At 52.0% G+C, this 230479-nt stretch overlaps 18 protein-coding genes across 46 annotated transcripts; 11 read left to right on the forward strand and 7 right to left on the reverse strand.

Annotated features, from left to right (window-relative positions):
* Window positions 1–3228: 3228 nt before the first annotated feature.
* On the reverse strand, window positions 3229–10091 carry BATF2 (basic leucine zipper ATF-like transcription factor 2). Of its 2 annotated transcripts, none has more exons than XM_008532524.2 (3): window positions 9296–10091; window positions 7833–7937; window positions 3229–5073 (listed from the first exon to the last, which is right to left on the reverse strand). In XM_008532524.2, the coding sequence occupies exons 1-3, from the start codon at window positions 9332–9334 to the stop codon at window positions 4399–4401; spliced, it is 819 nt and encodes a 272-aa protein (XP_008530746.2). In that variant the 5' UTR covers window positions 9335–10091; the 3' UTR covers window positions 3229–4398. The 2 variants fall into 2 exon arrangements, with proteins under 2 accessions (XP_008530746.2, XP_008530747.2); XM_008532525.2 differs by having other exon boundaries at window positions 3229–5070; window positions 9296–9506.
* Window positions 10092–20700: 10609 nt separating this feature from the next.
* ARL2 (ARF like GTPase 2) lies at window positions 20701–27444 on the forward strand. The gene is made up of 5 exons (XM_008532526.2): window positions 20701–21233; window positions 24295–24405; window positions 24501–24663; window positions 26025–26105; window positions 26978–27444. The coding sequence occupies exons 1-5, from the start codon at window positions 21169–21171 to the stop codon at window positions 27110–27112; spliced, it is 555 nt and encodes a 184-aa protein (XP_008530748.1). The 5' UTR covers window positions 20701–21168; the 3' UTR covers window positions 27113–27444.
* Window positions 27445–30509: 3065 nt separating this feature from the next.
* Window positions 30510–39515, forward strand: SNX15 (sorting nexin 15). Its single transcript, XM_008532527.2, has 8 exons — window positions 30510–30760; window positions 33588–33623; window positions 33852–33972; window positions 35265–35380; window positions 35481–35628; window positions 35939–36082; window positions 38382–38639; window positions 38953–39515. Exons 1-8 carry the CDS (start codon window positions 30548–30550, stop codon window positions 39057–39059), a joined length of 1143 nt encoding a protein of 380 aa, XP_008530749.1. The 5' UTR covers window positions 30510–30547; the 3' UTR covers window positions 39060–39515.
* A 350-nt stretch (window positions 39516–39865) lies between these two features.
* SAC3D1 (SAC3 domain containing 1) lies at window positions 39866–42579 on the forward strand. Its single transcript, XM_070564239.1, has 3 exons — window positions 39866–40005; window positions 40182–40762; window positions 41977–42579. Exons 1-3 carry the CDS (start codon window positions 39956–39958, stop codon window positions 42477–42479), a joined length of 1134 nt encoding a protein of 377 aa, XP_070420340.1. The 5' UTR covers window positions 39866–39955; the 3' UTR covers window positions 42480–42579.
* NAALADL1 (N-acetylated alpha-linked acidic dipeptidase like 1) lies at window positions 42566–53412 on the reverse strand. Its single transcript, XM_070564240.1, has 18 exons — window positions 53213–53412; window positions 52956–53128; window positions 52754–52875; window positions 52230–52352; window positions 49951–50234; window positions 49744–49848; window positions 48912–48997; window positions 48580–48699; window positions 45758–45843; window positions 45604–45667; window positions 45450–45517; window positions 45180–45271; window positions 45002–45092; window positions 44162–44243; window positions 43905–44078; window positions 43743–43830; window positions 43538–43630; window positions 42566–43216 (listed from the first exon to the last, which is right to left on the reverse strand). The coding sequence occupies exons 1-18, from the start codon at window positions 53410–53412 to the stop codon at window positions 43030–43032; spliced, it is 2238 nt and encodes a 745-aa protein (XP_070420341.1). The 3' UTR covers window positions 42566–43029.
* A 6641-nt stretch (window positions 53413–60053) lies between these two features.
* On the reverse strand, window positions 60054–77688 carry CDCA5 (cell division cycle associated 5). 7 transcript variants are annotated; one of them, XM_070564257.1, is made up of 13 exons: window positions 77414–77596; window positions 77191–77282; window positions 77048–77113; window positions 76933–76968; window positions 72676–73104; window positions 67655–67805; window positions 65418–65572; window positions 64105–64218; window positions 63796–63902; window positions 63488–63586; window positions 62606–62672; window positions 62343–62471; window positions 60054–62255 (listed from the first exon to the last, which is right to left on the reverse strand). In XM_070564257.1, the coding sequence occupies exons 1-13, from the start codon at window positions 77457–77459 to the stop codon at window positions 62103–62105; spliced, it is 1644 nt and encodes a 547-aa protein (XP_070420358.1). In that variant the 5' UTR covers window positions 77460–77596; the 3' UTR covers window positions 60054–62102. The 7 variants fall into 7 exon arrangements, with proteins under 7 accessions (XP_070420358.1, XP_070420359.1, XP_070420357.1 ...); XM_070564258.1 differs by having other exon boundaries at window positions 65418–65569; window positions 77414–77595; XM_070564256.1 differs by having other exon boundaries at window positions 61346–62258; window positions 65418–65569.
* On the forward strand, window positions 77668–81843 carry ZFPL1 (zinc finger protein like 1). Of its 4 annotated transcripts, none has more exons than XM_070564265.1 (8): window positions 77668–77887; window positions 78195–78304; window positions 78612–78723; window positions 79919–80112; window positions 80204–80276; window positions 80349–80495; window positions 80744–80867; window positions 81382–81843. In XM_070564265.1, exons 2-8 carry the CDS (start codon window positions 78203–78205, stop codon window positions 81566–81568), a joined length of 939 nt encoding a protein of 312 aa, XP_070420366.1. In that variant the 5' UTR covers window positions 77668–77887; window positions 78195–78202; the 3' UTR covers window positions 81569–81843. The 4 variants fall into 4 exon arrangements, with proteins under 4 accessions (XP_070420366.1, XP_070420367.1, XP_070420365.1 ...); XM_070564266.1 differs by having other exon boundaries at window positions 77686–77874; window positions 78182–78304; XM_070564264.1 differs by having other exon boundaries at window positions 77691–77874.
* TMEM262 (transmembrane protein 262) lies at window positions 81675–85196 on the reverse strand. Of its 3 annotated transcripts, XM_008532529.2 has the most exons (4): window positions 83276–83446; window positions 82278–82408; window positions 82074–82173; window positions 81829–81969 (listed from the first exon to the last, which is right to left on the reverse strand). In XM_008532529.2, exons 1-4 carry the CDS (start codon window positions 83331–83333, stop codon window positions 81893–81895), a joined length of 366 nt encoding a protein of 121 aa, XP_008530751.2. In that variant the 5' UTR covers window positions 83334–83446; the 3' UTR covers window positions 81829–81892. The 3 variants fall into 3 exon arrangements, with proteins under 3 accessions (XP_008530753.1, XP_008530751.2, XP_008530752.1); XM_008532531.2 differs by having other exon boundaries at window positions 81675–81969; window positions 82106–82173; window positions 82278–85196; XM_008532530.2 differs by having other exon boundaries at window positions 82278–85196.
* A 230-nt stretch (window positions 85197–85426) lies between these two features.
* On the forward strand, window positions 85427–95637 carry VPS51 (VPS51 subunit of GARP complex). Of its 2 annotated transcripts, none has more exons than XM_070564241.1 (10): window positions 85427–86492; window positions 86988–87117; window positions 91613–91759; window positions 91840–92059; window positions 92193–92910; window positions 93267–93482; window positions 93687–93905; window positions 94272–94480; window positions 94571–94658; window positions 95227–95637. In XM_070564241.1, exons 1-10 carry the CDS (start codon window positions 86268–86270, stop codon window positions 95485–95487), a joined length of 2433 nt encoding a protein of 810 aa, XP_070420342.1. In that variant the 5' UTR covers window positions 85427–86267; the 3' UTR covers window positions 95488–95637. The 2 variants fall into 2 exon arrangements, with proteins under 2 accessions (XP_070420342.1, XP_070420343.1); XM_070564242.1 differs by having other exon boundaries at window positions 94359–94480.
* A 135-nt stretch (window positions 95638–95772) lies between these two features.
* TM7SF2 (transmembrane 7 superfamily member 2) lies at window positions 95773–100293 on the forward strand. The gene is made up of 10 exons (XM_008532535.2): window positions 95773–96004; window positions 96414–96610; window positions 96713–96767; window positions 97092–97286; window positions 97365–97468; window positions 98695–98814; window positions 98898–99066; window positions 99296–99376; window positions 99464–99586; window positions 99902–100293. The coding sequence occupies exons 1-10, from the start codon at window positions 95962–95964 to the stop codon at window positions 100060–100062; spliced, it is 1248 nt and encodes a 415-aa protein (XP_008530757.1). The 5' UTR covers window positions 95773–95961; the 3' UTR covers window positions 100063–100293.
* A 151-nt stretch (window positions 100294–100444) lies between these two features.
* Window positions 100445–102520, reverse strand: ZNHIT2 (zinc finger HIT-type containing 2). The gene has a single exon (XM_008532537.2). It carries the CDS (start codon window positions 101693–101695, stop codon window positions 100484–100486), a length of 1212 nt encoding a protein of 403 aa, XP_008530759.1. The 5' UTR covers window positions 101696–102520; the 3' UTR covers window positions 100445–100483.
* A 1572-nt stretch (window positions 102521–104092) lies between these two features.
* FAU (FAU ubiquitin like and ribosomal protein S30 fusion) lies at window positions 104093–105519 on the reverse strand. Its single transcript, XM_008532542.2, has 5 exons — window positions 105459–105519; window positions 105115–105197; window positions 104871–105015; window positions 104411–104466; window positions 104093–104266 (listed from the first exon to the last, which is right to left on the reverse strand). Exons 2-5 carry the CDS (start codon window positions 105187–105189, stop codon window positions 104141–104143), a joined length of 402 nt encoding a protein of 133 aa, XP_008530764.1. The 5' UTR covers window positions 105190–105197; window positions 105459–105519; the 3' UTR covers window positions 104093–104140.
* Window positions 105520–105655: 136 nt separating this feature from the next.
* On the forward strand, window positions 105656–109728 carry MRPL49 (mitochondrial ribosomal protein L49). Of its 3 annotated transcripts, none has more exons than XM_070564269.1 (5): window positions 105693–105800; window positions 107137–107287; window positions 107412–107653; window positions 108107–108231; window positions 108345–109728. In XM_070564269.1, the coding sequence occupies exons 3-5, from the start codon at window positions 107524–107526 to the stop codon at window positions 108489–108491; spliced, it is 402 nt and encodes a 133-aa protein (XP_070420370.1). In that variant the 5' UTR covers window positions 105693–105800; window positions 107137–107287; window positions 107412–107523; the 3' UTR covers window positions 108492–109728. The 3 variants fall into 3 exon arrangements, with proteins under 3 accessions (XP_008530762.1, XP_070420370.1, XP_070420369.1); XM_070564268.1 differs by having other exon boundaries at window positions 105699–105839; XM_008532540.2 differs by lacking the exon at window positions 107412–107653 and having other exon boundaries at window positions 105656–105800.
* On the reverse strand, window positions 109641–116797 carry SYVN1 (synoviolin 1). Of its 4 annotated transcripts, none has more exons than XM_070564252.1 (16): window positions 116661–116797; window positions 115665–115813; window positions 115347–115439; window positions 115105–115257; window positions 114917–114965; window positions 114391–114494; window positions 113620–113746; window positions 113420–113519; window positions 113267–113332; window positions 113056–113172; window positions 112795–112958; window positions 112400–112528; window positions 112158–112301; window positions 111889–112075; window positions 110936–111087; window positions 109641–110863 (listed from the first exon to the last, which is right to left on the reverse strand). In XM_070564252.1, exons 2-16 carry the CDS (start codon window positions 115794–115796, stop codon window positions 110757–110759), a joined length of 1824 nt encoding a protein of 607 aa, XP_070420353.1. In that variant the 5' UTR covers window positions 115797–115813; window positions 116661–116797; the 3' UTR covers window positions 109641–110756. The 4 variants fall into 4 exon arrangements, with proteins under 4 accessions (XP_070420353.1, XP_070420350.1, XP_070420352.1 ...); XM_070564249.1 differs by having other exon boundaries at window positions 110933–111087; XM_070564251.1 differs by having other exon boundaries at window positions 112158–112304.
* SPDYC (speedy/RINGO cell cycle regulator family member C) lies at window positions 116781–163740 on the forward strand. 6 transcript variants are annotated; one of them, XM_070564263.1, is made up of 7 exons: window positions 117033–117350; window positions 125973–126111; window positions 159433–159491; window positions 159755–159840; window positions 159944–160115; window positions 160194–160536; window positions 160728–160969. In XM_070564263.1, exons 1-7 carry the CDS (start codon window positions 117333–117335, stop codon window positions 160778–160780), a joined length of 870 nt encoding a protein of 289 aa, XP_070420364.1. In that variant the 5' UTR covers window positions 117033–117332; the 3' UTR covers window positions 160781–160969. The 6 variants fall into 6 exon arrangements, 5 of the variants coding, with proteins under 5 accessions (XP_070420361.1, XP_070420364.1, XP_070420360.1 ...); XM_070564260.1 differs by lacking the exon at window positions 117033–117350 and adding an exon at window positions 116781–116915 and having other exon boundaries at window positions 160194–163740; XM_070564259.1 differs by having other exon boundaries at window positions 160194–163740.
* A 1423-nt stretch (window positions 163741–165163) lies between these two features.
* CAPN1 (calpain 1) lies at window positions 165164–190109 on the forward strand. Of its 6 annotated transcripts, none has more exons than XM_070564247.1 (22): window positions 165164–165415; window positions 166750–167017; window positions 167176–167245; window positions 167500–167618; window positions 169116–169249; window positions 169338–169506; window positions 170377–170460; window positions 170809–170894; window positions 171229–171303; window positions 171428–171588; window positions 183186–183364; window positions 184227–184238; window positions 185044–185255; window positions 185337–185376; window positions 185962–186027; window positions 186105–186162; window positions 187016–187080; window positions 187467–187535; window positions 187787–187865; window positions 188483–188599; window positions 188936–188994; window positions 189347–190109. In XM_070564247.1, exons 2-22 carry the CDS (start codon window positions 166751–166753, stop codon window positions 189371–189373), a joined length of 2148 nt encoding a protein of 715 aa, XP_070420348.1. In that variant the 5' UTR covers window positions 165164–165415; window position 166750; the 3' UTR covers window positions 189374–190109. The 6 variants fall into 6 exon arrangements, with proteins under 6 accessions (XP_070420348.1, XP_070420345.1, XP_070420347.1 ...); XM_070564246.1 differs by lacking the exon at window positions 165164–165415 and adding an exon at window positions 165742–166043; XM_070564248.1 differs by lacking the exon at window positions 165164–165415 and adding an exon at window positions 165764–165842.
* Window positions 190110–191512: 1403 nt separating this feature from the next.
* Window positions 191513–192816, forward strand: LOC139074426 (solute carrier family 22 member 20-like). Its single transcript, XM_070564643.1, has 3 exons — window positions 191513–191960; window positions 192031–192134; window positions 192723–192816. The coding sequence occupies exons 1-3, from the start codon at window positions 191580–191582 to the stop codon at window positions 192814–192816; spliced, it is 579 nt and encodes a 192-aa protein (XP_070420744.1). The 5' UTR covers window positions 191513–191579.
* An 821-nt stretch (window positions 192817–193637) lies between these two features.
* Window positions 193638–215491, forward strand: LOC103559157 (solute carrier family 22 member 20). Its single transcript, XM_070564644.1, has 9 exons — window positions 193638–193806; window positions 196395–196563; window positions 196955–197059; window positions 197143–197266; window positions 198171–198286; window positions 203037–203251; window positions 205445–205553; window positions 205753–205956; window positions 214845–215491. Exons 1-9 carry the CDS (start codon window positions 193638–193640, stop codon window positions 214939–214941), a joined length of 1308 nt encoding a protein of 435 aa, XP_070420745.1. The 3' UTR covers window positions 214942–215491.
* Window positions 215492–230479: the final 14988 nt, after the last annotated feature.

Here is a 230479-nt window from a genome sequence, read left to right on the forward strand (position 1 = left end):
TCAAGCTCTCTAACCACCATGATTTACTGCCTTCCAACGCGTGGGCTGTTTGAAAGTACTCATGATGTGGCAGACCAGTTTTTGCCATTGAGGGAGATAAGATAGGGAGGCACAGTCACACAAGAAGGAAAATGGTAGATGCCAGTGAAAGGCACATAGGTGTGATGAGGAGCCTGAGGAAAAGAGGGTCATTTTCATCTTGGAAGATCACGGGAGGCTTCCTAGAGGAAGAAGCATTTGAAGAGGAAGGATGGGGGCACATTCCGGGCCCACGGGAGTGAGGAGGGAAGGAGTGCCAGGCTGAAAGAGCTCTGGGGGCACAAGAGGAGGCAGCCCTCATAGAGATATGGCTGCAAGGGTCCTCACAGGTCATCTCGCCCAGCTCTCATGGTCCATCCACCCATCTTTACACTGCTGCCTTCCACTTTCACATACCCAGCCTTGACCATTCCTCTGATCTCCAAACTCTTTTCTATCCAGTTGGATGACAAATAGGCATCTCAAATTGAACATGGCCGAAACAGGGCTCCTGATGTCCCGCCCACCCACCCACTCTGAACTGCTCCTCTCCCAATCTTTCTTGGTCTTTGGCACTACCAACCACCAATTGCTCAGGCCCCAAAACACAGCATCATCCTTTCTTCCTTCCTTTCCCCACATCCAATCCATGAGCACATCCTATCAGCTCTCTCTATAAAGCACACTCGGGCTCTGACCTCTTCTTACCACCTCCTTACTACCACCTGGGTCATGGCACCACTGTCGCTCACCTGGATGACTGCAACAGCCTCCTCACCACTCTCTCTGCTTCCATGCTCCTTCTGAAGGCCACAGAGGAGAAGCCTTCTCTGCCTCTTCCAGCTTCTGGTAGCTCCAAATGCTCCTTGGCTTGAGGCTGCCTGATTCCAATCTCTGCCTCTCTCTTCAATTGCCTTCTCCTCTGTGTCCTCTCTTCCAATTATTGGTGACCTCCTTTTATTGGTCATTGGATTTAGGGCCCACCTGGATAATCTAGGATGATCTCCTCTTGAGATCCTTAATTTAATTATATCTTCAAAGATCTTTTTCCAAATAAGGTCACATTCACAGGTTCTGGGTGGATATATCTTTTAGGGAGCTGCCATTCAACCCACTATAGAGGTGAATACCAGAAAGAAAGAAAAAAAAAAAAAACAGCTAGAAGAGTTTAAATTGAGTTTAAACTCTAGTCCTCCAATGAGTGACTACTTTTCAAAGCATAGATGACTCTTAGCCCGCACATACTTGCTATTTCAGCACTGACTGTCCACGCATCACTTCAAAGGTCGTTCTGAGGAGGGAGCATCCGCATTGTGCTTGCTGCAAGGCTAATTTGAGGCTGTGAGTCTCTAGCCAGGGGCCTTGCTGCAGCCCCAACCCGCAGATCCTCTCTGCTCACTGCTGGGGGCGTGGCTACTGCTGCAAAGGGGCCCAAATTGGGTCCTTCTGAAAAATGGCCTCCCCAAAGAAAGCCACTGCTACTGCTGGTGATGAAAGGAAAAAGAAGGGATCCAAGAAAGTGCTGGTTCACGCCCAGGATGGTGGGCAGCCTCTAAGATGAATGTCCCCCAAAGATCCCCTCTCCTGGTTTTTTCATGTCCTTGTGTAATCCTCTTCCCTTGAGTGTGGACTGGATCTAGCAACTTGCCTCTACTGAAGAGAATACAGGAAAAACGACAGGATATAATTTCTGCACTTACGTGACAAAAAGACCATGGCTTCCATATTGCTCACTTTTCCTCCTCTCTAGCTTGCTTGCTCTAAAGGAAGCCCACTGCCATATTGAGCAGTGCTATGGAGAGGCCCACGTGGCAAGAACTAATGTCTCCAGCCAACACCCTACAACAACCTGAGGTCCTCATTCCAACAGCCTTCAAGGAACTGAATCTTGCCAACAACCTTGTGAGCAAGCTTGGAAGTGGCCTTTCTGAGGCCTGCAGACAGCCGTATAAGTAAGGCTTGAGGTGGATCCTCCCCGGTCGACCCTTCGGATGACTGCAGCCCTGGCCAACAGATTGAGTGCAGCCTGTGAGAGGCCGTGAGCCAGAGGCACCCAGCTGAGCCACGCCCAGATTCCTGCTCCACAAAAACCGTGTGACCGTAAATGTTTGTTGTTTAAGCCATTGCATTTCAGAGTAATCTGTTATGCAGCAATAGATATACCCAGACACAGATTTCTAAGATGTACTCCACCCCCGGGAAGGCTAATGACATAGTGATAGAGTGATAGCTATGTTTACAAATTTGAGGCTTCACAGATGTGAGCTCATAGCCCTCCTCAAGAATCTACAGCATCTCCTCCCACTCCTTTGATTCTGTTTATGTTTTTAAGCAAACTATAGTGACAGTCGCACAGTCTACTTTTTCTGCTTAATATGTTGTATGCATTTTCTCACCTCATTAAACACTCTTCAAAGCTTTCTTTGTTCTGAGCACCTCTTCAGTACTGTGTCATAGGAGTGTACCAACATCGATTTAGTCACTCCCCTCTCTTATTGGTTTTGAGCTTAAGGGAGAGTTTTGCCCTCTTGGTCATGTCCATTAGCACATGTCGGCCCCTCCATGCAGGGCCTACAGGGACAGTATGGGAAAGACAGAAGGCAGGATCGCCTGTGGTTAAGTGCTCCTGACGTTGCATCAGGTCTATACCGTTTCCTAACTTTGTGACCTTGGGCTTGTTACTTGACTCCCCTGGGCCTCAGTTTCCCCTTCTGAACAGTGGGGATAATAACTATACCTACTTTACAGACTTATTAGAAGCATCATTGAGTTAACCCAAGTAAAACACAGCACAGTGCCTGACATATTTTAGGGTATGTAGACACAAGCCAGACCATGGGATCCTCAGGCCCCATCATGTCCTGGTCCATGGTGCATGTATTGGCTCTTGTCCCACACTCCAGCTTTCCTCCAATCAATAGCATCTTGGCTTCCCTGCCAGTCTGCTCTCTCTGCCTGGTGACCCCAGCTCTGCCGCCATCCACAATCCTGCGACCATCCCACCTACTTTTACTGTGTGACCCTGGGCAAGTCCATCCCATCTCTGGGCCTCAGTTTCCTCGTCTGCAAAATGAGAGGAGCATTAGATTACGAGGTCCACAAGGGATTGCTCACTTCTGAGATTCTAATTCCCTCTTCTTTCAAAGGCCCTTTGGCTTCAACAATATATAATACACTAGAGCTTTAAACAACTGGCCAAAGCAAAAAGAATTGGAAAACACTTTAATTTATTTACCATAACATACATGCCAAGACTTGTGCTCAGCATCCTGGAGTGGGTCAAATACTAGTGTAGTGTCTGTTTACACGTGTGTGAAAATCTGCGTGAAGAGCTGGAGTTTCTGGTCTCAGGTCCCTTACAGCGTTTATCCTGAGTCTGAATGAGAAACCTCCCTTGGAGTAGACACTGCAGCTGAGCTCCACCTGGTCCTGGCCCCTGATCCTCCAGCTGCCATCAAACCGAAGAGCAATGAGGGGCGCTGCTCAGAGAAGCCGAGGGTAATAGGGGTCAGGGGCTGCCCAGGGATGGAGGAGGTCCCAGAGAAGACATGGGTCTCACTGCCACCAGCACTTGCTTAAATGTAACCTGGCACCTGACCCTCCCCTTGCTCTTTCCTCAGGCCTTTTGTGCACGACATGAATGGCTCTCAGGAGTCCCTCATGGCCTTGCGGGGAGGAGGGAGGCAGGGAGCTATTTGGGAATAGCCCGGAGAGCTGACCCTGCAGAATGTTTCTGAAGCCTTGTTATGGCTATGGGGTACCCCGTTCTGTAGAAATCCCAGGGGGGACTATCGCAGGCTTCTCCCATCTTCAACCCACAGATTCAGTTCCTTGGCTCTGAAAACACTGCTGGGGAAGAAGTGGGCTCCTGCTTGGCCACTCCCTAAGCCGCTTCAGCCAGGGTGAGGTTTCAGCAGGGCTCTGCGGCCCTGGGAATCACAAATCAGAAGGGAGAGCCCCTCCCTGCTCCCAGCACTTAAACCTCCTCACACCAGACCTCAGTGTCCAGGACTTCAGCCCCTAGGGTGCCTGGGCCAGGATCCTACCAGGAGAAGGACAACAGATGCTGGTGTTTCAGGTCCCAGGAAAGGCTATGTGACCTTGGACAAGTCACTTGGCTCCTCTGAGCCTCTGTCTCCTTATCTGAAAAAGTGCAGTGATAATCTGGATTTTGCAGGATGACCCTGAGGGTGAAATAAGACAGTGGCAGTGACAGGGCCTGGCAGAGGGTGGGCATGCTGTCATGGCTTCCTTTCCCCGGTGAAATCCTGGGCCAGCTGGTCAGCCAAGAAGGAGAGCCTCCAGTGGCAAGGGAAGAGATGCCTGGGTGCTGAGGGTGCTTCCTGAGCCCAGGGGGCCAGCCCGGCTCTGGGGGCCGGGTTAGAAGTGAACTTGAGCTGAGGAGAGCAGGGGGAAGGCCAGGAGGGGATGGGGGCTAGGATCCACACCCAGGCCTTGCTGGTCTGCTGCTGAGAAGGCAGGCTTGTGCTCCCCGTCCTGCAGACAGGCCAGCCCCAGAGCAGCCAAGGGGCTGTGGGAGGAGGACTCCAGCTTCCTCCTGGTGGGGTGCTCTAGCCCAAGGGGCTGGGGAGGGGCAGCTTGGCCTGGGCTGGGCAGGAGGGCACTGAGGTTGGAGGAGGGTCTCAGCAGGGTGGAGCCAGTGGGCGAGGCAGATTCGACAGGGCTGGAGGAGAGCTGGGCCGAAGACGCAGTGACCGCAGTGGAGCCAAGGGACAGTGAGGGCAGAGGGGCGAGGAGGAGGCCAGGGGAGCCATGCGGATCTGGAGAGAGTTGCTGAGCAGAAGGAGAGTGGCCTGGGGTCTGGAACAGGTCTGGCTGCTCCTGGCAGCCGTGTTGTCCGTGGGGCACACGGCCTGGGGGTGGCCCTGCCTGGGTCCAGCAGCCGGGGGGCGTGGGAGCCAAGCAGGAGGCACAGCCCGTCGGGCACAGGTGCTCATGCACGTGCAGGGTCCGACTCCACCACAGCAGCTCAGCCTGCAGGGCCTGGATCTCCTTCCGCAGGGCGTGGTTGTGTTTCTCCAGCGACTCGTGCTGCTGGAGGGAGAAGCAGATGGGCGGGGAGGGGGATGTCAGCCAGCATCAGGGGCCCAGCATGAGCCATGCTCCCTGCTCCCCCAGGGTCCTCAGCTTAGGGGGAAATATACCACCACCATGCGAATGTCTGAGCTGGGGCCCCTCGGCTACTCTCTGGCCAGCCCTACAACCACCAGCAGGTCCTCCCCATTCCACCTCCTAATGCGGCTCACATCTGCCTGCTCTCCATCCTCACTGCCAATTCTCGGAGCCAGCGGGTCTCTACCAGCCTGCGATCTCCACTCACCTGGGAGCTCCACCAGCCCCCTAACTGGGGTGCCCCCCAAAACCACCCCATTCTCCGGGCCCAGAGGAGCCATTCGGCAACTGTGTCAATAAATGAACAGTAAACCTCTTTAAAGGCTCCCATGACGTCCCATGTGTGTCATAGCCCCAGCTCACACCTCCAGGTTTATCTCTCCGACGTCAGCTGCTCCCCCTCACTTCCTGTCCCTCAGGTGGACTCCGCTTCCTTGCCACATTTCCTGTCTCCTCTGCCTGGACACTCTTGCAGCACACAGCCCCTCGGGGCTAATCCCGATGTGGCCGTCTCGTGGCAACTTGGACATCCTTCTGTCCTGGACACCTTTAGGCCACTTAGAGCCACCGCCAGACCTTCCCAGTGCCCAGAGCTCGCCCACTGAGGCCTGTGGGAGGAGTCCTGGGTACCATTTGACAGGGTGGCAGCACGGGTGTTTTCTATTCAGCATCCCCGAAACAGCATCTGTTAGGTTCTGATCCACTGAACACTGGGTTCTGAGAACCCACAGGGACAATAATCAACGTGCAGTTCTAAACAATCATCGATGACGACAACAATGGGAGAAAATAAAGAAAGAACACTATTTCCACAGCTCATCAGGCTGAATGACACAAAAATGTTACTCAGGACCCAAAGTTCTAACAGGCCTCAAAGGTACCAGCAGCCCCACTCTTAGGCTGGTTTCTGCAGGTGGAATGAGGTTATTAAAACATGTCATTAGGTCACCCATCACCTAAATTCTCCAAAGTCTTCTAGTCACCTTCAGAAATGAGTCACTCACTCACTCACTCATTCATTCATCTGCCCGGCTCCTCTGTGAGAAGGTGAGCCCTGGGGAGCAGGGATGGGTGCGTGGGAGGGATCTGGTCGGCTGTGCTCACAGCTGTCAACGCTTAGAACTGTGCCCATCACACAGGAGACGCTCGATAGGCATTTCTGGAAGGAATGACTAAAGGAAAACACGAAGTCTCTACCCCTGCCAGGCAGGCGCCATCCTGGGCATCAGTCCTCATTCTCGCGACATCTCCAGGGTGCTGCTCTCTCGCCCCATGCTGGCGCTAATTCATTTGCCCGCAATGCCTTTCTTACCTTCGTCTGTTTGGAAAACTCCTATTCATCCTTCAAGACCAGCTCAGACTTCATCTCTCTATCACCTTGATGCTCTTACCTGTGTGTTGCCCCCACCGATGTGTTCCCAGAACACTTTATTCTGACTCTGTCCTTCGCTCCCCAGAGAATTACTGAGTCCCTCCTATTTGTCGGGCACTGTTGTAGGTGACGGGGAAACAGCAGGAAACAGAATACTTCCCTGCCCTCGTGGTGCTTACACTCTGGTGAGGGAGGCAAGCAACAAACATCTAAACATGTAATAGAAAGTCAGTGCTAGCAAGAAAAATAAAGCGGAGTAGCAAGGAGAGGTCTCTTTAGATCAGAAGGTTTAGAAAGGCCCTTCTGAGGAGGTGGCATTTAAGCCAAACAATTGGAAAGAAGGAGGATCTAGCTGGACTGCTGTGTGAGGGCAGAAGGAACAGCCAAGGCAGAGCCCCTGAGGCCGGGTGTGCTCAGCCAGTGAAGGAACAGGGAGAACAGAGTGCAGGATGTTAGGAGAGGAGGTCACACAGGCAGGGGTGAGGGTTGCAGAGAGCACAGGGCCTCTGGGCACAGAGGACTGTGAATTTTACTCATCACTATAAGGACTAACGTGCATGCAGCCCCGAGGGCCAGGTCTGAGCCCAGCTCTTAATCCTCCCCCGGGACGGACTGGTGGTGTCCTCTCTCTCTGCACAGAGGAAGAAGCGGATCTCCAAGGGTCAGGTTACCATCCACGGTCAAGATACCATCCAAGGTCAAGAAGCAAGTGCAGGTGGAGCCCTCCCCTGCCCTACTGGGTTCCTTTGCCTCCTTGAGTCTCCACAAGGGTCCTGCCAGTGGACCTGGATTATCATCCCGATTTTCACATGCGGACAGTGAAGCTCAGTGAGGGAGGTGATCTGCAGCTAATGAGAGCCAGCCCATCTTAACCCTGAACCAGAGCGGTCACAGCGTGGTCTTGGCCACCCGCATCACAACCCTAACAGGCCGGGTGGTTCATCACAGCTCCACCTGCGGGGCAAGGGGCAGCGACCTCCATCTTAAGAATGTCTCAGCTGGGCAGGTGCTGGGTTCTCCTTGTTTCCCTCCACGTCCTGTCTCCTCTCCCTAGACTGGGGACACCCTGAAGGTAGAGCCGGCCGCGGAGGCACCTTTGTGTCCCTGGAGCCCAGCGTGGATCTGGCACACAGTGTGCACTCAGCACCCAGGAATTTCCCAATCTCAGCCGATGAGCCCTTTCCTCCTCCCAAACCCAGGCGGCCGGGGAACACACGGCAAAGTAGGGGAAACTGCTCATAGGCGGATGGAGAAGAGGTGGCCGGGCCAGGTAGGTGGAGTCAGGGTCGGGAAGGCAGGCGCCCCCCACCTGGTGCAGGGCGTCCGCCTTGTCCGTGTGCTTCTGCCGGCTGCGCTGGGCGGCGGCCCGGTTCTTCTGTTTCTTCTTCAGCTGCCTCTGATGCTCCTCTGGGTCCTGCAGGGCATGAGGCGGAGGGCTCAGGGTCCAAGCAGGGGCTCAGGGTCCAAGCAGGGGCTTGCGGCCTCCCTTCTGAGGTCTATAAAGCCACGCCCTTCTGGCTCCCCGCCCCCTCGCGCCTACACACCCCAACGGGGCACACACACCCCATCGCTGGCACAGCACATCTGGTCGGAATGCCTGCCTCACCCACATGTCCTACTCACGGTTCACATTGGGGGAGGACAATCGAGGAAGCTGGGAGCCTGCTGGTTGAACCCAGACAAGACTGACTTCACACCCACTCTCTCCTTACCGGCCCTGTCGCTCTGGGCAAGCCACTTGCTTCTCTGAGCTGAGCCGCCTCATCCATACCTGTGCCTTCTTCACAGCCCATAAAGCAGGCAGCCCCAGGCCAGCCCCCAGCCAGGGGTTAATAAAGGTCAGCCCCTGTCTTCTGAGTCTGCTATCCTCCAGGTCAAGGTGTTGGGTTGCCTAGCCCTAAGCTCCGTGTGTGAGGGCAGGGCCCAGGTCTGATTCCAGTCTCCGTGCCCAGCTTGTGCCGAAGCTGATCTTTACTTACTTGACAAATATTTATTGAGCACCTACTGTGTGCCCAGCACTGACTGAGGGGACACTGCAGTGAACAAAACAGGCAAAACTCCCTGACCAAGTGTAGGGGGGCTGCAACCTCGAATGAATGAATCAAGAGTCCTTTTGACAGGAGAGTGGACTCAAAGGTTGGCAGCTGCGACCCTCCCCTCCCCCAGACCCCAAATTAGGGAGTCCATGAAACTTACATGAAATATTTAACCCAAAAGTGCGGAGCTTTGGAAGGTCAGGTAAGAGGGGATGTTGGAGACCCCGCAGCCGAACCCCCCCTCCACAGGCCCCTCCGGGAGGTGTGTTCGGAGTGTAGGGAGCTCAGGCAAGACCCTGGCCTCCCTGGCTGAGGTCTCTACGCTCCTAGGTTCACTGCCACAGCAGGCCCATTCCAGGTGCTGGGGGGAGGGGCCGGGAGACTGGAGCCTGGGGGAAAAACCGGCGGTGAGAGAAGGGGGCAGGTTTCTGTGCCCGGGTCCAGCAGGAGAAGGCTCCCGTGAGGGCAGTGAGGCCAGGACAGGTGGGTTAGGAGAGAGCGGTATTCAGAGGCCAAGTTCTAAGCTGGAGGCTAGATCTGCAATATGAGAGCTGGAAAGCCTTCTTTCCAATCCCGGGGAAACTGAGGCCCAGAGAGGGCGTGTGTGGAGCCCACGGTACACAGCCCATGTGCACAGAGCTGGGACTAGGAGCTCTGACCGCATCCCTCCCTGCCTGGGCACTGGGGCTCCCCGGCACGTCCCCTTCTCATTCCTGGCCCCGGCCCCTGTACTCACCGTCCGGGCCAGCAGCTCGTCCCCCGCGCAGAGACGCATGGCTTGGGCAGGGGTGCAGAGGCTCACATCCGAGGTGTTCCTCGTCCGCTGTGACCTCCCAGTGCCCTCTGGGGGCCCAAGGAAGTGGAAGCTCTTTAAATCACCAGTGACCACTCCGCCCCCGGCACGCCAAGTTTCAGTTTCTCCTAAAGCCACCGGCTGCTCAGAATCCCTGGCTAGGGTTGGCTCACGTGGCTGGAATTTCCTAACATGAACTGGCCTTCCGGTTGGGCCCCTTCTCTGGGAGGAGGAGGGTGGCCGGAGGACGGAGCCCTATGGCCAGGTGTGGGGAGGGAGGGCAGGCTGCCAGGGACAGAGCCGAGAGGAGAAGCCAATGGGGGACCGAGGGCTCCTGTGGGATATGAGAGTGTCTCTGGGCTCTGGAATTGGAGGAGCCCAGGCTCACAGCCCACCTCTGGTGCATTGGAGCTGTGCAGCTCTGAGAAGGCGATTCACCCTCTCTGAGCCTTAGGTCTCTCATCTGGAAAGGGTGGGGGATGATACAAACATCCCCTCACAGGCTTGATGTAGGAACCAAGCAAGATAATACAAGCACCCCCAAACCCTCTGAGACCCATGTTGAGGCATGTCTGCAGAAGTAATCAATGGCCCTAAAAGAGGATGGATAAAGGACTGTGTTTTCATTTCACAGACCACGCAGCAGTAGAGACAGTAAACATCCAGCAGTCAGGAGCACAGCTTCCAAGCTATGTGACTTGGGTATGTCATTCACCTTTCTATGCCTTTGTTTCCAAATCTGTGAAGTGGGGATACAAATAATTTTTTTGTGACTGTTAGATGAATTAAGGCAGGTAAGGCACCTGAAACCACACCTGGTACAGAGGAAGGGCTCGACAGATATTTGCAATTATGACCTGATGGGAGATTCAAAGCTGCGCTTAACATCGCTCCTACAAGCCCACAACATCCACGTGTATGAAAATAACAAGCTGCGCAACCTAATTTCTGTAAAGGTTAATAATATGGGTACATAAATATGTAATAAATGTATAAAAATGTGCATAGGAATGAGAAACACAAAATTCGGAGAGTGGTGGCCTCAGTGGGGGGCTGAGGGGGACACACAGGGACTTCAGCTGCGTCTGGTGTCTTGTTGCTGAGACTGTGGGAACACAGTTCTCTGTGATTACATTCTATCTACACTTTGGGGGGCACCTGAAGTGTTTCATAATAAAACTTCTATTAAAGACTTGGCGAACCCTACAGCCCCAGGCAAACCTGCACAGTTGTTGTCCCTCTGAGAGAGACCATGCTGGTGAGGGACATCTGTTCGGGGGTGGAGCCCTCTCCAACAGCCCTCTCCAAGAACCTCATGGCAACTGATGAGCAATGTATTCCTGTGGTCTGGTGACAAGAGCATCTGGGGGTTGTACTTGCATCCTCAGGGCTTAAGACTGATGGTGTGAGATCACAGGAATGGCAGATACTGTGGGTCTGATCTTCTGAGAAGTAATGGTGTCCTGGAGTACTGTGTTGAGTTCACAGCAGCCTCTGAGCTTATTAGAAAAGAGCACTGCAATTGATTAACAATGTCTGCCATGCCATGATTGATTAGTGATGTCTGTCACGAGTAGGGCATGGAGAGTAAGGGTTCCCTGCTATGTCTAGCGCCGGCTGTGCAACCATTTGGGCTTTAGAGTCAGAAGATGTGACTGACTCCTGGCACTCTATTCACCAGGTCCATTGCCTGGAGCCTCAGCATTCTCAGTGTATGCTGGGGATGACAAAGAAATCAGACTGATTTTACAAAGTTGTTTTGAAGATGAAGCAGAACGGGATGGGAAGAAAGCTCTTTGCACACAGTGTTGTAAAGCACTATCCAGCTGGAATCCATTCTCATTCCCGAGATTTATGGAAACGCAGGATTAATGCAGGCTCATAATTTAAAAGGCCTGGGTGGGCAAGATTGGGCCTGACAGCTGGGCCTGGCCCTCCTTGCTGGTGAGGGGCCTGGGAACAGAGGCTGAAGTGCGGCACACCATGCAGAGAAGCAGCCCCAATTTCTCTGAATTATTTTTGTTTTCCAGAGACCATGAGGGCCGGGGCATCTTGCCTGAGGCGGGCACCCAAGGGGCTCATTAAGCCAGTCCATGAGCTCCACGGGGAGGGATCTGGGCCAACCCCACGCATGATGTAACCAAGAAAAAACATCTGGGGGGATGTGGCTGGGGCCCACGTGCCCCCCCCCCCACCATCCCCAGCCTCAGACCTGAACCCCCTAGTCTTCCCCTCTCAAGACCCTGGCTTCAAGTGGCAGAGAGACAGCCAGCAAGCGTTCTGGGCCCTCCCAGGAGGCCGGAGCCCTGGAGGAAGAAGGAAGCGTTTCTGGCTTCATCTGCCTGAGGAACGACAGGGAGGGAGGGACACGGAGTGGGTAATGTTTAACCAGGAATGGCTGTGCAGGCTTCCCCGCAGAGCTGGATGTCCTCCCAGGCTGGCAGGGCGGGCTTCAGGGCCGTCCAGTCCAACCTCTCGCTCAGAAGGTGAGGAAACTAATGCCCAGAAGGCCGGGTGGCCCTGCGGGAGGGGGCAGAGCTGGAGGGAGGACACACCTCTCTCCTCTAAGCCCTCAGTCCTTCTCCGCACCCAGTGTAGAAGGGCCTGCTCTAGAAGTTCAAAGCCTGCAGCCCCGTGGGTGGAGGCTCGGAGGCCTCCCAAAACCAGAGCTGCAGACTGAGCTCCTGGGCAGCAGGATTCCTGCCTGTCTTGGTCCCTCAAGCATGCCCAATGCCTCAAGCACTGCTTCTACATAATAGGTGCTCAATTAATGAATAAAGGAATGGAAGTCCAGTAGGCAGCTTGCTGAGAACCCCAAAACCTTCTTGGATAAGTAAAGAAACTTCTGCTTTACTCATTCCCACAGGACCTGGGTTCCTGGGGGACTCTCCCTAACCAGCCTCTTCATTTTACCAGTGAGGAAACTGAGGCACAGGAAGGGGATGGTCGCATGGCTGGTTTGGGACGAGCTAGTGCACTGATACATGCTAGCTGTCTCAATTCCTGTCCCAATTCCCTCCCACACCTCTTGGGGTTGGAGAGATGCCAGGGGTCTCCAGCTGCCCAGGATGAGGACCCTCTTTCTAGAACCCCCCACCATATGCACCCCTTTGTTTGAGGCCTGGTCTCCATGGCGCACCTCACAGGAGCTTCAGATGATGGATAGTAGAGAAAGAGGCCAGTGGCCGCTGAGGGTGCTGAGGCTGGCTACTGACTTCCCACAGGCAACTATGGATGGGCCCGCATGGGAGTTGAGCTAAGCTGAGACAAGTTTTCAACCCAGTGGAGTGTGGGACACGCCCAGCACATCGATGGCAGGGCAGGGCAGGAGGGTGACGGCCTTCTGCCTCTGTGGGGGCATCTGCAGTGGGCACGGGGCACTTCCTGTTGGGGAGATCAGAGAAGGGGCTCTTCGGGAAGGACACTGAAGGATGGGTGGGCTCCATCCCAGGCCTGGAACTTGATCTTGAGCAAGTGACTTAGCTAACCTCTTTATGCCTCATCTGTAAAATAGGCTAATAATATAAGGAGTTGACGAAGTGAGATATACAAAGGGCTTAGAACAGTGCCCGGCACACAGTAAGCCACATAAACATCTGTTACACTTTCAACAAAGGCATTCAATAAATATTTGATGAATTTTTGTTCACTTATCGTCAGGCTTGTATTTTATTCCATTATTATTAATTTTAAAGAAAAAATGGTGGAGTGTAAGAACAGAGATGAGATTTTTTTCTTTTTTTAATTTTATTTATTTATTTATTTATTTTGTGAGGAAGATCAGCCCTGAGCTAACATCTGCTGCCAATCCTCCTCTTTTTGCTGAGGAAGACTGGCCCTGAGCTAACATCCGTGCCCATCTTCCTCTACTTTATACGTGGGACGCCTGCCACAGCATGGCTTGCCAAGCGGTGCCATGTCCGCACCCGGGATCCGAACCAGTGAACCCCGGGCTGCCAAAGCGGAACATGGGCACTTAACGGCTGCACCACCGGGCTGGCCCTGAGATTTTTTTTTTTCTAATGAAATACTTTTTTAATGAAAAAAAAGTTCATGACTGTGTCCACAGGTAAGAAGCAGCACTTAATATCTGATGTAAATTGATTAAAATTTCCCATGCTTACAAAGGAGTCTCAATAAAAGATGGGAAATTAGGGTTCTCTGGATTCTTAGTTTTATAAATGATCTAAGTCAAGCTTAAGATACTAACAAGTCTAGAGCATACCAGCTTCAGGCATGGCTGGATCATGATGCCCAAACAATGTCATCAGGAGTCAATGTCTTATCCTGTGTGCTCTCTTCTGGGCTGGGTACACTCTCAGGCAGGGCCCGCTCATGGTAGTAAGATGGCCACCAGAGACACCAGCTTAGCTGCCCCAGGAGCGGAACACATCCCTCCACCCCCTGCCACTTTCCCAAGTTTCAACAAAGGTCGCAGGCCTGGCTCTCCTGGTCTGGCTCGAGTCATGTGGCTGATTCCTGATATCAGCCACTGTGGCCAGGAGGTAAGGTGAGATGGGCAAGGCCAGGGTCCAGGCCCTTCGTGGAGCCCAGGGGAGAGGGTCAGCCCCATGTTAACCAGAGGGTGGGGAAGGGCAACTCCCCAAGGGCATCGGGGTGCTGTTGGCGGGAGAAGGGAGAATGGACGCTACGCTGACACCAGCCCCGTGGCTCCGATTCAGATTTGAGGAAGCTGCCGCTCAGCGGTACATCCCTTGGGCGAGTCACATCCCCAGGTGGGACAGACTCGATGTCCCACGTGTCTCTGACACCAAGTCCGACGCTCTCTCTTCCCGTTACTTCACAGGAACCCGCGAGCCAGAAAACAAAGCCTGGCTGAGGGGAAGGTTCCAGACGAACTGAATGCTGGGCATGGACTGGGGGCTGCGACGTTGTGGGGACTCCCCCGGGTGCAAGCAGGAAAGGAGTGACTTTCACTTCAGCACACACCTTGTGAGCACTCATTCAAGCTGGAAGCTGCAAACAGCCGGGCCTCCCAGCAACTGGGGGACTTCACCAGGCTCTGTGACACCATCGCTGCCCAGTTCTCAGCGGGAGCTGGCGCACGTTCCCACCCCAGTCCCGCCAGACCTCTGCTGCCTCCAAAGCTTTGTGCCTCTGATTCTCTGCTATTCCTTTAACATCACGGTTTTCTGGGAAGCTGACTCCAAATTCTGGAAGTGGGCAGGCGGTATAAATAAGAAACAGCCGAGTGCTGAAGTGTCAGGGAGCTTCCCAAGCTTTGCGGCATGTGCCAGTGGTGACCACAGCTCCTGGATTTTCCTAGGTGGTCCAAGTCCCAGACAGGCTTGGGTTCAAATCTCTGCTCTGCCACTTCTAGCTGTGTGACCTTGGATAAGGTCCTTGGTCTCTCTGGGCCTCAGTTTCCTTGTCTGTAAAATGAGGATAATAGCCTTGCTTTGCCAGGGCTGTCATGACCACCGAAGCCACATATGGAAAGTGGTCACCAGCGAGTTCCCTCCTGTCTCAGTGGCCCTCACTGGGCCTCCCTTGTGGTGTCACATTCCCAATGTCCACTGCAGATGGCAGAGAAGCCCAGGCTGGGCCCCCTGCTGAGATCCCAGACACTGGAGAGAAAGGACTGTCACCCCAGCCTTCAAGGGAGCCTTTCTACTCCTCGAACGGCTTTCTCTCTTCCTACCTTCTCTGGAGGTGCCCACAAGAGCTCTGAGAGACAGAAAGGGCTCCCTCAGAGGCCAGTGCGGGGAAGCGGCCGGCCAGGTCATGAGCAAGGGCCTGCAGGGCCAGGGTTGGGTGGGGGATAAAGCCCAACCCAGCGTGGCCAGCCACTCGCAAGCAACAGACAGGAGTGCGCTCGCCTTGACCGACTCGGCCCGAAGAGTGGACCAAGGGTGCCAAGAGCTTTGGCGAGGCAGGTTGGCAGTCAGTCATGGTCAGAGGATTCTAGAGGGCCGGCCCGGTAGCGCAGCGGCTAAGTTTGCACGTTCTGCTTCTCAGTGGCCCAGGGTTCGCCGGTTCAGATCCCGGGTGCCGACATGGCATGGTTTGGCACGCCATACTGTAGTAGGCGTCCAATGTATAAAGTAGAGGAAGATGGGCATGGATGTTAGCTCAGGGCCAGGCTTCCTCAGCAAAAAAAAAGAGGAAGACAGAAGTAGTTAGCTCAGGGCTAATCTTCTTCAAAAAAAAAAAAAAAAAAAAAAGAGGATTCTAGAGATCATCCATCCAGTCCCCTTGCTTTACTCCTGGAGAAATTGAGGTTCAGCAAGAGGAGGGGACGTGGCCTAGTGCAAGGAGGCGGCAGAGCAGGCAGACTGGGTTCTGCAGCGGCCCTGGCATGCTGTTCCCATCTTACTCCTCGCTGATCCAGCTAACATGTCCCAGCTCTGCAGTGGAAATATCGGGGACATGTCAGCCTTCGAAGGGCAGGGAGCCTTCACACCTGGTGGAAACCTGCTGTGGGGCAGCAAGGAAAGAACTACTGAGCCACGCTGAAGCGCCACCGAAGATGGGGCCTCCCACAGGTCCGGGGCCAGGGTTCCTGAAGCAGGTTTGGGGGCCCATCCAGAAGAAAGGCTAGGATGGGGTCCCAGGAGAACGAGTTCACCTGCAGCTCACGTGCTACCACTGTTTCCTCGGATGTAAAATGGAGGAAAGTGACAACTGAGCTTTCCGGGCCCCTCTTGCTGTGGTTGGAGGCTGGGGCCAGCCTGAGGCCTTGTGGGAGATGGACACCTCTGAGCCCAAGGAGTCTGTGCCATTTGAGTGAACAGAGGGGGCTTTTTACCGAACAAGGGGCTGAACCTTGAACTAAGGGTGGCTGTGTGGGCACAGGAGCCCTGGGTTCCTCTCCTGGCACTACCACTCACCTGCCTCCCACTCCAGGCCTCAGCTCCCTCTCGGGACACCCGTGGGGAGGGGGTGCCTATGAGATGCCCTCCTCGGTTTGAGCCTGGTCTGGGAGTTGGCATCTGTGGGATCTCGGAGGGCGGGGACCATGTCTGCCTTGGTCTGGGGGCAGAGAAGCCTGGTGGTTGGAACAAGGCTGACAGGCTCTGATGCTTTCTGGCTGAGTGAGCAGCTAGAAAGCAGTTAACAGACCCTCCACCTCTGTGCCTTTTACTCAACAGATATTAACGGAGCAGCTACTGTGTGGCAGGCCCTGTTCTAGGGTCTGGAAGACATCTGTTTAAAAAGAAAAGGATCCAATACCAGAGGCAGAGGGTCCAGGGAGGGGGAATGGAGGAAAGCGATCAAAAGATACAAACTTCCAGGGGCTGGCCTGGTTGCCTAGTGGTTAAGTTCAGCGTGCTCTGCTTTGGCAGCCCAGGTTCAGTTCCAGGGCGCAGACCTACACCACTCATCTGTCAGTGGCCATGCTGTGGCAGCGACCCACATACCAAAAAAAGAGGAAGATTGGCACAGATGTTAGCGTGGGGCGAATCTTCCTCTGCAAAAAAAGAAAAACAAAAGATATAAACTCCCAGTTATAAGATAACTAAGTACTAGGGATGTAATGTACCATATGACTACCAAAATGAATGCAGCTGTACCATACACAGGGAAGTTGTTAAGACAGTAAATCCTAAGAGTTCTCACCAGAAGAACATTTTTTTCCTTTTCACAATGTATGTAAACCAAACCATCATGCTGTATGCCTTACATTTATACAGTGATGTATGTCAATTAGTTTTCAATAAAACCAGAAAAAAAAATATCCCAATCCCTGCCCTGGTGGAGCTTCCGTTCTAGCGGGGATGGGGGTGGGGAGGGCAAGGTAATACCTCAGGGGAATCATACAGGCTGGCGGAAGGCCCTGCGTGTCACAGCGAGTATGAAGCACAGTAGAGCGTTTGGGGAATGTGAGTGGGGGGCTGGGCACTTTCAGATGTAAACAGGGTGGTCAGGCTGGGCCTCATGGAGACATTTGAACATAAAAAGGTTTTGAGATATTGGACATAATTTGAGAGAAGAACTGAAGAGAGGGAGGTGACAGGGAGGTAGGGGTTAGGGGCAGTGGGAATGCGCTGGCCTGGTGTCTTGAAGGATTGGTAATGGGACGGGGGAGCAGGTGATCGGGGGCAGAGAGCCTGGCAGGGGGCATCACGTAGGCCACTGGAGACCTGGGGCTCGAACTCTGAAAGACACAGGGAGCACCCAGTGGACAGCGGGGGGCTGGGAGCAGAGAGGCTGCTGCAGCCGTCTGGGTGACTGGGGACCCTGGCTCACCCGTCGGGTGGAGATGATCGGTATCTGGCTCTCCTGCTGCTGCGTGAAGGCCCAGCATCTCCTCCCCCGCATTCCCAGCCAGGCCCCGTGGGGACAAGAGGCATCGGCACAGCCTGGCCTGGAGGATGCCACAGGCACAGGAGAGGTGGACGTGGATGCGGTTGCTGGAAGAGCTGAGATTTTGGAGTCCTTCCCTACTCCTAAGGTTCTGGAGAGGACTGAGGATGTCATGTATCCTCGGGTGGCTGGCAGGGGTGTGAGTAACAGCTCATTTTGCCATCTGGAAGTTCGAGAGGACACCTCCTCAGCCTCCTACATGAGGCAGCTGGGCTGAGACCTCTAATGAGGATGCTTGAACACTGACTTGCCATTTGAGGCATTCAGCTGCCGCCTGTATGTTGGACACACACACTGGGGACAGGGCCACCCTTGGATACTTAAAGCCCAGGATCCGAACAGGCGAAACTCTGGGCTGCTGAAGCGGAGCGTGCGAACTCAACCCCTCGGCCACGGGGCCAGCCCCCAACCTTTCAGTTCTTTGTTTACTAATTAGTAGGACAAAACCTACACTTGGGTATGCTGCCACCAAGTGCTGGCTGGTGCTTCTGTCATGTGCACACGGTCCAAAAAATAAAACTTGTATCACAGAGGTGTCTCACTAGAGAGAAAAACAGGATTTCTCTTATCAAAACGGTAACTTTATTTTAAACAACCTCACATAAACATTATAGTTTGAAAGAATCAAATAGAAAATTCATCTAGAACAAGTTTAAAATATTTATATATACAAAGAAATACTTAGGTATACTTCTTGCTAATGCTGAATGATCAGCAATTATAACCCAAGCAAGGTCTTCTCCCCGGGCGTTTGTTGTTGTTCCAGAATAAACAGTTTTGTTATTTTTCCTTTAGGGACATAAAAGTAAAGTGGGACTTCATAAAAATCAGGAAGTGGGACAGCTGGGATCAGAAAGACTCTACCTCTTACAAGTAAAATGATAATGCCACATTTTCCTCCCCAGACACTGGGAAACCACACCTTTTTAAGAGGCACCCAGAACCCTATCCTCGAGTTACAATCCGCTTACTGAGCCCCAAGAAACTCTCCCGTCAAAGGCGGGTTTCGCAGCTGTAAGATTTGGGTGTTTTAATTATTCTTTCTTGTGAATGTATATACTCAGTTATACAAAACTACAGCTCTATAGATCATCTTTTCCAGTTTTTGTACAAAGGTATTCCCCATAGATTTTCTTTCCTTAACAGCACTCTTTCCTCCTTCCCACGAGAAATGAAAATACGCCTGTCACTAGGCCCCTACCTTTTGTCTTTAAAAGCCCCCCCCACCTCACCCCAGATTTCTAGCTACTGGCGATTATCATTCAAAAGGTGAATAGTTACTTCCTGGTCTCCCACTGTTTCACAGAGCTTCCAGGTTGTTCTTTTAATTGCTATTCCTTGTTGTCCCACTGTGTGGCCCCGAGGGAGCTCCAACTACAGTCTGGACAGGGCGGGGCTTTGACCCTGACACTGAGACAAGGATTTCAACGCTCGTGGCAGCAGTAAAGTAAAACAATCCAGAAGTGGTTAAGGTAATCATTTGAAGTTTCCCTCAAACCGACTCCAGAGTTAACAGTCGAATTGCAGCGATTTTCAAACTTTGTGACTCAAACTCTCCGGGGTACACACATCCATATTAAGATCTGAAACAAACGTTTCAACACTACCTGTTTGCTTCAAGGGCAAAGGCAGCAATGTCTTCTGTTCTGTTCATTCTACTCAATTTTTGCTAATGCTACAAGGCTGAACCACATGAAACCGATATCTTTGAAGTCAAAATGGTCAAATACAGGCGATTTCCTATGGTTCAACTTATTTGTGACGCCAAAGTAATTTCACAATCTACTTAATGGGCCGCATCCCATAGCTTGAAAAACATTGTTTAGCGAGTTGTTATTTTTAAAATTAAAATAGGGTTGAAATGCACTTTTTTTTACTTCATATGGCACGAACGTGTTTCCACGCAGGGGCGGTATTACTCCACCTCACTCTTCTGAAAAGCTTCATGGAACCCACTCGCGGACCGAAGTTTGAGTAACTGATCCCCCTGAAAGCACTTAGGTTTTTCCCAATTTCTTGCTGTTCCACACCACGCCACAGACAACTTCCTTGCCCCAAGCGTTCCTGCACTGATGCTGGAATTTCTGCAGCAGAGACTCATGCAGGCAGGACAGCAGGCACACTGTGATCTTAGTCGTGTCTCAAAGCCTTTGAACAGGAGTTACGCCCACTTTCTTCCCTGGTGTGTGCTTGGTGGAGGGTAAAGGGTGCTGACCGAGGGGGGACCCCTTCTGTCCAGCTCGCATTGGTCCACAACCTTCTCCTGCAGGATGGGAAGCTCCAGATGGCTCCAGACCTCTCCCTCTCTAGATAAACACCATCCAGGGACCCAGAAAAGCAGTGCACTCTACTGTCGACCAGACCTGAGTTTAAATGGCTGCCCAAGCTCTTTAAACTCTCTGACGCTACTGTCTCATCTACAAAGAGGAAACAAACCTCTCAGGGTTGCTGGGGGGGGGGGGGGGTGAAGTAGGAAGGGTGGAGTGCTTTATAAACAATTACACAGAAGTTAGCCATCACCTTCAGCTCTGGCCTGACTCTTGTTTCCCACGCATCAAACACAACCTACTCAGGGCTGCCTACTCCCATTTACCCCACAGAGGGCTGGGAGAAGGGCTCAAAATAAGACAATAAGGCTCACCCTTGTGAGTTTTCCACCTGCCTAGTCCCTGGCCTCAGTTCCCTCATTTTTTCTGGACTTGAGCGCCAAGGTCAAGAACCAAATTCTTGGACAAAGTCATTCATTCAACAACAAAGCACCTACGAAATGCCAGTCGCTGTGCTAAGCACTATTTGAGCCTCAATTTTCTCATCGGCAAAATGAATCGTGCTTCTCAACAGAGAAACGATGGGCATCTTGGGCAGGGCAATTCTTTGCGCGGGTCTGTCCCCTGCCCTCTAAACGACAAGGACTCTACCCTGTAATTGGGACAACCCAAGGACACCCCCCCGCACATTTCGAAACGGCCCCTAGGGGGCATTTTAGCCCTCGATGGAGAACCCCCGGCCCACTCTCTACCATTTTTGAGGAGCCAGGGAAAGGGGGAGGCCTAAGATAAGCAGGATCTGCGCCATGTTTCCGGGGAACAGAGCCTTCTGCTGGCCCCAGAACGAGCTCGTCAACATCCCCGGGGCTCTCGCTTCTGACTCCTCTCTTTGCGGCCAGGATACAACCCAGGAACCTCTGGTTTCCGTTCCCGGCCGAGCCTGGGGTCCTGCGGGAGAAGGAATAGCGGCGCCCCCGTCCGCCAAGCCCTCGGGATGCGAAGGGTTAAGGCAGGTGGCCGCGCAGAAGGCCCCATCACCGCTACAGGGACCGTCGCTGTGGCCGCGCCGGGAGACTTCGCGGTCACGTGGGAGCGAGGGCGGGACCCAGCGAGGGGCCGACCAATAGGCTGAGCTGTCGGTGGGCGTGATAGCCAATAGGAGCAGGGCGAGGGGTCCCGGGACTGGGAAGAAACGGCGGCCGGGAGGGGGCTCCAGGGACCATGGGGCTTCTGACCATTCTGAAGAAGATGAAGCAGAAAGAGCGGGAGCTGCGTCTTCTCATGCTGTATCCTCCCGGACGCCGCAGCCGCGACGGTAGCGGGGCCCTGCCGGGCCGGCGGTGCCAGGCGCCCCCTACTGGGCGCGGGGGGCGCGGCCGGTCGGCCCGTACCAACTGCCCCGTGTGCGTCACGCACGTGGGCCCTACCAATCGCTCCGGCGGGGGGCCGGAGAGGGCCGTACCACCGGCTCGGGCGGGGGAGGGGGCTCCGTTCCCAAGGCCAAGTGGGTGGGCCTGAAGGCGCGCAATGTAGGGGTGGGGTGGGGTCTGGAGGTGACCCGGACGCCACCGTCCGTCGGTCTGGCCCGAGCGTGGGGCGGCTGTCTTCCCCAGCTCTGCCCTCCGCCTTCTGTCCGAGGATGCCAGGCCCGGCCCCGCCCCCAAGGTCGGACTCCTGGGGGCGTGCGGGCCCCGCCCTCCGCTCCCCGGGGAGGCGGGTGTGTCCTTTCGCCGGTGGGGCCAACTGTCCGTCTCTTTGCGGCCGTTCGGCCTGTTTGGCCTCAGGGCCTCGCCGACCTCCTGAGTCCCCTTAGCAGGCGTCCGCGCTCCTTCGCCCTCCTCTGTGCCGGTCCCCTGGGGACTCTGATCTGAGAGGGGGGCGGCCCTCACCCCGAGTTCCCCTAGCAGGAGAGAGAAGACATTTATGTGTGCAGATAACTTAAAATAATATAGTCACTTCATGTCCGTTTTAAAGAGCTCCGAGAAAGGCACAGAGAATTCACTCAGGCGATAAATATGTATAGAGCGCTTACTAGGTGCTAGGCAGTGTCCTTGGGGCTGGGGGAAAGAGCAAAATAAAAAAATCCCACCTTCATGGGCATTCTGTAATGCTGGGGGGAGAAAGATGTTAACAAAGCAAATAAGTAAAATATATAGTATGTATGGAGAAGAATGCAGTTTAAATAAGGTGGTTGAAGAAGGCCCCATTGAGAAAGTGACGGTTCATTAAGACATCGAGGTGAGGGATGAACCATGTGGATATCTGGAGAAGATTGTTTAAGCAAAGGGAACAGCAGGTCCAAAGGCCTCAAAGGAGGAACTCAACTGGTGTGTTCAAAGGAACGTGAGGGAGGGCAGTGTGGCTGGAGAGAGCGAGCAAGGAGAATACTAGATTAGGACAGAGAGGTGATGGAAGAGCCCCCTCACGTGGGGCCTTTGGGTTCTTGGCAGAGGGGAGGCATGATCTGAGACCAGTTAGGCCATTGCTGTAATCTGGGTGAGACAGGATGGTTGCTTGGACCAGGATGGAAGCAGTGAGGTGATGGAAGTCGGGGGACATTTTGACAGTAGAGCCCCCAGGAATGACTGCTGGGTTGGACATGAGTGTGAGAGGGAGAGGGTAGTCAAGTGTGACTGCTAGGTTCCTGGCCTGAGCAATTAGAAGAATAAGAAGCCACTTGCTGAGATGGCTCCTGTGAGACACCTTAGAAATGTCAAATAGGCAGCTGTATATAGGGACCGGTGTCCAGGGGAGCAGCTGGGTGGGACATATAAATGTGGGCGTCGTCAGCATAAAGATTGGATGTGAAGCCTTGATCCTGCATGAGATCACTGAAGATGAGTGTAGACAGAAAGGGAACGCAGGCATACCTGGATCAAGAGGTCAGGGAGATGAGAAGGAGAGCCCCGGGAGGCAGGAGGAGTACCGGGAGAGGGCATGTCCTGGAGCAGAGGAAGGGGCAGGCCACTCTGTCAGGTGCTGCTGGTGGAGCAAGAAGACCAGGAGTGGGGACTGCACGACCACGGGAGAGCTACGCGGGGGTCTTTAGAGACTGACCTTGGCGGGAGCAATTTCTGGGAAGCAGTGGGAGCAAAAACCTCACGGGTTCAAGAAAAAGCAGGAGGACAAAAATTGGGAGGGTGAGTATGGACAAGGATTTTGAGATTTGCTATAAGGGGAAGGAAATAGAGAAATAAGTAGGGGAGCGAGGCATCAAGAGAGGGTGTTGTTTGCATCCTCTAAGGCGGGAGAGACACCAGCTTGTCAGCTGATGGGAATGATCCAGCGGAGAAGGAAACGTGGATGATGGGGTTAAGGGGGAGGGGGAATCGGGCTGAGGCTGGGTCTCACGAGAGGTTCTCTGGTTTGATCACTCGCCCAGTCAGAAGAGCAGAAAGGCTGCAGAGGCCAGGGCCTGGACCCCCCCAGCTGCAGGCCCCCTTAAGTGTTGGAAGGAAAGAGGAGGTGCTTCCCTCCAGCTGATGAACTCACCTGTTTGCACACTCATTCAGCAGCAGAGGGTTTGGAATATTCCAGAAACAGGCAAGAGTGGCTTCCTCCAGATACTTGTTACTGTTCCCTCTGCGTAGAATGCTCTTCCCTCAGTCCATCAAAGAGCTGGCTCCTTGGTGCCGGCCCGCTGGCGCAGCGGTTAAGTTTGCACGTTCTGCGTGGGCAGCCTGGGGTTCCCGGTTCGGATCCCAGGTGCGGACATGGCACCGCTTGGCATGCCATGCTGTGGCAGGCATCCCACATATAAAGTAGAGGAAGATGGGCACGGATGTTAGCTCAGGGCCAGTCTTCCTCACCAAAAAGAGGAGGATTGGTGGCAGATATTAGCTCAGGGCTAATCTTCCTCAAAAAAAAAAAAAAAAAAGCTGGCGCCTTGTAGTTTGGGCCTCACCCCAAGACCCTCAGAGAGGCGCCTGAGCTGAGGGAAGTTCCTCCGATGGGCGTCTCTGAAAGCCTCTTCGTTGTGTCTCTAATGCTCCCCTGGTTCCGACAGGACCTGTTTCTCATTTGTTTGCACTCTACCAACTGTCTTTGCACAAGAGTGTAAGCTGCACAGGGTGGGGGCTTTGACTCTGGGGTACCCCCTGCACAGAGGAGGGCCTGGCATGTAGCAGATACTCAGTAAAGATCGTGGAATGAATTTGGTCAGGAGGAGATGATAAGATATTTATTTCTTGAAACCTTCACATTTATCATGGGCCGATTGTGGGTCAGGCATGTGCTCAACGCATTTGGATACCTAGTGAGAAAGGATTCGGCCCCTAAAGAAAGGGGCACTGTGATGACGTCCCAACCCTGCAGAGCACAGGCACTGCTCCTTAACCTGTGACCTAGAGGCCTGGACAATGCTGGCAAAACCACCATCCTCAAGAAGTTCAATGGGGAGGACATCGACACCATCTCCCCGACGCTGGGCTTCAACATCAAGACCCTGGAGCACCGGGGGTGAGCAGGGTCCCTGTGGGCGGGCCGCCCGGAGCAGGGCAGGGAGGGCAGCCAAGGGGCCAGGCTGACCCTCCAGCCACCCCCTCCCTGTGCAGATTCAAGCTGAACATCTGGGACGTGGGTGGCCAGAAGTCCCTGCGGTCCTACTGGCGGAACTACTTCGAGAGCACCGATGGCCTCATCTGGGTGGTGGACAGTGCCGACCGCCAGCGCATGCAGGACTGCCAGCGGGAGCTCCAGAGCCTGTTGGTGGAGGAGGTGAGCAGGGTGCCTGGCCGAGCGGGGGGAGCTGGGCTTCCACCGGCATCCAGGCCCCAGTACTTTATGCACATATGTGGCAGTGTGTACGCCTTCCTCAGCAGATTTCCTGAAGGGCCCCTGACCCCAGAGGGAGCCCTGGGGCAGGGTCTGTTCCTTCTCTGAGCCCTCATCATGTGCCCAGCACTCTTAGGGAGGCAGAGACATGTTTACCTGGTCCGGGGAGGCCCACAGTGCTGCGGGCGGGGCACACTGTGGACCGAGACCTGGGTTCACATCCCTGCGATGTCCCCGCTTCACCACCCTGAGCGTCATCAAGTTTTTCCACGAATGCCCTTTTTCTGTTCTAGGATTTGATCCTGGGTCCTGCACTGCATTTAGCTGAAAACCAGGACACTTTTAAGAGTGAAAGTTGTTGTTAATAATTATGCAGGGGTGGGCCAGCCCAGTGGCTCAGCGGTTAAGTGCGCATGTTCCACTTCGGGGGCCTGGGGTTTGCTGGTTCGGATCCCGGGTGCGGACATGGCACCACTTGGCAAGCCATGCTGTGGCAGGCGTCCCATATATAAAGTGGAGGAAGATGGACACAGATGTTAGCTCAGGGCCAGTCTTTCTCAGCAAAAAGAGGAGGATTGGCAGCAGTTAGCTCAGGGCTAATCTTCCTCAAAAAAAAAATTACACAGTGACAACAGGCATAAACGGGACTGTCCTGGGCATACCGGGACCTGTGGTCACCTGGCATAACAGTAGCCACCTCCTGGGGGTGTCAAGCAAGTCCATGGAGATCATGGCTGTCACGTGCCCAGGCCTGGCACATCAGGCCCTTTGTAAGGGCTAGATCCACCCACCCACCTGGAGGGACGCCCAGGACCCAGTGCATATATGGAAATAACTAGAATCAGAGGCAGGGACCTGTCAGGGTGGTGGGACAGTTAAAGGGCTACATGAACTTGGAAGAGGAAGGTGACTTCCAGCAGAGCCCTAGGCCCGGCATTTTTTCTGCATGTCAGGTCATCAGACGGAGCAGTCTAGAACCACAGAGGGCTCAGGGATCATCTTGTCCATCCCTGCTCCCTGTTTGTGGAACAGGAAACTGAGGCACGGGGGAAAGAGGTGCCCACTGCGTAGTGATGAGCTGGAAGCAGCGCCCCGGCCCAGCCCAGGGCTCCCTCCACCCCATGTCTGGCCAGCCTCAAAGGCCGCGTCCACACTGCCCACCCTACCTGGGCCTCTCCCACCACCACGGGGCCTTGCCCTCATCTTCCGGTTGATCTCTGACCCAAGATGCTCTGGGTGATTGGAGGAGGGTTCAGGCGGCGCCCTGAGCCCCTCCCCAGCGCCCCTCTATTTCTCACCCCCAGCGCTTGGCCGGGGCGACCCTCCTCATCTTTGCCAACAAGCAAGACCTGCCCGGAGCGCTGTCCTCTAACGCCATCCGCGAGGTGAGTCCAGGCCTCGGCGCGGGCTCACGGAGGAAGTGGGGCACACGTCTCTTGGTTAATTTACTTAAAAAGCATTTGTTAGCCCCTGCTGTGTGGCAGGACCTGTGCCGGGCTCTGGCGATTTGGTGATTAATAAGACTCAGTGGTGCCTCACAACCAGGGGGGAGGCAGCCTTGCAAATAGATTTTTCTAGAGGATCACAGTAACCACGGGAGTGAGTGCTTTCTGCGTGCTAGGCTCTTTGCGTGGATCAGCTCATTCAAGTCTCACAACAGCCTCATGAGGCAGGAACTGTTGTCATTCTATAGGTGGTAAAGCAGGCTTAAGAGGTTGGGTAACTTGCCCAAAGTCACACAGCCAGTAAGTGGACAAGCCAGGATTTAAATACTATCTGACCCCAGAGGCTGTGTCTTAACTGTTACTCCAGAGCCTGAGCACCAGAATGAGAAAGAGTGGGGTTGTAATCTTGGTTCTGACACCTACTAGCTGTGTGACCTTAGGCAGGTTGCTTAACCTCTCTGAGCTTTGGTTTCCTCCTTGGTAAAACAGCCAATACAATCCCTGGCTCATGGGGTCTTGGGTGGAATGGATGAGGGGATGTTTGTGGGATCTATAGCACAATGCCTTGGTCCTAGCAGACACCCGGAAGCCCGTGTTGCTGTTCCATTCTAAGGGGTGGTGCTGGCATGGCAGTGTACAGAGAGCCCAGGTGCATCTGGGGGCTGACAAGTCTTCACCAGGGGCCAGGGGAGGCTTCCTAGAGCAGGACCTTGAGGGAGACATGGATTTCCCCTGGGCCAGGATAGGGAAGGGGCTGCCAGCAGGCAGGACCTGTGGTCCCCGGGCCCCACCAGCACCTCCCACTCTCCCAGGCCCTGGAGCTGGACTCCATCCGCAGCCACCACTGGTGCATCCAGGGCTGCAGCGCCGTCACCGGGGAGAACCTGCTGTCCGGCATCGACTGGCTCCTGGATGACATCTCCAGCCGCATCTTCACGGCCGACTGAGTGGCTCCAGCTGCCCCCCAACCTCGCAGTCCAAGCCCCCCCCCCACCAGGCCCTCAGCAAGCACCATCCATGGCGGGTGGGAGTCCACCAGCCCGACTAACCTTCCCCGTCCTCCTCGAACCTGCTACTGCTGCCACTGCTGCCCACGGCCAGCTGGCTCCCGTGGCGGGAGGCTGCCACCCCGGCTGTCACCCTGCCCCTGCCCCGGCTCACCTGCAGCCACTATACCCAGAGGAGAGGGCTGGGGCCGGGAGGGGGCTGCCTCTGCTGCTCTCGAGGCTGTGGGCCTCGTCCTTTGCTCAGCTGTGAGAATAAACCATTCTTTGCCCCACTTCCTGGCTAAGTTGTTCGTTGATTCAATAGCCTTAGAGACTGCCTGGAACCCTCCGGCCAGCAGGGCACAGTCAGAGGGTCAACTGCTGCTGTGTCAAGGGGACATGCAAAGAATTATGGACGCACAGGACAGCGCGGCAGCTGATTCCACTTGGAAGAGTCCAGGTGGGCTTCCCAGAGGAGGTGACATTTAAGCTGGGAGCAAAGGATGAGTAGAACTTTTCTAGGTAGAGGGAGCGGGAGACAGTTTATTAGAGCGACTGCTGCCCTCATGGGTGTGAATTAGAAAAAGGCACACGGCCCTACCTGGGGCTTATGGCTTGTTGAATGAGACCTGGGCTGAATTTCAGCTCTCAACTTCTGGCTGTAGCCAGGAACCCACATGCATGTGGACAACCTGCACAGCTGTACGAGGCAGCATTGGCTCAAGCTGAAGAGCAAGGGCTCCTGGGAAATGGGGAGGGCTGAGGACTCAGGTGTAGGAGGATGTGAGCATCAAGCAGGGCTGGCTCACGGCGGGGGTCGCAGGGTGGGGCGCACAATGTGACTTGCTCAAAGCCACCCAGCTAGGAAGTAGGGGAGCTGGGATTCGGACCCAGCACGCTCAGCCACTACACTCTGCTAACTAGTTCCAGTTTTTGTCTCTGCTCGAGATTCAGCGCCAGCAAGAGGCGGCCTGCTGTGTCTACTGAGGAAAGGGCGGTTTTCCCAAGGGGAAGGTCAGAAAGAGACAGACATTTACTCCAAACTGGCACCAGCCTCCCTTCCTGGAGGGGTGGAGACCCCTGCAAAATCTGGGCTCTGTTAGGATGGAAGAAGGGAAATGGAGGTTGGGTGGACAATCTTAAAACATAAACTGTTGGGGCCGGCCCGGTGGCACCGCGGTTAAGTTCGCACGTTCCGCTTCGGCGGCCCGGGGAATGCCGGTTTGGATCCCGCGTGCGGACATGGCACCACTTGGCATGCCATGGTGTGGTAGGCGTCCCACATATAAAGTAGAGGAAGATGGGCACGGATGTTAGCTCAGGGCCAGTCTTCCTCAGCAAAAAGAGGAGGATTGGCAGCAGATGTTAGCTCAAGGCTGATCTTCCTCAAAAAAATAAAACATAAACTGTTCTTCAGTGTGGAAAATTAGAACCACCCCTGCTGTCCTCTGCAGGGTGACACTGGTCCCCATGTTCCCAAACCCTGTGGTGAATGATCACACCCAGGCTCCAGAGCCAAACCTTGGCTCTGCCACTCACTGGTTGATGCTGAGCAAGTTGCCTAACCTGTCTTTGCCTCAGTTTCCCCATCAGGGGAAAGATAATGGCAGCTACTTCCTAGGGTTGGGATGAGGACCAAGTGCGTGGGTGTGTTGTGTGTCATAAACACTGTAGAATGTTGGCTATAATTCTCGTTATTTGAACCAGTAGGAGCTCAAGCACATCCAACCAATGTGAGCTCAGCCGTCCGCTGATCTGGGGGAGTCACCCCAGTGTTCAAGTCCTCCTGGGACCCTTAGTAAAGAACACTCTTGATTTGAAAAGCAAATTATGCATGGTTAGAGACAAACAAGAAAATAACAAGGCTGTGCTCATCTCAAAGGCCTGTGGCTGGGAAGGATGGGCTGCGGCAGGAAGTCTGCGTCTCGTGGTCCAGCAGACCTAGTGGGAATGTGGGGAGCAGGCACCCTACAGCTGTGATTTTGCAGCTTTCCCCTCTCCCCTGCCTTCAAAAAAGACTCTTCTGTCTGCTTCTCTTAGTGATGGAACTGGCGGAATTGGAGATCTGGAAAAGGCCAGGGGCTAAATTGATCCAGATAGGAAAGGGCTTGGAGGGGACAGGGAGAAAGAAGGGGCAAAGGGGAGAACTGGGAGCTGCTGGGCCAGGGCGGGGAGGGAAGGAAGGGCGAGGAGGAGACCGGGGCCGCAGCCCTGCCCGGAGAGCTTTGGAGAGCAGGAGCCATGTCCAGAGGGCTCCTTTAGAGACGCCCTGGGGTGTGCCGTGCGAGGGGACGCCACCCCATCCCAGCCTCCTCCCCAACGCCTCTTGGAGGAACTACCTCGTTTCCGAGCTTCCAAGAGTCTGATTTGGAAATCTCCTTTGTGTTTCTTTCTGGAATGTCCACCTTTGGGTTCTGGTAACAAGAGCGGTCATGAGCCATTGAACCCTTCACCCATGTGACTGCATTTAAGCTCCATAACCTGGTGGCAGTGGTATCAGTCAGGCTGCTCGATGGCCCGCCCCAGACACAGATTACAATTGCCTTCAGCAGAAAGGACCTTTCTTGGAAGGATGCTGGGGACTCATGACATTCTCATGGAGGCTGGATGTCCAGGCTTGAGGAGCAGAGTGCTCCAGAGGCTGGGCAGCCAAACCCACAGCCAACACTGTACTCCAGGAACAAGTGGTCCCCTTGCCAGGCACTGTGCCCTCCGTCACTCACTCAGGATTCAGGAGACAGTCTGCCCCCCTCATCTGGGACCTGGGGCAAGGAAAGGAGCTGGCACCTTTGGATTCTGGGGTAGGAGGCTGGAGGGCTACACATACAAGAGAACTCCCTCCAACAAAGATCTGGTGCTACGGAACTAACAGAAGCGGAGGTGAATGCTGGACAGATCAATAAAGGAAAAGAAGAAACATCCCCGGCAGCAGATTCCATTATAAACATCCCCATTCTAGAGATGAGAAACTGAGGCTTGAGTAGTCATGGAAACTCATACAGCTAAGTAAGAAGTCTGACTTCAGAACCTGTGATACCCTCGTGCTCCCCTCACCCTTCCAGAAAACGTGATTTAGCGAATCCTATGGAGGGAGACAGGGAAATAACTTGGCTACGTCTGGCACGTATTGGACACAATAAAAGTTGGGTGGATGAATGAAAGAAGGGAATTGGAAGCAGATGAGAAGTCGTTTGGAGACACGTGATGAGGGTTTACGCTCGGATAGGGTGGGCTTTATCGCTTGGCAGAGATGAGAGATCAAACCTCCCGAATCCTTATTCTTAAATAACCTAGTTTACGCTTTACCAACGACCGAGAACTTTTAAGACGTTCCCTTGGCCGCGCGCCCTGCCGAGAACTGCGCCGTCACTTGCGACCAGCTCCCTGGGCCCCGGGATGAAGGGCGCAGGCCCAGGAGAGGCGGTGGCCGGCGGAGGCGGCCCCGGAGGGGCGGGGGCGACGCCGGAGGAGGCGGAGGCCGGCGGTCGGCTCCGCTGCGGCTCGGTTGCCATGTCCCGCCAGGCCAAGGACGACTTCCTGCGGCACTACACAGTCTCCGATCCCCGCACGCACCCCAAGGGCTACACCGAGTACAAAGTGACCGCGCAGGTGAGGTGGGCCCAGCGGGGACCTTTACCCTTTTAACAAGAGGCGGAGCCGTGTTTTACCTTAAGGCAAGGAGCTGCTGGAAGCGCCCTTCTTAGACGACAGAAATGCATTTCCCCTTTAAGGGGAGGCTGTGCCGGGAGCGTTCGTTTACTTCTTTAGCCCTCAAGGGGCGGGGCCATCGGAGGGCGCTGTCCTTTTAAAAGGGCGTGGACGGCCCTTCCTAGACCCGTGGGGTGTGGGTGCCCACGCTCGACCCGTCGCGTCTGGGGTTCAGACTGAATTTCTTTAAGTTAATATGAAAACTGTGACTCAGCCCAAATAGTAGTTCTCCAGTCTGTTGGAGTAAGTTTTGTTTATTGCTTTGTTTGATATTTACATGAAAGACCTTTAAAGAGTTTAGTTATTTTTAATTTTCCAAAAGTTAATGTGTCTTTAACTTGAAATATTCATACAGTTCAAAAGAACTTAAGGAGTAAGTCTCCGCCTTCACAGTCGCAGCAGGGAGTCGATAAGGACTAAAGTTGAAATACGGGACGGTCACAGCGTTATAGGCACATCTGTAGAGACACATTGGAAACCACGAAAACAATCTAAAACAGTAAGAGTATAACAGAAAATCTGCAGAATGATATCTTTGGGGGATGACCTCTCACTGTAAATTTTTTGTCCCTTTAGAGTTTTGAACTGGGCAACTATTAAACCGATGCGTTAGAAACTATTGAGATGAGGCAAAACGTGAAGACGCTTCCAAAGGGATTTAAGTGCAGAATCCTAGATGTTTAAAATGAACTTTCCCCAAATCTTTTATAATATCTTTCCTATGCCTAAAAATACAAATAAAAAGCGTCCCTGAGAAGATGAACTGGAGGGTGGGGAGGGTCTGTAACCTTTTCCTTTAAATCTTCCTTTTGGCTTTTTAACCAAGTAACGTGCATTACTTTCATGTTTTTATAACTTTTAAAGATAAATCATTATTCCTCCCTTACCATCCCCATTCATTGTCTTCATGGGAACCCTTGCTGCTAGTTTCTTATTTATTCTTGCAGATAAACTCATTTAAAAGCAAATATATGCATTCACTTTATTACCATTATTTACACACAGTGGCGTTCTGCAGCTTGTGTTTTTCATTTGCTGGTATTCTTCACTTTTTTTATTGCTTCACTTTTTAAATTTTTTAAACGGAGACATAATATGCATAAAGTAATAGGCACAGATCTTAAGTGTACAGCTCAATAATTTTTAAACATGTATACATCTGTGCAAACACCACTCAGATCGAGATAGAGACCTTTTCATCACCCCAGAAAGCTTCTTTGCACATTTCCAATCAGAGTCCTCCTCCCACAGAGGTAACTGCTATGCTGACTTCTGTCACCATAGATTAATGTGTCTGTTCTTGAGCCTCATACGAATGGAATTGCACAGCAAGTACTGTTTTTCACTCTGCTTAGTGTTTTTGGAATTCATCTGTGTTGTGGGATGTGTAAGTAGTTTGTTCCTTTTGATTGCTTGTAATAGTAGTCCATTGTGTGAATATACCACTATTTGTTTATTCATTCTCCTGTTGTTGGACATTTGGGTTGTTTCTAAAAAATTTTTTAGTTGTTTTGAGTAAAGTCGTATGAACATTTGTGCACAAGTCTTTTTACGGAAATATGCCCTTTTTCTCCTTGATATATGCCTAGGAGTGGAATTGCTCAGTCATTTGATGGGCAGATGTATAGCTTTCCTAGAAAGTGCCAGTTTCCCAAAGTGGTTGTACCGTTTTAGACTCCTGTTCTCACCAGCACGTGATAACATCAGCATCTTGATTGTAGCCATTCTTGGTGGGTATGTAGTGTCTCACTGAAGTATTAATTTTCATTTCTCTGATGACTAATGGTGCTGAGCATATGTCATAATCTTATTGGCCATTCAAACATCTTCGTTTGTGAGAGGCACCTGTTCAAGTACTTTGCCCGTTTTTTAAAGTTGGGTTGTTGGTCTTTTTAATATTGATTTGTGGGAGTTCCTTATATATGCTCTGGATATGAGTCCTTTGTCAGGTATACCTTCCTCAGTGGTTTTTAATCATAGTTTCTTTTACTCAAAATATTTTAGGCAAATCTGTTGTGAAAAGCAAAGGCCAGGGTGTCAGGCCCATCAGTCCCTCTTACTGGGTGTGTGACCTGGCACAGTCACGGCCTCCCCTCTGGGCCTCCATTTCCTCATCTTTGAAATGGGCACGTTAATCATGTCTGCCTCGCTGCGATCTAGGAAAACGAACAGGAGCTGTTGAGAACTGTCAGATATTCCAAGCTGTAGGATGTTATTTTTCAATTATCGTGAACCAGTAGTAATGGAAACGAGTCTTCTTTCCACCTCGGACCCGAGTCTGCTCCTCCAGGGGTCACAACCCCATGACGGTTTCTTCGGGGTCTAGGAGTGTTTGAGTGCAGGGGCTTCCTCCATTAAGGAAGGAGGGGCTCCTGGGACGGAACCTCGTTTCTCGAGAGAACTTGGGGTTCTGTGGTTTCAGAAGAAGATGCAGGACTAGGCCCTTTGAAGGAACTGCGATCAAAGTTGGGCTGAGGATGGAGCCGTCTGGCCGGGCCTGTGGGGATCCTCCCATTTGACAGATGAGGAAGCTGAGGTTCATAGTAGAAAAACCGCTCCAAGTTACGCTCAAAGTCTTAAAGCCAGGACACCTTGACGCCAGTGGCCAAAGGGCACTGCCCCTTTGAGAGGGGCTGGGAGGTACCTGGGGCGTCCTCGGATCGTACAGGGTGATGGGGTATCGGATGTCAGTCTCTGGTCTCACCTGGCTTTTGCCTTTTTTCCTCAGTTCATCTCAAAGAGGGACCCGGAGGATGTCAAAGAGGTGAGGCTCCTGGGAGGAAGGGGGACCATTCCCCCATTCCAGATCTGGAAACGTAAAGGAACCACTGGTCACTCTGCGAGGAGACCAGCCCCGCTTCCTCCCTGGCCCTGGGAGGAGGGGACGCTGTGCCCTGTCCACACACACCATGGCCCAGGCTGGGGGTGGGCCGGGTCAAGCGTCCCATCCCTCGTCCCCCATCCCTCATGCCTCGACCCTCGTCCCTCGTAGGTGGTGGTCTGGAAGCGCTACAGCGACTTCCGCAAGCTGCATGGAGACCTGGCCTACACTCACCGCAACCTCTTCCGCCGCCTGGAGGAGTTTCCCGCCTTCCCCCGCGCCCAGGTGTTTGGTGAGTGTTGAGCCAGGCTTTCAGGCCAAAAAGGGAGGGAGAGCTGGCAAAGGGGACCCTGCTGGGGGGTGCTGGATGGAGGGTGCCTGAAGCTCCCAGCAAAGACACGTTTCAGAGAGCCGGAAGGGCCCTTCAAGATGGTCTCACTTTACAGATGGGGAAACTGAGGCTCGGAGCAGCCTCGCCCTTATTGAGCGTGTGGCCCTTTACAGTCCTGTCCTCATTAGCTCCATTTTCAAGATGAGGCAACTGAGGCTCAGGGAGAGGAAGAGGATTGGCCTGTAAGTGGCAGAACCAGAATTCCTGCCCACAAGCCAGTGTTTCCGCTAGACCTGCGCTGTGCAAACACAGCAGCCGTGAGCCCCGTGTGGAGCAGCAGAGCTGTGGCGAGTCTGAGCTGTACGAGTGGAATGCACACTGATAAAAGAGTGTCAACTGGCTCAATAATTTTTTTTTTTTGAGGAAGATTAGCCCTGAGCTAACTGCTGCCAATCCTCCTCTTTTTGCTGAGGAAGGCTGGCCCTGAGCAACATCCGTGCCCATCTTCCTCTGCTTTATACGTGGGACGCCTACCACAGCATGGCTTTTGCCACACGGTGCCATGTCTGCACCCGGGATCCGAACCAGCGAACCCTGGGTCACCAAGAAGCAGAACGTGCGAACTTAACCTCTGCGGCACCGGGTCAGCCCCTCGTATTATATCTCTATTGGACAGGGCAGAGCTGTTACTTGTGTCTAGAGTCACATGACCTGCCTTTTGCTGCAAGATGAAGGGTCGCTGCTGGCAGGTTATGGCAGCAGTTGGGGGTGCAGCAGGCTTTTCCCCTTGGCAGCACGATAACCAGGCCAGAGTTAGAGAACTCTGCATGATACCTAGAAAACAGCAGTGAAACTATAAAAATGGGGCTGCTTGCTGTGTGACCTTGGGCAAGTCACTTCCCCTCTTGGAGCCTCACTTTCCTCCACGTCACATCAAAGTTGTCTGAGATTGTTTGGTTTCTTGTTGGTTGCCTGCCTCCCCTGTCTAGGATGTAATATCCATGAGGGCGGAGACCTTGCTTCTCTCTCATTCACCCTCTGAAGTTAGCACATAGTAGGCGCTCAATAAATGTCTGGTAAATGGGTGAAGAGGGAGATTGGTCCCTCCTTGCGAGCGCCCTCACCCCTGGAGGGGCCAGGGAAGATTGCTGGGAGAATGGGGAGGGGACGGCGGGCTGCTGGGATCCTCTCAGGCAGAACCAGGAAAAGTGGTCACTGCTTCTGTCCCCACCCTTCGTCCTGGGGTGCTGCAGGCCGCTTCGAAGCTTCGGTGATCGAGGAGCGGCGGAAGGGGGCTGAGGACTTGCTTCGCTTCACTGTGCACATTCCTGCGCTCAACAACAGCCCCCAACTCAAGGAGTTCTTCCGGGTATGTGCACCTGCTCGCTCCCCACCCCAGCACCTGGGAAGCCTCCTGCCCACCAGGCTGCACCCTGTCACTCCCCAACGCTGGTCTCTCTCTCCTGCAGGGAGGGGAGGTGACACAGCCCTCCGAGGTGTCCAGGGACCTGCACATCCTGCCACCCCCTCTGATCCCCACACCCCCGCCTGATGAGCCCTGGTTGCCCCAGCCACTCCCTGCGGAGAGGAGGGGCCTGGAGGAGTTGGAGGTGCCAGGTACGTCAGAGAGGGCGAGGGAGCCAGGGCTGGAGGGTCTGGAGGTGGAGGGCACACTCCTTCCTCAGTGATCGTAGTAAAAAGCCTGGGGTGTGTCCCAGCTGGTCTACCACTAACCTGCTAAGGACTCTGTACAGGCCTTGTCCTTTCTCTCGGCCACAGTTTCTTAATCTGTAAAATGGGCACAAACCCCAAAAATGGGCTTATCTGTTCCCCTGATGGCTGCAGGGGTTCAGGGAGAGGGTTGTTCCGTTTTGAAAGCTGGGAACAGATGGGCAGCCGTGACTGTCCCCCATGATCTGTTCCTCAGGGGACCCCCCACCATCCAGCCCTGCCCAGGAGGCCTTGGATCTCCTCTTTGACTGTGGGAGCACCGAGGAGGCATCCAGTTCCCCTGCCCGAGGCCCCCTCACGGAGGCTGAGCTTGCCCTCTTCGACCCCTTCTCTAAGGAAGGTAACAAGCTGGTGCAGAGGTGCGGGGGGCTGGGGCAGGAGCTCCTTAGGGACAAGGAGGCAGGCAGAGCCAGGAGCTAGCCCTGTGGTGCCTGTGTAAGCCCGAGAATGGCACCCCCTGCAGGCAAATGGCAGCGTTGATGAGAACTAGAAGCCGCCGCCCCTCCCCGGGTGCCTCAGCCCTGGCTATGGCTTTGCCAGCTGTACCCTGCTGTACACTGACTAATGATGGACAAAGAGAATGAGCCACTTCCCACGATGGGATCTGCTCCCTGAGAAAGTTCTGGAATGAGCAGGGGTCACACTGCTCTGGGAGGGTTTTAGGTTCCTTCCATTGGAAGCCCAAGACGGGTGTTTCTTGGCTGGCTCAGGGCCCGGCTGCAGATCCTGCAGGCAGGAGAGGACTGTTAGTCAAGGGAGGTGAGGCCTTGGCTCAGAGAGCAGAGGGGAAGCCCCCAGAGCAGCTGCCGGTGTGCGGGGGACCAGAGACAGAAGGGCCCCCATGGAGGGCCAGGTCCTGAGTCCCTGGCTCTGAGATCTAGAGATCTGATGGTCCCAGGCTCTGACACACTGGATCCCTTTGTTCTGAAATCTCTGAGTTTATGCTGTTACAGCAACTGGGCTCTTGAAGTGGCTGATCTCACTTTGGCGTCATCATGAAACAGTTTCATTTTTTATTCCTCAACACTCTTTTTTTTTGGCACCTAGCTAACATCTGTTGCCAATCTGTTTTTTTCTTCTTCTTCTCCCCAAAGCCCCCCAGTACATAGTTGTATATTCTAGTTGTGGGTCCTTCTGGCTCTGCTGTGTGGGACGCCACCTCCACATGGCCTGATGAGTGGTGCCATATCTGTGCCCAGGATCCAAACCAGCGAAACCCTGGGCTGCCGAAGCAGAGCGTGCGAACTTAACCACTCGGCCACGGGGCCAGCTCCCTCAACAGTCTTTTTAAGCCCATTTTGTTGGCTTCCCTTTTTTGCCACTATTCTGCCTTGCCCCAGCTGAGCCCCCTGGGATGCCCAGTGGGCAGCTGCTCGGGCAGGACCCTGTCCTCAGAGGTGACTCCCATGAGACATTCCCTCAGCCCACTGGAAAGCTCTCAAATCCTTGCCCTGTGAATCCATGCTGCTTCCTCTCCTTGCCCTGCTGTTATGGGCAGCTCCAGCGACCCTTTCACCATCAGACTTCTCCAGCAAGGAGCCCGCACTTGGCTCTGTCTTCATCACATACACCAAACTCCTGAACTAGAGCATTCGAGTGTCCCAAGAACTCTTCTGCCTTCTGTTCCATTAGCGACACAGGGAGGGCTGTAGGTCCCGCTGAGAAGTGACATACCATCTTCCCTTCGTGCCTGAGGCCCCTGGTCTCCTCTTGGGGTCACTTGGATGGGGTCGGAGAGATGCCCGCCCTTCCCTCTCCAGGACAGGGGTGTGCTACGGCGCTTCCTGCACTCGCACCTTCCCTTCAAAGTCCTTTCGAAATGCCAAAGACTCACCAGATCTCTAGCCTCCTTGTGTGTAAGCTGCAGAGGGGATGTTTGACCACTTCTTTGCCAGTCCTAGGGGATATAATGAGCCCCTCTCTCTGGAACGTGAGGATGCCTACCACCACTGTCTTCATATGTGAGGCCTCAGCTGAAATTGTAAGACCTCAAAAAAGCCCTGAGAGTCTCTGAATCTGTTATTCCAAGGCTTGGAGCATTTCTACCCTTGGCCTGGTGTCGTTGGTCTAGCATCCTTCAGTAAACTTTGTGGAGGGAACTCTTAGATTTATAGATCAACTGTAGTCAGGAAGAAAGTAGAACAGCAGGGGCTGGCCCCGTGGCCGAGTGGTTAAGTCTGTGCGCTCCGCTGCAGGCGGCCCAGTGTTTCGTTGGTTCGAATCCATGGCACTGCTCATCAAACCACGCTGAGGCAGCGTCCCACATGCTACAACTAGAAGGACCCACAACGAAGAAATACAACTATGTACTGGGGGGCTTTGGGGAGAAAAAGGAAAAAAAAAAAAAAAAAAAAAAAGAAAGTAGAACAGTGACCCAGAGCTTGCAAACTACTGGCAAAGTGTCCCTAAAGAAAGAATTAGGAAGATAAGGCTGTTTTTACAAAAGCACATGAACTCCAGCGATCAAGTAGATCATGGCTAATTTGCTCTGCACAAGTGGCTTCTGGATTGCTCGGGCACTGCTCCGTTGCACTGGGGTTGGGTTGGTACCCTGATGGGCAAGAGAGGTCTAGGGATGAGCAGCAGGCCCTGGGAAAGGGATGGCCAGTCTGGCCTGAGTCCTCCATATTTGATTGTAGAAGGTGCAGGCCCCAGTCCTGCCCACATAAGTGAGCTGGCAGCGATGGAGGCAGAGACCGAAAGGCTGGACCAGGAACCGTGGGAGCCAGGAGGGCAGGAAGAGGAAGAGGACGAGGAAGGAGGGCCCGCCCCTGCCTATCTGAGCCAAGCCACAGAGCTCATCACTCAGGCCCTGCGAGACGAGAAGGCAGGCGCCTACCCTGCGGCTCTGCAGGGCTACCGGGATGGCGTGCACATCCTGCTCCAGGGAGTTCCCAGTGAGTATGGTTAGAGGGTGGGAAGTCAGGCCTGGGGGCCTGGATGGTGCAGTGAAGGGGAGGCAGAGTCAAAACCCAGCAGTTCAGGCATCAGAATTGCTCCTCACTGGCTAGCTGTGTAACCTTGGGCACTTTCTTTTCCTCTTGTGGCCTCAGTTTTCTTATTTGTAAAATGGGGAGAATAGATTTGACTCCCAGGGAGGGGGGTAAAGGCACCTGTTGATGCTCTGTGAACTGGAAGGGGCCAGACCAGGGGTTCTGAAGTTAGGTACCTGGGCCCAGGTACCTCAGCTGAGCCATCCTCTCTCCACAGGTGACCCATCGCCTGCCCGCCGGGAGGGTGTGAAGAAGAAGGCAGCCGAGTACCTGAAGCGGGCAGAGGAAATCCTGCACTTGCACCTGTCCCCAGTCCCGCCCTGAGAGGGAGCACACCCTTCCCCAGGACTCCAGCTCCAGCACTGCCAGCACCCCCTTCGCCTTCCCCTGGTGCCTGGCCCTATCTCCTGGTCTCGTAACTCCAGGGGCCATTTCTGTATGTAACTGGACCAAGAATGAGAAAAATAACAAATTCTCAGCTCACTGACCACACCTGCCACCTTGGCATCAGGGACTCACACTTCTGATCCTGCCTGTCTCTATCTTGATGTGTGAGCAGCAGCTCTGGTCACTAAACTCTGTTTACCCATCTAGAACCGGGGTCTGCAAAGTACGGCCTGTAGCCAAATCTGGCCCACTGCCTTTTTTTGTAAGGCCCATGAGCTAGAATGGTTTTTACATTTTTTAATAGTTGAAAAGAATCAAAAGAATAATATTCCGTGACAGGTGGAAATTACATGAAAGTTAAGTATCTAGAAATAAAATTTTATTGGAACACAACTGGGTTCATCTCTTTAGTATTTATGGCTGCTTTCCTGCCATACCAGCAGAGTTGAATAGGTGCAGAGTGGAGCAGTTGCAACCTGCAAATCCGAAAACATTTGCTATCTGGCTCTTTGGAGAAAAAGTTGGCTGACCCCTGATCTAGAAAATGGGGAGAAAAGTCTCCAAAGGAACGGAGCGGAGAACGGCAGGCCGATTGAACCAGATTACCTACTTTTAGGGAGGCGGTCCCAAAGCCAAACACTGAAGGTTCAGTGGGCGGGAGCCCGGGGAGGCGTGGCTCCGCTTCTGTCCCGCCCCTCCTGCAAAGCCATTGGTTGCGGAAGGGACTACAAACTGGGGCATCATGGGAGTGACCCGGACTGCGCGGCGCATGATGGGGAACTAACCCGGCTTCAGCGCGCCGAGCAGAGGTGGCGGCGCTGAACTACAGCGCGATGCATCTCGGGAGGCCTGCTCGAGGATTAGTGGGAGGTGACACGACGCGGTGAGAGGACGGCGGTGGCCAGATGGGCGGCGGGGACGCTTAGACCCGGGCGGGGAGGAGGGCCCAGTCGGGGTAGGCCCCGCCTCGCCTCCGGCAGCCTCGGCGTGCCTCCGGCAGAATGGGGCGGGCGGCGGCCGCCGTCCCCGGGATGCTGAGCGCCCATCCTGTCCCCGCAGCCCACCCATGCCCGGCTGCGAGCTGCCCGTGGGTACGTGCCCGGACATGTGCCCGGCCGCCGAGCGCGCCCAGCGCGAAAAGGAGCGCCGCCTGCACCGCTTCGAGGTGGCGCCCGGGTGCCTCGGGGACCGGCCCCGCGCCGACCCGCAGCGCGCGGTGAAGGAGTACAGCCGGCCGGCCGCCGGCAAGGCCCGGCCCCCGCCGAACCAGCTGCGGCCGCCGCCCGTGCTGCTGGCCACCGTGCGCTACCTGGCCGGCGAGGTGGCCGAGCGCGCCGACGCGTCCCCCGCCGAGGTGGCCAGCTTCGTGGCGGACCGGCTGCGCGCCGTGCGGCTGGACCTGGCCCTGCAGGGCGCAGGCGACGCCGAGGCGGCGGTGGTGCTGGAGGCGGCGCTGGCCGTGCTGCTGGCCGTGGTGGCGCGGCTTGGACCGGACGCCGCGCGCGGGGCTGCGGACCCGGGGCTGCTGCAGGCCCAGGTGCAGGAGGGCTTCGGGTCGCTGCGGCGCTGCTACGCGCGGGGCGCCGGGCCGCACCCCCGCCAGGCCGCCTTCCAGGGCCTCTTTCTGCTTTATAACCTGGGTGAGTCGGGGTCCGGGCGGCGGGCAGAGCGCGAAGGCGGGGGCCCAGGAAGGAAACGGAAGCTTTAGCATCTCACCGTTGGCTCGCTCTCCGTCCCTGCCTCCTAAATGTGTGTCGAGTCAATGCACAAGATCCACCAAGCCCCGACGGGGGCCTTCTGGCCTGTCCCTCCCCATCTCTGGGTCTCAGTTTTCTCGTAATAAAAGTGGAGGGGATGGAGTTGGAATGGTGAGTTGTCCTAGAGAGTGATTTTCAAACTTTTTTTGGCAGCCAAGAATACATGTGTCCACAAATATATCTGAGACAGAAATTTCAAGACTTTAGATCCTTTCTTCGGATGGATGGTGCATTCTAATAAGTTCTGTTCTATTTAATTGTAATAAAATGCTGTTGACTTCACAGCCCGCTAATGGGTCAGAAGCCTCAGTTTACAAAAGTGGCCCAAGGTTCCCGTGCCTGTGTTTCTCCTCGAAGGGAAGCAGAGGCAAAATCTGTTCGAAGAAATGGCCTTACCAGCCAGACTGGAGAAGGTGTGGCAGGGCCCGCTCCCTAATCTGTGGGTCCGCTAGGGCAGTGGAGAAAGGGCTTGGCTGGAAGTCAGAAAACTTGGATTTGGGGGCCTGGCCTGGTGGGGCAGCGGTGAAGTTCGCATGCTCTGCTTCAGCGCCCCTGGGTTCACTGGTTTGGATCCCAGGTGTGGACCTACACTCCGCTTATCAAGCCATGCTGTGGCAGGCGCCTCACATATAAAGTAGAGGAAGATGGTCGTGGATGTTTGCTCAGGGCCAAGCTTCCTCAAAAAAAAAACAACTTGGATTTGATTGGTTCTACTTCATACGAATTCTAGGACAGTCTCAAGCAAGTCGTTAAATTATCTGGGCCTTTTCCCTAATCCCTAAACGCTGCCTCACTTTATTATGAGGATCCAGACTCTTTGAAGGGGCTCTGGAACCTCAGGAAACTCACTCAGATTTGGCTCAGGAAGGGGCTGGCGAGGAAAGGGGGAGGGAAGGTGGGCGTGGCCCGTGGGGGCGTGGTCAGAGCGGGAGGTAGGCGGGACTGAGGGCGGGAGATGAGCCTGGGGGAGGGCCCGAGGAGGTGGGCGTGGCTGAGGACTGGAGCTGGTGGGAGGGAAGATGGGAGGAGGGGCTGGGATGGAAGGTGGGCCTGATCCAGGAAGGATGCATTCTCATTGTGGCTTCCCGCCCTCACAGGCTCGGTGGAGGCCCTTCATGAGGTTCTGCAGCTGCCCGCTGCCCTGCGTTTCTGCCCGGCCCTGCGCACGGCCCTGGCAGTCGACTCAGCCTTCCGGGAAGGCAACGCCGCCCGCCTGTTCCGCCTGCTCCGGACCCTGCCCTACCTGCAGAGCTGCGCCGTGCAGTGCCACGTGGGCCGTGCCCGCCGCGGAGCCCTGGCCCGCCTCGCTCGTGCCCTGAGCACCCCCAAGGGCCAGACCCTGCCCCTGGGCTTCATGATCCACCTCCTGGCCCTGGACGGGCCCGAGGAGGCACGGGAGCTGTGCCAGGCCCACGGGCTGCCCTTGGATGGACAGGAGAGAGTTGTGTTCCTGAGGGGTCGCTACACGGAGGAGGGGCTGCCGCCTGCCGGGACCTGCAAAGTGTTGGTGGGGAGCAAACTCCGAGGGCGCACCCTGGAGGAGGTGGTCATGGCAGAGGAGGAAGATGAGGGTGTGGACAGACCCACGTCCCCAGCATGAGGGGCTGTGCAGTCTCCCAGAGCCAGGACTGGGTCCTAGCACTCGGGTTTCTTTTTTCATGATTCCCACACAATAAAAGGAACTTGTTTTGTAGGGACAACAGCTAGGCTTGATTTATTTGGGGGAGGGGAGGGAGGAGTTAAGACATGCCAGGGGCATGGGGAGAGGAACCCAGACTGGGCAAGGCCCTGTCCACCCTGGGCCTCACTTTCCCTGCTGGTCCCTGAGGGGTGGCCCTGGTGGTCTGAGTTGGCATCTAAGGTTGGCATTATGCATCCCATCCTCGCTCAATCACCAGCAAGAGCAGTTGGTGGTTTTGCCATTTCCCACTGTCCCCTTCTGCCAACCAAGAGCCAGGATGAGGGAGATTTTCATCTGGGGCTTGTCACTCCCTCGTGTCTCCACAACTGGTGGGACCCCTAGCTGCTGCTTCAGAAGCTTGAGAGGGTCCCGTGGTCATGCCCTCTCTGGGCATCAGGAAGACTGGAGTCCCGGAGTTGGAGGTGGGTAGGATAAGGGTAGTGGGGCAGCTGAAGAATGAGGGCTGGGGTCAGAGGTCAGCCACAGGCCTCAGGGTGGCTGCTGCAGCCTCCACGGCCGCCACCACAATGCTGAGCTGCCTCTGCACCTCAGCCCAGGCTGCAGATCCGGGGGCTGTGTTCATGGCTGCAGAGCAGGCATTGGCCAGGCCCGGGAATGTGGCTACGGAGCCCGTGCGGGGTGCCCAGAGCACGTGGCTGACGGGAGAAACGGGGGAGGACCAGGGTCACTCGGGGGCCAGGAAAGAGGAGCTTCAGCCTGGCACAGGCTCAGCTCCTGTATACAGCTAGGCACAAAAGCACCTCCCGACCGCCTCAAAGCTCAGGCTCTTACAGCAGTGGAGATGCAGCTTCTAGTCCCAGGGTGACCTTGACCGATTTGCCTTCCCTCCTTTGAGCCTGGAGTCTCGGGCTGGCATGTGCTCTAAGGGCTAGCGAGACTCTGACCTTTTTCCCCCTCAGGCGGTGCCCAGTGCCCAGCCTCACCCCACACACCTCCCGGGACCGGGATGGGCTCACCTGTAGTAGCGTTCCTCTGGGAAGGCTCGCGAGTTCAGGAAGGACCGTTCCAAGAGCATGAGCTGGTCGTTGAGCATGCGGACCTGCAGGGGGCTGGAGGCGGCAGGACCTGCTGGTCACTCTGGAGCCAGTGGCCCAGCTGCCAGCCTGCAACCTGCCCTGAAACCCACCCTCCCAGACACCTCTTTGCTGCGCCCTTGCTCACTCGGGGGTGCCCTTCTGCAGCTCTGATATCCGTTCGTCCAAGGCCGCGGCTGCCCCCTCGAACTTGTCCACTGCGGCTACCAGAGGCCCTGTGGGGAACGGCCAGCGTCTTAGCCCTGGGGGTGCAGGGCTCCCCGTACCTCAGTGTCGGGGAGCTCCGTACCCAGGCTGATGCTGTGCTGCTCCAACAGGGCCCCGAGGTCTTGCTGGGCGGCCTGCAGGAAGCTGCGGAGGGTCTCGCTGTAGTCACTGACATTGAGAGGCAGGAAGAGGCTGTCACTGAGCCGAAGAAGCACATTCCCCACCACCCGGGACACGGCCTGGTGGCTGCTGAAGCCTGCAAGGAAGGCGACAAGGTCAGGGCTCAGTCTTGAGCCCACCCTCCTCCAGCCTCAGGACGCTCCTTGGTCCCCTCCTCACCAGGGTCCACAAAGTTGTCCACATAGCCAAAGGTGTCGAAGGCTGTGTGGTAGGTGGGATAGATCCGGGCTGAGGTCTTGCTCTAGGGGAACAAGGGCCAGAGGTGACAGGCTTGGGATGGAAAGTGGGAGGAAGTTCAATTATAGTGAGCAATGTAGGGGCATTATCTCGATTAACTCATTGCCACATCCATGAGGAAGGTTCTAGAATTCTCACTTTACAGGAGAGCAAACAGGCTCAGAAAGGTTAAGTAACCTTCCTGACATCACACAGCTAATAAGCGGCAGAGCTCGGTCAAGTATCACTTTCCCAGGTCACATGACGGAGAAAAGACTGGGGCTTTGGAGTCAGAAGAGGATTCAAATCCAGCTCCCCCACCCAGGAGCAGTGTGGCCGTGACTGGGAGAAGGGGCTTTTGGAGCATCAAATGGGAGACACAGGCTGGGCCCCCTGCATCCCTTAACTCACCCTCACACCAATGTGATAAGTCATCCCTGTTTTATACTGTTATTTATTCCGAGATAAACGGGTCTTCACACTTTAAGATCTCTGGAGTCAGGATGCTTCTTATAGTCAATGTCATCCTACAACTGATTGGCAGTGTTTTTTTCCCTCCTGAGTAGTGCATATCATAACGGTGCAGCTTACAATCAGTATAAGTTTGATAAAATAACGTCGATGAGCGTAAGCAGATGCTCAGAGAGGGTAAGAAACTTGGCCGAGGTAGTACAGCTACGGAGTGATGGAGCCGGATTCAGTCTGCACTAGCGCAGCCCGCAGGAGAGGAGCGGGCTGGTGGAGTGAGGTAACGAGCTAGAGGAAGGAGGGGTGCCCGCTCACCCGGTCATAGGTGTAGGCGAGGTCCATGGAGGAGATGCCCAGGAAGTGAATGAAGGGTGCGTAGTCGCTGCCAGCACCCAGCGTGCCCAGGCTGCAGGAAGGAAGATGGTCGGGCTGGAGGGTGCTAGGCCCGCTCGCCGTCCCGGGGGCCCCTCCTCCGTCCTGGACCTGGGCTCACCTGGGGACCAGGCCGTACACCGGGCTGCTACGGTTGGAATACTGGATCCAGTTGTCGTAGATGCTGAGGCTGCTGCGGCCTGGTGCCGGAATCTGGCCGGGAGGGGCATCTAGTCTCGGGCTGGCCCCTCCCCAGGCCCAACAACCACGCGGGTCCTCGGCCCGGCCCACCCGGGTCTCCAGCTTAGGCACACTCCCGCAGGTCCTACAAACCCCGCCCCAGGCTCGGTCCCACCCAGCCCCGCCCCCCGGACAGCCCCGCCCCTTCCACCTGTTTGGCTGCAGTGAAGACGACGCTCTGGATCGGAGGCGTGCCCTGCGCCCTCAGGGAGACATTGGCTGTGGGAGGATCGGAGAACGACTCTCTTCGGGCTCCAGTTCCTTCGTTTCCCCCCTCCCTCAGTCAGCCCAGCCGCGCCCCATACCAAACACCGAGATGTCCACGTTGATGTAGGCCACCGTGCGCTCCTGCAACTTGCTGAAGAACTCCTGCGGGTGCGAGAGGCGACATCAGCTTGGCGCTGCCCGGTTCTGGGAACCCCCCCCCCCACCATCCTTTACCCTGCGGGGCTCACTCACCTCCGTGAATTCTGTGGAGCCGATGAGCCCAAACTCCTCTGCCCCCCAGCTTCCGAAGATGACTGATCTGCGGGGACGCCAGGTGCCTGGGGAGCGGGATAAAGGGCTGGAGGGTAGGATCCTCGGGTGGCTCAGGGAAAAGGTTGGGGACGTGGAGAAGAGGGAAGGGCTGGAAGGGGTGAAGCAGCCGGTGACAGGAGGTAGGTCCCGGGACCTCTTCAGCCAAGCCTTCCTGGAGGCTTCATCCTTCTTTACCCAGCCCCCTCCTCTGTGACACCCCCCCAAATTGTCCCCAACACCAACCTCCCTCGGCCAGGTGGTCCCTTCTGCCAGAACGCCCTGCCTCCCTCTTCTTTAGGTATGCTTTGAGAAGACCTCCTGACCCTCCACCCATCTCTCCTCCATGCTGCCTTTGCAAAACTCGCCCATAACCTTCCTTACTTGGTGACAATACATTTCCGTTCTCCTTAGGGCTTTATCCACATTGAGCTAATCCTTACAACAAGGCCTTGAGGGGAGACTATTATTGTCTCCATTTCGCAGCTGAGGAAACCAAGCCACAGAGAAGTTAAATGACTTGCCCAGGGTTACCCAGCTGGTAGGCAGCAGAGCCAGGGTTCAAATGCAGGGTCTGGCTCCAGACTTCAGAGGCTTTAACAATGCCCCACACTGCCTCTCCGAGCCCTCTGCAGCCTGGCTTCCATCTCCAGCCTCTGTGCTCACACTGCTCCCAGAAGCGCTGGTGCTCCTTGCTTGCCCCCTCACCTCCTCCAGACTCCCCCTCGCCCTCCATGGCCACATTCTCCTGCTTGTGCTCCCCTCTCTGGCTGCAACTCAGTCCCCTTCGATCCTTCCTCATCTTTTTGTTGTAAATGAAATTTCTTAAAGTAGAAAGTAATTACATGCTTGCACTGACAAATTCCCATACTTTTTCCTGCCAAAAACGCATGACCTGAATCTAATCAGACAAGCCCAAATCGAAGGACATTCAGCAAAATAAAATCAGGATCACGAAAGACAAAGGATGGCTAAGGAATCATGACAGAGGACACGGGCAGCTGCCACACATGTGACGTGTGATCCTGGATTGGCTCTCATTCCAGAAAATTCTTTTGCTCTAAAGGTCATTATAGGAACAATTGGCAAAATTGTTGATTTCCGGATTCTGATCCTGGGACTGTGGTTATGAAAGAAAATTTTTTTTAGGGAATATACAATGATGTATTTATGAGTAAAGGGACAGCATCTGGGTGAAGGGTATATGAGGCCTCTTTGGGCTATTTCTGCAACTCTTTTGTAAGTCTGAAATCATTTCAAAATAAAACACTTCAACAACAACAACAGTGACAAAGACAGTAATTTCTGCACTACAGTCAAAGCCCAGCCTCTCTCCACAAGATTCTCCCCCAACCTTCCTTATCAGCTGGTCTCAAGCACACCTGTGGGGTCACTGACCATTTATGCCACCGGCTCCCCAGTGTCTCTCTTTTCTGACCTGGAGATCAGCACCATCAACTGCCTGCTCGCCTTGTCCCCCGGAGTGACTCCTGGGCACCTCAAAATCAACATGCAAATGGGCACGCGACACATAAAGATGTAATTGGTGACATCAGTAACATAAAGGAGAAAGACAGCTTTATGGGAGGAGAGTTTTTGTGTGCCCTTGAAGTTAGGATGCTACCAATTCAGATTAGGTACTTATAACTTTAGGATGTTGTGTCACGGAAGATGAAAAAGTTCCAGAGATGGATGGTGGCGATGGTGGCATAGCATTGGGAATGTACTTAGTGCCACTGAACTGTACACTTAAAAATGGTTAGAAGGGTACATTTTATGGTATGTATATTTTACCGCAATAAAAAAACTAAAAAAAAAATCAACATGGGAAGAACCAAATTCGTGTTCTTCCCCCTAGATCTGCCCTCTGACTCTGCTTTTTCATAAATGGAACTGCCATGCGCTGGGTTGCTCAGACTCCCTCACCTCTGTCGCTAACAGACCCCAAGGTCTTCCCACTCTCTCCTCCTCACTGCCCTGCCCCCGCCTGGTCCAAGCCCCGCCATCCCTCCTGGCCTGAGGATGACGATACCTCTGACTGGTCCCTCCAAGCAGGGCCTGCCCTGCCCTCTCCCAGTGTAGCAGGGGAAGCCGTTTAGAATTGTACTCCATCATGTCACCGTCTTGATTAAAATCCCTCCCCAGCTTTCCACTCCCCAACTGGGCTGCCAGTGGCCTGGCCCTGCCACCTCTGCCACCTGGCCCAGCCCCTCCTTCCCACATGGCGTCCCCTCTACGGGGAGCTTCCCCCTCCTTCCCCGAACTGCCGCCTCCACAGAGAAGCCGCCCCCGGCCATGGCTTGCCCCTGGGAAGCCCCTTGCGTATTTTCTTCATAGCACCTATCACAATTGTCACTTCATGCAGGAACTCTGGGTGTTCACTGCGGGATCTCCGGTGCTTAGAACTGGCTTAGCACATTGGAGGCACGGGGACATATTTGTTAAGTTACAACTTTGTCGATCCCCGCCTCAGCTGAAGCCCCTGGGGACGAGCCCGGGCACGGCCCTGCTCTCGGCAGCATCCGGGCTTCGGGCCTTGGAGGGCACAGAAGGCTCTCAGAAGCTCCACCACACGGGGCTACTCGGGCGAGGCGAGGGCTGGAGTCCCCGCATGCCCGCCCCCAGGGCCCTCGCTCTGGGCACAAGTGGACACTGGAGGAGGAGAGAGAGGAGCTGGGGCAGGACGCCCACGAGCTCAAGGAAGAGTGGGCTGGAGGTGCTTCCCGGGCGGAGCATCCCTGCAGGAGGGGAGGGAGCGTCCTCACCCTTCTTCAGCAGGGTCCCCAGGGCGCGAGTGACCTCCAGGAGGACAGCAGTGCCGCTGCTGGGGTCCACGGCTCCGTGTACCCAGCTGTCCCGGTGGTTTCCATAGAGCACATAGCGGTCTGGCGGGAGGAGCAGAGTCAGAACCCGGAGAGGAGGGAGGGAGGGGGCGGGTCCAGGCAGGCGGGGCGGCGGGGGGCGTGGTCAGGCGGGCGGGGCGGCGGGGGGGCGTGGTCAGGCAGGCCGGCCGGGGGCGGGGCCGGGGGCCGGGGTCAGGCAGGCCCGGCGGAGGGGGCGGGGCCTGAGGGCACACTGAGCCATGAGGGGCGCTCACCAGGCTCCACAGCCCCGCGGATGATCCCCAGGACGTTGGAGGAGTTCCGCAGCTCCAGGCGGTTGTGGACACTCACGTTCACCTGGCTGGAGGAGTGACGGAGGTGACAAATGTCTTGACCCCGCCCACTCCCCCCTCCCGCATGCAGGAGAAACTGAGGCAGAGAGCGGGAGGGGGACATGGCAAGGTCACTTGCCCAGAAGTACCAGGAGAAGCAGCACGGCTAGAGCCCACACTTCTGATTCCAATTCTCCTTTCACTCACTCATTCACTCAGTAAACACTTATTGGATGCTTAGTGTATGCCCGCAGCATCCCAGGCTCTGGGCAATGACTAAGACAGATGTGGCCCGGCCCTCGTGGGCCTCTGTCTCCTGAGTGGGACAGACCACAAGGAAGTGGGCAACTAACTGCAGGAGGCGAAGAGGCCTGGGAGGACACTAACACGTTGACGTGAGAGAGGATACCTAGTGGCAGGTAAGGGGGTTAGTGCAGTTCAGGAATGCAGGAGGGTGGGGAAGGGTGTTCCCGGCGGAAGGAACAGCAGGTGCAGAGGCCCTGATCTGGGAGTGAGCTTGCCGTATTTAAGAGAGGGCATGGCTGGAGAGTGGAGGTCTGAGATGAGATAGGGGGACCCCACAGGGCCTTATGGGGCACGCAGCTGTTTCACTGGCTTCCCTCAAAGACAAGACGGATATTTTGGAGTCAGGGGAGGGGTTGCCCGAGAGGAGAAAGGGAAAGGCCAGGCCTCCAAGTGGGCAGAGGGGACTCAGGGCCAGGGAAGCATAACAAAGGAAGCAGAGAGGAGGGTGGGGAGACAGGGCCCCTCTCACCTGTCTGCTGAGAAGTTGCCATCAGACCGGAAGCCAGGCCCCAACCTGTACTCACAGCCCAGTGCTCCCTGCCAGGTCTCTGGGGCCGAGGCTCCCTGGAGGTTACTGAGGAGGACAGAGAGGCCCTTCAGAGCAAGGACGGGTGTGAAGGGGGAAGCTTGGAGACCAATGGAGGGTGGGCAAGGAGACCCCAGGACCCAAGCTCACCAGAGAAGGACTTTTGCATCCTCGAAGCCAATGGGCTGAGCGGGAATTGGGGGAAATCCGGAGGCATTGGCAGGGTCCAGGCGGAAGGAGGAGGGGTTGGCTGGAAGGTAGGGAGTCAGGGGGTCCCCAAAATACTCCAAGTAGGAGCCTCGCTCCACCCCCGAGGGAGGCAGGCCCCAGGAGTACGGGAAGGTCTGGCTGGGCGAGCTCTGCCCGTCGTTGATGTCACTGGGGTCCGTGTACACCAGCACCCCAGCCACCCCGTGCTTGGCGGCATTCACAGCCTGCAGGAGGCAGAGGAGGCTGTGTTTAGGGGAGGGGCAGGGAGGGGGCACGTCCTGCTCCTCTCCCTCCCTCGCTGTGGAAGCCAGGAATGGATCTACCCTCCAGTCTGCAAGATGATGCTTGCCCAAGGCATTGATTGCAATGCTGCTTGAGATAGCACAAGACTATTGGGCATAGGCAAGCCAGTGCTTATCAGTGGAGGCTGATTAAATACGCAGAAGATCCTACAATGGAATACTATGCAGCCGTGTAAAAGAACGAGGTTGGGCTCCTACACTCATGTTCATAGCAGCACTGTTCACAATCGCCACAAGGTGGAAACAAGCCACATGTCCATCGACGGGTGGATGAAAAAGCAAAATGAGGTATATAACATGCAAGAGAATACTATTCAGCCATAAAAAGGAAGGAAATTCTGATATGACATGGATGAACCTTGAAAACATTATGCTAAGTGAAATAAGCCAGACACAAAGGGACAAATATGGTATGATTCCTCTTGTACAAAGTCCCTAGCATAGACAAATTCATAGACACAGAAAGTCTGGGGAGGGGAAAGAGGGGAAAGAGGAAGTCAGTGCTTAACGGGTACGGGGTTTTGTCTGGAATGATGAAAGAGTTCTGGAAATGGCTAGTGGTGATGGTTGCACAATATTTTGAGCGTTCTTTATGCTGCTGCATTGACACTTAAAAATGGTTAAAATGGTAAATTTTGCTACATGTGTTTTACCACAATGAAAACAAAACAGTACATTAAAAAAAAAAAAAAAAAAGACAAAGAAGGGCAGAGTTTAGGTACCGCCTGAGAATGATCTCCAGGAGGTGTTAAGGTGAAGAAAGCGCATCTCAGAACAGTGGGTGTAGTAAGCTACTTTTCTGTAAAAAGATCGGGAAATAAGACTATATATTCATACGTGCTTCTTCCAAAAGAAATTCTGGGGAGACATCCCCTCAACAAACAAAAAGTTGCTACCTCATTGGAGGATGGCCTTACACGAGGACTTTTTCACTTTCTACTTTTTTTTTTTGTTTTTGAGGAAGATTAGCCCTGAGCTAACATCTGCTCCCAATCCTCCTCTTTTGGCTGAGGAAGACTGGCCCTGAGCTAACATCCATGCCCATCTTCCTGTACTTCATATGTGGGACGCCTACCACAGCATGGCTTTTTGCCAAGCAGTGCCATGTCCGCACCCGGGATCCAAACCGGCCAACCCCGGGCCGCAGAAGCGGAATGTGCACACTTAACTACTGCGCCACTGGGCTGGCCCTCTACTTTTTTTTAAAACTGGAAATTCTATAATCTGTATAATTCCACCATGCCTTCTTCTTTCATTTTCTTCTCTTTCTCTCTCTCTCTCTTTTTTTTTTTTTTTTTTTTGCAGCTCTTATCATGGGCATTTCTTTAAAAATTGTGATAAAATACACATAACACTAAATTTACTGTCTTAGCCACTTAAGTGTGCGGTTCAGTGGCATTAAATACGTTCATGTTACTGTGCCACCGTCACCACCATCCGTCTCCAGAACTCTTTTTGACTTGCAAATCTGAAACTCTGTACCCCCTAAACACTAACTACCTATTCCTTTCTGTCATTCTATATCTTTTTATTTAAAAAAAATTTTTTTTAAACCATAGATATGTAATACTTAGTCAAAATTTTAAATTGAAAAGAAACAGGTTTGGGAGGAAGGCAAAAGGAGGGATTTAAGTTGAATATTCAGAAGGTTGACTTCACAGGAGGACTAGATTCAGAACATCCAAGCTGAAAATTTTGCCTGATTCTTTTCTTTCCTAAGTCTCAGAGAGGTTAGGGGAGTCATCCAAGGTCACACAGCACATCAGTGGTAACAGCACAAATACAGCTCGCCTCCTACCCGGAGCCCAGGGCTCAGCTCCCCACTCACCACTGCTCCCTCCCCTTCCCCTCACTTCCTCCTGTCCACTCCTGGGCTCCTCTCCCCACCCAGCCCCCTGCCCTGGAGCTGCTGCTCACCTTGGCCCCACGCCCTACACCCCCGTAGCGGGTCAGGGCAATGGTGCCTTCGAGTCTGATGCCCCGATTCTGTAGCTCCTTAAAGTCTTCTTCTGAGCCCTGGTTGGCATAGACGAGGAGACCCTAGTCCCAAGAAGAAGTGATTTTAGAGCCAGGCCCTGAAAAGGGCGGTGTGGGTTAAGGAGAGGGAAGGCTGGGTGGAAGGATGAAGGATTTAGATTCTGTTCCCCCACCTCACCCAGAGCTTGTAAGAGCCCCAAGGACAGAGTCACACCTGGTTTCCTCTGTGTCCAGGTACCCTGTATCAGGCCTGGCCTTGAGCAGAGGCCATTAGTGTTTGTTGAATGACTAAGTGATGGGCGAAAGGAGTAGCAGTGGAGTGTGGAGGCGAGTAAATTCTAGGGGAGAATGAGCCTAGTTGACGCACTTTTCCTCAGCTGCCCCTGGGTCAGGATGGGAGAAGCTGAGGTGGGAGCCTGGGGGAGCTGGGCCATGGCAGTGGGGAGAGGGTGTTCCAGGCCCACCTGTGGGGTTCCAGGGGGAGCGTAGGCAGCATAAGGTGGCACCACATCGGGACCCTCCTGCTCCCCAGTCACGTTCTCCTCGCTCCGGCGGCAGGAGAAGAGGATGTTCCCAGTGGGATCCACTGTAGGGCGGGCAGTGTCAGGGCGGGGCCCAGCAGCTCTCCCGCCCCACGGGCCTCCCCAAACCTGAACAGGCGCTCACCGACGGTCACGCTATTGGGCTGCTCCTGGCTGGGGAGGGACAGCAGCACTTCATACTCGAAGGTCTCGGCCGAGTCCAGGCCTGACTCTGCGTCCCGCCAGCGCTGCAGCAACAGCTGCACCAGCTCCTCATCGCGGGGGGTGGAGGACAGGTGCGGCTCCCTGGAGAGTTCTCTGTGGGGTGGGCAGAGGGCAGGGTGGCCAAGGTCAGGGAGGGCCCCCTGGCACACAGGAGGGGCGGGGAGACAGGCCTCTCACCGAAGATTCTCCCGGATCCTGCTGGCATCCAGCTGTCCCATGACGGTCTCAAGGATCCCCAGGTCCAGGTCCTGGGAGGCTGAGATGCTGGGGGCTGGTGAGTCGGCCCCTTTGGGGATGGCAAAGTGGCCCAGGATGATCCCCAACCCCAAAAGGGCAGCAGCCCCCACCACCCCCCCAAGCACCTTCACCCCCTGCATCTTGTGGAGTCTTGGCCAGCTGGGGTGGCTCCTTATAGATGGGATGTCGGGTTTAGTTAACCATTACCTCATGGGTGGCCCTGCTCTTTGGCCCCTAGCTGACAGGGACAGTGAGGGAGCATCCTGCAGGGAGGGCCAGGAGCTGTTCACAGCCACCTCAATTTCTGCAACATTCACCTGGAAGGGACCTCCAGGGGCATCAAGTCCCCACAGGGACATGGAGGCCCAGAGAGGGACAAGGTCTCATCCAGAGTCTCCCAGTAAAACAGAGACCAAGCCGGGACTGGAACTCAGAGCCAGCACTGCCTCTGTGTCCTCCGTGTCATTTGATCTCCAGCACATCCCTCCGTGGCTGCAGGAGCAGGTTTTGAATTCAAGTTCCATCCTTGCTAGGCATAAGCTATGTGACCTTGGGCAATTCATTCAGCTTCCTGAACCTGTTTTCTGAGCTGTAAAATTGGGATAATAGAAGCTATTTCACAAAACTGTGGTGCTGTGTTCACTAAATGAGACGACGCCTGTAGAAATATCTAACTCAGTGTCTGGCACATGGTGGGCGCTCAGTAAATTTTCACCTCTCCTGCCTTGTCTGAACCCATAAAATGCTAAGCCTAGAGCTAAAGGAAGAAGGGGAACCCAGAGGAATTCTCTGAATCTACCCTGCAGGGGTCTCAGTTTGTGGGAGGAAGTGGGGCTCTTCGAAAGGCAAGCTGTTCTAGAGGACAGAGAGGGGGAAGCCCATACTTCCTCGGGAGGGTGACTTCCTCCTTCATTCCCTGACCCTGTCTGGAATCCATTCATCTGTTCACCATCCACCCGCTTGTTTATCCACCCACCCACCCCACATCCGCCTACCCTCCCATCCGTCCATCCAGCTATCCACCCAGCTATCCACTCATCCATGCATCTATCCAGCTATCCACTCATCCATGCATCCATTCATGCATCCATTCAGCTATCCACCCCTCTATGCATCTACCCACCCACCCATCCATTTATCCTCCCACTCTTCTATCCACCCATTCACTCCCCATCCCATCTGTTCATCCATGCATCCATTCACTCCTTCATTTACACCTGCAAGCTTCATTCATTCATTCATTCGGCTCTATGCCAGATCCATGCCAGGCCCTGAGGAATAAAGGTGCCCAGGAACTCGAGTCTAGCAGGGGAGACAGGAAGGCTTTGGGTTCAGCCATGTGGTAAGTGCCCCTAGAGCGGGAGGACCAGCGTGTTCCCAGGGGGCAGAAGGAGGAGTTCTGTGTAGGAGGGAACATTTGGGGGCATCTTCCAAGGATGAGAAGGCATTTAGCAAGCAGAAAGGCAAGGGGCAGGCCCTCTGTGCAGATGGCCCAGCATGTGCCGAGGCTGAGAGGGAGGGAGACACAGAGTCCTAGTACAAGTGCTAAGCCTCTTCCAGACCTCGCAGAGAGCCAGGCAGCGCTGGGATGGGCCCTGGGGCTCAGGCTGTGACTCCACCCCCCCCCCCATGGCCTATCCTGCCTTGGGGTTCTGCCCAGCAGGGGACAGCCCATTGACTGGACCCAAGATGCCTGAAGAGCCGGGGGAGTGGGGCCATGGTAGACTTGTGAGTGAGTGTGAGCATGTGAGTGTCTGTGTGATTTCAGAGCAGCCACTTCCCACTTACAACCCCATTTTGCTGGCACCACCTGCCGCCCCCCACCGCCCGCACGCCCATCCCCCTGTGCTGGGGCTGAGGAGGTTAGCATGTGGCACAGAGTGGAGGACCAGCGGTGGCTGTAGTGTGACCAGGGACTTCAGGGAGGAGCACCAGGAAGCCAGGGCTCCTGGCAAGTTGATTGTCAGCACCCAGGATGTGACCTTGGGTCTTATCAGAAGGCTTGCAGTGTGGGGAGTGCACACACTCCTTATGAGGACACAGGACGACTGTCCCCACCAGGCTGGAGGTGGAACACCAAGGTCAGCTGATAAGGTAAGGAACAGATGTGGTGATGACACCATGCGGAAGCAGCCCCCTGATCCCACTCCACCCCCTCTTGGAATGGTTTAGCCGCTTGAATATGTAAAGTCACAGACACAACGTCTGGACAAGAGTCTGTAATCTGTGAATGGGCGACTCCCCCTGAGTGTGTGTAACATCCGTGTGTGTGACACCTGAGAACTTGGGCTCAGGCTGTTGGAGTCAGCTGGTGTGTACACTGCTGTAGGCCCCAGGCATCGACTTGATCGATTTTCCTTCCCCAATCTTGGCTGCGTGGGTAGTGTGGCCCCTTCCTGAACCTTTTGGATGTTGGTGAAAAGCACTTAAGGTGGCTAACGCATTTGATGCATATGACATCTTTTATCTTCCCACCTCACTCCCTCCGTCACTCTGACTCCAAGACTTCTTTTTTTTTTTTTGAGAAAGATTAGCCCTGAGCTAACATCTGCCACCAATCCTCCTCTTTTTGCTGAGGAAGCCTGGCCCTGTGCTAACATCCGTGCCCATCTTCCTCCACTTTATATGTGGGACGCCTACCACAGCATGGCTTGCCAAGCGGTGCCATGTCCACACCTGGGATCCGAACCGGCGAACCCTGGGCTGCCAAAGTGGAATGTGCACATTTAACCGCTGCGACACTGGGCCGGCCCCTCCAAGAGTTCTTCAGTGCCCCCCGAACCTCCAGTCCATGAGTGCTGGCTCCTTTCCACTGCCTCTCACCTCCGGCCTTGCCCAACCTGAGCCCCTTGCGAACTTTCTCAAGGCCCCACCCCCCATCCTCTCTGCTTTGGTCACATTCACAGGGAAGAAACCCCGACCTTCAGCCCACTCTGGATTTGTACCCTTGACTGTGGATGTGCCTGCAGAGTCAAATGACCTCGCTGATCTTGCTTTAAATTTATGATCCCAAACCTCAAGCAGGCCCTCCTTCCTGCTGGCCATCCTTCTATCTTCCCTGGTCTGCTCACTCGCCAGCCCGCCAGTGCTCCTGGATGGCGATTTCACACCTTCTCCTCAAGCCTCCACCGCATTCTCCTCCACCCTCGCTCTCAGCTGGGGACCATGCTTCCTCTTTCCTATGAAAATCAGAGGGAAGTTCACAGCTCACTTGAGCTACCCACCCCCGGCCCACCCACTTGGCCCTCTCGCCTCTCACTGCAGATGAACGGTCCAAGCCCCTCTCAGAGGCCAGCCTCCACCCTGTGCACTGAGCCCATCCTCCTCGCTGTTCAAGGATGTGGCCCCAGCAAGTGCCCCTGCTCCCCTTTTTCTTTATTGGGTCATTTCCATCCACCTAAATCACCATTTATGGTGTTTAGTACTGTCTTTTAAAAAAATCTCTCAATTCCACTTGTTCCTCCAGTAACTGTCCTGTTTTTCCGTCTCCTTTTATGATAAAAGTCCTTACAAGGGTCATCTAAGCTCGTCTCTAATTCCGCTCCTCCCATTCTCTCTTGAGGCCACTCCAGTTCAGGCTTAACCCACCAGTCCGCGAAGGTGCCCTGGAAAAGGTTAACTGTGCTCCACGTTGGGGAACCCAGTGGTCAGTTCCGTCCTCTCTTCTTACTTGGCCTGGTGGCAACGTTGCCCACAACCAGTCAACCTGTCCTCCGTAAGCACTTTGGTCTCATGGTTTCCGGGTCCTCCCACTCGCCCCGTTTCCTCCCACTGTTGTGGCTGCTCCTTTTCAGCCTCTTTTCCTGGGTCCTCTTCACCTCCTGACTTTTTAGCATCCGAGCGGCCAGGGCTCAGGCCTTGGATCACTTCTCGATCTACCCCCATTTCCTGGATGGTCTGGTCCAGGCTCCTGGCTGTAAATCCTGTGGGGGCCAGCCTCCAAGATGGTCCAAAGGATACTGCGGAAATTACAGGGTGTGGCTTCCAAGGTCAGGTCATTAAAGACATCGTGGCTTCTGCCTGGCCCTGCCTTGGGTCACCTGCCAGATGCCACATTGCGAGGCCACTCAAAAAAGTCTGGAGACAGTCCACATGGCAAGAAACCCAGGCCTCCTGCCAGCCATGCGAGTGAGCCACCTTGGAACTGGGTCCTCCAGCCCCAGTCGAGCCTTCAGAAGATGTCGGCCTCGGCTGACATCCTGACTGCAAACTCCTGAGGGATCCCGAGCCAGGCCACCCAAACAAACCACTTTTAGATTCCTAACCCACGGAGATGGTGCGAGATAACAAATGGTAATGGTTTTACGATGCTCAGTTTTGAAGTCATTTGTTACACAGCAATAGAAAGCCCATTCCAATGAGCAAATGTAGATTGAAACCCCACAAAGTTATGTCTCCAATCGAAACCTGTCCCTGAACTCTAGACCTGGATTTCTAGCTGCCTACTTTGCAGCCACACTTGGCAATCCAGAGGCAGCTCGCACTGAACGCGCCCCAATCTTCGTCCTCAAATTTCTTCCTCCTGCAGGCTCCATCCTTCTAGTCGCTGGCCAGAAATCTCGGAGTTACGTTTTTATTCCTCTTTCTCTCACATGCTGCCTCGAGTCTATCAGGAAATCCTGTTGGCTGTGACTTCCAAAGAAATTTGGACTCCATCCTGATTCAAGACTCCGTTGTCTCTCCCTTGGGTGTTAGCCTCGTCCCTGCTCTCTCTGACCCCATCCTTGTCCCTCTAGTCCTTACTCAGCGCGGCAATCAGACAATCTTTGTAAAACACAAGTCAGACCATCGTGACTGTGCCCGCAGCCCCCATGGCTCCTTTTTGACTAGGAGTGACAGCCACTACGGTGGCCGCAGACCCCTTCAGTTCTCTGAGCTCCCCCCTCACCTCCTCCTAGCTCACTGCTCCAGCCCCTCTGGCCTCCAGCTGCCCCTGACTCGTTCCTGACTCGGGGTCTTTTTGTCACTGCTCTGGCTTCCTGGAACGCTGTTCCCTCAGCTCTCCGCAGGGTCCTCCCTCAGGTCCTCCATGTCTTTGCTCTAACGTCACTTCTCCACAAGATCCTCCCTGCCACTGTCTAAACTGGGTTCCTTCCCTCCCTCAGGCTTCCTCTTCCCTCTCCTGCCTCATTTTTCTGCTTTGCCTGTGTCACCATTGACTTATTCATTAGTTCTTGTCTCCCCTCCTAGAACGTAAGTTCTTCCAAGGCAGGGATCTTTGTTTTATTCACTGCTGAATCTCCAGAGCCCAGAACAGTGCCTGGCACAGAGGAGGCGCTCAACAAATCTTTGTAGAATGAATGAAGAGCTGATGTGAACCAGCACGGCTCCACGACACTACGGACTCATGCTCCAGCTGTCTGGTATTGGAGGAGTGGGCTCGAACGGACCTCCGGAGCGGATGCTTCTGAAGGATGATGCCACAGGATGCAGGGTGGTGCCGCCAGGCTTCAGGATTTGGCCACCATCTGAGGCGGGAATAGCAGGAGTGGGGAGTCTGCTGGGAGCACAGGTACCCCAGATTGCTTCCACTGGGCCTCCGAAGCCAGGTCACAGGCGTGGGTAGAGCCACTGGAGGTCCACTGATCGCCGACTCCCACTGAATGCTAACAACTCGCCAAGGCCGCACTAAATCGCCAGTGCTCACAAGAGCCTCTGAGGTGGGCACCGTGACAAACCCTTTGCAGAGGAAGAAGCACGTCCAGTTACTCGGTCAAGTTCACACAAGCTGGCACATGGTGATGCTGAGATTAGGATGCAGACAGTGGGGCTGAAGCTCCTGCAGTCTTATCCACGAAGCCGTACCACCTCTCGGTCACTGGGAAGGAGGGAGACATTCCATTCTGCCCCTCACAAGAGAGATGGGACCATGGAGACACAGGTGGCTGGTCTGCCAACCCAGCCCCTTGATGACAGAGATGCCTGGAGGATCTGGGCACAGCTTGTGAATGACACAGTAGCCTGCTTTGACTAGCAGTTCTGGGGGAAGTGTGTGTGTGTGTGTGTGTGAGTGAATGTGCATGCGTGCGTGTGTGTGTGTGTGTGAATTAAAAGACCTGGTAGGCTGGCTCTGTGGCCGAGTGGTTAAGTTCACATGCTCTGCTTCAGCGGCCCAGGGTTGCGCTGGTTCGGATCCTGGGTGCAGACATGGCACCTCTCATCAGGCCACGCTGAGGCGACATCCCACGTGCCACAGCTGGAAGGACCCACAACTAAAATATACACTATGTACCGGGGGGCTTTGGAGAGAAAAAGGAAAAATAAAATCTTTAAAAAAAAAAAAAAGATCTAAAAGACCTGGTAATGCCCTGGGGTCCACGAAGCTTTGCTGTGCGACCTCCCCTTGAAAAGGGCCTTCCTGCCTGGGCTGCAGTGTTGCTGGGACACGGTGGCAAGGAGTGGCTGCAGGGACTGAGCTCAGGGCAGTGCGATGCTGGGGCCCTGGGCCACTGGGCCACAGCCAAGATGCATTCGGGACATCTGTCAACACCTATGTGGTTTAGAGATACCTGGGCAGGGGGCTCTGTACCAGATGCCATTTCCTGCTGCTGAGGTGCCGGAATGTAACCACACGTGCCTGCCTCCTCAGGCTGAGATGTGGAGGCTTTTAGAGGAAGCTTTTAAGAAAAAAAATGTGGAATATTTATGCAATGGAATATTACACAGCAATAAAAAAGAACAGACTATTGTAAAAGTAGTCATAACTCTTACATGTAGCAACTTGGATGAATCTCACAGGCATCAACATCAGCGAAAGAAGCCAGACACAAAAGACAACATCCTGGATGCTTCCGTTTTTATGAAGATTCAACTTATATGAATTTCTATGACATATATCAGTTACAGACTGTCGGAGGAGATCACTGAGAGGATGCGGTCGCTGGTTGACCTGCAAGCTGGCCCAGGCAATCAGAGGCTCCTCACCCGCTCCCCTCTCCTTGGAGTGTGTGTTCTGTCCACTGCTCCCACATTAGGAGCTGTCTCCTACCAAATGGGACAATGCGGATGACTGTGTCTTGCTGACAGAAGTCCTGATGGTTAAACTGATTCAACCATTTAGCTGTTGGTCCAACTGTTTCCCCTCAACCTCTATATCAAATGATTCCCTTCAGGAAACGGCAAGAGGCTGTTTGTATGGCTGGGTCACTGGTCAGCTGGGCCACCGGTCAAGAACTGGTCAGCAAGTGGGTGGCGGGGATGCCTGGGAGCCCTGGAGCCATCCAGGCAAGATGGAGCCTTGGGAGACAAGGGCTGCTAAGTCAGAGCTCAGCTCAGCCTCAAGCTGTGACAAGATCGAGCCTTCACAAATCAAGCCTGTCATCAGTTATTGGCCAGGGCTTGATCCCCCGGGGGCCTGGTGTAAATCCAACCAGGTCTGAGGAGGTGCCATGGCTCTGAATTTCCATCCTCTTGGCTAGTGTCCTCCCCCGCCCCCCGCAGTGGGTATAAGGCAGAAAGATGTTCATGGGTCCTTGCCACGTCATAGTAGAGGGCTTCTGCCCAGTAATAATATCACTCTTAGGGTTACAGGGCTTTAAAAAATATCCCCCTGTAGGATCTTGACCAATTTTGTAGCTAATTTAGCAATCTTATTTCAGGATTCCTTGCTTTTTCCCCCTTGACTATATATATATATATATATATGTGTGTGTGTGTGTGTGTGTGTGTGTTAGTTTCTTATATCCTCCTTCAAACTGGCTTTGTCATCTTGCTGACTCTGTCATCTCCCTCATTAAGGAAGCGTGCTCCTTCTCTAGTTGCATGGGGATTATTTTTAAGTTTTGAATTTTTTTTTTAAAGATTGGCACCTGAGCTAACATCTGTTGCCAATCATTTTTTTTCTTCTTCTCCCCAAAGCTCCCCAGTACATAGTTGTACATCCTAGTTGTGGGTCCTTCTGGTTGTGCTACGTGGGACGCCGCCTCAGCATGGCCTGATGAGTGGTGCCATATCCACGCCCAGGATCCAAACTGGCAAAACCCAGGGCCGCCGAAGTGGAGTGCGCGAACTTAACTACTCAGCCACGGGGCTGGCCCCTATTTTTAAGGTTTTAAATATTCTACCTACACAGTCTCTCTCTCTGTCTCTCTCTTGTTACATCAGGAATCATGGGCCTCCTAGAAAGGCCCCCCAGGGCTGACAGATGCCGAGGGCAGCAAGGCTGATGGGCACAAGTCCTGAGGGCCTGTCGGTGGCCAGGACAGTGATCACGGCTGGGAGGTCAGGCAGCCAGGCCTGGAGAGGGTAATGGGTGCTCCGGCCCATGGGTGGGGTGGAGGAAGGAGCTGAGGCCCAGGGCAGGGATAGTCCCATTGGTGAAGGGGGTGAGGTCTCAAGGGAGACCCCAGGAGGCCCTGGCTACAGGATGAGGGTGGGGTAGGAGTGGGAATTCAAATTCCAGATGCATCCCCAGGCCTGAAGGGAGTTGAGTGTTGGGCCCGTGGGGAGTACCTCCTCCCCCATAACTTGACTAACAAAGGGGAAGAGACTTCTCCAAGGCCATGGGATGGGTAGTGGCTCTTCCTGCCTCTCCCTAGTGTCTTTCTGCCCTTTGGAGTTAGACCAGGTACATCCGTCCTCCCAGGGAGGGGGTGCGGCCCCCTTCCAGTCCTGCCCCGGCCCTTATCACAGGGACCTTGACCTTGAGGCTGACACCAAGCAGACCTGGAACCTCCTCTGGGGTGGGGGGAGCTCAGAGCCAGCGAACCAAGGGAGGTGGGGTGATGTCAGATGGTAGCCCAGCTCAACTTGGAGCTGCTGGCCTCCTGCTCCCGTCTGATCCCCAGGGCCCACAGACACACAGGGAGCTGTGGCTCAGCTGCGGAGAAGTTTACTGCAGGGACCTGGAGAGGAGCTGCTGGAGGGTCTTCCCGAGGTCGGGTCCCGTCTCCAAGCTTGGGCCTGGCCAGGGCTGACGTGGGTTTCTGTGATCATGGGGAACGTCAGGCTGTGGGATGAGCAGGTCTGTCTTCTGGGAGCTGGGCTGCTGCAGGCACCGGGAGCTGAGTGCGTGGCACAGGGCAGGAGGGCCCTCCCTCCCCGATGCACCACTGCATGGAGGCCCAGGCACCTGGAGCAGCGCTGCCGCCTGGATGGCCTGGGCATCCTCCTGGACAACCTTCCCTTCCTCCTGGACAAGCTTCCCTTCCTCCTGGATCGCCCTCACTTCCTCCTTCAAGCTCTCATACAATGAATTGGGCTGGAACAAAGGGTTGCAGGGCCCAGAGGCGGGCAGCGGATAGAGCCAGACTGCCCCAGTGAGGCCCCAGCAGAGAGCTGGGCTGGGAGGCAAGGAGGCAGGAAAAGGAAAGAGGTGCTGGACGAGGGTCTCACCAGACTTTGCAACTTCTCCCCCAGGGCCAGGTTGTCTGCCTGCGTAGTGCTCAGCGAGGCCCAGAGCCTAGGGTTGACAGAGAGACCCCTCAGCCCCCAGGCTCTGGTCCTAAGCAGCCCCTCCTCCCAACACTCATGCCTCCTGCTTGAGCTGCGACCTGGCACAGCCACCTGGGGCTCGGGTTTCACCAAGAGCCAGGGCTTGTTGTCCTGGCAAAGTGACAGGCGGGGAAGAAATTGTTCTCCCCAGGTGACTCACAGCAGGGGACACAGACAGGGACAAATTGTGCTTTTTCTCTTCTTTAGCAAGAGAAGGGCAGGCTGTTTCATTGCGCCGTGCAGGCTGGCCTAGAAATCCTCAAAGGCAGCATCAGGCTAGCCCCCCAACCCTGGTGGGCGGCCGTGGGGGCCATGACAGGATTCTGTGTGATTGGTGTGCGGAACTAGCCCTGCCCGGGCGCTCTGGGCCAGCTGTGTATGAATGAAAGCGCTGACCGCTCAGACCCATGGTCTGATGTCCCATTTCCCCTCAAACAGGACCTCGGCCTCCAGGTGGGGATCTGCTCCTGGAGCGGGGCAGGCGGCCGCAGGATTGTGCAGACCGCAGCTCCAGAGGCGGACATGCAGAGAACAGACCCCCACACCCATGGGGCTGGTCCCACTCACACAGGGGGAGGACACTGATGCTTGGGAGGGAAGGGACTTGCTGGCCAGTGAGGAGGTCATCCACAGTAGAACAGGTAGAAGGCAAGGGAAGGAGGGAAGGAGGGAAGGAAGAAAGGCAAGTGAAGGAGCAGTCACTGCTGTCAAGCCACAGGCCCGGTCCTCCATGGGGAAAGCCCTGTCCCCCGACCTGCGCCCACCTGCCCTGGCCTGGCTCACCTCATGCAATCATTCTGCAGTTGGTTGATTTCCTTCGCGGTCCGCTGGGGGCCCCAGTCTTCCTTACCCAGGAACTGGCCCTCTTGGATCTCCAAGTCCCTGGGGTGGGTGCTCAGTGAGCGTTGGACCAGAGGGTCTAGAGGCTGGGGGAAGGGTCTGGGGGGCAGCCGGAGGCCCAGGCCCCTTCAGTTCTGTGTAGGCCTCCCCTCTGCCCATTGCAGGGCTGAGTCCAGGCCCAGATCCGAGTGTTGATGGGGAGGAGAAGGCCCCTCCACCCCCCTCCCCTTCACATACTCGCACAGCCTTACTCCTCAGGGTCTTTGGGCTTGTGGGGCTCTGCGGTGCTCAGGAGTGTGAACAGGAAGCTGACAGTGGGTTCTGGTTGCAGATCCAGCTTCTGTTCTGAAGAAGGTGGCTTTGGCAGAGAAGGGGCTGTGGTGACTGAAGTGGCATGAGGCTGGCAGCCCAGGAGCCTGGGTCCTCCCACACCCTCCAGCAAGCCGGTGGGCTGCAATGGCTGGGAGTTCAGATCTCCACCCAGGCAGGGGAAGAGGAATTTCTCCAGCCCTCCTGCCACCCCGTCCTCTGCCTTGGGAGGCCCTGGTGCTTCCTGTCACCTCTGGGTCCAGCTCCCTGGAGACCTGAGGCTCTTCCGGGTTCTGTTCCTCAACAGGCTGCACCACTGGCCTCTCCTCGGATTTGGAGTGGGCTCTTTGTCTGCCGCGAAGAGACTGAGGGAGACAGCAACCCAGCTGGTGAACCATGCCCACCGCCCCTGCTGGGCTCCCCTCCTCAGCCTCGCCTGGCTTTCCTTCTCCTGCCTAAGAGCCTCCACCACCAGCTCTGTCCAGCAAACCAGATCTCTCAGAGTTACGGTTGCCAGGTTTAGCAAATAAAATAAATAAATAATAAGTAAAAATAAATTAAACCAAAAAATAAAATATTTTATAATATTGTATATTATAAAATATAAAAATATAATAATATAAAATTTAAATAAATAAATAAAAATTTAAAAGTGAATAAATAAAAAGCAAATAGGGGCCAGCCTGGTGGCACAGTGGTTAGGTTCGCACGTTCTGCTTCTCGGCAGCCCGGGGTTCGCCCGTTTGGATCCCGGGTGCGGACATGGCACTGCTTGGCACGCCATGCTGTGGTAGGCATCCCACATATAAAGTAGAGGAAGATGGGCACAGATGTTAGCTCAGGGCCAGGCTTCCTCAGCAAAAAAGAGGAGGACTGGCAGTAGTTAGCTCAGGGCTAATCTTCCTCAAAAAAAAAAAATTAAAAAAATAAATAAAAATGAAATAAAAAATGATTTAGCAAATTCATTTGAGATGAATTTGAGTTTTGTGATGAAAAGCAAATACTTTTTAAAGTATAAGTATGTGCCATGCAATGTTTGAGATATACTAAAGCATGATTCACCGTTTATCTGAAATTCAGATTTTACTGGGTGTCCTGTATGTCATCTGGCAACCCCACCAAAGCTACAGGCTAACAATATTTTATAAACGGAACCCCTGCAAATGCAAGGGGTGCGGGGGGGGGGTGGGGAGAAGGGCTGGCACTATTTAAAGGAATCCTATAGAAGCTTGTAAGAGAGTGGAAAATCCCTCCCCTTTTTGGTGTAGAAGGCCGTTGAGAAGTAAATAGTGTGGCATTCACACACTATGGATGCATGTTTCTGACCCACCTAATCTTCCACTGTCCTTGAACAAGCCTCTGCTCAGACCAGCCAGGAGCCTCACTTCCCGCCATCATCCCAAACTGTCCCCAGTGCCACACCCCTGCCCATGCTGTTCACTCCACTCCCTTCCCTCCCCACTCTGTAACCTGAACTCGGCCCACTCTTTTCTCTGCTGAGCAAAGGTGCCTCCCCCGGGACCCCGGGGGACAAGTCTGCAGTGGAGCCAGGGCTGGGCTGCACCTGGGGAGGCGTCCATTTCCGCGAGGTGGTGGGAGATGTGCCCCCAGGCAGGCTTGAAACAGCAGCTTCTCCCCAAGTCACCGAAAGTCTTAAGTCAACAGATGGACTTGTCACCAATTTTCCACTCTCAGATTTTTTAGACTCTTGTGCATCTGCTGGCCAAATGGTGCATGACAATCCAATTAGAGGACAAATAGTGACCTCGGACGTGTCCTTCTTCATACCGAGCTCCACAGGGGCCTCTGACAGGTCTGTGGGTTGAGGCAGGGATTCTGCGTAATGTGCTCTCTGTGTTATATCAGACCTTTCCAGATGGCCTGAAATATCACGCTTCCTGTCCACATGACATAAACAGAATCCCGGTGGCCTGCAGTGGCCTGCAGTGCCCTGCAGAGGCCTGTAGCCCTGGGGACTCGCCAAGCTCCAGGTGGTACCGATGCTCGGAAGCAGGCAGTTCTGCCATTGCATAACAAGATCTACAAAACTAGCCAGCAGCTCGCCCCTGGTAATGTCGCTTTGGAAACCAGGCCTAAAGAAACGACTGCGAAGGAAATAACGTTAATTCACACAGAGGTCCACAGTAGCTGATTACACCAAGAAGAAAAACTGGAAGCAGCCTGAAGGGCTCAAATATAAGAAAAGCTAAGTAATTTATGAACACGAGAGAATACAATCCACTCGGCCGTTGATGGTCCCCAGTAAACCTCGGGCAACCAACCGCTGTCTGTGGGACAGGCCTTGGGCCAGCTCCTGAGAACACAGATGATCCTGGCCTGGGTCTGCCCAGGAGAAGCTCCTGGGGATGGGAGGCCCCAGGTTCGCAGGTGACCACAGTGCGGGAAGATGTGCCATACAGAGGCCTGCACAGGAAGCCCCAGCTGAGAGCAGGGAGCATGTAGGCGGCTCAGGAGCCCGAGAGACTCTAGTGAGGAGGTGCTGCCAGATCTTCAATGACAAGTGGAGTGTCTTGGCGAGAGAAGGACAATCCAGAAGAGGGAAGTTTGGGCAGGACAGTGCCAAAGGGCATGGTGTGTTCGGGGGTGGGGGCTCCCGCTGGGACGCAGGGTGAGCTGGGTAAGTGTGAATACTCCTGGCAGATGTGTACAGCACCTGGGAGAGTGCAAAACACTCACCCTTGAAAACAATCCAAGGGCAATTCTGTAAGAGGGGTGGGTTAGCCCCACTTTTCATAAGAGAAAATTGAGGCTCAAAGACTCGCCTAAGGCCTCTGAGAAGAGGCAGAGCTGGGGCTCAGACCCGGCGCTATCTGAGTCCCCACCAGAGGGCTGTCAGAGTTTGAAAAGTTCATGAAAGGAAGGCAGCCTGCTGGAGGCCCGGATGTTGGGAGGACCACCTGGGCCTGGGGCCAGACCCTCATCTGAAGAGGGGGCGGGTCACCGGGGCCCAGGACACAGGCTGAGGGGGCAGGGGGCCCATGGACTGTCCTGTGGAAGAGGGGGGGTCAAGTGCACTCCCAGGGGCACGGGGGCAGGTGTGAGCCCGGTGGCCGGCCCCACTGCTCATGTGTGCAGAGGTGGGACCAGAATTCCTGCTGCGGGAGGCAGGAGGCTCGTGCCTGAGCGCAGGCTCCCGAGGCCCCACTGCTCCCAGCTCCACCTGCTCCTCTCCCCCTGGGCACTCAGAAGCTCTCAGCCCCCTGCTCCTCCAGGAGGGGTGTGGGCTGCTGTGGATGGGAGGGGCACGGCCTGACCCGGCTGGAGGGAAACCACATCTATTCACCCATGATGCCCCTGGATGCTGGAGAGACAGACACAAATATGATTCCGCCTCCACCCTCCAGGGAGCTCAGACTACTGTACCAACGTGTGTGCAGAACAGACAGACTAGAGCTTAAAGGTACTGTGATGGAGGTCTGTGTGGGGTTCAGGGAGTCAAAAAGGAAGGAGTGGTCCGTTCTACCTGACAATAACTATTGTTCATTGAGCACTTATTATGTAGTAACCACTCATATTAGTTCATCTGACGCTAACCAAAACACTCTGAGGTAGGTACTGTTATTGTCCTCATTTTATAGATAAGGAAATCAAGGCACAGAAAGGCTAATTAACTTGCCTGGGGTCACACAGCCAGAAACTGGCAGTGCCAGGATTCAAACCCCATTGGACCCTGCAATCTGTGCTCTTACCCATGATGCTACCACTGCGGAGGGGACAGGCAGGTAGGAAAGGCTGAGCAGAGGTGATGAATGAGGCAGAGCTGATTGATGCAGGACTCACCAGGTGAGACAGGAGTGGGGCGGAGCGGGCAGGAAGAGAGCAGTCTGAGCAAAGGCTCGGAGGCGTGGATCTTGTCGCAGCTCAGGGTCTGCCGTGGTTGTGGCCCTGGAGTCCTCACGAGCCCTGCCAAGGAGTCGGGACCAGCAGGGTTCTGGGTTGCAAACAAGAGAAAGCAACAGGCTGATTTGAGCAGAAAAGGAGTTTATTGGAAGGGTACTGGGGAGTCACAGAACTCAGAGTACAGACTCAAAGGGCAGGAGGTGTTGGGACACTGGCTGCCAGCACCACGCGAGGGCTCTGGTGCAGGAGCGAACCATAGTGTTCCAGCATCTCCACACAGGATGGCAAAGCCCGGGGCACTGGACACGTGGGGCTGCCCGCTTGCTGAATCCTCAGTTGTCCTTCCCTCTTCCCTGGCCCTCGCTCCAGGTGGGAATTTGATTGGCTGAGGTCAGGTCAGGGGCCCACCTCCCCGTTGCCAGGATCAGGGGGAGCAAGTGTCTGCCCTCTGCAGGCCCAGGGAGGGAAGTGGGGTCCTGCAGCCAGCCCACTTGTACAGGTTGGCATGCTGGGTAGCCACATCCGATAACCATCCATTAGACCACCACATGGACAACAGGCAGTTACCAAAGGTTTTGTTTTTAAAAATTTATTGTGGCAAGGGGCCAACCGGGTGGCACAGCGGTTAAGTGCGCATGTTCCACTTCAGCGGCCCAGGGTCCGGTTTGGATCCCAGGTGCGGACCTACACACTGCTTGTCAAGCCGTGCTGTGGCAGGCATCCACATAAAATAGAGGAAGATGGGCACAATGTTAGCTCAGGGCCAATCTTCTTCAGCAAAAAGAGGAGGATTGGCAGCAAATGTTAGCTCAGAGCTAATCTTCCTCAAAAAAAAATGTGGCAAAATACATAAACTTTACTGCTTTAACCATTTTAAGTGTACAGCTCAGTGGCATTAAGTACATTGCTGTGCAACCATCTCCACCATCCATGTCCAGAAGATTTTCATCTTCCCAAATTGAAAGTCTGCACCCATTAAACACTAACTCCTCATTCCCCCTCCCCCCGCCTCTGGCAGCTACCCTTCTACTTTCTATGAATTTGACTATTCTAGGAACCTCACAGAAATGCAGTCATACAATATTTGTCCTTTTGTGTCTGGCTCATTTTATTTAGCATACTGTCTTCAAGGTTCATCCACGTCGTAGCGTGTGTCAGAATTTCACTCCTTTTGAAGGCTGAATGATATTCCATGTATGGATATCCCGCATTTTGTGTGTCTATTCATCCATCGATGGGCATTTGTTTCCACCTTTTGGCTACTGCGAATATGCTGGTATGAACACGAGTGTACAAATATCTCTTCGAGACGCTCCTTTCAATTCTTTTGCGTATCATACCCAGAAGCGGAATTATATCAGAGTTTTAAGCAGGGGAGAAACAGCATCATATTTTTTCTCTTAGGAAACTCATTCTGGCTGCAATGTAAATAGTTTGGAGCGGGGAGAGATTAAAGGGAATGAGACCCACTACGAGGCCGGGACAATTGTCCGGTGGCTGTGGGGACGGAGGGATGTTGAGGAGGTTGGGGCTGATGGGATGGGTGAGGGAGAGAGCAGAGCCGCAGGTGACCTGGTTCCTGGCTTTTGTGAGTGTGTCAGCTGGCAGCGATGCCAGTGGCATAGGGAGCACAGGAAGAGGCGAGCAGGTGGGTGAGCTGAGTTAGTGACTTCTGAAAGGAGACAGTTCGAGAAGACACTTCTAGATTCTGGTCTGAAGCTCAGGAGAGAGATATGGGTTGGAGATAAAGACTGACCCATCTTGAGCAAGGAGGCGGCCCAGAGAACCTGAGGCCGTCCAGGGAGAGCAAGCAGATTGGAAAGAGGGACCAGGACTGAACCTGGGTGTCCTGACATTTCAGCAGAAGCCAAGAAAGGGGGATCAGCAGTGCTATGGCCCCAAGAGCGCTCCAGCCCAGGCTGCAGAGGCCCAAGTCTGTAACATCAGGCATTAGGGGGTCACTGGTTACTTCTGCCCGAGCAGAAAACGGAGTGATGAAGGCACTTGGAGTAAATGAACAGAAGCGGAGAGCACCGTCTGAACATTCTTTCAAGGAGCTGAACCTTGAAAGGAGTAATGGTAGTAGCTAAAAACAGATGCCGGTCAAGGCTTTTCTCGGTTAGGGTTAGGGTGGTTGGTTTTTTTTTTTTTTTAAAGATTTTATTTTATTTTTTCCCCCCTTTTTCTCCCCAAAGCCCCCTGGTACATAGTTGTATATTCTTCATTGTGAGTCCTTCTAGTTGTGGCATGTGGGACGCCGCCTCAGCGTGGCTCAATGAGCAGTGCCATGTCTGCGCCCAGGATTCAAACCAATGAAACACTGGGCCGCCTGCAGCGAAGCACGCGAACTTAACAACTGGGCCACGGGGCAGGCCCAGGGTGGTTGTTTTAATGATAAAATGAACATAAGCCTGTCTAGGACTTGTAGGAAAATGAGGCACAAGGTCTCAGATATGAGAGAACTGGGTCAAAAGCCAAAGCGGAGAGCTTGGCCTTGAAAAGCGAGGCCCACCCTCCTCTGGGTAGGGAAGGACATAGAAATGGGGAGGTGTGGGGAGAATTTAAAGGCCTTGATTTGTTCTAAGGACTAGGATGCAAGGACAAGTACAAAGAGGGTGAGACGGGAGACAGGTCTGTGCCACTTGCATGGAGTTGCGCAGATGTCCCTGGGCGTCCTCGGGCCGAGTGGAATTCCCGGGAATCTGCATCTTGACCCAGCTCCCCAGTGGGCTCTGCGCCCACGGCTGGACCCAGTACAGGGGAGGGGGGTTAGGTTCCCAGGCACCGGGTGAAGCTCTTAGCAGCCTCACCCCGGACCCGACTTCTTTCCTCCTGGGACAGGAGGGGACGGCGCTCCCGAGGCCTCCTTTCCAGGCAGCCCTACCTTGGAGGAGTGGGTGCCGGACAGAAGAAACAGACACAGGGGAGGGCGCGGTGACCTGCGACAGGGCTACTGGAGGACAGACTGGCAGCCCCCTGCACAGGACAACCCTGGTGACACAGCCCAAAGAAGGCCTGGCTTCCTGGGCCCATATCTCGCCTCTGCCTTTGACCCAAGAAAAGAAACACAGTCTACGAACAGGCAGAAATCCTTTAATCAGGTTTACTTTAAAAAAGAAACTCCGATTTTTCCTTAAACTCCACAGTCTTAGTTTTTCAGAAACAGAGAGAAGTTGGCAGTGATGACATCGACTCCACATCATCCGGCTACTCTCGGTCCTGCAGCAGTAGGACTCTTCCAGGAGTTCCGCCCCGCCAGCCGGTGAGGACAAGAATCGTTCAGGCGCGGTCCAGCTCGAGGGCATCTGGAGCGCCGGGCAAGGGGGGCTTGCTTGCGGGGCCTGACAAAGCGCGAAGCCTTGAACAGGTAGCCTGGGACTCCCAGGCTTTGTAAAGAGTTTCATCGGCGCCCACGAGACCTGCGCCGTTTCAAGTCCCCTAACCGGCAAGCGCTCATCTTTCCTGACATTCTCTGCTACCCAGCAGCCCTTCCACACCCATCTTAGCCTCTATTTCGATGCCTGTGAACATCAAAAGGTGCCTGGGCACGGCGGAGGGCGTGGCTGGGCAGTCTCTGAAAGCACACCTTTGCCAGCATTGAGAAAAGAGCAACGGGATGGAGGGCAGCAGGGTTCCCTGGAGACAATGAAACGAGCCCCCCAGTTCAACTCCTACCACTTCCCTCAGGCAGTGTCCTCATGTGGGAGGACATCACAGAAGCTAAAAGTTAAAACTGCTCTCAACCCCTGTCCCCTCTGCCACGTGAGAAAAGCTTCCTAGAACTTCATAAGCGTAGGTGCAAAATGCTTGTGGGAATAGGACCGTTCAACCCATCAACCTTGCTTCTACAGCTGAGCAGACTCTGTGCACTTTGTTTTGTAAGAAAAAGGGGTGAGTGATCCGGACTGTGCAGGTGTCAGGTCCAGATGCCCTGAGCCTCGGGTTCTGTGCGTCTGGAGCCTGCGGCACCTGGCGGCCACACCCTGAAATGAGCCCTCTTTGTCCCCAGCGGCCAGGGCTCCAGCAGCCTGGCATCTAACTAACCATCTCAACAGCAGAACACAAAACTAGAAAGAACAGCTTCCGTGGAGTAAAGGCTTACGGTCTGAGACCCAGCCAAGGCTCCAGTCCCTCCTTCAAAACTTAAAGATTCTAAAGGCTGAGTGCCCAGCTTCTGCCTCACAGACAGAACCGTCCCTGGTCCATGAATTCTCTCCTGCACCATCTACAGAGCCTAAGAGGAAACCCAGGCCTCTTTATAGAGATGGGCTCGTGGCCGGGAACCAAGCCACCGACAGAAGGCAATGAGGAGAGAGCCCGAGGCCGGCCAGGGCCCTCGGCGCCCGTTTCTGTTGGGCTGGTGCAGAGCAGCCACATCTCCCAACGAGAGCAGAGGCAGAGGCACTCTCTCACGCAGTCCCCAGCCCTTTCACCTCCTCTGGCTGCGAGACTCTGGGAGGCGGGAGGAGAGCACAGTGGGCCTCGACTAGAGACAGGACACCAGCAGGACACCAGGCAGGACCTGTTTCCTGAAGCAGAGATGGCTGCTGCCGCTGCACAAGCCTAAGGGGACGGGCCCCCATGTGTAGCAACAGCACATGCGCGGGTTACAAGGCCAGGGGAGGGGACCCCAAGTGTCTTCTCCACAGGGAGAGGGGACTATGTACAGGGGGAGGAAGGGACAGTGTGGCCAGGTACACCCCTATTTCATCTCATTCAACCAGGAGATCAAACTGTTCAGCAGCTTCAAATTCAGCATTCATGGCCGCGGCCCACTCATCCAGCTCCGATTTCTGGGGGAAGAGAAATGGGGGCCAGGTGAGTGGGGAGGGGCCACGTTGGCTGGAGCATCTCTACCCACATCCTGCAGGTGCTGCCTTTCCCCAAAACAGCCAGAGTGGAGCCCCGGCCTGGCACACATCTGATGGGACAGCGGAGGAAAGCTCCTGCCCCTCACTCACCAGGATCTCTGGTGGCTTCTTCTTCTTGCGTTTCTCTTTCACGACTGGCGGAGAGATTCCCGGGAGAGTCGTGTCTGGGGCCCAGGGCTGCGCAGGGACCCTGGGGACCTCGGTTAACTTCGAACACACCACGGGTGAGACTCCAGACAAGTCCCCCACCTTCAGCAGCCCCTCGAAGCCAAAGCAGGAGTGGCGGCCCGGGGTGGAGGTGGCGCCGAGGGTCTCCAGCCGGCTGTAGGACCGCCGGACCTTCTTGGACATTTCTAGGTCTCTGGTGTCCAGGTCTTCCCCGGAGTTGGACTCGACGTTCAGGGGCTGCAGCACAGGTGTGGTGGTGGGTGTGCTGGGGACACTACATGTCTTGAAGAGGTCCTCCTTCGTAGGCTCCTTACTGGGAAGGTGGTTTTCTTTCTCCAAGAAAAAAGCAATCTGCACCAGGACAGAAGAGAAGACGCCTCCCTGTTACTTAGCTGCATTACCTGCTTCCAGAAAGGCCCGAGGAGACTCAGGGTGGCAAGGAAGACCCACAGGGCAAACACTTAAAAGGAAAAGAGGAGACGGGTCAGGTGACAGCAACTCAGACCCTGAGACAGACGTGGGGAGGGGAGAAAAGAACAACCAGTCATGGCTTCCGAGGGGTCCGATTTTGTGACACGAGACTTGCCACCACCCGCTGGTGCTGTCAGCTCTGTGTCCAAATGTGACTGGAGTCTAGCCACCCCTAACTGACACCGGCCCCCACTACATGCCACCCAGACGAGTTCTACAACCTCCTAATGCTCTTCCTGCTGTCAGCCTTGCCCTGTGCGGTCCGTCTGCCACACAGCTGGCGATGATTTTCCTAAAATGTCCATCCTGTCCTTAAGTACTTATTGGTCACCTGCCCGGCTCCAGGCCCTGGTCTAGACACTGAGAGAACAGCAGGGAATAAAACAGAAAATCCTTGTCCCCATGGAGCTGCCATTCTAGCGGGAGCACAGATAATAGGGACAACCATGTGGGACATTAGAGGTGGTAAGCACTTTGGATCTGGAGTCCTGGGGTGGGCTGGAATTTTAAGTAGGTGAAGGTCAATGTAGGGCTCGCTGAGGTGGCATGTGAGCTACAACTTAAAGGAGGTGAGGGAGTGAGTCATCTGGAGGAAAAGTGTTCCAGGCAGAGGGAACAGAATATGCAAAAGTCCTGAGGCAAGTGTGCCAATCAGAGTCAAGGAACAAGGTCAGTGTAGCTGAAGCAAGAGGAAATGAGAGGAACTGAAGAGGGGGTTTGAGGGGTAATGGGGGGTTATAGGGTGTTTTGTAGGCTACTGTAAGGGGGGACCCATGGAGACACTGAAACCGAGAATAAAGGAGTTAAAATTTCCCTGGATTAGGGGAAAATCGTGCCTTGTATCCACAAGGCTGATGTGGGAAATAAAGTAACAGTTTCTGAGCTTGTTTTGCAAACAGCAGGAGGACCACTGATAAGAGAGCAGCTTGCTGATGCCTGTACGCCCCCCCACCCCCACCCCGCTGCCTGACTAAACATAGTGCAGGTGCATCGGAAGCTAAAACGACAGCCTGTAAACTTCAGGCATCACAGACTAAAAATCTACCACATGCAACACATAGAACCCCCTGGAATTTGCACAAGAGGCCCATGAAGACACATGAAAGATGGTTGCGCCTGCGCAGAGGACTCTTAAAACTTCAGCCCCCAAGGCCATATGCTCCCCCGCCCCGACCTAAAAGCCCAAATAAAAACCCTTGCTTGTAGTTTCCAGAGAGTTCGGGATTACAGGATTAGCTGCCCATTCTCCTTGCTCAGCGCTTTGCAATAAAATTTCTACTCTCTTCCACTACCCCCCCGCATCAGAGGTTGGCTTGCTACAGGGCACGTGAGCGAACCCACTTCCGGTTCAGTAACAACCCTTGCCCTGGGAGACCCAGGGAGCCACAGCAAGGTTGGGAACAGGGAAGGGCTTACCCTGACGTGTGGATTAAGAGGTTTACATACTGGCTCCTCACAATCCCGCTCTCAGCGCCAATGCCGCTTGTTGAGGAGGCCATCCCTTCCCGCAGAATCTAGATCAGCCCCTCTTCACCTCTGCCAGTTCCTGTCACAGTGACCTCTTCCCTGCACAGCAACCATCACGATCTGATTTTGCTTGTTCACTGGCTGACTGTCACCCCAACTAGAAAGGGAGCTTCCTGAGAGCAGGGGTCTCCATCTGTCTGGTTGGCCTTCACTATGCTCGGCACCTTCAGCAGAGCCCTGCGTGCAGCAGGTGTGGACAACTCACTGAACTGATGTACAGTCACCCCCCTTATCTGTGGGAGACATTCATGACCCGCAGTGGGTGACCGAAACCACAGCCAGTACCAAACCCTAAATACACTATGTTTTCTCCTATACATACACACCTACCATAGTTTAATTTACAAATTGGGCACAGTAACAGAATATCTGAACTGCTAGCATGACCACTCTTGTGCTTTGGGGCCATGATTACAATAAGGACTACTGGAACACAAGCACTGCGATACTGTGACAGTCAGCCTGACAACAGAGATGGCTACTAAGTGACTAAGGGGTGGGTAGCGTGTACAGCGTGGATTTGCCGGACAAAGGCATGATTCACACCCCGGGAGGAACGGTGAGTTTTCATCATGCTAACTCAGAATGGCGCCCAATTTAAAACTTACGGATTGTCTATTTCTGGAATTTTCCATTTAATGTTTTCAAACCACAGCCGACTGGGGATAACTGAAACCTCAAAAAGTGTAACTGTGGATAAGGGGAGACTACTATACACAAAAGTTGGCCGTGAGCTTTCCGGCAGCCAAGATAAGGCAGGAAACAGGACAAATTCGACGACTCTTGTGGTCTGATAGAAGGAAGTGTATCGGTTATCAAGAGAGACATTTCCTGGCTACCAGCTCTGGAGAACCTACCCCACAAGTCTTAGTAAAAGGGATGCAGAACAAAATGGAGTCACCCCTGACTTCTTCCTCATCCCCTAAAGCCAAGCAGTCATTCAAGTCCGTGCAGCTTTTTTGCTCACTATCTCATGAATCTATCATTCAACCAACAGGAATGAGTGGCCACCACGCAGGAGGCAGAAGTCTCTGCCCCCAAGTCAAGAAACATGCAAACAAATCCTCCCAGCTATGATAAGGCTCAAGGAGAACTACACTGAGAGAAGCGACAGTGATAGGACAGGGGTGGTCAGGGAAGGCTTCTGGGAGGAGGTGTCCTTCGAGCTGAGTCCTGTGTGATGGGATGGTCACGTGGTGAAGCAGGGAGAGGAGCATCACTTTGCCATTACCTTACTTCAGACCCCCACCATCTCACTTCAGGATTCCTGTCACGCCCTCCTGCCTGGTCTTTGGGTTCCCCGTAGGCTTTCTCCAACCTATTCTCTATCCAGCGCCAAGAGGGATCTTTCTAAAACACTCAAGCTTAACTCAGTCGCTACCATGCTTATTGTCCAAAGGCTGCCCACAGAGCCAAGGATGAAGCCCAAGCTCCGGAGCATCTGAAGACCTGTTCTGGCTTAGCATGTTCCCTCTTGACAACATCTGCTGCAGACACGCCGAACCAGCTGCTGTTCCCCAAACCTGGTGGGTTTTTTGTGGACTCCAGGTCTCTGCAAACACAGCTTCCTTTGCTCCAAACACTCCTACTTGTCTTTAAAGACTAAACATTCAGTTTAAACTTTTCTTCTTCTGTGAAATGTTCCCTGAGCCACCAGGTCTGGGTTAGGGGCCTTTCGAGCATCTAGTTCTTTCCTTATCACAGTCCTCAGCACACCACGTTATCACTGGTTCATATGTCTCTCTCCCCACTTGACTGTACACCCCATGGGCTCCTAAAAAGCAGTCAGCATTTCTCATTCATTATATCTTCAGGCACAGAGTTTGTTAATGAAACATCTTGATTTCTGCTAAAACCGTAAAAACACTGAACACGTAACTTATCTTACAACAACCATAAATAAAAACCGAGGACAAGATGGAGTAGGAAGAAAAAAGAGTAGTTAGGACACAACTCAAGTTTTAAAGGAAAATGGTAGAGAATACCAGGACATCAAGAACTAAACGTATTAGGTCTACAAGGAGTAAGCCAGACTGGCATTGCATGCAGGCATCCAAAGGCAAACTGTCTCAAAAATACCGCAAAACAGCTCCCTGGGCAGATGTGAGTAGCCACTATGCCCCTCCCGAGCTCTAGAATGTCCTGGATTCTACTCAGCTAAGCAGATGAAAATGAACTCACCCTAGGGCTCCTTCGAGGCGAGTTGACAGATGGGATCTGTGGAGACAATATTAATTGATCACACAGCCGGCCCCCATTTTGGCTCCCCTCCCGCAATCCCTCTCTCCACCCTCACCTGTGCGGCATGGGCCACGATCTTCTTCAAGACGATGGGCTTTCTGACGGGAGCTGCATGGGGTGCCTGGAGAAGAGGGGTGACCATGAGCTCTACATTAGGCCAGGGGTCCCGCGGCAGGAACCGAAGAACCCGGGGCTCACCTTTGGACAGATTGCAGGGAGGGTACTCGGGAGATCAGAGCCTGATTTCCGCTGGGACCTCCGCAGAGATTTAGGAGATGGGGCCGCGGGCCCTGGGAAGAGGAAAAGGAGGTATGGGAAGACTCTAGACCTTCGAGTCTAGAGTCTAGAGAACAGGGCCTTCCTCACGGGACTGCGTCCCTCAAACGGCCCGGCCCGTCTCTCCCGCGCGCCCTCCGCTCACCCGAGCTCTGGGCGGCCCCTCCGGACCGCGTTCGCCTCGCCGACATATCCGGCCCTGGTCTCGATCTCCGCCGCCGCCGCTGCCGCCGCTGCCGCCGCTGCCGCCGCCGGAGCTCGCGCCAACCGGAGGGCCGTGTGAGACACAAACGTTCGAATTACCCGCCCTGCCCAGGAGGAAGCGGAAGTGACGTAAGGCGGGAGGGCCACCCAGCTCGGCTCGTCCCCTCTTCGCCCGTCTCCACGTCTAGCGTCAGCAGGGGCGGGGCCGGCGGCGCTCTAACGTCATCAGCGCGCGCCGCACCCGGAAGAGACGTGGCAGCGGAGGGATAATCGGAGCGGCCCGAGGTGGAGAGAGCAGAGCGGTGGCTCGGACGAGTGCGGCGTCTGTCCTTCCGCGCCTCCGCCCGGCGCTCGCGCCCGTCGGGACCGGTACCGCGGCGGAACAGTAACACCGAGAGCCGGGTCTGTGGATGAGGTGGGGGCGGGGCTTGGAGGGGGTGGGGCTCAGGAGGGGCCCCTGGGGGCGGGGCCGGTGGTATCGGAGAGTTGCTGATGGAGTGGCCTGGCCGGGGGAGGGATCCGAGAGGAATAAGGGGTCTCCGGAGGCGGGGTTTATGCAGGGGGCGTGGCCCGGAGTGAAGAGCGGCGGTGGGCAGGAATTTGGGGTTGGGGCGAATGCGAGAGTGTCTACGGGAGTTCAGAGTAGAAACGAAGTGGGCTGGTGAGTGCGTCGTGGCGGCCACTAGAACCCGGCTCCCTGCCAACTCAGGCCCCTTCCCCAGGGCCTACCATGGGGCTTTGCAAGTGCCCCAAGAGGAAGGTGACCAACCTGTTCTGCTTCGAACACCGGGTCAACGTCTGCGAGCACTGCCTGGTAGCCAATCACGCCAAGGTGGGGCCTTCAGGGGAGCGGCTGCGCGGGGCACTGGGTGGGCAGGCCGTCTTGGCTTCCTCCAAATCCGTGAAGGGCCGACAGTAGAGTGGAAGCTCCAGAAGGGCGAGGACTTGGTTGATGTCATTCGCTGCTCTATCCCCAGGCCGTAGGACAGTCTGGCACAGTCTGTGCTCAGTAAATGTTTGTTGATTTGAACAAACGAAAGGATGAGTCTCGTCTGTGATGAGAGAAAAAGAGGCAGTTGGACCTTGGGGAGATGGGCCGTCGAGCCCCTGCTCCAGGTGTGACCTCTCTCCCACTCCAGTGCATCGTCCAGTCCTACCTGCAGTGGCTCCAAGATAGCGACTACAACCCCAATTGCCGCCTGTGCAACATCCCCCTGGCCACGCGGGAGACGACCCGCCTCGTCTGTTACGGTGAGACCTGTGCACCTTGGGGGGATCAGGACAGGCCGAGCTTGGTGACTGGTTTCCAGGCCTCCCTAAGCATCAGGACAGTGAGACCCCCCCCCAAGCCTGGGAGGCTGGAGCCCCAGATTAGTCCTACTAGGTTACTTACCTGCTGTGTGAGCTCAGGCAGGTCATTCCTTTTCTAGGCCTCCGTGTCTTTCCCTAAAAATTAAAGCTCCTCGTTTCTTCCCTGCCAATCTTGAGGGTTGAGCGAGAGCCTGTCAACCTTGTGGATGTAGTTGAGACTGAGCAGTAGCTGGCTGGCCCAGCGGTGAGCTGAAAGCATGGGGTGTTCAGACATTCAGGATCCATTACTGACTCCAAGATCAAACAGAGAGGAAGTGAGTTTCCCACAGTCAAGTCAGCTAAAAGAAGTCACCAGACACATGCGTCATGACCTTGACCTGCCTCTGGCGTAAGAGCCTTAGCCCCACTTTTTGAAGGAGCTAGCAAAAGAGTGGGCTCCACTTATGTGTTTCTCAGTGTGAGTGTGTGTGTGTCTGTATGAATTTCACGTGCACTGTGTCTTTACGTAAGTGTTCATTAGTACTTGCGGGTGAGTGAATGAGTAAATGTTGTGTGTGAGCATATGAACACAGGTGTGCTGTGAGGTTGCAGAAGAATGCATGGGTAAGAATTCTTAAGTGTTAGCAAATGTGTGTGTAAATGTTTATGTGTGAGAGTTAGTGTGCCCATAAGTGTAGATGCCGGGGGTGGCACTTGCATTTGATTATGTGCATAAACACATGTACATTTGTGCCAGTGGATGTGTACTTGCGTGTGTGTGCCTGTGTGTATGTCTAGGAACCTTTTCTGGAGCTGTCTTTGATTAGCTGTTAGTTCAAGGACCTTGGAATGAGTGCAGGTCCAGAGAGGAGTCACTGAAAGGGTGGGTGGCATCTCCTTCCCACCCACGCCCATCCTCTCGTGGGCTGGGGAGCTTGGTAGCATCTGCCTTGACTTATTCAGATAGCGGTGGCCAGGAAGGCCAAAGTCAGGGAACACTGATGAAATGGACCTGGGGTGAGGATGAGAAGGAGGGAGCTCTGGGCGTACTTGTATGTGTGCATATATCCCTGCAGTGGGCTGGGGGCTGTCGCTGGGCCAGGGATCCTGTGTCTTCTTCCTCATGCTTCTCCTCCCCTGTTTCATGGGCCCCAAGATCTCTTCCACTGGGCCTGCCTCAATGAACGTGCTGCCCAGCTCCCCCGAAACACAGCACCTGCTGGCTACCAGTGCCCCAGCTGCAGTGGCCCCATCTTCCCCCCAGCCAACCTGGCTGGCCCTGTGGCCTCTACGCTGAGAGAGAAGCTGGCCACGGTCAACTGGGCCCGAGCAGGACTGGGCCTTCCTCTGGTGAGAGCCCGTCTGCCCTGGCTCCCTCCTGGGCTGAGGGGTGGGTGGGGACAGCACTGGGCAGGCTGATAACATAGGTTCCTTCCTCCAGATTGATGAGGTGGTGAGCCCAGAGCCTGAGCCCCTGAACACCTCCGACTTCTCTGACTGGTCCAGCTTTAACGGTAAGTGGCAGTTTCCACTTGCATTGGGGCCTTTGCCTCCCTGCTCTGCTGACATTCTCTTCCTGCCCACAGCCAGTGGTACTCCTGAACAAGAGGAGATAGCCAGCGCTTCTGCTGCCCCAGCCTTCTACAGCCAAGCCCCCCAGCCTCCCGCTTCCCCCAGCCGGCCTGAGCAACACACGGTGATCCACATGGGCAATGCCGAGCCCTTGACTCACGGTGAGCCAGAGAGTGGTCCAGGCCAGAAGAGGCTAGAAAGGGAGCTGGGTGGTTTGTGTGGAGCAACCTCAGGGGTCCAAAGACCACCCAGAGGGACCCTCCCTCACTCCAAGAACAGACATTACCTCCCCACAAACCCAAGATGCTCTGTCAGGCTGAAAAGGGCAAAGATCTGGCCTCCTCTCTCCCCACCCGACTACGGGTCAGTTTCTCTGAGCCTGTGGGTGTTGGTGGCTCTGCCCCTGCAGCCTCAGCGCCGAGGAAGGTGTATGACACGCGGGATGATGACCGGACTCCAGGCTTCCACGGGGATTGCGATGATGACAAGTACCGGCGCCGGCCCGCCCTGGGCTGGCTGGCCCAGCTGCTCAGGTACACAGGATCAGGTGTGGCAAGATGCCAGGAATGGGGAGGAGAGGAAGTGAGAGCCAGAGGCCCCAGGCGGGACGATTGCATGACAAAAGGGCTTGTGCTGGGTAATAAGGGTATGTGGTGTTGGGGCTGTGCAGAGAGGCCTCGACCTGGCAGGAGAAGTCTTGGGTCTACCCCTCCCCGGAGCTGTCTCCTCGCCTGCTACATAGGAGGTTTGAACACAGGCTCTTTGAGGCCCCTTCCTGCTCTGACACCACCTGACCTTTGTGACTCTCCCCATGCCTGACACGTCCCAGTTTCCAGAACAGTCATTGCTTCAGCTGGTTTGAGTGGCACAGTCACCCTTGTAGTGGGCACGTGCAGGGGTGGTCACCCCCACGGCACGCTTGAGGAGACGAGGCTGAGGGATGGCAGCACTGGGGCTAGGAGATGAGAGTCATTTCTAGGGCTCCTCTCCGGTCCCCAGTGGCCGCCAGGGACTGGAGCCTGACGCGGCTTTCCCCTCGTCCCCCAGGAGCCGGGCTGGGTCTCGTAAGCAGCCACTGACCCTGCTCCAGCGGGCGGGGCTGCTGCTGCTGCTGGGGCTGCTGGGCTTCCTGGCCCTCCTTGCCCTCATGTCTCGCCTGGGCCGGGCTGCGGCTGACAGCGATCCCAACCTGGACCCGCTCATGAACCCTCACATCCGTGTGGGTCCCTCCTGAGCCCTTGCTGGTGGCTGGGCCAGCCTGGGACCTAGGGGCCTGAGGAGGGGAGGTGGGGAGATCTGGGGACCCTTCTTCTCTGCTCCTCTCCCTCTGGCCTGAGACACTAAGATCCCAGGCCCAAAGCTGAGTCCACTAAAGTGGCTGCAGGCTGGGCCTGGGATCCCCGTAGGTCAAGTATTTGTTTTGACCTGCTTCCATGGGGTCCCCAGCCTCCCACCCCCTCCCCCACAAAGGAGATGACAGGTGGAAATAAACGACAGACTTTATTAAAATACCCGAAGCAGCCTTTTCCTTCCCCCTTCTCAGCCCAGTCTCCAGTCCTCAGTGGTTCTCCTCCCGGTACTGGAGGGCCATAAACTCCAGGGACAGGCGGTTGAAGAACATGGCTCCATTGAGCACTGGGCAGAGGACAGAGCCCCGTTAGCCTTCCCTGTCCCCTCCGTGCCATGTCTCAGGGTTCCAAAGCTCCCCCTCGCCTTTCATACGCCCCTCCCCCACTTACTCAGGATGGTCAGGGAAAAGCACCGAAGAAACTTGACATCTATCATCTCAGCGTAGAGTGACCCCATGGCGGCCCAGCAGATGCTGATTACCTGGGAGAACTGGAGACCCCGTCCAGGGGCAAGTGGCCCCCTGACACAGCAGCGGAGGTTCCGTCAGACCCTGCGCCTCCCTGACCAGCCCTTGAGCCCTGGCCCCGTCTCACCATCAGGACCACTGTGTAGCGGAAGCTCATGCGGTCGTAGTGGTGGGTGACGCAGAAGTGGTGCACATCATTGGCAAAGACGCACAGGTGTATAAAGAAGAGCATCATGGCAGCCACGGTGAGCATCACGCCTGGTGGGAAAAAGAGCACAGCCATGCGGTCCCGCCACCGCATCCTGGCCGCAGCAGAGACTCGAGTGAGACGGTAGAGCTGAGCAAGCCGCCACTGCCCGGGAGCAGCGGCTGACCCTTCTGGTTCTGGAGGGCAGAGTCTGGAATAGCAGTGAGATTCTAGAACCAGGAGGACATTGGAGGGGACAAGATTCTAAAACATAGGGTGGTTCCGGCCAATGTAGGAGTGTTTCATGGGTGGCTGGCGAGCTCTGAATTGTGGGGGAGTAGTGGACTAAAGGTCCAGGCTCGCGGTCTGACCACTGAGTGCTCTCAACAGTTCCACAGACGAGGTAGTGTGGGCACGTTCTACAGGTGAAGGACTGGGGCTTAGAAAAGTGGAGGGGCTTGTCTTAGATCCACAGCGAATCTTAGGCAGATGAGAGATTAGGACCCAGATGGATAGGTGGAGGGCATTCCCCAGTGAGGGGAGGCCTGGCTAGATCACAGCCTCCAAGTGTTTGCTCCAACCCCTAATGGGGAGGAACTAAGGAGAGGAAAGGGACAACAGATTCCCCATAGCTGTCCTGGGACCTTCCTCATGCCCTCCCCAGGTGTGGCCCGGACAGCAGCTGGCTTTTCCATCCTTTTCCCAGATGTTCATGTAGGACCTGATGCTGACCAGCTTGCCCCTCTGCCACCTTCTGGCTCTCGGAACATTTTCACACCCATCACCTCTGTCATTCCAGGAGTCCCATCAGGAAGCTGGGGCTGGTGGCATAAATCCTATTTCACACACGAGTCTGAGGCACAGAGAGGGACCGTCAGCACGAGCTTTCACAGCCACTGGGTGAGGGAAGCAGTACTGAGACTAAGATCTGATCGTACCTGAGGCTGTGGAGTGGGCAGGGACAGTGAGAAGCCGAGAAGAAAACGTTTCCTCCATACATGTCAGAGGTGCAGACTCCAGGACTGTCAATAAAATAAGCCGGAAAAACGGCCTGAAACGGTGCGGAGGGCCGTGCAGGCTGCCAGGAACTGAAGCAGCAGGAGGGAGGGCTTGAGGTTGAACTTGGCCCCGTCCACTGCCTCCTGCCTCACTGTCTGCCCGGAAGTCAGGTCCCAGCTCAGGCCAGGACCTGAAGTCTGCCTTCAAGCAGGAGGGTTAGAGCCTGACCCCGCCACCCAGGCTTGCTGCCCAGTGTCACTGAATCACAAACAGCCCCTCAGACCCCAATCACGACACATTAAAGGGGCGATGCCCCAGTGCCCAGCTGTGGTCCCACTGGTGAAACAATTGTTTGCACTTTCTCATTGAATACAAATGAACTTTTATACATTAGGGCTCCTAGCTCAATGCCATTTAAAAACTCCAAGTAGTGTATGAATAGGTTCTTGTAAAAGGTTTGCATAATTCACAGCATACAGAGGAAAATGTGACAGTCTCCCTCCTTCACCCGCTCCCCTACAGAGGTAACCCCTTCCACAGTTCGGGGAGTGGGCATCTTTTGAGTCCCTTCTTGATGTAATCTTCATACGCCTATGTGTACGTAGATATGCATAATTTTAAAAAACATGAAAAAAATCACACCATATTTATTGTCAAAGTTTAATTTTCAAAAAGTTAAAAACATCTAGGGGCCAGCCCAGTGGCGAAACGGTTAAGTGCACATGTTCCGCTTCGGAGGCCCGGGGTTCACCGGTTCGGATCCCAGGTGCGGACATGGCACCGCTTGGCAAGCCATGCTGTGGTAGGCATCCCACATATAAAGTAGAGGGGGATGGGCATGGATGTTAGCTCAGGGCCAGTCTTCCTCAGCAAAAAGAGGGGGATTGGCAGATGACATTAGCTCAGGGCTAATCTTGCTCAAAAAAAAAAAATCTAAATATGGAATGAACACGTAACTAAGATGTATGAACTCACCAGTAAGGAGGGTCCCCCTCACTGAGGTGGCACTGCATCTTAAGGAGCTGGATATCGATCCTTTAAAAAGGAATGTTAGAATGTGACTATTAGGTTACATACAAAACTGGTTGATGTCCTACAGGGAAGTAAAAACTATAACTTTCGAGGTTATTTTTTCTACTGGATAGAAATGTTTTGCATCTCCCCTGGATGATATCTACTTGTAATTTCAGAGTCTGAATCCTTAACAGTAAATAACAAAATCAAACGAATGTACATTCTTATGGGTAATTAAATAGTCCTTGGATAGGCTTGTGACACAGTGCCCCAGTATGACATTGGAAGGACATGCTCCACTCTTATGTCCAAATTTTGGAGAATTTTTCTTAACAGTATTCTGCAACTTTTTTTTAAGTTTATAGATTTTTGGAGTAGATCTAAATCTTTAAACTCTTTATTTTATTATTATTTTTTGCTGAGGAAGATTCTCCCTGAGCTAACATCTGTGCCAGTCTTCCTCTACTTTTTTTGTATGTGGGATGCCTCCACAACATGGCTGATGGAGTAGGCCTGTGCCGGGGATCTGAACCCATGAACCTGGGCCGCTGAAGCATAGCACATAGAACTTTAACCACTCGGCTTCGGGGCTGGCCCTCTTCTTGGTAAGATTACAGCTTCATAGGCTGAAATCTTCATGTGTATTTTTTATTCAGCCTCTGAACATCTCAGAGGTTCAGAGGACTGCAAACTTTTTCTGTAAAGGACCAGAAAGTAAATGTTTTAGGTTTTGCCAGCCATAGGGTCTCTGTTGCAACTACTCTATTCTGTTGTAGTGCAAAAGCAGGCATAGATAATATGTAAACAAATGGGCATGGCTGTGTTCCAATAAAGGTTTTTGTTTATGGACACTGAAATATGAATTTCATATAATTTTCATGTGTCATGAAATGTCATTTTTTTTCCCAACCATTTAAAAATGGAAAAAAAAAAAAACAGTTCACAGGCCATATGAAAACGGGCACTGGGCTATGTTCGGCCCACAGGACCCCTACCAAAGGATAATTAAACAAAATTGTTTCTCTTCCACCCCCGACCCCCCAGCCCATCATCAGTAATGTTTCAAGGAGCACATTGATAAAGTCTTTATCTCATTTTCATCCATTTAAACTCAGTGTCTCAGTTTGAACGCCAAGTCATTCCTTGTCTTCTTGAGCTCTTCACCTCGTGAACGTCTGCACTTTTTGGTTCAAATCACAAACCTGAGAATTATCCTCAACATCTCCACCCAAGCCTTCGCTCAGCGCATCGCAACATCAGCCACTTAAGATCTGCTGAGTCTGTCTTGTCAGCACGGTATAACAGGAGTTCTCAGCATAACTACTTGAGGACTGTTCTAATAGAAGCTAGGTGTAGGGCGAGCCCAGTCTGAAATGAGCCACAGCTAATTCTGAAGGCAATTCTGATGCAGGTCAGAGGATCAGGAGGCGATGTGCGACGTACTGTACGCACATTTAGTCCTCGCGGCCCCCCGGTGAAGCATGTACCCCAATTTTAGGAATGGGGGGAAACTGAGGCGCTGCCCAGGCAACGAGGCAATGGCAGGATGCCTGGAACACGCTTTCCGGCTCCACGGCCCGCGCTCAGTCCTCTGCATCTAGAGACATAATCCGCGGGCCCTTTGCCCGCAGCGGTGCAGGGGTGGGAGCCACGACCCGCCTTCCTTTTGGGAGGGCAGCGACCCAACCAGTGCCACAAAATCCTTCCACCTGAGATGCTGGGGGAACCCAGGGCTCTCCCAGAACCTCTTCGCTCGGGGAGGAAAGCTGCGGGAACTCTAGTGTCGAAGGACCCAGGGCTGCGGGGGGACGTTTCACCTGAAGGACTGCCTCGTTTCAACAACAACTTTATGGCTCCCGGAAGTGCCTCCTCCCGGTCCCCGTTCCAGCCTCACGCCCGTGGGCTGCAGTTGGAGCCATGGCGGCGGCAGCCGCTGGGCCCGGCCCGGGGTCTGGACCTGGGGACTCCCCGGAGGGGCCCGAGGCGGAGGCTCCGGAGCGTCGGCGGAAGGCGCACGGGATGCTGAAGCTTTACTACGGCCTCTCCGAGGGGGAGGCGGCGGGGCGCCCCGCGGGGCCCGACCCCCTGGACCCCACAGATCTCAACGGGGCGCACTTCGACCCGGAAGTGTATCTGGACAAGGTGTGTTTACGGGGGGTGGGGGTGGGGGTGGGGGGACCAGGACCCAGATATATTGCACTCCCACATCATCCCTCCGACTTTGTTGCAGGGGTGAGGGAAGCAGGGGTTCATAAAGACGACCCTCGGCCAGGACGACCCTAGGCCAGGCAGCCGGGGCAGGGCTGGCTCGAAGAGGGCGTGGGCAGATTTGGACTGGCCTAGGGTGGTGCGGAGACGGAGGCTCCAGGGTGATGTTCTGATAGGCCCGGGAGAGGGGGCGTGGCCCAGGCGCTGACAGGCGCAGGTCCCAGCCTTGGCTGAGTCTGAGGATTTCAAATGCCGACAAACCCCAAATAGGGTCGAACCCTGCGCTGTGTCGCTTATAGGCTCCATGTCTGGGATTCCTGACAGGGATGGGGTCGGGATTTCTTTGCACCGAAAGCCTACCCGTTAGGGGCAAGGCTGGGAGACATGAGTGCCCCCTGACCTGAACGCTACCCACCCAATTTCCTCCAGCTGCGTAGAGAGTGCCCCCTGGCCCAGCTGATGGACAGTGAGACGGACATGGTGCGGCAGATCCGGGCTCTAGACAGCGACATGCAGACCCTGGTTTATGAGAACTACAACAAGTTCATCTCAGCCACAGGTGATTCCCACTGGGACACAGCCCTCACAGTTCCATGTCCCCCAGCTCCTCCTCCTGTGCTGGGGAGACCAGCAGGGGCTTTAGAGGGAGGAGACCCAGGTTCCTGCCCTGCCTGACAATAATCCACTCTCCCCTCTCTCTCAGGACTTTTGTGGTCAGACACCTAGAGAGGTAATAGCTGCTCAGAGAGTTGTTTTGAGGATCAAAGGGGAGAAAGGACAGAACGAAATTTTAAAATGAAGTGACTTTGTCTGAAGCACTTAGAATCCCGGACACTAAGGATGTGTGGGATGCTGAAGCTTTACGGCTCAGTAAGGGTTAGTTTCTCTCATTAGTGGTCCATTTCTTCTCTGGTCCAGGTCTTTCTTGAGGATGGACTTGTCTCTCTCTCTCTCTCTTTCATTCTCTCTTTTCAGTTAAGCAAAGAGACAGAAAATTTATGACATTAAGATCACGTAAAGGTTTTTTTTTCTTTCTGTCCCTTTAATTCTCTATTCAAGACAGTGCTAGATGATGTCCAGCTGTCATCCACTAGCTTCAGACTTGTGTTGGTGAAATGCACTACTCAGAGTTTTGTAACAGTTTTGGACTCACGTGTTCTTAGTCCTGCAGGCAAATCCCAAGGGTCTACTTGCAGTCCGTGGGAATGTTCTGAGAATGCACCATGGGGTGCATTCTGATGTCTCTTACTTTGCTGGTGTCACAATGGAGGTGGGTGTAGTAACACGTAGTTATTGTTCTTTTATCTGATTTGAAGCGGGTTCAGTGAGTAGGTGCCTTTCTCTTGCTAACACCAGCACAGAACAAGAAGTCATTTCTGTGCGGAGAAATTTCTCACAGGAATTTTGCAAATATTACATTTTCCATTCCTTAGAACATATACATATAATGTTTTGACACAGCTCTTGCTTACTAGGATTGGTTTATTTTGTCTTTTTCCTAAAAAAGAGAGAGAAAATTATAAAGTGGTTGTTGGAGTCAGGGATTCTAAATGTATAAAGACTGTAAAGTCTTGGGGCCGGCCCGGTGGCGCAGCAGTTAAGTTGGCACGTTCCGCTTCAGCGGCCTGGGGTTCCCTGGTTCGGATCCCCGTGTGGACATGGCACCATTCAGCAAGCCATGCTGTGGTAGGCATCCCACATATAAAGTAGAGGAAAATGGGCATGGATGTTAGCTCAGGGCCAGTCTTCCTCAGAAAAAGGAGGAGGATTGGCAGCAGATGTTAGCTCAGTGTTAATCTTCCTCAAAAATAAATAAATAAATAAAATAAATAAAATAAAAAAGAAATGCCTACTTAGGTTGATGAAAAAAAAAAAAGAGTATAAAGTCTTATGTTCATGGAATGCCTCTCCTTTTTTTGGTGGGGGAAGGAGGGCCAAGGGCTATTCTGCACATCGGTGGTATAGCAATGAACCAGCTGGATCAAGCTCCTGCCTGGGGCCCAAATTCTAGCTGAGGAGACAGACAATAGCTGAATACACAAATAAAAGTGGTAGTAGGTGCTATAAGAAAAAATAGAATAACGGCCAGCCCTGATGGCCTAGGGGTTAAAGTTTGATGTGTTCCATTTCAGTGGCCCGGGTTTGGTTCCCTGGTGTGGAACCACACCACTTGTCTGTCAGTAGCCATGCTGTGGCAGTGGTTCACATAGAACTAGAAGGATTTAAAACTAAAATATACAGTTATGTCCTAGGGCTTTGGGGAGAAAAAAAAGAGGGGAAGATTGGCAACAGATGTTAGCTCAGAGCAAATCTTTCCCAGCAAAAAAAAAAAAAAAAAATAGAGTAAGAGGAAAAGAGTAATGTGTGTGAGAGGGTCTGCCTTTGCCAGGATAAATATGAGAAGGCCCCTCTGAAGTGACGACATTGGAGCATGACCTTGATGAGAAAGACACAGCCTTGGGGAGAGGCCGGGTGGGGGAACAGCGGGGGCAGAGGCTCTGGAGAGGGGGCATGTCTGGTGTATTCAAAGTGCAGGAGGGAGTTGGGGGGGTGGAAGAAGAGGGAGTTAGGCGATTACTTCTCCCCTTATTTCTTACTTTGTTTTTGTCTTTTCCCTCTGGAAAGATTAGGTTAGCTAACATTGTATATATTTTATTTTTTATCCTTTTTTTCAGTGACCCTGACCTTTGATTTCTTTGTTCTCCCATTTGAAAAATGTGTTCATTTCTGCTTTTAGCTTTATTAATTCCTTCTCTCTGTTTTCCTTTGATTTCTTTTGTAGTGCTTTTTCCAAATTGTTGACTTGAATGTCTGTTCTGATTTGTTAACATAGGAATTTGAGACCGATTTCCTCTGACCATTGCTGTAGCTATATCCTGTCAGTTCTGATCTGGTGTTTTCCTTGTTGACATCCATTACAGAGGCTGACATTTCAGTTTTGATTTCCTTTTTGACCCAATATTGATTAAGAATGAGGGTTTTTTCCTCCAAATAATGGGGTCTCTTTGTTTCCTAGTTTTGTTGTTAATTTCCAGTTTCATTGCATTGTGACCAGAGAATGCTGTCTGTACCATTTCTTTTCTTTTGTAAATGTATTGAGATTTTCTTTATGACCTAATACATGGCAAGGTTTTGGTGTACTCTATGGAATCTTGACAGCAATTCAATATAAATCAAGTAGGTCTGTCATATTAATTATGTTATTTGGGTCTTCTGTAGCTCTGTTTGGTTTTCGTCCACTTGCTCTGTAATGCAGTGAGAGATGAATGAAAGTCTCTTACGATAGATGTGTTTCTGCTTCCTCCTCCTTGCTTTCCTTTGTGAATACTGATGGTGAGTTCAGGAGTGGGATTAGGCAAGTTAGTTGGGAAGTGTTGGCTGTGGTTGGACACAACTTGCCAGTGGACTGAATGTGGGGTGGCAGAAAGATAAGAATCACAGATGACTCTTGGGAAATGGCCAGGAGCCAAGATGGCCAAGATTAGCAGAGGAACAGGTTTGGGGAAAGTCAGGATTTCTGTTTTGGACCTGTCACACTTGAGCTGCCTGTTAGTATCCACATCCAGGTGTTAAGTAGGTCGGTAGGCAGGGCCCTGTCAGGACTGGAGGCAGAAATGTCCTAGTCACCACAGCCATGAGACTGCATGAGCCCCGCCCAGGGCCACAAGAGGGAGAGCGGACGGCACGGGTCTGTCAGTTCACTGCGGATTTGGGGGCATTGCACTCTGCTTGTATTTCCTCTGTGAAGCGTGAACCAGGATCGCCAGTTGAGAGTTGGGAGCCCATAGTGGAGTTTTGAGGACTGAGGAGAAATGTTATTTTGGAAAATGGGAAAGCAGGCCCACTAAAGGGCTTGGAAGAGCAACTAGGCAGTGCGGAGTGCCGCTGAGGGACTTGCCGTCCTAAATGAAAGGGCGCCAGCTGGTGTGGCCTTGTGGCCCAGTTTCAGCTGCTCAGGTGTGTGGGGTAGGTGGCTAGTAGCACTTAACCTGTGGTAGGGTTTCCCTGACAACTAGTGGAGGGAAGGGATGAGAGACACAGGGGGTTTGTAAATGGGTCATGGTCTGGTGGAGGACCACAGATTTAAGACGAGTGAGGCGGGAAGGCTGCCAGGAGGGGTGTTAGGAGTAGAGACGAAATGCTAGGGCCAGTGGGTCTGGAGTTCCTGAAGAGGCCAGAGGATGGTTAGAGTGGTCGACAGGGTGAGTGATGGGAGTCACAGCAGGTGGCAAGGCGTGAAGCTGACACTTTGGAGTAGGCAGCTCTTGCTGAGGGAAGGAGGGGGCGGCACCGAGGAGGCAGAGGCAAGAATGGATGGAATTGAGGTCTGCGAACGGAGTCAAGAATGTCGGAAGGCTCATCCCCATGGACGTTGATGTCCACAAGGAGGTGACAGTGATAGGAACTGAGCGGCGTGGCAAAGAGGACAGGAGGGATCACAACCAGAGACATGTAGTTTGGTGACATGGTCTTCCAAAAAGCTGGGGTCTTGAAGAGAGGAGCAGTGGAAACTATCGAGAACTGTTAAGGGGCCAGGCTGTGAGGCACCATGGGTGTGGAAGGAAGAACAGCTTCCTTAGGCAGCTTTCTGTCAGGACGAAAGGAAAGGATGGACCATGTTCCAGAAGGTGGGGTGAAAGGGTTCCGGAGGTTTGGGAAGGAGACAAAGGTGAACAAGTATTTATTGCCTCCCCAGTGTGCTGGGCAGGATACCCCTGGGAAGGAGCAGACAGGCCCCTGCTCAGTGCCCTGAGCTCTCCTTTGCATCTGGGCGTGTTCTGAGAGCAAAGACCGTGCCCCCCTGGCTGTCCGCACCCAGCCAGAACCAGGGGCACACAAGGAGTGTTCAGAAGACGTCTGCTGCCCTGACATAACGACGCCCCATTGACTGTGACCCAGCACTAATTCAGCCTGTCGCAGTCATCCTCACTGCGACTCTCGAGGAGCGGGCTCCGGCGCATTTGGGAAGGGGCTGCGGGTGTGAGAGCGTTGGGACCAGGTCTCAAGCTGAGTGCTGCGCCTGCGTCCTCATCATCTCCTTGTCCCTCTCCCAGACACCATCCGGAAGATGAAGAACGACTTCCGGAAGATGGAGGACGAGATGGACCGGCTGGCCACCAATATGGCCGTGATCACGGACTTCAGTGCGCGCATCAGCGCCACCCTGCAGGACCGCCACGAGCGCATCACCAAGCTGGCAGGTGGGCCCCGCCGCAGAGCGGGTGCTAAAGTCAGCCACCCTCAGGGCTTTGGGGCTAACACCACCTCCCCTGTCCCCCAGGGGTCCACGCCCTGCTGCGGAAGCTGCAGTTCCTTTTCGAGCTGCCCTCGCGCCTCACCAAGTGCGTGGAGCTGGGCGCCTACGGGCAGGCGGTGCGCTACCAGGGCCGGGCGCGGGCCGTGCTGCAGCAGTACCAGCACCTGCCCTCGTTCCGCGCCATCCAGGACGACTGCCAGGTCATCACGGCTCGCCTGGCCCAGCAGCTGCGGCAGCGCTTCAGGTGCGGCTCGGGGGCCCGCATCCCACCCGCGCCGGGCTGCTGGGTCTGCCCAGCGCTTTCCCGTCTCCCCACCCCACCCCCTCGCCCCCGTGTTCTGTCTTCCTGCCCTTCACCGCCGTCTCGCTCGCCCCAGGGAGGGCGGCTCGGGCGCCCCGGAGCAGGCGGAGTGCGTGGAGCTGCTGCTGGCCCTGGGCGAGCCGGCGGAGGAGCTGTGCGAGGAGTTCCTGGCGCACGCCCGCGGGCGCCTGGAGGAGGAGCTGAGAAGCCTGGAGGCGGAGCTGGGGCCCTCCCCTCCGGCTCCCGACGTGTTAGAGTTCACCGACCGCGGCGGCAGCGGCTTCGTCGGCGGCCTCTGCCAGGTGGCGGCCGCCTACCAGGAGCTGTTTGCGGCGCAGGGCCCGGCCGGGGCCGAGAGGCTGGCAGCCTTTGCCCGAGAGCTGGGCGGCCGCTACTTTGCGCTGGTGGAGCGGCGGCTGGCGCAGGAGCAGGGTGGCGGTGACAACTCGCTGCTGGTGCGGGCGCTGGACCGCTTCCACCGGCGCCTGCGCGCGCCTGGGGCGCTGCTGGCCGCTGCAGGTCTCGCTGAGGCTGCCACGGAGATCGTGGAGCGAGTGGCCCGCGAACGCCTGGGCCACCACCTGCAGGGCCTGCGGGCCGCTTTCCTGGGCTGCCTGACTGATGTGCGCCAGGCGCTGGCAGCCCCTCGCCTGGCTGGGAAGGAAGGCCCCGGCCTGGCCGAGTTGCTGGCCAATGTAGCCAGCTCCATCCTGAGCCACATCAAGGCCTCGCTGGCCGCTGTGCACCTCTTCACCGCCAAGGAGGTGTCTTTCTCCAACAAACCCTACTTCCGGGTACGGCCTGACTCTGGGCATTCGTTTTTTTTCTTTTTCTGGTCGTTGTCAGCTCCCAGGGCATGCAGTCCTAGCCCCGGGCACTTTGGATGTGGGTTCAGGCTGTGTCACAAGGAAGGCTGGCTCAGCCTGGAGGGTGGGGAAGGCTCTGAGGGCATCTGCAGGCAGGGTCCCCATTGCTGGCTTTGCCCCGACTCCCTCCTCCAAGCAGAGGAGCTGCGCTAGGGTACTGGAATGTAGGATGAACTTGTCCGTTGGAGAGGGGCCAGGGCATTTCGGGTCCCAGCAGAAGGTCACTGGCAGACCTTGCCTGACAGAGGGGACCTGCTGTGTATCTCGGCCCCTCCTCCTAACAGGGCGAGTTCTGCAGCCAGGGTGTCCGCGAAGGCCTCATCGTGGGCTTCATCCGCTCCATGTGCCAGACGGCTCAGAGCTTCTGTGACAGCCCTGGGGAGAAGGGGGGTGCCACGCCACCTGCCCTGCTCCTGCTGCTGTCCCGCCTCTGCCTGGACTACGAGACGGCCACCATCTCCTACGTCCTCACCCTCACTGATGAGCAGTTTCTGGTGCAGGTGAACCGCCAGCTCGTAGCAGGGTAGGGGATGGCGGTGCTGGGAACGCAGGAGGCTGGCCAGTGTCCACACGGGCAGAGCGGGGCCAGCTGCCTGTGCCCAACCCAACCTCCCACTTGCCCAGCCTGTGCCCAGTGGTTGGCAGTGGCCCCTGAGCTGCCCCCAGTACCCACTGCCTCTCTGACACGTGTGTCCCCTGCTCAGGACCAGTCTCCAGTGACACCCGTGAGCACACTGTGTGCGGAGGCCAGGGAGACGGCGCGACGACTGCTGACACACTACGTGAAGGTGCAGGGCCTGGTCATATCGCAGATGCTGCGGAAGAGTGTGGAGACCCGGGACTGGCTCAGTACCCTGGAGCCCCGGAACGTGCGTGCTGTCATGAAGCGGGTGGTGGAGGACACGACGGCTATTGATGTACAGGTGCTGCCCCAGGCTGGCCAGGGGGCCCCAAGTGGGCTGGCGGGGCTGGGGGAACAACCCTCTGAGGACCTAGACGGCAGCGGCCAGGCAGTGCCTGCATCTATGGCCTTGTTCCTCCCCAGCCCTGGATTGTGGCGTTGTCGCCCCCGTTTCACCTGTAAGGAAGCTGAGGCCCAGAGTCACCCAGGAAACCAGGGCAGGGTGGGTGCTGAAGATCGGGCCTCACTACCAACTCTTACGGCCCCCTTTGCCCCACTTGACTGGTTCTATAAGTAGTGACTGGGTACCACCGAGGTATCAGGCCACGGCTACCCTGTGAGTCTGGTAACAAATGTGATTCTTGTAACAAATGAGTTTGTAACTTAGGGCATCCTTGGCCCTCGCCCAGGGCTCCCAGTGGGCTGGAGGATCCCCATGCTGTGGCCTCCTTGCAGTGCCTGCTTCCACCACCAGGTGGGGCTCCTGTATGAAGAGGGTGTTCGCAAGGCCCAGAGCAGCGACTCGAGCAAGAGGACCTTCTCCGTGTACAGCAGCTCTCGGCAGCAGGGCCGCTATGCACCCAGCTATACGCCCAGGTCTGGCTGGTCAGGGTAGCTCCAGGAGGAGTGGACAGAGGAGGATGGGGGTGCAGGGCAGGCTCTGATGGCTGGTCTCCCCCAATCCAGTGCCCCAATGGACACCAACCTCTTGAGCAACATCCAGAAGCTGTTCTCTGAACGGATTGACGTGTTCAGCCCTGTGGAGTTCAACAAGGTCCGAAGCCCGCAGTGACCTTGCCTTCCAAGGGCCCTTGGGAAGGCTGGCTGAAGCAGCCCCACACTGCTCCAGGCAGCTCTAGGACTCTGCACCCCCAGTCTCTAGCACTGAGGGCCATGTCTGGGCGTGAGTGGTTGCCCAGAGCCCCACATCACCAGCCATGGCCCTCTGCCCCGACCTTGGTGTCTGGGTGCTGATGTAGTGTGCCTCGTTGGCTCTTGTCCTTGTCCCCACAGTAGTCCTGGGTCCTCCCCCAGGGATTTCTATTGACCCCACCCCAGCGCATCCTCAGGGACCTGTTGTTCTCCCCCTGACTTAGTAAGCCTGCCCCCTCCCCATGTCAGTGCTGGGCCCTCCCTATCTGCTCCCCTCCACATGATGCTGCTGACATCGTGTCTCTCCCTCCCTCTTACGTGGGTCCTGGGACTTCCCACCACATCACAGCTACTGGCATCTTATTGTCTCCCGGCCCCTGCCCGGACCGTGGGTGCCCTCCCTCAGGGATGCAGTCCCCTTGCCCACCGGCTGCTGTCGCAGAGCTGCATCCGTGTGTCCCTGCCTGCAGGTGTCAGTGCTGACCGGCATCATCAAGATCAGCCTGAAGACGCTGCTGGAGTGCGTGCGGCTGCGCACCTTTGGGCGCTTCGGGCTGCAGCAGGTGCAGGTGGACTGCCACTTCCTGCAGCTCTACCTGTGGCGCTTCGTGGCTGACGAGGAGCTCGTGCACCTGCTCCTGGACGAAGTGGTGGCCTCAGCTGCCCTGCGCTGCCCGGACCCAGTGCCCATGGAACCCAGTGTCGTCGAGGTCATCTGCGAGCGCGGCTAGGCCCGGCTGCTGCCGCGTATGGCTGCCGTGCACGGGCTGTCTTGCACGGGCTTGCCCGGTTGCCCCAACCCACTCATCCCCGGTCTCCTGCCCCGGCAGCCCTTCCCCTTGGGCCTCAAGTCCCGCCCAATAAAGACGTGTTGTCCCCTCCTCCCTGTCGCTTGCGGGGACGGGACTTGCGGGAGGCGGGGTTGTGAGGAAGCAGCTACGGACGCGCGGCCTCGGAGCCGCCCGCGTCGGCCTCGCCCCCGAGAGCCGATTGGCTGATCTGCTGGGCCCAGGATGGCCCGGGGGCGGGGCCGTTTAAAGATCCTGGGACAGGGGTGGTCGCTGTCCGAGCTCAGTGCCGAGACAGGTGCAGACGCGGCTCGGTCGGATCCTCCGCGTCACCGAGCCCATCTCCTGGGGGTTGGGGTGGGCTGTGTTTTCTTGACGGGCTTTTGTGAGCTCCCAACTCCCAGCGGAGCGAAGACCATGGCTTCTCCTCAGGGTTCCCTGGAATTCGGGGGACCTCTGGGTAATGGGGCAGAGGTGGGGGGAACCTGGGGCCAGAGCTCAGCGAGGGAGAACGGGGGAGTGAGCCACGAACGCGGATGGGGGCAGGATGTAAGGATGGAAGGCTTTGAGGGGTATCCGGAGGTCTGCGGGCGACTGCATGGAGAGGGAGCTTAGGAGGGGCCAGTTCTGGGAACGGCGGGGCAGGGGATTTGTCGGGACCGGACAGAGTACGGAAAGCGAGAGGGTCTTCGAGGGGACCTGGGGGCGAGGACCAAGGTGGAAGTCAGGGCAGGGGCTGAGAGCTGAGAACGAGATATGGAAGAGGACGATGGGAACGAACGCGGAGGGGGCCACGGAGACAGGGCGCCTACCGGGATTGGGGGAGAATTGGGGAGCGGACGCCCGACGCCGTCGCCACCCTTCCCCAGGCGCTGCGGCGCTGATGCTGGTGCTCCCTGCCACCATGTTCCACCTGCTGCTGGTGGCCCGCTCGGGCCCAGCGCGCCTCCTGGGCCCACCCCCCTACCTGCCCGGCCCCGAGGCGCTGTGGAGCCCGCGGGCGCTGCAGCTCGTGCTCGCCTGGCTCGGCCTGCAGGCGGCGCTCTACCTACTGCCGGCGCGCAAGGTGCGGACTCGGCTCGCGGCCGCGCGGGGGAGGCGGGCGGAGGGAGGGCTCGGCGAGATGAAGGCACTCTCAACCCTTATCGGAGCCCCTTTGTGCCCGCAGGTGGCCGAGGGGCAGGAGTTGAAGAACAAGAGTCGCCTGCGCTACCCTATTAACGGTGCCTGGGAGATGGGGGGGAGCTTCAGACCTAGTGGGATTAGCCCCGGACCCCAAGCTCTTTTCTGCCCAGGACAGACGTGGGGGGTCTCACTGTCCCTCTCTACGCCCCTGTCCCTCCACCCTCCCCTCCCGTGCCCCACAGCATTTGCTGCTACTCTGTGCACCAGAGCAGTGGCTGGGGTGGCCTTCTGACAGCCGAGGTGTCAGCCTTAGGGCTTGGGGCGGGGTCTGTGACCTCCCTGGGCTTTGGTCTGTGTGTGCGTTGGGGGGAGCAGGGGTGGAGGGGCGCAGCTCCCAGGACTCACTGGGTACTTTGGTTCAGGCTTCCAGGCCCTGGTGGTGACAACCCTGTTGGTGGGCCTGGGGGTGTCGGCTGGGCTGCCCCTGGACGCGCTCCCGGAAATGCTCCTGCCCTTGGCGTTTGCGGCCACCCTCACCGCCTTCGTCTTCAGCCTCCTTCTCTATCTGAAGGCTCTGGTAGCCCCTGCCTCCGCCCTGGCACCTGGGGGCAACTCAGGTGAGAGGGGTCCCAGTTGGGTGCGGAGGGAGGCAGATGGGGTGCTAGCTGGCACCTTCACCCTCCCTTATTCTCCAGGCAACCCCATTTACGACTTTTTCCTGGGACGGGAGCTCAACCCGCGCATCTCTTCCTTTGATTTCAAATATTTCTGCGAACTTCGGCCTGGCCTCATGGCCTGGGTATGCTGAGCATGGCTAAGTGGGCCTGGCGCCAGGAGGAGGGGTGGCATGGCTGAGCAGGGGTTGGGCAGAGCAGGGCCAATATGTGCGGTCATAAATCATTATTCGTTCATTCCACAAATACTTATTGAGTCCACCCTGTGCGCTGGGCACTGCTCTAGGTACTGGGAGACAAAAGAGAAAAAAGTTACAGGAAAGAAAAAGTCTCCGTCCTTATGGAGCCTACATTCTAGTGAGAAAGACAAAACATTAGTAAAATATATATAACATGTCGGGGGAGGCTAAGCGCTATGGAGAAAAACAAGGCAGAGACGGAGTTAGAAGAGCAGGTACGACGTTAAGCAGAGCAGTCAAGCGTAAAGTCTGTTTTGAGCGGAAAGATGGTGATCCGATGATCCTTGCTGGTCAGAGCGGTGCAGAACCTAGAAGTGATCACTGGGTTTAGCAACCTGTCCATCAGTGGTGGACTTGAGGACCTGCCAACTGTGTTTTTGGTTGTAATCACCCGTGCTGGACTGTGGTCAAGATTTCCCAAAGGGTCTCTTGGGCACGATCGCTCACATCACCCTGGAACTACCTCATCCAGGGACAGGAGGAGTGCCAAATGCCCCCCTTGGGTCTGGATCTGGCCTCCGAGGTTATTTCCTCCCGTGTGAAGTGGGATAAAGAGCGAGCGCCCTCTAAGACTGTGAGGATCAGGAGTGGTCACCGGAATGACAGCCCGGTGCTCCCAGATGGGGGTGCTCAGGGTAGGCTAGCTGCCCGCTGACCCTCACAAGCTCTTACTGTGTGCCAGACCTGTGCTTAGTGCTTCACACACATTGTGTCATGAGCGCTTGGCTCCAGGAGACGGGTCCACGATTCTCTCCATTTTGCCCATGGGGTGGGGAAAGTAGGCTTTAGAGAGGGGAAGCAACTTGCCCCAGTGGCTAAGCTGAGATTCAAAACCAGGTCTGTTCTAACTCTCAAGGCTGAAGCGTCCGCCTGCCCCCTATGCTGCTCTCCCAAAGGGAGCACTACAGGACAAGCTTGAGAAAACAGGCTGGGAGTGCCTCTGGAGGGGTCCCCTGCAGCCTCTCTGCCCCTGGGCCCCGGGGCTGGATCCTTTCAACAAAGGGCTGGAGAGTTAGTGACTGACAGCTCAGAGAAGGGGAGAGGCTGGCCACTGTGCCACCTCTGTGGAGACAGACTGGGGACAGACTGCTCTGTCTCCCCCATCCCCCCAGGTCCTCATCAACCTGGCCCTGCTCCTGAAGGAAGCAGAACTTCGGGGAAGTCCGTCACTGGCCATGTGGCTGGTCAATGGCTTCCAGCTCCTCTACGTGGCTGATGCCCTCTGGCATGAGGTGAGGCTAGACTGGGCAAGGGAGACAGGGGCGAGTGTCTGAGGACCTCGAGGGGACTAAGCCAGTGGGTCCTGTCCCTGCAGGAGGCTGTCCTCACCACCATGGACATCACACACGACGGGTTTGGCTTCATGCTGGCCTTTGGGGACCTAGCCTGGGTACCCTTCACCTACAGCCTTCAGGCCCAGTTCCTGCTGTACCACCCGCAGCCGCTGGGGTTGCCGATGGCCTCAGTCATCTGCCTCATCAATGGTCAGTCAGGAAGGGGCGGCGGGCTGGGTCAGCACCCTCCTTCCCCCTTTCACTCGTTCACTGTTGACTCAGCACCATCAGGTGGGTACTAAGCCTCAGGTGCTTCTCTAAAGCAGGGGCTGCTGGGTCCTGGCTCTCCAGGCACAGAGTCTGGGCCAGGGGCGGACGGTCAGGGTTGGGCAGAAGGCTGTGACCCTCAACCCTGACCGTGGGCTCATGCTTCCCCCAGCTATTGGCTACTACGTCTTCCGTGGAGCCAACTCCCAGAAAAACACCTTCCGAAAGAATCCTTCTGACCCCAGAGTGGCTGGTGAGCTGGGTTTCTAGGGTGCTCTGAGTGAGGTGGGGCAGCTGGGCTTCCTGGGGGTCCCCCATCCCACTACCTGTCTCTCCCCAGACCTTGAAACCATACCTACAGCTACGGGGCGACAGCTGCTGGTGTCTGGGTGGTGGGGAATGGTCCGCCATCCCAACTACCTTGGAGACCTCATCATGGCTCTGGCCTGGTCCTTGCCCTGCGGTGAGTGGCTTGGGAGGGCACAAGGCGGGGGCCACACGTAAGGGACACAAGTGGAGTGGTGACACAGGATGCGTAGTCTGGGTGTAGAATGGAGAACAGGGATGCGCCCTAGTGGAGGAGGAGTCAGGGAGCTGGGGATGGATACAGCACGTGGCAGGGCCGGACCTCCACGCCCACCCAGCACTGCCAGCACCTTGCTGCAGACCCTGGACGTTTCACCACTGAGCCCTGATGCCCCTGTGAGCCTTTAGGCGTGGAAATCTTTGTGAACTGAGGGGCTGGCTGAGCGGTCATGGAGCCTCCCTCTCCCCACAGGGGTGTCCCACCTGCTGCCCTACTTCTACCTCCTCTATTTCACTGCGCTGCTGGTGCACCGTGAGGCCCGGGATGAGCAGCAGTGCCTGCAGAAGTACGGCCTGGCCTGGCGGGAATACTGCAAGCGCGTGCCTTACCGAATCCTGCCCTATGTCTACTGAAGCAGCTCCACCCAGCCCAGGTCGGGCACGTGCCCGTCCATCCACCAGCACACCCAGCACCAGGAGCCTGGACGCACCTGGGACTCAAGGACCTGCACCCTACCCTGCCTTGAACTCCACCAGGCAGGGATGAACAGCCTCAGAGAGGGAGTTAGGAGCAAGGAGAAACCGGTGCCTAATTGTGGAGTGGAGGGGATGCTCTTCCTCCTCGGATAAACATCTGGAACCCTTGGTGCCACTTCTCTCCCTCTCTGGGGCCAGGATGTTTAAAAGGTGGCTGGGTCAGCCCTGATCAGGGAGAAGCTGAAAGGTGGCTGTGGCTGAGTCTAGGGGTGGGTGGGACAACAGCTATCACTCAGAAAAGGGCACTGCCGACAGGGCAGACCAGTCACAGCTTTATTAATGACAAAGGGTCCCCTGTTCAGCCAGGGAGCTCCTCAATGAGAGTCCTCGGGGCAGGTGGCAGGGGGCCTCCCCAAAGCTGCTCCAGCTCCCCAGTGAGGGCAGCCACCTCCTCGGCGGCCACGGCATGGGCTCGATGGGCCCTGGCGCAGTCTAGAGCCAGGGGCGTCAGGGCCACCTCATTTTCGTTGGTCCAAGCCAGCAGGAACTGGCACTTCTTCCGGGCCCGGTAGAGGCGATCTCGCTCTTCCGTAGCCACGGTTTGTTTCCGGGCCCGGCCGAGGGTCTGCGCGAGATGCCCTAATGCTGCCAGCGTGTAGCCTTTCTGGTTGGCCGGGCCCTCGCCCAGCAGGAGGCGGGCAACCTCGCGCATGGCACCCCGTGTGCCCAGGGGCCCAGGCGGATGCTCGCCTGCTTCCAGCACGTGCGCTGCGGCCTGCAGCGCTTCCTCGGCAGAGGCGAAGACTTGCTGGGCGCCCAGGGCCCCGGAGACGCCGAGCAGCGTGGCACAGAAGTCGGAGAGCAGCGCCTCGTCGCCGCCGTGATACAGGGCGAGAGTGTGCGCATAGGCGAACAGCACGTTGGGCAGCTGGAAGCGCACGAGCGGCGAGGCCCGGCCGCGGCTCAGGCTGGCCAGCGCGGGGATCTGGGTGGGCACGGCGGGCGCGCCGGCCCCCGGGGCGTCTCCGAGAACCGGCTCGGCGGCTGCGGGCTCAGCGGCGGCGGCATCCTTCCCGGGTTCCGGCGGCGTCCGGGCGGGGTCGGGCTCCGACCCCGGGGCCTCGCCGCCGGGGGCATCGTCCAGCTCCTCCAGAAGCCGCGGCGTTGCCCCGCGCGCCCACCACCACGGCCGCCACGGGGGCAGCAGCCGCCCGGCCTCGCCCCGGCTCAGCAGCCGCTCGAAGGCCGCCTTCTCGGCCGGGGTCAGCCGTTCCCAGAGTCCTGAGAGGCCGCCGGGCGCCGGGCCAGGCCTGAGGCCTGCGTCCTCGGGCGCGTCCTCGGTCTCGCGTTGCTGACGCAGCCGGCGGAGGGCGCTGGCCAGGCGGCTGGGCGAGGCGCTGCGGCCGCGGAGCTCGCCCAGCACCTGGTCTCGGTAGAAGTCTTCGGCGCAGGCGCCGTGCGCCCGGTAGCAGCGCAGCGAGCAGTAGGGCACGTTACAGCGCGGGCAAGTGTAGCGCGCCGGCTGGGCCTCCCCGGCCGGGCAGAAGGCACACGGCCCGGCCGGCTCCATGGCAACTGGCGCCGCAGGCCTCCAGCGAACGCGCACGGGCTCCCGCCCGGCACTTCCGGCGCTTCTCGGTTACTTCCGCCTCTCTGCGCGGCCGACGGAGCGCTTACGCAAACCGCCCCGAGGGCTCTCGGCCATTTCCGCCCGCACTCGGAGACCAGGCCCCACCCCTCGCTCCAGTAGAGCTCGGGCAGGCGCAGGAGCCGCTCGTGACGTAGGAGCCCCGCCCTGCGCGGTGCGAGAGGCTAGGCAGGCGGGTCCAGCCGGCGCTCCGCCGGGCCAGCTCGCCCCCTAGTGGTTGCCCTTTGGGCACTACAGAGAGGTGCGGCAGAAAAGGATCTTTGCTAAGCACCTAGCCCGGGCCCCGCGCTGGGGAACACAGACTTTTGTAAAGGGGAGAGTGGAAGAAAAGGCCAGGACGAAGTACCTAGCCTAGACTGGGGGTGTGTGTCCGGGGCATTTCCTCTTTTCAGAAGACTGCAACATTTGACAAATATCTGAGCTGTTTGATTTCCTCCTCCAAACCTATGGTTAATCCCACTTCAAAGTGCAGACTCCGAACTAGGTGCCAAAAACATTGAGGAGCAAAAAGAGGTGGGTCCCTATCCTAATGGAGCTTACAGTTTGGGGTGGAGTAGGGGTGATGACCCACAAACTGTGCCAAGCGCTGTGAAGGCTGGAGCCAGGGCAGCCCTGAAAGTGAGCTCTGGTTCTTTGGTCCCTCACCTCACTCACATGCAGCCCCACCTACACTCTGCTCTGCCTTCAAAATACCTTGTATTTCTCTCAATATGGATCGTGTATTTCCCTCCCAAGATCTGGATGGATTTGACCACCCTCGAGTCAGCTCGTTTTTTGCAGCCCCACTACCGCTGGTGTTCTAGGCCACTTGCCCGTCAACTGGATGACACCACTTTAACCAGTTTCCTAACTTTCTTGCCAGCCCTCCAGAAAAAGCAGCCAGACAAAACAGTAGATCACAAGTCAGGTGACATCAGGCCCTTGCTTAAAACCCTCCCCCGCACTTGGACTCAAACCCCAAACTCCTCCCCACGTCTGACAGGACCCTGTAGGACCTGCCACACGCCTCTGCACAGTTTTCTGAGTTGGAACTCTGTCGTCATCTCACTGCTTGACTGGCTCCTCGTTTCAGGTCTCACACATCCCGTCTCCAGAGGCCTTCCCTAGGATGGTCTGTCTGTCCAACCCCCCTCCCTCTTTCATTACAGCACTTATTTTGAGGCTGTAACTAACACTTGTAACTAGTGTTCTCACTTTTGCCACAAGAATCTAAACTCCTTGAGGCCGGCCCCATGGCGCAGCGGTTAAGTTTGCACGTTCCGCTTCTCGGCAGCTTGGGGTTTGCTGCTTCAGATCCCGCGTGGGGGACATGGCGCCACTTGGTAAGCCATGCTGCCCAGGCATCCCACATATAAAGTAGAGGAAGATGGGCACGAATGTTAGCTCAGGGCCAGTCTTCCAAAGAAAACTAAACTCCTAGAAAGGAGGGGGCCGTATGTTTCTAAAAAAGATCCCTACAGAGGTGCTGACCTAAGCACTTTGCATCCTTCATTTAATTCTCATAGCAGGATTATGGCAGAAATTAAATAAGTAGTTAGTTCAAGTCAGCCAGCCAGCCAGCCAGCCAGCCAGTAAATAGAGCAAGGAGCCAAAGTCAAGGCAGCCCCAGTCCAGAGCCCAAGGTCTTTACCCCACAGCGTGCTGTATCCCAAGAACCAGCAGGTTCAAAGACCTTAGCAGAATGAACGAGTGGGTACTGCAGGTGCTGCTAGAAGGGAACCTTGAATCGGCCCCAGAACTCCACTTCCGGGAACACTGATTCAATCCAGTGACCAACCCCGGCTGTGATTAGGTTAACAGGGCCAGCCAGGTGCTCAGAGGTACCAAAAAGGTCACCAGTTCCAATGTAATCAGGCAATGCTCTCCAAAGCTGGGGCAGACCAGATCCCTGCCCTGGACCCCACTAAGCCTCAGCTGGTCCCAAGCTCAGGGAAAGCCCAGATTGGCGGTTTGCTGATACATCTTCTACTGGAACTCCTCCCTCCACTGCTGCCTTCATAAAACCTCCCACCACAATGCTTCCTGTTATGTTCTCTGCTCAAAAGAAGAGTAAGAACAAATAGGAGGATTTGGGGGAATTATCAAGTTATTTGGGATTGGAAGCTGCCTCAAATCTACCTCTGAAGGGCCAGCATCTGTGGTTACTGATTTTCCCGGGAAACCTTTTCTTATAGTTTATCAACCTTCCGGCCCCTAAGGGCCTCTCCCTCTTCCTAACTTGACGCTGCCAAGAAACCAAAAGCAGGCCTCTCTAATGGACACACCACCAGCCCTAGAAACTGTATCTCTCTCTCTGCAAATGAAAACGAAACAATGAGATGATTGGGTTAAATGGCTTTATTAGCAAAAGCCAGGATTACAAAGGACTTAAGAGTTGGCATTGGGGCCCTTCTTCTTGCCAAAGGTGGGCACGACATTGACAAAGCGCCGGTTGTACTGCATCCGCCGCTTGGCCCGGCCTGTCTTCTTCTTCTTTTTCTCCTGCTTGGCCACCTGGGAAAACGGAGGGCTGGTCAGACCCTGGTTGACATCTTCCAAGCCTTCCCTCAGGCTCATCTCCAGGGAGGGGGAAGGCAGACACGGAAAGGGCCAAAGATCTTTCAAAGTCCAAATGCCATCACTAACGCTCTCACTTACCTTGGGAGTCTGACCTCTGACTTTCCCAGCACGGGCTAGGGAGCCATGGACTTTACCTGTGGTGGGAAAGGAGAAAGCAAGCAGTTAGGGAGCAAGAAGGGGCCAAGCGGGAAGAAGAACAAAGTCGGAGAAATTTAGCTTCTGACCAAGAATGTCTAGTTTGGTACATTCTGACGTTTCACTTCAGGATTTCCCAGTCCCTGATTTTAAACAAGAACTCAACAGCACCTGGGGGTCTGGTCTGACCCCCTGATTTTAGTGAGAAAAGTGGGAAACAGACAAGGATCTAGTAAGTGACTGAAACAGAACTATACGCTGACTCAGTCTCCCGTGGACCTCTCCTGAGCTCATTTGGAGGGAGGTAAACAGAACAGCAGCCCTGGATTGAGGACACTGAACGCCACACCCCACACCCATATGTGCTTACAAGCAGTTCAAACGACACTCCTCCCCAACTTACCTCCAAGCATGCGGCCGGCTACTTCCAGAGTGGTCAGAGCCTCCACCCCACACTGGCCCAGAGTAGCCTCATCCTCCAGGGGCGTGCCTGCCAAGAGCACGACTTGATCTTCTGCAGCGATGCCCTCCAACGAGGCCACATGAGCCTACGGGGAAAAATGAGGCTCGTGAGCGTTCCCGCGGGGGCCGAAATGGAAGAACACGGGAGGATTGAGCCCAGCCCAAGGAGCACCACGCGGCCTTACCTTGATCTGGGCGACCGTCTCCTGGCCGGTCACCTCGAGGGTGTGTAGCTCCTGGGCGCGGACAAAGAGCTGCATGTCGGCGACTGAGGAAAGAAAGACTCGTGAAACACACACGCCGGCCGAGAGAAGGGCGGGGAACAGGTGGCGGGCTGGGCACGATCGCACCGGGACGTAGGTGGTCGCGGGGTCTCACGTGGGGAAGGCCGGGCCTGCGAGGCAGGTCGGGTGGGGACCGGAGCCCGGCCCACAGAGCAGCCCCTCTTCCTCTATCCTCCCCGCGCCCTCCGGCCTCGCGGTCAACCTGCTATTAAGCTCTCCGGATCCAACCGTGGCCCAAATCTTACCTGAATCGCTGCCACCGCAGCCGCTACCGCGAAGATGGAGTCGAGAAAGAGGAAGGAGCGAGGGCGCGCACGTCCTCACCTCCTGCTGCGTGCTACGTCACTACTGAGCGACCGCGAGGGCCTTGGCTTTTTGTAGCACGGCCGCTCTAGCTCCCCCTCCTTACGCTTCGCGCAGGCGTCATTTCTGTCCCGGCGGCGCGCGCAGGAAGGGGCGGGACCAGGCCGGTTGCGCGCGCAGAAGGCTAGTGTACGGGGCAGTTCAAGATGGCGGCGACCATGTTCCGGGCTGTTCTGCGGGGCTGGAGAACCGGCGTCCAGCCGGGCTGCGGGCTACGGCGGCTGGTGAGAGCGCTGAGCCTGGAGCTGGGGGCAGAGGGCTAGGTGTGAGGCTCCTTGTTATTCCTATAACCCTAAAGACGGCGTCCTACTTGGGGCCTTAGTTTCCCGTCTGATCGGGGCTTCTTTTCTGAGCTCAAATGCAAGATGGAGAGGGAAGGTGGCAGGGCCTGGAGCGCCCTCCGGAGTGTGGGAAGTGGAAACTGATTGGAGGAGAACCCGGGTTAGTCAGGAGTGGGAGGGGCTGGGGCCGGCCGTGGCCGAGTGGTTAAGTTCCTGCGCTCCGCTTCGGCGGCCCGGGTTCGCAGGTTCGGATCCTGCGCGAGGACCTACACACCGCTCATCAGGCCATGCTGTGGCGGCATCCCACGTAGAACTAGAATGACTCACAACTAGGATGTACAACTATGTATTGGGGCTTTGGGGAGGGAAAAAAAAGATTGGCAACAGATGTTAGCTTAGGGCCAATCTTGCTCACCAAAATAAATAAATAAATGTGGGAGGGACTGCACATCGACTCTCGCTGCCTAAGTTTTCGGAGGGGAAACCGTTTGTTTCACGGGGTAGGAGTCGGCCCTGGATCATTGGTGACACTTCTGGGAACTTAGAGCTTATGATATACAGGCTACTTCACCCTGCCTCCCTGTTCTCATTGTAACCTCGGGACCTATCAGGACTCAGGGCTATCTGTTGGGAGAAGTGTCCAAGACTGATCTTTAGGCTGGAGGATGGGAGGACAGACTCTGGAGTGTGACCTTGGATAGATTGTTTATTAATATTTTAATCTTTGTTGGATGTAAAAAGGGGCTATAAAGTAATTATAAAATAACATACCTAACTTGTTGCATTATAAGAATTAAGTGCAAATGATACCCGTAAAGCACTTGGTAAAGTGCCTGATGGGGTCTGTATGAGGCCAGAACCTTCTAGGTAAGGGAAGGTCACATCGGATGAGAGTGGAAAATTAGCACGATTGCTAGAAGTTCCTAACCCAGAGCTAGAATATTTCAGTGGAATGTTCAGAGGAAACGTTAAAATGCTGGAAAATGCCATATTGGTCAGACTTCCTGGTTAGTCTGCTTTTCAGAAGTGTACACACACTTCTCATTTGAGTCCCGCAGAAATCCTAAGAGAGGCAGGCCCTTAGAAGTGCCTCAAATTCTTTTCCAGTCCCACCTGCACCCTGCACCCTGGGAAACCGAAGTCTGGCGCTTTCCCACCTCCGCCTTTTATTTATGCTGTTCTCCCCATCTGTGATGTTTCCTTTCTCTACTTCTTCAAGTTCTGCCTATCCTGTGGTGAGTGAGGTGATGGAGAGACGAGTGTTTTGTTTTTGCCTCAGAGCCAGACCCAGGGGCCTCCTGACTACCCCAGCTTCGTCGAGTCTGTGGATGAATACCAGTTTGTGGAGCGCCTGTTGCCCCCCGCCACCATCCCAAAGCCCCCAAAGCATGAACATTATCCCACTCCTAGTGGCTGGCAGCCCCCGAGAGGTGAGCTGGGTGATGGGGATGGCTGGAAGGCTGCAGGGAAGCAGCCCCTCCCTGGTGGTCTGCCCGCCCCAGCTGATGCCCTGGACTCCCCGGTGGGTTCAGGACTTGTGTTGCTGTCTCGCAGGGCTAGCATCCGTCTCATGTTCAAGGAAGGGCCCAGGAATGGAGCCCTGTTCTACTAGTACTGTCCATCCTCGCTATCGGGACGAGGTCTTCCCATGTGGGAAAAGTGAAGCATGGAGAGAAGACCCAGGAGCTTGGACCTTCCCCCGCCCGGGCCACGCGCCATGGCTGAGGACACAGCTTGGGAGCTGGGCGGTCTGGGTCCGGATTTGGCACTGCTCTTCACTGTCAGTGTGATCTTGAGTTAGTCGCTTAGCCTCTTCCACCCTCAGTGTCAGCAAAACGGAGAGAATGTGCTCGGCACATCAAGCGCTTAGTGCAGAGCCCAGCGTGGGAGGGCTTCAGTGCTTGTGCATCCCCGTCTCTCTGCCAGAGACTGAGTCAGCCTCCCGGAGCCAGTGGAGAAGGACCAAGACTGGCCCCAGAGGGGCACCCAGAGATCCAGGGAGGCGTGGCCCTGACCTCATTTCTTCCTGAGCACCTTCTGGTGCCAGGCCCTGTGCTGGGCCTCAGGGTTTCAGGGTGAACAAGCTGGTCTGGCTCTAAGCTTAGGGAAAGAGCAGGCCTCCCAACTTGAAGTTGGAGGTGGCTCTGCCATCGGGTGCACTGTCCCTCTGCAGACAGTGAGGGGAAAGGCCTTGGCTGAGGTGCGATGAAGCCTAGACATTGGGCTTATCCCATCCCTCCCCGTCACAGACCCCCCGCCCAGCCTGCCCTACTTTGTGCGGCGTTCTCGGATGCACAACATCCCTGTCTACACGGACATCACGCATGGCAACCGTCAGATGACCGTGATCCGGAAGGTGGAGGGGGACATTTGGGTAAGTGGGTTGGTGGGTCAGGGTCTGATTCTGACCCTTTCAGGGCTGAAGGGATGGGAGTCCTCTGGAGAGGAAGGTCTCCTCACCAGGCCTGATTTGTCATCTCCCCCCAGGCCCTGCAGAAGGACGTGGAAGATTTTCTGAGGCCACTGCTGGGGAAGACCCCTGTCACCCAGGTCAACGAGGTGACAGGTACTCTGCGGATCAAGGGCTACTTTGACTGGCAGCTCAAAGCCTGGCTCCTGGAGAAGGGCTTCTGAGGCCCAGCTGAGCAGCCTGCAAGACAGTGTCGCCCCAGACTGGAGTCCAGGGGCTCTGTGGAGGAGGGGGTGGGTGTTGGAGCAGCTAGGACAGGGGGACGGAGTCCAGGGCTAAGGGCTGAGGCAGGGCAGAGCGAGGGCTAAAGGGCTTCAGAGGAGGCCCTGCTTGCACCGTGCGGGGATGGGACCCTCTGCACAGGTGCCAGCACTGGACGAGACCCACTAGGGGCAGCTGAGCTAGTGGGGGCATTGGTTGCTGTCCTCCCACCCCGACTCCTGCTTTCCCTTCATTAGAACTCCTCGTCAGCTATGCAAATTCTGGAGCTTGTCGACTGCTCCTCTGGGGGAAGCACAGCCCAGTCCACTTTCGGGGGGGGGTAGCACATGCACTGGGGACATTACTTCCCTGGCCCTCAGACCCATCCTGCTGCCAACACTCCCGACACTCCCGAGCCCTTGCCAGCCCTGACTTGGTGGTGGCTACGAAGAACACAAATGACTCAGAGGTGGGTCCCGGAGGCCTTCAGCTCCAAGTGGAGTGCTGGGCCCAGGGCACTCTTTCTGTCCACGGAGAGCCAGAAGGCCCGGTCACCTCTGCTCCATTCCAGAGTTGGTCCTGACTGGGTCTCTGGCTCCGTGGAGCGAAGTGATTAGCTTTAGCTGGCCTGCCCACAAGGCGGTGCTCGGGAGGTCTCAGCAGCCCAGCACCGGGCCAGCCTCCCTAGCTTCCTGACTGCTATCAAGGCTGGACAGGTTTGCAGGCAGGAAGATGCTGGCTGGCCCTTTGCCCCTGCCATCTGTCCCACCTCCAGGCAATGAACCTTCACACTTGCCCTCTCCCTGGAGTCACAAGGGCCAAAGGCCTGAGTTCCCAACCCCACCCCAGCAAAGTGGCATGACAGGGTTCAGAGCCTGGCTCCCCTACTTGGTCTCTGACCTAAGGCGGGGTCCTTAACCTCGGGCCTCCGTTTATTCATGTGTAAAATGGATATATCTTCCTAATGGTTTAATAATCAACAACGTGCCCCCAAACAGTGCTGGCTTCTACAAATAAACCCGCACCCCTGCAGCTCCAGGCCACTCTCAAGTCGACAGCCTGAGCAAGAAAAAGGAGCCTGCACACTGATGGCACGACACCAGCTCCACCAATCGTTAATGCAAGTTTTTATTTGGCTGTATATACAATTTAAGCTATTAAAATTTGTACAATATTTACAAATTAAATAATCATCTCAAACTGTCTCCAGCAACTCTTGTAACACAAAACCAAGGGGGAAAAGACGGGGACAGGCAGGCCTCGGCTCCTGTGGTCCCTGCCTGGCCCAGAGCCTTTTCTAAACTGAAAGACCAGGAGCCTGGCACTCTTGCTCCTCTTTCCTGGGGTCAAGCATTCAAATTCAAAGACAAAATTTAAGCCAAAAGACAATAGCAAGGAAGTAATTCCAATTCTAAACTCAGAAAAAGTTAAGTTGAGAAGTGGCCTTCCGTGGATTATGGGGCTTGCAGTGGTTCTGGAGCAGACACACAAGCCCTCAGCCTGGAGTGAGGGTGGGCAGTGGCTGCTGGGGGGGACCAGGGACAGTCTCCTCCTAGACACACAGCAGGGAGAGAGGGGCCTGGGGGGAGGGGCAGGGCCGGGTCCCTCAGCCCTGCCCACCTGCTCCTCCACCCCCAGGGGCTCCTTTCCCTGAGTTGTGTGGTTGCTGATAAGACATGTAAATGCCACAGGGCATAAGGGGCACAGCCACCACAAAAGGCTTCTGGGAAGTTTAGGGTGAGAAAAGGACGTGGGTACCAGTCTTGGAGGGGGGCCAGGGAACAAGTTCCTGGCCTGCCTCCAGGCCCTTGAGTCCACACTTGGGGATGGGAGGGAGCTAATACTGTTTGGCACTGCAGCGTGACTCCACACACACAAGTGTGGCTCAGAGGGGCTGCCCCTTCTCCCAGAGGCGGGGAGGATGCAGAAGGCTTCGCAGAGGCTGCGCCTTTCTGCCTTCATGGCCCTGCAGAACTCAGGGCTGGAGGGTAGGAGGGAAGGCTGGAAGTGACCCAAGATCTCCATGGCTGCCTGGGACAGTAAGGGCTGGAGTCATCTGGGGCCTCAGGCCTTTTTCCACTTGGCCTAAGGGCTGCCACCTCCTCTGTCTCAGAGCTGAAGGTTACTACTCCCTGGTGCAGATACAGAGGGAGCTGGCACTTGGTGGCAGGACATGTTCCAGCGAGGGCTGCTCAAAAGTGGGGGCAGGGAACAGGACCAGGGCAGTGTCAGTGGGCAACGGGGGACTCCAACTTTTGCAGGCGACGGCGGCGGAGCTCTGCTGCATCAGGTTCCCCATCCTCAGGCAGCTCCTCGGAGCCCAGTGACTCAGGTGCTGGGGACAGAGAGGTCGGAAGTGGAACCCAGAGAAGCCCCAGCCACCCCACTGTGGGCTGACCACAACTACCTGGAGGCTTTTCGGGTTCAGAGGCTGGTGAGGAGGCTCCTGGGGACGGGGTGGTGGCCTCAGAGCTGGGGATGCTGGTGGAGGAGGCAGCAGTGACAACAGAAGGGGCAGTCTCCTCAGTGGGGTTGACGGAGGTGGCAGGCCGAGGGGGCCTAGGAAGACAAGCTTGGCATGACTGGGCTGGTTCGCCTGCCCCTGGGGAGCCTGGCAGGGGGAGCGCAGCACTGACACGCCTCCGCAGCCCCGGGGACACAAGCGAACACGTGCTGCAGGGATTGTCGTGATTCTGTCCCACAGACTGGCTGTAAGCCCCGTGCTGGCAGCTGTGCTGGCCGTGTTCCCTGCCACACTGCAGGGTCCGCCCTGGGGTGCCAGGCACCTTAACGGGGCATCCACCTGAGACATTCCACTGAATCAAACAGCACTCACGTCTCAGACTCCAGCTCCCCTCCCACCTGTGCTGCCACTGCTGGGCGCACTTTGCAATGTGACCTGTGACCAGGAATTAGAACCCTTCTCTTCAAACAAAGTAACTCAAGTACAGCAAGTGAGGGATGGGCCCAGGACTTGAACTCAGGCCGGGCTGGCTCCAAGCAACTTTTTCTTTGCCGTCTCAGATCGGGGGGCAGTGATGCCTGGCTATGTCATCACATCAGGAGCATGCACACGGTGAACTAAAGCGCTGAGAACTATGGGTAACGTGACTTTAGACAAACATAAAGGAACCAGATTCAAGATCAGCTCTCTAAGAAACATCGCTCCTACTTAGCCCAGACAGGCCTTCTGCAGGAGGACAAAAAGGCACCAAGAACCCTGAGACCCTGGCTGTGCCTACAGATAGGTGGCCTGGATCAACAGCGTCACAGAGAAAAAGGCCAAGAACCACTGCTGGGGCCTCCTCTCGGCAGCTCCCCGCCCCGCCCCGCCCACTCCAGCGCCCTGTGCAGACGTACCCCAAGGACGCGAGCACGGTGAGGTACTGGTTGATCTGCAGCATGGCGGCATCCAGCAGCGTGTGGATGTTGCGCAGGCTCTGCAGCCGAGCCTCCAGGTGCTGGCGCTCATGGCCTTCCAGAGCCCGCAGCTCCTCCGGGGTCAGCCCGGCAAAGCCCGCAGGGGGCACGGGCATCGGGGGGAAGGCTGGAGAGAAAGGCTCAGCCTGGACTGCCTGGACCTGCCACCCGCCGCCCTCTGCAACAGCTCCGAGAGTGGCCCAGCTTACCAAAGGGTGGAGGCAGAGGCATGCCCATCCAGGGAGGGGGGAAGGGGAAGCCGGGGGCAGGGCCGGCCTCGGGGGCGGGGGCAGAGCCAGGTGCCGGCGCAGAGGCAGCTGTGGTTGTGGCTGCTCCACTGGGCCGAGAAAGTGCTGCTGAAGAGCAAGAACAGGAAGTCAGCGAGTGTTGGTGGGCCTCTGGCTTCCACTCCTCCCAGCCCCCTGGCTGTCACAGTATCCAAAAGGCTCACCTGCACTGGTGGATGGAGGGGCCACAGCCTCTCCTGAGCTGGGAGGAGGTGGGACAGGTGGAAAGGGGCCCATGGGGGGCCACAGCGGGAACATGCCTGGAGGAAAGGGAGGCAGGAGGCCCTGGGGGACTGCGGAGAGAGGACCGGGTGGTGAGAAGACGTCCAAACCGCAGGCGAGGGGCTGACTGCTGGGGGCTCTGGCCTCTGCCCCCACAGGCCTCCGAGCTCAGCCTTGATCACACCCCACCGCAGTCACCTACGTCTCTTCCTGTGACCCTCCTCCACCCGGACTGGCTTCTGGAGGGCAGGGGCTGAATCCCCTCAGCATTTCCCCTGCCCAGCCCAGAGCGAGTACCCAACAGTGTGCTGGATGGCCTAGTGAGGGGGCCACTCACAATTAGGGGGCTGGGGCAGGAGTGGTGGAGGGTGGGGGGCAGGTGGTGGCCCCTGATCCGCAGGTTCAGGGGGCGGTGGTGACTGCGTCGGCAGTGATGCCCGAAGGACGTCCATGCGGCACGTAGGGCAGGTCTGCTGCCGCTGGAACCAGGAGCGCAGGCAGCTGCAGGTCAATACCAGGCGATGGTCAGTAGGGCCCTGGAGGCCTGCCCCCCACGGCCAGCCCCCTGATGTGCAGGGCTCCCCAGGGCCCCTCTCACCTGGTGTGGAAAATGTGGTTGCAGGGCAGTCTCTTGGCACCAGTCACCATCTCTTCTCGGCAGATGATGCAGACATTGTCCATTGCCTGGAGTTCCTCTGGGGTGGCATCTGGATACCTGGTTAGGACAGGCCGGGGACACATCAAGACCACAGCTGGAAGCAGGGCCCTGGGGCGGAGCTTGGGAGAGTAGCTGGGATGGGCCTGCTTACAGTGTGTTCATGTTGCGGATGGCCCGACGAGACATGATGGCGTCTGTCACAGCTTTCTTGAACTGCCTAAAAGGACAATTTCAGTGAAAGTTGGGAGAGGGAGGGGAGGGATCAGGGAGGGGTCGGGACATGGCATGACGGGGCTGGGCTCACCTCATAGCCAGGTACATAGGCCGGATGGCAAAGAGAGGGAAGGTGTGCACCTTGATCATGATGGTCATGAAAGCCATGTACAGCAAAACTTTGATGAAGCCTGGGGGTAAGGGGGGGTGCACAGAGCAGCAGGTCACAGGGCGTGGGAGGCAGGGGTGGGGACACTAGTCTAGGTCAGGAGAGGCCCAGACTCCTCTCACCTGTAAAGAGCTCTGTGTAGAGCATGTACACGGCCTTATTGTCCCAGGGGTTCTCGCTCTGGAGGTCCACTGAGTGCAGCACGTACTTGATGAAGATGGTGAGCACCATAGTCATCAGGATGGCGTACTGGACGGAGAGGACAGGGGACATAAGCACGCAGCCCCCGCCCCCTTGTGCAGCTATGTTCTGCTACCAGCAGGCAAGGCGCAGTGACACAAACACAGGCTTGGACACAGCCCAGGTCCTCCTAGTTCCTCCACTCACTGGCTGCTGTGATTTGGGGCAACTTGCTAGACCTCTCTGAACCTCAGTTTGCTTGTCTGTAAAATGACAGAATTAACTCTCTCTTTAATAACAACATTGCTTTGCTGATTAAGACATGCAGGTCGAATGCTCAGCACAAGCCCTGGCATACAGTAAGCACTCGACAAACGTGAGCTGTTGTCACTGAACACCTTCCTCTGTGCCAGGGACACACCTCCCCAGTTGTCCATCAAACTAATTCCCTCTGTCCATCAAGCTGCTTGAGCACCGACTTTCAGAAGACTTCCCTGAGCCCCAGGTCAGGGCTCCTGCCCCCCACACCCGTTTCTGGGCCTTCCCCACTCTCCTAGAGGACAGGGCGGGCGCTGGGACTGACTGATGGCTGCTCCTTGGTGGCCCGCACAGGACTGGCCACAGAGCAGGTGCTCAGTCAGGGTATGTGGCTTATTCAAGGCCCATGCAGTGCCACCTCAGGCTTGTCCTCCCAACCTCCCAAGCCATTTTACCTCAAAGCCAAACACCAGCTGCACAGAAGCCCCACGGGTCAGGATGCTGTGATAGGCATGGCTGACGAAGAGGAAGTCCAGGATGCCCAAGAGGAACATAAGGGCTGTGGGGACCCCCGGATGGGGGGTTGGCGGCGTCAGCCCAGGGCCCGACAGCCACTTCCTGCTCTAAGACAGCTCCCACCCTCAAGCCCAGGATGGCCCCAGCGATCTAGTCAAGGGGTGACACTCCACCGAACCCGGTCCCCTGGGAACTCCTGTTCTGCCTTGGGGGGCACTGGGGCAGCCCAGGCTCCAGGTGAGGAGGCCAAGAGCTAAGGGCCAGGCAGTTAAGAAGCCCTGGAGTGGAACAGGACACAGATGATGCAAATTAACTTCCTAAATTATCTTTCCTGTACAGCTGTGGGCCAAGAGGGCAGCCCGTGCTCTAAGGTGCCGATCCATGGTTAGTGACTTCATGTTCTAGTCCTCCAAGGTGCCTCTTCTCCCTCCAGCGCCCCTCTCCCCTCCCCTGGGTCTCACTCACAGACAATGCGGCAGTGAAAGAGCCAGGAGATATTGGGGCTGCGTTCCATCTGAGGCAGAGCACAGAGGAGGTGTGTCAGCAAGGCTGGAGCTCAGCCCACGCCCCCCATCCCAGCCCTCCCTCCACGCCTGCCCACCGGCCATTCCTTGGCTTCTGTCTGCTCCAGAGCACCCTGTGACCCGACTCACAAAGTCCACACGGTCCTCAGCCAGCCAGTGAAAACACTTGAGGAAGAGAAGGAGAGTGAAGAGCGCAACAAAGCGGGGGCTGAAGTCATCCCGAAAGACAGTGAAGGCCAGACAAGTCTCGGTGACAGCATACCAGGAACGTTCCAGAAGGTGCTGGGGGTTGAACAGAGAATGATGTAGAACTCAGACATTCTGCTTGCCCAGCTTTCTGCTCCTCACTCTGGGGGCCATGAACATCTTACCTCCATCTCTGCAGCCCTCAGCTGTCCAAAGAACACCTTGCCCATCACCTTGCCCAAGAGGAAGACGAGGACGAAGGCCTGGATGTACAGGACCTAGAAGTGAGCAAAGGCCATGGTTTGAGGTCACTTTCTGCTTTGCTCCGCCCGGGGCTCAGCACTCAGGAACCTCCCCACATCCCCATCCCCAGGTGTTCAATGCTAGGCAGCTGCTGGCTGCCTGGCCTCTCTTACTTACCTGACCCCTGGCCCCACCCCTGTCTCAAGCAGACTCCTCCTCCTCTCCCAGGGAGTTCCTCCCTCCCCCAGCCCTGAACTCACCGCCATGCTGGGGCTGGACTTGGTCAAGTACACCACCGTGGGGTAGAACTGGTGCTTGAGGTAGTAGGCATGAGCCACCACAGCCCCGGTCAGCGCCAGGCTGGCCGCCATCATCACGGCGGTGCGGAACATTGCCCTGGCCTGGAGACCTGCGTGGAGAAAGGAAAGGAGATAACCGGTGTGATGACCACACCGTGCGAACCCAGCACGGTGCCTGGAACACAGTGTCAGCAAAGAGGAGAAAAAGAAAAACCTCACTTCACCCTCACAGTCATCACATCGAGAATATCTCCTGCTCCCCCGTGTTACAGAGAAAACAACTGAGACTCAAAGGGGTTAAGTGATCACACTGACGCAAGGCCTGGAGCCCGGGTCAGTCTTGTTTCAAACCTAGGGCTCTTGCCACGCTGCCTGCCAAGCCGCCGCCTCCAGGGAGGAATGAGGAAAGGCAGCAGTGCTAGGGGAGAGTGGATCTGCTACCGCTGACGCTAAAGTGGAGGGGATGGAGTGGATGCAAACGCAGAAAGCTCCAGAAGCGGGAACGTGCAGACTGGACTGGGAGAAGCCAAAGCGCTGGGGGGCGCAGGCGGGCAGGCGACAGCGCCTGTGACAGCCCCGCCAGGGTGGGCGGCTGCGACGCGCATCCCGCGGGAGCGGGCAGGGGACGGCAGCCTGGAACCCTGGCGCCCCCAAACCCCGGGGCAGTGTCAACTCGGGGCACTGAAGAAACGGCCGAGCGACAGGATGCAGCGGCGGGGCGCAGAGGGGGCCGGGGCGCCCCGCGGCCGCGCACCTGTAAGCGCCCGGGGCTGCGAGCGTAGCAGGCGGGGCCCAGCCTCCGGGAGAGCGGCCGCGCCGGCGCCTGAGGTCTACGGCGAGTTGACAGGCCGAACGCGGGCGGCGGGGCTGAGGGGGCGCGCCGACCCCCGAGACCTCAAGGGAAAGGGTCAAGTCCCGGCCCCACCCACACCCCGGGCCAGACCCCGGCCCACTCACCAGGAGCCCAGCGCCGCGAGCCCGCTCAATCCCCGCGACTGCGGAGGCGGCCCCGGTTAACAACACTCCCCACCCCCTGCGAGCCGGAACTTCGGGGGTGAGACACCTCACTTCCGGCGGCGCGGGGCGGGGCGTGGGCCGTACCAAGCGCATCCTTCCCGAGCCCGCTCGGCGCACTCTCCGTGGCACTGGGAACAGTAGTTCCACCGCCGTATCTGGAGTTCGTGCCCACAGTTTGAGCAAGAGATGCGAAAGGTAGTCGGAGTGGAATAGGGCATCCGGGGGTGGACAGAGGCCCCCTGTTTATTAATCACAGATGGTATCGTCCCCGCCGCGGAGTGGACTCAACCCAGCCGAGGACTCTGGCTCTCAAACTGCCTGGAAGGTGGAGCGTCGTACGGGCCGTACCACTTGGAGGGGGGAGTATGCAAGGGACAGATTTTACAGACTTTAGAGAAATCAAACGTTTTAGAGCCTCGTTCCAGGGGGGTTCGCAACAGTATGACAAATAAGATGCTTTCCGGGAGACGTGGATTCCGAAAAGAGAAATCTGTCTCTTCCATGATCACCCCCAAATTGTGTGGGAGTGAGTTGGGCCCCCGTGGCTGCTGCTGATTGGTCAAGATAGAGTTACGCGGACCAATAAGAAAAAGAAAGGAAATCTGATGGCCTATGGGAAGAGAACAGCAGGTGAGCGGTTGCTAGGGGCGGAAGGCGGCGTTGCCTAGGACTAGATCCAAGCCCAGCGGGAGGAGAGTGCGGAAGGTGCAGGTTGTGGGCGGGTTGCTGATGTCTCCCCTGAGGGCCTGTTTGCTGTGCCACGCAAGGGAGAGGCAGCCAGGTGTGCTGGGGACAGACCTCTAATTCGGGCTAATCTTGGGATGGGAGTATTTCGTGCAAAGATTGACTTCAGTGCCGCATGCCTGCACCCCTCCCCGTGCCTGCAAGTTTCTGTCCTTGTTCAGTCCTGGGCCGTAGCGACAACTCCCCTGGTCCTTGGCCTGCCCTGTATTTCAGTCTCTGTCTCGGTCGCAGCCAACTCAGTCTGGTCATTGACAGAATGGAGCTGATGCACCCACTTTGTGCCTTGCGTTTTCCTCCGTCATCTCATTTAACCATCAGTCGCTAAAGTTCGTGAGCTAGGTGGTGCTATCCTCACTCTATACGTGGGACAGTTGAGGTTGAGAGATGTAACAAGACCTGTCCTGGGATTGGCATCAGGTCTGTCTAACTCTAAGTTCCCGTACTGTTGGCTTCAGCCACCTTAACCACCACCTGTTGACCTGAATTGGCCTGACTAGTTTAGTTTGTAACCTGTAACTGATTTGGCTGCCCCATAAGGCCACCTGTGACTTTTTATTGACTGCATCCCACGGTCAGCTTTCAGTTCTTACCTCACTCAACCTCTCTCCGTTTCTTAAAAGTCGTCTTCCTGAGCTTCTGTGACCCTGCATACCTCTGCTTTTCTCTCTGGCTATATATCTGCCCCTTTCCTGTGCCCATCCTTTTATTTAAATGTTGGTGTCCCCGTTGGCCCCTTCTGTTTGCTTTCCCTGCATGATCCTCTTTGTTCCTGTGATTTCAATACCTCCACTCAGTTGCTGATGACGCCCGTGTCTGGTCTTTAACTGGGATCTCTCCTGCTTGTAAAACAATTCAGTGTTCCTAGTCCTCCACCCCAACCCCAGCTCCAGAAACCTGGGCATCACGCCTGCCATCTCCCTCTCCATCTGCCCCCACATCCAAAATGGCAGTTAAGTCATTTATTCAATTGTCTACAAATACGTATTCCATGCTGCTTGTTCTAGGAACTTAGGATGTCAGTGAACAAAGATCTCTGCCTTTGTGAAGTATCATCTTGGTAGATGTGATGGACGATAAACAATATACATTAAGAGAATTATCTAATATGTTGGAAGGTAATAAGTGCTAGAGGGAAAAAGTGGAACAGAGCCAAGGGATCAGGAGTGCGGTGGGTGCTTGAAGCAGGCTGCAGTGTCAGCAAGACGGTGACATTTGAGCAAAGACTCGAGGGAGGTGAGGGCATGAGCCAAGTGGATGTCTGGGTAAAGACTTGCAGCTAGGTAAGGGTGGACTGGTCCTGGTTTCTTGGAGAAAGTGAGTGTGGCTGGAGTGCAAATAGCAAAAGAGCGAGCAGTAGGACAAGGGGCCAGGGCCAGATGGTGCTGGCCATTACAGGGACGTCGGCTTTTACTCTGACATGAGGAGCCGTGGGAGGGCGTTGAGCAGAGGTGTCACATGCTCTACTTAGGTCCCCTCCATCTCCTGTGTTGGAACAGAGCGTAGTGGGGTGGGGGACAAGGGTGGGAGCAGGCAGACCAGTTAGGAAGCTCTTGCGGTACATTAGGCAAGAGATGAAGTCCTATTGAGCGTCTCTAGAATTCATTCTTTCTTTTCCATCTTCATCTCCTGGTTCTAGTCCAGACCGTCATCATCTCATGCCTAGGCAAATGCAACAGCCACCTAATTGGTCTCCTTTCCTATACTCTCCTCCCTATTTATTGTCCATACAGGGGCCAGAAAGATCCTCTGACACCTCAGCTTGTATCTCGCCTCCCCTCCCCGTACTCTGCTCTTCAGGCATATGTCCCGTTTGTGGGGGCCCTGGATGCATCATGCATCCCATGCCCCAGTAGGATCCTCACTTTTTATATAGGCCTTTCCTCTGGCCACGAATGGCTTTCTCCTCAAATATCATCACAGACAACATTGCCTAACTTCTCAGGCTGGACGGGGGCCTCTTCCGTTTGTTCCCACAATGCTTTCTGCTTTCCCCATCGTGGCATTTAGCACCCTGTGCTGATATTGGCTTTGGATTTATTTTATTTTATTTTATTTTATTTTATTTAAGACTTTATTTTTCCTTTTTCTCCCTAAAGCCCCCTGGTACACAGCTGTATATTTTAGTTGTGGGTCCCTCTAGTTGTGGCACTGGCTGTGGATTTAAATATCGCTTGCACAGGCCCTGAGCTTAAGGATGGGAGCCTGAGGAGTTTTTCCTCACTCTGAACAAAGTAAATTTCTGAGCAAAGAATATCACTGGTGTTAAAGGGAATCATTTTATTATGATAAAGGGGTCAGTCAATCAAGAAGACATATAATAATCCTACCCATTTATACACCTCATAACAGAGCTTCAAATTGCAAGAAGCCAAAACTGACTGAACTGCAAGGAGAAATAGGCAAATCCATAATAACAGTCAAAGATTTCAATAATCCTCTCTCATTGATTGATAGAACAAATAGGCAGGAAATCAGCAAGGATATAGTAGCCTTGAGCGACACCATGAACCACTGTCAACCACTTGACCTGATGGCCATTCATAGAACTCTTCACCCAACAACAGCTGAGTACATTTTTCTTAAATGCATACAGAACGTTTACCAAGACACACCTATTCTGGGACATTTCTCCACACTAGCAATGACCAATCCAAAAATAAAATCAAGAAAACAATTCCATTTAAAATGCACCAATAAATTTAAAAGAATTCAAGTCACGTAAAGTATTTCTATGACTATGATAGAATTAAGTTAGAAATCAATAAGAGAAAGATCCTTGGAAAATCCCAAAATATTTGGAAACAACACACTTCTAAATAACCAATGGATTAAAGAAGAAATCAAAAGGGAAATTATAAAGTAATTTTTAACTGAATAAAAATGAAAACAACATATAAGCATTAGTAGGATTCCACTAAAGAAGTATTTGGGGAAAATTTATAGCACTAAATGCTTATATTATATTCTATGTTAGTAAAGAAGGCAGGTCTCAAATCTATGACCTCAGTTTCCACCTTAAGAAACTAGAAAGAGAAGAGCAAATCAAACCCAAAATAAGCAAAATAAACAAAATAATACAGTCCAAGAGGAAATCAATGAAATGAAAAACAGAAAAACAATAGAGAAAATCAATGAAACCAAAAGCTCCTTCTTTGAAAAGATCAATAAAATTGATAGATCCCTAACCAGACTCATCAGGAAAAAAAAGAAAAAGACACAAATTACTAATAATCAGGATTGAGAGAGGTGACATCCCTTCTACAGATATTATTATGGAAGTATTAGATATTAGGGTAGTATTAGTAAAGTAGATATTAGAGAGTATTATGAAAAATTTTATACCAATAAATTAAACAATTCTTAAGAATAGGGGCAAGGCAAGGATGTCTGCTTTCCCTCCTTCCACTCAACGTTGTACTGGAGATCCTGGCCAGTGCAATAAGGCAAGAAAAAAAAAGGCATACAGAGTATAAAAGAAGAAATTAAACTGTCTTATTCACAGACAACTTGATTATCTAGGTAGATAATTCTAAGGAATCCACAAAAAAGGTACTAGAATAACTGAGTTTAGCAAGGTTGCAGGATAGAACGTCAATATGCAAAAAGCAACTGCATTTCTAAATACTATCAGTAAACAATCAGAAATTGAAATTTTAAAAATACTACTTACGTAGCATCAAAAATATTAAATGCTTAACATGTTATTTAATATTTAACGAAAATATTAAATGCTTTTATTAAATTATAAAATTTATTTTAAAAATATGCAAGACCCGTACACTGAAAAGTACAAAACATTGCCAAGAGAAATTAAATATCTAAATAACAGGAGAGATATACCATGTTCATGGATCAGAACACTTAATACTTCTATGATGTCAGTTTTCTCCAGACTGATCGATAGAGTCAATGCAGTGCTAGTCAAAATCCCTGTAGGCATTTTGTAGACATTGACAACTCATTCCAAAATTTATATGAAAATTCAAAAGACTAAGACAACCTTGAGAAGGTTGAACAGAATTGGAGGACTTATGCTACCTGATTCCAAGATTCACTATAAGGCTACAGTCATTAAGACTGTGACATTGGTGTAAAGGTGGACATATAGATCAGCGAAACAGAATATAATCCAGATATAGGATGACATTTTTTTTTTAAGATTTCTTTTTTTTCTTTTTTTTTTTTCTCCCCAAAGCCCCCCGGTACATAGTTGTATATTCTTCATTGTGGGTCCTTCTAGTTGCGGCATGTGGGATGCTGCCTCAGCGTGGTTTGATGAGCAGTGCCATGTCCGCGCCCAGGATTCGAACCAACGAAACACGGCCGCCTGCAGTGGAGCGCGTGAACTTAACCACTCGGCCATGGGGCCAGCCCCTAGGATGGCATATTTATATTGATTTTTGATAGAGGTACCAAGGCATTTCAATAGCAAAAGATAATCTTTTCAAAAGATGGTGCTGGAACGATTGGGTATCCGTATGTACTAAAACAAAACAAAACCAGAAACTCATCCCCTACCTTGCATCCTATACAAAACTTAACTTGAAATGTATCATAGACCTAAATATATAAGCTAAAACTATAAAACTTCTAGAAGAAAACATAGGAAAAAATCTTAATGATGTTGAGTTAAGCAAAAACTTCTTAAATAGGACACAAATAGCATGAACTATCAAAGGAAATAAACGGGTAAATTGGACTTAATCCAAATTACACTTTTGCTGTTCAAAAGCCGCTATTAAGAAAATGAAGGGGCTGGCCCTGTGGCCGAGCGGTTAAGTTCGCGTGCTCCGCTGCAGGCGGCTCAGTGTTTCGTCAGTTCCAGTCCTGGGCGCGGACATGGCACTGCTCATCAAACCACGCTGAGGCAGTGTCCCACATGCCACAACTAGAAGGACCCACAACGAAGAATATACAACTATGTTCCGGGGGGCTTTGGGGAGAAAAAGGAAGAAAATATAATCTTTAAAAAAAAAAAAGAAAATGAAAAGGGGGCTGGGCCCGTGGCGTAGTGGTTGAGTTTGGTGTGGGCTGCTTTGGCGGCTGGGGTTCATGGTTTCGGATCCCAGGCATGGACCTACACCACACATCAGCCATGCTGTGCAGGCAAGTCACTTATATAAAGTGGAGGAAGATTGGCACAGATGTTAGCTCAGGGCTAATCTTCCTCAAGCAAAAAAAGAGGAAGATTGGCAAAAGATGTTAGCCCAGGGCTAATCTTCCTCAGGGAAAAAAGAAAAGCAAAGAAAAAGTTTGGGGGAAAATATGTGCAAAAACATATGTCTGGCAAAAGATTCATATCTAAAATACATAAAGAATTCTTACAATTCAATAACAAGAAGATATAAAAGCTAATACAGGGGCCAGCCCCGTGGCAGAGTGATTAAGTTCACGTGCTCTGCATCGGCCGTCCAGGGTTTTGCTGGTTCGGATCCTGAGCGCGGACATGGCACCGCTCATCAGGCCATGCTGAGGTGGCATCCTACAGGCCACAACTAGAAGGACCCACAACTAAAAATAAATGACTATGTACCAGGGGGCTTTGGGGAGAAAAAGGAAAAATAAAAAAAATCTTAAAAAAACAAAAGGCTAATACAGAAGTGGGCAAAAATTTACCAAAAAATGTCTGCCAACACCATTAATCATTAGCTAAATGCAAAGGAAAGCAATGAGATACTACTGCCAATAGAATGACTAAAAGACCAGGCTAAAAGGCTAAAGACTCAGCACATCAAGTAGCACTGAGGATGTGGAGCAACTAGAACTCTCATACATTCCTGGTGGGGATGCAAAATGGTATGGCCGTGTTGGAAAACAGTTAGGTAGTTTTTTATAAAGTTAAACGTACATTTACCATGTGACCCAGTGATTCCATTTTAGGTTATCCAAGAGAAATAAAAGTATATGTGTTTACACAGCTATGTATGGCGAGCATCTCAGGTGGTTGCATCTCAGGGGCAGGGGTGGGGGAGGGGTGGATTCCACAGCAGCACAAGCAAACGTTTTTGGGTGTTGGAAACATTATATGTCATGATAGTATACGCATTTGTCAAGCACACCAAACTATATACTTAAAATTGGTAAATCTTATTGTATGTTAATTATATCTCAAGGAAGTTGATGCACAAAATTGTTGTAAGTGAATATACGTTTTGACCTAGACCTTTGATTTTCAGGAGTCTATCCTGCTTAAGAGCGTGTACACAGGCCCGAGGATGTTTCCTACAGCATTCTTTGACATAGTAAAACAATAAAACCGCATGTCCATTAGGAAGAGAATGGTTAGATCCATCTTGTCCAATAATATTCAACCCTTTAAAAAGGCAGATTTAAAAGGATATCAGACCCATTCATGATAAATATAACCCAAAGTAGGAATATATCGGAACTTCCTGAGCCTGATACATGACATCTATGAAAAACACACAGCTAACGTCATACTTAATGGTGAAAACCGAATGCTTTCCCTCCAAGATCAGATACGAGAAAAGAATGTCCACTCTGCCACTTCCAGTCAAAATTGTAGCGAAGTTCTAGCTGGCAATTAGGCAAGAGAAGAAATAAAAGGCATCGAATTGGAAAGGAAGAAATAAAACTATCTCCTTTTGCAAATGACAGGATCTTGTATATAGCAAATCCTAAGGAATTCATACCCTCCCCCAACAAAAAACTATTAGAGTTAATAAATGAGTTTAGCAAGGTTGCAGGATAGAAGATCAATATGCAAAAGTCAATCGTATTTTTATACACTAGCAATGAACAATCGAAAAATGAAATCAAGAAAACGATTCCATTTACAATGCACAAAAAAATGCTTATGGGGCCTGGCCCCGTGGTGTAGCGGTTAGCTTCGACACACTCACTTTGGCAGCCCAGGTTTGCAGGTTCAGATCCCAGGTGTAGTCCTACACCACTCATCAGCCATGCTGTGGTGGCGACCCACATGTAAAGTGGAGGAGGATTGGCGCAGATGTTACCTCAGGGCTAATCCTCCTCAGCAAAAGGAAAAAAAAAACGCTTATGAGTAAATTTAAAAGAAGTATAAGACTGGTACACTGAATATTACAAAACTCTTGAAAAGAATTAGAGACCCAAATAAATGGAAAGATATCTCATATATATGGATTTGAAGACTTAATCCTGTTAGATGACAATACTCCCCAAAATTGATCTAAAAATTCACTAGTCCCTATCAAAATTCCAGCTGCCTTTATCGGAAAAATCGACCAGGTGATCCTAAAATTCATGTGGAAATGCATGAGGCCCAGAGTAGAGAAAACAGTCTTGAAAAGGAAGAACAAGGTTGGAGTACTCACACTTCCTGATTTTAAAACTTACTACAAAGCCACAATCATCAGGATTGTGTAGTACTGACATAAGGATAGACAAATAAATCAATGGAGTAGAATTAAGAGTCCAGAAATAAACCCATACATTTATAGTCAATTGATTTTCAGCAAGGTGCCACGGCCTGCCCGGTGGCACAGTGGTTAAGTTTGCATGTTCCACTTTGGTGGCCCTGGGTTCACTGGTTCAGATCTGGACCTATGCCCTGCTTGTCAAGCCATGCTGAGGCAGGCGTCCCACATATAAAGAAGAGGAAGATGGGCACGAATGTTAGTTCAGGGGCAGTCTTCCTCAGCAAAAAGAGGGGAATTGGTGGCTGATGTTAGCTCAGAGCTAATCTTCCTCAAAAAATTAATTAATTAATAATAAAACAATAAAATAAAAATAAAAAACAAGGGTGCTGGGGCCGGCCCGGTGGCTCAGCGGTAAGTTTGCACATTCCGCTTCTCAGAGGCCTGGGGTTCACCGGTTCGGATCCCTGGTGTGGACATGGCACCACTTGGTAAAAGCCATGCTGTCGTAGGCGTCCCACATATAGAGTAGAGGAAGACTGGCATAGATGTTAGCTCAGGGCCAATCTTCCTCACCAAAAAATAAATAAATAAATAAAGGCAGCAGCAATTCTGCTCGCTGGGAGCCACGTGGCAGGGTCAGCCTGAAGCTGCATGGAGGAGGGCGCCAGTGGCATTCTGAAGGACAAGCAGTTTTCAGATCAGAGACGTGAGCTGCCTGCCCATGGGCACATCTGGCCCATGTGTGAGTTTTGTTTGACCTCCATGGTGTTTACAGTTTTTCTAAATTAGCTGCCAATGCCTAAAATGGATAAGATTTCACGTAAGTAAGGATTCTTGGCTTCTCCAGCAAACCTGGCCATCTGGCCCCCTAGGCCCCACTTCCCCAGGAGAGATGTCTGGATGGGGACAGTGCTCTCCAGTTCCCCACAGCCCGGGCCACTCTTGCGCATTATCTGTCCCAGCTTTGTGGACACTGGCTTTGCTACCTGCTTGGGGAGGGCGTTGAAATGGAGACATTCTTCCCACTCCTTGACCAGCAATGCCCACTCCTCAACACAGCTGAATATCACCTCCAGGGTCACACACACCAGGGCTGTCTTCCATTGTTCATTCAACACACATTTACTCAGTTCTATTTCTTCTCTAGACTGAGCCCACGTTGGGCACACTGGAGACAAAGAGACAAGAATACCCAGCCCTCGCTTTCCAGGAGTTCACAGTCTGGAAGGGGAGACAGCTAGAAACAGCTACATCCAAGTGTGATGAATATGGTGGCAGAGTTGCAGGTAAGGTAGTGTGTGTGGTGAGAGCACGCCCCTGAAGGGGGTGTGTGTGTGTGGTTGGTGAGGATGGGGAACAGTACCGCAGTGGAGACAATCCCAGAATGCCTGGGAAGTGGCTGTCCCTTGACAGTCATCTCTGGATTCTCACGTTCCCTCCGTGAAAGAGAACAGAGGAATCGTCTTTCCACTTTCTGGATGGAACACTCCCAGGTACTCCCAGGCCCTCTGCATTTCCAGAGTGACCACCCAGAACTGTACCCCATGTGGGACTGACGACCCATGAGAGCTCATCTGTGTGCAGACCCATGTGAGCTGGTCTTAGAGCAGTCTATGTGCAGGGGCCGTGCCAGGTGCTGGGGACATCATGGAGAGCAATATACAACTTCATGGAGCTTTCGATCTCCTGGTGCAGAGATGTATTAACTAATGGCAGGCTCTCTGACCATCTGGTCCCATGGCTGGTACGTAGGATGTCCTCAGCAAACATCAGTGGAACGAATGAATGATTGAGGAAATACAACATGGTCCAAATTCCTATCCTGTCAGAATTAATGTTAACATTTTTTTAATTAACGTTCTACACATTTTTGTTGAGCACCAACAACGTGATAGACTTAGAGGTGAGATTTTTGGAGGATTCATGCCAAAACACCCAGTCCTTCTCTGCTCAAGGTCAAGTTCAGAACCAACTGAGAAATAGACACACAGGACAGACAGAGATCAAAACGTCACTTTCTTACCCATAAAGGAGTTGTGAAATGCCACTTTAGGTCTGTCTACACCTCCCTGAGTTGGACAGATTACCCACTCTACTCCTGCAAATTTCTCCTCCTTTGGGCCTCTTAATCTGTGACAGAAGGCAGAGCAGAACACACGTAGCCTGCAGGCAGGCTGGTCCTGAGAAGAAAGCGGAAAGGGCTGCACAGAGCATGCCCAGTTTCTTCTGACAACCTCACCAACTGGACAGTCTCTCTTCTTCCAAGGACTGAGTGAGAGCGAGTGGGACAAGGCCAGGAGTGTTAGTTACTCCGGAAAAGGCCCCCATGTGGCAACAAGAGGAATGAGAAATAATCTTTAGAGCCCAAGACTCAAACCAAAACAATCAATTAGCCAACCAGTCAGTCAACTGATCAGTCTCAGTGTTTAATGTAATTTAAGCAGCAAAAGACTGTGTTCTCCTTAATAGGCTAGTACATTATAGAGGGTCATAAGTTCTTTATCACTTTTCCCAGAGAGGTGGGGTTTATTTCTTCACCCCCTTGATTCTGGCCTTGGCCTGTGACTTACTTCGAACAAACAGAATACAGTAGAAATGATGCCATGCCAACTCTGGGCTTACCCTGTAAGAGAACTGGCAGCTTCCCCTTCCTTCTCTTGGAACCCAGCCACCATGCTGTGAGGAAGCCCAAGCAGTCCTGTGGGGAGGCCCCTGGAGAGGAGAATCGAGGCCCCTGCCAACAGCCAGAACCTACTCGCCAGTTGTGCAAGTGAGCCACCTTGGAAGTGAATCTTCCAGCCCCAGTCGAGCTGTTCCAGACGACGCCACATGGAGGAGAGAAGAGCTGCCCACGCAAGGCCTTGCCCAAATTGCAAAGTGGTGAGGAAATAAATGAGTGTTATTGTGGCAAGCCTCTAAGTTTTGGAGTGGTTTGTTTTACAGCAATAGATAACCAAAACAGTGGGCATCACATCTGTCTTGTCTCCCTGTTCCTAGGTCCAGGTCCAGGGCCTGGTACAAAATCAGAGCTCAGTGAGTATTGAAGGAGTGAATAAACAAATGAATGGATGGATGGATGGATAAGTGCATTGTCTTGGGCCTGACAGCCCTGGGGTGGTAGGTTCTGGCAGAATCAGGAACCCAGAGTGTAGCAGCTTTGTGGAGGATAAGGGGACAGTCTCCGCTGAGATTGTTATAAATCACTTCCTGGGCAGATTCCCTGGAAGATCGACTTGAGGTGGCCTGTCACCGGCAGTGCACACACAGCTGCTGAAGGGAGACGATAACTGCAGTCGAGGGACCCAGAAGCTCCACGGTGCAGTGGTTCGAGAGCCACGCCGTACGTGCAGGAACCACACCGGCAGAAGGGATGCCTCACAGGCCGCCATTTCACTCGCCCCCAATTTCATTCAGTTCCAGATTTAAGTGTCACATGATCGCAACTGTGGAGGAACACCCGGAACACGTGGTTTTTCCGTTCCCGCCCCTGCAGTCCAGGAAGGCAGCGGGAGGAGGCTGGGGCAGATGCTGAGTGAGCCAGTTGGCTACACCCGCTTCCACTCACTGCGCCGACAAAGGCCTTCCCAACGGGGCATTTGGCTTCCTGCGTCATCTGCTTCTAGCCTGTCTCCCCCACGCCCCATCATGTACATTGTGTTGTGGCCACGCTTAACTTGTCCCCATTCCTAGAACTCTGCTTGTCTCTTCAGCCTAGCTTTCTTCTCTTTGGCTCCTCTTTTGTGTAAGATGCTTTCCCTCTCCTGTTTGCTGGAAAATACTTAGCACACACCTAAAGACACTTGCAAGCATCAGCCATGAACCTGAGTGAGTCTCTCCCACCTCTTGGTGCCCACAGCATTGACCTGATGCGAACACAGCCTCATTTGACCCTAAGCGGTAACTGCTCCTGCGTCTGTGACCTCCATCCCGGCAGGCCTCAGAATAATAAAAATAACTACTACATATGGGCTGTAAATTGTAAGAGTAATCACACAGCCCATGCATATTGAGCTCTGACTGTATGCCAGGTGTGGTTTTAATCCTTACAACAATCCTAACAACCAGGTACTATTAACATGTCTGTTTCACAGATGAGGAAACAGAGGCACAGAAAGATAAAGTAACTTTCTCAAGGTTTGCACAGCTAACAGGGAAAGACAAAGTCAGAATTTAAACTGGGCGGCGAGGCCCCACAGCCCCGATCTCACCCTCTACTTTGCAACATGCCCATTTTCTCAACCCCCGAGACAACTTAGCGTTTTATTGATGAGAGAGCAGAGGCTCAGAGAGGGTCAGGAACAGAGCCTGAGTCCCCCTGCTGGACAGTGGCCGATACTGCCACTGGTACTCCATCTGGTTCCCCAACACTCTACAGGGCTTCTTGTGAGCCGCCAGGACTCACAAGAGCCCACCTTCTGGACTCAACTCCCCCAGAGCCTGTGTGCATTCCACCTCCAACCCAGCAGTGTCTGGGGATGAGTCATTCCCAGCAGGCTCTGGGAAAAGCCAGGGAACAGCCGCCTCTAAGCTAGACAGCTTGCATGTCCTCAGAGCCCTCAGAGCATGGACAGGAAGCCCAAGTCTCTGCCCACTGCAGGGGGCAGACAGCCGGGTGTGAAGCCATGTCAGGACTCTTAACTCAGACCAGTGTGGGCATCTGTGAAAGGGACATGGATGCAGGGGTGGGCTGGGGACAGGTCCAGGGACAGCCCGTGTCCCCTAAGTCTGGTACAGACAAAGAAAGGTGTTGGGGCAATAGGGGAGGGCTTGAGCAATCAGCTGGCACCCAGTCAATCAACACCATTGTACGGGACCTGTTATGTGCCAGGCATGGGGCTGGGGGCTGGGGACTCGGTGGCAAGCAAAAAGACCCCTTCTGTCCTCATGAGCCCTCTTGCCCCGTGCAAGAAATTCGGGGCATGCCGCTCTCCTCCCACCTCTCACGCTTGCTCCGGCCTCCTTCCCATTAGAACGGATGGAGAGACGGATCTCTCGTCCAGCAGGAGGGAAGGCAGAGCAGGTGTCGCAGACGTGCATTCAGTGGGACACGGGAGCTGGGAAAGGGACAGAGTCTGAGAGGTTTGAGGAGCGAGAAGTTGAGATTATTCTCAGGAAGAGGGAATGGGGACTGACTCGAGAACTGCAGTGGGTGGCCGGGAAGCGTAGTGTCCTAGGAGCTCTGTGGCCCTGAGTTCAAGGTAAAAGAACCCCTGGTTATCTGACTTGCTTTCTCCTCTGGCGCAGGTACCGAGTGGGTGGAGGGATGGGTTCAGCCAGGGTTGGAGTCTCCCGGGTGTGGTGGTTTTACGCTATGTTCGCACATGCTTGATCCGCCTCTTTTCAGGCGGTGGACCCTGGTTCCCCTCCCCTTGAGTATAAGCTGGACTCAGCGACCTGCATCTGCTGAGTAGAATCAAACAAAAGTGATGGTGAGACTTCAAAGACCTGGTCACAAAAGGTACTTTGGCTCCCTGCTGGCTCTCTGTCTTGGATCGCTTGCTCTGGGGGAAGCCAGCTGCCGCGGCGTGAAGACACTCCAGCAGCTCCATGGACATGTCCATGTAGTGAGGAACTGGGCCCCTGTGGCCAACAGCCGTGTGAGTGAGCCTCGTGCGAAGGGGACCCTCCAGCCCCAGCCGAGCCTTCAGATGACTGCAGCCCTGGCCAACATCGTGGCTGCCAAGAATGGAAGGGCAGGCTTCCACCTGGTTATTCGAGAACCCAGGCTCCTTCTATCTTGTGGCCCTGCCATCCACTAGGGGCCCTTGGGGTTCCCTGGAGACTTTCTGCATTTGGCTGGAAGTCAGGGATACAGAAAGTGAGACAGATGGTCAGAGAGGGAGGTTTTCAAAGGCCACGCCTGGTAATGAATAATAAAAAGTAATGAAAAACGGGATAAGGAAGTTACATTTAAGATGAAACTGACAGATGATTAGAGGGTAGAGTGGGTGGAAGGGAGAAAGGAATAAGGATCTGTGGGAAGACCCTCTGGCCTGAAAGCCTGGCTGTATTTTAGGAAACAAAGCAATCCCGGGTGACTGGAGCTTGGGGAAGGAGGTGGGGAAGGAGGTTGCAAAGGGCCAAAAATCAGTCTGAAGAGGTGGGCGGGACCAGATCACACAGAGCCTTGTAAACAGCCTCTGAGTGACTTTGGTTTGTACTGGGGTCAATGGGAGGATGCTGCAGGGTTTAAGCAGGATATAGCGGGACAGATCTGTACTGGGACATACCGTCATGGCTGCAGTGGCGTGAGGGGCTGGAGGAGGGAGGGGAGTGCAGCTGGAGCAGGAAGAGAGGTCAGGAAGCTGATGCAGCGGCTCAGGGAGAGATAAGGACAGCCTGCTCTGGGCTGGGCAGGGTGGATGGAGATGCTGAAGACGTGGAGTGCCAGGATGCAGTATTTGATTAAATGTAGGGGAGGGGGAAAAGGAGAAGCCCAGGGGCTGCCCGGTGGCGCAGAGGTTAAGTGTGCATGTTCTGCTTCGGCGGCCCGGGGTTCGCCAGTTCGGATCCCGGCTGCGGACATGACACCACTTGGCACGCCATGCTGTGGCAGGCGTCCCACATATAAAGCAGAGGAAGATGGGCAAGGATGTTAGCTCAGGGCCAGTCTTCCTCAGCCAAAAGAGGAGGATTGGCAGCAGGTGTTAGCTCAGGGCTAATCTTCCTCAAAAAAAAAAAGGAGAAGCCAAGTGGCCCCAGGCTTTTGTGTGGAAGGTAGAGTTATTCTCTAAGATGGAGAATGCCAGAGATAGCAAGTTTCGAGGCAGCATGTTGAGTTCATTTTTTAAAATTATGAAATATTTGATATGTACAAAATAATTGATATCAAATATACATAAGCAATGGAGTGAAATATAAAATAACAGGTAAGTTGAGAAACAGAACATTAGCAACATCCCTGAATTTTCGTATTTCCTCCTTCCATCACATCTCCTGTCTCCACCCCAAGATACTACACCCCCAATTTTATTATTTTTAAAGTCATTACCTTGCTTTTATTTTTCTCATAAACTCAAGTGGTTATTTTATCATAAATATGCTCATAAAAATGTTCCAGTTAATTGTGGCAGGCCCCATGGCCAAGTAGTTAAGTTCTCACGCTCAGCTTTGGGGGCCCAGGGTTTCACCGGTTTGCATCCTGGGCGCGGACATGGCACCGCTCTTCAGGCCATGCTGAGGTGGCATCCCGCATGCCACAACTAGAAGGACCCACAACTAAAAATACACAACTATGTGCCGGGGGCCTTTGGGGAGAAAAAGGACAAATAAAATCTAGAAAAAAATAACTGTTCCAGTTAAGAATTGAAAGGATTTGCTTTTCAGTGCGAACCTGACTGCACTCCAGATAAAGCTCCCAATATCAGATTCCATCTTGACAATTGGCTCAACCTTTCTGCCCAGCCACTGCCTCTCCTGTTGCTCTGAGCCCCGTGTCCCCTTCTGGTGGGATATGCCCTGTGGGGTCTGTTTCACTGGGCGTGGCAAAATGCACTCTCCGAGTTCACTGAAAGGGTGCAGTTTTTCTCCTCTAATCTGTTAAAGGGGGGAATTACATTAATTAAATTTCTCCTCTCTAACCTTGCACTCTTAGAGTAACTTGGGCACAGTGTGTTATCTTTTCTGTATGTTACTAGACTCAGTTTACTGATAATTTGTTTAGGACTTTCACATCTGTGTTTATGAGTCTGCAGTGTTTCTTTCTTAGGCAGTCCTTAGCAGCTTTTGGAATCAAGCATGCTACATTTATTACACGTATGGGAGAAAATCCCTCTTGTTTTATACTCTAGAAGGATGTGTACAAGACAGAATTTTTTTTTTTAATGTCTTAAGTTCAAAGTGTCCTTTTTTTTTTTTTTTAAAGATTGGCACCTGAGCTAACATCTGTTGCCAATCTTTTTTTTCCCTTCTTCTTCTCCCCAAAGCCCTCCAGTACACAGTTGTATGTTCTAGTTGTGAGTGCCTCTGGTTGTGCCATGTGGGACGCCACCTCAACGTGGCTTGATGAGCAGTGCCATGTCCTCGCCCAGGATCCGAACTGGCGAAACCCTGGGCCAGTGAAGCAGAGAGCGTGGACTTAACCACTCAGCCACGGGGCCGGCCCCAAGACAGAATTATTTGTTCTTTGAATGTTTGGCTAACCTTACTGGTGGAGCCATATAGACCTGGAGTTTTCTTTGTGGTAAGAGTTTGTCTAATGATTCAATTTCTTTAATGTTATAGGACTAATCAGGATTTCTATTTTTTTTTTATAATTAGAAATTTGTTTATTTATTTATCTGTTTTGGTTTTGATTTTTTTTTTTTTTTCCTTTTTCTCCCCAAAGCCCCCCGGTACATAGTTGTGTATTCTTCGTTGTGGGTTCTTCTAGTTGTGGCATGTGGGACGCTGCTTCAGCGTGGTCTGATGAGCAGTGCCATGTCCACGCCCAGGATTCGAACTAACGAAACACTGGGCCGCCTGCAGCGGAGCGCGCGAACTTAACCACTCGGCCACGGGGCCAGCCCCTTGGTTTTGATTTTATGGGTGGTTTTTTTGAGGAAGATTAGCCCTGAGCTAACATCTGCTGCCAATCCTCCTCATTTTGCTGAGGAAGCCTGGCCCTGAGCTCACATCCGTGCCCATCTTCCTCCACTTTATACGTGGGATGCCTACCACAGCATGGCGTGCCAAGCGGTGCCATGTCCACACCCGGGATCCGAATCGGTGAACCCCGGGCCACCAAAGCGGAATGTGCACACTTAACCGCTGTGCCACCAGGCCAGCCCCAGGATTTCTATTTCTATCTGTTTTATTTTGGTGAGTTATATTTTTCTGTAGGGACTTGTCTATTTTCATATAAACAAATACAAATATACATATTTTATATATAAAATAAAACTTGACGTAAAGTTGTCCAAAGTATCCTCATACTTTTATTATCTAACATCTTTAGTTATATCTCTCTTTTCATTCCTGTTATTGTGTATTTGTGCCTTCTCTTTTATTTTTATTTATTTATTTATTTTTGTGCCTTCTCTTTTAAAATTATTTTGAATCAGTCTTGCCAGAGGTTTGTCAATTTTATTAGTATTCTCAAAGAACCACATTTTGCCTTTTCTGATTTTTTCTATGTTTTCTATTTTGTTAATTTCTGCTGTTTATTATTTTATTCCTTCTACTTTGATTAGGTATATTTTCCTATTTTTTTAAATTTATTTAAAAAAATTTTTTTTGAGAAGGTTAGCCCTGAGTTAACATCTGCTGCCAATCCTCCTCTTTATGCCGAGGAAGACTGGCCCTGAGCTCATATCTGTGCCCATCTTACTCTACTTTATATGTGGGATGCCTACCACAGCATGGCTTGCCAAGCAGTGCCATGTCTGCACCCTCGATCTGAACTGGCTAACCCCGGGCCGCCAAGAAGCAGAAAGTGTGCTCTTAACCGCTGTGCCACCCTGCCGGCCCCTTTCCTATTTTTTGTAAAGCTGTTTATTTTAAAATAATTTTAGGCTTACAAAAAATTGCAAAAACATGCAGTTTCTGCTTTAAAGATTTTGCTTTTCTTTTTTCTCCCCAAAGCTCCCTGGTACATAGTTGTATACTTTTAGTTGTGGGTCCTTCTAGTTGTGGCATGTGGGACGCCACCTCAGTATGGCCTGACGAGCGGTGCCATGTCTGCGCCCAGGATCCGAACCAGCGAAACCCTGGGCCACTGAAGAGGAGCACATGAACTTAACCACTCGGCCACGGGCTGGCCCCAGCATGCAGTTTCTTTATACCCTTCACCAAACTTCTCATAGTGCTAACTTCTTGCACAGCCATGGGACAGTTATTAAAACCAGGAAACTGACAGTGATATAATGCTGTTAGTTAACCTACAGGCCTTATTTTAATTATGCTAATGGTCCCACTAATGTCCTTTTCCTGGTCCAGGATCTAATCCAGGATTCCAAATTGCATATATTTGCTGTATTATTCGTTGTTATGTAAAATTACCCTAAAACTTAGCAGCTTAAAAGAACCAACATTCCTTATCTGTGGGTTTCTGTGGGTGAGGAATTTGGGAGCTGCTGACCTGGGTGGTTCTTGCTCAGGGTCTCTGATGACATTGCACTCATGAAGCCAGAGAGGACTGAGGTCGTCTGACATCTTATCTAGGACCTGGGGTCTGCTTTCAAGATGGTATGTTCACGTAACAGCAGGGGGCCTCAGATCCTCACCGAGTGGGTCTCTCCCTAGGGCTCCTTGAGTGGCTTCAGGACATGGCAGCTGGGAGACAGTCTTTTATGACCTAGCGTCAGAAATCACCCTGGGTCATTTCCACAGTGTCCTGTTGGTACGTACACAGGCCAGGCCTCTTCCATGAATGCCGGGGTTACTCGGAGGCCTCCATGGAGGCTGGCTACCATGGTTGTCATTGTCTCCTTGGTCTCCAAGCTGGGACAATTTCTGATTTCTTTTTCTTCCATGAACTTGCCACTTTGGAAGAGTACCGGCCAGTTATTTTGTAGAATATCCCTCAATTTGGATTTATCTGACGTTTTATAATGATTACTTTGAGGTTATTCATTTTGGGCAAGAATACTGCAGAAGCGCTGTGCTCTTCTCCGTGCATCCTATTAGATGGCGCCTGACTTTCGTACGTCTCATTACTGGTCATGTGAACTTTGGTCACGTGGCTGAGGTGGCGTCTGTCAGGTCTCTCCACTGTCAAGTTGCTCTTTTTCCGTTGGTGATCAGTAACCATCTCGTGGGGAGGAACTTTGAGTTTATGCAAATATCTTGTTCTCATCCTACCTTTACTTACTAATGTCAGCATCCATCAATGAATCATGATTCACAATTATTATTGTGGTGTTGGCCTAATGGTGATTTGCTATTTCCATCATTCCTTCCACATTTATTTATTGGAATCCTTTTGTGAGGAAGAGCTGTCACTTCTCCCCCATTTTTTAAAAATTAATTAATTAATTAATCAATATCAGTATAGACTCATGGATATCTATTTTATTCCATGGGTAATAATCCATTACTATGTGTGATGGTCAATTTTATGTGTCAGCTTGACTGGATCAATGGGTACCCAGATATTTGGCTAAATACTATTTCTGAGTGTGTCCCTGAGGGTGTTTTCAGATGAAATTTCCATTTGAATTGGTGGACTCCTCGAAGCAATTTGCCCTCCCCGATGTCCAACCTACTGAAGGCCTCAATACAACAGAAAGGGGAAAGAAGGAAGAATGTGCCCTTTCCTGTCTGACCGCTTGAGTGAGATATTGATCTGGCCTGGGTGCTCCTGGGTCTCGGGCCTTTCGACTGAGACAGAATGACACCACCTTCCTGGGTCTCCAGCTTGCAGATGGCAGATCGTGGGGATGGGGATCCAGGCTGTCCCAGGGAGAGAAGCCCAAGGCATTCTGGCCTACATGCCAATCTATACCACCCTCCAGGAAGTACAGGACGTCCTGCCCTGAGTGTATCTAAAGTTATATGACCACACCTGCACTGATACCATTTTCACGACTTTTTTACATGATCTTTCCGTTGTCTTGTAAAGAAAGAACTCACATACCTGTGCCTTATAAATTTAGCCCTAACCCTTAACACATGCAGCTCTTCACTGCCCATGGGTCCTGTCCGCATGCTATTCTTTGAATAAAAAAGCACTACGACCAGACCTTGAGAGTCCAAGAAATCTTTCTTTCGACTCCTTAGCTCGCCGAGCCTGCATCAATGGGATGCATAATTGCTTGACCTAATTCTTCTTAATGAATGTCTTCATATATATATCCTATTGGTTCTGTTTCTCTGGAGAACCCTAAAACACTGTCATTACTTACTTAATTGCTCAAATTGTCCCAGATCTGGCCCTTGGGGGCTCCTTCACTTTAACTCTGGTATCCTTCTGAAATGACGCCATCATTTCTTGAGCACTTCCTTACTTTCTGTCACTGCATGATGTTCCAGACTCGTCTGGTGTTATCTCTGCCCCAGCCCTGAAATGAACCATTTCTCCAAAGAGCCCTGCTTCCTTTTTATCGGAGAATGGAATTTAAGAACCAAGATCTGGGTATTGGCTGTGCTCATTGCTACTGGGGTGTCACTGCCTCTAGGCCCTCTCAGTGTTGGAGGAGGAAATATATGTATGCAAACACATATCTATTTATTTCTAGATCTATCCATCTGTAGATATAGATTAAAAGCATGAGTTTATGCTAATGCCTTTGATTCCAATGCAACCCCACAGGGCTCCTTCTAGCCTTCCCCTTTTCCTTATTTGAAACTCCTGGGGCTGGCCCCGTGGCTCAGTGGTTAAGTTCGCATGCTCCACTGCAGGCGGCCCAGTGTTACATTGGTTGGAATCCTGGGCGTGGACATGGCACTGTTCATCAAACCACGCTGAGGCAGCATCCCACATGCCGCAACTAGAAGGACCCACAGTGAAGAATATACAGCTATGTGCCGGGGGGCTTTGGGGAGAAAAAGGAGAAAAAAAATAAAATCTTTAAAAAAAAAAAGAAACTCCTTTCTCGGATGGCCAGAAATCTGGATAATCTCATTATCCACGATATGTTACTTAGATGCTAATACAAGTATATACATTCGATAGTTTCAGAACTTCTGACCCATACTGCCTGAAAAACAAGTTTACTAATCAGAGTCCAATACTCACGCTGTTTAGTTCTCTCTGTCTTTTGCCTTACAGGATAGAGTCAAAACACTGTTTTCCAAAGTTACTTAGGGGAGGTTTTCACATCCCCACTCCCTTCAGTGTGGTGATGTTCTCATTTTTAATGCAGTTAGGTTCATTTCTTATAGTTTATTTTCCTTTTTGGGTCTCCCCCCATTCTGGTTGACTTTATTTACGTATTGTTTTGGAGTGTAGGTAAGACATTAACATGAGCCTAAAAGTCAGAACTAAACAAAAAACTATACTCAGAGAACTGTCGCTCTTCCCTCGCCCTGTCTAGGCCAGCCCCATTCCCAGATTCTTTCTACCCAAGTCCCACCTACTCCACATAGGCAACAAATGTCATTAGTTCTGGTTTATCCTTCCTGTATTTGTTTTTGCACAAATGAACAGATATACGTATATTTCTTATAGTCCCTTCCTTCTTACATAAAGGATAGTATATGATATACTCCTGGAAATGACTCCCTGGTGGTTCATAGAGATCTTCCTCATTCTTTTCTACAGCTGCATAGTATTCCATCGTCTGGAGGAACCAAATATATTCTCCTATCTCCTATGTGTGATACAGTTTGTAAAGGTTGTTTCAGTTACTTGCAATTATAAACAATGCTTTAATAATCTTGTGCATATGTACTTTCATAGTGTTGGAGGTATATCTTCAGGGTGAATTCCTAGAAGTGGCATTGCTGAACCAAAAGATAAGTACATATGTAGCTTTGTTAGACATGGCCACATTTCCCTATGGAAGCCTAGTACCAGTTCCCATTTCCACTGGTAACATAGGAGAGGCTCTGTTTCCCCACAGCCTCGCCAGCAGAATGTGTTGTCACCTTGTTTCATTTTTGCCAATCTGATGGGTGAGAAACGGTATTTCAGTGTTGATTTAATTTGCATTTATTTAATTTGCATTTATTTCATATGTTAAAAGGAGATTTTTATGTCTTGTTTTATGTGAATCTTCTGTTCATATCTTTTTTTCCATTTTTAAAAATCAGGGTTTTGGTCCTTTGTCCCTCAATTTATAATAGCTCTTTCTGTAGTAAGGATATCTGTTGAAAAATTTTCTCCTAGTTTGTCAGATGTCTCTGTTTGTTTGTTTATTTATTTAGAAGCCGTGGGGAGCTTTTACTTTCTATTTTACATGTAATGTTTCTGTTGTTGGAGTGTTTTATGGTGATCAAATATTACATGGGATAATTTCAACTGCAAGTAAAAGGCTCTTCTTCTAAAGCCTTTAAAATAAAGGATATTTACTATTTCATAGAACAAGAAGCTCAGGTAGGTGGAGAATTCCTCTGCTAAGTAAGTGATTCGGTGATGTCATCAAAGATCTAGCATTTTCTGTGACATTGTCTAGTGTTTCTGCTTTTAGTTAGATACTGGCATTAAGACTAAGATATATATATATAATACTAAGATATATATTAAAACAAATATTAATACATTATATATTAATATCAATTATATAATTAACATGTTAAATATATTATGTATTATATTATATATGTACAAATACATATATTAAGATATATACAAATATATACTATATATATAAAAGAAATATCTTAATTCCTATTTTCTTAAGTGTTTTTATAAAGAGAGGATACTGAATTTTTTGTTTTTTAAAGATTGGCACCTGAGCTAACAACTGTTGCCAATCTTCTTTTTTTTTCTGCTTTTTCCCCCCAAATCCCCCCAGTATATAGTTGTATATTTTTTTAGCTGTGGGTCCTTCTAGTTGTGGCATGTGGGACGCTGCCTCAGCATGGCCTGACGAGTGGTGCTGTGTCCACACCCAGGATCCGAACCAGCAAAACCCCAGGCCCCCGAAGCGGAGCGCACGAACTTAACCACTGGGGCATGAGGCTGGCCCCCAAGGGGGTATTGAATTTTGTAGAATGTTTTTTTCAGTACCTAGGAAGATAATCATACAATTTTTTTTCCTTAAATCCATTCATATGGTCTGTGATATTAATGGATTTCTTAACATTGAACCAGTCCTGAATTTCTGGAGTAAATCCCACTTGGTCACGGTGTATCATTTTCTTACTGTGGTGTTGGATTATGTTTATTTAATTTAAAAATGTATTTAAAATTTTTGCATCAATATTCATGAGTGACATCAGTCTATAATTTTCTTTTATTATACTGTCTTCCACATTTATGTGTCAATGTTTTACTTCCTTCATAAAAGAAATAAAGAATGTTCTGAAATGATTTCTAGAGCACTGGGACTATCTGGTCTTTAAAGGTATGGGAGACTTCCCCTGTGAAACCATCTGGGCCCAGTGCTTTTTTGTGAGGTAGTTCTTTAATAACTTTCTCTATTTCTCCTATAGATATTGGTCTAATGGGGTACATTTTGCTAATCTCTATTTCCCTAGGAAATTATTCATTTCTTCCAGGCTTTCAAATTTACTTGTATTTAAGTCTGCAAAATAATCTCATAATTTTTAAATTCTTTTTTGAAGATTATTTGTTTTTAATGTTGGAGAGGGTGTGGAGAAAAGGGAACCCTCGTCCACTGCTGGTGGGAATGCAGACTGGCACAGCCACTGTGGAAAACAGTACGGAGATTCCTCAAAAAAACAAAAAATAGAAATACCATATGACCCAGCTATCCCACTACTGGGTATTTATCCAAAGAACTTGAAATTAGCAATTCCAAGAGACCCATGCGCCCCTATGTTCACTGCAGCACTATTCACAATAGCCAAGACATAGAAGCAATCCAAACGCCCATTGAGCAATGATTGGATACAGAAGATGTGGCATATATATACAATGGAATACTATTCAGCCATAAAAAAGACAAAATCATCCCATTTGTAACAACGTGGATGGACCTGGAGGATATTATATTAAATGAGATAAGCCGGATTGAGAAAGACAAACACCATATGACTTCACTCACATGTGGAAGATATACAAACACATGGACAAAGAGAACAGTTCCGTGGTTACCAGGGGGAGGGGGCTGGGGGGTGGGCATGGGCGGTGAAGAGGGGCACCTGTATGGTGACGGACAAGAAATAATATACAACTGAAACTTCACAACGATGTAAAATATTATGAACTCAATTTAAAGAATTGTTTTTAGAAATTGTGGTAAACTATAAATAACATAAAATTTAGTATTTTAACCATTTGTAAATGTACAATTCAGTGCATTTTGGATTCACATCGTGCAACCTTCACCATCTATCCACAGAACTTTTTTCCTCTTGCAAAACTGAAACTCTGTATCCATTAAACAATAACTTCCTATTTCTGGCAACGGCTGTTCTACTTTCTGTCTCGATGATTGTGACTACTTCTCATATGTTTAAAAAACATCTTTATTGAGGGGCCGGCCCTGTGGCCGAGTGGTTAAGTTCATGCACTCCACTTCGGTGGCCCAGGGTTTTTTCCAGTTCAGATCCTGGGTGTGGACGTGGCACCACTCGTCAGGCCACGCTGAGGCGGCGTCCCACATGCCACAGCTAGAAGCACCCACAACTAGAATACACAGCTATGTACTGGGGGACTTTGGGGAGAAGAAAGAAAAAAATGAAAAAAGTCTTCATTGAGATATAATTCATATACCATATAATTCACTCATGTAAAGCGTGCAATTCTCTGGTTTTTAGTATATTCACGAAGTTGTGCAACCATCACCACAATCTAATTTCTGAACATTTTCATCCCCCCAAAAACAAACCCTGTGTCCATTAGCAGTCACTCCCCACCCCCTGTGCCACCAGCCCCGTGCAACCACTAATCTACTTTCAGTCTCTATAGTTTTGCCTATTCTGGACATTTCACATAAATAAAGTCATACAATACGTGGTTCTTTGTGACTGTCTTCTTTCGTTTAGAAGAATATTTTCAAGGTTCGTTTAGCTCGGAGCGTGCATGAGTACTGCATTTCTTCACGGCTGAATAATATTCCATTGTATGACTATACCGTATTTTGTTTATCCATTCATCAGTGATGGGCATTTGGTTTGTTTCCACCTTCTGGCTATCGGGAATAATGCTGCTCTGAACATCATGGACAAGTTTCTGTGTGAACACGTTTTCAGTTCTCTTGGGTAGATACCTAGAAGCGATATTACCGAGTTATACAGTAACAATACAATTAACTTTTTGAGGAATTGCCAAACTCTTTCCCAAAGCAGCTGCACCACTTTGCATTCCCAGCAGCAATGCACGTGGGTCCCCATTTCTCCACACCCTCACCAACACCTGTTATTGTCTGTCTGTCTTGTTCTAACCATCCTAGTGGGTGTGAAGTGGTATCTCATTATGGTTTTCTTTTTTCCTTTTCTTTTTGCATTTTCTTAATGACTAATGACTTTGAACATCTCTTCCTGTGCTTTTGGCTGTTTGTATAGTTTCTTTGGAGAAATGTCTATTCAGAATTTATCCCCATTTGTAAAATAGGGCTGTTGACCTCAGAGTCCTTTAAATATTCCAGATACAAGTCCGTTATCAGATATATTCTGAGGTTGTCTTTTCACTTTCTTGATGGTATCCTTTGCAGCAAAAAGCTTTTAATTTTTTTTTTTTTTATTTGAGGAAGATTAGCCCTGAGCTAACATCTGCTGCCAATACTCCTCTTTTTGCTGAGGAAGGTTGGCCCTGAGCTAACATCCATGCCCATCTTCCTCTACCACAGCATGGCTTGATGAGTGGTGCCATGTCCGCACCTGGGATCGGAAGCAGCGAAACCCGGGCCTGCGAAGCAGAACGCATGCACTTAACCGCTGCACCACCAGGCCGGCCCCACTTCTAATTTTTATGTAATCCAATTTACCTATTTTTTCTTTTGTGCTTTTGGTGTCAAATTTAAGAAACTATTGCCCAACTCAAGGTTGTAAAGATTTGCACTCATTTTTTCTCTAAGAATATTATCGTTTTAGCCCTTACCTATTAGATCTATGATCTATTTGGGGTTTATTTCGTGTATGGTGTGACGTAGGTGTCCAACTTCATTCTTTTGCATGTTAATAGTCAGCTGTCCTAACACTATTTGTTGAAAAGACAATTCCTTCCCTGTAGAAAGGTCTTGGCACCCTTGTAGAAAATAAATTGGCCAGAAATGTATGGGTTTATTTCTGGATCTCAATTCTCTTCTGTTGATCTGTTTGTCCATCCTAATGCCAGTCCCACACCGTCTTGATTATTGTCGTTTGGGAGGAAGTTTTGAAATTGAGACATATGATGAATCCTCCAACTTCTCTCTCTCTCTCTTTTTCAAGATTGTTTTAACTATTTTGAGTCTCTTGCATTTCCACGTGAATTTTAGGATCACCTTGTCAGTTTCTGAAACAAAGGCAGTTGAGATTTTGATAGGATTGCGTTGTATCTGAAAATCAATTTAGAGATTATTGCCATTTAACAATATTAAGTCTCTCAATCCATAAATATGAGATGTCTTGCTATTTATTTAGATTTTTAATTTCCTTCAACGCTGTTTCCTAGTTTTCAGTGTACACATTTTGCACTTCTTTTGTTAAATTTATTTATAAATATTTTAGGTTTTTGATGCCATTATAAGTGGAATTGTGTTCTTAATTTCATTTTTGCAATGTTTATTGCCAGTATATAGAAATACAATTGATTTTAAGTATTGCTCTTATATCCTGCAAATGACAAAATAACTCATTTTTTAGCTTTAATAGTTGTTGTTTTTTTTTTTAATGGATTCCTTAGGATTGTCTATATACAAGATCCTGTCATCTGCAAATAGAGTTTTACTTCTTTCTTTCCCATCTGGATATCTTTTATTTCCTTTTCTTGCCTAATTGCTCTGGTAGAACATTTAATACAATATTGAATAAAAGTTGTGAGAACAGACATTTTTGTTTTGTTCCTGATCTTAAGGGAAAGCATCCAGATTTTCACCACTAAGTATACTATTAGCTGTGGGCTTTTCATAAACGTCCTGTATCTGGTTGAGAAAGTTCGCTTCTCTTCCTAGTTTGTTGGGTGTTTTTATCACAAAGAGTGTTGAATTTTGTCAGTTTTTTTTCTGTGTCCATGAGACGATCCTGGGTTTTTTCCCTTTGTTTTTATTAATGTGGTGTATTAAATTGATTGGTTTTTAATGTCAAACTTGTGTTCCTAGGATAAACCCCTCTTGTATAATCCTTTTCACGTACTGCTGAATTCCGTTTGTGAGCGTTTTGCTGAGGATTTTGTTGCTCTGTTCCTAAAAGGGTAATCTTGGCCTTGTCGAACGAGTTGGATAGTATTCCCTCAGCTCTATTTTTGGAATGTTTGTGAAAGTTTGGTATTCATTCTTCTTCAACTGTTTGGTAGAAGTCGTATGGACCTCGGCTATTCTTTGTCGGATTTTTAAAAACAATTAATAGACTTTTTTGGGTACAGTTTTATTTATTTTTAATTTTTTTGTTTGAGGAAGATTAGCCCTGAGCTAACTGCTGCCAATCCTCCTCTTTTTGCTGAGGAATCCTGGCCCTGAGCTAACATCCGTGCCCATCTTCCTCTACTTTATTTGTGGGACGCCTGCGACAGCATAGCTTGCCAAGTGGTGCCATGTCCACACCCGGGATCAGAACCAGCGAACCCCGGGCCACCGAGAAGCGGAACGTGCAAACTTAACTGCTGCGCCACGGGGCCGGCCTCGGTACAGTTTTAGATTAACAGAATAATTGAGCAAATCGTACAAGAGTTCCACTCCCACACCTCTACCCCCTGCTCACGGTTTTCCTCTATTATCAACATCTTACGTTGGTGTGCTACATTTGTTACAACTGATGAACCAATATTGACTCTGCCTCTCCCTGAACCCCTGGCAACCACTGATGCTCTTATTATCTCTATAGTTTTGCCTTTTCTAAAATGTCATATAGTTGGAATCGTAGAGCGTGTAGGCTTTTCAGACTGGCTTCCTACTCTTAGAATATGCATTTAAGGTTCCTTCATGTCTTTTCATGGCTTGATAGCTGTATTAGTCAGAGTTCTCCAGAAAAACAGAACCAATAAGACGTGGATAGATAGATAGATAGATAGATAGATAGATAGATAGATAGATAGATATAATGAGATTTATTTTAAGGAGTTGGCACACGGGCTTATGGAGGCTGGCAAGTTCAAAATCTGCAGGGTGGGCTGGCAGCCTGGAGACCAGGGAAGAGCTAACTCTGCAGGTCGAGCGTGAAGGCCATCTGCTGGCAGAATTCTGCTTGCGGAAGCTTCAGTCTTTTGTTCTATTCAGACCTTCAACCCATTAGATGAGGCCCACCCACATTATGGAGAGCAATCTGCTTTACCCAAAGTCCACCAATTTATTTATTTATTTGGTGAGGAAGATTGCTGCTGAGCTAACATCTGTGCCCATCTTCCTCTACTTTGTATGTGGGATGCTGCCACAGCATGGCTTGATGAGCAGTGTGTAGGTCCACACCTGGGATCCGAAACTGTGAACCCTGTTGCCGCCAAAGTGGAGTGTGCAAACTTAACCACTATGCCACCAGGCTGGCCCCACAGGTCCACCAATTTAAATGTTAATCTCATCCAAAACTGCCCTCAAAGAAACATCCAGAACAATGTTTACCGCATATCTGGTCACGATGGCCCAGCCAAAATGACACATAAAATTAACCATCACGATAGCTCATTTCTTTTTTTCCCAAAAATTGGCACCTAAGCTAATATCTGTTGACAATATTCTTCTTTTTTTTCTTCTTCTTCTCCCCAAAGCCCCCCAGTACATAGTTGTATATTCTAGTTGTAGGTCCTTCTGGCTCTGCTATGTGGGACGCCACCTCAGCATGGCTTGATGAGTGGTGCTAGGTCCATGCCCAGAATCTGAACCAGTGAAACCCTGGGCCACCAAAGCAGAGTGCGCAAAGTTAACCACTTGGCCATGGGGCCGGCCCCTTATTTCTTTTTATCACTGAGTAATATTCTGTTTTATGGATATACCACAGCTTTGTTTATCCATTCACCTATTGAAGGACGTCTTGGTTGCTTTTTTGGCAATTATGAATGAAGCTGATATAAATATTTGTGTGGTTTTTGTGTGGATGTAAGTTTTCAACTCTTTTGGTAAATACTAAGGAGCACAATTCTAGATTGTATAGTAAGAGTAAGTTTAGTTTTATAAGAAACTGCCAAACTGTCTTTCACAGTGGCCGTACCATTTTGCACTCCCTCCTGCAATGAGCGAGAGCTCCTTTGCTCCACATCCTTGTCATCATTTGGTGGTGTCCATGTTCTGGATTTTGGCCATTCTAACAGCTGTGTAGCAGTATCTCATTGTTTTAATGTGCATTTCTTTGATGACACATGATGTGGAGCATCTTTTCATATCCTCATTCGCCATCTGTAGATCTTCCTTCCTGGGATGTCTGTTAAGGTCTTTGGCCCATTTTTTAATTGTTTTTTGTTGTTGTTTTCTTATTGTTGAGTTTTAAGACTTCTTTATATATTCTGGATAACAGTCCTTTATCAGATGTGTTTTTTGCAAATATTTTCTCCCAGTCTGTGGCTTGTCCTCTCATTTTCTTGACATTGTCTTTTGCAGAGCAGAAGTTTTTCATTTTAATTAAGTGCAGATTATCAATTCTTTCTTTCATGGATCATGCCCTTGTTGTGGTATTTAAAAAGTGGTGGCCTTACAGCTTAAACTAATACAATGTTTTATGTTAATTATATATCAATAAAAGTGGAAGAAAAAAGTCATAGGCAAACCCAAGGTCATCCAGATTTTCTCTAATGTTATCTTCTAGGAAGTTTACAGTTTTGTGTTTTACATTTAGGTCTATGATCCATTTTCAGTTAATTTTCTGTGAAGAGTATAATGTCTGTGTCTAGATTCTTTTTTTTTTTTTTTTTTGGCATGTGGCTGTCCAGTTGTTCCATCACGATTTATTGAAAAGACTGTCTTTTCTCCACTGTATTGCCTTTGTTCTTTTGTCAAGGGTCAGTTGACTGTATTTATGGGGGTCTATTTCTGGGCTCCCTATTCTGTTTCATTGACCTATTTGTCTATTTTTTTTGCCAGTACTGTTCTGTCTTGATTACTATAGCTTCTTAGTGAGTCTTGAAATCAGGCCGTGTCATCCTCCAACTTTGTTCTTGTCCTTCAACATTATATTGGCTATTCTGGATCTTTGGCATCTCCATATAAACTTTAGAATCAGCTTGTTGATATCTACAAAATAACTTGCTGGGATTTTGAATGGAATTGCACTGAATCTATAGATGAAGTTGAGGAAGAAGTGATGTCTTGGCAATATCGAGTCTTCCTATCCATGGCATCTCTCTCCATTTATGTAGCTCCTTAATTTCTTTCATCAGAGTTTCATACTTTACCTCATGTAGATTTTGTATCTACTGTGTTAGATTTATACCTAAGTATTCATTTTGGGGGATGCTAATGTAAACGGTTTTGTGTTTTTAATTTCAAATTCCACTTGTTCATTGCAGATATATGGAAAACCAATTGACTTTTGTATATTCACCTTGTACCTTACAACCTTGCTATAATCACTTATTAGTTCCAGGATTTTTTTGTCAGTTCTTTCAGATTTTCTACATAGATGATCATATCATCCGTGAACAAAGACGGTTTTATTTCTTCCTTCCCAATCTGTATCCTTTTTATTTCCTTTTCTTGTCTTATTGCATTAGCAGGACTTCCAGTATGGTGGTGAAAGGCAGTGGTGAGAAGGGACATCCTAGCCTTGTTCCTGATTATAGTGGGAAAGCTTTGAATTTCTCCCCATTAGATATGATGTTAGCTAGGTTTTTTGTAGATATTCTTTATCAAGTTGAGGAAGTTTCCTTCTATTCCTAGTTTATGGAGAGTTTTTATCATGAATGGGTGTTGGATTTTGTCAAATGCTTTCTCTACATCTGTGATATTTATTTATTTACTTATTATTTTTTTAAGGTTTTATTTTTCCTTTTTCTCCCCAAAGCCCCCCCGGTACATAGTTGTGTATTTTTAGTTGTGGGTCCTTCTAGTTGTGGCACGTGGGATGCCACCTCAGCATGGCTTGATGAGTGGCACCATGTCCATGCCCAGGATTTGAACCAGCAAAACCCTGGGCCACTGAAGCAGAGTGCGTGAACTTAACCACTTGGCCATGGGGGCGGCCCCTGTGATATTTATTTTTAAGCCTTTCTCCCAGGAGTTGCCCAAGTCAGGGGAGCCTGCTGTTCAGCTAGTGTTTGGCCAGAGTTTGTGTTTAGCCCGTGTCATGAGGCTTCTGCCCTGTGTTGATGGGTCTGTGTGTGGCTTGGGGAAAGTTTTCAGATCTGCCCATGTCCTTCTCTGATTGCCCCTGAGTGGGTGCATCCTTGTACAAGAGCACAGCCTTGCCAACCCCCGGGGTGGACTGTGATCCATGGAAGGCTCTTTTGGGCTATCTCTTTCTCTGATTCTCTCTCTGAAACTTCTGGTTATCCTGCCATTTTATTTATTGCTATTAGTATCAAGGAGCAATGAATACCCTCTTAATTGCTCTCCCCCAAGATCTCCACTGCGCTCAATAATGCTCACAGACATTGTTCCAAATAAAGTTAGCTCCTTCAGGCAGAGCTATGGAGCTCTTCATCCTTAGGGCCTGCCTTCCCACCTGGGCAGAAGCTCCGCCCCACCCTATAGAAACTGGAGGTAGGGAAAGCAACCAATCACCCATGAGTAACACCCCTGCTCTACAAGCTGGTGGGGGGTAGCAGCCCCTGGTCTTCTTGACTTTTCCTTTCTGGCATAGAATCTCTGTCCTGCGGAAGAGCTGGTGTGTGAGCCATGAGGATCCAGTATTTTAGCCTGTCATGCCTGGAGTAGGGCTTCTTCCTTACAAGTGTGGGTAGCGTGGGGGAAAGGTGACTAGTGTCTTTGCTGCACCTGCCTGGAACAGAGCTTCCAGGATGAGGGGATGAGAAACAGTGACAGCCTGCCCCTGCTCGTGTGAAACCTTAGCTCTCCACTGGAAAACAGGGATTGGTGTGGGGGAGGGGGCCCCCTGCTTTCTTGGCACACAGCCTGGAGTACAGAGCTTGGGGTGGAGCGTCTATCAGATGGAAGGGGGAACAGGAGGGAGGAGAAAGGAGTTGAGGCTCAAATGCCACAGACTCTCCCTGTTCTTACGCAGATTTCCTTGAGTGAATGCTTCTGCATGTGCTGAATATGCCTGTAGAATAATTTCCAGACTTTAAATAATTGGGTTTTGAAAAACAATTTTTGGGGGCCGGTTTGGTGGCCCAGCGGTTAAGTTCATATGTTCTGCTTCTTGCAGCCCGGGGTTTGCTGGTTAGGATCCTGGGTGCGGACATGGCACCGCTTGGCAAAAGGCCATGCTGTGGTAGGCGTCCCACATATCAAGTAGAGGAAGATGGGCACAGATGTTAGCTCAGGGCCAGTCTTCTTCAGCAAAAATAAGAGGATTGGCAGTAGATGTTAGCTTAGGGCTAATCTTCCTCAAAAAAAAAAAGAGGGGGGGAAGGAATCAGAGACAGATTAAGAAAAAAAAGAAATTTTTTTTTCCAGTTAAATGCTTATTTTGTCAGGGAGCGGGTCTACTGAGCTCCTCACTCTGCCATTCTGAAAATCAATCTTAAGATTAAGAAGAATTTCTTGTTCCAATGGTTATTTTCCTCTTGCCATTTCTCATTTGTTATATTTGTGCTTTCCTCCTTTTTTCTCGAACAAGTTAGCTAGTGGTTTGTGAATTTTTCCAAAAATCCAGGTCTAACTTCTCCTCTTTACTGCATTAATCTCTGCTTTTAGCTTTATTCCTTCTCTCTTTGTACTTTCTTCTGGTTCACCTTGTTCTTTTTCTAGTTTTCTTTGAGCTGGGACTTAAATTCAGTTATTTTTATTCTTTTATTTTTAATGATAAAAGTGTTTAGTGCTATGAATTGTCCTCTGATTGTTGCTTTAAATGTACCTCATAGAATCTGACATGTAGTATTTTCATTATTTTTTTTTTCAGAAATTTTGTGTTCCAGTTTGGTTTTTGTCTTTGTTAATAATTTCTCATTTGATTACATTGTGCTCAGAGAATATCGTGTATAATATTTCTACTTTATTGAACTTACTGACCATTTCTTTGTGACCTAATATATGTTTACTTTTTTGTGGATATTTTGTTCCTTTGGATTGATAGTTGTTTCCTCTGGGGAAATTTAACTAAGTTGATGTGTTTTGGATTTTGTTTTCTGATTCTTTGTTTTTTAATAATCACTCCATATGGATCCATTAATCTTTTTCTTGTTCACTTTTGTGGTATTGGGATGTATTACAAGATTCTTGTTCAAGGGCACACTCTTATGTCAATATAGCAAAGTCCAGATAGTTTAGTGGATTTTTATTTGGGTTTTTTTTTTTGGTTGGAGGAAGGGGTCTGTGTCCTCCGATTTCCTTGTTTCTTTTTTGTCTTGCAAGATCCTAAATTTTTCCCTTTTGCTTTTTTCCCCCTTCATCACTCAACTGGCAGGACACCTCTGGCTCATGTTGGCCTTTTTCTCCCTCTCCCAGAATATACGCATTTTAAAGAGTGACCCTTCAAATCCCAGGTACTTCCAAGTTCCTTCGCTGTAGTCTAAGCTCTGAGCTCCCTGGGCATTTTTCCAGTATTTTCAGACTGCGGAAGCACTAGGTGTTTCAGATGGAAGTTCTAGATCAACCTTGGGCCCAGTTGCCAACTCCCCTCTTCCCTCTTTCACGGTCTTTGGAGCACAAAACCTCAAGCACTGTAGGGCGAGACGGGAGCGAAGGTCTGAGAAGCAATTTGGTGCGTTTTTTTAATTTACTGTTATTCTGAAGTTTGCACAGTCTCTACTTTCAAGTTATGCTGGGCCTGTGGTTTCAGCAGAGTTGTTTCCCATTCTTGTTCTGATTTGCTTTGGGAGGAAACCTTGGGAGATGGGCAACTAGGCGGCCGCGATGGCCCTTGGTACCGGAAGTCCCTCTGCTCTTCCTTCAAGTTTTTAAGATGGAGCTTAGCTCATTAGCTTGCACCCTTTCTTACCTTTAACACATGAATTTGAGGTCATAAATTCCTCTCTAAAAATTATTAGCTGTGTTCCCAACTTTGACAAACAATATTTTGATTCTGATTGCAATCTAAAACAACACAAATCTATAATCAATTTTCTAATTTGCGTTATGGTTTTTTACCTTGGCCCAGAAATTTCATAAAATGTTTCTTAATTTCAAAATACATAGGATTTTTTTCTATTTATCTGTTCATAGGCAATGTTTAAGTTAATTGTGTTATGGTAAAAAACAAAACAGACTAAATGATTTTAATTTTGAAATTAGTTGTGTTGACTTATGGTGTAGAATTTGATGAATTTATTGGAAATTTTATTTTTTCTGAGGAAGATTAGCCCTGAGCTAACTACTGCCAAATCCTCCTCTTTTTGCTGAGGAAGACTGGCCCTGAGCTAACATCCGTACCCATCTTCCTCTACTTTATACGTGGGACGCCTGCCACAGCATGGCTTGACAAGCGGTGCCATGTCCGCACCCAGGATCCAAACAGCGAACCTGGGGTCGCAGAGAAGCGGAACGTGCGAACTTAACCGCTGCACCACCAGGCCGGCCCCATATTGGAAAATGTTTTGCATGTGCTATTCTGCATTTGTTGGGTGGAGCGCCCTGTATTTGTCCACTAGGTCAAATTTGTTAACTATATTCTTTGTATCTTTTATGTTCTTATTAATTTTTTTGCCTGCACGTGCCATCAAATCTACAAATACAATTGTGATTTGTCTGTTTTTCCTTGTGGTTTGATCCATTTATATATATTTACATATTTACATATCTTTATTGCTTATTGACTTTATTTTTCAGAGTAAATAAATATAAAATTGCTGTATAGTTTAAAGATCACTATGTAAGCACCCTCTTTCTCTCTAGTGATGCTTGTAGCCTGAAATTTATTTTTTCTAGTACTAATATGGCTATTCTGTCTTTCTTTTAGTATTTGCCTGACATTTTTTCCTATCCTTGTACTTCCAAACTTTTTACATCCTTTTGTTTTACATGTATCTTTTATAAATAGCATGCAGTGCTAATACCATTTTATAAATAGTATATTAGTCCGCATAGTATAAATTATGCTGTGATAAATGTGATAAGCGGAATAATGACCTCCCAAAGATGCCCACATCCCAATTCCTAGGACCTGGGAACATATTATCTCACCACATGGCAAAAGGGACTTTGCAGCTGTGACTAAATTAAGCATCTTGAGATGGGGAGATTATCCTGGATCATGCCGGTGGGCCCGATGTAATCTTACAGGTCTGTGAACATGGAAGAGGGGTCAGAGTCAGTGATCGAAGACACTATGCTGCTGGCTTTGAAGGTGGAGGTAGGCGGCCGTGAGCCAAGGAATGCAGGTGCCTCCACATGGAATGAAACCTTGGTGGCACCTTGATTTTAGCAGAATGAGACCCATTTTGGATTTCTGACCTCTAGAACTGTAAGACAATAGATTTGCATTATTTTAAGCTGCTAAATTTGTGGTAATTTGTTATAGCAACAAATAGAGATCCAATACCACCATAAACAACTCCCAACTCTCAGGGGCTTTCAAAAACAAAAGTTTATTTCTTGTTCACATTAGATGCCCTTTACAGTTTGGCTCTGGGTCTGCTCCCTGTCTTCTTTATTCCAGACCCCAGACTAGAGAGGCTGCCCTTACCTGGGACACACCAGGCCCAGGGCAGATGGAAGAGCAAGGGCAGAACCCCATCGGAGCTCACGAAGCTTCTGTTCAGATGTGGCATAAACCATTTCTGCTCAAATTCCATTGACTGAAGCAACCACATGGGTAAACGTAACATGGGGTAGGGAGTAGACCCGTCCCAGAAGGAAGGATGCCTTGTCCTAGTGGGAAGGGCCAGCATGTACAAAGGGCCTGGGGCAAGGGACAGGCAGTGTTGACAGAACTGAAAGAAGCTGGTCTAGTTGGAGGGTGGTGATGGAGGGGTGGGGCCAGGGATGTGGTTGGAGAGAACAAGGGCAGATGGTGCGGGGCCTGGTCAGCCACTTATCCATCCAACACATGAGCGACATTACATTACTGCTCACACAGAAGGCTCTGAGTCAGGGCTGGGGGTTTGGGGACAGACCAGTCTGACGAGGCCCCTGTTCTGAAGGCACTGACCTAGGGGGAAGAATGCAGGAGAAGTAAGTCAACAAGGAAGCAAGATGATTGCAGACAGGGATCAAATAAGTACCACAGTGAAGGAGTCTGTATTTTATCAAAAGGACTATTTTTAAAAGATCATGGCAGCTCTAGAGAGGGCCACGAGCCCAGGAAGTCAGGAGACAGTTTAGGGGCCATCAAGACAGACAGGCAGCAGATAATGCTGCCTTGGCCTGGGGAGGAGGCAGTGGCAAGAGAGGTAGGCATGCATTAGGGAGATATCTTTGAGCTAGAATCCACAAGATTTAGTGATGAATTGGATGCTGGGGGTGAGAAAGAAGGTAGAAATACTTCTGAGTACTCATCCAAGATAACCTGCCCAGCAAGGGGAAAGAGCAAGCAGCATAACAGAATCTCACCTAAAAGCAGACCTATGCAGGCTTCCATTTACATAAAGTTTAAAACCAGGCCCGGTGGCATAATGGTTAGGTTTGTGCGCTCCGCTTCAGTGGCCCCAGGTTAGCGGGTTCGGATCCTGCGTGCGGACCTATGTACTGCTCATCAGGCCATGCTGTGGCAGCGTCCCACATACAAAATGGAGGAAGATTGCCACAGATGTTACCTGAGGGCCAATCTTCCTCACCAAAAACAAAAAAACAAAAAAAAAACCAACCAGGCAACACTAACCTATGATGATAGAGTCCAGCACAGTGATTAACTTTGGGTGGAGAAGGCATGAGGGCCGCTGGTAATGTGCTGTTTCTCGACCTGGCTGCTGGCTACACGAGTGTGTTCTGAAAATTCATCCAGCTACTCATTTCTTATCTGTGCACTTTTCTGTAATGGTTGCTGTGCTGCAATAAAAAGTTTACTTAAGGGGCCTGCCCGGTGGTGCAGCAGTTCGCACATTCCGCTTCCGTGGCCTGGGGTTCGCCGGTTCAGATCCCGGGTGTGGACATGGCACCGCTTGGCAAGCCATGCTGTGGCAGGCATCCCACATATAAAGTAGAGGAAGATGGGCAGAGATGTTAGCTCAGGGTCAGTCTTCCTCAGCAAAACGAGGAGGATTGGCAGCAGATGTTAGCTCAGGGCTAATCTTCCTCCAAAAAAAAAAAAAAATTTACTTAAAAACAATGATTCCCAGTTTTTCGTTGCTGCTATTTTTGAGCAACCCTTGGTCAGTAGATGGGGAAACTGAGGAAGGAACAGGTTCATGGGGCCGATAATGATGTGCCTGGAGAAAACAAGTGGAGATGTCCCAGAGGCAGCCGGAGGTCCAAGAGTGGACCTGGAGCATCAGGGCTCGGACAAACCTTGGGAGCCTCTGGAGGGATATAAAGCCAGTGAAATACACAAGGCAACACAATGAGCAAATCACAGAGCATGTGCAGAGGAAGGGGCCCGGAACAGGCCTGGAAGGTTGGCTGCCCTCAGCCTCCTGGATCCGTGTTCTATGGCAATCTTCTGGCCATGCCCACTCAGGGGTCATCGCCACCTTTTCCATCCTCCCATCTCCCGCCCACCCCCCGGCCCTAGCATGGCCTCATATACATGCAGCCAGGGCAGCTTGGAAGCCCCAAGCCTCTGGTTCCTTCTACAGTGGCCTGCCCTTGGCTGCCTCTCTCTGCCCTCTGGATTTTGTCCACTCTCTGGGGTTTCTTAAGGCCTCCAGGGATGGGAGAATCCCTGCCTTTGAAATCCTTCCCATAATGCATGAAAAAAAATTTAATAATTGCACATCATCAAACTGCAGGGCTTGCTCTGTGAAAGACAACATTAAGAGAGTGAAAAGATGAGCTATCATTTGGGAGAAAATGTTTGCAAATGACATACCTGACAAAGGCTTGTATCTCGAATATATAAAGAACCCTCTAAACTCAACAGTAAGAAAACCAACAGTCCGCTTAACAAATAGGCAACAGACTTGGAACCGACACTTCATCGGAGAAGACGCATGGATGGAAAATGCACGTGTCCCAGTACCACCAGCTGGAGGCTTAAAACAACAGGAAGTTATCATCTCTCACGGTGGTGGAGGCCGGAAGTCCAAAGTCAAGGTGTCCGCGGGCCGTGCTCTCTCTGGCCATCCTTGGTGTCCTCGGCTTGCAGCTGCATCACTCCAATCTCTGCCTCGGTTGTCACAGGCTGTCTTCCCTCTGTGTCTAAGTCTTCACCTGCCTTCTCCTTTCTGTGATTCTGTCTCTGTCTCCTCTCTTCTTCTAAGGACACGAGTCTTACTGGATTAGGCCCCACCCTAATCAAGGATGATCTCATCTTAACTTGATTGCATCTGCAAAGACCCTATTTCCAAATAGCACCACATTCACGGGTCACGGCGGGGGGCGGGGGGGGGGGAGTGACTTCAATATCTTTTTGGGGGAAAGAATTCAACCCACACAGAAAATAAGCAGGTGGAAAGATGCTCAATATCATTAGCTATTAGGGAAGGCAAATTAAAGCCACTATGACTATTACAATGACTAAAATAAATACCAACAATACCAAAACAGCCACTCTGAAGAACGGTTTGGCGGTCTCTTATAAAGTTCAACATATATTTACCATAGGACCCCTCCTAGGTATTTCCTCTAGAGAAATAAAAACTCATGTCCCTGTAAAAACCTGTACACAGATGTTCAGAGCAGCTTTACTTGTAACAGCCCATACTGGAAACAACCCATTCTGCACCATGGAATACTACTTGGTAACAAAAAGGAATGAACTGTCGATACATGCAACAACCTGGATGGATCTCAAGGGCATTATGTTGAATGAAAAAGCCAATCTCAGAAGGTCACATACTGTATGATTCCATTTATATAATATTCTTTTTTTTTTTTACTGAGGAAGATTCACCCTGAGCTAACATCTAAACCAATCTTCTGTGCTAACATTCCTCTATTTTGTATGTGGGTTGCCACCACAGCATGGCTGCTGACGAGTGGTGTAGTTCCACACCTGGGAACCTAACCCGGGCTGCTGAAGCGGAGCGTGCTGAACGTAACCACTAGGCCACAGGGCTGGCCCGATATATAATATTCTTAATGTGACAAAATTACAGAGATGGAGAACAGATTAACGGTTGCCAGAGGCAGGGGTGGGGAGGCAGTTATGACGACCCTAAAGGGATGATGTGAGGTCCTTTGGGGTGATGGAACAGTTCTGTATCCTGACTGAGGTGGTAGATACACCAATCTATGCATACGATAAAAGTTCTAGAACTAGACACACACAAAAATTTAAAAAGCAAGAGCTTGTAAAAACTGATGAAATCTGAATGAGGTCTATAGTTTTGCTGTGCCAGTGTCAATTTCCTGATTCTAACTGTACGATGATTATGTAAGATGTCGCCATTGGGGAAAGCTGGGTGAAGAGGACATGAAAACTTTCCATACTGTTTCAGCAACAGAAACTCGGTGATTCAAAAAGACTCACAGAGGCCAGGAGAGATCCAGAGACCTAAAGAGACCTGGACACTAGGGAAACCAAGAGATTCAGAGATGCACATAGAGACTCAGAGACTGAGAGAGATCCAGAGAGACAGAGAGAGCCAAGAAGACCTAGAGACCCCAAGAGACCCACAAACCCAGAGAGGCCAAAAGATTTGGAGATATCAGAGATCTGCAGACCCAAAGAGATCCAGAGAGACCCACAGACACTGAGGAACACAGAGAGACTAAGAGACTCTGAGACACAGTGATACCAAGAGACCCACAGATACCCAGAAACTCATAGTTTGAGAGACTCAGAGAGACTGAGAGTTCAGAGAGACCCAGAAACCCAGAGAGACAGAGAGACACAGAAAAGGAGGGGCAACCCCCAGGAGTGAAAACACGCTGGCAGCCAGGGTCAGAGCCTGAGGTTGGGAGCAAAGCAGAGATGGGTGCTGGATGTCCAACCAGTGAAGAGCAGTTGTGTCACAGGAAGGAGCCTGCATCTGGGGTCTGGGGACCTGGGCTCCAGACCTGGCTCTGTGCTCACGCCTCACCTGGCCCAGCCCACATTTTGTTCATCTTTCACTCAAATATCAGGAGGTGGGGTCCTTGAGCCTCAGTTTCCCATCTGAAAAATGGCCAGGAGAACCACGAAACCTACGTCACAGGGCCAAATGCACATTGTGTTGGTCATACCACTTTGAGCCCACTTCTGTTGTCATCAGCGGTGGGACTTTGAGTATAAGTGATTCAACTTCTTTCTGGGCCTCCATTTCTCTTAAATACGTATTTAAAAAGTCTCCTGGACTACCTCACACTCATTAGGATGGCTACTATCAACAAAACAGAAAATAACAAGTGTTGGCAAGAATGTGGAGAAATCAGAACTCTTGTGCACAGTTTGTGGGGATGTAAAATGGTGCAACCGCTGTGGAAAACGGCTTGACATTTCCTCAAAAAATTAAAAATAGAATTACCCTATGATCTAGCAATTCCACTTCTGAGTATATACCCCAAAGAATTGAAAGCAGAGTCTCGAGATATTTGTAACCCACGTTCATAGCGTTATTCAAAATAGCCAAGATATGGAAACAACTTAAGTGTCCATCAATGGAGGAATGGATAAGCAAAATGTGATATATACATAGAATGTATGCTACATACATAGAATGTACATAGAACGTATAGCCTTAAAAAGGAGGGCAATCCTGACATATGCTACAGCATGGACGAAGCTTAGGGATATTATGCTAAGTGAAATAAGCCAGTCACAAAAAGACAAATACTGTACAATTCCACTTATATGAGGTACCTAGAGGAGTTGAATTTGTAGAGATAGAAAGTAGAAGGGTGGTTGCCAGGGGCTGGGGGAGGGGAGGGGGGAGTTAGTGTTTAATGGCTATAGAGGTGAAGTTTTGCAAGATGAAGAGTTCTGGAGATGGATGGTGGTGATGGCTGCACAACAATATGAATTAAGGTAGTAAATTTTATGTTATGTGTATTTTACCACAATAAAAAAATATTAAGGAAAAAAGTCACCTGTCAAATGTGGAAAGTCGTGCAGGTGCTGACTGTCCCATAGGATTTGTGGAGAGAGTAAATGAGCCAGTGAAGACCAAAAGACTGATGGTCTGCTGGGTCGGTGGGGGAAGCTTGGTGATCCTGGGCAAAGACACCCACCTTGGAGCCACTGGCCCGGCTCTCCCTAACCCAAAGGATCTTGGGAAGCGGATGTGGCCTCTGGGAATTCTCGCGCCAGGACAATCTCCTCTCTGGCTCTCAGGTTTGGGGATTCCTAGATCTGAAACAAACACGGACACATCCAGCGACCCTGCCCAAGCAAGGCATAACCAGGGAATTATAACTTACCCATCAGCCACCCGCCGCAGCCCAGGCCTCATTTCCAGGCTACGTATCTGTAAAGAGGCGGGCAGGGCGCCCTCCCACCTTTCAGGCCCTGGGGTCCAGCTGGCCTGCCTTCACCCCTCTTGTAGGTGAGAAAGCTCCGGAGAAGCTTTTACCTTGGGGAGCCGCAGCTGGGACGCGAGCGGTGGAGACTGGGCTTACTGAGAGTAGAAGTGGGCGGTGATGGCGAAAAGCTCCATCCCCTCCCCAGGAAGGGATCTGATTGGTGGAGGGCCATGGGGCGGGGCAGCGCGGGAGCTATATAAAGGCTCTCACTCTGGGCTTCCTTCATGCTGTGGGTAATCCATGAGCTCAGGTAAGGCTTCTCGGGGGAGGAGGCTGGGCTGCTTTACGAGGCCCCCAGGTTGGCCACGGGGTGGTGGACGGCAGCTTCTCCTGAGCCCCTTAGTTGGCGTCTCTCTCTCCTTGGCTTGAAATGTCTGAGGTGGCCCCACCTCACCTTTTTCTAAACCCAAGTATTTGTCTAATATCATTCCTTTCTGTGGGCCTCAGTTTCCCCTCCGTGAAGTAAGAGGTTGGTGGTCCTTTCATGGCTCCCGCTTTGGTGCAGGTTGAGGGGGTGGTTGTGAGTTGGGGGACAGAGGAGCAATTAAACTTCAGCTTTGGGGGTCAGACAGGCTCCACCTTCAAGTCGCGGTAAGACCTCCGTGCTTGAGTTTGCAAAATGGGTCTTAAGTTATACCCACCTCCCGGGATGAGAGAAGATATGCCCTTAAAGCATTTAGCGCAGCTCCAGGCCCTTAGGAAGCGCTCAGTGGTGTCAGTTGCTGCTATTCTTACTTTCTGGCCTTGCCTGCGGTGCCAGGAGGAGGGTGGGGGTGCTGCAGCCTCCAAAAACTCTCCCTCCTTTCTGGCCTCCCCACCCCACACGAATCCGAGTTTCCTTCTGTTCCCAGCCCCCACGTCTCCACACCCATCCCTCCACCTTCAGGAAGTCCTCTATCAGGCCAGCCCTACAAATCCCCTTGACTTGTTGGGGGCAAGGAGGTAGGTGCTGAGTCTTGGGGCTCCTGCCTTTACAGGTCACCTTGCCCCACCCCACCCCTCCCACCCCTACCCCCTATGAGATGAGTGACACCCAAGACCCTGCCGCTGTCCCTGCCATTGCCACCCAGGTGAAGCTGGGGGGCTGGAGCCGTCAAGGCGTGGGCAGTGGGTCTCTCCGTTCCCGCCAGCACCAGGAGCTCCAGGCCTTCCTCAGCCTTCTGGGTGAGTCCACTAGGGGGCTGGGACGGGCGGGGCTGTGGGGACCAAGCATGAAACAGATGTGAAACATGCACTGTGCAAGCGTCTGAGTCTCGGTCTCTTCCCTTCTCAGGTGACCCCGGTTTGGCAGAAGGGGTGTGGGTCGTGTCAGAAAGCGAGTTCAGTGGCCGCTTGGCCTTTGGAACTTCGTCTTGGGGAGGGTGGGTGGTAACCCCAGTCCACCGTTTCTCCTCTTTACCCCAGAGCACAGTTTCCTCCAGGAATTCCTCTCCAAAGATCCCTGTTTCCAGATTTCGGATAAGGTGAGGGGGCACAGTGGCGGTAGAGGCCGGGAGTCACTTGGGGAAGGCTGAATTAGTGGGGTTGGAGGGCTGCTAATTCACTGGGTCCCCTGGTCTGGTGGAGGGAGCGCCTCCCTTTTAAACTCTCATCTTTCGGGCCCTCCCCACCATTTTACTCCCCCTCCCCACCCCCACCCCAAACTTCCTTGGGTGCACAGGGGCTGTGCAGCCCCTCCCCCAGTGTCTCACTCACCCCCCCCCCCCCCCCCGTTCTGTCTTCACAGTACCTCCTGGCCATGGTGCTGGTCTACTTCCAGCGCGCCAACCTGAAGCTCAGCGAGTATACCCGCAGCAACCTGTTCTTGGCGCTGTGAGTGGCCCCGGCGGGTGGTGGAGACCCTTGCTGGGAGCCAGAGGATGGGGCAGGGCAGATGCTTAAGGCCCCTGCTCCCTGCCCCCGCCTCTGCGGCCAGGTACCTTGCAAATGACATGGAGGAGGACCTGGAGGACTCCAAATGTGTGATTTTCCCGTGGGCCCTGGGCAAAGATTGGCGGCGGCGTGTGTCAGGCTTCCTGCACCAGAGGGACAAGCTGTGGGCACGGATGGGCTTCCGGGCCGTCGTGAGCCGCCAGCGCTGTGAGGAGGTGAGGACCAGCATCCTGGGGTGGCAGAAGGAGGCTGGACCTCCCACCCCCGTTTACCATCCACTCTACTCATGCCAGGTCATGGCCAAGGAGCCGTCCCACTGGGCCTGGACTCGGGAGCGGCGACCCCACCACGGCAGGGCTCAGAGGAGCCGTCCAAAGGCCCGGGTTCCTCTCCCCCGAGGCCCCGGCCTCTCACCACCCCACTGTTCCCTCTGTGGCTTGCCCCCTCGCCGCAGCCACTGCTGCCGCCACCCCCGCCCCTTGCCCATCTTATCCAAGTGCCCTTCCCCGGACCCTGAGTGGCATCACCCTCCCTCCCAAGCCTGTCTCTCGGTGCCTGAAGACCCCTGGGGTGGGAGCTTCCTCATCGTCCTGCCCCCTGAGCTGCAACTGGAGCCAGGCACCTACACCCTCCAGAGTGAGTTGGGGACAGGAGCTGGGGGTGGGCTTGGGATCCCAGGAGGCAGGTGTGGGGCCCAACAGAATGGGAATGAGGGGCGTGGGCTTTTGGGTCCAGCTGGCCTGGGCACCGCCCCAGCTCTGCCACCTCCTAGCTGTGTGAGCTTGACAAGTTTCCTCTCTGCACCTCTCTCTCTCCTTCTCCCCCAGTTTTCCCAAAGCTTCCACAGTGCCCTGGGCGCTGGCACTGGCTCGCAGGGTGAAGAGCAGCCTGCTGGCTTGCCCACTGGCCCATGGCGCTACTGGCTGTGGCCCCCCTGGCCTCCTGTCCTACGGGCCTCAGGCTGGCAGTGCTGCCCATGTCCTCTGCCCCCTACTCCCAACCTGTAACTTGTCCCCACTCGGACCAGGGCCCCCTCTAATAAACTCCTGTCCGCAGGACACCAGCTGTGCTTAGGCTCTAGCCTGGTTCCTTGACCCAGGGTGAGGGTGGGAAGGGAGTTCAGGGGAGGGGGGGGTCTGCCAGGCTTAGGTACCAGTGGTTGAGACCCGTGAGCACAGGCTCCAGCAGCTCCTCCCCTTCCCATGGGTGGCAGTCATCCTGAGCCTCAGTTTCCCCTCTATAACATCACCTCTGGATGATGAGATCTACAGTGTAGACGGGATTGAGTGGGATGAGCTGTGTACAGCCCTTAGGAGAGGGCCTGGAACCTTGTAGACAAAAAAGCTGAAATGGAAACACCTCTATAGTCATTCTAGAAATGCCTGCAGGGCCAGGCCTGTTCAGAAATAAGAAACAGTCCTTGCCCTGGGCCGCAATCAAACATAATATAATTATTATACTACAGCCCCTCCCCCCCAAAAGTAAATTTGTTAATGAGAGAGCAGGGAAGGCTTTCCAGAGGGTGGCATTGGAACTGGATGATATCAGGTTTGCCCATGGGGGGCGAGGGGGCGGTTGTGGGGAAGGATACTCCTGGAAAGACAGTCTAGACTAGAGTAGTGACTAAGATTGTAGTCTCGGATGCCAGACAGCTTAAGTTCAAATTCCAGGTTCCTGTGCGACCTTGGCATGTAATTTCATCTCCTCCATTGCCTCATCTGTAAAATGGGCATTCTACTAAAATGGGTGTTGGGAGGTTTGAATGAGCTAATCCCTGGAAGGGTTTAGAACAGTGTCTCAGGAACAGAGCTCAGGGAGCTAGGGCGTTACCGGCAGAGGGAACTGCTTCCCAGAGGGCAGGGGGTGTGGAGAGAGGTGGAAGGAAGGTGGAGGAGGTTGGGCAAGTCCACAAGGGTCCGTTGGCAGAATCCCCTGCGTGCTCTATCCGTGGCTCCCGAGGAGCGAGGTGGTAAGAAAGCCTGGAGATCGCGGACCTTAGAAGCCAAGACAACGACTATGAAGTATTTTTAATTTGTTTTTCAAATAGCTAGTATGTTCACATGTACATTTTGAATTTTGAACCAAGAGTCATCTCCTGCCCCTGACTCCAGCCACCTGGTTCCCCTCCCTGGAAGCAATGACAGTAACAGTTTATGTCCTTCCAGAGAAAGAATCTAAACATCCATAACCAAATGTGGTGTAATAAAACAGATATAGATTTGGTCTTTGTCCCTGGTTCCTGGCACAGAGCTCCTAAAACCCTTGGAGTCTCCTGAGTGACAGGGGTGTCTTTTGTTATTTATAATGAGCCCCTTTCAACCACAGCTGAGTTTATGCTAATGAGGTGACTCAAGTAGGGCACCTACAGGGCTTCAGGGTGGGGGCTGGTCCCCACAAAGACCAATCTAGAGGGGGGGAACTTTCAGCTCCCCCACCACCTCCAGGGAGGGGAGGGGGTCCCGGCTGGAGATCTAGAGAGTTTCTGGGTTGGTGAACAGAGATGTGCTGGGAGGGTGGCTCCCTGGAGAGGGCAAGGATGCTCTGCGCTCCTCCCCCCATGCCTTGCCCTGTGCACCTCTTCTATTTGGCTGCTCCTAAATTGCATCCTGTATCCTAAACTGGAATAGTAAATAAAGCACTTTCCTGAGTTCTGTGAGTCTTCTAGCAAATTATAAACCTGAGGATGGGGTCGTGAGCACCCCCAAATTTGTAGTTGGCCAGACAGGAGTGTGGGTCTGCTGGGCATCCCATTTGTGCTGGTGGTATCTCGTGGGACTGAGCCGTTAACCTAGGAGTCTGCACTAACTCTGGGAATTAGCATCAGAATTGAAGGGAATTGTAGGCACCTAGTTGGTGTTGAGAGTTGGAGAATTGGTGTGGAAAAAACACATGTATTTGGTATCTGGAAAAAAACACAGTGGGTGTGAGAAGTGGTGTTAGAACAAAGACCACACCAGATAAGCATATATGTCCCACCCCCTTTTTTGAAAACTCAAATGTATCCTGTTGTGCATTTAACATATTTTGAAGATGGGTCCTTATCCATACATTCCTTTTGACAGCTGGATAGTATTCCTCTTTAAGGATGCAAGGTAACTTGTTCCTTATTGACGCCATTCGTTTCCCGAATTGTGCTATTCCACTCAGTGCCACAGAGTGTCACTAAGACCTTTAAGGAAATCCTTATGCAAACATGAAAAGATATCTGTAGAATGAATTCCTAGATGCATTGCTCAGCCAAAAGCCGAGTCAGAATTGTCATTTCGATGATCTTCACCAAATGTCCCTCTCTAGAGGCGATGCGCATGTTGCACGCCCCCACCTCTAGCAGTGCATGTAAACGTGGTTTTCCAGAACACTCAGCAATCAGTGAGGTACCGGATTTTTTACCTTTGCCAAACTGATAAATGGAAAATAGTCTCTTGCTGAAGTTTTAATTTGCTTTTCTTTTGAGTGAGCTTAAGCATTATTCCATGTTTAAGAGCTGTTTGTCTTCTCTGAACTGTCCTTGTCTTTGCCTGTTTCTCCACTGTTTTTGGTTTCTGATTGACAAACAAGGGTTTGAAGGGAAAATAGCCCTTCAAGATGTAAATTGTATTTTGTTCAGTTTATCATTTTGACTTTGATGGACAGATTACAGATTTTTTTATTGAGGTCATAATAGTTTATAACATTGTGAAATTTCAGTTGTACATTATTATTTGTCAGTCACCATATAAATGTGCCCCTTTACCCCTTATGCCCACCTCCCAACCCCCTTCCCCTCTGATAACCACTAAACTGTTCTCTTTGCTGGAAAGATTTTTTAATGTAGTAAAATAAATTTTTTATGGCTTCTGGGTTTTGTGTCATAGTTAAAAAGACCTTTTCCACACTGAGATGACTGAAAAACTCCTTTAGCTCCTGGCTGTGTTTTTGCTTCCTTTTTCTTTTGTGTGTGTGTATATAAGAAAGAATGCCGTGAGCTAACATCTGCCGCCAATCCTCCTCTTTTTGCTGGGGAAGACTGGCCCTGAGCTAACATCTGTGCCCATCTTCCTCTACTTTATCTGTGGGACACTGCCACAGCATGGCTTGATGAGCAGTGAGTAGGTCCACGCCCCAGATTGGAACCTGTAAACCCCAGATCGCTGAAGCTGAGCATGGAAACTTAACCACTGTGCCACCAGGCTGGCCTCTGTTTTCATTTTTTACATTTAAATCTTCAATTCGTCTGGAATTTATCATATACAAAATCCCCTCCTGTTTTCCTAATGCTTTTTATTGAAAAACTCATCTTTTCTCAACAAATTTGAAACACTACTTTTATTATATCCTAAATTCCTGTCTGCATTTGGACCTATTTCTAGATTTTTCTATCTTCCAATGATCTATGTGTGTCAGTACCTCTTTCTAACTACTGCATTTAATTATTATAGATTTGTCTTTGCTACCTCTCCGCAGCATCTTCCATCCCCCAGGCGCCTGCTCCCTGTGACCCAGTCACTTGGCAGTTCCCCTCATTGGCTGTTCCCTCAGCCTCTGGACCTTTGCACATGTTGTTCCTCCTCCTAGAACACTCTCCGGCACCTCATTGCCTAGTTAACTCGTACTTCCTTAATCCCCAAAACTGAACCAGGAGAGCCCCCCCACCCCCACCGCCTGCAGGGGCCGGTCTGCCTTAGTCATGGGTCTCTGCTGTGCAAAGACCTGCCAGAAGGGTTTAAGTCAAGATTGGACACATAAATGCTGAATGGAGAAGAGCAAAGAGGCCAGGAGCTGGCCAGGTGAGGGAGCTCAGCAAGTCATCTGTTTTCCTCATCTCTTAACTGGGGAGTGAGAATGGGCTCAGATGAGATCAGCGGCTCTTACCCTTCTTGGGGTCACGGGCCCTAAAATCCTAGGAGAGCTTTGCACTGTTTCCTCAACGAAATGCTCGTGAATACATCCTTTAAGGGCTGCAGCAGCTGCTGGCCGAGGCCCCGAGGTCGGTGAGAAGACCCGAGCAGGGCGCCCGCCGCAGTCCCCCTCGCCCCGACTTCTTGGCTCTCCAGCTCCTAAGGTCCTAGCAGTTCCAGAGGCAGGATCTCTGGGTCCTGGGGGGTCCTGCCGCCCCCTCCTGGGTAAGGCGGCACAGGGCGCTCCCAATCGGCTTGGGGAGAGGGCAGGGATGCCCACCTCTTGCAGTTTCCCGGTTCAAGAAACCCCAGGGCGCGAGAGAAAGACGGGCTCCCACCGTCGCTCAGCTCCGTCCCATAAACCAGGGCCGAGAGGGGCAGGGACTCATCCAAGGTCGCGCAGCCCGCCTCGGCCTGGGGGCCGGTTCCCCGCGCCCCGCCCGGGCTCACGGAGCCGCTAAGGCGGGGTGGCGGCGCCCCGAGCCTGCGCCCCAGGGCGCGGGGGTGGGGACCGGCCCTGCCCAGGAGCCGGGCTGCGGCGCGGACCCGGCGGGTGGGGCTGCCGGGTGCCGAGCGACCGGCAGAGATCCGCTCGCCGCCAGCCCGGCCCCTCCTCCAAGCAGCTGCCGCAGCCCGAGGTAATCTCGGCCCCGCGCTGGGGACACCGAGGGGTGGGGACAGCTGCGGGCCCGCGGAGGAAGGCCGGGGCTGGGCCGGGGGCTGGGGGGGCGGAGGGCGACGCCGCTGCTGCCCGATCTCCCGGGAATGCCCCCCGGGGTTGCCGCCTGGGGTGGGGCCGCTCGGCCTTGCAACTCGAGCTGCTGCCCCTGGTTAAAAATACCCCTGCCCTCCCCCACCCCTCCCCCGCCGTGCCCTTCCGTCGGGCCCCAGCCCTCCCACCCCGACAGGCTCTGGCCCCTCCCCGGGGACAACTCTGCCTTTTGCTAATTTGTCCTCTCTGGGAGCTGGCCGCGGGCCTGCGGAGGGAGGGGCCGGGAGACACCGAGACTAAGAGATAGTCAGAGAAGGTGCCCGAGAGGTGAAGGAGAGACGAGAGGAACCGGGGTAGGACCCCGAGGAGGAGGAGAAGGAGCAGGAGGACGACGAGGAGGAGGGAGGGGGGAGGAGGGAAGGGGGAGGAGAGCGGAGGGGCCGCCCGAGGAGGGCGGGGAGGAGCGCTCTTCCTGGTTGGGCCCTGCCCTGAGCTGCCACCAGGGAAGCGAGTCGCAGGGACCGCAGCGACCCTCCCAGACACTCCTCCCCCAGGTAAGGAGCTGGGTGGCTAGGCCAGGATTCCCCGACCGCGGCCACTAGTCTGGGGCTGAGGGGCTGCCCCTTCCCCCTGTCTTTTGAGTGCCTGGGACAGGGCCAGGGGCCAGGGGCTCGAAAGCCGCAGAGCCCAGCGCCCGCTTGAGCCTGCGCTCAGCGCTGTCTCAGGGGCTGGGCTGGGGGAAGGCTGGAGGGGAAGGATCTGAGGCCCAGCGACCCTGATCACCCGTCTCTGGAAGCCTGGGGAGGGGTCTGACTGCCTGGAGTTCTCAGCCTCCAAGCCAGGGAAAAGGGCCAGTGCGGAGGAGCTTGGCTAGATGGGGGAGGGGGTTACAGGCAGCAGGCAAAAAAGGTCAGAGGCCTTCCCTGGGGTCTGTACCTTCCCGGTTCCCTGTGTTACCATCTCGGGGCTCCGCCCTGCCCCACCTGCAGGCTGGCTGACCACAGGACTGCAGGCACAGAACAATGGGAATCTGGGAAGGGAGAGATGGTGGCCAGCGCATCTGGGGGCTGGGGAACCCCTCTCCTGGATTCTGGGAGCCTGAGGGGGGGGGGGTGTAGCAGAGAGTCCTGAGTTCTGTGAGGCGAGCAGCGAGGTAGAGAAAGCCCAGGTTTGGGGAGGAAGTGAGGGCAGGGACTGGCAGAAGCCCCAGTTCTAGTCCTGGGAAGGCCTGCGTTCTGAGCAGGCACGTCTGTCCCGCAGGATGGCTGAGGAGATCATCACCCCAATATACTGCACCGGGGTGTCTGCACAAGTGCAGAAGCACCGGGCCAAGGAGCTGGGCCTGGGCCGCCATGAAAACGCCATCAAGTACTTGGGCCAGAATTATGACCAGCTGCAGGCTCAGTGCCTGCAGAGTGGGGTCCTCTTTCGTGATGAGGCCTTCCCCCCAGTGCCCCAAAGCTTGGGCTTTAAGGAACTGGGCCCCAACTCCTCCAAAACCTATGGCATCAAGTGGAAGCGTCCCACGGTGAGAGGGGCCACCCTGGGTGGACTCAGTTTACCCCTGATCCTGGGTGAGGAGTGTGTGCAAGACTCCAGGTCCTAGTGGGGAGTGGGGTCCAGGGAGGCTGGGTTTCAGTTTCTGGGAAGGGCTGGCCCAGAGACAGGACTCCGGGTCTCTTGCAGGAGCTGTTCTCAAACCCCCAGTTCATCGTGGATGGAGCTACCCGCACAGACATCTGCCAGGGAGCCCTGGGTAGGCCCTGGGGGCTTCTGGATGTTTCTTCTGTGGTAGTTCCTCATGCCCATTCCTTCCTGCTCTGCCCCAACCCCTCCCTCCTGCAAGCCCAGACAGGCTCTGGCTATCAGTGCTGGGGCTGGTTTGCCCAGATTCCTGGTTTTTTTCTGTAAATTGAGGGGAACCTCGGGTTCTCCCCAGCATGGGCATTCATGTGCACCACTGGGAGCAGATTCGTAGAGCAGGCTTGACGTGGGTCCCTCCCATCCCAGGGGACTGTTGGCTGCTGGCTGCCATCGCCTGCCTCACCCTCAACGACACCCTCCTGCACCGAGTGGTTCCTCATGGCCAAAGCTTCCAGAATGGCTATGCTGGCATCTTCCATTTCCAGGTGAGGAGCCCCGCACCCACCTGGCACCAGGGGGTGGGGGACATAGGGGTAACAGGCACGGGAGGAGGTGAGGACTGAGGACGCACCGCAGTCTGAAGTGAGGGTGGCCCAGGGCCACACCCTGCGGGGGCCACCCTCCTGTAAAGTATCTGACCTCTCGGTGCCTTCTCCGATCTGTCATGTGTGAAACGGTTGGGCAGGTATTTCTCCACTGGCAGATTTCCTGGGTCATTGTGCAGGTGGACGAGAAAGCGCTTGGAAGCGTAGAAAGATCTCTGTGTTATATCCTGTGGGACAGATCCTTTTGCTCCCCAGGGTCTCAGTTTCCCCCACCTGAAAAAGAAGGAGTGTTCCACCGGGGAAAAGAGACCAGCCCATGTGGCCATCTCCACCCTTGGCAGCAGTCTCCCCACCCACCTGCCCCCAGCTCCTCCTGCACTTTGGCATCCTCCAGCCTCTGACAGACCCCTGCAGAAAAGACAGACTGGGGATCAAATCTATTTAAATAAGACTTTCCTGACCTTATTTGCGCACAGGGCCCATTTTTCAAGTCACACTAATGAATTCTCAATGAGCTGGTGCTGGGAGAGCCACACCCCAGCAACCCTGGATTACACCCTCTGGCCCCAGTGGCCCCAGCCCTGCCCCCGGGACTCCCGGGTGTCCTCTCCTTTCGCCTAGTCAGGGAGCCCTTTACCCCACTCCATCCTCAACCGCCTTGGGGCGTAGGAGACGGCCCACAGGACCACTGTGCGGCCAAAGGCCGAGTGCCCCACCTGCCCACGCTAGTCCGCAGGGGCGGGGTCTCTCCGCCCTTTCCCCGCCCACTTCTGGCACTCCTCCAATCCGATCATCCCCAGCCTCTGATTGGCCCTTTCAACACTTCCCCTCGCAACCCGCGCTACTTGGGCCCACCTCCTCCCCTTGTTCTGGTCCCATAGTTCTGCACCGTCGGCGCCCCGGTATCACTTTTTCGCTTCTGGTCTCAGGCGCCTGACGACTCCCGCCCTGGGCAATCTGCCCATCACAGCATGTCTGAAGCAAACCCCATGATCGCAGGAGCCCCGCCCATCTTGTGGTTTTTGTTCCACATCTAATTTACATATGTATCCACCCCACCCCTTCCATACACGCACCCTGGCCTAGAATGGGGAGAGAACTGAGGGGCATGGCCTAAAAGGGGGCATTTTCCAGAAGAGCCAAGGCCCGAGGGCTTTCAACTTCTCCATACCTGGGGAGGCTTCTTCGTCTGTTTCAAAAATATCAATAGTGCTGCCCTATAAGCTTTGCCTTTGTGATCTTGTTTAGTTTAATGGTGAGGAAGGCACTGCTGTTCCCTTTTATGAAATTGAGGCTTGGAAAGGATGACTTGCTCAGGGTTCTGTATCTAGGATACATGATCTAGGATCAGGTATCTAGTAAGTGGCAGAGCTGAGACCTGAACTCAGGCCTGAAGGATCCCGAAGCCGGTACTCACTGTGATCCCCCTCTCCCCAGCTGTGGCAGTTTGGGGAGTGGGTGGACGTGGTCGTGGATGACCTGCTGCCCACCAAGGACGGGAAGCTGGTGTTCGTGCACTCTGCCCAAGGCAACGAGTTCTGGAGCGCCCTGCTCGAGAAGGCCTATGCCAAGTGAGTAGGGGCCCAGGTGACAGCTCCAGGCCACCCTGGGTGCGGGGTCCTGCTTGGTGCCAGAGTGCTGACCTGGGGCCATCCACAGGGTGAACGGCAGCTATGAGGCCCTCTCGGGGGGCAGCACCTCAGAGGGCTTTGAGGACTTTACAGGCGGGGTCACCGAGTGGTACGAGCTGCGCAAGGCGCCCAGCGACCTCTACCACATCATCCTCAAGGCGCTGGAACGAGGCTCCCTGCTGGGCTGCTCCATTGACGTGAGTGCGCCCAGCCCTCACTCTTTTGCCCTGACCTTTACACCCTGACCCATGACCCGAGTCTCCTCTTCCAGCAGTTCCCTCTCCCAACCCAGGCCAGCCTCATCTTCATCCCAGGCTTGGCTCCAGACCCCATCCTTCGCCTCACATCATCTCTGGATCTTCACCCAGCCTTATCCATCACTTCAGTCCCACCCTTCACCTCCATGCCTGCTGTCATTCCTGTCATCTAACACCATGCCCATCCGCTGTCCAGTTCACCAGCCTCAGACCTCAGCTCTTCCCTGGTCCCAGATCCTATGGGCCCCAGCCTTGCTCTGTACTCAGTCCATTCACTTTTTCTGCTCTTCTGTTCCCACCACTCATCCCTGACCCCCTCATCCTTGATCTCAGCCTCCACCCCTAACAGCACTGCATCCTCAGCTCTAACCTTGTCCCCACCCTCTTCCCCAGTCCTAGCTGACATCAGCCTGTCCTCACCCCTCTTCTCCACCTCCTGTGTCCTTCTACATGAGGCCCTCTGAGGGCCTGTGGCTCCCTGGGGGGCTATGCATGGCGGTGTGTGTGTGCCACATGCATGTTCACTCAGGGTGTGGCCAGCTCTGGCCAGAGCAGTGTCAGTGGGGTGTCCAGGCCCTCCTACCAGTGGTAGCATTAGTGGAGTACCCGGGGGGCCCCCTTTCTAGGGGCGGTGTCGATGTATGGGGGTGATAGACTAGATTGGATCAGGGTCCCTGCCTGCCACTCCCAATAGCTGTTGTGTACACATAGGAGAATGTTCAAGCCCCGTGAGTACTTGGAGCTTGTCTCCTGACCGACGGTAGGGACGCTGACTGGGCCCCTGACCACAGTGCATGTGTCTTTCTGCAGATCTCCAGTGTTCTGGACATGGAGGCCGTCACCTTCAAGAAGCTGGTGAAGGGCCATGCCTACTCTGTGACTGGGGCCAAGCAGGTACAGCCCCATGGGGTGGGGGTGGGGGGTGGGGGCAGGCGGCGGCCCCTCCCTGCAGGGTGGTTCCTGCCTCCTTGCCTCTGCCTGTGCCCAGGGCTGTGGGAGGGGCTGGTTCTTCCTTGCCCTCCTGTAGCACCTTATCTGTATCCTGGGGACTCTTGTCCTCAGATGTTTATCTTATCTGGGCCTGATTTACTGCAGTTTGTGTGTGTAGTAAATTCCTGGAGGCCAGGCTGTATTTCCCGTGGTGTGGTGTTGGGTGCCAGCAGGGCTGGCGAGGGTGGGGTGGTGGGGAGGGGTGTTAAAGAGCATGCCAGAGCAGGCGCTGATGGGATCTCTGGGGAACAGGTTAACTACCAGGGCCAGATGGTGAGCCTGATCCGGATGCGGAACCCCTGGGGCGAGGTGGAGTGGACAGGAGCCTGGAGTGATGGGTGAGGGGACACTGGCTGGGGAGGCTTGAGTGGCGTTTCTGCTTGGGGCTCTGCCAGCCCAGGGTGGGCTCAGGATTGAGCAGAGGGGCCCATCTTCATGTTACTGGGTCAGGCAACTGCCCTGACTAAGCACGGGCTGTGCAGGCCCTGCACCCAGCCTGTGAGCATCCTCAGGGCATCAGACAGGCCCTGACAAGGCAACCCCTGGAACTGGGATGTTGGGGCTTAACCTCGAGGAGCCTTCCTGACCTAGGCTAGGGGAGGACAGGCCCCAGGGACAGAGGTCAGGCTGGTCAATGTCCACGAGCCCCTGGCAGTGCCCTTCTCTCCACAGCTCCTCGGAGTGGAACAACGTGGACCCTTACGAACGGGAGCAGCTCCGGGTCAAGATGGAGGACGGAGAGTTCTGGTGAGCAACCGCCTTCTCGCCCTGGCCCCTCTCCAGGCCTTGCACCCCAGCTCCCAATCCCCACAAACCCAGCGCGAGCCGCATCCCTCTGTGCCCTGGCTCATCCCGGCACCTCGCCCCCTAGGATGTCATTCCGAGACTTCATGCGTGAGTTCACCCGCCTGGAGATCTGCAACCTGACGCCTGACGCGCTCCAGAGCCGGAAGTTCCGCAAATGGAACACCACGCTCTACGAGGGCACCTGGCGGCGGGGGAGCACGGCGGGGGGCTGCCGGAACTACCCAGGTGACTCGAGCGCGGGGACGCGCAGGGGCGCAGAGGCGGGGTCTGGGCTGTGCTGCCTCCTGGCTCGGGGGGCCTCAGGCAAGGTGCTTCTTCTCACTGAGCCTCAGTTTCCTCACTCGTAAATAGAGATAGTTGTGCTGCCCTCTCGAATTGGCTTTAAGGCATAAAGTATTGAATGTCCTTGAAAGGAGGCCATTTGAAAGAGCCTCCTTGACACACCATCCTGGGGCCTGAGCCCAGGATGCTAACTAGGGGAGAAGGCTTTGTTGACATCAACCACCTTCCTGTCACTCTTCATGCGGAGACCTTCCTCCTGGCCCACTGTCTTCCTCCGTGATCCTTCTGTCACCTTTCCCAGGGCTTCTGGATCCATGTGGATGACTCGGTCCACAGCCTGGCCTCTCAGTTCCTTGCCAGCCTCACCTGCAGCAAACTTTCCCTTCCCCTTCGTTCTGCTGCCACCCTGAGGACACACGGGAACCTGTTCCCAACATCCCACTCTGACCTCCGCCCTTGTCCTTCCTGTGCAGTCATCGGCCTGTTGAACTAACTGTTGAACCCACAACTGCACCATCCTTCACCTCCCTGTTGTCGTCTCTCCTTACCTGGTTTCGTCTTGTCCCTGCAAACACTCTCAGCTGGCACAGCCCCAATCCTAGTTGAACCCTCTCCATTGGCTCCGGATCCACGGAATGTGGCTGGAGAGAAAGCACACAACCGGGGCAGTGTTTCCTCTGTAAATGCACAGCCACAAACCTCAAGTGACCGCTCTGCGTGGCCCCCAGCAATTCCACTGCTAGTTACTAACGCCCGCACTCTCTTCTCAAACCTCCCTTTGCTGTCACTGTCATCTGCGGACCTGGCCTTGCTCTTCCTTGAAAGATAGACCTCATCAGGCAGGGCACCCCCTCATATGCCCACCTCCAAATCCCCCAGCCTGTCTGGACCTGTGCCCTTCTTTACTGCGTCCCCGCCCGTGACAGTGGCAGAAGTGTCCCTGCTCGTGGGGACCCCCACCTCTGCTCTGGATCCCATTCTCCCTCACCTCCCATTCTTCCTCACCTCCTGTGTCCCGATGGAGAATTGCCTCTCTTAAAGCGGCCCTCTCTTGACACCACTTCCCCACCCATTTCTCTGCCCCTCTTCAAAGCAAAATTTATCAGGAATTGCCACACTCCCTGTTTCCTTTCTCACTTCCTGCTCAATGTTTAACCCCCTCCAGTCCAGCTTCCATCCTCACCACGCTGCTGGGAATATGTTAAGGTTTATTAAAGAAAACAAGGCCCCAAAAGCAGTTTGGGAAATAATTTAACAATAGTTGTGATTGAAAGATTGGCACCTGAGCTAACAACTGTTGCCAATCTTTTTTTTTTCCCCGTGCTTCCTCTCCCCAAATCCCCCCAGTGCGTGGTTGTATATATTTTAATTGTATATATTTTAGTTGTGGCATGTGGGACGCCGCCTCAGCATGGCCTGATGAGCGGTGCCGTGTCCGCGCCTAGGATCTGAAACGGCGAAACCCTGGGCTGCCAAAGCAGAGTGCAGGAACTTAACCACTCGGCCATGGGGCCGGCCCCATATCTTCTTTATCCAATCATCAGTTAATGGGCACTCAGGTTGCTTCCACATCTTGGCTATTGTGAATAATGCTGCAATGAACATAGGGGTGCATGGGTCTCTTTGGATTGCTGACTTCAAGTTCTTTGGATAGATACCCAGTAGTGGGATAGCTGGGTCATGTGGTATTTCTATTTTTAATTTTTTGAGAAATCTCCATACTGTTTTCCATAGTGGCTGCACTAGTTTGCATTCCCACCAGCAGTGTGTGAGGGTTCCTTTTTCTCCACATCCTTTCCAACATTTGTTATTTTTTGTCTTGGTGATTGTAGCCAGTATAACGGGTATAAAGTGATATCTTAGTGTAGTTTTGATTTGCGTTTCCCTGATGATCAGTGATGATGAGCATCTTTTCATGTGCCTATTGGCCATCCGTATATCTTCTTTGGAGAAATGTCTGTTCATGTCCCCTGCCCCTTTTTTGATTGGGTTGTTTGATTTTTTGTTGTTGAGTTGTGTGAGTTCTTATATATTACGGAGATTAGCCCTTTGTCAGATATATGATTTGCAAATATTTTTTCCCAATTGGTGGGTTGTGTTTTCGTTTCAATCCTGTTTTCCCTTACCTTGTAGAAGTTCCTTAGTCTGATGAAGTCCCATTTGTTTATTCTTTCTATTGTCAAGCTGCTCTTTTGAAGGGCACTTGTAGCTTTGGCTTTGCCAAATCCACCACCACCCTCTTCTCAAGTCTGGCATCCTCCAGCTGTTCTCAACCTGGCTCAGAGCCCTCTGTTTTGAAGAATTCTCCCTCATAGGGATCCAATTTCAGTTTTTCTCCAAATAGATAACCACTGTTCCCTGTACCATTTATTGAGAAATCTGTCCTTTCCTCGCTGCCCTGCAATGCCAGCTCTGTCTTACAGTGTCCGTATATGTAGGGATCTGTTTCTGGGCTTGTCATTCTGTCCCTTCATTTATCCGTCTGCCAAGAGCACATTGATTTGATTGCTATAGATTTAGAAGAAGTCCTGCTGTTGGACTGGGAAAATTCCTTCCTCAGGAGTCTCTTCGCTATTCTTGCCTTTTGTTTTTCCATATGAATTTTAGAATCATCTTACCAGGTCCTATGAAAAACCATCTGAGATTTTAACTTCTAATTGCATTGAATCTATAGACCGATTTGGGGGAGAATTGACATCTTTACTATTTTGAGTCTTCTTATCCAAGAATGTGGCATATCTTTATGTCTTTTGGCCTTCTTCAATGTCTTTCAATAAAATTTTGTAATTTTCATCATAAAGAGCTTATACATCCTTTTGAGATTTAGTCCTAGATACTCTGTCATCTTGTTGCTATTGTAAGTGGTATCGCTTTCAAAATTACGTCTCCTTAGTAATAGCTGCTGATACAGGAACATGCAGTTGACCTTTTCAAGTTATTTTGTATCCAGAAAACTTGTTAAACTGTAATTAATTTTACTGATTTTTCTGTAGATTATTTTTGGTTTTCTAATTGACAATATAGCATCTGCAAATATGATAAATATGTTTCTTCTTTTCCAATTCTTCTAACTTCTGTTACATTTTCTTGTTTACTATGATGGCCAGGACTATAGAGTGTTGAATAGCAGTGTGAAAGTTAACTTTTGATATCAGATATTTTTGATGATGAAAGGATTATTTGGGTTTTCTATTTCCTCTTTAGCCTATTTTGATGAGTTGTATTTTCCAGGAGTGTATCCTTTGCATCTGTTTTCAGAATCATTAGTGTAACATTATCCTTAATATATTCTGATACCCCATCTGTAAAGATGTCTTCTCTTTTATTCATAGTGTTGCTTATTTGCACTGCCTCTTTTGTCTTTATTTTTTATTTTTTCGAAAAAGATTAGCCCTGAGCTAACATCTGCTGCCAATCCTCCTCTTTTTGCTGAGGAAGACTGGCCCTGAGCTAACATCCATGCCCATCTTCCTCTACTTTATGTGTGGGACGCCTGCCACAGCATGGCTTGCCAAGCTGTGTTTAGGTCCATGCCCGGGATCCGAACCGGCGAACCTGGGGCCGCCAAAGTGGAGTGTGCAAACTTAACCACTGCGCCACCGGGCCAGCCCCTTCTTTTGTCTTTATTAATCCTGTTTGAGGTTTGTCAATATTAATCTTTACAAAGAAGTGACTTTTGACTTTGTTGATCCTTTGTATAGTTTTTTTTCTATATCATTAATCTTTGCTTTTCTGTTCATTATCTCGTTCCTCTGCTTTCTTTGGATTTGTTTTTAGACTTTATTTTATGACCTTAAATTAGATGCTTATTTCATTAATTTGAGGTTTGTTTTTTTTTCCATGTAAGCACCTAAAACAGTAAATTTCCCTCCAAGTGTATCTTAACTCCAGAACATTTTCATTACCCCAAAAGAAACCCTGTATCCATTAGCAATCACTCCCTAGCCCCATGCCCTCAGCCACTGGCAACCACTAATCTAATTTTTGTCTCTATAGATTTGCCTGTTCTGGACATTTCATATAAAGGGAATCATAAAATATGTGGCCTTTGTGTCTGGCTTCTTTCCCTTAGCATAATGTTTTCAAAGTTCATCTGTGTTGTAGTGTATAAGTACTTCATTTCATTTTGATGGCTGAATAATATTCCATAGTATGGATATACCACATTTTGCATATTCATTCATCAGTTGATGGGTTGTTTCCAGTTTGGGGCTATTCAGAGTAATACTGCTATGAACATTCGTGTCCATGTGTTTCTGTGAGCGTATGTTCTCTTGGGTCTGTAAGAAGGAGTAGAATTGTTAGGTTGTATGGTAACTCCATGTTTAACTTTTTGAGGAACTGCCAACTGTTTTCCAAAGTAGCAGCCCCCTTTTACATTCCCACTAGCAACATATGAGGGTTCCAATTCCTCCACATTCTTGTCAACACTTGTTATTGTCCATCTTTTTTGTTACAGCCATCCTAGTGGGTGTAAAGTGGTACATCATTGAAGTTTTGATTTGCATTTCCCTAATGACTAATGATGTTGAGTATCTTTTCATGCATTATCCACCATGTGTATATCTTTTTTGGAGTGTTTCTTCAAATAGTTTGCTGGTTTTTAGATTGGGTTATTTGTCTTTTTATTGTTGAGTTGTAAGTGTTCTTTATATATTCTGGCTATGACCCATATGAGATAGATGATGTGCGTGTGTTTTCTCCCATTCTGTGGATGTTTGTGCTAACATCTGCACCAGTCTTCCTCTGTTTTGTATGTGGGTCACCCACCGCCATAGCATGGCTCCCCATGAGTGGTGTAGGTTCACTTTCAGGAACTGAACCTGGGCTGCCGAAATGGAGCACGCTGAACTTAACCACTAGACCACAGGGCTGGCCCCTGTGGTTGTGTTTTTATTTTCTTGATAGTATCCTTTGAAGCACACAAGTTTTAAATTTTGACGATGCCCAATGTTCTATTTTTTCTTTTGTTGCATACGCTTTTGGTGTCATATCTAAGAATCCATTGCCAAATTGAAGGTCGTGAAGATTTAGCCCTATGTTTTCTTCTAAGAGTGTTATGGTTTTAGCTCTTACATTTAGGTCGTTGATCCATTTTGAGTTAATTTTTGTTCATGGTGTGAGACAGGCGCCAACTTTATTCGTTTGCATGTGGATATCCAGTTATCCTAGCACCATCTGTTGAAAAGACTATTGTTTCCTCCACTGAATGGTCTTGGCACCCATGTCAAAAACCAATTGGCCATCAATGTATGGATTTATTTTTGGACTCTCGGTTCTATTCTTTTAGTTTATATGTCTATTCTTATGCCAGTACCATTGTTTTGATTATTGTAGCTTTGTACTAAGTTTTGAAATCAGGAAGTGTGAGTCCTCCAACTTTGTTCTTTTTCAAAATTGTTTTGGCTTCTGGACCCCTTACAATTCTATATGAATTTGAGAACCTGCTTTTCCACTTCTAAAAGGATGTAAAGGAATTGTTTTCTTAATTTCCTTTTTGGATTTTTCATTGCTGAGGGATAGACACACAATTGTGTCTTGATCTTGTAACCTGCAACTCTGCTGAATTTGTTGTTAGCTTAGTAACTTTCTTGTTACTAAGAATAATTTTCTTCTTCCTTTGCAATTTGGATGTCTTTTCTTTCTTTTCCTTGACTAATTGCTCTAGCTAGAACTTCCCACAGTGTTGAATAGCAGTGGTGTAAGCAGGTGTCTTGTTCCCGATCTTAGGGGGAAAGTTTTCAGTTTTTCACCACTGAGTATGATATTAGCTGTGGGTTTTCCATAAATAACCTTTATTATATTGAGGAAGTTCCCTTTTATTCCTAATTTTCTGAATGTTTTTAGCATGAATGCATGTTGGATGTTGTCAGATGCCTCTTCTGCATCAACCAGATGATCATGTAGTTTTTTCCCTTTGTTCTATTAATGTGGTGTATTACATTGATTGATTTTCTTATTTGAACTATCTTGCATTCCTAGGATAAATCCTATTTCATGGTGTATAATTTTTTAACATATTGGTGGATTTGGTTTGCTAGTATTTTGCTGAAGATTTTTACATCGATATTCACAAGTGATATTAGTCTATAATTTTCTTGTGATCCCTTTATCTTGCTTTGGTATCAAGGTAATGCTGGCCTCATAGAATGAGTTAGTTTATCAAAAAGAAATAATATAAATAAGAAATCACATAGGTAATTAAGACACTACCTATACTAAAAAAGAAAGATCAGAGCTCAATAACTTAATCTTCCACCTTAAGAAACTAGTAAAAGGGCAAATTACACCCAAAGGAAGCAGAAGAAAGGAAGTAAAGGAAATAAATGAAATACAGAATAGAGAAACAATAGAGAAAAAAATCAACAAAACCAACACTTTGTTCTTTGAAAAGCCCGGCAAAACTAACAAACTTAGCCAAACTGAACAAGGGAAAAAGCAAATGCCTACGGTCGCGCTCCAGGCGCATGCGCGGGCCCCGGCGTTCTCGCGACATGTCGGGTGGGCGGGCGCTGAGCGGATTTCCGGGCGGGGGGCGTGGCGCGCGGGAGACAGCGCGCGGCGCTTGAGCGGGGAGCAGTGGGTCGCGTTACCGAGCGCGGGCGGCTGGCCGGGCCGGGCTGGACCTGGCCCCGCGGCCACCCGCCGCTATGGGTCAGTTCCTGGTGCTGCTGCGTTCCGTGTCGGCCGACCTGTCGAGCAGCGAGGTGACCGAGCTCAAGTTCCTGTGCCAGGGCCTCGTGGGCAAGAGGAGGCTGGAGCGGGTGCAGCGCGGCCTGGACCTCTTCTCGGCGCTGCTCGAGCAGGACGAGCTGGACCCCGAGCGCGCTGGACCCCGAGAGCACGGCGCTGCTGCGCGAGCTGCTCGCCTACCTGCGGGGCCGCGCCGCAGGAGGAAGGGGGTGGGGGTGGGGGTGGCCAGGACGGAGGGTGAGGCCTGCGGACGAGGGGTCTGGGACGGCGGTAAAAAAGAAAGAAGATTAAGGAAAAAAAGAGAAAAGACAAAAGAAGACTCTACTAAAATCAGGAGTTAAAGAGAGAACATCACTACCACTAACAAAAGTAAATGGATTGTAAAGAAGTACTGTGAACAATTGTATGCCAACAAATTAGATAACCTCCATGAAATGGACAAGTTCTTAGAAAGAAAGAACCAAAATAGAAAATAGACGTGTAACAATGTAGAGATTGAATAAGTAATCAAAACCTCCCAGTTACTACCTCCTAGTAGTTGTTTTATTATTGATTTCTAACTTAATTTCTTTGTGGCCGGAATATAGGATCTGCATGAGATCATAGCTTTGAAATGAACAGAAGCTGGTGCTATGGCCCAGCATATAGGGTTACGTGGATGTTCACGTTTCCAGAAAGACTGGCTAATGGTTATGTCTCTTGCATGCTATATACCAAGCACTCTTCCAGATATTTTAAATATAATTTGCTTAACTTTCACACTGTCTCTGCGAGATAAACCGTTACTATCTTTATTTTACAGATAAGGAAAGTGAGTCACAGAGAAGCAGTTTGTCAAAGTCATTAATAAGGGGCAGAGCTGGGATTGGAACCCAGGAGGTGTGGGCCTGAGTCTGTTCCTTTGACCAGAACACTATTCTCTGAGTGTTAGAGGCTGTGTTCTATAATTGTTCGTTGTACCAAACTTATTGATTGTGTTGCCTGCTTAATCTATCATTTACCTGAAGAGGGATGATAAAATTTCACACCATCCTGGTGCCTTTGCCAATTTCTTCCTTTATTTCTTTCTATTATTTTTCTTTACGTATTTTGAGCTATGAAATTTGGTGTGAGTTTAGAATTCTTAGCAGTTCCTAGTGAATTACACCTTTTTTCGTTACCTAGTGACCACCTTCATCTCTAATAATTCTTTTTACTTTCAAGTCTCTTTCAGTCGATGTTCCTATAGCTATTCGAGTTTTCTCTTGGTTAGGGTTTTTGTGCTGTGTCTTGTTACACTGGTGTCTAATCTTTCTACAGCTCAGTGTTTTAGTAGCTGTCTCTTGTTGACAGCCTGCAGCTGGCTTTTTTAATAATCCAGTTTGAGAAATTTTGTCCTGTGGTTGGAAAGTTTAATCCATTTACACTCACTGTGGTTACTGATTTATTTGTATTTATTTCAGCAAACTTAGTATGCGTTTTCTGTTTGTCCCTCCTGCTATGCGTTCTCTTGGATTGAGTTTTTCTTTTCTCTACCAGTTTTTCCCTCTGTGAATTTGGAAAGCATAAGAGCTTGCTAAATAAATTCTAAAGTTAATTGGTCAGTATCTTTACCCTCTTCCTGAACAATGCAAAGACTTTAGAACATTTAACTTGAATCACCCCTCTCTTAATTTAATGTGCTGTTTTCAACTAGTATTTTAATTCTAAACAGTTTTCTTTCTGCCATTAATTAAACGTCATCATCATTATTTGATATAGTCTGTATTTATTTGGATTGCCCATATAATAACAGTATTTTGCTCACCATTCTCAGACCTTTTATCTAAGATCATTTCCGTCTGCCTGAAATACATCCTTTTGTATTTCTTTTAGTGAGAGTCTTTTGGTAATAAACTTTCTCAGTATTTGCATAAAATACCTTTATAATATGCTCGTTTTGACAATTCTCTGGATATAGAATTCTGTATTGACGTTGCTTTCAGCCCAGTGAAGATGCTGTTACTCTTTATTCTGCTTTCGTTGTTGCTCTGCAAGTCAGGAGTCTGTCTAGCATATCTTCGAAATGGTTTGTCTGTTATCTCTTTTAACATAATTTTTCTTTGACATTCTGCAATTTGACCATATGTCGAAGTGTAGATTTCTTTTTATTCTGCTTTGGATTTGTTGAGATTCCTGGCTGTGAAGATTGATGTCTTTCAACGGTTCTAGCAGACTCTTAGTCATGATCTTTTAGAATATCCCCTGCTTTGACTCTCTTTATTTTCTCCTTTTGGAATTCCAGTCAGTTGTAAATTGGATCTCCTCACTCAGTCCTCTGTATCTCTTGACATTGCTTACATTTTCCATCTCTTTGTCTCCTTGGATTGCATTCTGGGTAGTTTCTTCAGATCCATTCTCAATTCACTAATTTTCTTCTTTGCTGTGTCAAATCTGTTGATTAATCCTTCCAACAAGTACTTAATTTCAATTGAAAAATTTATTTCTGGAAGTTTTTTTGTTTTTGGTGAGGAAGGTTGGCCCTGACCTAACATCTGTTGCCAATTTTCTTCTGTTTTATGTGGGATGCTGCCACAGCATGGCTTGATGAGCAGTGTTAGGTCCATGCCCAGGATCTGAACCTGCAAACCCTGGGCTGCCAAAGTGGAGTGCCCAAACGTAACCACTATGCCACTGGGCTGGCCCCTTAACAGAGTTTTAATGACTGTCTTTCAAATGTATTCATTCTTGCTCAGGTTTTCAAGCTTCTCATTTATTTCTTTAAATATAGTAAGCATAGTCTTTTGTATTCTGTGTCTGATAATTTCACTATCTGAAGTCTTGGTGGGTTGGTTTTTGTCCCTCATGGCTGCTGGTTCTCAGCGTCCTGCCTTGTGTCATTGTGAGGTTTTCGTCTCACTTGGCCTAGAAGTTCATCTCTGGGAGTTCCTTGAGTCCTTGGATGCAGTTAAGTTCTTCCAGAGTGTTTCTGCCAGTCGCCTGGGATACTACCAACCCAGAACTCTTTTAAAAATAAACTCTCTCCTTACGCTTTCCTAGACCTCACAGGCAGCATGAGTTAAAACTGCAAGCTCACGTGAAGGCTGGCTTGTGGTTCTAAATTCTCAGGGAGAATTTTTTTCCCTTCCTCCCTCCCAGTTTACTTTTCTCTCACCCATGTGCTGCTGGTGTTCCTTGCTTGGGTCCCACTTTTACTGAGGGAACCTCCTCTTGGACTTTATCTCCTGACCCTGGACTTAGGGTCTCCAGGAGGCAACAGAAGTCCTTTGACATTATTTATCTTGCACGGCTCTTAGTTTCTTTTTTTCTTTTTTTTTTTTTTTTGCTGAGGAAGATTTGCCCTGTGCCAGTCTTCCTCTATTTTGTATGTGGGTGGCCACCGATGAGTGGTGTAGGTCCATGCCCAGGAACTGAACTTGGGCCGCCAAAGTGGAGCATGCCTAACTTAACCACTATGCCACCTGGGCTGGCCCCATCTAGTTTCCATTTTTTTAAACAGCTTTGTTAAGATATAATTCACATGCTAGATAATCCACCCATGTAAAGTGTCGGATCCACTGTGGCTTTTAGTGTTTTCATAAAGTTGTGAGTTCATCACATTAACTTTACAACATTTTCATTACCCCAAAGAGAAACCCTACACCCCGTAGCTGTCACTCCTAAGTCCGTCCTCCCCCTCATGCCCAGGCAACCACTAATCTTTCTGTCTCAATGAATCTGCCTGTTCCGGACATTTAATATAAAGGGAATCATACAATATGTGGTCCTTTGTGTCTGGCTTCTTTCACTTAGCATGATGTTTTCACGGTTCACTCGTGTTATGGCAAGGATTGGCACCCCATTCCTTTTCATTGTTCAGTAATGTTCCATTATTCACTTAGGCCACATTTTGTTTATCCGTTCATCAGTTGGTGGAAAATTGGGTGGTTTCTCCCGTTTGGCTGTTATAAGTAGTGCTACTGTGAACATTCGCGTACAAGTTTTTGTGTGGATGCGTGTTTTCATTTATCTGGGTTGTAGACCTAGGAGTGGAATTGCTGGGTCATGGCAATTCCATGTTTAACCATTTGGGGAACTGCCAGACTATTTTTCAAAGTGGCTGCTCCATTTTACATTCCCACCAGCCGTGATGAATTTCTAATTTCTCCACGTCCTTGCCAACACGTTATCTATCTTTTTGATTAATGTAAATTTGGGGGGAATCGGTGGGGGGGATGCTGTGGCTTATTAGTGCCTTTAAAAAGAAATTCTGATTATTCTATCCAGCACTTGGTTGTTTTTAGTCAGCGGGGTTGTTCCGGCGGCTGAATCACCAAACTGCCGGACATGCAGGTCCTTGTCACTCATGCAGTCTTGCCCCTGCTGGTGCAAGCCCGGCAAGAGGCCCTTCTGCTCTTTGATTCAGTCTGTGCTCCTTATCATCAACCCAGCTCCTGCAACCTCTGCCACCTCCCTGGTACCCCGTACTCACCGGAGCCCGGAGCCTCACTGGACACTGGCTGTCCCGCCATGTGTGTGGCTCTTGATTGTCCCTCTGCCTGGCTCCTACTTCCCAGGGCTTTCCCTTCAGGTCTCCGCTCAGATGTCACCTCCTCAAAGATGCCTTCCCTGACAAGTCCAGTTTGCTTATTCTTCGTGATTGTTCTATTAATTAACCTGACTTGCTCGTACTTTGCCTCCCCTTCTGGAATGTGAGTCCATGAAGGCAGGGACCATGTATGTCCCCACTGCATATCTGTCACCTTGGTGGACACTTAGTAATATTTGTTGAATGAATGAATGGATGGAGGGACGCATGGGGGAGGGGAAGGCTGCTGTGCTCTGACCCTCCTCTGATCTCCGCCTCCCCACCTCCCCACCTCCTGCAGCCACCTTCTGGGTGAACCCTCAGTTCAAGATCCAGCTGGAGGAGCCAGATGACCCGGATGACGACTACGGGGGCCGCGAGTCAGGCTGCAGCTTCGTGCTCGCCCTCATGCAGAAGAACCGCCGCCGCGAGCGCCGCTTCGGCCGCGATATGGAGACCATTGGCTTCGCGGTCTACGAGGTGAGGTGGTGGGTCGGGCGCATCCGCATAGAACCCTGCAGGGAAAGCCAGCCTGTCACCCCACTGCAGGCAAGCTCTGCCAGGGGGCGCCAGGGGGCGCCAGAGGACACCGCTGCTGCCCGCCAGCCCACCCATCCTGAGCGGACTGGGGCCACTCACACCCCTGAGACAGGAAGCCCTAGAAGGAGCCCCTGGGAGGCACCTCTGAGGCCCTCTGCCAGGCTTGGGGTGGGCCGGGGCCTAAAAGTCATCCTCTGAGGCGGGGGAGGGGAGGAAGATCCTGGGATCCTCCCCCATCCTTGGAGGCCAGAGGGCTCCTCTTGGGAAGAGGGGTTTGGCTCAGCTGGCACCTGGGAGGCAGCTTCCGGGGGACAGATTTTGGCTCAGCTTCAGAAAGAAGTGGGCAAGCGGCCTGCCCTGGAGCGTAGTGAGTTCCCTGGCTTAGAAGTGCAGAAGCCGAGGCAGGCTATGGAGGGCCCTCTTTCACGCAGTGTATTTAAGACAGACAGAAACTTCCAGACCTCCCTGGTAGGGGTAAAGGATGGCCGCGGCTTCGGCCTCGGGCCAGAGCCCCTGGCAGCAGGTTGGTGTGGACCCTAGCGGTAGGACATCGCAGCTGCCCACCTTGGCAGCTCTGATTCAGAGCTGAGGCCCAGGGCATTCCAGGGACAAAGAGGGCCCTGCCTGGGCCCCCCTCCTGGGGTCCTGGGGTTCCTGGCTGGTGTGAAGACAGGTCTGGGTCACTACTGGCCCCAGGCCCAGGGCCCTGCCTCTAAGAACTCAGGAGCCCTGCCCAGCATGCACCACACCCCCAGCCATGGGCCAAGCACACTTTCTCTAACGTCCTTTGTCTCTCTTGCAGGTCCCTCGGGAGGTAGGTGTGGCACCCGGCTCACCTGGCTTCACATGCCCCTGAGCGCACATGGCCTGACTGGCATGACGGCGTCCAGAGGGGAGCAGGACGGCACACGTAGAGAACCAAGAGGTCACCTTGTTTGATGGCTCCCTCAGTGCTCCCCCGGCCCCGGCTGCTGTTCAGCGGGCAGGACAAACCCTGCTCACCTGGGGTCAGAGCAGGTAGTAAGTGAGGGACCTGGATTTGAACCCTGGCCCTCGGAGCCCCGTCCACCACACATGCATGAGCTCTTCCTGTCTCACTGCTCACACCCAGTGAGTGCTGGCTGAGGCCCCTGGGGCACTGAGAGGGGGCAGGTGGCAGGCTAGCCAGGGGTTCTGCTCCTTCGAGCAAGTGGCTTAAGCTCTAAGCCTCGGTGTCAGTGTCTGTAAAGTGGGCACAAGAATGCCATTTCACAGGGCCGTCATGAGCCGTAAATGAGGTGCCCGTGTCAAGCGCCCTGCAGTGTCTGACTTGGGGAAACTCCAAGTGATAATGATGAGCGTGCTGTTTCATGGTGCACAGTGTCTGCATTCACGTCCACTATCTCCTCACCTCCACCCTATGCAGCAGGCAGGGGTGTTACCCCATTTTACAGATGAGGAAACTGAGGCACAGTGACTTGTCTGGGTCATGCAGCCTGCAGATGACTGAGCCGCGGCCCTGCTCTCCGGCCCCTTAGCCAGAACTTGGAGCCTGGGGTCTGGGTCTGGGTCTAGGGGCAGCTCCTAGGGGTGGGCTGAGTCGGCCACTGCAGCCCCCGCCCCTCCTTCCCTCCCGCCAGCTGGTGGGCCAGCCGGCCGTGCACCTGAAGCGGGACTTCTTCCTGGCCAACTCGTCGCGGGCCCGATCGGAGCAGTTTATCAACCTGCGCGAGGTCAGCACCCGCTTCCGCCTGCCGCCCGGGGAGTACGTGGTGGTGCCGTCCACCTTCGAGCCCAACAAGGAGGGCGACTTCGTGCTACGCTTCTTCTCGGAGAAGAAAGCCGGGACCCAGTGAGTCAAGGGCCCCCCCACCCTCGCCTACAGGCCCCCCTGCTTCCCCCAACTGACCCCTCTTTCTCCCCACCCTCTCAGGGAGCTGGACGACCAGATCCAGGCCAATCTCCCTGATGAGGTACGTGCCCTGTCCCCACCAGGCGCCTTCCTCCTCTCCCTCACCCCAGGTGTGTGATAAGGACCTAGACATCCCGTCCCCTGGGCTCCAGCTGGCAGGGCAGAGCCCCTCCTGACAGGAGTCATGAGAGTGACACTAATCCCTCGTTTGCCCAGCACTTTACAGTTTGCAAAGGTCCATGTGGTGATGTGGCACGGGGTCCCTGGGCTTTCACTCTGTGCTGAGCTCTTCACCTGGGTCACCCCATGTCCTCCACAACAGCCCGGTCAGGGTGCCTTGGTCATCTCCCCTCGGCGGGACACTCAAGTTCACAGAACTCAAGGGGCTTGCCCAAGGCTGTGCAACAGGGATCCAAAGCCGTCCCTCATCACTGAGCTGAACTGCCGCCTCCTCCTTTAGGCTGCAAGAGCCCTGGGCAGGGGGTACAGTGGGGACTAGAGTCCCATCTTACGGAGGAGAAGAGTGAGGGTCAGAGAAGTGAAGTGACACGTAGCTGATGAGCGGTCCCAGCCCTGTCTTCAGCTGCTACCCCGGCAGGGGCTGGGCTGGGGCACCCCTGACCTGCTCTCCCCCTTCTCCATCCAGCAAGTGCTGTCAGAACAGGAGATTGACGAGACCTTCAAGAACCTCTTCAGACAACTGGCAGGGACGGTAGGTGTGGGGGGCGCTCCGGGGCCCCGGGGGGAAGCCCTTCCCCAGGGCAGGTGCCAAGCTCTCTCTTCCCCCAGGACATGGAGATCAGCGTCAGGGAGCTGCAGACCATTCTCAACAGGATCATCAGCAAACGTGAGCATCCCCAGCGGCTGCTGTCCACCCACATCCTGCCCCCCATTTCCTCCAAACTCCAGAATCTAGGCTTCTGCTCCCACGTTGAGCTGAACCCGACCCCTTGGTCTTCGTCGGGGGGAATCCTCCACTGCCTTTCTGAGCCCTGCGCCCCCATGTTCCTCCCAAACTCCTGACGCTGCTCACTGGACCCCATTCTCTGTGCCTGAGCGTGTGCCCTGGTGGGGTTAGAAGCTTAGCTGGCTGACAGCACATTAGTGCCAAGAAACAGGCCACCTTTCCTCCAGAAGACACGCCCCCGGGCCAGGCCAAGTGGCTTGGGAGCGGAAGCGTGGTTGTCTTCACTGCCCAGTGTGCACAACGGATGGCGGCTGCCCCCCAGCCTCCCCTTTGCCGGTGGCCTTGGCCACACAGCAGCTCTGCCTTCCCTGAACTGCCGTGCCGTTGCCTGCCACCGCCCTCTGACCTCCAGCCTCCATCCGGGCTGCTCCCTTGGCCCAGAACCCCTCTCCTTCTCTTCTCAGCCTTCGGGGCCTGCTGCAGACCCAGCCCTGCCGTGAGCAGCTTTGCTGCGTGTTTCTACTGCTCTTCTTTCACTTCTTAGGAGTCGGGTCATTTTACTCTGGTCTAATCGTGGTGTTGACATGGCTAGTGGGACACCGGCTTGACTGCTACAATGCTTTAAACTGTTCTTGCCGATGACAGAAATAATCTTACACACCTGCTCGGCTAGATTTCACACACCAGGGGACAGGGCTGGTGCCTCCCTGACGCCCGCCCGCGCGGTGCCCCCAGCACGGGGCAGGCCCAGGGAGCTCGCTGGGTTGAGGTGCCGGAACTGCTTCTCTTGCAGACAAAGACCTGCGGACCAAGGGCTTCAGCCTGGAGTCGTGCCGCAGCATGGTGAACCTCATGGATGTATCCCCCTGTTCGCTGGGGTGTAGGCGTACAGGGGCGCTGGGTTCCCTGTCCCTGGAACTTTGTGGAGGAAGGGACAAAGCCCTGTGGAGCTGGAGGGACACTGATTGGGAGGCGGCACTGAGGCTCGGGCCTCGTGTCAAGTGAAAGGTGGAGCAGGGCGTGGGTCCCCCGGGTGACCCTGAGGCTGGTGCTCTTCTGCACCCCTCCCAGCCCACCCTGATTCAGAGAGGGAGGCCGGCCTGGCTGCAGGCTGGCCGTGCGTGGGCTCTCCCCTCCTCCCCGAGTCTTGCTCTCTCTGCGGCCAGTCTCGGCCTTTCCCTGCTGTTCACTCTCACGCTGGGCTGGGTTCAAGCTGTGCAGTTTCCTTCTTAACGGCCCCCCAGCGGGACGGCAACGGGAAGCTGGGCCTGGTGGAGTTCAACATCCTGTGGAACCGCATCCGGAATTACCTGGTAGGTGGTCCCTGCTGGGCGCCCTCCCTCCTTTGCAGCCTTAGCCACAGCAGGCAGGCCGGGCCGCAGGCCCCCAGGACGGCTGTGTGGGCTTGGCCCTCCACCCTGGGTCTGCCTCTCGGAGCCGACATATCCCAGCAACTGACCCACCCTCCCGGCCTCTCCCCTCCACCCTCAACAACCTCGCACCCTGGGGCGGCCTGGGAGGGCTGATGCCTCGGCCTAGCCCTCACTCTCTGCTCCCGCCCCAGTCCATCTTCCGGAAGTTTGACTTGGACAAGTCGGGCAGCATGAGCGCCTACGAGATGCGGATGGCCATCGAGTCTGCAGGTGAGGCCCCGGGGCTGGCAGCACCTCTGGAACCCCAGACAGATGGCCCCAGGCCGCCTCCCTGACAGCTACCTAGGGCGGTGGCCCACCCCGCTGGCCCTTGTCCCTGGGGTGACAGTGGCCGTGGTGGTGATGTGGTAACAGCCACCTTTGCCTTTTTCTCATGGTTCCTGAGGAAAGCGCTTTATCAGCATTTTGTAGGGTTTTTTTTTTTATTATTATTATTATCCACATTGTGCGCAAAGCGCAGCCCAGAGAGGGAAAGTGGCCTGAGGCCACACAGCCGGGGAGGGCTGGAGCCGAGCCCTAGAGTCTCCAGTGAGAGAGGCACAGGGCTCATCTTCACAGTCCCATGTCAGGATGAGGCCTGGGCTTCCAGAGCAAGTGAAACTGGACCCCTGGCCCTCGGTGGCCAGCCTGGTTCCCTGGGGCAGTCCGGGCCCTCGAGGGCCCTCTGGCACAGGCACCTGCTTGCCCAGCCCTTCCCGGCTCCTGGCTCTGCTCTGGAAGTCTTCCTGCCCCGAGCCTTGGGGCTCACCCTGCGCAGCCCCAGTTCCCCTCCCTGTCCCCTCGGCCATGCCGTGTCTCCCTGACCTTCACCCACCCTCCCGGGCCAGGCTTCAAGCTCAACAAGAAGCTGTATGAGCTCATTATCACCCGCTACTCGGAGCCCGACCTGGCCGTGGACTTTGACAACTTCGTGTGCTGCCTGGTGCGGCTGGAGACCATGTTCCGTGAGTGTCCCATCCTCCTCCCGTTCTCCAGCTCCATCTCACACTCGTCCCCCACGAGCTGGTGGGAAGGACGGCCACAGGCCCATGCCATGGCGCGTGCCAGAGATGCCAGGGTCTCCGGGGTCGGGCGCCCCGCGGGCTTAGTGCCGGGACCCTGGGGTGGGAGGGAGCTCTGGAGGGGCCCTCAGGCAGCAGGGAGAGCCGCTGCCCGGCTGCAGCAGGGACACATTGGGATGCTGTGGGGAGGTGGCGGTGAGGCAGGACGGGGCTGGTCCTGGCCTTGCGTGAATGTCCCACTGAGTTCTCAGCCCACGTCATCTTTTCTTGAACATACAGGGTTTTTCAAAACTCTGGACACAGATCTGGATGGAGTCGTGACCTTTGACTTGTTTAAGGTGGGGCCTCCCTTGGCTGGTGGGTGAAGGTGCTCAGTGGGGGGGTTTTCTTGCCTTTTTGGGGCAGGAGCCTGTGGCCTCAGAACCAGCCCTACAGGCTGGGCCACCTGGAGTCCTGGAAGGCCGGGTTGGGGGTGTCTGGGCTCTGGGAAGGGAGGCCAAGCCTGGCGGCCTCTACAGGAGCCAGCAGTGTGGTCTCCCAGGGCTGGAGGAGGCAAGGCAGTGCCTTCTGTGTCCCACCTGCCCTCAGAGGGGGGAAGAGGTGTGGCTCCCAAGCTGTGGGGCTGGGAGGCTGGACTTGGGGTTGCTGTGTCCCCGCTGACCGCACCCCTCTCTCCTCTCCAACCGGCAGTGGTTACAGCTGACCATGTTTGCCTGAGGTGGGGCCAGGCCCCCTTGCTGCGCCCCTCTCCCTTTCTCGTCTGCCAAGCCATGCCTTCCCGCCATGCCACACCAGGCCACACCAGCTGCAAGTGCCTTTCTCGGAGCAGGAAGCGGCCTCATCCTCCTGTCCCTCACCTCCCAGGCGCCGCGGTTCCTCTGCGCGGGCAGAGCCGTGTGGCCCTCCCTGCCTCCAGCGGCCGCGAGCTCAGGATGGACTCTGCTGTTCCCTCCCATCCCATTGCCAAGCCAGGAAGGCAGCTTTTGCTTGTTCCTGCCTCAGGATGGGGCTCCAGGGGTAGCTGACAGCCCCAGGCCTCTCGGCATCCTGATGTGTCGCCTCCCCTCACTCCCAAGGCCACCCCCCAGCCCACCCACCTGGCCTCACCTGCGGACTTTAAACGTAACCACTAACCCTGCGCAGTCCGCGTCTATGTGTGTGGAGCCCCCTCCCCGAGGCTGGGAACACCTGTTCCTTCCTGTGCAGCAGCCAGTACCCCCCTCGGCCTGCCCCCCAGCCCTGCCTGCCAACCAGGAGCCACCTGGCCTGGAGGATGGTCAGCTGTTCGCCCCCTCCCTCCCTCCCTCCTTTTTTATATTGGTGATTTTAAAGGGGACTCTTCAGGCACTGGTGTACCAGTTATGGGGGGTGCCAGAGGTACCTGGGTATGGGGGGGGGCGGGTCTCATGTTTCCATGCAGAGAAACCCCACATAATAAAGGAAAAGGCCCCCCTTCTGTCTCCGGAGTGTGTTTCTGCCCACACCTGCTGCCCACTGCTTGGGGCCTCCCCCCCCACCCCATCTCCTTCCCCATCCCCCCGGAGGCTGGAACCGCTGCTGGAGTACTGGGCATCTGGGAGGATAGTGCCCGGGCTGAGGGGCAGGGCCACACTGCTGGTCCTACACGGCCTCCTCACAGCCCCGGAGGCCTGACCCCTTCCTGCCCCGCACACTCCAGCCTGTGAGGCTCTGCCTGAAACCTGAATCTGTAATTAGCACAAACCCGACCCCCTAGGAAGCTCCCCAGAGCACAGAGCCTCCTTCAGGTCCTTTGTTAATGGGGTGGGGGGGGTTGCCCCTTGTGACCCAGACACCTGCAGCTTATGTAAGCCGCTCCACCCCCCCCTGGGATCCTGGCCTATCTTACCAGAGATAAGAGTGGGTTGAGGTGGGGGTGGAGGAGGGGATAGGAAGGACTGTGTGGGGGTGGGCGAGCCACAAACGGGCAGATCTGCAGGGCAAAGGCTGACGGAGCCCAGGTGGAGGGTGGGGGCCACTCGGCTGCTGGGAGCCCTGGGTGAAGCCCCAGCTGGAGCCCCGAGTGGCCAACTGCCTGGACACTACCTGCCACAGGCTGCCACAGGGCCTGGAGTGGGCTGTCCTGGGCCTGCATGTTGCCTGGCCCCGTCCTGCTGGGCCTCGCTGTCATCCATAAGGGAAGTGGCCCCTCGCTTCCTGGGAGCCTGAGGTGGTCTGAGAGAGGCCAGAGAGAGCGGGGGGGGGGGGGGGGGGGCGGGCGGTGCGGCAGAGTTCTCTGGGGTTTTTTTGATGAGAAGGTTGGAACACTGGGTCTAGATGGTCTGGGGGCCCTACGCCCTCCTGAAGCCCCACTCTGAGGCTGAGAGTGCCTGCGGTGGGGACCGGGGTAGCAGGGCTTCCTCTTGGCTGCCCTTCTGGGGCATTTTTAGAGGACTTTTTTCCCAAGTGTCTCCTGACTTCTCAGCAAGTGGGCATGGGGCAAGCAGTCACAATCACTAGTACCCCCTTATCTGACCACCGAGCAGTGAAGGCTCCGGCCTCAGTGGAGCCCGTGACAGGGACTGGGTCCCACGTGCTGAGGCTGGAATTGGGCTCTTGAAGATGACTCACAGTGGCCTCCAGAAAAGAGGGGAAGGTGGCTATGGTGCTCATTTACTGCTGGGGTCCTCCCGACGAGGGCAGCGGGCCGGGTGGTGGGCCCTCTGGGACCCCTTGCTTTTCCAACTCAGGATCTGAGAGATTGAAAGAAATGAGGAGAAAGGGCCCGGAGGGAGGGGAAGCCTCTAGACACGGGGACACCCGAGGCCTCCTGTGAGGTGTAACCAAACTCCTCTGAGCTGCCGGACACGGGGCATCTGCGGTCCTAACCCCCTGGCCTGTTCCTCCACCTCCGGAGGCCCCATCCCGGCCCCTTACATAAGGCCCGGCGGGCTGGGCCTCAGCCATGGCCATGGCCTTCACAGACCTGCTGGATGCCCTGGGTGGCGTGGGTCGCTTCCAGCTCATCTACACGGCCATGCTGCTGCTGCCCTGCAGCCTGCTGGCCTGCCACAACTTCCTGCAGAACTTCACGGCCGCCGTGCCCCGCCACCACTGCCAGGGCCCCACCAACCACACTGTGGCTGCCACTGACAACTCAGGAGCCTGGCTGAGGGCCACCGTGCCCCTGGACCGGCTGGGGGACCCCGAGCCATGCCGGCGCTTCACAGAGCCTCAGTGGGCCCTCCTGAGCCCCAACACCTCCGTCCAGGGGGCAGCCACGGAGGGCTGCAGGGACGGCTGGGTCTACGACCGCAGCGTCTTCCCGTCCACCATTGTGATGGAGGTTAGAGGGGGCCGGGCTGCGGGGGGCACTGCCCAAGGCCGAGGCTGGAGCATCCCTCTCTCCCTCACAGTGGGACCTGGTGTGCGAGGCCCGTGCCCTCCGCGACCTGGCTCAGTCCATCTACATGGCCGGGGTGCTGGTGGGCGCCGCCGTGTTTGGCACCCTTGCAGACAGGTGAGCCTTTGGGGATGAGGGTCTTCATTAATTTTTCTTTATTAAATTTTATTCATGTATTTTCAAATAGATAATGGCCATAATACATTCACATGGTTCAAAATTCCAGAAGGTACAAGAGAGCATGCAGGAGGCGTCCCTTTCCCACTCCGACCCCTGCCCTGCGGAAACTGCTGGAGGGCAGCCTGGTCTCTCTGTATCTCACCAGAGATGTTTTATGTCATGCAGTCCAAGCAGAGGCGTGCATAGGCTCCGTCCTTCCATTTTTGTACAAAGCCTGGCACACCCCACACGTGCTTCTGTGTCTGACTTTTTCTTCACTTTAAGGCCTCTGCATGTTCCTTTAGAAGGAGCCTTCCTGTCCTCCCTTCTATCCTGTACGAATGAGCCAGAACTAATGGTGACCGCCCCTACCGATGGACCGGGCACCTCTGGAGAGACGCCCGGGAAGCCCAACGTGCTGCATGGCTCTGCGGAGTCAGCGGCCGCGCCTGCTCTGCCCTCTTTCTCTTTCCTTTCCGGCTCTTCCTCCCCTTCTCTCCCCCTCTCCTCTCCCCTCCCCGCTGTCCCTCCTCTTGCTCTTGCCAGTTCAGGTTCTGGGGGATCCTCCCGGACTCCAGACCACACACCCTGGAGTGTAGACTGCCCCCTGGGCAACATGCCTCAGGCCCCTCGTGGCTGACTCTGTCACAGCCCTCATTGCACCGTGTCACAACACATCCTGGTCCTCCTTCGTCTGAGCTTCTTTCTTATCCATAGTGTCTTCTGTGTCACCAGCCCCCAGCTCAGGCCTGCCACTTAGAGGTGATCAATGAACATTTGTGTAACAAAATGAATGAGTGAATGAATGAATGAGTGTGTCATGGGCTATGGAGAAGAAATGCCATCCTCCTGGCCAAGCTGGGGCTCCAACCCTGGACCGTCACTTACAAATGGGGCAGTGCCAAGGCTGGAGTGGAATAACCCTGCCACCCCGGCCTGGGACTCCTCTGAGGTGTGACAAGCCCTCGCACCCCCGCTGACCTCCCGAACACAACCAGTTCAATGAAGACTTGGCCCTGGGGTCCTGCTCTTACCAGCCTGGGCCCCTGCCAAGGGCCCACCCCTGGGAGTTCTGGTCTGAGGCCTCCCTCCAACCACAAAGGCACTCAGGGGACCCTCCCACCACCTACCACACCGGCCTCGGGGCCTTTGCAGCATCTCTGCCTTTCCCAGACCCTGGAAGATTGGGGGCTTGGTAGGGGGCCAGAAATACTCCTTGAGTGAAGGAAGGAAGGAGGGAATACATCTCTTCATCTCCAGTTTTCTTCCCCAACACACTTCTCCCCCCATGACCAACCTCCGCCGCCAGTGCCTGCTCCCAGCGGATGTTCTGTTATGGAGGGGTGGCTTTGGGGTGGTGGGCAGGGGTAGGCGTGGGTGGGGAGCAGCTTCTTCTCACCCTCCCTCGACATCTCCCACGGGAGATGCTGCTGGCGCCTCTGGAAACCTAACCATGTGCCCATGGCCCAGCTCAGGCTGGGTCGCAAGGGCCCTCTGGTCTGGTCGTACCTGCAGCTGGCAGTTTCGGGGGCCGCCACGGCGTACGTCAGCTCCTTCAGTGCCTACTGCGTCTTCCGGTTCCTGATGGGCATGACCTTCTCCGGCATCATCCTCAACTCCCTCTCTCTGGGTGAGTCCAGCCAAGGAGGGGCCTGGAAGGGAGGGGTGCTCACGGAACAGGGGGAGGTGGCCCCCTCACTGGGCGTCTTTCCTGTTTCGTCGTGTTGGGATTCTCATCCAGTGACCTGGACTCAGAGCCTCCCGGGGGTTCTGGGGAGACCTGGGCTCTCAGCAGCGGCCCCGCCGGCAGCGAGCTGTGGACCTGGGCTGCCATTCACCCGTCTGTGAGCGGAGAGGGTTGGGTTTATTTCCTGCCTGAGTTAGTCATCAGTAACCACTTACTAGGCACCAACTGTGTTCCAGGCTCAGTGGGGGGCTCGGTGTGGGGACACAGAAATGAGGTGAGACTCAATGGTCCCCAGAGCTGCAGGAAGCCCAGAGATGAAGAGCCTCCAAAAAGGGCGAGGCTGACCCCGCCGGCAAAGGCGGCAACTCCTTAGCACCATGGTGGAGACCTACCTTCCTGGATGCCAGGTGGGAATGTCCCCACCCCAAAGTGACCGGGTCAGTACTCACTCCAGGCTGGTACCAAGCAGCCCCCGGGTGGCTCTGGCAGAGAGCACTGTGGGTCAGCAAGAAGCCCACCTGGAGACAGGCCTGCCTGCACTTCCTTCTAATTACTCAGTCTGCTCTGGGGACACCGCCATGCCTCAGGGAGGATCCTACATCTCAGGGGGGTGGGTGGGGGGGTGGATATTGGGGCTGGAGAACCAGGATGCACCAGGCCAGTGGCACCTGACACCCGCCTTCCCCATGTCAGGGCATGGAAGGGCGCTGAGCTCATGGTGGGATCTCAGTAATCCCACCCCACCCCACCCCCACTCTTCGGGGAGGGCGTCCAGCCACGACTTGTGGAATCTGAGGGCAGGAACGGACGTCCAAGGTCCAGCTCATGCTAGAATTGCCTCCATAACACACACACCCCATGTACACACACACTCACCTCGACACGCCCACACCCCTGCACACACATGCACCCTATATAAGCACACCCATACCACACAGACCTCTATGCAGACACACACACACACACACCTACTACTGTGTGCCAGACGTGATTCTAAGCACTAGAGATGCAGCAATGAAGGAGCGGATCCCTGCTCCTGTGGAGTCCGTGTTGTTGTGTGGGAAGACAGACAATAAACAACACTAATAAGCGAATTATATAGTATTTTAAAATTTGATAGGGGCTACAGAGGAAAACTAAATCCCAGAAAGGGAACAAGAATGGTGGGGTGGGGGAGAGGCTGCAGGTTTCCCTGGCTTGGTCAGGGAAGGCCTCACTGAGAGGGGTCACCCTGGCAAAGCTCGGAGGAGGCGAGGCAGTGCACCCTGGCTCTCTAGAGAAGACCATTCCAGCAAAAGCCCTGAGTGGGGAGTCTGCCTATTGCGCTCAAGAGGAGGGGATCCTTGTGGCTGGAGCGGAGCTGGGGGCTGGGGACAGATGAGGTCAGGGAGGGAGGGGCACTCAGGCACTGTGCTCATTTAGGGACTTGGGTATCGATTGCGTGAGACGGGAGCTCTGGAGGGTCCTGGGCTGAGGAAAGGCCTGACGTGATCTGACTCAGCATTTGCCAGGATCCCTCTAGAGGCCAGTTCCGGGCCTCCTGCGGTCACTCGGCCAGAGGCGAGGCTGGCTTGGGCCGGGTGTAGCAGGAGAGGAGGCAGGAAGGGCTCTGCTGGATTCTGCAGGTGGAAGCCGCAGGATTTGCTGATGGACTGGACACACGAGCTGGCTGCTCATTGGACAGCAGCATCCTCAGCCATTTATTGTGGTTCCCTCATTAGAGTGTGCATGATTTATTTAACCCGTCCCCCGTGGAGGGACAGTTACGTTGTTTCCAAGTTTTGCCATTTACAAAAAAATCATGAAATTGAGTCATTATATTTCCTTTTCTACCAACGGTTCACATCCTTTGCCTGTTTTTCTTTTGGCTCATTGGCTGTTTTCCTATTGCTCTGTAAGAACTCTTCCAGTATTACCGAAATTCACCCTTTATCTGTTGAGTTGCTTTTTTTTTTTTTGCTGACATTATGACTTTGCTTATGCTGTTTTGTTTTGTTTTTTTGAGTGAAGACACTTCTTATTTTTATGAAGTCAAGTTTGTTGATCTTTCCTTTCATTCTTCTGGGTTTTGTGACATTCTTGGAAAACGCTTTTGGATTCTAAGATTGAAAAAAAAAAGTCTACCACGATTTCTTCTAATATTTTTTTGGTTTTATTGGTTACATTTGGTCCTTTGGTCCACCTGGAATTTAAGGTGAGAGGCCGGCACACCTTTGCCCATGTCTCAGTGCATCTCTGGCATGATTTCAAGTGGCCACAGAGTCACCATAAAAGGGGTGGAGGGGGGCTGGCCCTGTGGTAGAGTGGTTAAGTTCGCGCGCTCCACTGCAGGCAGCCCAGGGTTTCGTTGGTTCGACTCCTGGGCACGGACATGGCACTGCTCATCAAACCACGCTGAGGTGGCGTCTAGGGGGTTTGGGGAGAAAAAGGAAAAATTAAAATCTTTAAAACAAACAAACAAAAAGGGGTGGAGGAATTAACAACCGCGTGGGCGCTGAGTCCAACGGCACCTGTTCTGGTTTTCTCTGCAGTCGTGGAGTGGATGCCCACCCGGGGCCGGACCGTGGCAGGGGTCTTGCTGGGGTACTCCTTCACCCTGGGTCAGCTCATCCTGGCCGGAGTGGCGTACCTGATCCGCCCCTGGCGGTGGCTGCAATTTGCCGTCTCTGTTCCTTTCCTAGTCTTTTTCCTCTACTCTTGGTACGTCCTGAGCAGAGTGGGTGGGGGAGGGTGAACCTGTGTGGCTGAGCCTCACCTGTTCCTGTGAGAGGCTTGGGGTGTGCCGTGGCTGGGACCTGCTGGACGTGGGGGGCACACAAAGGCAGGCAGGTGTTCAGGGGGCCGCAGGCTCATGAGCCCTGTGCATGGCTGTCGCGAAGCTCTGGTAAAACCCCTTCCATTAGTGTGAGGCTCCAGAACATGGCGAGTGCTTTGCCTTTGGGACAAACTCACGGTATTTTATAGGAGGGGAACTGAGGCACAGCCCAGGGAGGGTCCATGACTTATTCAAGGCCACCCACTGGGGTCAGAACCAGACTCAAAATCAGATCTGTGGAAGTCCCAAGTCCCATGTAGCCTCTAAGTACCCTAGCGAGTCCCTGTACCACATCCTGCAAAAAAGGAAGCTGGCGCGTCCCCCGGTCTTCCTGGTTCTGCATCAGCAGGACATTTTCCCGTTTTTAGGGTCTGAAGGAGGGTAAACGAAGGCATACCTGGGTTTGGGGATGGACTGAGCTCCCATCAGCTCTGGGTCATCCTTCATGCTTCTCTTGGTCCCAGGTGGCTGCCAGAGTCATCGCGCTGGCTCCTCCTTCACGGCAAGTCCCAGCTCGCTGTGCAGAACCTGCGCAAGGTGGCTGCCATGAACGGGAGGAAGGAGGAAGGCGAAAGGCTGACCAAGGAGGTAGGCGGGATGGGTGGAGGAAGGGAGGAACAGTTTTCAGTCTCGCTGGTGGCCTCCAGATGTGCTGGGACTCAGCAGCTGCCCAGGACTCAGCCACCATCCGGGTGAAGGGGCTGGGAATAAACAGAGAAGGAAGAGTTGCTGTGTGGCAACCATGTTTAACCATTGAATGACTGCTCGATCCGGGATAAATAATTTACCTGCTTTGTTCATCAGTTTACCCATCTGTGCAATGGGGAAATAACCCGCTCCCGTTGACATCCCCCCAAAATTTAAATAAAATGCTAAAGTAAAATAAAAATATTAAAATAGAAATCATAAAATGAAATTATCAAAGAATCAATAATAAAAGTACCATTTATTATAAATACCGTTTATGATAAGATACTTACCACTTATTATAAATAAGGACCATTTATCGAGCCCCACGCCAGGCACTGTGCTAAGGGCTCTATACACAATCTCATTTAATGCCTCTCTTTTGCCGATGAGGAAACTGAAGTTTGCATTACCAAGTTACCTAACCCTTGTAGGTCCAGAAGGGGACAGACAGGGAAACAATAACTTAGGTAATTTGCCAAAGAACATACGGTGGCAAGTGGCAGAAGCCCTCGGAACCCCTGCCGGTGATCATCAGCAGAGATGATCTCAGTCTATACCAGGAGGGTGGGGCGTGAGGGTCCCGCTGGAACCACAAGTGGCTATTCAGCCTAATCAGCAGGCAGCCCAGGAGCCCTGGAGACAGCCCGTGGAGGGCCTTCAGTCCCAGGATGGGGAAGAGCCCAGGGCCAGCCATCTTGCGGGGGACGTCGACCGTGGCGCTCCTCTCCACAGATAAAGGGATACCCAGCAGGGAAATGGGGCCCAGGTCCCTCTCTTCCCCTGACAAGCTTTCCTTGCCCAGGTGGTGAGCTCCTACATCCAGAGTGAGTTTACAAGCATCCGCACCTCCAACTCGGTCTTGGACCTCTTCCGAACCCCAGCCATCCGCAAGGTCACTTGCTGTCTCATGGTGGTCTGGTAGGTGATCAGCTTATGCCCAAGTCTTTGACCCCAGGCAGGGACAGGCCTTTTGTCTCCACTGACAAACTCTTAAATGTGCTTCATGCAATGAGCAGGTGAGTCTTGTGGAGTCAATCCCGCCCCATACTCTTTCCCAGTGTCCTCTGAGAGTCCTGGGCCCTCTGGCCTTCTGCTGGATGCCAAGAGGTGGCCATGGGTGAGACATCCACGCTGATCTAGGGACCCCCACATCTGGGCAGTGGTCTCACCTGGGTGGGGGCACCTATTGGAAGCACCCAGATAGCTTTTTCAAAGCATACCTTGTCCCGTCCTGATAGGCCCTTGGGGCTTTCCAGGGGGTTCTTGGAAGTGTCCCATTCTGGAAGAACACTTGTGGGTCCAGAAGGGGACAGACAGGGAAACAGTAATTTCCATGAGGTATGACAAATGTCCTAATAGACTTTCTCCTGGTTGGGGCTGCTGACGGTCACACAGGAGACGGAATTTAAGTGGTTTTTTAAAAATGGTTTTATTGAGGTCCTATTGGTTTATAACATTGTGTAATTTCAGGTGTACATTTTTGTATAGCTGTTTCTGAATAGACTGCACCTTCTCACCCCCAATAGTCTAGTTTTTATCTGTCAGCATACCTTAGGTGGGTTTTAAAAGATGGTTAATAGAGTTTGCCAGGTGAGCGGGCAGGAATTCCTAACAAGGACATAGACAGGCATGAAAATGTGAAATGGATGCAAATACAAAGGCAGGGGCCAGCCTGGTGGCGTAGTGGTTAAGTTCACGCACTCTGCTTTGGCTGCCCGGGGTTCACCGGTTTGGATCCTGGGCACAGACCTACGCACCTCTCATCCAGCCGTGCTGTGGCAGCATCCCACACAGAAGAACTAGAATGACTCACAACTAGGATATACAACTACGTGCTGGGGCTTTGGGGAAGAAAAAAAATACAAAGGCAACCTCTACCCGTCAGCACAGACTTGAAGCTGGCAAATCCTAAGGGAAGGGGCTGACGGAAAACAAAAAAGACCACTTTAATTTCGCTTGACGGGATGTCCTGGACATTTAGAGAACAGGGGTTGACATTTATGAAGCAGAGGTGTAGACTCTGAATGATCCGCTCTCTGGAGCAGACCCTCCATGCTCTTTAGTGGTAACCAAGTGGCTCTTGTAGACAAGACTAGCCGGGTGACCTGGAGCAAGTCAGCCAGCCCCCCTGCCTCAGTCTCCTACTTATGCACCTGCCCCTAAGGTCCTTCTGAGGACTAAAAGGTGACACGTCCCCCTGCACCTGCCCAGGAAAGCGCTTTGGGAAAGAGTCTATTCTCTGGTGTGAATTTGACGCTGTGTCCCACGTGCGCTGGAAATGTGCGATTATCCCCCACTCTGGCCTTCAGAGGGCTTCTGCTCCAACAGTGTTGCCTGCCAGTCAGTTCTGGCTTGGGCAACTGGAGAGCCCCCTCAGAAGCCTCTGGTGTCCCCTTGGAGTCACTGCCCTCCCCCAAGGTAATCACTATCCTTATTCTAATGCCCTAGATTACTTTAGCTTATTTTTGAACGTCACATAAATTTAATCACACGGTGTGTACTCTTCTTTAACCAGTGTCTCTTGTTCAGTATTATGTTTGTGCGATGCATCCGTGTTGTAGTACATAGCTTATTCTTGTTGAATTGCATTCTGCTGTATGAATATGCTACTTGTGGTGCAGAATAAGGGTCCCCCAAAGATGTCCTGATGTAACTTTGCAACTTTTCTGTGAATATAAATTTATTCCAAAATAAAATAACCAAAATCCAACAAAAAATTGTACCCAGAATATATATACGTATATATTCAATCAATGAGTAGTATTGATCCCTGTTGTAACCCCGGGCATCTGTGAATACGTCATCTTATCTGCTTCGAGATCATAGAAAGTATCGATACTGGTTTCTGCCCCAGCTCCTGGCACAGAGCTCCTACAACTCTTGTGATTTCTAAGTGATGAGAGCACGAGAAGGCAAGGACGAATTTTGTCTTTGTTTGGGGAGCCTCATCTGCCAGCTGATGTCACAGCTCCTTGTGACCAGGACAGGAGTTTTCTAGGTTTCATCTTTGATGAGGCAGGGCATGGGGGTCCCAGGAGCCACAAGGAGGAAAATATCATTTTGGATTATCGGGGACTCTGCTGGTTTAACATAACTGAGTCGGGATGGGGCCTTTCTCTTGCTGACCCTTGGAAAGTCGTTCTTCCCGAGAGACGAAAGTAGGGCACGGAGTAAGAAGGCAACTGTTTTGGATTGCGGTGGAGAGAGGGGATCCGCCGCTAATCAGACAGGCCCAGTCCGAGATTTCTGCTGGAAATAACAGAAGCTTTTCTAAAACGTCTAGAGGTGGGGGCGTGGCTTTGCTCTGGGCTCCCTGGCAGAGGAGGGGAGATGAGGAGGAGGATGGGCAATGAAAGTCCCCAGCTTTTCCTTGTAAGTTCTCCATCTTTGTCATCCCCTCTCTGCTGCCCTCGGGGTCTGGGTCACTCCACATCCTGCCAAAACTAAGCCAAAGTGTTGGGAAAGAAGACCAGAGGCTCGGGAGGGTTTTTAAAGATTTTATTTTTTCCTTTTTCTCCCCAAAGCCCCCCGGTACATAGTTGTATATTCTTCGTTGTGGGTCCTTCTAGTTGTGGCATGTGGGACGCTGCCACAGCGTGGTTTGATGAGCAGCGCCATGTCCGCGCCCAGGATTCAAACCAACGAAACACTGGGCTGCCTGCAGTGGAGCGTGTGAACTTAACCACTTGGCCACGGGGCCAGCCCCTCAGGAGGGTTTTTAAAAGGAAGGGTGTCCCTGTGATCCTTCAGGAGATGTCAAGGCAGGGAAACGTGAAGGGTACTCTTGTTGCGTGTTTAATGATGTGACAAAGTTTTTTCAATGGTGGGGAGAGGAACATGGGTTTCCTTCCCTGAATGCCTGTCTCCACACCAGAGCTGAAGCCCCGAGAGGGCAGGCGTCTTGTCCATTTCGTTCACGACCGTGTGCAGCGGCATGGGAGAACATTTACATGGTGTGGGGAACAAATCACACAACAGATGGACGCGGGAAGGAAAGAAAGGCAGGAACATCTACAACTGAGAGAAGAAGGAAGGGGAAGAAGACAGAAAAATACGGGACAGAGAGGACACTAAGGGACAAGAGGAACTGCCAAGAAGGGAGCAGCCGGTGGAGAGCGAGGGTGGGGAGAGAAGGACGCCGAGGGGTGGTCAGCGCAACGCCCATCCTGTCGAGGCGGGGTGAGGGGACTAATGAAGCAAAACTGGTCTTTCCAAGGTCAGATTGTCTGCTCTCCAGCACAACAACCCCAGACCAGACGAAGCCCACCTCATGCGGCCTTCCCTGCGGCATTAAGGGCCATGAGCTATTTCACCCGGGTTTGTCTGTTTTCCAGAGTGCTCAAAGCAATATGTTGGGGGCCTCGTCTCTGATCTCCATCTGGGAGGAGAAGTGGTGAAATCAGACCTGGATTCTCCCTTGACTCCCTCAGGCCTGACTAGAGCCAACAAGAATCACTGTCAGCTTTTCCAGAAGTTTCTTCTCTTTTTTTCCATCTCCAGTGACTCACATAGCCAGGGATAGTTGGGAGGGGTGGAAGGAGTTTCTCGGGAAGTAATTTGGAGGCAGCTGCTGGGCCCTGATGGAGAGAGCCCGCTGCCAAATTCTGTTTTTCCACCTCCCCTCCCCATACGCTCCTGGGCCTGTGCCGGCATGTGGCCTGCAGAGAAACAACGCCTGGTTTTGTCCTGTTTTTGTTATTTCTTAGTTGTGGTAAAATACGTGTAACATAAAATTTGCCATCTTAACCGTTTGTAACTGTGCAGGTCAGTACCGCAGTGTTAAGTACATTCACGCTGTTGGGCAACCGATCACCAGAGCTCTTTCCATCTTGTCAAACTGAAACTCCGTCCCCATTAAGCAGCAATTCCCCATTCGCTCTCCCCAGGCCCTCAAAACCACCATTTGAATTTGACTCCTCTAGGGACCTTCTATAAGCGGAATCATGCAGCATGTATCTTTTTATGAATGGCTTATTTCACTTAGCATAACGTCCTCAGGGTTCACCCATGTTGTGGCATGGTCAGAATTTCTTCCTTTTGAAGGCTGAGTAATATTCCATTGTATGGATAGACCACGTGTTGTTCATCATTCATCCGTTGGTGGACGCTTGGGTTGCTTCCGCCTTTTGGCTTTTGTGAACAAGGCTGCTATGAACATGAGTGTACACATCTCTTTGAGACACTGCCTCGGGGGCCTCTGAAATTTCTGTGGAGACCCCAAGTGTGGGGACCCCAGGTTTTTGTGGTCGGTTGGACTGTAGACCCTCTCAGCAGAAGCAGCTGCCGAGTTCCCAGTGGACAGTGGGAGGCGCTGTGAGGGGCCGGTGGAGCCTTGGCCTCATTGGAAGCCTCCTGTTTTCTCCCCCTAACTCTTAGATGTGATGTTCAGACCAGCTACTGGAGGTGGAGGGGCTGGGGAGGTGCTGACAGGGGAAGGCACTCACACTCCAGGTCCCACCAACTGGATTCAGGGAGAGGGACGTGGAGGGAGGGGCTGGGCCAAAGTCAGAGACTTAGGGGACCGGGAGGGGGGGTTGTGCCAAGTCAGGGGATTTTAACATCCTGAGGAGAGGAGCCTTGTGTCATTTATCCTTGTGTGTCCCCCATCCCCTGGGTCCAGGACAGTGGACCCTGGGGTGAAACAGGACCATTCTGCCCCTGCTCCCAGGTTCTCCAACTCCATGGCTTACTACGGCCTGGCCATGGACCTGCAGAAGTTTGGGCTCAGCGTCTACCTGGTGCAGGTCCTGTTCGGGGTCATAGACATCCCGGCCATGCTGGTGGCCACCACCACCATGATCTACGTGGGCCGCCGGGCCACGGTGGCCTCCTTCCTCGTCGTGGCTGGGCTCATGGTGATCGCGAACATGTTCGTGCCGGAAGGTGAGCCATCCGCTTCTGCCGTTACGGCCTGGGAGCCCCAGGGGGCTGGGGGCTGGTGGGCAACACGTACAACAAGGGAACAGGCTGAGACAGTCTTTTGGATCTGGAAATAAAGTGGCCACCAGATAGTAGAGTTCTTGTTAAACACTTAGTGCCAGTATCCATGACATGGTGGAGGATCTACAAAGGACACGAGTCTTTGCCTTCAAAGCCTTTACTGTCCTGCCAGAGAGATTATTAGACTGATGCATAAAAACAGCTGGAGAGCCAGAGGGCCGGCTGGTGTGTCCACCTGGAGCCCGCAGGCAGCATCATGAGGGTTGAGAAGTCAGGGTTGAACCTCAGCGGGCTGGCCCTGGAGCAGTGGTTTGCAAACCGGGCTGGAATTGTCACCACCCGGAGACCTTTGCAAACCCCCAGTGCCCAGGGGTTCCAGGCCAATGCCATTAGTTTCAAGGACTGGGACGCAACCCTCAGTATTTAAAAAACTGTGAGCGATTCCAGCAGGAAGCCGGGGTTGAGGATCAGATCCTGGAGCGTGCGTCCCAGCTCTGCCACCATGGCCTGGGGCATGCTGTCTCATTTCTCTGTGCTTCACTCCCTCCCTTGTAGAGCAGATAGATTAGTACTAGTGGTATTTTGATATATTTTCTTCTGATGCTTTTTCCTATGTATAGATTTTGCATTTGACATAATTAAGATAATATTACGTGTGTATATACAATACTATAAATAGGATTATATATGTATACGCATGTATATATTATAAAATGTATCCTTTTTCATTATATGTTGTAACATAAACATTCTTTTCTACGTTAGTACAAATGTTTCTTGACCCTAATTTTTTATTATTTTATGATACTTCATCTTGATTGGTGTTTTCCAACTCTGGCTACACATTATACTCTCCTGGGGACCTTTTAAAAAGTACCCAAGGGCCGGCCCAGTGGCACAGCGGTGAAGTTCGCACATACCGCTTCTGAGCGGCCCGGGGTTCACTGGTTCGGATCCCGGGTGCAGACATGGCACAGCTTGGCAGAAGACATGCTGTGGCAGGTGTCCCACATATAAAGTAGAGGAAGATGGGCACGGATGTTAGCTCAGGGCCAATCTTCCTCAGCAAAAAGAGGAAGATTGGCAGCAGTTAGCTCAGGGCTAATCTTCCTAAAAAAAAAAAAATAAATAAAATAAAATAAAATAAAATAAAATAATAAGTAAAAGATACCCAAACTTGGCACCAGCCCCAAGGCATAACAGTTAAGTTCACACACTCTGCTTCAGCAGCCGGGGTTCACAGCTTCGGATCCCGGGTGCAGACATGGCACTGCTTGGCAACCAGCCATGCTGTGGTAGGCGTCCCACATATAAAATAGAGGAAGATGGGCACAGATGTTAGCTCAGGGCCAGTCTTCCTCAGCAAAAAGAGGAGGATTGGCGGTGGATGTTAGCTCAGGGCTAATCTTCCTCAAAAAAAACCAATACCCCAACTATGAGCCCATCCCGAAGAGGCTTTGCCACAGTGGAGACGGGGCAAGGCCCAGGTGTGGGTGTTTTATAAAATCTCCCCTCTTGATTCTGTGTGCCACACGGAGCTGCCACCAGATCCAGAGGACGGGCCATAGTGTCCTTGACCTGTGCCCCGATGTTGGACACGTGCGTTGGAGTTTTGCTGTTTATGACCAACAGCATGACGAACATATTCATAATGATGGTAACAGCTAAGGTTTAAAGAGCACTGAGCACTTTGCACCCAGGACGTCATGTCAACCTTCTGACAAGCCTGTGAAGCAGGCGCTGGTACTTTCCTCATTTTACAGATGAGGACAAGGAGGCTCAGAGAGGTTAAGTAACAGTAACCAAGGTCACTCAGCTGGGTCAGAGCTGGGATTTGAACCCAGGCCTAACTCCAAAGCTTGTCAGCCTTCCCCCAGGACTTGGTGACAGATGGCAATAAGGGAGGAAGGAGGTAGAGGTCAGAGAAGGGCAGTGGGGAACTTCTGGGCCCCAGGTGGGACCAGTGAGGTAGTGAGAATCCCAATTCCCACCCCCCACCGCTGCCACGTGACTCTGCCTCCCTCCCCTGTCCCCTCCTGAGGCCCTCCCACCCCCTCCACTACCCCCCTTGCCTCCCTGCTCCCCTTTGAGGCTCTGAGCTCCCCACCCCACCGGCTCTGCCTCCCCCATCCCCAGATATGCAGACCCTGCGCACGGCCCAGGCGGCGCTGGGCAAAGGCTGCCTGGCCAGCTCCTTCATCTGCGTGTACCTGTTCACGGGAGAGCTGTACCCCACGGAGATCAGGTGGGTGCATGGGGGCAGGCAGAGGAGCGCCTGTCCCGGCCCGGGAGGCCCTGGTGCTGCAGGTTGACACCTGCTGGGTTTGTCCAAGCGGGACCCCTCTCTCCTTTCTGCTCTGCCCCCTGACACCCAGGCCCTGGCACTCCCGGCCCTCTGGGGGCTCCAGGCCATGGCTACTGACCCGTCCACACTCCTTGAACAGGCAGATGGGGATGGGCTTCACCTCGGTCAACGCCCGCCTCGGGGGCCTGGCGGCGCCCCTGGTCACCATGCTCGGGGAGTTTGGCACGGTCCTGCCACCTGTGGGCTTCGGAGCCACCTCGATCCTGGCCGGGCTGGCCGTCTGCTTCTTGGCTGAGACGCGCAACATGCCCCTGGTGGAGACCATTGAGGCGATGGAGAGGAGGTGAGGGGTCTGTGGGCATAGTGGGGTAGGGGCGGCCAAACAGGCTGCAGGTTCCACTGAAACCACTTGGGGGCAAAAAGCATCCTTGAGCTGGTAAAACGTCCTGGCTGGACCAGTGAGAGCCGTGGGGAAAGACCAGCGATGCCTACCGCCTCCATCTGCGGAGGCTTAGCTTTCCAAAGAACAGAGCCAGCAACGAATGGGGAAATAGAAACAAGAATACGCTGTGGACCAGGAAGAATAAGAACATGAGTTGAAGCGAAGCTGGCAGAGGATGGGATGCTGGTTTGGCAGAGGAGAGGTGCCCGCCTTTGAAGCAAAGACAGGGCCGTGCGGCTGCCGCGTAGGGCTTCGCATGTGGCTCAGAGCTTCCTGGCAGCAGAAAGGGGGACCCCATTAGTGACTTTTGTCTTACTGTCAGAGACGAAAAGGAATACAGTTCCTTGGGGAACATGAAGCTTTTCTTAGCAATTAGCAGTAGAAGAAATTTCTCTTGTGGGTCTCCTTAGAGAGGTCGCCGAGTAAGATGACAGCAATGTCCTTGACAACGTTCCTAACGAGTGCCAGAGGGGACTTGGTGTGGCTCCTTGAAGCATTTTTCGGCAGCAGTGGGCTCAGCGAAGACCCTTAGTTTTGAGGAGTGGGGGCAGGGAAGGTGACAGAGCCCAAAACTGTAGCTTTCTCTGAGAGTCCAGCTTGATCCCACAGCTGAACCCATCTCTGCCCAGCAGGCTCTGTGGGTGCCCTTAAAAATACCCCCCACCCCATGAACATCCCGTGTCTAACCTGAGCCGCCGGACTCACGCAGATCAAAGATACGTCCTTGGCAAGTCCTGTCAATTCTGCCTCCAAAATTTGTTTCGAATCTGTCCGTCTCTCTCCACGCCATGGCCGTCCCTGTCCTCCTAGCCACCATTATCTTTTGTCGAGACAACTCCAAGAGACTCTGCTCGTCCCAGGTCCCTCTCTTCTTAGTCTCTACACAGCAGCTAGTGGGAAAGGCTTATTGTGTAAAGATTCACGTCACTCCCTCCTTCACCGCCTCCCCTCTGCACTAAGGATAAAATCTCAAAGCTTTCAAGGCCCCGGACCTGGCCCCTGCTCACCTCCCCACGGTCAGCCTGGCCACCACCAAGGCTGTTCCCTCTGTCTGGAGCTCCTTTCTTTGCCCTTTGCCTGCTTGTCTTCCACCGCCCCGCCCCCTCCCCACAGACGGAGGTCCAGGTATCCTGGTGCTGGGTAAATACCTGTCAAGAAGCCAATCCAGAGCTTACTTGCAGAGGCTCTGAGATGTTGCCTGAGGGGCCCAAGTATGTGAAAAATGGTTGGAGAAGTGCCCTCCCCTAATATTGCAGACAGAACCACTGTAATGATCTGGCCTGGACATTTTTTAAATCACATTTTGCCTACCCTGACTATAGAAACATCCCAGTAATACCAAATGAAGTTCTAGTTTTAGGTAGCATCGCGTCCTTTGACCTTGCCAGGAACAATTTATTGTAAAACTACTGGGGCCGACCCGGTGGCGCTGTGGTCAAGTTCGCACATTCCACTTCTCTGCGGCCCAGGGTTTGCTGGTTCGGATCCCGGGTGAGAACATGGCACTGCTTGCCACGCCATGCTGTGATAGGCGTCCCACATATAAAGTAGAGGAAGATGGGCACGGATGTTAGCTCAGGGCCAGTCTTCCTCAGCAAAAATAGGAGGATTGGCAGCAGTTAGCTCAGGGCTAATCTTCCCCCCCCCAAAAAAAAAACAAAACTACTGTATGTGGTTGCGGATATGGACTAATCACATTATGGAGACCATTTGCTAAAAATAATTTTAATCTTCATAGTAGTTGATAACAAGCCATTCTTTCTCATAACGATTTCCGGTTGGGTCTGATCTAGCTGGCCCTGTCGGGAGTCCGTTCCTCCCAGGAGGCGAGGCCCAGGTGCACAGCTGAAAAACTTATTAATGTCCACAGTGTGGGAAGCTCTCTAAAGCTTAACAGATGTTGTAAAGTAGTCCCATATTTTGTATTGCTTTTATCGTTTATTTTTTTTAATTGTGTGTGCGCGTGACATCGGGAACAATCTCAAACTTACAGAAGTGCTATGCTAGACAAAGGACTTTTTTTTCTGAACCATATAAGAGAAAGTTGTTGACATCTCTTCCAAATGCTTTAACGTGTATGTCCTCCAACAAGGATCTTCTCCGACATGACCATCATATCGCCACTGCAATCAGAAAATTAATGGTGATACATGACTACCATTTAATCCTCAGACCTCATTCAAGTTTTGCCCCCCAACAATGTCCTGTGAAGCAAAAGGATCTGGTTCAGAATCACAGGTGGCATTCAGTTGTCGCATCTCCTTCAGGCTGGACTAGGTCCTCAAGTGTCCCTTTGACTCTCATGACTCCAACAATGACACAAGGTTTTATAACTGGAAGGACAAAAAAGACTCCACAAAGCACTCTTACATAACGCTTTCATAAGGCAAAGGATGCGATACACTAGGAGGAAGGAAATACAGGCAAAGATCGGGGAGGCTCAGGGTAGCAAGGTGCACTCCCCACGGCCTCTCTTAGTCCCCAGCGTGCCTTTCATCTCTGCCTCGCTAGCTATCACGATGAATGTGGGCTACCTCCATCTCAGGGAAGCCAAGGCACGAGTTTGCTGAGGGGTCTTTTATATCCCATTGGTCACAACCCAAACCAGGGCTGTAACCCGGTAAACCAATTGCAGACCTTGGGAATCTACAGTTTTCAATAAGCAGTGTAGACAAGCTGACAGAGGCTGCCTCCCAGGGGCGTTCAGACTTTAACTGCACCTTGTAAATCACCGGCTCGTACATTTCATCCTCGTTTTCATTAATGGTCAGTGTCTTGGCTCCAGATAGCTTTGAAGATGAACACAGAGCCATGACAAATCAGCTGTGAGTTAACAAGGACCTTGACTGTTTTGAAGATACAGACTAGCTATTTTGTAGATTTTCCCTGGGTATGGGTTGTTCTGATGTTACAGGTTATAGCTTATGCGTCTCTGGCAGTGCTGTCGCAGAAGCGATACTGTGTCCTGCTGATTACACCCTATCAGGCAGCACACATTTTTCATTTGTCCTGTGATATCTCTCAATCCCTTGATTAAGGTGGTATCTGCCAGACTCCCCCACTGTGAAGTTACTCTTTTTTCCCCCTCTGTAATTAACCAGTATTTTGTGGGCAAGTACTTTGAAATGATGTAAATATTCCCTTCCTCATCAAACTTTCAATTTATGATGTATTTATTTGGATCATTATGGATTTATGGCTTCTCATTTTTTCAATGGATTATACTCTGTTTATTTTGATGCTCAATTTATCCTAGATTTGGCCAGTGGGGACCTTTTGACTTCTGTGTCCTTTTAAACTTCTTTGAGCATATCCTTGCTTTCTGGCACAACCAGACATTCTGGGCTCATCGTTTCCCTGTGGCAGTCCTGGGAGCAGCCATTTCTCTGAGTGTCCTGGTTCATTATAGCAGAGAATGGTATTCGGAAGCCAGGATCTAGATGTGAGGGGCTTGTCGTTACTGCCCTCAAGCCCTCCCAGTGGAGAGGTGGGGAATACACGAATATACATATAGATACATACACATACCCTTACATCTTTATTTCTCCACCTACAGATCACACTGGAAACTGTGAGTTCACAGCAACCCCTCCAATTCCAATCCAACACCACCGATTCAGCCCCGTTTTCTCCCTTTTCATATTCAACTCCCTTCTCTGACAATGAGAAATGTACCTCCCTCCATCCTTACCATATTTCCTTGTTTGATCAGTCCCCCTGCGTGTAACCTGGCCCTCCCTGCATGGACCCCCTCCGCACCCTGCTTGCGCTCTGTCACCCTGCGCCAGGCCACCCCCCACCGGGGACACCCACCTTGCTCTGCCCCACGGAACGGCTTTAGGATTGCATCGTTCAGGCAGAGCAGGGAAGAAAAGCTTTTCATATCTTTTCGATGACACAGGTTGTCATTCTCATAAACAGATAAAGGACAGTCCCCTCGACCCCCACCTCCTCTAACCTCACGCCCCTCCAGATTCCCCTTGTCCTCCCAGAATTCCCCTTGGGATTATAACTAGCGTTAACAATGCCAAAAAATAGACTAGCCACTCCCAAAGCCTATTTGCATCTCATGTAAACTTTTGCCCAAGAAGTTTAGACCTATCGTTATTAAAGGGGAAACGGACACGGTGCTTATTTAGCAAGCAGAGTGAGCTGACTTCTTGGGGAAACGAAGCCCGCTCTTGCGTGGACACCAGCAGGAGCACGTCCAGACGGAGCGGGGCCATGAGTGAGCCGGTGAGATTAGTGAATGCTGGTCTGGCAGGTTTGCAGAGTTCTGGAAGCCAAAGATTTTACCTAGTGTTTAATTTAGGCTTTTTGAAATCTAATTCATGTATTCAATTACGATTCGTTGACTTCCTACTAGGTGCCAGGCGCAAATAAAGGTGTGACTAAGAGAGAACAACTGGGAAGTTGGGGTGGCTCTACACTTAAAGGAGGAGGAGGAGTTAGCCAGGCTGAGAAGGGGACAAGTGTGTCCCAGGAGGAGGGAACAGCCCATGCAAGCCCCCTGAGGTCCCAGAGAGCTGAGGGCTGCTGAGCCAGGTGAGAACCTGACAGGTGGGGCTGGAGTGGTGCCCCGGGGCAGCCCTAGAGACCAGGCTGAGAATTTAGGTTTTTATTTTCAGTCAACAGAGAAACCACTGCGAAAAAAGGATTTGATGTGGTCTGATTTGTATTTTTAAAGATTAGCACCTGAGCTAACAACTGTTGCCAATCTTTTTTTTTCTGCTTTTTTTCTCCCCAAATTTCCCCAGTACATAGTTGTGTGTATTTTAGTTGTGGGTCCTTCTAGTTGTGGCATGTGGGACGCTGCCTCAGTGTGGCCTGATGAGTGGTGCCATGTCCGCGCCCAGGATCTGAACCAGTAAAATCCTGGGCCGCCATGAACTTAACCACTCGGCCATGGGGCCGGCCCCTGATTTATATTTTTAAAAGATCTTCCTGTCTCCTTGGCGTTCTTGAATCTCAGACTAAATGTGACCTGGGGTCTAGGTGTTTCGGGCAGTTTCTCCAGAACAGAGTTTCTCAAACTTTTTACATTATAACCTACTCCCCAGCCCCCAATAAGGAGTCTTTTAACATATATATTTTTCCTAATTACACTCTCACCCTCCCAATAATATTTTATTTTATTATTTTTTTTTAAAGATTGGCACCTGGGCTAACAACTGTTGCCAATCTTTTTTTTTTTTTTTCTGCTTTATCTCCCCAAACCCCCCCTGTACATAGTTGTATATCTTAGTTGCAGATCCTTCTAGTTGTGGAATGTGGGACACCGCCTCAACGTGGCCTGACGAGCGGTGCCACGTCCGCGCCCAGGATCCGAACCCTGGGCCGCCGCAGCGGAGTGCGCGAACTTAACCACTCGGCCATGGAGCCGGCCCCCAATAATATTTTAATACCACAGATATACTGTGTATCCGTTCTTCTATTGCGGCCCTTTGGAAGGCCACAAACCACTGTGGTATGGCAGATGTTTTTGCCCCTGAAGAACTAGTTTTTGCCCCCTTGGAAGCAATGTCACCTCCATGAAGCATGCATTCTCTACAACCACAATTGTGTGTTCCAATAGCCATAAGGACTCGTTGCAGTTGAGACTTCAAGAGCCATTGAGAAGCTGTTAGTCAGGTACACATTTAGCCTGCCCCTGCATGATTCCCGGGTGTCCTGCTCCGTGGGCTTCCTCAATAACCTGTCTGGGGTTCTTTTCGACAGCTGTTGTCCAACCAAACTTGAGACAGAAATCATTCAACTTGTTTCAGTTTGGTAGGAAGTGGTGAGGTCAGGGCAGGGGAAGCAACACAGAGCTTCTCTCCTGAGTCAGTCAAATGGAATTTCAGATACTTGGACAATAAGAATGAAGCTTATCTCATTTTTCTCAATTTCTAATCTCATCAAACAATTATGACTGCTGGTCACAGGCCTGGGATGTCAAGGATTAAGATGAGAAGAAAATGACCCCTTTCTAAGGTTCAAGTGACCCATCCCCAAGATGGCGGCACGCCAAGAAGGATTATCTCTAAGCCGCCTGTGACACGGTTCCTGAGGTAAAGACATAAGTGGACTTTCCCCAGCTTTATTTCGTAGGCAGGCAAAAATCCATTTGTAAATAATTTGTTTCTGTGTAAATTGCCAGATTCTTCATTAAACGGTCTGAATGCGTGTGGTCCTGGGGTCGGCCCCTGTGACTCGTGGAGCTTATGTCCCAGTTTGTTGGGGCACCATAGCAAAGGAACAGTTGACTAAACCTGTTCAAAACTTCCTTTCATGTCAGGATGGAGCATTCACAAGGGAGGAAATGCCAATAGGAAGTAAACAGAGAAGTATTCACCTCAGTCACGATCAAAGAAATGTAATTCAAACAGGGAGATGTCATTTTTAAACATCCAACGGGGAAAGGTTTTTAAATATAGTGATAGTCAACGCAGGAGATGTGTGGGTAGGGGGCAGGAAACTCCTGAAGCCTTTCTGGAAGGTTCTTTGGCATAACTGACCATGAACTGTAACAATTTTCATATTCTTCCAAGCAGCAACGGCATTTCCAGGAATCTGCCCCAAGAAAACAAGCTGAAATGTGGACAAAGTTTATTTACAAGGATGTTCATCACCATGCTTAATGTACATTAAAAAAAAAGTAAATGCTCCAAATATCCAACAATTTAAATAAATTTTGACATTATGCAACAGTTAAAAGTTAGGTTGATGAAGAGAGTTTAATGGCATAAGGAATGTTTACAATATACTGTTAAGCAGTATATTATAATTACTTATGATATCTTCCTAATTATCTCAAGAAATATGTTGAGAGAAAGAAATATACTAAAATGGTGATAGTCATCGCCTCAAGTTATAGGTGACGTTTTCTTTTTTCCTGACTGCTTTAAATTTTTAAAATTATCTCCAAATTATCTATATTGGAGGTTTCCTTTGATGATCAGGAGGAAGAGGCATACAGTGAAAAAGTTACACGAATTCAATTAGGTCACTTCCCAGACACAGGGCAGCCCCTCTTCAGGCCCAGAAGCCAGGGAAGGGACCTGGGGAGATGCTCCCTAAAGTCTGCCAAGATGGTGGAAAGATCCAGAAGAGAGGCAAACTGGCCTGGAGAAAGTTCAAGGCTCCAACCAGTCACTTTCCATGGAGCTCGCCCCCTGGAAGCGGGGCATGGAAAGGTGAGGGGGAGGGGGGTAGATTTTCAACCCTTCGTTGATCGGGCTGTCCACTGAGGCCAAAGCCCAGGTCCTTGGTGAGCGGGGACCTCCTGCCACCCCGCTATTCACAGTGACCTCCAGTTGCACAGCTGACCCAAGCATGATTTTAATGCTAATTTCACTCTATTTCAGTCATTAAAAAAGAAGATCATGGATTTCACGTCACACAACGGGCTGGCTCTGGTCATCTTTGCTCGTTTGATGAGTTTAAAAGTAGCGTTGAGCAAACCTGACCAGTGCAGAGTTGAATCTGGAGAATGTCTGCCTTTGCAATTTTAGGAATCGTCTTTAAAGGGGTGGGGAATCTATTAAACGGAACTGAGGACAAGCAGGTAGCGAGGGAGAGCCCTGCCTGTCGGTCCCCACCCACAGACACACGACACGTAAAACCAAGAAGCTGAACAAACCCAAGCAACAGAGTCGGAAAGACCAGGAGTCTTAAAGGGCAGAATAGAGACGAGGACAGCAGAGCAAGAAGAAAGAAACGTTTCTTTGTGATTATGTTAAGAAATAATCACCCCCACAAAAATGGTTTAAACCATTGAACTAAAAGATTAGAAATAGAAAAGTTAAAAGGTAAGGTTAAAAACACTGGCAAAACATTTTGAGGGACCGGCCCTGTGGCCGAGCGGTTAAGTTCGCACGCTCCGCTGCAGGCGGCCCAGGGTTTCACCAGTTTGAATCCTGGGCGTGGACATGGCACCGCTCATCAAGCCATGCTGAGGCGGCATCCCACATGCCACAACTAGAAGGACCCACAACTAAAAATACACAACTATGTACCACGGGGCTTTGGGAAGAAAAATAAAATCTTAAAAAAAAATGTTTTGAACGTCGAAAAAGTTCTAAAAATGGAACCAGTAGACAGGAGAAATTGGCAAGATGTGTTAATGATTAAAACAGGGAGATACAAAAACCAAGACTGTTAGGTAGAACAAATACTTATCAGTCTGCAGGCCAGGATAAAATAAACTAGAGGAGATGGAACACCAGTTATTTCAAAGACTAGAGGGTTAAAAGAGAAAAAGGCTGAATTGGATCTGGTCAAAAGACAGAGAGCCCAGGGGCAGCCTTCGGGCTGTTTGGGGGCTGTTCCAGGTGACTCCCTTCGCTCTCACCCTCCCTGCCTCCTGGGGCTGGCTCTACCTGGGGCAGGAAGGACACTGACAGTGTCCAGTCCCCAGGGTCTCTGCTGGTGCACGTGGTCCACAGGCAAGCCAGACCCCACTGGGTGACCTTGGGTGCGTGTCTGGCCTCAGGGTTTCATCGGAAAACTCTTCGACCCTGAAGGTTTTCCAAGTCTGACTGTTAAACCAGGCCAGTCTCTGCCGGCTGTGAGACCTCAGGAATGGAGCAAGGAGGGAGCGGACGGGACAGCGGGAGGGCGCCCGCTCAGTGTCCCACAAGGACTAGAGGAAGTGCCACCGCGGCTTCCACCTTCCCTGGGGGCTTTGGGAGAGTGGAGACTGCCTGTGGCCCAAACACCCTTGAACACCGCGCACACGCCACCTGCCCCTCAGCACCTCCCTTCTCCCTTCCCATGTCGTTTTTCCAATTGTCTTTTCCTTTCAACAGAGTCAAAGCAGGCCTTTCAAGGAAGGATGCAGAACAGAAGAGTGAAGATATTTCTCTGCAGCAGCTGGGGGCTTCTGCCCTTAAAGAAACCATCTAAGCTACCGAGAGCCTGGGGCTTGTGGCAGCACCTCAGCTGGGGCCCAGACAGTCCCGGGGGGGAGGTCGGCTGAGGACTGGGGTGGCTGTGCAAGCCCACGATCAAGAGCCGCCCACAAACCAGGGTGAAGGCTGCAAGAAGGAAACCAACCAGCAGCAGCCCGTTGACGTTACAAATGGACAGAAAGGAGAAGCCACGCCCAGGAACTCCCGCTTTCCCATCCTCGGATCTGCCTCTTAAATTCTGTTCATTCTTGTTCCACCTGGAACCACTGTGTCTTTGCAGAGTTAGGGTGACCTTTCTGCCCCTGTTGGCCCTGGAACAGCCCTGCCCCGCTTGTCCTTGAGGAACGTCCAAAACTCGCTGTGCCCCACTCACGTGGCATTTACTCTTTCCTGCCTTATCTGATTCAAGCTCTCTTCCCCTGTGTGTGACTTCCCTCCTCCACTGATAAATGTCTCCACGGCAGGGCCTTCTTGTCCCTTGAAATGGGCCTCGGAGATGGTACCTGCTCCATAAATAGTTGATGAATAAATGACGAAGCCAGACTCAGATGATGGATAGAGATCTCTACCTGTCATTTGCATTCCTGGCAATACCACTTTGCAGAAATGGGATGTGGTTCGGTTCCCCAGAAGTCATCCAGAGGGCTGAATCGCTGGTGTGGGGTCAGCAGCATCCTCTGACCTCATGGATGTGTGCCTGCATCCCTGACCTTGACCTTCACCAGAATTCAGGTTAGATTCATAAGGGATTCAAATCCTGGCCTGCTGGGCGGCCTTGGGTAGGTTTCCTTGTCTAAGCCCTTCCTCCCGGAGTTGCCAGAGAATCAAAGAGGTCAGTGCCCAGTCTGCTCAGTGCCCAGAAAAGCGCAACGTAGGAAAGAAGCAGGAATATCACAGTTTGGGCAGGAATCAGTGCAATCTGCCCTTCTGCCAAGGTGGGTCTCAGCAGTGTAGTCCTTGGACCAGAGCTTGAACGAAACCCCTCCAAACAGCTTTCCCAAGGCCCTGGCCTTGATGCCCCGAATCCTCAGTCCCTCCCATAGAGATCACCTCTCATTCAACCATCCACCATGTGAGCTTCCCTATTCGAGTTGTTCTCAACCCACAGCCCTCTGCAGAGAGTAAATTTGAAAGGTGGAGGGCTGCTGTGCCCGGTCACACTTTAAGATTCACCTTGGGAGTCACCTCTTCCAGGCAGCCCTCTGTGACCTCCCCTGCCTACCTCTGGGCTCCCATGATGCCCCGTACACATCCTCCCCACTGCGTTGTAATGGATCCACGTACGTGCTCGTCTCTCCTGGGGGCTCCTTGAAGGCAGAGTTAGGTCATCTTTGCCTGGTACGGTGGCCCACACATAGCAGGGGCTCAGTTCACATTGCTGGAACCAATGAAATAGTCACAAGGATTAAAAAAAAGTGTCACTGCTGAACACTGAGGGAAGAGGCAAAAAATGAAATGGGAGCCCTGGGGAGAAGAGCAAGATTTGTATGTATCTTAAAAACCAATCTGTTATAAACACCATTCTATTTTTGCTTTTGAAGAAAATGTAAAATAGTGATTCTCAATCCTGGAGTCAGCTATGAGCTTTTTAAACATTCCCGTGCCGGGGCCCACGCCCAGGGATTCCGATGTCATTAGCTGGGGTTGAGAATCGCTGGTCTAGAAATAGCTTTCCTGGCCAGCGAGAGAATTTCCACAACCTAACCCAGCAGATAGGGTTAGCTATGAGGACCCTGTGAAGTGTGAGGTTAGTGAGCTAAGCTGATTTTCCAGGACAAAGATATACATTCCTTCAAGCAAACAGCCCCGATTTTCTATAACAAACATCCTGACAATGAGGTTTCCTGCGACAAACATAAAGAACCTTAAGGATACGGGTCACACAGTCCAAAGGACAAAGCCACAAAGACTTTGACTAGTTTTGTCCTTAGAAACAATACTGGCCAGAAACTGTTAGGCGAAGACAAGTTCTCGATGACATATAACCTGAACTGCTCAAACAGGACTCTGTGTGGCTGCCGTCCTTATACTAATATTCATAGTAGCTGGCAAATAGCCTCTAGACTTCTTTGCATTTGCATCCTGAGGCACTGACCTTCGTTTTCAAAAGCCTTGACGACAATCTTCTGGGAATCTCTAAGTTTCTCATTAAGTGTCATTGGGCCTCGTGGCCGCAGGGAGACAGCCTGCCAGCCATCCGGCGGCATCCGTGCATCAAGGATTGCCTGGGCCGGGTAAGATCAGGTAAGAGCAGCTAAGGTACATGGGAGGGCTGCTGGTGGCCTGGGCCGCTGCTGCTGCCAAGTGTGCACGGAAAAGAGAACTCTGCTTAATGGCCAGAGTTGCGGGCTGTGGTGCTTGCCCTGGACCGCAGCCCCCGGATTGCACCTGGTTACATTTTCACTGACCCCTGGGCAGTGTGGCCAGGTGTCTGGCAGCGGGAGGACTGGAAGATTGCACAAGGCCCACAACCCCTCACTCGTGTCCCGCGTGCAACATCAGTGGAATCAACACGCTGTTCAGACCTGCGCTGCCAGGCAGCAGGTGTCACCAAAAGATGGACTTTAAAGGAGAAGCTGAAAAAGACAAGTGGACAGCTGGAGCTCTGTGCCCAGGGCAGCACACACTGCCAGTTTGGGCTCTAATTTGGCATTTTCCCCAAAAGGGTACCCCCACTTAACCAGAATGTTTAATTATGAGGTTAGGGAGTGGTGAGGAGGCTGTAAGAGACCAAACCACATAATTAACCCATCTCACTCCCCTTTTTCCTTCCAGTGCCTGCCCACTGGCAACCCGGCTACTGGAATTTGCAATTGGCAAAAAAGAATGTGGGGACGGGGGACTCTCACCTTTGCAACCGCTAAGCTTGCTGGGTGGGTTTGGGCGATTATGGATGTTGACGATGATGCTCATGAACAAGAGGTGACAATTTCTGAGGCGGACCTGGCATGGCCCACAAAGCAGGTGGTGGGAGGTGTTTTAGGATGGTGCAAAGTGTCTAAGGAAGAAATCGCGGAGCCCCCCAGGGGCAGGTCTGGGGAAATGGTGTGAGTGAGATGTGGGAAGACTGGGAAACAGGGAAGTGATTACTGCAGAGACAGGTCATGGGGATGGCAGGGCGGCGGAGGGAAGGGGACCGCTTAGACCTGGGAGGTCACAGTGGAGACAGGGACCACCAATTCTCTCGGCTCTTGTCTGCTGGACATCTGGCCAGTTTAGCTTAGAAATCTGCCGCCACCCTCAACTTGACCACTGACCAATGAAGAGTCTTAATCAGACACGTCCCAAGAGATGTTGAATCCAGGAGGGAGCAGCCGCCGCTCACAGAGACGGAACCAAACTAACTTGCTAGGCACTGGTTTGGTCCCTTTGGTTTCATCTTGATTTTTCTGGATGGGTTTGTATGTTTTTCACAGACTGATTGTTCTAAACTCTCCAGCACGAGTGGCAATGAACAGTCATATTGCCCTGGACTTCCAGCTGGCCAGGGCATGTGCAGCTGCCGTCCCCTCTTGCTGTACTATATATTTTTTTTCTTTAAAGATTTAAAAAAAATTTTTTCCTTTTGTCCCCAAAGTCCCCCAGTACATAGTTGTGTATTTTTAGTTGTGGGTCCCTCTAATTGTGGCATGTGGGATGCTGCCTTAGCATGGCTTGATGAGCGGTGCCATGTCCGCAGGGATTCGAACTGGCGAAACCCTGGGCTGCCGAAGTGCAGCACACGAACTTAACCACTTGGCCACGGGGCCGGCCCCTGTACTATATATTTAATGACCTATTTTGCTCGCTTGGCGGCAGACGGGGAGCCTGGCTATGTGGGCCTGAGCAGCCTACTGGGAGTCAGTTATGCTCACTCTCCTCTGATGTTTTCTAAGACAAGGATTTGGTCCACAGCAACCCACCGAATGGGAGAAAATATTTGAAAATCATATATCTGATAAGGGATTAATATCCAGAATATGCAGAGGACACCTAAAACTCAACAACAACAAAAAATCGGATTCAAAAATGGTCAAAGACCTTGAAAAAACGTTTCTCCAAAGATGATATACAAATGGTTGATAAGGAAGCACATGAAAAGATGCTCAACATCACTGATCATTTGGGAAATGCAAATCAAAACTACAATGAGGCACCACCTCACACCCATTAGACAGCTACTATCAACAAAATGAAAAATAACAAGTGTGGACAAGTATGTGGAGAAATCGGAAGCCTGGTGCACTGTTGGTGGGAATGTAAAATGGTGAAGTCACTATGGAGAGCAGTATGATAGTTCCTCAAAAAATTAAAAATAGAAGGGGCTGGCCCGGTGGTGCAGTGGTTGGGTTTGCGTGCTCTGCTTTGGCGGCCCAGGGTTTGCCAGTTAGGATCCAGGCACAGACCTATGCACCAATTATTAAGCCATGCTGTGGCAGGCATCCCACATATAAAGTAGAGGAAGATGGGCACAGATGTTAGCTCAGGGCCAGTCTTCCTCAGCAAAAAGAGGAGGATTGGTGGTGGATGTTAGCTCAGAGCTAATCTTCCTAAAAAAAATTAGAAATAGAATTACCTTATGATCCAACATTTCCACTTCTAGATATCCACCCAAAATAAATGAATGCAGGATTTCCAAGAGATATTTGTGCACCCATGCTTATAACAGCATTATTCATAATAGCTAAAAAGTCAAAGCAACACAAATGTCCATCAGTGGATGAATGGATAAACAAAATATGGTCTGTCCATACTATAGAATATTATTCAGTCTTAAAAAGGAAGGAAATTCTGACACACGCTACGACATGGATGAACCTAGGGGACATTGTGCGGAGTAAAATAAGACAGTCACAAAAAGACAAATACTGTATGATTCCACTTGTTATGAAGTACCTAGAGTGGTCAAGTTCATAGAGACAGAAAGTAGAACAGTGGTTGTCAGGGGCTGGGGGGAGAGCAGGAGGGGAAGTTAGTGTTTAATGGGGACACAGTTTCAGTTTGGGAAGATGAAAAAAGTTCCGTGGGTGGATGGTAGTGATGGTTGCACAACAGTATGAATGTACTTAATGCCACTGAATGGTACACTGAAAAATGGTTTAAATGGTAAATTTTTGTATTATGTATATTTTACTACAACTTTTAAAATAAATAATTAAAAACACATCAAAAAGCTAAAGGACAAACTAGTTTTGTTTTTTTTTTTGGAGGAAGATTAGCCCTGAGCTAACATCTGCTGCCAATCCTCCTCTTTTTGCTGAGGAAGACTGGCCCTGAGCTAACATCCATGCTCATCTTCCTCTACTTTATATGTGGGACGCCTGCCACAGCATGGCTTGCCATGCGGTGCCATGTCTGCACCCGGGATCCAAACTGGCGAACCCCAGGACACTGAAACAGAATGTGTGCACTTAACCGCTGCGCCACTGGGCCGGCCCCAAAACTAGTTTTCTTAAATTGGTAGCTGCCGGAGTCCAGCTCCAGCAGAGTCCAGGTTCCTGAGGGAGAGACGGAGTCGGCGCAGTGAAGGAGGGGACATGAGACTTGAGTCGGTGCAATCAAGTCTAACTTTACTTGGTTTTCACAGCGTTTATATATCTTTTTTAGCAGGGGATAAATATAGCAGTACAGATGCTCTTGCAGAGTAAACCAAAAAGCAGTCATTGATAAGTACAATCTTACGGGAAGCAGAATTAACTTTTTAAGGGGCAGAGGTTAACTATCTCCTCCTGCACAAGAGTGACTTCAGCAATTAAGAAAAGACTTCTATAATGTTTTGCCAAACACATGCAGGGGAACAATACACTTTTCAACAAGTAACACATGGAGGAACACTCCAATCAACCACAGAGGAAGAGGTACATCCACTCCCAGCGGGGAAACTGGGGGAAGAGCAAAACATCAACCAGAAGGAGGCAGCTGCTTTGTTCCAAATACTCTCTTCAGTACGAACCCCTCATTAGGGAGAAAAGTTCTCCCACTATCTATGTGTGTCAGGGGGAACTTACCCTTTGCGATATCCTGAAGGCTTATGCAGGTGGTCACATTTTTCTCAGTACCAACCCCGCGGGGGGAGCATGCTCTTTTCTCTAAAGCGGCCATCTGGAAAATTACAGCATGAGTAGGAAAATGGGGTATAAGACAAAGGGAAGAAAAACAAGTTTTTAAAGTTCAGCATAGTTTAGGGAAAGGCCGGCTCTTCATATTCTCACAGAGGGGCGCCCTGCACCCCTCGGCTCTTCTTGATCGGCTGGACCCTGTCAAACAGCCGATCAAATGCTGCCTCGGCCTCCGGCAGGTAGCTTTATGTGATTGTTTTTCATAACAGCTTTATTGAGAGAGAATTCACATCCTATAAAATTCACCTTTTCAAGTTTATACTTCTGTGGGTTTTAGTATATTCCCAGAGTTGTACCATGACCACTGTCTAATTTTAGAACATTTTCATCACCCCTGAAAGAAACTCCGCCCTCCTTAGCAGTCATTCTCCATTCCTCTCTCCCCCCAACACCTGGCTATCACGGATCTACTTTCCGTCTCCGTAGATTTACCTATTTTGAACATTTCATATAAATGGAATCACATAATACGTGGTCTTTTGTGTCTGGTTTCTTTCTCTTAGCCTAATGCCTTCAAGGTTCCTCCACGTTGTAACATGTATCTGTGCTTTGTTCCTATTTATGGCCAAATAATGTTCCATTGTATGAATAGACCACACTTTGTGTATCCATTCTTCAGCTAACGGTCATTTGAATTGTTTCCACTTTGGGGCTATTGTGAATAGTGCTGCTGTGAACATCTATGTACAGGTGTTTGTTTGAATACCTGTTTTGAATTCTTTGGGTTATATACCGAGGAGGGGAATTACTGGGCCATATGCTAACTGCTTAACTTTTAGAGGACCTACCACCTCATTTTCCACAGTGGCTGCACCATTTCACATTCCCACCAGCAAAGCAATGTATGGGAGTTTCAGCTTCTCCACATTCTTGCCAATATTTGTTATTTTTTAAAATTATAGCCTTCCGAGTGGGTGTGAAGTGGTATCTCATTGTGGTTTTGATTTGCATATCCCTAATGACTAATTTGTTGAGCATCTGTTGCAAGACTGGTTAATTGTGATTAGTTTTCGGAGTTCTGAAAAAGTTGATTTTAAAATTTTTTGCAAGTGTTCACATTGTTTTTCTAAGGGAGGAAATTTTGGGAGGTCTTTAGTCTACCATTTCAAAAATGCCACTGTCCTTACTGACTTCTTGGTGGATGTCATTGATGAAATTACCGTTATCATCGGGGCTGGCCCCGTGGCCGAGTGGTTAAGTGTGCATGCTCCGCTGCAGGCGGCCCAGTGTTTCGTCGGTTCGAATCCTGGGCGCGGACATGGCACTGCTCGTCAGACCACGCTGAGGCAGCGTCCCACATGCCACAACTAGAGGAACCCACAACGAAGAATACACAACTATGTACCGGGGGGCTTTGGGGAGAAAAAGGAAAAAATAAAATCTTAAAAAAAAAAAAGAAATTACCATTATCATCATGTTTCAGGGTTGTTTCTACAACAGATAGAGTCAAACAGCACAATCAGAAAAGGACTAAACAGGAGTGACGTCAGCATCCTGGCAGAGTGAGTTGTTCCCCTGGTTTCTCTCCTCTAAGTTACAACTAAACAGACATTCATTAACTAACAGAGGATTCCCTACACAGCACAATAGGAAGTCTGAGAGATCCACACAGCCATACAGCTGAAGGTGGGGGGACTGAATCCCCAGGAAGCAGCAGAACTAGGTGAGTGGACCTCTACCCCTCCCCAGCAGCAGTGACCTAGGTTGCAGGTCCTCACACAGCTGCCAACACGACTGTAAGAGGAGGCAGGGGCAGCCTGGCCAGTATGAACACTCTTGGAGTGGTGGCCTGACCTATAGGAATGCCCACCATGTCATGGCAGCCCTGCTCATATGAACACTCCACACTAAGTGGCAAGGCTCAGCTCCAGTGAAGGAGCCCCCACCAAATGCAGCAGCTCAGCAGAACTGCCCATGAACTAAGAGCTGGCCTGCACATGTGAAAGAAAGCACCTCTCCTCTCCTGCCTAGCACACCAGCTCGGCTGGTCCCTTGTGGAGTGCAGCAGTCCCGCACCAGAGTGACCTGCTGGTGGAGCACAGAGGCCTGGCCTGCATGTTCATGACCTGACAAATGGCTGCAGGCAGTGTGCAAATGCAGAGCAGCCCTACCGGCACAACTTCCAGCAGATGGGGCAGGATCAGAAAACACAGGTCCTGCCCTGCCAAGCAGTGGCAGGTAGAATCTATGACCTGATACTACCACAAATGTGCCAGCAAAAGATGAATTCATCAAACACCATGACAAATTACGTTAACACTGCAGAGGAGAAGGAAAATGACAAATCTCCAGAAACCAATCCTGAAGTCAGAAATTTACAATCTAAATGACAGAGAATTCAAAATAGTTGTCATAAAGAAATGCAACGATTTACAAGAAAACTCAGACAGTTCAATGAGCTCAGGAATAAAATTAATTAATCTCTTCACCAAATAGATCGAAACTCTAAAAAAAAACCCAAACAAATTCTTGATATGAAGAACACAATTAATGAAATAAAAAATAATCTAGAATCCATAAAAACAGAGCTGACATTATAGAGGACAGAATTAGTGATTTAGAGGATAGAACTATAGAAATACTTCAGGTGGAGGAAGAGAGAGAACTAAGATTTTTTTAAAAATGAAGAAATTCTTTGAGAAATATCTGACTCAATTAGGAAAAGAAACATAAAGATTATAGGTATTCCAGAGGGAGAAAGGAGCAGAGAGCTTGTTCAGAGAAATTATAGCTGAGAACTTCCCAAACTTGGGGAATGAATTGGAGTTCTATATGAAGCGTCTAGAACTCCTAATTACATCAGTGCAAAAAGACCTTCTCCAAAGCATATTCTATTAAGACTGCAAAAAGTCAATGACAAAGAAAAAATATTAAGGGCAGCAAGGCAGAAGAAAATAACCTACAAAGGAACCCCTATAAGGCTTTCAGCAGATTTCTCAGCAGAAACCTTACAGGCTAGGAAAGAAAGGAAGGATATATTCAAAATACTGAAAGACAAAAACTTTCAGCCAAGAATACTGTATCCAGCCAAACTTTCCTTCAGATACAATGAAGAAATAAAAGCTTTCCCTGATAAACAAAAGTTGAGGGAGTTCATCACCACTAGGCCTGCCTTACAAGAAACATTGAAAGGAGCCCTCCCATCTGAAACTAAAAAGTAAAGGTTTACAAAACTTTGAGCAAGGAGATAAATAGACAGGTAGAATCAGAAAATTGCAGCTCTATATCAGACTAGGTTAGTAAACACTTAATTATGACGTAAAAGACAGAGGAAAGGAAAGCATAAAAAATAATTGTAAACACTTCAATTTAGTCACAAACTCACCATACAGAAAAGAACAACTTGTGACAACAATAACTAAGAAGGGGCATAGGCCGGGGATGGAACCTGCTTAGGCTAATGGAGGTAAGAGGCTATCAGAAAAAGGACTATCTCATCTATGAGATCTTTTATACAAACCTCATGGTAACCACTAAACAAAAAATCAGAGCAGAGCCACAAATCATAACTAAAGAGAAAACCGAGAAAATTGTCACAGGAAACCAACAAACTGAAATGGCAGTCAGAAATACAAGGGAAAAGAAACAATGGAAATATAGAACAACTGTTCTACCAAACATTCAAAGAAGATTTAGTAGCTATCTTTCTCAAACTATTCCAAAAAATTGAAGAAGGTGGAATGCTTCTTAACTCATTCTATGAGGCCAACATTACACTGATCCTGAAACCAGACAAGGACACCACAAAGAAAGAAAATTACAGGCTTATCACTGATGAACCTGGATGCAAAAACCCTCAAAAAAATATTGGCAAACTGAATATACCAATACATTAAAAGGATCATACACCATGGTCACATGGATGATTCAACATCCACAAATCAATCAATGTGATACACCATGTTAACAAAATGAGGAGTAAAAACCACATGATCATCTAAGAGATGCAGAGAAAGCATTTGACAAGATGCAACATCCATTTATGATAAAAACTCTTAACAAAATGAGTATAGAAAGAAAGTGATGATGGCCATATATGACATAAAAAAGGCCATACATGACAAACCCACAGCCAAAATCATACTTAATGGTGAAAAACTGAAAGCCATCCCTCTGAGAACAGGAACAAGGCAAGGGTGCCCACTCTCGCCACTCCTATTCAACATAGTACTGGAGTTTTTGGCCAGAGCAATTAGGCAAGAAAAAGAAACAAAAGGTATAGATATTGGAAAAACTCTTGCTGTTTGCGGATGAAATGATTCTATATATAGAAAACCTTAAAGAATCCACCAGAAAACTACTAGAAATAGTCAACAACAACAGCAAAGCTGCAGGGTACAAAATCAGCCTACAAAAATCAATCGCATTTCTATACACTAAGAACAAACTAGCAGAAAGAGAAGTCAAGAATACAATCCCATGTACAATTGCAACAAAAAGAATAAAGCATCTAGGAATGAACTTAACCAAGGCAGTGAAGGACCTACACACTGAAAACTGTAAGACATTATCGAAAGAAACTGAAGAAGACATATAAAGAAATGGAAAGATATTCTAGGCTCATGGATTGGAAGAATAAACATAGTTAACATGTCCACATTACCTAAAGCAATCTACAGATTCAGTGCAATCCCCATCAGAATCCCAATGCCATTCTTTATGGAACTAGAACAAAGAATCTTAAAATTTATATGGAGCAACAAAAGACTCCGAAGCCAAAACAATCCTGAGAAAAAAGAACAAAGATGGAGGCATCACAACTCCTGACTTCCAAATATACTACAAAGCTTTGATCACAAAGTAGAAATCAAAACAGCACGGTACTGGCACAAAAATAGGCACACAGATCAATGGAACAGAATTGAAAGCCCAGAAATATAACCACACATTTATGGACAGTTGGTCTTCGACAAAAGAGCAAAGCACATAAAATGGAGAAAGGAAAGTCTCTTCAATTAATGGTGTTGGGAAACTGGACAGCCATATGCGAAAGAATAAAAGTAGACCATTATCTTACACCATGCACAAAAATTAACTCAAAATGGATTAAAGACTTGAATGTAAGACCTGAAACCATAAAACTAGAAGAAAACACAGGCAGTACACTCTTTGACATTGATCTTAGCAGCATCTTTTTGAACATTGTGTCTCCTCAGGCAAGGGAAACAAAAGAAAAAATAAACAGGACTACATCAGACTAAAAGCTTCTGGAAGGCAAAGGAAACCATGAACAAAACGAAGAGACAACCCACCAACTGGGAGAAAATATTGCAAATCATATATCTGACAAGGGGTTAATTTCTAAAATATACAAAGAATTCATACAACTCAACAACAGAAAAACAAACAACCCGATCAAAAAATGGGCAGAGGATATGAACAGACATTTTCCAAAGAAGATATACAGATGGCCAACAGGCACATGAAAAGATGTTCAACATCACTAATTATTAGGGAAATGCAAATCAAAACTACAATGAGATATCACCTCACACCTGTCAGAATGGCTATAATTAACAAGACGAGAAATAGTAAGTGTTGGAGAGGATGTGGAGAGAAGGGAATCCTCACACAGAGCTGGTGGGAATGCAAACTGGTGCAGCCACCATGGAAAACAGTATGGAGACTTCTCAAAAAATTAAAAATAGAAATACTATACGATCCAGCTATCCCATTATTAGTTATTTATCCAAAGAACATGAAATCAACAATTCAAAGAGACTCATGCACCCCTATGTTCATTGCAGCATTACTCACAATAGCCAAGATGTGGAAGCAACCCAAATGCCCATCCACTGATGAATGGATACAGAAGATGTGGTGTATGTATACGATGGAATACTACTCAGCCATAAAAAAAGACAAAATCATCCCATTTGCAACAACATGGAGGGAACTTGATGGTATTGTGTTAAGTGAAATAAGCCAGCCAGAAAAAGACAAACACTGTATGATTTCACTCATACGTGGAAGATAAACAAACACGTGGATAAAGAGAACGAATTAGTGGTACCAGAGGGGAAGGGGGTGGGAGGGTGAGAAAAAGGGGTAAAGGGGCACATGCATATGGTGACAGATAAAAACTAGACTGTTGGCGATGAGCATGCTGCAGTCTATACAGAAACTGATATAGAATAATGTACACCTGAAATTACACCATGTTATAAACCAATATGACCTCCATAAAATAATTTAAAAAAAAAGAAAAAAACTAAGTACACTTTAGGTCTCATCAGCTTGTAGATTCTATAATTCTTGCATCTTAATGTTCCACGTCCTGTCTCCTTGTCGGTACGAGCTTCTGGAAGCAGGAACGGGCAGGACCATGTGCGGTCTCCCCCGTGGTTCCCAGCACTGTGCTTTGCCTGCCCTAGAACACTTAATGGAACCACCTTTTGACATCATTTGGGTTTTTACAAATATTTTAAAGTTGTCTGGGGTCACAGTGTTCCGAATCTAGACTGTAGATTCAGTCTGTGCTGTCCCGTGTGGTTACTATTGGCCACATGAGGCTACTGAGATTAAAATTGAAATTGATAGGAAACTTAAAACTCAGTTCCTCAGTTTCACTAGCCAATTCCCAGTGCTCAGTAGCCGCATGTGGCAGCGGCTACTGTATCGGGCAGCACAGACCGAGAACACGTCCACCATCGCCCGGCTCTAGATACTTCCTGTCCGGACGACTCAGACACGCGGTCATCGCTGTTGGGATGTTAGAGTCCAGCTACTGAAGAGGCTCTGGGCGTAAAGGCTCCTTCACTCGCGAGGGCCACCTCTCCTAATGAGTCGTAATTACTTTGAATGAATAAGGCAATGTATGAAGAATATGACTTTTCTGGGTGATTTCCTACTCCTTCTAGATGGAAGTTTCCAGAGCAGTTTTGCGCAAGAGAGGATGACTATGCAAAAAAAAAAAAAAAAAAAAGTCTTAAATAATGTTACCATTGTTATCTCTTTAGGGCAGACTTTCATTGGCTCCCAGGCCCCAGGGCCACTTCTCTCTTTAACAAGCACTCACTCAAGGGTTCCCAAGGTCAGTGGTCATATAATCCTAACCCCGACCTGGAGAGGGAACCCAGCCAGGTTCTCTGGTTCCCCAGCTAAGGCTGTTCCCAGCGCGCCCTCCCCTCTCACTGGCCAGCAGGAGGACTCAGAAGGATTTGGCGAGGATTATAAAACAGACACATTGTGCAGAAATGGAGCAGCTGAGAAGCCCAAGGCAAGAGAGGGGCCGCCAGCCCCCATGGTCCTGGCCCCGTGCTGGCTTCAAGCAAAAGGACCCTCTGGCGTTAGCCGGGAATGACTGAACGCAGCCGACTTCACAGGTGCGCGACCTGTGCAACTGCACAGGACCTCACACTCAAAAGGGCCCCACATTTGGTTTAACGCTCTGCTGCTGCCACCTTGAAATTCTTAATCATTTTTGAACAAGGAGGCCCGTATTGTCATTGTGCACTGGGCCAAGCCTTTTCCATGGAAGGTGTTAACCTGTGAGCAAAAGATGGAAGAGACGAGAAGGGACACAGAAAGAAGCTGAGGGAGGAGAGTGAGGAGCTGGACAACAGCCACGGAGAACCGGGGGACCGGTCAGGTGAGCCACAGAGCCACCTTAGGGGCCCCCGGAGCTCAGGCATTTAAGTGGTAAATGCTCGCTTGTTGCAGAAACACGACCGTCCAGAGAAACTCTGATGACACATAACAAAGGTTTCTGTGTTCTAACTCTGTTTTACCATAATATTGACAGTTTATTCTCTCCCCAAACTTCTGCCTGACTTTATGTCAACGTGCACAGACTAAGAACTGATAGATTGCTTAATGTCCATTTGAAGCAAAAATTTCAATGTTTGAAAGTAAAGTCAATCTTCAAACTCGTAATGATAATTTTTCATTCAATATGCCGAACAAGATCCTGTTATTTATCAGCCAGCCAGACTACTGCAATACATATTTGATGTTTAAAAAGCAACAAAGTGACTTTAGAACATAAAGGGATCTTAAATATTACACACAAAAGTAGAAACAGCTAAATTTCCTTTTATCTGAAAAAGGCTCCAAACGTTCTAGGTTTTTGGTTTTTTTCCTGATTAGGAAAGGAGATATAACAAATAAACTAAAGACATTAGTCAAAAGAAAAGAAGATAAAGAATCATGAAAGAACAGAATTTCAGAGTCAGCCTGATAATTATGAAAAATAGGATGTCAGGTGGCCGGCCCCATGGCTGAGCGGTTAAGTTTGCGCACTCTGCTTCACTGGCCCAGGGTTTTGCTGGTTCGGATCCTGGGTGTGGACATGGCACCACTCATCAGGCCATGCTGAGGAGGCGTCCCACATGCCACAACTAGAAAGACCCACAACTAAAAGTACACAACTATGTACCCGGGGGCTTTGGGTAGAAAAAGGAAAAATAAAATCTTTAAAAAAAAAAACCAGAAAAATAGGATGTCAGTAAGCTCATTGTAGCTCCTAAAACGTGTTAAATATCTGTTGACTGTTTACTAAAAGTAAACAGTAGACCAACTGTTCTATCGTTCAAAAGTAAACACCTGTAGACCATCCACAGCTTTAATCCCGCATAAACGGAGCCCTTTGCTAGCTACCTGCTTGCATTCAACGTATTTGCTCTGTTCAGGAATAAAAATCAGCTAATTCTAAAAAATTCTTGATAGCGCGGTCCTCCAGCCTGCCATACACCCCAGCTCATCTTCCTGAAAGTGTACCCTGTTCCCAGAACCAGTCGGCAGAAGTTGGGGGTGTATTAAACCCGCCCCCGGGGCCAGCCCAAGAGAGGCGGAGGGGCTGAGCCAACTGCACACGTGCCGGGGTCTCGGGGGACAGCCCCTCCTCGGGGCCAGGCCCACCCACTCGCCAGCCTCGAGGGAGGGGCGGGGAGCTGCTGCTCTGCTGTAATAAATGGGGGCAAGGGGGTCGGGGGGCAGGGGGGACAGAGTGGACACGAGTTGCCTTGGATCACCCTTCAGTGCGTGTTTGCTAGAAAAGCGAGTTCATCTGGCACATTCGCGTGACCCTTGGAGCCCCAACAGGACTCCCTTGATGTCACCTGTAAGGAAAAGATAAACAGCCAATACCAGGGGCCCAGCTCAGTCCCACTCCGGTTCTGGAAGGACAGTGAACATCACCCCCTAAGAAGAATATCCAGGTTGTAAGAATCGTCCACCTTGAGAGCAGGGCTGGGAAAGTGAGGGGAAGAAAGCTTGATGGCATTTCTGCCTTTTCCCTTTTGCCCACAATACTCCCTGAGTAAACGTCTCCTCCTCTTCCTAAATCCCTATGGTAGAGAGTGCTTCATTCATTTAAAGCGTACAAATAGAATGACCATAAATCCTGGCCACCTAGCCCACACACCACCCTTGAGTAAAACTTGGAAAAGGTACCCCCTCCAGGCAGATGCTGGGCACCTGGTTTGGTGGGTGAAC

Source organism: Equus przewalskii, chromosome 11, assembly GCF_037783145.1.
Source record: "Equus przewalskii isolate Varuska chromosome 11, EquPr2, whole genome shotgun sequence".
NCBI lineage: Eukaryota > Metazoa > Chordata > Mammalia > Perissodactyla > Equidae > Equus > Equus przewalskii.

Bases quoted from the DNA above. Each gene is read 5' to 3' on its own strand.
- BATF2 (XM_008532524.2), bottom strand. From the start codon at position 9,334: ATGCGTCTCTGCGCGGGGGACGAGCTGCTGGCCCGGACG. The intron at 7,938-9,295 runs GTGAGTACAGGG...CATGCCCTGCAG, and splicing joins ACGAGCTGCTGGCCCGGACG to GACCCAGAGGAGCATCAGAG. The intron at 5,074-7,832 runs GTGGGGGGCGCC...TTCTCCCTCCAG, and splicing joins AGGCGGACGCCCTGCACCAG to CAGCACGAGTCGCTGGAGAA.
- ARL2 (XM_008532526.2), top strand. From the start codon at position 21,169: ATGGGGCTTCTGACCATTCTGAAGAAGATGAAGCAGAAAGAGCGGGAG. The intron at 21,234-24,294 runs GTATCCTCCCGG...CCTGTGACCTAG, and splicing joins GAGCTGCGTCTTCTCATGCT to AGGCCTGGACAATGCTGGCA. The intron at 26,106-26,977 runs GTGAGTCCAGGC...CCACTCTCCCAG, and splicing joins CCTCTAACGCCATCCGCGAG to GCCCTGGAGCTGGACTCCAT.
- SNX15 (XM_008532527.2), top strand. From the start codon at position 30,548: ATGAAGGGCGCAGGCCCAGGAGAGGCGGTGGCCGGCGGAGGCGGCCCC. The intron at 30,761-33,587 runs GTGAGGTGGGCC...TTTTTTCCTCAG, and splicing joins AGTACAAAGTGACCGCGCAG to TTCATCTCAAAGAGGGACCC. The intron at 36,083-38,381 runs GTAACAAGCTGG...ATTTGATTGTAG, and splicing joins CGACCCCTTCTCTAAGGAAG to AAGGTGCAGGCCCCAGTCCT.
- SAC3D1 (XM_070564239.1), top strand. From the start codon at position 39,956: ATGCATCTCGGGAGGCCTGCTCGAGGATTAGTGGGAGGTGACACGACG. The intron at 40,006-40,181 runs GTGAGAGGACGG...CTGTCCCCGCAG, and splicing joins GTGGGAGGTGACACGACGCG to CCCACCCATGCCCGGCTGCG. The intron at 40,763-41,976 runs GTGAGTCGGGGT...CCGCCCTCACAG, and splicing joins CTTTCTGCTTTATAACCTGG to GCTCGGTGGAGGCCCTTCAT.
- NAALADL1 (XM_070564240.1), bottom strand. From the start codon at position 53,412: ATGCAGGGGGTGAAGGTGCTTGGGGGGGTGGTGGGGGCTGCTGCCCTT. The intron at 43,631-43,742 runs GTGAGCAAGGGC...TGCCGCCTCCAG, and splicing joins CTGCAGAAGGGCACCCCCGA to CCCCCTGCAGGTCCGCATGC. The intron at 43,217-43,537 runs GTGAGCCCATCC...TTCTCCCGTCAG, and splicing joins CCAGAGGAACGCTACTACAG to CCACGTGCTCTGGGCACCCC.
- CDCA5 (XM_070564253.1), bottom strand. From the start codon at position 77,459: ATGTCGGCGAGGCGAACGCGGTCCGGAGGGGCCGCCCAGAGCTCGG. The intron at 76,969-77,047 runs GTGAGGGTGGAG...TTGTCTCCACAG, and splicing joins TCGTGGCCCATGCCGCACAG to ATCCCATCTGTCAACTCGCC. The intron at 63,903-64,104 runs GTGACAGGAAGC...TCTCTGCCAAAG, and splicing joins CCAGGGAGCTGGACCCAGAG to CCACCTTCTTCAGAACAGAA.
- ZFPL1 (XM_070564265.1), top strand. From the start codon at position 78,203: ATGGGGCTTTGCAAGTGCCCCAAGAGGAAGGTGACCAACCTGTTCTGC. The intron at 78,724-79,918 runs GTGAGACCTGTG...ATGGGCCCCAAG, and splicing joins GACCCGCCTCGTCTGTTACG to ATCTCTTCCACTGGGCCTGC. The intron at 80,868-81,381 runs GTACACAGGATC...CTCGTCCCCCAG, and splicing joins TGGCTGGCCCAGCTGCTCAG to GAGCCGGGCTGGGTCTCGTA.
- TMEM262 (XM_008532531.2), bottom strand. From the start codon at position 82,451: ATGCGGTGGCGGGACCGCATGGCTGTGCTCTTTTTCCCACCAGGCGTG. The intron at 82,174-82,277 runs GTGAGACGGGGC...CGGGGTCTCCAG, and splicing joins GCTACACAGTGGTCCTGATG to TTCTCCCAGGTAATCAGCAT. The intron at 81,970-82,105 runs GTTTCTTCGGTG...TCCTCTGCCCAG, and splicing joins GCTGAGATGATAGATGTCAA to TGCTCAATGGAGCCATGTTC.
- VPS51 (XM_070564241.1), top strand. From the start codon at position 86,268: ATGGCGGCGGCAGCCGCTGGGCCCGGCCCGGGGTCTGGACCTGGGGAC. The intron at 87,118-91,612 runs GTGATTCCCACT...TCCCTCTCCCAG, and splicing joins CAAGTTCATCTCAGCCACAG to ACACCATCCGGAAGATGAAG. The intron at 93,906-94,271 runs GTGCTGCCCCAG...TTTGTAACTTAG, and splicing joins CGACGGCTATTGATGTACAG to GGCATCCTTGGCCCTCGCCC.
- TM7SF2 (XM_008532535.2), top strand. From the start codon at position 95,962: ATGGCTTCTCCTCAGGGTTCCCTGGAATTCGGGGGACCTCTGG. The intron at 96,611-96,712 runs GTGCGGACTCGG...TTGTGCCCGCAG, and splicing joins ACCTACTGCCGGCGCGCAAG to GTGGCCGAGGGGCAGGAGTT. The intron at 99,067-99,295 runs GTCAGTCAGGAA...TGCTTCCCCCAG, and splicing joins AGTCATCTGCCTCATCAATG to CTATTGGCTACTACGTCTTC.
- ZNHIT2 (XM_008532537.2), bottom strand. From the start codon at position 101,695: ATGGAGCCGGCCGGGCCGTGTGCCTTCTGCCCGGCCGGGGAGGCCCAG.
- FAU (XM_008532542.2), bottom strand. From the start codon at position 105,189: ATGCAGCTCTTTGTCCGCGCCCAGGAGCTACACACCCTCGAGGTGACC. The intron at 105,016-105,114 runs GTAAGGCCGCGT...TTTTCCCCGTAG, and splicing joins AGACGGTCGCCCAGATCAAG to GCTCATGTGGCCTCGTTGGA. The intron at 104,467-104,870 runs GTAAGTTGGGGA...TTCCCACCACAG, and splicing joins AGCCGGCCGCATGCTTGGAG to GTAAAGTCCATGGCTCCCTA.
- MRPL49 (XM_008532540.2), top strand. From the start codon at position 105,723: ATGGCGGCGACCATGTTCCGGGCTGTTCTGCGGGGCTGGAGAACCGGC. The intron at 105,801-107,136 runs GTGAGAGCGCTG...TTTTTGCCTCAG, and splicing joins GCTGCGGGCTACGGCGGCTG to AGCCAGACCCAGGGGCCTCC. The intron at 107,288-108,106 runs GTGAGCTGGGTG...TCCCCGTCACAG, and splicing joins TGGCTGGCAGCCCCCGAGAG to ACCCCCCGCCCAGCCTGCCC.
- SYVN1 (XM_070564250.1), bottom strand. From the start codon at position 115,796: ATGTTCCGCACCGCCGTGATGATGGCGGCCAGCCTGGCGCTGACCGGG. The intron at 114,966-115,104 runs GTGAGTCGGGTC...GCTCTGCCTCAG, and splicing joins CTGAGGACCGTGTGGACTTT to ATGGAACGCAGCCCCAATAT. The intron at 113,520-113,619 runs GTGAGAGGAGTC...CCTTACCCCCAG, and splicing joins CTACACAGAGCTCTTTACAG to GCTTCATCAAAGTTTTGCTG.
- SPDYC (XM_070564259.1), top strand. The intron at 126,112-159,432 runs GTAAGGTAGTGT...TCTTTACCCCAG, and splicing joins ATATGGTGGCAGAGTTGCAG to AGCACAGTTTCCTCCAGGAA. The intron at 160,116-160,193 runs GTGAGGACCAGC...TACTCATGCCAG, and splicing joins GCCGCCAGCGCTGTGAGGAG to GTCATGGCCAAGGAGCCGTC.
- CAPN1 (XM_070564244.1), top strand. From the start codon at position 166,751: ATGGCTGAGGAGATCATCACCCCAATATACTGCACCGGGGTGTCTGCA. The intron at 186,163-187,015 runs GTGAGCATCCCC...CTTCTCTTGCAG, and splicing joins CAACAGGATCATCAGCAAAC to ACAAAGACCTGCGGACCAAG. The intron at 187,081-187,466 runs GTATCCCCCTGT...ACGGCCCCCCAG, and splicing joins GCATGGTGAACCTCATGGAT to CGGGACGGCAACGGGAAGCT.
- LOC139074426 (XM_070564643.1), top strand. From the start codon at position 191,580: ATGGCCATGGCCTTCACAGACCTGCTGGATGCCCTGGGTGGCGTGGGT. The intron at 191,961-192,030 runs GTTAGAGGGGGC...TCTCCCTCACAG, and splicing joins CGTCCACCATTGTGATGGAG to TGGGACCTGGTGTGCGAGGC. The intron at 192,135-192,722 runs GTGAGCCTTTGG...TGCTCTTGCCAG, and splicing joins TTTGGCACCCTTGCAGACAG to TTCAGGTTCTGGGGGATCCT.
- LOC103559157 (XM_070564644.1), top strand. From the start codon at position 193,638: ATGGCCCAGCTCAGGCTGGGTCGCAAGGGCCCTCTGGTCTGGTCGTAC. The intron at 193,807-196,394 runs GTGAGTCCAGCC...TTTTCTCTGCAG, and splicing joins CCTCAACTCCCTCTCTCTGG to TCGTGGAGTGGATGCCCACC. The intron at 197,060-197,142 runs GTAAACGAAGGC...TCTTGGTCCCAG, and splicing joins TTTTTAGGGTCTGAAGGAGG to GTGGCTGCCAGAGTCATCGC.